Source organism: Carassius carassius, chromosome 13 (genome assembly GCF_963082965.1).
Source record: "Carassius carassius chromosome 13, fCarCar2.1, whole genome shotgun sequence".
NCBI lineage: Eukaryota > Metazoa > Chordata > Actinopteri > Cypriniformes > Cyprinidae > Carassius > Carassius carassius.
In genome coordinates this window covers 5,049,440-5,337,797 of record NC_081767.1, presented here as the reverse complement: position 1 = coordinate 5,337,797, position 288,358 = coordinate 5,049,440, and the positions used below count along the sequence as shown (strand labels likewise).

General features: G+C 38.2%; 10 protein-coding genes and 1 long non-coding RNA gene across 21 annotated transcripts; 5 read left to right on the top strand and 6 right to left on the bottom strand.

Moving 5' to 3' along the window:
- Window positions 1-2,123: 2,123 nt before the first annotated feature.
- Window positions 2,124-3,039, bottom strand: LOC132155555 (uncharacterized). Its single transcript, XR_009437272.1, has 3 exons — window positions 2,957-3,039; window positions 2,389-2,483; window positions 2,124-2,177 (listed from the first exon to the last, which is right to left on the bottom strand). It is a non-coding gene; the product is annotated as an uncharacterized LOC132155555 (long non-coding RNA).
- A 4,863-nt stretch (window positions 3,040-7,902) lies between these two features.
- Window positions 7,903-12,319, bottom strand: LOC132155495 (serine/threonine-protein kinase pim-2-like). Its single transcript, XM_059564294.1, has 6 exons — window positions 11,989-12,319; window positions 11,406-11,500; window positions 11,141-11,194; window positions 10,653-11,031; window positions 10,316-10,492; window positions 7,903-7,991 (listed from the first exon to the last, which is right to left on the bottom strand). The coding sequence occupies exons 1-6, from the start codon at window positions 12,317-12,319 to the stop codon at window positions 7,903-7,905; spliced, it is 1,125 nt and encodes a 374-aa protein (XP_059420277.1).
- Window positions 12,320-62,900: 50,581 nt separating this feature from the next.
- Window positions 62,901-91,151, bottom strand: LOC132155890 (PR domain zinc finger protein 10-like). The gene is made up of 23 exons (XM_059564648.1): window positions 90,958-91,151; window positions 89,192-89,322; window positions 83,722-83,883; window positions 82,451-82,510; window positions 82,205-82,309; window positions 81,609-81,789; window positions 81,268-81,509; window positions 80,978-81,178; window positions 78,870-78,942; window positions 78,275-78,392; window positions 78,066-78,183; window positions 77,401-77,685; window positions 71,888-72,232; window positions 70,573-70,728; window positions 70,180-70,356; window positions 69,936-70,046; window positions 68,688-68,888; window positions 68,456-68,602; window positions 68,024-68,194; window positions 67,339-67,467; window positions 63,624-63,798; window positions 63,422-63,522; window positions 62,901-63,333 (listed from the first exon to the last, which is right to left on the bottom strand). The coding sequence occupies exons 2-23, from the start codon at window positions 89,261-89,263 to the stop codon at window positions 63,142-63,144; spliced, it is 3,522 nt and encodes a 1,173-aa protein (XP_059420631.1). The 5' UTR covers window positions 89,264-89,322; window positions 90,958-91,151; the 3' UTR covers window positions 62,901-63,141.
- A 685-nt stretch (window positions 91,152-91,836) lies between these two features.
- LOC132155889 (amyloid beta precursor like protein 2-like) lies at window positions 91,837-175,455 on the bottom strand. Of its 2 annotated transcripts, XM_059564646.1 has the most exons (18): window positions 175,191-175,455; window positions 133,118-133,291; window positions 132,561-132,690; window positions 123,143-123,255; window positions 119,490-119,731; window positions 116,647-116,849; window positions 115,177-115,344; window positions 113,234-113,367; window positions 113,020-113,094; window positions 112,777-112,935; window positions 111,096-111,224; window positions 105,471-105,570; window positions 103,502-103,675; window positions 102,117-102,152; window positions 97,417-97,499; window positions 95,792-95,848; window positions 94,960-95,136; window positions 91,837-93,655 (listed from the first exon to the last, which is right to left on the bottom strand). In XM_059564646.1, exons 1-18 carry the CDS (start codon window positions 175,260-175,262, stop codon window positions 93,554-93,556), a joined length of 2,328 nt encoding a protein of 775 aa, XP_059420629.1. In that variant the 5' UTR covers window positions 175,263-175,455; the 3' UTR covers window positions 91,837-93,553. The 2 variants fall into 2 exon arrangements, with proteins under 2 accessions (XP_059420629.1, XP_059420630.1); XM_059564647.1 differs by lacking the exon at window positions 102,117-102,152 and having other exon boundaries at window positions 175,191-175,454.
- A 3,306-nt stretch (window positions 175,456-178,761) lies between these two features.
- On the top strand, window positions 178,762-189,497 carry LOC132155553 (suppressor of tumorigenicity 14 protein homolog). Its single transcript, XM_059564330.1, has 5 exons — window positions 178,762-179,182; window positions 188,519-188,678; window positions 188,783-188,913; window positions 188,996-189,066; window positions 189,339-189,497. Exons 1-5 carry the CDS (start codon window positions 179,135-179,137, stop codon window positions 189,349-189,351), a joined length of 423 nt encoding a protein of 140 aa, XP_059420313.1. The 5' UTR covers window positions 178,762-179,134; the 3' UTR covers window positions 189,352-189,497.
- A 9,129-nt stretch (window positions 189,498-198,626) lies between these two features.
- LOC132155888 (suppressor of tumorigenicity 14 protein homolog) lies at window positions 198,627-211,137 on the top strand. Of its 2 annotated transcripts, none has more exons than XM_059564645.1 (18): window positions 198,627-198,790; window positions 198,895-199,025; window positions 199,108-199,178; window positions 199,869-200,023; window positions 200,428-200,460; window positions 201,264-201,498; window positions 201,591-201,733; window positions 201,866-201,969; window positions 202,051-202,154; window positions 203,736-203,833; window positions 204,038-204,142; window positions 204,248-204,355; window positions 207,167-207,280; window positions 207,410-207,523; window positions 207,623-207,806; window positions 208,827-209,095; window positions 209,415-209,551; window positions 210,427-211,137. In XM_059564645.1, exons 1-18 carry the CDS (start codon window positions 198,685-198,687, stop codon window positions 210,583-210,585), a joined length of 2,370 nt encoding a protein of 789 aa, XP_059420628.1. In that variant the 5' UTR covers window positions 198,627-198,684; the 3' UTR covers window positions 210,586-211,137. The 2 variants fall into 2 exon arrangements, with proteins under 2 accessions (XP_059420628.1, XP_059420627.1); XM_059564644.1 differs by having other exon boundaries at window positions 203,736-203,872.
- Window positions 211,138-217,588: 6,451 nt separating this feature from the next.
- LOC132155886 (sprouty-related, EVH1 domain-containing protein 1-like) lies at window positions 217,589-227,232 on the bottom strand. 2 transcript variants are annotated; one of them, XM_059564642.1, is made up of 6 exons: window positions 226,901-227,232; window positions 222,851-223,016; window positions 222,541-222,709; window positions 222,291-222,352; window positions 221,699-221,860; window positions 217,589-219,722 (listed from the first exon to the last, which is right to left on the bottom strand). In XM_059564642.1, exons 1-6 carry the CDS (start codon window positions 226,909-226,911, stop codon window positions 218,757-218,759), a joined length of 1,536 nt encoding a protein of 511 aa, XP_059420625.1. In that variant the 5' UTR covers window positions 226,912-227,232; the 3' UTR covers window positions 217,589-218,756. The 2 variants fall into 2 exon arrangements, with proteins under 2 accessions (XP_059420625.1, XP_059420626.1); XM_059564643.1 differs by lacking the exons at window positions 222,541-222,709; window positions 222,851-223,016; window positions 226,901-227,232 and having other exon boundaries at window positions 221,699-221,870; window positions 222,291-222,348.
- A 3,453-nt stretch (window positions 227,233-230,685) lies between these two features.
- LOC132155885 (26S proteasome non-ATPase regulatory subunit 8-like) lies at window positions 230,686-234,842 on the bottom strand. Its single transcript, XM_059564641.1, has 7 exons — window positions 234,682-234,842; window positions 234,086-234,158; window positions 233,880-233,982; window positions 233,508-233,673; window positions 233,309-233,409; window positions 233,117-233,228; window positions 230,686-231,110 (listed from the first exon to the last, which is right to left on the bottom strand). Exons 1-7 carry the CDS (start codon window positions 234,790-234,792, stop codon window positions 230,973-230,975), a joined length of 804 nt encoding a protein of 267 aa, XP_059420624.1. The 5' UTR covers window positions 234,793-234,842; the 3' UTR covers window positions 230,686-230,972.
- A 13,407-nt stretch (window positions 234,843-248,249) lies between these two features.
- Window positions 248,250-262,681, top strand: LOC132155883 (BRD4-interacting chromatin-remodeling complex-associated protein-like). 6 transcript variants are annotated; one of them, XM_059564635.1, is made up of 15 exons: window positions 248,250-248,431; window positions 249,909-249,954; window positions 250,064-250,109; window positions 250,617-250,682; window positions 250,905-252,917; window positions 253,077-253,262; window positions 257,187-257,813; window positions 258,108-258,312; window positions 258,392-258,474; window positions 258,603-258,728; window positions 258,823-258,872; window positions 259,138-259,286; window positions 259,397-259,491; window positions 259,579-259,684; window positions 259,845-262,681. In XM_059564635.1, exons 1-15 carry the CDS (start codon window positions 248,275-248,277, stop codon window positions 261,521-261,523), a joined length of 5,634 nt encoding a protein of 1,877 aa, XP_059420618.1. In that variant the 5' UTR covers window positions 248,250-248,274; the 3' UTR covers window positions 261,524-262,681. The 6 variants fall into 6 exon arrangements, with proteins under 6 accessions (XP_059420618.1, XP_059420622.1, XP_059420620.1 ...); XM_059564636.1 differs by having other exon boundaries at window positions 248,254-248,431; window positions 259,582-259,684; XM_059564638.1 differs by lacking the exon at window positions 248,250-248,431 and adding an exon at window positions 248,470-248,560.
- A 654-nt stretch (window positions 262,682-263,335) lies between these two features.
- On the top strand, window positions 263,336-271,422 carry LOC132155882 (EH domain-containing protein 2-like). 3 transcript variants are annotated; one of them, XM_059564632.1, is made up of 7 exons: window positions 263,336-263,474; window positions 264,533-265,008; window positions 265,394-265,570; window positions 267,357-267,454; window positions 269,368-269,780; window positions 269,997-270,161; window positions 270,244-271,422. In XM_059564632.1, exons 2-7 carry the CDS (start codon window positions 264,788-264,790, stop codon window positions 270,799-270,801), a joined length of 1,632 nt encoding a protein of 543 aa, XP_059420615.1. In that variant the 5' UTR covers window positions 263,336-263,474; window positions 264,533-264,787; the 3' UTR covers window positions 270,802-271,422. The 3 variants fall into 3 exon arrangements, with proteins under 3 accessions (XP_059420615.1, XP_059420616.1, XP_059420617.1); XM_059564633.1 differs by having other exon boundaries at window positions 263,354-263,486; window positions 264,544-265,008; XM_059564634.1 differs by lacking the exons at window positions 263,336-263,474; window positions 264,533-265,008; window positions 265,394-265,570 and adding an exon at window positions 266,891-267,062.
- A 6,383-nt stretch (window positions 271,423-277,805) lies between these two features.
- On the top strand, window positions 277,806-287,187 carry LOC132155881 (alpha-soluble NSF attachment protein-like). Its single transcript, XM_059564631.1, has 11 exons — window positions 277,806-278,002; window positions 279,004-279,083; window positions 279,312-279,428; window positions 279,639-279,685; window positions 284,117-284,194; window positions 284,498-284,553; window positions 284,920-285,004; window positions 285,359-285,463; window positions 285,555-285,623; window positions 286,310-286,360; window positions 286,540-287,187. The coding sequence occupies exons 1-11, from the start codon at window positions 277,905-277,907 to the stop codon at window positions 286,639-286,641; spliced, it is 888 nt and encodes a 295-aa protein (XP_059420614.1). The 5' UTR covers window positions 277,806-277,904; the 3' UTR covers window positions 286,642-287,187.
- The last annotated feature ends 1,171 nt before the right edge of the window (window positions 287,188-288,358 follow it).

Below are 288,358 nucleotides of genomic sequence, written 5' to 3'. Positions count from 1 at the left end.
AAAAATATAGACTTAAAGGTAACGTTTGTAGGACCTGCCACAAGAGGGCGCACTATCAAAACAATAACAATCGCGTGGTTTGCTGACGCTAAGAAGGAGCGTGGAATGATGGGATTTGTTGTCTTCTACCCATCCGCTGACAGCCATCAATCAGACGGAAAGATAAATCATGCATTTAAAACGAGTTCAACGATTTGGGCAAGTAGATTACATACGCGTCCTCGCGCGGGTCTAGAAACGCGATGTCCCACGTTTGGCGTGTATGCCCCATCATACTAATCTTGTTGATCGTTATAATAGCATACGTTTTCTGTAAAGATACAAATCAAACCAACTCACCTGTCGAGTAAAACACAAGCGTGATCGGCATCTCTTTCTAGTTGAAGTTTGTCGTGAAGCTACTTGCGCATTTGTCCACAACACTGTTGTCATGTGGTTTCTACGTCAGTAAAGGCAGTAACAAAGGGTAACTAATGTCATTGACAGGCGACTGCACTGCCCCGTGTCACTGTTTAAAATGGGAATTTTCTCATGATTTACAAGTAGTTGAAAACATTAGAGATATTGTTAGTAATCAGCTGGACAAAATATATAACACTAGCCTATTGGTTTTTGGATATTTTACTGCAAATATCTTACAAATTGTACCTTTAACCCAATCCCTACCCCTAAACCTAACCCTACCCATAATTTTTTCCTTAAATCAGTTGGAAATGATAGCTGATTAACAAGAGTGTAGAAGCACCTAACCCTGATTTTAAGCCTAAAACAGATATTTCCTGAAAAGTTATATCTCAATTCTGATTGGTTGATTGGAATGTTGTTCCAGAATCAACAAGGATGTTGATCCAGGAACATGTTGTACGTGGTGAAATCACTCTCACCATGATTACATGTGTAAAAATACACTACAAATGACATTTTATAAGGTAAAACATACAACCTATCTAGTAATAAACGCAAGAAAACTTGATTTGAAAATGTAAATTTGAAAAGAAAAATTTTAAATATGTCAAATTATTTTAAGGTGATCTTAGGTTTAGTACCGTAAACCACTTGTGGGAAAGGATTTCCTCCAGTTGAATTCGGTTCTTTGGCTTTATTTGCAGGAGAACGCGGAGCAATCTGCAGCATTCTGTGCAGAAAGATGAGAGGGACATCTGAATATTACCTTAAACTTAGTTCAGGCAACTTCATGCATTTTCTAATGCCATCTTTCAGAAAGCCACTTGTCCCTGTTTTGTATTTAAAATGATAACTGAACTCTTACCGTTTGACAGACCAGTTTTGGACCAGAGGTTCAGTTTGAGTATGTGCAGATCTAAGAAACTTGGATAATATCCAGCCACTATTTTAAATAACAGAACCCCCAGTGACCAAACCGTCGCAGGCTTGCCGTGGTACTTTCCCTTTATGTGAAACTCAGGAGGGGAGTATGTTGCTGTGCCTGGAAGAAAAAGATTTTGTTAGATGCGCAAGTTCGGTTCACAACGGTGACGAGATCCATGACTGTAACAGTGTCGTAATTCTACTGTATATATATCGGGTGCTTCTTGTTGTTTTGGTGATTCATGCCTGGTCAACTCATAATATAATCGTCACTAGAGTTGTAGCTTTTAGATACAGTACATACCAGAGTATGACATGTAGACTGTTGTCCTCAGAATATCCCCACACCCAAAGTCAATTAGTTTGACTTCAAGTGTCTGGTTGTTGATGAGAAGGTTGTTCAGTTTGATGTCACGGTGGAACACTTGGCGCTGGCAGCACACGTTCGCAGCCTGAGCCACCTGCATCATGACTCGCCGTGCTAAGCTCTCGTTGAGACTTCCACCCTGACGCCCCACAAAGTCTTCCAAAGTCTCGCAAGGAGAGGGACATTCAAGGATCATGACGAAATGGTCATCGTAGTCCTTCCAGTCCAGCAGCTGGATGATCTCTGGCACTCTGGGGCCTTTATTTGCCAGGATTGTGAGGGCGATCTCCAGTGGAACAAGTTGCTGAAATCCAGGCTAAAAGAAAGACGTTGGTAAGATAGAAGTTATTTTCCAAATAAGTCCACTTAGTCCAGTTTTCCTACTAGTTAGTGAGAGGAGAACAGAGAGAGAGTGCATCTTACTTACAATGTATAAACTTTCCCTGTAGTTTTTGGTCTTATTAACATATTTGACCGCCACCTGATCAAGAAAACAAACAATTAACTTGTGAAGAGGCCACCATTAAATCTAAACAGACAAGTTTTGTAAAGTTGAATTGAATTTAAGTCCAACCAGGACAAAAAGATACACTGAGAGGCCTTGCAAACAATAGCATGACATCACAGAAGTATAAAGATGAGACGGGGCAAAATCACTTCGCTAGATAAGTTTTCATCAAGTTTTCACTTACTTTAAGGTCATCCTCCAAACGTCTCGCCTCATACACAGAACCAAATCCACCTTCACCCAGCAGATCACCCAGCTGGTAGTGGCTGGAAATGAAGTCTGTTACAAGATAAAACAACTGCAGTTTTAAACATTTGTTATAGTTATTATTCCATTTGATTTTATATACAATCTTAAATTACAGATTTAGTGATAATATTTTCATCAGTAGACACTGAATATGTTCATGTTATTATTTGTCACCCCTAAACTATGTGCATATAAAATAACAAAAACTATTTTTTTTTTACATTTCCTGGATGAAAGATCTGATCATGACCTTAATCCATTTTGAAGTTGATTTATATGTGTTGATGTGGATTTTATTTATTTAAAATTTCCGATTTAACACATTTTATCAATTCTTCATTGAGGAAACCTTAAAAATTAGACCAATTAGAGACCAAACAAGATGCTTAAAAGCTATTATTATCTTAATTTAAAACTAGAATGATTCAACTGAGTGATTAATGAATGTCCTAGTAATGGATGTGTAGGTATGAATGATGACTGGTCATGGTCATGACATTTACCATCACTGTATCTGGCTTTCTGTTCTTTCTGGTTCTTCACTCCCTCACTCTGCTCTTGCTCTTGCTGCAGCTCTTCTTCACCCTGAACTGGGTTCGAGCTGCGCTTCAGATGTTTCTTCACAGCTCCAAACAAAGAGGCCACCCTCCACCACTTCTTTTTCTTCTTCACTTTCTCCATCACCTTCCTCTCCTGGTCGTTTCCCACAGCAGCATCAGCAGTGCTCTCGTGAGGATGTTGTTCCTCTGTGCTGCTGCTGGGTTTTGGGGGTGTGCTGAGATCACATCCGTGGCTATCTGGGCCTCTATTTGCCAGGATGTTGAGATCCTTCTCCTCTGGAAGACGGTGTGGAGATCCAAACTTTAAGAGAGACAGTTTTTACAATGGTAAGGTGAAAGTTGTTTTCCAAATGAGGATTTAGCTACTCTACTGAAATAAATTACTGTTTGTTTGTTTGTTTGTTTTAAAACAGAGGAGAAGTGCATCCTACTTACAGTGTATAAACCTTCCACGTCTTCATCAGTCTTGTTAAGATGTTTCACAGACACCTGATCAAGAAAATGAACAACTTACCTCATGTGTAGAGACCTCATCATTCCTGTCATAAAATCTATGCTACATTTTGTAAAGTTTGATTTAATTTAAACCCAACCTGGACAAAAAGATACACTGAGAGGCCTTGCTAACAATATAATTATATAACCAAATGATGAAGATAAGACAGGACTAAATGTATTTGCTAGCTAGGCAAGTTTTCATTCATCTTTTACTTACTTCAGGGTCATCCTTCAAATGTGTCGCCTCAGCATCAAATCCACCTTCACACAGCTGATCACTCACGAGGTTGTGTCTGACAGTGTAGTCTGTTAAAAGATGAAACAACTGCAGTTAACCTAAAAGTTCAAATATTTGTATTATTCAATTTTATTTCATATATAATCTCATAGAATTATTTTAAAACATATCCTGGATCTTGCCCTTGATCAGTCTACAAGTTTCTTTATTTATTATTGTGCTTATGTGAATGTTTTTATTTAAGATTCCCCTGATTTGACTTCTCTATATTGAGGAAACATTAAAAAGATAGGAAAAGGGTATTGAAGACTAAATAAAAAAGCTATTATTATCTATCCTCTAGATTAATTTACTACAAATGGATATCCAGGAATAAATGATGACTTTTTGATGCAACGTACAGAGCTTCAGTAAACTGTGCAACATATTCTTATGAGCTGATCATTGTTTTACCATCACTGCATCTGTCTTTACACTGGTTCTGGTTCTTCACTCCCTCACTCTGCTCTTGCTCTTGCTGCAGCTCTACTTCACCCTGAACTGGGTTCGAGCTGCCCTTCAGATGTTTCTTCACAGCTCCAAACAAAGAAGACAACCTCCACCACTTATTTTTCTTCTTCCCTTTCTCCATCACCTTCCTCTCCTGGTCGTTTCCCTCAGCAGCATCAGCAGTGCTCTCGTGAGGATGTTGTTCCTCTGTGCTGCTGCTGGGGTTTGGGGGGGTGTTGAGATCACACACCTGACTCTCCGTCAACGGATGAACTCGACAAGGTCGCTGAAACATTGTTGTCAAAATCGATAACAATCGCTGAAAATAACTGCTCAGTTCCACTCACCGCTGCTACTAAACCAACAAAATGATTTCATGGCCTTATAAGTTCTACGAAATCGAATTCTTTCTGTGACGTCACGATAACCCGCGCGTCCTTTTTTTTGACGCCGCTGGGGCCTGATTCACCAAGCATTCGTAAGAATTTTTTTTTCTTAACTGCCATGTTCTCCTTCTAACTAAAGGGGATAAAAGGTATGCAATTTTTTTGCATTTCCACGAATTTTTATTTTTTTTTACAAAACAAGTCAGACAGGGAGTTCATTTTAAATTTTAGCCAACAAATAAATAAATAATCTTTGGCGGTATTAAGCACAGCGCGCGCACACTTCATCTCCTGACAGGCTCTTAATTCAAAAACATGCGCGTTTATTGTGATTATTAAGTGTTTTTCATTGAGTTTTTCAGCGAGTCTTGAGCAACATCCAGCACTAATTCAATAATGCATGTCATTTTCTTCATCAGAATTTTTTTTTACAAGAATCGCATTTCTTAAGAACTTCTTGGAATTTATCTTAGGACATTTCTTAACGTATTTTTCTTACATATTTCTTAAGATGATTTTCGTGAATGAGACCCCTGATTTTAATATTTTAAACTGGGATCATAATGAATCCCAGTGTCCTATCATTAAATGAGAAGAGTAAACTATAGCTTACCTAAAAGACCCAGATTAAAAAATTGTTAAACAATTCACAATTTAAGTAGTAAAGAAAAACATGTTGCCCGCCATGAAACAAAATCTATCTATTAAATGTATTTTATGAATTTAAATATTTGAATTTCATATAAATGCAACTCTTATAATTATCTAGGCCTATCTGTCTAGATAGATAGAGTAAGGTGACCAGATTTCTAAAATTAAAACCGGGGGCAGTTCCTACTTCAGTGGTCAAAATATCACTGAAATCTCACTTGTCATTATCTACTAATTTACATACGACAGTATGTTTTTGTGTTTTTTATTTGATTGTTGTTGGTTGCATACATTAATATCATAATTGATAGAGTGGTGTTTGAGGATCAAACCTAATATACCAGGGTTTTTTTTATTTATATATATATATACAATTCACCAAAATTCACACTGAAAAATAATAACCATCGCAAATATACTGGGGTGTAAAAAGTCCACTCTGGTAAGAACATCACTACACATGATTTATAATAAATATAACATACAAGGCTCATTTAAACACGTTTTGGAAATGTGTTTAAAAAAGCTGTCATCTCTATACCAAAACATGAATTGTATTTAAATTTTTGTCACTGATAGTATTTCAGCCAATATATACAGCTTAAAAATACATCAAAATGAACAATATTCATATAGAGAGAGAGAGATTTTATTTTATTTATTTATTTATTTTTTGAGGGAAAAAACAGCAACTTTGCTACCTCGAAATTCTTCCTCAGATTCGACAACTTTTGATGCCAGAAATGTACCTGGTTAAAGTTTAACTGAAGCTGAAATGTGTGTGCTTGATGTGTGAAAACAAACCTCATTGGATTTTGCAGATCAAAAGGCACATTTGAATTTCTGTTTACCATATTTAATGTACATGAGATAAAATAAAAATGCAAAAAAATGAATGAGTACTTCTGAAGTTAATATAAAATTGAATGGAGTAAAAAGTACAGTATTTTTCTTCAGATATGTAATTAAGTAAAAGTACAAGTAATCAGTTTACATTTTACATGAATAAAGTCCAAATACCCCCAAAATAATCTTTAAGTACAGTAATCAAGTAAAATTACTCAAGTAGCATATTTTACACCCCTGCAAACAGCAAACATCTCAAAACAGGCTGGTATTATAACAAAATTATGGCTTTACAAAAACACATTAAAATAAAATAAATATGATAACATATGATAAATAAAACAACAAATATGTTATTTTCTAACTGTATTTAACATTTTCACAACTGTCGAAAACCTTTCAAATATTGTTTATTTGTTTATCCCTAATCAGGGTTAATATTTTGCATTTCAGGCTCATATTGACTACAAAGTATGTGCTTTCTGCAAATGTAATTGTGGAAATGTAACTGATTAGTTTATTATTTTTTATATCATTCCTTTAAGAGACTTCAGAGTTGTGACGCAGAGTTTCAGGAATGTTTAATAGGCCTATTGTGCAAAACAATCCCGCAACCTACATGTCTTGTTATACACTGCACCACAGTATTACTTTGTTTTAATATGTGTCACGTACAGTGTTACAGGAAACACAGGAGAGGGAACCAATTGCAGGTAAGTCATTTATTACAGGGTAATCCAAAGGGGTAAACAGTCCAGGCAGGGGTCAAAACCAAACATAATCCAAACATGAAAACAAGACAAGAAGACAAGGGAAGGGCAAGACTGATTTGACGGACATGAATAATCATAAGACATTAAACAAGGACTCCGTAACACAGACTCAGACAGACCGGGTATAAATACACAGAAGGATAATGAGGGAACAGGAGACAGGTGGGGAACAATCAATTACTCAACAAGGAGGAAGGTGACCAAATAAGGGAACAGGAAGTGATAAGGTGACAGACACTGTGAGAAAGGAGGACATCTAGTGGAACCCCAGAGAACACAACCCAGACACTGTGACAAATATGTATATAATGCAGTCTCTTTTGATAACTGATGATAATAGCGCTATGCTCTTGTCCAAGCTTTTCATGGCTACAGTAACGGCTTGCATGTTGCGACCAAGTAATCGCAATAGTTGCAATCATATGATAGCCAGCTGGCTAAATTGGTCTAGCTTTTCCAGTGTATTCGCAGGTTGTTTTGAACGGGGACATCTGGTCACCCTAATATAAAGTGCATATATAAACACAGTGTCTCAGTGTTTCAATCGATTTTATATACAAAAATGTATTGCACAACAAATCCGATGCATTACTTTCACAGGAGTATGTATGTATTGTCCAGTTTAATGACAATTCAATAAATATATTTTATATAAAATACTAATAAAGGCATGACTTTTGCTTTAATAACTTGTGGCTAGTTTACATTTTCATTTGTCTGCAGGCTTCTTCCAAATCAGGATTTCTTTCTCTCTCTCTCTGTGCATGTGTGTGTGTGTGTGTATGTGCGTGCTGTCTTTATGTATCTGATATAGCCTATAGTGTATTATATGAATCAAGTTGTTTATTTCTCCTGGTGTCTATAGCTTTTAACATGTTCAGATGGTATTTTACAGTGTGTTGCAGTCTGTGGTTTTACATTATTGTTTTTTTTTTTTTTTACTTTATTTAAAAATATTTTATAGTTTGTTATAGAAAATAAAGTTATGCTCAGAGTTCAGAGCCTCCATCATAAGATTATAACAGACGCCTTCAGATTGGAGACCTGCACTATCGAGTGCAGTGCGGGACACTTGATGGGCGAGTAGAGACTCGTGTCTGCGGGATGCGGGAGAAAAAGGTTGTATCACACTAGGTAATCTTAATCATGCCCGGTTCGTTTGACTAGTGTGATCGCTCTGTGCCGCGGTTCGTTTAGCTGGCCCCGGCTCAGTTGGAAGAGGTGGGTCAGAGCACGGTTCAGTTGGGCTCGGGTGCAGTGCACATGTAGTGTGAGCGGACCGCAAAACTTCTAACACATGCAGCGTGATAGCGTGAACATTTCTGAGCAGCAAATGTGATAGATCTGTAAAGCAATATATTCAAGATTCAAGATTTTATTTTTCATATAAAAGTTATATAACATACAAAAAGCAGTGAATTGTAGGTCTGGCATACTCTTTATAAACTGTGCCAAAAATAAGAAAAATAAATATACACAATATATTAAACTTCTACTCAGATGATGTGCAGATATGCTACACAGAAAACTGCTTCACGGATGATTTCAGCTGATTTCTGTGTATTGTGAGAGGGCCGTGTTTTACCGCTTCACAAAAGACTCAAAACAAATCGATGCACTCCACTGAGCTGAGCGAGAGCGCTTCTCTGCTGCCTTTACATGTTAACGGAAACTTTGTGTTTCAAACTTATGAAGTCCTGAGCACTTCATGTGAGCTGCGGCAGTCTTAGGCCCACCACAAATGCTCTCATTGGTTGAGACGTGTGATGACACCCATCCCAAGCCAGTACTAATCAACATCCCACCCCTCCTGTGACCCATGCTTTGACTGTATGTGTATTCAGAGCCAGTGAGCAATGGACTTTCATAATAACAAAAACTATTAATGGGCGATAAAATAATTGTTGGCGTTAATCATCTAATGCAATAATACGATAATAACGCGTTAATATTGCATTAACTTGCCCAGCCCTAAAATTAATATATATTCTAGGTTTAAACTACTTTTCTGGGACATTTTGAACTGCACAGGATAGACATGGTCGTAGACTGGGCCTCTGATACTGGTGCAACTATTGCAGGAACCATTGGAGAGCTGAAGATACAACAACTTCTGAGGTGGTCTTATGTGGTGACCTGAAACAAAACAGAAATAAATACAATATTATTAAATGGTCACCGTGATTTTGCCAAGACATGTTCCTGGATCCACATCTTTTGTTGATCCTGGATCAACATTATTGTCCAAAAATATAGACTTAAAGGTAACGGTTGTAGGACCTGCCACAAGATGGCGCACTATCAAAACAATAACAATCGCGTGGTTTGATGACGCTAAAAAGGAACGTGGAATGATGGGATTTGTTGTCTTCTACCCAACCGCTGACGGCCATCAATCAGACGGAAAGATAAATCATGCATTTAACACGAGTTCAACGATTTGGGCAAGTAGATTACATACGCGTCCTCGCGCGGGTCTAGAAACACGATGTTCCACGTTTGGCGTGTATGCCCCATCATACTAATCTTGTTGATCGTTATAATAGCATACATTTTCTGTAAAGATACAAATCAAACCAACTCACCTGTCGAGTAAAACACAAGCGAGATCGGCATCTCTTTCTAGTTGAAGTTTGTTGCGAAGCTACTTGCGCATTTGTCCACAACACTGTTGTCATGTGGTTTCTACGTCAGTAAAGGTGGTAACAAAGGGTAACCAATGTCATTGACATTAGTAACTGCGACTGCACTGCCCCGTGTCACTGTTTAAAATGGGAATTTTCTCATGATTTACAAGTAGTTGAAAACATTAGAGATATTGTTAGTAATCAACTGGACAAAATGTATAACACTAGCCTATTGTTTTTTGGATATTTTACTGCAAATATCTTACAAATTGTACCTTTAGCCCAATCCCTACCCCTAAACCTAACCCTACCCATAATTTATTCCTTAAATCAGTTGGAAATGATGATTAACAAGAGTGTAGAAGCACCTAACCCTGATTTTAAGCCTAAAACAGATATTTCCTGAAAAGTTATATCTCAATTCTGATTGGTTGATTGGAATGTTGTTCCAGAATCAACAAGGATGTTGATCCAGGAACATGTTGTACTTGGTGAAATCACACTCACCATTATTACATGTGTAAAAATACACTACAAATGACATTTTATAAGGTAAAACATACAACCTATCTAATAATAAAAGCAAGAAAACTTGATTTGAAAATGTAAATTTGAAAAGAAAAATTTTAAATATGTAAAATTATTTTAAGGTGATCATTCTGTGCAGAAAGATGAGAGGGACATCTGAATATTACCTTAAACTTAGTTCAGGCAACTTCATGCATTTTCTAACGCCATCTTTCAGAAAGCCACTTGTCCCTGTTTTGTATTTAAAATGATAACTGAACTTTTACTGTTTGACAGACCAGTTTTGGACCAGAGGTTCAGTTTGAGTATGTGCAGATCTAAGAAACTTGGATAATAACCAGCCACTATTTTAAATAACAGAACCCCCAGTGACCAAACCGTCGCAGGCTTGCCGTGGTACTTTCCCTTTATGTGAAACTCAGGAGGGGAGTATGTTGCTGTGCCTGGAAGAAAAAGATTTTGTTAGATGCGCAACAGGTTCACAACAGTGACGAGATCCATGACTGTAACAGTGTCGTAATTCTACTGTATATATATCGGGTGCTTCTTGTTGTTTTGGTGACTCACGCCACTAGAGTTGTAGCTTTTAGATACAGTACATACCAGAGTATGACATGTAGACTGTTGTCCTCAGAATGTCCCCACACCCAAAGTCAATTAGTTTGACTTCAAGTGTCTGGTTGTTGATGAGAAGGTTGTTCAGTTTGATGTCACGGTGGAACACTTGGCGCTGGCAGCACACGTTCGCAGCCTGAGCCACCTGCATCATGACTCGCCGTGCTACGCTCTCGTTGAGACTTCCACCCTGACGCCCCACAAAGTCTTCCAAAGTCTCGCAAGGAGAGGGACATTCAAGAATCATGACGAAATGGTCATCGTAGTCCTTCCAGTCCAGCAGCTGGATGATCTCTGGCACTCTGGGGCCTTTATTTGCCAGGATTGTGAGGGCGATCTCCAGTGGAACAAGTTGCTGATATCCAGGCTAAAAAAAAGACGTTGGTAAGATAGAAGTTGTTTTCCAAATAAGTCCACTTAGTCCAGTTTTCCTACTAGTTAGTGAGAGGAGAACAGAGAGAGTGCATCTTACTTACAATGTATAAACTTTCCCTGTAGTTTTTGGTCTTATTAACATATTTGACCGCCACCTGAACAAGAAAACAAACAATTAACTTGTGAAGAGGCCACCATTAAATCTAAACAGACAAGTTTTGTAAAGTTGAATTGAATTTAAGTCCAACCAGGACAAAAAGATACACTGAGAGGCCTTGCAAACAATAGCATGACATCACAGAAGTATAAAGATGAGACGGGGCAAAATCACTTCGCTAGATAAGTTTTCATCAAGTTTTCACTTACTTTAAGGTCATCCTCCAAACGTCTCGCCTCATACACAGAACCAAATCCACCTTCACCCAGCAGATCACCCAGCTGGTAGTGGCTGGAAATGAAGTCTGTTACAAGATAAAACAACTGCAGTTTTAAACATTTGTTATAGTTATTATTCCATTTGATTTTATATACAATCTTAAATTACAGATTTAGTGATAATATTTTCATCAGTAGAGACTACACTGAATATGTTCATGTTATTATTTGTCACCCCTAAACTATGTGCATATAAAATTACAAAAACTATTTATTTTTACATTTCCTGGATGAAAGATCTGATCATGACCTTAATCCATTTTGAAGTTGATTTATATGTGTTGATGTGGATTTTATTCATTTAAAATTTCCGATTTAACACATTTTATCAATTCTTCATTGAGGAAACCTTAAAAATTAGACCAAATTAGACCAATTAGAGACCAAACAAGATACTTAAAAGCTATTATTATCTATAATTTAAAACTAGAATGATTCAATTGATTGATTAATGAATGTCCTAGTAATGGATGTGTAGGTATGAATGATGACTGGTCATGGTAATGTCATTTACCATCACTGTATCTGGCTTTCTGTTCTTTCTGGTTCTTCACTCCCTCACTCTGCTCTTGCTCTTGCTGCAGCTCTTCTTCACCCTGAACTGGGTTCAAGCTGCGCTTCAGATGTTTCTTCACAGCTCCAAACAAAGAAGACAACCTCCACCACTTCTTTTTCTTCTTCCCTTTCTCCATCACCTTCCTCTCCTGGTCGTTTCCCTCAGCAGCATCAGCAGTGCTCTCGTGAGGATGTTGTTCCTCTGTGCTGCTGCTGGGGTTTGGGGGGGTGTTGAGATCACACACCTGACTCTCCGTCAACGGATGAACTCGACAAGGTCGCTGAAACATTGTTGTCAAAATCGATAACAATCGCTGAAAATAACTGCTCAGTTTCACTCACCGCTGCTACTAAACCAACAAAATGATTTCATGGCCTTATAAGTTCTACGAAATCGAATTCTTTCTGTGACGTCACAATAACCCGCGCGTCCTTTTTTTTCTGCCGCCCCAGCTAGCAGGGAACGTTCTCAGAACTTTGGCTAACATTCCGTAAAAGATTTTTAAATGTTTGAAAGAAAACATTTTACTGTAATGTTTAAAAAATGTTCTAAGAATGTTTATAATTTAAAAAAATGTTCCTATAACGTTAAGTGTAAACAAAGATAAAACATTCTTCCTGCAACATTTTGAGGATGTTGTTGAGGTAACATATTATAAAATGTTCTGAAAAACACATTAGCACAATGTTTTAAGAAAACAAATGAAGAACATTCTCTCAGCCATATTAGTAGAACGTTCTAAGAACATCATTAAGGCTTGAGGTGATGAAATGTTTTGTTTAAAACATTCTTTTAATGTGACGGTCTAACAAAGATAGAACATTTTATCCAAAACATTTTGAGGATGTCGCTGAGGTAACAGATTATAAAAAGTTCTCAAAAACACACTGGCACGATGTTTCAAGATAACAAATGAAGAACATTCTCTCAGCCACATTAGTAGAACAGTATAAGAACATCATAGAGCACTGTAAAACCGGACAAGTTAACTTAACTCAAACCGTTTGAGTAAACAGATTGCCTTGATTTAAACCATGTAAGTTTTAAAACGTTGCATTCAAGTAATTAAGTGATTAACTAAGTGCTGATTGAGTATTAGTGATGAACAGCTGCTGTTAACAAACAGAATTACTGAAGAAAAGAGAGAAAGGAACTACAGCTGACTTCAGACACAGTCTTAGATGAAATCAACTGAAAAAAAATACATTAAATCACTCAAGATCTGATTAAACAACCCCACAAACAGCATCACCAGCTCCACTTATTAATAACCAGACTGACTTTATTTCTGTCAGACGTCTACAGAAGATCTTATTGAGAATGAACTAAGGTTTAGATGTTGATTTATTGTTTCATTTGAAGTAACCATGTTAGAGATCAGTGTTTGCTTTAGTTGGGCTCTTGACCCTTGATTTCCGTCTAAATCTTTCTCTGGCTGTTATAACCGTGTGTTTCTAAAACACATTTGTTGTAACTCAAAATCCCAGAAGAAATGCCATCAAGTGTTAACCTGTACCTAGGTGTAGGTTGTTGTACTTTGTATTGGCGATGGTAATCATCAATTATTGAACTGTACAGAGTCTAATCTCTGATGAAATAGGTATTGTGTAATTTTATTCATTATAGTAAAAGTGATTCTAAGAGCCAGTGGTTCTGTGATAATCAGTTAACCTGAATGACTTTTCAAACTGTGTGGTCTTCTACGGTGTCAAACAGTCACACAAAGACATCAATAATTAGAATATGAACCTCAACAATGGTGACCATAAAAAAACATGCTGCAATGCAAACTCATCCATGGCTCCCAGCATGCTCTGCAGCATTTTTTTATGGTCACCATTGTTGAGGTTCATATTCTGATTATTGATGTCTTTGTGTGACTGTTTGACACCGTAGAAGACCACACTATTTGAAAAGTCATTCAGATTAACTGATTATCACAGAACCACTTGCTCTTAGAATCACTTTTACTATAACAAATCAAATTACACAACACCTATTTCATCGGAGATTAGACTCCGTACAGTTCAATAATTGATGATTACCATCGCCAATATAAAGTACAACATCCTACGCCTAGGTACAGGTTAACACCTGATGGCATTTCTTCTGAGCTATTGAATTACAACAAATGTGTTTTAGAAACACACGGTTATAACAGCCAGAGAAAACACAAAGACAGAAATCAAGGGTCAAGAGCTCAACTAAAACAAACACTGATCTCTAACATGGTTACTTCAAATGAAATAATAAATCAACATCTAAACCTTAGTTCATTCTCAATAAGATCTTCTGTAGACGTCTGACAGAAATAAAGTCAGTCTGGTTATTAATAAGTGGAGCTGGTGATGCTGTTTGTGAGGTTGTTTAATCAGATCTTGAGAGATTTCATGTATTTTATTTCAGTTGATTTCATCTAAGGCTGTGTCTGAAGTCAGTTGTAGTAGTTCTTGTGTTTCTCTTTTCTTCAGTAATTCTGTTTGTTAACAGCAGCTGTTCATCACTAATTCTCAATCAGCACTTAGTTAATTACTTAATTACTTAATTGCAATGTATATCTTCTTTCAGTGAACTCAACTGAATTAAGTTCAGAGTACTCATAACTGTTAGTTTTTTCAACTTAAATGGTTTAAGGCAACCGGTTTCCTCAAACGGTTTGAGTTAACATAACTTGTCAGGTTTGAGTGAGGCTGTGTCTGAAGTCAGCTGTAGTTCCTTTCTCTCTTTTCTTCAGTGATTCTGTTTGTTAACAGCAGGTGTTCATCACTTAAGCTCAATTATCACTAAATTAATCACTTAATTACTTAATTGCAATGTATATCTTCTTTCAGTGAACTCAACTGAATTAAGTTCAGAGTACTCATAACTGTTAGTTTTTTTCAACTTAAATGGTTTAAGACAACCGGTTTCCTCAAACAGTTTGAGTTAACATAACTTAAGGATATCTGTTTACTCAAACTGTTTGAGTTAAGTTTACTTGTCGGGTTTTACAGTGAGGCTTGAGATGATGAAATGTTTTGTTTAAAATGTTCTTCTAATGTGACGGTTTAACAAAGATAGAACATTCTTCCTGTAACATTTTGAGGATGTTTTGTGGATGTCGTTGAGGTAACAAATTATAAAATGTTCTCAAAAACACATTGGCACAATGTTTCAAGACAAAAAATGAAGAACATTCCCTCAGCAACATTAGCAGAACGTTCTAAGAACATCATTCATGTTTAAGGTGATCAAATGTTTTGTATAAAACGTTCTTCAAATGTGACGGTTTAACAAAGATAGAACATTTTATCCGTAACATTTTGAGGATGTTTTGAGGATGTTGTTAAAGTAACAAATTATAAAATGTTCTTAAAAACATATTGGGACAATGTTTCAAGACAACAAATGAAGAACATTCCCTCAGCCACATTAGTAGAATGTTATAAGAACATCATTGAGACTTGAAGTGATCAAATGTTTTGTTTAAAACATTCTTCTAATGTGACGGTTTAACCAATATAGAACATTTTATCCGCAACATTTTGAGGATGTTGTTGAGGTAACAGATTAACTAATGTTCTCAAAAACACATTTTAACAATGTTTCAAGACAACAAATGAAGAACATTCTCTCAGCCACATTAGTAGAACGTTATAAGAACATCATTGAGACTTGAGATGATGAAATGTTTTATTTAAAACGTTCTTCAAATGTGATGATTTAACAAAGATAAAACATTTTATCCGCAACATTTTGAGGATGTTGTTGAGGTAACAGATTAAATAATGTTCTCAAAAACACATTTTAACAATGTTTCAAGATAACAAATGAAGAACATTCTCTCAGCCACATTAGTGAAACGTTATAAGAACATCTTTGAGGCTTGAGGTTATGAAATGTTTTGTTTAAAATGTTCTTCTAATGTGACGGTTTAAAAAGATAGAACATTCTTCCTGTAACATTTTGAGGATGTTTTGAGGATGTTGTTGAGGTAACAAATTATAAAATGTTCTCAAAAACACATTGGCACAAAGTTTCAAGATAACAAATTAAGAACATTCTCTCAGCCACATTAGTAGAACGTTCTAAGAACATCATTCATGCTTAAGGTAATCAAATGTTTTGTTTAAAACGTTCTTCTAATGTGACGGTTTAACAAAGATAGAACATTTTATCTGTAACATTTTGATGATGTTGTTGAGGTAACAGATTATAAATGTTCTCAGAAACACACTGGCACAATGTTTCAAGATAACAAATGAAGAACATTCTCTCAGCCACATTAAGGGAACGTTATAAGAACAACATTGAGACTTGAGGTGATAAAATGTTTTAATAAAACATTCTTCTAATGTGATGTTTTAACAAACATAGAACATTTTATCCGCAACATTTTGAGGATATTTTGAGGATTTAAAATTTTTTTTTAGAATGTTGTTGAGATAACAGATTATATAATGTTCTCAATAAAACACTGGCATGAGGTTTCAAGATAACAAAGGAAGAACATTCTCTCAGCCACATTAGGGGAATGTTTTAAGGATGTCATTGAGGCCTGAGATTGTGTAATGTTTTTATAAAACGTTCTTGTAATGTGACTTAATAACAAAGCTAGAACATTTTATCTGCAGCATTTTGAGGATGTTTTGTGGATGTTGTTGAGGTTACAGATTATGTAACGTTCTCAATAAAATATTATTACAATGTTTCAAGATAACAAAGTAAGAACATTCTCTCAGCCACATTAGGAGAATGTTATAGAAACATCACTGAGACTTGAGATTGTGTAATGTTTTTATAAAACGTTCTTTTAATGTGACGTACAAACCTGATTCCAAAAAAATTGGGACACTATACAAACTGTGAATAAAAATAGAATGCAATGATGTGGAAGTTTCTAATTTCAATATTTTATTCAGAATACAACATAGATGACATATCAAATGTTTAAACTGAGAAAATGTATCATTTTAAGGGAAAAACAAGTTGATTTTAAATGGCATCAACACATCTCAAAAAAGTTGGGAAAAGGCCATGTTTACCACTGTGTGGCATCCCCTCTTCTTTTTTAACAGTCTGCAAACGTCTGGGGACTGAGGAGACAAGTTGCTCAAGTTTAGGAATAGGAATGTTGTCCCATTCTTGTCTAATACAGGCTTCTAGTTGCTCAGCTGTCTTAGGTCTTCTTTGTCACATCTTCCTCTTTATGATGCACCAAATGTTTTCTATGGGTGAAAGATCTGGACTGCAGGCTTGTCATTTCAGTACCCGGATCCTTCTTCTACGCAGCCATGATGTTGTAATTGATGCAGTATGTGGTCTGGCATTGTCATGTTGGAAAATGCAAGGTCTTCCCTGAAAGAGACGACGTCTGGATGGGAGCATATGTTGTTCTAGAACTTGGATATACCTTTCAGCATTGATGGTGCCTTTTTCAGATGTGTAAGCTGCCCATGCCACATGCACTCATGCAACCCCATACCATCAGAGATGCTGGCTTCTGAACTGGGCTCTGATCTCCATTTGGTTTGTCCTTGTCCTCTTTAGTTCGGATGACATGGCATCCCAGTTTTCCAAAAAGAACTTCAAATCTTGATTTCTCTGACCACAGAACAGTTTTCCACTTTGCCACAATCCATTTTAAATGAGCCTTGGCCCCGAGAAAATGCATGCACTTCTTGATCATGTTTAGATATGGCGTCTTTTTGACCCATAGATTTTTAGCCAGCAACGGTGAATGGCACGGTGGATTGTGTTCACTGACAATGTTTTCTGGAAGTATTCCTGAGCCCAGGGGCGGACTGGCCATCTGGAGCACCGGGACTTTTCCCGGTGGGCCGCTGGCCAGTGTGGGCCCGCCCACCCGGTACACAAAAATATACATATATTTTTTTTAAATGATGGAGCCAATAATTTTGAGATAATTGTGTGTGTATGTGTTCATTCAGAAGTTACGATACGCGAAAGATGAATTAATTCTGTGTAAGCGCACTGAAATGCTGCTCTCGAGTGTGCGCAAGCTCCGAATGCACGTGAATTGTTTAAAATGATTGAATCGGCAAGATTTAGAAACAAGTGCAAACGATCAAGATCAAGGTTTCGTTCAACAAAATAAATGATTATTTTAAAAGATTGACTCGAAAGAATCATCTGTTCACGAATCGGATCATGAACTTGTATTACCGAACCAAAGATGATCTATTATTGAACATTTCCAATGAATAAAGACTTCAAGTTCATCTGTAAAGCACATAAAGCTATAGTTTGACTTTATAAACTTCTATTTCATGCATGATTCGTATGGATCTGTTAACTGAATGCAAAGTGTGAGTTCTAGGAGATTGTTTGTGTCGTGGTGAGCATGTATCACTCACTAGGAGTCGCTAAATGAACAGCTGCTGCACGCAGTTTTTTTGTTTGTTTCAACGGAGGATCAGTTGCCCTATTGGTTAAAATTCCCAAACTGTTTACTTAAATATTAAATTAATAAATGACATCAAAACAGGGGCGGATGCATTAGGATGTGGTGGGCTGCTGTGGGCCAGAAAGTCCAGGGCCACTTTTTGGTCCCAGTCTGCCCCTGCCTGAGCCCATGTTGTGATTTCCATTACAGTATCATTCCTGTATGTGATGCAGTGCCGTCTAAGGGCCCGAAGATCACGGGCATCCAGTATGGTTTTCCGGCCTTGACCCTTACGCACAGAGATTGTTCCAGATTCTCTAAACCTTTGGAAGATATTATGCACTGTAGATGATGATAACTTCAATCTCTTTGCAATTTTTCTCTGAGAAACTCCTTTCTGATATTGCACCACTATTTTTCGCCGCAGCATTGGAGGAATTGGTGATCCTCTGCCCATCTTGACTTCTGAGAGACACTGCCACTCTGAGAGGCTCTTTTTATACCCAATCATGTTGCCTGTTGACCTGTAGCCTGTTGACCTAATAAGTTGCAAATTGGTCCTCCAGCTGTTCCTTATATGTACATTTAACATTTCCCGCCTCTTATTGTTATCTGTCCCAACTTTTTTGGAATGGTTAGCTCTGTCTAATGTCTTGCTTTCAACATTTGATATGTTATCTATTTTCAATTGTGAATAAAATATAAGTTTATGAGATTTGTAAATGATTCCATTCCTCTTTTACTCACAATTTGTACAGTCACAACTTTTTTGGAATCAGGTTTGCATTAACAAAGCTAGAACATGTTATATGCAACATTTTGAGGATGTTTTGAGAATGTTTTTGAGGTAACAGATTATGTAATGTTCTCAATAAAACATTGTTACAATGTTTCAGGATAACAAAATAAGAACATTCTCTCAGCCTCATTTGGGGAACGTTATGGGAACATCACTGAGGCCTGGGATAGTGTTATGATTTTTTAAAACATTCTTGTAATGTGATATAATAACAAAGCTAGAACATTTTACCTGCAAAATATTAGGGATGTTTTGAGGATGTTGTCGAGGTAACATATTATGTAATGTTGTCAAATAAAACAATGGCATAATGATTTTAGATAACAAAGAAAGATTCTCTCAGCCATATTAGTAGAACGTTATAGGAACATAACTGAGACTTGAGATTGTATAATGTTTTTATAAAACGTTCTTGTTATAAGATGTAATAACAAAGCTAGAACCTTTTATCTGCAATATTTTGAGGATGTTTTGAGGATGTTGTTGAGGTAACAGATTATAAAATGTTTTCAATAAAACATTGGCAAAATTGTTTAAAATAACAAAGGAAGAACATTCTCTCAGCCACATTAGGGGAATGTTTTAAGGATGTCATTGAGGCCTGAGATTGTGTAATGTTTTTATAAAACGTTCTTGTAATGTGACTTAATAACAAAGCTAGAACATTTTATCTGCAGCATTTTGAGGATGTTTTGTGGATGTTGTTGAGGTAGCAGATTATGTAATATTCTCAATGAAATATTATTACAATGTTTCAAGATAACAAAGTAAGAACATTTTCTCAGCCACATTTTCTCAGAACGTTTTAGTAACATACACTCTAAATAAAGATGGCTCTTTAAAGATTCTTTACACGTAATAACACGCGTAATCTTTTTTCCCGCCTTTTTTTTTTCCAAATCTGTAATTATCAAAGTCGCATCATTACTGGTTTTCTGGAGCTCAACACAGACTTTCAACAGACTCTTAAGAGGTAAATGATTCATTTCTTAAAATTTCTATAAATTTAACTTTTAAAAATGATTACTAGTTTCATGCCAATCATGTCTTTTTCTCTTTTTAGTTTCACAGAAAATGCATGTGACCAGCTCTGTTCAAGGATACTAACTTTCTCTTCACTTAGTAGGCCTAACATAAATGTTGAAATAATGATCCATGATTCAATTATTATTATTTTTAATTACTATATGCATAAACACCCAGCCATGAATAACATTACATTTTTCCCATGACGTTATATCTCTCTTTTTTAACATTATAAAGGGCTCACATACTGTCCATTCTTTTTCTAATTGTTTTACATAAATGACTGCTCACCTTGTAACTCTAAACTTAACTGTGTATTTCAGAAGCTGTCACATCCCACCAGCTCATCATCAGCAATTAGAAACATAAAGATGGACATAAAGACATTGAGAAGATATTTCACTTGAACCTTGTCTTCATTAATTCCATGTTCAGTGTCAACTTATATTTATTGATGTTTTCAGCTAATAACAGCTGTTTGAGCCCTGTAATTTTTTCTACACTTTGCCATGTCAATAAAAAAGTACATAATTAACATATGCTGTATGTTTGTTTATTTGTTTATGTTAAACTTAATAGAAGCCACAATATATTATAAAATCAGGTAGATAGAGGAATGACAATTAATATTAACAGAAGAAGAAGAATGAGCTTTAATGCTAGGTATGTTTATATGAGGAATTTGTTTTTATGGCAGAAGCTTCCGCAGTGCAACAGAGTGACAGCGATAGAACAAAAACACAGATAATAAAATAATAATATTATTATTATTAATAAATTATGTATAAATAATTTATTAATAAATAAAAAATATTAATGCAAATATTAATAATTACAAAAATATTTATGCTACTGATATTAATTGAAAATAAACTGTAACAGTTCTTTATGGAACCTTATTTATAAAGGTTTCTATTTAACAAAAAAAATGGTTCTGCTATTTTTAAAACTCGAAGAACCCAATTTGGTACTGTTTAGAACATTTTACCAGGGAAACTTTGGAGGATGTTGTTGAAAAAACAGATTATACAATGTTTTCAATAAAATATTGGCATAATGTTCCACAATAATAAGGAAGAACTTTCTTTCAGCCACATTAGGAAAATGCTATGAGGATATCGTTTTGAGGACTGAGATGACAAAATGTTCTTGAAAAAAAAAATAACTTTATAGTAATGTGACATGTTAATAAAGCTAAAACATAACTAAAATGGCTGCCTTGAGTGGTAAGTCAGCTAAATTCCAGGGTCTCGATCTCGATTACAAAATGCATTTGATATCTGTTGCCAAACGTGTTACAGGAGACGACAAGCGCTGATTGGGCCATGTTTAAATCCACCAATCCATGCATACTTTTCTCGTGACGTAAGGTAATTTGAAATCGACGAAACGCGCGAACGCCGAACGGTTGTTGAAGATATTGATGTACAGTGTGCGTGGTCGGAATCGTCTTATTTGACGGAACTTAATTGAGTACAGACGGAGTTTTTCCACACTTCAAACGCGGCGGAATCGGGTACAGAGGTGCTGGAGGATGCTTTACTCGCGGGTACAGTGCGTGACCTTAACAACAAACCTGTGTCCAGGTCAGCGGAACTCTCCCTTCCACAATAATTACCTTTAACGTTAAATTTCTTTATGGCTTTTTCAGTTTACATATTTCTTTTTATCCTTTGCGTATTTGCATACACAAAAATCAGTTTCAATCTAGGATGACACGATTCTTCTTCATCTTTTTTTTTTTTTATATATATATACTTTTAGTGATTCACATGCACATTTGTTATAGCGTTAGATATCTTTAAGTATTGGGGCTGGATCTTACTTTCTTGGAATTATATGACCGTTGCATTAATTTTGGATGCTGCTTTTTAATAACAGCTAGATTTGTTTTCATCCAGAATCCAAACTGCCTGCTTGAAGATGAACACGGATGACGCAATAAGTCTTCATTTACAACAAAGGTACTGTAACGTTAATTAGTTTCTACTTTCTAGGTAACGTTAATATTGGTAACATTTTATTTTAGAGTTCAGTTCTCACTTTTAACTTTTTGCTTATTAGCTTGCATAATAATAGTACAGGTGCATGTAAATTTATTTCAGTAATTCAGCTCGTGTATTAAATAAATTCAATGCACACAGACTGCAGTAGTCTATGTCTTTGGTTCTTTTAATTGTGATGATTTTGGCTCACATTTACTAAAAAACCCACCAATTTACTGTCTCAGCAAATTAGAATACTTCATAAAACCAATAATAATAATTAAAAATAAAATCTAGTCAATTGTTGGCCTTCTGGAAAGTATGTTCATTTTACTGTACATGTACTCAATACTTGGTAGGGGCTTCTTTTGCTTTAATTACTGCCTCAGTTCAGCGTGGCATGGAGGTGATCAGTTTGTGGCACTGCTGAGGTGGTATGGAAGCCCAGGTTTCTTTGACAGTGGCCTTCAGCTCATCTGCATTGTTTGGTCTCTTGTTTCTCATCATCTTCTTGACAATAGCCCATAGATTCTCTCTGGGGTTCCGGTCTGGTGAGTTTTTTGTTCCACTCAACTTTCGGTTAACATGCTTGGATACAGCACTCTGTGAACAGCCAGCTTATTGGCAATTGATTTTTGTGATTAAAACTCCTTGTGAAAGGTGTCAATGACTGTCTTCTGGACAACAGTCAGATCAGCAGTCTTCCCCATGATTGTGTAGCCTAGTGAACCAAACTGAGAGACCCTTTTGAAGGCTCAGGAAACCTTTGCAGGTGTTTGAGTTGATTAGCTGATTAACATGTCACCATATTCTGATTTGTTGAGAGTGAATTGGTGGCTTTTTGTTAAATGTGAACCAAAATCATCACAATTAAAAGAACCAAAGACTTTGACTACTTCAGTCTGTGTGCATTGAATTTATTTAATACACGAGTTTCACAATTTGGGATGAAATACTGAAATTAACTTTTCCAAAACATTCTAATTTGAGATGCACCTGTATAACAATAAAACATTGTTACAATGTTTCAAGATAACAAAGAAAGAACATTCTCTCAGCCACATTAGGAGAACATTATAGGAACATCACTGAGGCCTGAGATGTGTATTATTGTTGTTATTATTATTATTTTATCAAACATTCTTGTAATGTGACAATAACAAATCTAGAACATTTTACCTGCAAAATTTTAGGGATGTTTTGAGGATGTTGTTGAGGTACCCCGGTTATACAATATTGTCAATAATACATCTTCATCGTCTTCATATTCTAATTTGTTGAGATCGTGAATTGGTGGGTTTTTGTTAAATGTGAACCAAAATCATCAAAATTAAAAGAACCACAGACTTAAACTACTTCAGTCTGTACAACAAATTTATTTTAATACAAGAGTTTCACAATTTGTGTTGAATTACTAAAATAAATGAACTTTTCCTCAACATTCTAATTTATTGAGAAGCACCTCCTATATTGGTTGTTCATAGGGGTGGGCAATATGGAATTTTTTTTTTTTTTTTTTTTTTTTAGAAATATCACGATTCACGATTTTATCACAATTCTTTGTCATGTTGGTTTTACTATTTTGCAAGTTGTCTGAGAATTACATCCAAACAAATTTCCCTATATAAAGACAAATCCTTTCAAGGTAACAGAAAAAAAAAGAATGGCTGATATTTAGGCCAAGGAGGGCGAGGATAATTTTTTTTTGTTATTTTTTTAATAACAAGGATAAAAGAATGACAAAGATATAAATTACAACTACACATGACATACAAATAAAACAAAGTGCTTTATTTTCAGGTGCAATAGGTGCATTTAGCAGGACCATTCAAGAAATTAAATTAACAAATATAAAAATAAAATACTATATGAACCGATTCCTAAAGCAACTGTATTCAATTTCTCCAGTCAAGAGCAGTGAGTGATTTTTTTTTTTTCTCTCTCTCTCTTTGTTTTGTTTTATTTTATTGTTTTATTTGACAGGCTTTAGCCCATGCCCTTTGGGTGTATACGTGAATGAAACATTTAAAAGAACACACTTAGCACATGAGTAACTTTACTGCTGAGTTAACACTGCTGTGAATGCATGTGGCATTGTACAGCCTATATGACGGAAGCTCCAGAACTGCAGCTGATAGAATGTGCACTGTAGCATGATACTACGATATTTCTTCAAAAGCAGATCATGGAGACATTTTTATCATCCACGATCCAAAATTGTCATATCGCACACTCCTAGTTGTTCATTAGTATTTTAAGGGATACTCCACCCTAAAATGAAATTTTTGTAATTAATCACTTACCCCATGTTGTTCCAAACCCGTAAAAGCTCCAGTTGTCTTCAGAACACAATTTAAGATATTTTGGATGAAAACCTGGAGGCTTGAGACTGTCCCATAGACTGCCAAGTAAATAACCATGTCAAGGTCCATAAAAGTTATGAAATGTGTGTTCAGAATACTACATCTGCCATCAGATGTGCAATCTGAGTTATATGAAGCGACAAGAATACTTTTTGTAAGCGAAGAGAGTTCTGGGATTTCATTGGTGGCCGTGGGTTAAAATGAATCTTTTGATTTTCCTTTTTTTTTTACATTCTGCACAAACAGCTGCTTGTGCTGCCTGGCTGTTTCATGACCTGTTTCATGAAGAGACTTTCATGGAGAAATGAAATGTGTAACGCCACTCATAAAGAAATTCACAGAAACATAGAAACATACACTGTAAAACCCGACAAGTTAACTTAACTCAAACCGTTTGAGTAAACCGATTGCCTTGACTGTAATACCCGACAAGTAAACTTAACTCAAACGGTTTGAGTAAACAGATCTCCTTAAGTTATGTTAACTCAAACCATTTGAGGAAACAGATTGCCTTAAACCGTTTAAGTTGAAAAAAACTAACAGTTATGAGTACTCTGAACTTAATTCAGTTGAGTTCACTGAAAGAAGATATACATTGCAATTAAGTAATTAAGTGATTAATTGAGTGATAATTGAGTTTAGTGATGAACACCTGCTGTTAACAAACAGAATCACTGAAGAAAAGAGAGAAAGGAACTACAGCTGACTTCAGACAGCCTCACTCAAACCTGACAAGTTATGTTAACTCAAACCGTTTGAGGAAACCGATTGCCTTAAACCATTTAAGTTGAAAAAACTAACAGTTATGAGTACTCTGAACTTAATTCAGTTGAGTTCACTGAAAGAAGATGTACATTGCAATTAAGTGATTAAGTGATTAACTGAGTGATAATTGTGAATTAGTGATGAACAGCTGCTGTTAACAAACAGAATCACTGAAGAAAAGAGAAACACAAGAACTACTACAACTGACTTCAGACACAGTCTTAGATGAAATTAACTGAAATAAAATACATGAAATCTCTCAAGATCTGATTAAACAACCCCACAAACAGCATCACCAGCTCCACTTATTAATAACCAGACTGACTTTATTTCTGTCAGACGTCTACAGAAGATCTTATTGAGAATGAACTAAGGTTTAGATGTTGATTTATTGTTTCATTTGAAGTAACCATGTTAGAGATCAGTGTTTGCTTTAGTTGGGCTCTTGACCCTTGACTTCTGTCTTAGTCTTTTTTCTGGCTGTTATAACCGTGTGTTTCTAAAACACATTTTTTGTAACTCAAAAGCCCAGAAAAAATGCCATCAGGTGTTAACCTGTACCTAGGTGTAGGTTGTTATACTTTATATTGGTGATGATAATTATTCATTATTATTCACAATTATTGAGCCGTACAGAGTCTAATCTTTGATGAAGTAGGTGTAGTGTAATTTGTAGAAGTGGTTATAGTAAAAAATGACACTAAGAGCCAGTGGTTCTGTGATAATCAGTTAATATAAAAATGACTTTCTAAACATTTTGTACACATACATTTTTGTCCTATGCCAGTAGTTGGTCAAACACAGACATTAATAATCAGAATATGAACCTCTACAATGGTGACGAAAAAAAACATGCTGCAATGCATGCTGGGTACTATTGTAGTACAAAACTCATCCATGGCTCCCAGCATGCTCTGCAGCATTTTTTTTTTTTATGGTCACCATTGTTGAGGTTCATATGCTGATTATTAATGTCTGTGTGTGACTAATTGACACCATAGAAGTCCAAACTGTTTGGAAAGTCTTTGTATTATCTGATTATCACAGAACCACTGGCTCTTAGCATCCATTTACTATAATCAATCAAATTACACAACACCTATTTCATCGGAGATTAGACTCAGTACAGTTCAATAATTGATGATTATCATCATCAATATAAAGTATAACAACTTACACCTAGGTACAGGTTGGCACCTGATGGCATTTCTTCTGGGCTTTTGAGTTACAACAAATGTGTTTTAGAAACACACGGTTATAACAGCCAGAGAAAACACAAAGACAGAAGTCAAGGGTCAAGAGCCCAACTAAAGCAAACACTGATCTCTAACATGGTTACTTCAAATGAAACAATAAATCAACATCTAAACCTTAGTTCATTCTCAATAAGATCTTCTGTAGACGTCTGACAGAAATAAAGTCAGTCTGGTTATTAATAAGTGGAGCTGGTGATGCTGTTTGTGGGGTTGTTTAATCAGATCTTGAGAGATTTCATGTATTTTATTTCAGTTGATTTCATCTAAGACTGTGTCTGAAGTCAGTTGTAGTAGTTCTTGTGTTTCTCTTTTCTTCAGTGATTCTGTTTGTTAACAGCAGCTGTTCATCACTAATTCTCAATCAGCACTTAGTTAATCACTTAATTACTTGAATGCAAAGTTTTAAAACTTACATGGTTTAAATCAAGGCAAGCTGTTTACTCAAACGGTTTGAGTTAAGTTAACTTGTCGGGTTTTACAGTGTACTGAGGTAAAAATTAAATATGTTTAGTTTATTTCTAAAATGATGCATTTAAGTAACATACAATGAACTAACCAATCAGTGAATTCCCATCTTCTACTGATGGTTTAATGTATTTTAAAAATTATTTTTTCCTCTGCATATCTTTGTTTTATTTTTTATTTTATTTTTATAGGCCTATTAAAAATGTATTGCAGTTGTAATTTGGTACTGTAAATTTAATTTGATTGGTAACAGCCCTCTAGTGCATTTTTTTTTTTGTTAACTAATAATTTGACTTTAAAGATGATGCATACATTTTAATAAGATTAAAAAAATATTGGCCTTTATTAAAGTAAATAAAAGTATTGGCTTTTTTTCAAGCCAATGTCAAGTTGTTGTATTCATGTATAATTGATTACGTAGATGTGTTTTAAATTTATTGTAGCAGTATATATACTCATAAGGTGTCATATGCATACTTTCAATAAATTAGTCTTTTCATAGTTTGTGAAGACTAATTAGGCTGGGTAGTTCAGAAAGTTTTCAATATTGTTTGTGATCTTAAGATGTAATAATTATTTGTATTCTTTCTGTTTACACTGTTGTATGCTCCTCTGTTATAGGCCATGTGGAAGAACTCTATCATGCACACAGTGAATAGAGCTCAGCGCTGCTAACTGGGAGAATAGCTGGAAAACTGGAAGAGGAGAACATTTGAACATACAGACAACTGTATTATTTTTCTGCAAGAACCACAACAAGCAAAGGCGATGAGCACTCTGAGCAAACAACAGTCAGACGCTTAATTATGCACTGCACTTTACTGAGTTCTACAACATGTGATGCTGAGTTAGATTTAGATTTTTTTTTTTTTCAGGTTAATAAAATTATATGTTTTAAGAATGTAATAGCTAAAATTTAAGAATTTTGAGTGTTTTTTTTAACAATGTTATCACTAAACATTTTTAGAATGTTTTTAAAGAATGTTAAACTATGTTTTGAGAGAATGTTCTGGGAACAAAAACAAAACTACTCGCTAAAACATTGTAAGAATGTTACAGCATACTGTTTTAACAATGTTGTCACTAAACATTTTTAGAATTATTTTAGAGAATGTTATCATATCTTATAGGAAAATGTTCTAGGAACAAAAATAAAACTACCTGCTAAAAACTTTATAAGAATGTTACAGCATACTGTTTTCACAATCTTATCACTGAACATTTTTAGAATGTTTTTAGAGGATATTATCCTAACTTTTGAGAGAACGTTCTGGAAACAAAAATAAAACTACCCGCTAAAAACTTTGTAAGAATGTTATGGATTGATGTTCTAACAATGTTATCACTAAACATTTTCAGAATGTTTTTAGAGAATGTTATCCTAACTTTTTGAGAGCACGTTCTGGGAACTAAAATAAAACTACCCGCTAAAAACTTTCCAAGAATGTTAGGGAATGATGTTCTAACAATGTTATCACTAAACATTTTTAGAATGTTTTTAGTAAATGTTATCCTAACTTTTGAGAGAACGTTCTGGGAAACAAAATAAAACTACCCGCAAAAAACTTTGTAACAGTGTTATCACTATAAACATTTTCAGAATGTTTTCCTAACTTTTGAGAGAACGTTCTGGGAACTTAAATAAAACTACCCTCTAAAAACTTTGTAAGAATGTTAGGGAATGATGTTCTAACAATGTTATCACTAAACATTTTCAGAATGTTTTTAGAGAATGTTACCCTAACTTTTAAGAGAACATTCTGGGAACTCAAATAAAACTACCCGCAAAAAACTTTAAAAGAACATTATGGGGAAAATAATGTCCTAACAATGTTTTTAACTAACATTTTTAGAATGTTTTTTGAAGAATGTTACCCTACCTTTTGCAAGAACATTCTGGGAACTCAAATAAAACTACCCGCAAAAAACTTTAAAAGAACATTATGGGGGAAAAAATGTTGTAACTACATTTTTATAACATTACCTTTTAAAAGAACATTCTGGGAACATAAATAAAACTACCTGTTGGAACACTGTAAAAAATTGTCCTGTAAATTAACGGTAATATACTGGCAGCAGGGTTTCCAGCAGTGTACCGTAATTTTACAGTTTTATTACCGTTTTCTGAATTACGGCTTTTTTGTAAATTAACGGTAATATACTGGCAGCAGGGTTTCCAGCAGTGTACTGTAATTTTACAGTTTTCTGAATTACAGCTTTTCTGTAAATTAACAGTAATATACTGGCAGCAGGGTTTCCAGCAGTGTACCGTAATTTTACAGTTTTATTACCGTTTTCTGAATTATGGCTTTTTTGTAAATTAACGGTAATATACTGGCAGCAGGGTTTCCAGCAGTGTACCGTAATTTTACAGTATCATTACTGTATTCTAGTTTTTTTTTTTTTTTTAACCGTAGAACTGGCATTTTTGCCAATCATTAACGTTATTAAAAATATCTGTATTTTAACAAATTCACAAACTGGCATTTCATTTATACAGAAAAGTGGCAGCAAATACACAGAAAAGAGAAGACCAAGGGGGTATTTCTTATTGCATACTATTTATTTAAGTGCCCAACCAATAATTCAAATGCTTTCTCAAAAAAAAAAAGCAATCTAAAATGGAAGAATCAGTCTTTGTATGTGTTAGAGAAAGATGAGATGAAGAGAAAAGAAAATTAACCATAGCATTACAAAACAGACAATGTGCAAAATGAACCCTGCTAAAGTCTGTAGACATATTTAAACTAATTTAAGTTCACCATATAAAACACAAAACAAGCAGCCATTTAAGGTGTAGCTGTGTGCTATGAGTATGACAATGCATGGGCATGGGCTTGGAGTGTACGTTCCCCTAAAAACAGCCTTTAAGAAATGGCAAACAACTTCTGAACAAGAATCTTATTTTGGTGTAATAAAAGTCAAAACCTGGCAAGGATTTGTAGAACAGTCCAAGAACGTTTCAAAAACATAAAACTGTCACCAACTCTGATGCAAGTGTAGCCAGGGAGGGGTGTAGTCTGAAACATAAACATTGAGAAAAATCCTTTTTAAGTTAAAATAACATCAGCAGAATTTCAAAAGAACATGACAAAAACATATATATATATAATACTACACAAACATTTCAGAAACTTAGGACCCTACGATTTCCACAATGTGAAAAACATGGAGGCAATCACGGAATCCGGTCATGAAAACGGAATTAGGCAAATAATGTGGATTGCCACAGAATTTGTCACATTTTTGATGAATACAATAAAACAGTGTTTTACACTAAGGGGCTGTTTACACCTGGCCACTTCATGGGTTTTCTCAGATCGGATAGCTATCTGATTTATCAAAACGGTTCCATTTACACCTGGTCACATGAATGTGTTTTTGCGAAACGGATTTAAATCCGATCTTCAATTCCCGCGCTATATGCAGATTTAATGGAGTGCACGTCACCGAAAGCAACAGATATGAGCTGCATTTTATTGATCATCAGCTAAAATTTCAAAATCAAAGACCGAAATAAGAGAGAGCGGCAACAGCACTGGTAAGATCATTTCGTTTCTCTACTAGTAATGATGATGATTGTGTGTTAAGCGTTCGCGACTTACTTTCACTTTGATTTGCGATAGTTTGCACGTTGGTGGTGCGTGTTCCAGTAGCGTCGTCATATCTGGCTATAACATTACATATAGCCTATAACACGCCCTCACACGTTTATTTTTTAGCATTTTGGGGAGGAGTACAATTTACATATGTGGTTTTAACAACCAGATGCATTTACACTTGTCTAGTTTTGTCTGGAAAGCGGCCCAGACCACCTCCTGAAGTGGTTTAAGCGATTGGATTCAAATCCGTCTCAAATGCGTTTCGGAGGGCATTTACACCTGGTCTTTTCACGATCGGATAGCTATCCGATCTGAGAAAACGCATGAAGTGGCCAGGTGTAAACGGCCCCTAACTGAAATCGCGATGTGGATTAGTGTATTAATTAATAAAAGTTGAAATATTATGTTAGAAGTTGTACTTATAACTTTTTGTAAAGTTATCCAAAGGATTAATTAACTAATTAAAAAAAGGAACACTAGATTAATAAAAAAAAAAGAATAAATCAATAATAATCGTTAAAGTAGTCGACTAATCAAAAAATAATCACTAGATTAGTCTACAGAAAAGATAATCATTAGTTGCAGCTCTATCCCACATACAAAAAAAAAAAAAAAAAAATCAAGTGTCTTCACATCAACCCTTCAAAATAAAGGTTCGGTCTAATGTGATGTGATTGTGACGGAAATATATCACTTTTGTACAGTAGAATGTGTCATTTTCAAAGTAATATAATAATACAAATAAGAATTGTAGTAATAAAAATAATAATATTTTATTAATATTTTTAATAATATATTATTAATAATAATAATCATTAAAAATTATGTTTAAGGAATAATTACACAATTGTTCTTCCATGTTTGAATAAAAATGGAATTTGAGAAAAAAACGTATTTCCTAAAAATAAATTACTGATAAATTATTAAACTGAATCAGTTTCAGGATTTCAGTTAATTGGACATGATATTTGATTTCTAAAATGTATTTTAACCATTAAGATGTAATTTGAAAAAATTATAACAAAACAAAAATAACATATTTACTTAATTTCTTCATGAGTGTTAAGTTAAATATTAAGTAGATTAAACCTGAGAATGACAGGTGAGTTGTACTTTATATTAGAGCAGTCAAATTTACTTAAAATATATTTGTGCAAATTCTTTACTTTTCGCAAAGTAAATCTTATTACATTTTTTTTGTGTGTAGAGCACTCGCATACAATTTTTAATTATTCATATAATTGGAAAATGCTTCTTTCCTATTTTTAATTGCTAATTGTATAATTTCTTCTTATCAGTTCAAGATTTATTGTAAATAGGCCTGTCACAATTGGTCGATGTAATCAACTGTGGCGACGCTGATAATTAGTCGACATCGTTATTTTTACCTTTTAAATTTCATTTTTACTCTTAGACTAAAATAACAACCATTGTTTCCACACTACTAGTATGACAAGTACTTAATTTGTAAATTGCTAGGTCCCGGAATAAGGTGGGGTGTTAGAGGACGGAGAGGTAACAGTGCATTTGAGCAACATTAGTGGACCAACTTAACTGATTAACAGCTTGCATCAGTTGCTTTAATAGTGTGCATGTACTCTAAAAAAAATAAAATAAAGTTTTTGTGTAACCCAGCACCCGGGACGTGACAGTCGCAACAACATAGGGGTTGTAATAAGTGAGGACTGTTTCCTCTTCAGAGTAGTTCTCAGTGCCGCTGACGACTTGCATTTAATTTTTGGGCAAATATAGGTTTGTGGATATTTTATCTATAAAACCGTTTCTTTGCTGTAAATTATTTTATTTTATGCAATGCAAACTACAGGGACGCGACGTTAGTAACCAAAATGAGTCACATCAGTCTTTTTCGACTGACTACTTTTAAATGTTGATTTTTTTTTGTTAAACAAGTTTAAATGTGAGAAATATTTTATGTGTTTAAACGGTGAAATAAGTTGTATTAAGAATTAATACTAGAATTAATAATTACTGTATTTAATGAAAATGTATGTGTAACTTCACTTGCCTAGATGAAATCCCATTTGAAGTCAATTCGATTTTTTAGTAGAGAGGCAACCTGTGGATTGACTGTAGTAGACTTCTTATTCACCACCTTCCCCATCTTCTTGGAGACTACCTTGCCTCTGCAGGTCTTTGAGCCTCTTTCTGGGTTTATTCCATAGAAACATCTAAGGAAAGTTGCATTACACATTACCGAAGTGTATAATAACCATTTTTCAAAATTCTGATTAATTAATTTGGTTTAGAATTTAGATTAATTTGGTAAAACTTTATAATAAGTATAAATAAAGCACTTATAAATCATTTGCAAACTATCTATATATATATATTCTGATTTGTTTGGATTTAATGTGGATCTACATGCCTTTCTCCTATTTTATCCGTGCCTGGCATGCGAATAAAACCACATTTGACAGTGTTTCAGATGATGATATACTGAAAAAACTGAAATGGAAGAACACAAGGAGAACACAGGAGAAAGGTTGAGGTAACTAGTTTGCAAATAATTTATTACTTTACTACTGTATACTTATTATAAAGTGTTACAATAGATTCTAAGAGAGTGTTAAAAACATACGCAAAAAGGAAAACACTTACCTTTCTTACGTGCAACAAGCTGCCTCTTGATACTGCAGGTTGAAGATGTAATACACAGCAAACACTGTTGTAACTGCAGTCAAAAGTGTTGACTGGACACTCACAAAAAAAAAGAAAAAAAAAAAGGAATTTTAACAATCGTGCACAACAGCAATGTTACAATTTTATATCTTAAACATCAGTAAATGTCTCTTCATCATGTGTAATGACACACTAACCCAGCAAAATCAGATGAGGATTGGCAGGTAGATTGAGTGTCTTCTCAATATCAGATGCAGATGCTGCAACCTGTAGAGTACACACAATACACAAATAAGAATATTACATAATATAATGTGGTGAAGTGGAAAGAAGAAAATTAAATACTTACATCTGCATGTGAAACCAGTCCGTCTTCATGTTCCTGGAAGTGGGACATTAACGTTAGAATCTTGACAAGCAGGTGTACCATATCTATGTTCTCAGCCTGGGACATCCTTCAACTTTTCATTCAAAACACTAAAACATATTATGTCTACTGCTCTCTCCTCTTCCTCTCTCTCTCTCTCACACACACACACACACACACACACACACACACACACACACACACACATACACACACACACACACACACACACACACACTCTCTCTCTCTCTCTCTCTCTCTCTCTCTCTCACACACACACAAAACTGTATTTGAGGCTGAGGAACAAGTTAGAATGTAAGTTAAGTGAATGAAGTAACGTTTTCTCTGTGATATAGAGATTTGTGCCAATAAATCCAGTGCAAAATCTGTGATTAAAATGTGCTCACATACAAAGCCCACTTAATAAGCAATAAGTTAGAATATATTTAGATTACACTCTAAACTGATTTAGATACGACTTAAATTGAAATTTGCGCAAATATTCCACTAAGACTAATCTGTCACTCCCAAAAAACAAACGTCTCTCACCATAACGTTACTCCATCCATCGATCAAGTCAAGTGCTCATGCAAAAGACGGTGAGTTTGCTTCCTAAGTAAAATTAAGTTTACAGGCCTATTTTCGATTTCCCTATAACGTATATAAGGTTAATATATAAGTTACCAACTTTAAACACACCTAACTTAGCAACAAGAATGAAAATATAAAGCAAATCCTCCATTTTAAACCACACTGAGTTGGCGCCAATGCAAAATGTAAATACAATTGTGCAAATAAGTGTTTCAGAAAATCAAGCAAACACACTTACTTCAGATTCTCGTTATCTGCTATCTGTAATCGAGATTAAAATTAAGATAAAATCCGTTTACTATGTTATATTCATTGAGACTGATGATGATGCTTTTCTCTGGTATCAGACGCTAACTGTTGCTCCCCTCCCCCACCGATCACGTGCTCATCTTCTACTGTTGCTGAATATATTAAACTCATATTCAATGAAATAATCAGCGAACGCAAGTATTTTATATTTAACTCTTTACAAGTTTAACATTTATAGGATTTTACACCAGGAAAGAAAAAAAACGATGCAATTAGCTGCAAGAATCTCTCCTTCACAAACAGACACATACACAGGGGCGTTGCTAGGGTCTTGATACATTGGGGGCTTAGCCCAGACAATCTTGCTCTGTATATTCATAACAATTTATTTTGAGGAATATTGAGTTATATTTTTGGAAGGAAAAAGGACTTTTGAGTTTGTAACATGGAGCAAAGAGCCTCAATCAATATGGATGTCACTGACATTTATGTTGCACCTGTTGAGGAAGAAAAGGAAGAATTGTTTGAAAAGAAGAAGAAAGAAGCAAGAATGGCTAGAAAGAATAAGTGTGCTGTGTTGACTCGTAAAATGAACAAAACAACTGAACTTATGTGTGATCCAGTCAATCTTGAAAAAGTAAAGGAGAATGTTGAGAAATACACTGAAATGTTAGAAGACTTTAAAGACCTGCACAAACAATACCAACAGTTATTGTCAAAGGATGAGCGTGTTGTAGACACAGAACAGTGGTATGAGCCAAAGTTGAAGAACATCAATGAATTTAAGATAAAGGCTGATGAGTGGATTCAATTCTGTCCTGTTCAAACACTGTCAGAAAGAGGAGATGATAGTAGTCCTAAAGACAGTATATCTTCTGTAAGTCAGGTTTCATGTAAAAGTTCACGTGCAAGCTCAGCATCAGCTCGCCTGGTAGCACAGGCTGAGAAGGCAGCGCTTTTAGCTAAAGCCGCTGCTTTGAAAGAAAGGCATGCTTTGGAGGAAAAGGAAGAGCGCTTAGCTAAAGAAAGAGAGGAAATAAGAAGGCAAAAAGAGGCACTGAACTTCACAGCTGAGTTGTCTGCTGCAAATGCAAAGCTTGCAGTGTTGGAAAGCGCAGAAGAACGAGTTTATTCCACCCCAGTTGATGGCATGAACACATACTTTCAGGAGAGGAACTTGGAACTCACCAACATGGAAACTCTGCAAACAGGGGCTCCAACAACCAGTGTGCATGAACATAGGAGTGTGCGCCCAAAGGAGGGAGTACAGCATCTGCCAATGTATCAACCACCATATCCACAAGAAAGTTCTAATGGTGACCAGAGAGGACACTGGTTATATCAGGAGACCCAGGATGATATAGGGGTAGCAGAAGGGCAGGCACGATCTCTGCAGTCAGATAGTATAGCCAGAGGTGGTGCTGATGATATTGAGAAATCCCATGATCAATCCGACAGAGTAGAGGTTAGTACGGAATATAGACAGCTGGCAGTTCAATCACATGCAGATACAGCAGGTCCTACATTATCAAAAAGGGAGCTTGAGCAGCGCAGACCGTTAGAGAGAAGTAGTGTAGCTTCCAATAGTCTCATTGCTGTCTTAAATAGACAAAATGAAATTACATCTATGCTTCTCAAACAGCAGCAATTGTCATTATTGCCACCTAAAAGTGTTATCATATCTGATGGGGACATTTTACAGTTCAGGTCATTTATGACATCTTTTGAACACAACATTGAGATGAAAACAGACAGTGGACATGATAGGTTGTTTTACCTTGAGCAATTTACTAGAGGGCAAGCTAGAGACCTAGTAAGAAGTTGCCAGCATATGGATGGAGATCAGGGTTATCTCAGGGTAAAGCGCTTGTTGCTTGAAGAGTTTGGAAATGAGTATAAAATTTCAACTGCCTATATTGAAAAGGTTCTCAATTGGCCAAATATAAAACCTGAAGATCCTAAAGCCTTGAATGAGTATTCCCTGTACCTCAAAGGATGCTGTAATGCCATGGTGAAGATGAACTACATGGAGGAACTGAACGTAGCCTCTACCTTGAAAGCCATTGTTATGAAATTACCCTACAAGCTGCGGGATAGATGGCGGACTAAAGCTCAAAATAAACTGGTGGATAACAACAGCAGGATTGTATTTTCAGACCTTGTACAGTTCATTGAGGAACAGGCCAAGATATGTTCCAATCCGATATTTGGAAATATACAAGAACCAGCTCCAAGCAGGAATAAAAGGCCCAGTGTAAGTAAGACCCTTTGTAGGCCTAAGTCTAACTATGCAACTAATGTAACAACACTGTGTGATGTGAAAATGCCATGCCTCTGCTGTGATGGCACTCATTGTCTGGAGAACTGCTCTCACTTCAAGAAGAAAACACACAGGGAAAAGTTAAACTTTTTAAGGAAAAAAGGAATCTGCTTTGGTTGTTTGTGTAGAGGGCACATGAGCAAAGATTGCAAAAACCGTCTTACATGTAACATCTGCAATCAAGCACATCCCAATGTGCTTCACATCGACTTTGAGGTTAAAGGGCACGCTTCAAGGTCAGCAGAGCAGCCACAGAAACACATCAGCAAAGTGTCACCAAATGCTTGTGGACCAGCAGGGGCCGGGAACAGTAAATGTGCACTGTCAATACTTCCTGTGCAAGTTAAGTCTGTCAAGAGCAACAAAATCATTCAAACTTATGCTCTTCTTGATCCTGGCAGTTTAGCAACATTCTGTACGAAGAAACTGGCGCAGAAGTTGTGTCTAGAGTGGAAACAAACGACCGTACTGCTGAGAACAATGGCACATGAGAAACCCATAAAAAGTGTGTTAGTATCCGGTTTAGAAGTCAGTGAACTTAATGGCAAGACATTCATTCCTTTACCTGATGTCTACACACAAAATTCTATGCCTGTAACAAAAGAGAACATCCCAACACAAGAAGATTTAAAGCAATGGCCTTACCTTGGTGAAATCCAGTTACCTCACATAGACTGTGACATTGACTTGCTCATAGGAATGAATGCAGCAAATGTTATGGAACCTTGGCAAGTAATCAACTCACAAGAAGATGGACCTTATGCCGTAAGAACATTGTTAGGTTGGGTAATCAACGGTCCACTGGGAGGTAGCAGCAAAGGTGTGGAAATGACCACAGTGACTGCAAACCGGATCTCCTTGGTCGACCTGCAAAAACTACTGGTGAGTCAATACAACACAGACTTCAATGAGAAAGCCTATGAAGAAAAAAATGAAATGTCAGTGAATGACAAGAAGTTCATGAACATTGTCAATGAATCCGTAAAAGTAAAGGAGGATCACTTCTGCATTAACTTACCTTTCAAAGCAGATATCACAATGCCCAACAATCGCATTGTTGCAGAACAACACTTGTTGAATCTGAAAAGGAAGTTCAAAAGAGATCCAAACTATCAAAGGGAGTACACAGAATTCCTCAGTGACGTCATTCACAACGGCTATGCTGAAACTGTTCCTTTAGCACAAGTGAATAGGACTGATGGAAAAGTTTGGTATATCCCTCATCATGGGGTATATCACCCAAAAAAGAACACCATTCGAGTAGTGTTTGATTGTGGTGCAACCTTTCAGGGAACATCCCTTAACTCTGAACTTCTCCAAGGCCCAAATTTGACAAACACACTGATTGGGGTGTTGACACGTTTCCGTGAAGAACCAGTAGCACTGATGGCGGACATACAAGCCATGTTCCACCAAGTCAAGGTGACTGAAAGTGACACAGACTTCCTGCGCTTCTTATGGTGGCCAGAAGGAAATGTGGATGTTGCTCCAGTAGAATATCGCATGACTGTTCATTTGTTTGGTGCAGTCTCTTCACCGAGCATAGCCAACTTTGCTCTCAGAAAGACTGCACAGGACAATGCATGCAACTTCCCTCCTGAGGTAACAAACACAATCATGAAGCACTTTTATGTAGATGATTGTTTGAAATCGATGCCCACAGAATTAGAAGCAATAGAACTAATCACAAACCTCACTGAAGTCTGTCATAGAGGAGGCTTCCATTTATCAAAGTGGATAAGCAACAGTAGAACTGTCATTGGTGCTGTTCCACAAAAGGACAGAGCTAAAGAGATAAAAGACTTGGACTTGAGCAAAGACCAGTTGCCCATGGAACGAGCTTTAGGACTTCAATGGTGTGTCCAAAGAGACTCCTTCAAGTTCAACATCACCATCAGTGAGCGTGCAGCCACCAGAAGGGGCTTCCTATCAATGGTAAGCTCTATATATAACCCATTGGGTTTTTTGTCTCCGCTTACCTTGCCAGCTAAACTGTTGTTGCAGGAGTTGTGCCGACAGAACCTTGGATGGGACATGACCATTCCCAACACATTTTCTGACCAGTGGACCAAATGGACCGGCAGTCTCTCACAACTCACAGACTTTGAAGTTCCACGCTGCTTTAAGCCAAGTAATTTTGGTGAGTTAGTACATAACCAGATTCACCACTTCTCTGATGCCAGCGAGCTAGGCTATGGAACAGTCAGCTATCTCAGAATGACAAATGCAGAAGGAAAGGTCTATGTAGCATTCTTGATTGGCAAGGCAAGAGTAGATCCATTAAAACGGCAAACCATCCCAAGGCTGGAGTTAGCAGCTGCAGCTTTGTCAGTTAAAGTGGATAAAATGTTAAAGGAAGAATTGCTACCTACACCTACAGATAGGTCAGTGTTTTGGTCTGACAGCACATCTGTCTTAAAGTACATTTCAAATGACCACACTCGTTTTCACACCTATGTGGCGAATAGAACATCTAGGATTAGAGAGGCCACACAAGTCTTTCAGTGGAGATATATTGACACAAAGAGAAACCCTGCCGACGATTGCTCTAGAGGTGTGTGCGTAGAGAGGTTCATGAAGAACACAAGATGAATCTCTGGACCAGAGGTCCTTTGGTCATCAGAAGAGGACTGGCCGAATGAATCTGTGAACAAAGTTGAACTTTGTGAAGATGATCCAGAGGTGAGGAAATCTGCAACAGTGAATGCAATCATGCAGACATGTGAGGAAAGGCCCACAGACAAGTTGCTCAATCACTTTTCAGACTGGCTGAAGTTGAAAGTAGCGGTTGCATGGATCTTAAAAATTAAAGAGGCACTAAAACTCCTTGTGCAGAAAGGAAATGACTCAAAGAAAGATGGTAAGCAAACTCAAAGGGTAACCAGATCGACAAAAGGGTATGTCAAAGACTACATAAAAGAAATAATAATAGTTGATGATCTGATAATGGCAGAAAAGGCTATTATCTTTTATGTACAGAGACAAAGCTTCCCTGAGGAAATCGACATGCTGCAAGAGGACGCTTCCAATGTAAAAAAAGGGCAGTAGCATATACAGATTGGATCCAGTGCTGGACGATGGAATCCTCAGAGTGGGTGGTCGTCTCAGAAGAACAGCAATGCCTGAGGAAAGAAAGCACCCTGCCATTTTGGCCAAAAATCACCACGTGTCCACTCTGATTATGCGCTACTTTCATGTTCAAACTGGACATGGGGGAAGGAACCACATGCTATCTCAGGTACGAAAAACATACTGGATAACAAATGGTAACTCTGCTGCAAGAAAGGTTCTCTCTCACTGTGTGACTTGTAGAAGGCACAGAGGTAAAGCAGGCGAACAAAAGATGGCTGACCTGCCAAGTGAAAGACTGGTCACAGACTTACCACCATTCTCCAACGTTGGCCTTGACTACTTCGGTCCTTTTGAGGTAAGAAGGGGAAGAAGCACAATGAAAAGATATGGCGTCATCTTTACCTGCATGACCAGCCGGGCAGTACATCTAGAGGTAGCATGTTCTTTAAGTACAGACTCATGCATCAATGCAATTAGAAGGTTTCTGTGTCAAAGAGGGCGGGTAAAACACCTAAGATCAGATAATGGCACTAACCTTGTAGGTGCAGAAAGAGAACTAAGAGAAGCACTCGGAACTTTAGATCAAAGGAAGATCAACCAAACTCTGATGAAGGAAGGAGTTCAGTGGAGCTTTAACCCCCTTACAGCCTCTCACCATGGTGGGTTCTGGGAACGCCTTATTAGAATGGTAAGGCATGTCTTATGCTCAGTCTTAAAACAACAAACCTTAGACGATGAAGGGCTACACACTGTTTTCTGTGAGGTTGAGGCAATTCTTAACGGCCGTCCCATTACAAAAGTATCTGGTGACCCACAAGATCTAGAGGCCCTAACACCGAATCATATTCTGTTTCTCAGAACTAACCCAGTTCTGCCCCCTGGAGTCTTTTCAAGGTCGGATCTATACCACAGAAGACGTTGGAGACAGGTCCAGTATATGGCCGAGCTATTTTGGAAGAGATGGCTTCTGGAGTACCTTCCTCTTCTACAAGAACGACAAAAATGGTCAAGAGCAAGAAGAAATTTCATCTCAGGGGACATCGTCTTGATCACAGACAATACCGCTCCTCGCAGTTCGTGGCTACTGGGAAGAATTGTTGAGGCTAGACCTGATACCAGAGGTCATGTCCGGGTCGTGAAGCTGAAAACAAAAACAAGTGTATTAGAGAGGCCAGTGTCAAAAATCTGCTTCCTGTTGGAGGGTGACGAAGGTTCTGTAAAGAAGTCCTGAGCATTCAAGACCATTGAAGATAAGTTGACTCATTCAATTTTGAGTTTCATTTTGAATTTGAATTAATTGGAAAATGTTTTTTTTTTTTGTGTGGACAATTTAAATTGCAAATAGAAATGGCTCCTTTATCATTTAAAAGAGTAATTGTTTTTGCCTCTACAAACACAATTAGGGGCCGGTATGTAGGAGCCAAATTGAGCTTTGAGTTAATTTCATGTTTCTTTCTTGTGAATAGTAATGTATATGTGTGTGTTGTGGATGAATGTGTGAGTGTTTATATATGTATGGCAACAGGTCTGTCTACTGCCACCTAAAGGACGGTGGGGAGGCTGAATGTGCAGCCCAAGGGGAATGGCCTTAAAGACAGGAAGCCACAGTATCGAGGTGTGGCTGAGAGGGCAAAAAGTCTTTTGAACATGTGGTGGTGTGCTCTATGGTGCCATGACGTGACAAGCCGTTTGCTACCATATGAAGAGACTACTTTAATTAACTGTTTGTTTTATTTACTTCAAGATTATGTAACATTCTACATCAATAACAATAAATGGTCATTGAACCGACTGAATCAACTTCTACTTATCTTTACAACTGCACGCGTCAAGCTATATCCAGCTCAACCAACAGTAGTAGCAAAAGGTCCATTGGAAAAGGCTGCTACACGAAGGATAGATTAATGTAGTAGTTAATACTGTACGGTAATTATAGTATCAGTACTAGAGTAAATATGGTAAGGGGGATGGTGACTTTCCCCGGAACTTATCTGTATCAGTGAAGTACTACGAAGTAAACAGCACTCACCTTGGCTCTGTCTCTGCGTGTGTTATTGTTCCTCTACAAATATTACAGTGGCGACGAGGATATAGAGTTAATGAATCCACATGAGGAAGGATATTGAAGATATCTGACGAGTGAAACTCAGTATAAAGGCAACATTCCGCCTGTTTTCTGGTTCGGAGGAAACCGAGACTGCTAGATACTCAAACGGCTAGGACAGGGACAGCGCATGAAACCGCATGAGCGCCCTCCTGTGGTGAGTGGAGGTAACTGAAAACAAAAACTGTGTCTTGCAAGACGAAGCAAGTTATAAATGAAAAGTGGAGATTAACAGAAGGAGCCATAGGAAGAAGTGTGCTGGAAGAGGGAAATTGTAAAGAAATTAAATAAAGAAAACACCTGAAGAGATGGCATTGATAGGAAGAGTTCCAGAATTTGAAAGTAAGAAAGAAGATTTTGATTCATATTTAGAACGATTTGAAAGATGGCTGTCAGCAAATGAGATTGATGCTGGGAAGAAAGCAGATGTGTTTCTGAGTGTCTTGGGTCCCACTGAATATGGACTGTTGAAAAATTTGATTGCACCTCAGAAGGTTACAGAAGTGTCATATGACAATATCACAAGTGCCCTGTCACTGCATTTTAAGCCGAAGCCCATTTTGATTGCAGAACGATTCAGATTCTACAAAAGACAGCAAAAGCAAGATGAAACTGTGGCTGAATACATTCTTGTACTGAAGACATTAGCGAGCACTTGTGAGTTTGTACAATTTCTCAATGATGCCCTCAGAGATCAGTTTGTTTGCGGCCTCTCAGGGGAGGGATATCACAAGCGGCTATTATCTGAAAAAGATCTTACATTCAAGAAGGCCTGCGATATTGCACTTGCTCTTGAGTTGGCTTACAAAGACACTATGGAATTGAGAGAACATGCTGAAAAACCAAAAGGGGCAGTTCACAGAGTCTTTAACACTTCTGGTGACCGGCGGCATCACAAGAAGAGTAACAGTTCATTTTACAACCGGCAGGATGATGGAGGAGATAAACAGCGCATCTCTACAGAGAAAAAACAGAAGTGCTATCGATGTGGCAAGGACAATCATCAATCAACTGAATGCTACTATCGCACCGAAACCTGCCATGGTTGTGGAAAAGTCGGACATCTAAAAAGAGTCTGCAAGAAAATAAAGCATAGGGACAAAGCTAAAATGGTGAACGCAACTGGAGTAACTGATGATTCTGATGATTGTAAAGCTGATGTGCTGGACTTGTTTACGGTGTACACCGCTCAAGGATCAAGTTGAAGTAGCTGGGAACCCAGTGAAAATTCAAGTTGATACAGGCGCATCTGTGTCCTTGATTCCAGAGTCTCTCTATCATGACCAACTGAAGGACTGTTCTCTGCAGCCAGTAGCCATTCATCTGTCTTCATACACAGGAGAAACCATTCCTGTACTTAGGAGAATTTTAGTGCCAGTGAAGTATGAGGGATACGAGTGGAAGCTGCCACTTGTGGTGGTGAAAGGCAGTAAACCACCACTACTGGGAAGAAATTGGATGCAGAAGATAAAGCTGAACTGGGGTAAGATCTTCAGTCTTCAAGGCGGCGAGAAAAATGAACAGCTCACCCTGCAAGCAATGCTTGAAAAGCACAAAGATCTCTTCAAAGACGGATATGGGAAGATTAAAGACTTCAGAGCGAAGATTAGAGTGCAAAGTGATGCCAAGCCCATCTTCCACAAACCACGACCAGTACCTTATGCGTTGAGGGAATCAGTGGAAAAAGAGCTGGAACGCTTACAGAAGAATGGCATCATAACACAAGTGGAAAGGAGTGAATGGGCGGCACATGTTGTCGTGGTACCCAAGAAAGACAAGGCAGTGCGACTGTGCTGTGATTACAAAGTGACCGTGAATCGATGCCTACTCCCGGAAGAATATCCACTTCCAAATGCGGAGGATTTGTTTGCTACTTTGGCAGGTGGGAGAGTTTTCAGTAAGCTAGACCTGTCTTTCGCTTATCAACAACTGCAATTAGATCCAGAGTCAGAGCAATATCTTACAGTGAACACACACAAAGGCCTCTTCAGATTCCATCGCCTTGCCTATGGAGTTTCCACAGCTCCAGCAGTGTTCCAACACACAATGGATCAAACACTGAATGGGATGGAGAAGGTTGTGTGCTTTATGGATGACATTCTTGTATCAGCACCTACAAAGGATGAACACCTGGAAATTTTGAATCAAGTGATGGCAAGACTGGAAAAGTATGGTGTGAGAATCAAGCTTTCCAAATGTGCATTCCTGCAAGACTCAGTGGAGTACCTAGGGTACAGAATAGATGCACATGGACTGCATCCAACCACAAGCAAGGTCGAGGCCATAGTAAACGCACCAGCTTCGCAAAATGTTACAGAGTTAAGATCATTTTTGGGGTTGCTTAATTACTATGGAACATTTTTGCCAAATCTGTCCACATTGCTGCACCCACTTCACCAGCTGCTACAAGCTGAAGCACCATGGAAGTGGTCTCCACAATGTGAAGATGCATTTCAGGGCTGTAAACAACGTCTTTTGAATAGCAAATGCCTTGCACACTATGATCCAGAGAAGCCTCTCAGGCTTGCTTGTGACGCCAGTCCATATGGTGTCGGAGCTGTAATTTCTCATGTGTTTCCATCCGGTGAAGAGCAACCAATTGCTTTTGCATCAAGAACTCTCTCATCTAGTGAGAAGAATTATGCTCAAATTGAGAAAGAAGCATTGAGCATAATTTTCGGTGTCAAGAAGTTCCATAAGTACTTATACGGTAGAAAGTTTGAGTTGTTGATGGACCACGAACCACTTCTGACAATTCTAGGCCCCAAATGTGCAGTTCCAACTCTCGCTGCACTTCGCATGCAACACTGTTCTTTAATCCTGTTGGCGTACGATTATGACATTCAGTACAGGCGATCCAGTGACCACGCCAATGCGGATGCATTGTCACGTCTTCCTTGTGATCATGACACGGATGACACTACAGATGAAGGCGGAGTACTCTGTGTCTCACACATTGATGAGCTGCCTGTGTCAGCAAAAGACATTGCAGAAGAGACAAGACATGACCCGGTCCTTTCCAAAGTTCTCGATCTGACATTGTCAGGTTGGCCGAAGTTTGTGCCAAATCCAGATCTTAAACCATTCTATCTGAGAAAGGATCAGTTGTCTACAGACCAGGGATGTATTCTCTGGGGGTCGAGGGTGGTTATACCACCAAAGTTCAGACGGAGACTATTGTCTGATGTACATGATGGACATCCTGGAATAACACGAATGAAGGCATTAGCCCGAAGTTTCCTGTGGTGGCCAGGACTGGATCAGGAAGTAGAGAACTTTGTAGGCCAGTGTGCTGCATGTGAGATGACACTGAACAGGCCAGCTGTAGCACCCCTCCATCCGTGGTCATGGGCTGCATCACCGTGGGAAAGAATACATGTTGATTTCGCTGAGATCAATAAGCAGCACTACTTTCTGGTAGTGGATGTCTATTCAAAGTGGCTAGAAGTTCTGCCTACACAGCAGACAACAGCTGAGAAGACTGCACATCTTCTCAGAAACCTATTTTCATCCTATGGCCTGCCGAAGGTGTTGGTGTCAGATAATGGCCCTCCATTTACATCAGTAGAGTTTGAGCAGTTCCTCAAGAATAATGGAGTCCGACATGTTCTATCACCACCCTACCATCCTGCATCCAATGGAGCAGTGGAACGAGCTGTACAGACATTCAAGAAAGCCTGGACTCGACTGGAAGCTCAGTCTGTGTCACCCCAGCAACGGCTTGCCCGGTTCCTGTTCACATACAGAAACACTCCTCACACAGTCACTGAGCGCACCCCGGCTGAGATGTTTCTAAAGAGACTACCTCGCACTCACCTGTCCTTATTGAAGCCGGACATATCGGAAGTAGTGCTCAATCATCAGCTACAGCAGAAAAAGGCTCATGACAAGCGAGCAAAGCCACTCCGGATGTTCAAAAGGGGAGAGAGGGTGTTAGTTCGGGATGTCAGACATCCAAAGAAGCTGTGGGTTTCAGGAACGATTCTGCAACGAAGAGGATCTTTGACCTATGAGGTACAAGTTGATCATCGTCAAGTCAAGGTGCATGTGGATCACCTGCGTGCGTCTAAAGCTGCTTATTCACCAAGCAGAAGGGATGACGATGATTTCTTGGAGTACGCAGCAGGCTGTGGGGATCCAGTAGAAAGCACAGAGCCAGAAAATGTTGCTGCTGGTCCATCTTCGGAAGTGCAACAAGAGCGGCGCTATCCAGTAAGGCATCGGACAGCACCAACTAGATTAAATCTCTAAGTGTTCATTTGAGATGAGTTATGAATACGGTATTCATGTTCTGAGTGCTTACTGTTAGGTTAATGAGTTTTGTATATGTGGTATAATTTTAGCACTGCATATTATGTTACAAAATAGTGATAAAAGTACAGTTATTTCTTGTTATGGGTTCAAATCTAGGGGGAAGGAGTGTAGTAGTTAATACTGTACGGTAATTATAGTATCAGTACTAGAGTAAATACGGTAAGGGGGATGGTGACTTTCCCCGGAACTTATCTGTATCAGTGAAGTACTACGAAGTAAACAGCACTCACCTTGGCTCTGTCTCTGCGTGTGTTATTGTTCCTCTGCAAATATTACAATTAAAAGACCCGGTCATTTTTTTTTTAATAAATACAAATTATTAAAAAAATAATAATAATTATCAATAAATTAAATTTTTTGAGATCCGGGGCTATAAAATAAACATCCGGGGCTGAAGCCCCAGATGCCCATGTCCAACGACGCGCCTGCACATACACTTAACTTTCAGGAGAAATTTGTAAATTATGCTAGTTCACCGTCTTGGAAAGATTTGTCAAAGGTAAATTAAAATATTGTGCCCACATTAAAACAAACGATTTAAGATAAACATTTATTCAGATTTTGATCTGCTTAGTTCCTGTGAATGAGCGTCAACTTGAGATGAAATCCATAAAACTTTGACTGAAACCATGCTCCTCCATGCGTCAGCTACCGTTTGGTTCCCCCTCTCCCACCGATCACGTAAGCATTTACGGTAAGACACCGTAATTTTAGAAAACAGTTCAGTACTGTATATTTACGCTGTTAATACGCTGTAAATTTACAGAAATGTTTTACAGTGAAACATTAAAAAAACGTTAGGGGCTACTGTTATAACAATGTTTTCACTTAACAGTTTTATAATGTTTTTAGACAATGTTATCCTACCTTTAAAGTGAACGTTCTGGGAAATTAAATAAAACTACCCGCTAAAACATTAATAGAACACTGCCTGATAATGTTATAAAAACATTTTTAGAACAAAAAATTTCTAGCTGGGGCACTGGGGAAGAATTTACGAAATATTCTTAAGAAAAAACATTTCTTAACTGCCATGTTCTCCGTCTAACTTTTAGAAAAAAGGGTATGCATTATATATATATATATATATATATATATATATATATATATATATATATATATATATATATAAAATATATATAATATATATATATAGTATATATATATATATATATATATATATATATTTGGACAGAAATAACAGGCATGAAATTTCCACAAATTTATCTTACCAGTGTTCTTGTGTTTTCTTAAGACAAAACGTAAGAAAATTGCAATATTTATAAATAATCTTAGTCTATTTCAAATCACAACATAACGCATAATAAGGCCAGCTAAATATAGCATAGATATATACTTATGTAAATATAGCAGGAGTGGGACTATTAATAGAGAGTCTCTGAAGTGACACTCATGGCATCGACGACTGATATCATGTGTAATGAGACTTTTTGCTAAATTCGAAATTCAGTCTACAAAACAAGTCAGACAGGGAGTTCATTTTTAATTTTAGCCAACAATAAAACAATCTTTGGCGGTATTAAGCACACGTGCAGCGCGCGCACACTTCATCTCGTGACGGCTCTTTATTAAAAAACAAATTTTTAGACCAAGCAGAGTCGCATCGAAAATCGTGCGCTTATTATGATTATTACAAGTGTTTTTCATTGAGTTTATCAGCCAGTCTTCAGCAAGAACCAGCACTGATTCAATAATGCATGTCATTTTCTTCTTCAGAAACGTTTTACAAGAATCGCATTTCTTAAGAACTTCTTGGAATTTATTTTAGGATATTTCCGTGAATCCGACCTCTGATTTTAATTTTTAATATTTAATATTTTAAACTGGGATCATAATAAATCCCAGTATACTATCATTAAATGACAATAGTAGCTAAACAATAAACAATTGTTAAACAATTCACAATTTAAGTAACGTTAGTAAAGAAAAACACGTTGCTCATCATATGAAATAAAATCTATGTATTAAATGTATTTTATGAATTTAAATATTTAAATTTCATATAAATGCAACTTTTATAATTATAGGCCTATCTGTTTCGATAGATATAGAGTGCATAAATACTTTGTATCAGTGTTTCAATCAATTTTACATAGGCTACAAAAATGTTTTACACAAAATATCCACTGCATAACTTTCACAGGAGTATGTATGTTGTCCAGTTTAATTACAATTCAATAAATATATTTTATATAAAAAAGGCATGACTTTTGCTTTAATAACTTGTGGCTAGTTTACATTAACCTTTGTCTGCAGGCTTCTTCCAAATCAAGATTTCTTTCTGTGTGTGTGTGTGTGTGTGTGTGTGTGTGTGTGTGTGTGTGTGTGTGTGTGTATGTTGTCTTTATGTATCTGCTATAGCCTATAGTGTATTATATTAATCAATTTGTTTGTTTCTCCTGGTGTCTATATCTTTTAACATGTTCAGATCGGATTTTACAGTGTGTTGCAGTCTGTGGTTTTACTTTATTGCTGTGGATCTCCTTGCTGTAAATGCTCTATTGCTCTTTTTCTTTTTTGGATGATGATGATGAGTCATTTGCATATAGAACTGTGCTGCATATCCATCTGCAGCAGCCTATATTGTGCTGTCTCGTGCATCTGTCCTTCCCCTATATCCCAGAATCCTTTGCAACAAGTGGTATGACTTTTTAGCCTGTCCAACGCATGTATTAAAATAAGTCATCTGCTCTCAATAGTTCAACATGATTCTTTTACAAACAGCCAAATTATTCTGCTCAAAATCTAATGGCATCTAACACAAAACTAAGCTGTGAGCGTATACAGTGCACCAAACATTAGGAAAACTATTCATGGAGATCTCGTCCTTGAGTAGATCTCACAGAGCACTCTATCATAAAAATGAATGATTTTACTTTTCCTCAGAGTTTCTTGTTTATCTAAGCACCAGATGCTCTATCAGATTGGTCCATATCTCAAAGTGCCATCAAAGAAAAAGGGCTTATATTGGCACAAACTTGAGTTACAAATCTGAATTAAAACAGCCCTTTTAGTGTTGTTTTCTTAGGCAAAAATACAATCCCCAAAACACTACTGAACAGAAAAATTGGGGACTGGGGACCACACAAAACACCCTAACAACCGTCCAGAACACCATGGCAACCTAAGTGCTCTAAAACAACATCCTAGTTTAAGCACCACTGATGTCCAAGATTAAAGGAAAATCTTTTTTTTTTTCATGTATCTTTTTCTATTCATGTCGGTTTCATGTGATTAAAAAGTTCATCAAGTTCATCAAAAATATAATGTATTATTAATTCATAAATATCATTGTTTTTATCAAATGACATTTTTATGACCTTGCCTTGTCATGAAAAAAATATTCTAAGGATATTTATTTATTTATAATATAAGACTCTTATATTAAATATGTAATTACTTTGCAAAAAAAAGCATGTTCAATATAGGATGTTTGTAGTATGAATGTAATTCTGATGTAGATTCTCCCATGGCCTCATGGGATAGTAAAGTTTCCATCAGAAGCATACTGTTTTTCACCTACTGTACAAATAAAGGTAGAAAAAAAGGGGTTTTCGCAAAGAGGTAATATTTTTGGCTCCCCAAAGAATCCGCCAGCAGTCGTCTTTCTGAAGGTCTGATCTCACCCGTCAGCTATGGCAGGCCTGACATTATCAGCCTGGTACATGACAGAGAATCCAGTGCTATCTGCCTCATTGGCTTTCTAACAGTCCTGCTGTGTCAAATTAGACTGTATTCACATCTGGCATCTGAGCAGAATGAACGAAGCCGTTCTTATTTGCATTGTTTCTCTAGTTTAATAAAGAATGAGTGAAAGGTCGTGCGGAGTGGAGGGATGAAGCGCTTTTGTTCAGGCATTGCTTCGCACAAATGATCTCTATCTTCACACTTCTCATACACTCCCCCTCTCCTGCTTTCTTTCTCCACTGTGTGTGTGTATGTGTGCATGTAAAGTGTTGTGACAACTCCTATCCCGGAGCGCTTATAAGCACACATTCCATTCCTGCTAGCGGTCCCCCGGGTACGGCCCACCCTGTTCAATTAGAGCCACAGAAAGACCAACAGGTGCAGAGGCCACAAAACAAGATGAGTTAGGCACCGAGCCAATGCAGCCACTGAAACACATACAATCACACACACAGCCAGTTCACACACAATTTGGACATATTTGTCGCTGGTTAAGCTGCGGTTTTGAGGTTCCACTGCTGAGATATTTCTGGCCTTCTGTTTGACATTCCTGTCTGCTGGACTCGTTCTGCGTACCTCAGCATACAGCGCATAAATATACTTGACCTCATCCTCTGTTCCAGATCCAGTCACATAAAAGCAACATGGTTTATGTTCTGTCCACTTTTCACACATGCTGGTCCGTCACATAAGGGGGTTAGCAGTGGATCAGTGCATTGACATCCATCATTGACTTCTGAACAGGCGTTCTGATTGGCGGTAATAGTAAAGGACTGTCCTGACCAAATGACTGTGGAACTGACTGAAGTTGGATTAAAAGCGTTTGTCGGTTCAGAGCAAATCCGTAGTGCGGCTCGCTTTTTTAGTAATTACAGGTTTCTGGCAATGACGCTTCTAGATATTTCTAGCCCATAAAATCCAGTATATCATGCCAAATGTTTTAAAGACCAAAACCGACTATCTAACCAATTGAAGACCTTGAACCTTGAAAAGGGTCGTAAAACTAAGTAATGAACAGTCAAGTATTAAAGAGTATGCTTATAGCAAAGGCCACAGTTACCATTAATGTGTATTTACATGAACTCATATTTACGTGTGGAACTGTGTCAAATGACAGATTGATATTATTAATGGTGTGCTGTAACAAGTCTGTGTTGTCACTTTTAATGCATGCTTGCTGTGCTACATAAATCTTTCTGCCCTGAAACTTTAGAACGGTAGTGTAATTTGTTTGTGCTACAGATGTGAATTATATATAAAACCATGTAGCATTTTGAATGAATGACAAAAAAGTGATCATTTGTTGCCTGTCTGATAAAAAAAAAACTGTATAAGGGATCCAAGTCATATACTGTATCTAGAGACAACAAGCAAACACAGCCAAAACTCGCTGGCAACCACATAACCACATGTTAAAAACACCAAAAAACCCCACAATACTTTAATATTATACTAATATTTATAAAATAAAATCACAGCCTTATGCCAGTGCAAAGAGTACATGACAAAGTCATGTTTTCATACAGACAAGCACCACTTATATTAACTTCACAAAACATTATCTAATAATAAATATCTCTTTTAGAAATATAATTATAAATTTCAGTCACAAATAAATTCATATTAAGTTTACTCAAACTAATTACTATTATTAAAAAAAATAAAATAAAATCTAACAATCTTACTACTATTCAGTGAATATAAGAGAAAAGTAGAGTCCAAAAGGACATTTTAAGAAGGTACAGACCCTCAGGTCCTGTCAGAGTACAGTACATCACAGAGATTTCAATCAAATAAAAAGTCCTACTGAATCCACAAAGGCTAGTAGAGAATGAAGGAGCACCTTTGCTCTCATAAGAACACTCTCTTCTCACAAACCCAGCAGATGTTTCCCACTATAAAGATGATCTGGTGGAAAAGCTAGGCCCTCGGTGCTATGAGCAGATAGAATGGGGGAAAATAACTGTAAAATCTGTATCTGGCTAAAATAGATATAGGCCTAAATGGAGAACAGACTGAGGAAGCACTTTTGGTCTTCTAAGACGTTTGCATACTATCCACCCTAAATGTGTACTGGAAATAATTATTATATTAGTGCATAAGGAGTACGTCTCTTGTACTTGCCTGGATCGAGCTGTTGTGAAGGAGCTGGTGGTTATTTCTGACTGGATTGTGCCCTCTTGTGCTCACACACAGCATGAGAAGAACAGACACCCAGTATTTCCACACTTACTGTTTCCGTTAATTGTCCGTTTCATGCGCAGATTCTGAAAAAGATCTTATTTACACAGTTACTCACAATACAACAAGGCCTTCAATAGTCAAGCAGACGAGCTGGATTACTATTAATATCATACCTGAAAGTTAGGGTCAGTAAGCTTTCTATCTTTCTTTCTTTCTTTCTTTCTTTCTTTTTGTAAATAAATTGATATTTAAATCCATCACATTTGCATTAATCAAAAATGACAGTAAAAACATGTAATTTTCCTGTTTAAACAGAAAATAAATGCTGTTCTTTTGAAGTTTTTTTTTTTTTGAAGATATTAAATGTTTCTTAAACACCAAAACAGCATATTAGATTGATTTCTAAAGGATCACTGACACTGGAGTAATGATGCTGAAAAAGTATGAATTAAATTACAATGAAAAAAATATATATTCTTTTAAATAGCAATATTTCACAATATTACTGTCTTTACAGCTTTTTCAAAAATAAAAATAAAAAATAAAATGCAGCCTTGGTGAGCATAAGATACTTCTTTCAAACAGACTAAAATCTTCCGACGTCAACCTTTTCTATTATATTTGACAAATTTGAATGTTAATAAAAACAATCAATACTATACTTTAATGTAACATTATTAATACTATTTTATTATGCAAATGGGATCTTATTTACACATTTCTCATGCAGAAAATCACAAGTCACAGTAAAGGCACTATATAGAAACTCCAATATTTATTTTTATTAAAATATATATAAACTATGTCATTACACCTGCTCAACAGGTTGTCACATGAAATACTATAGGCATTAAAAATGTAAAAACATCCAACTTTTGTCAAAACTATGGGGATGGCATCCTCCTCCTCATCCCTTGTCTCCCATTCTCCTCCACAGAGCTTATTTAACCTCCTTTTTTATTTATTTTTTGTAAAATATATTTCATTCATAAGTTATGCTATGTCCTCGGTACAGGACATTGGGACTCAATTTCTTAAAAAAAATAAAATAAATAAAATACATAAATGACCATGCATAGGCAAAAACAATTGATTTTTTAAATGATCAATACATTTTTAGTTTTCAAGGTTTTTTTTTTTTTTTTTTTTTTTTACCAAACTTTGTATAAAGATGATTCTCAACTATGTTATAACAGAATTATTCAATATACAATTTTTATTTCTGCAAAATGTGTGTAAAATGACCATAAAAGGGTTTTCTCATTATATACAATGTATCTATAAACTACATCTAATTTGCATATCAATGTGGTTTTGGGGCAACATGTAATGAAAAAAGAAGTGTAATAATGGGAGTAATAGTTGACAAGATTTTCATAATAATATATAATATTTCATAGAGTATTTAAATATAATTTCTTGCCCTACTCATTTCTTATGTATACAAAAATGCATAATAAAGATGCTTTTAGTCCCGGTGTCCTCATATGAGGATATGTATGAAATCAAAATTTAAATTTATGCATTTAGCAGACGCTTTTATCCAGAGCGATTTACAGTGCATTCTGTGTCACGATCGGTGTTACAGAGAACACAGGAGAGAGAACCAAGTGCAGGTATGTGACTTTATTAAAGGGCAAATCCAAAGGGTAAACAGTCCAGGCATGAGTCGAAACCAAAAACATCCATCCAAACATAAACCAAACAAGAAGACAAGGCAAGGGCAAGAACTGACGGACATGAATTAACATTACATTTAAACAAGGACTCCGTGACTAAGACTCAGACAGACCAGGTATAAATACACAAAAGGATAATGGGGAAACAGGAGACAGGTGGGGAACAATCAATTAACTAGACAAGGAGGAAGGTGACCAAATAAGGAGACAGGAAGTGATAAATGATAAACACTGTGGGAACTGAGGACACCTAGTGGAAACCCAGGGAACACAACCCAGACACTGTGACATTCTGGCTATCAATTTGTACCTATCATAATATAATAATTAATATAATAAATCAACATCCTGTTTCATAACAAAAAGTCATATTTTGATTGGAAACCCCATTACATTTTCCTGAGATGTTAATTTATGACAAAAAATTGAAAAATTAGATTTAAATGATAATTACAAAATCTTATCATATTTCCATAAGCGTGTCACTAAATTTATTTCAAACATTTTTGATGAGCAAGGAGAGGGAGTGGTCATGGTGAAACATCCAATCATTTGGTATCTCTGAAAAGCCCTAAATGAGCTCTGTCATCCAGACTTAAAACTGTGGCATGTACAGTCTCTGAGAAATTCACAAAAATACAATGTCCTCATATGAGGCCGCAGGGTCGGGGGACATTCTGGAGGGTTTTCAGTGAGGCTCCTATACTCTGGATCCCTTTCTGTATCAGAATGTAATTGTGCTGCTTCCGGAGCTCAGTGGGAAGAGACGTTAATGACTGATCCACAGATAATCTTGTCTGCTGTTCCAAAGACATGAAATCCTCATGGATCTCAGAAAACTGTCACCAGAAAGAAAGGAAATGATTTACTGAACAAATCAAAGCATATAAAAAGCAAGAATAGGTTCTTTTGCACCATTTTTTTTCACTAAACTGTCAGAATATACGTACACTAAAAAATGAATCAGTTAATCATGTTTTCACACACACATATATATATATATATACATACACTGTTGGACTTTCCTTTTGAACTGACTTGAAACACAAACACATTCACATACTGTATATCAGTAAACATGCATCACAGAAGGCCACTGTAATATTGTGTATTGGTCATGTGATTCCTGCGTGCTGTCAGGCCTCAGATTCACTCGGGTGGGTAACTCCTCCAGCAGACCCCAGCGCTTCTGTAACGACCTCTGAGCGCTGAACCTGCGGCAGAAAGCACAGACCTTTCACCTTGACGGACACAGAACATCAGCATTATAAACCATCAGAAAACCACCCTCAGCACCAGTCGGACTGACAGAAGAGAGACACAGAACATCAGCGTTATAAACCATCAGAAAACCACCCTCAGCATCAGTCAGACTGACAGAAGAGACACAGAACATCAGCGTTATAAACCATCAGAAAACCACCCTCAGCATCAGTCAGACTGACAGAAGAGAGACACAGAACATCAGCGTTATAAACCATCAGAAAACCACCCTCAGCATCAGTCAGACTGACAGAAGAGAGACACAGAACATCAGCGTTATAAACCATCAGAAAACCACCCTCAGCATCAGACTGACAGAAGAGAGACACAGAACATCAGCGTTATAAACCATCAGAAAACCACCCTCAGCATCAGTCAGACTGACAGAAGAGACACAGAACATCAGCGTTATAAACCATCAGAAAACCACCCTCAGCATCAGTCAGACTGACAGAAGAGAGACACAGAACATCAGCGTTATAAACCATCAGAAAACCACCCTCAGCATCAGTCAGACTGACAGAAGAGACACAGAACATCAGCGTTATAAACCATCAGAAAACCACCCTCAGCATCAGTCGGACTGACAGAAGAGACACAGAACATCAGCGTTATAAACCATCAGAAAACCACCCTCAGCATCAGTCAGACTGACAGAAGAGAGACACAGAACATCAGCGTTATAAACCATCAGAAAACCACCCTCAGCACCAGTCGGACTGACAGAAGAGAAACACAGAACATCAGCGTTATAAACCATCAGAAAACCACCTTCAGCACCAGTCGGACTGACAGAAGAGAAACACAGAACATCAGCGTTATAAACCATCAGAAAACCACCCTCAGCACCAGTCAGACTGACAGAAGAGATACAGAACATCAGCGTTATAAACCATCAGAAAATCACCCTCAGCACCAGTCAGACTGACAGAAGAGACACAGAACATCAGCGTTATAAACCATCAGAAAACCACCCTCAGCATCAGTCAGACTGACAGAAGAGAGACACAGAACATCAGCATTATAAACCATCAGAAAACCACCCTCAGCACCAGTCAGACTGACAGAAGAGACACAGAACATCAGCGTTATAAACCATCAGAAAACCACCCTCAGCATCAGTCAGACTGACAGAAGAGAGACACAGAACATCAGCGTTATAAACCATCAGAAAACCACCCTCAGCACCAGTCGGACTGACAGAAGAGAGACACAGAACATCAGCGTTATAAACCATCAGAAAACCACCCTCAGCATCAGTCAGACTGACAGAAGAGAACAGAACATCAGCGTTATAAACCATCAGAAAACCACCCTCAGCACCAGTCAGACTGACAGAAGAGACACAGAACATCAGCGTTATAAACCATCAGAAAACCACCCTCAGCATCAGTCAGACTGACAGAAGAGATACAGAACATCAGCGTTATAAACCATCAGAAAACCACCCTCAGCACCAGTCAGACTGACAGAAGAGACACAGAACATCAGCGTTATAAACCATCAGAAAACCACCCTCAGCCTCAGTCAGACTGACAGAAGAGAGACACAGAACATCAGCATTATAAACCATCAGAAAACCACCCTCAGCACCAGTCAGACTGACAGAAGAGACACAGAACATCAGCGTTATAAACCATCAGAAAACCACCCTCAGCACCAGTCAGACTGACAGAAGAGACACAGAACATCAGCGTTATAAACCATCAGAAAACCACCCTCAGCATCAGTCAGACTGACAGAAGAGAGACACAGAACATCAGCGTTATAAACCATCAGAAAACCACCTTCAGCACCAGTCGGACTGACAGAAGAGATACAGAACATCAGCGTTATAAACCATCAGAAAACCACCCTCAGCACCAGTCAGACTGACAGAAGAGACACAGAACATCAGCGTTATAAACCATCAGAAAACCACCCTCAGCATCAGTCAGACTGACAGAAGAGAGACACAGAACATCAGCGTTATAAACCATCAGAAAACCACCCTCAGCACCAGTCAGACTGACAGAAGAGACACAGAACATCAGCGTTATAAACCATCAGAAAACCACCCTCAGCATCAGTCAGACTGACAGAAGAGAGACACAGAACATCAGCGTTATAAACCATCAGAAAACCACCCTCAGCATCAGTCAGACTGACAGAAGAGAGACACAGAACATCAGCGTTATAAACCATCAGAAAACCACCCTCAGCATCAGACGGACTGACAGAAGAGATACAGAACATCAGCGTTATAAACCATCAGAAAACCACCCTCAGCATCAGTCAGACTGACAGAAGAGACACAGAACATCAGCGTTATAAACCATCAGAAAACCACCCTCAGCACCAGTCGGACTGACAGAAGAGAAACACAGAACATCAGCGTTATAAACCATCAGAAAACCACCTTCAGCACCAGTCGGACTGACAGAAGAGAAACACAGAACATCAGCGTTATAAACCATCAGAAAACCACCCTCAGCATCAGTCAGACTGACAGAAGAGGCACAGAACATCAGCGTTATAAACCATCAGAAAACCACCCTCAGCACCAGTCGGACTGACAGAAGAGAAACACAGAACATCAGCGTTATAAACCATCAGAAAACCACCCTCAGCATCAGTCAGACTGACAGAAGAGACACAGAACATCAGCGTTATAAACCATCAGAAAACCACCCTCAGCATCAGACTGACAGAAGAGAAACACAGAACATCAGCGTTATAAACCATCAGAAAACCACCCGCAGCATCAGTCAGACTGACAGAAGAGACACAGAACATCAGCGTTATAAACCATCAGAAAACCACCCTCAGCACCAGTCAGACTGACAGAAGAGATACAGAACATCAGCGTTATAAACCATCAGAAAACCACCCTCAGCATCAGACGGACTGACAGAAGAGAGGCACAGAACATCAGCGTTATAAACCATCAGAAAACCACCCTCAGCATCAGACTGACAGAAGAGAAACACAGAACATCAGCGTTATAAACCATCAGAAAACCACCCTCAGCACCAGTCAGACTGACAGAAGAGACACAGAACATCAGCGTTATAAACCATCTGAAAACCACCCTCAGCATCAGTCAGACTGACAGAAGAGACACAGAACATCAGCGTTATAAACCATCAGAAAACCACCCTCAGCACCAGTCAGACTGACAGAAGAGACACAGAACATCAGCATTATAAACCATCAGAAAACCACCCTCAGCATCAGTCAGACTGACAGAAGAGAGACACAGAACATCAGCATTATAAACCATCAGAAAACCACCCTCAGCATCAGTCAGACTGACAGAAGAGACACAGAACATCAGCGTTATAAACCATCAGAAAACCACGCTCAGCATCAGTCAGACTGACAGAAGAGACACAGAACATCAGCGTTATAAACCATCAGAAATCCACCCTCAGCTTCAGTCAGACTGACAGAAGAGAGACACAGAACATCAGCGTTATAAACCATCAGAAAACCACCCTCAGCATCAGTCAGACTGACAGAAGAGACACAGAACATCAGCGTTATAAACCATCAGAAAACCACCCTCAGCATCAGTCAGACTGACAGAAGAGAGACACAGAACATCACCGTTATAAACCATCAGAAAACCACCCTCAGCATCAGTCAGACTGACAGAAGAGAGACACAGAACATCAGCGTTATAAACCATCAGAAAACCACCCTCAGCATCAGTCAGACTGACAGAAGAGACACAGAACATCAGCGTTATAAACCATCAGAAAACCACCCTCAGCATCAGTCAGACTGACAGAGACACAGAACATCAGCGTTATAAACCATCAGAAAACCACCCTCAGCATCAGTCAAACTGACAGAAGAGAGACACAGAACATCAGCGTTATAAACCATCAGAAAACCACCCTCAGCATCAGTCAGACTGACAGAAGAGAGACACAGAACATCAGCGTTATAAACCATCAGAAAACCACCCTCAGCATCAGTCAGACTGACAGAAGAGAGACACAGAACATCAGCGTTATAAACCATCAGAAAACCACCCTCAGCATCAGTCGGACTGACAGAAGAGAGACACAGAACATCAGCATTATAAACCATCAGAAAACCACCCTCAGCATCAGACGGACTGACAGAAGAGAGGCACAGAACATCAGCGTTATAAACCATCAGAAAACCACCCTCAGCACCAGTCAGACTGACAGAAGAGATACAGAACATCAGCGTTATAAACCATCAGAAAACCACCCTCAGCACCAGTCGGACTGACAGAAGAGAGACACAGAACATCAGCGTTATAAACCATCAGAAAACCACCCTCAGCATCAGTCAGACTGACAGAAGAGACACAGAACACCAGCGTTATAAACCATCAGAAAACCACCCTCAGCACCAGTCAGACTGACAGAAGAGACACAGAACATCAGCGTTATAAACCATCAGAAAACCACCCTCAGCATTAGTCAGACTGACAGAAGAGACACAGAACATCAGCGTTATAAACCATCAGAAAACCACCCTCAGCACCAGTCAGACTGACAGAAGAGACACAGAACATCAGCGTTATAAACCATCAGAAAACCACCCTCAGCCTCAGTCAGACTGACAGAAGAGAGACACAGAACATCAGCATTATAAACCATCAGAAAACCACCCTCAGCACCAGTCAGACTGACAGAAGAGACACAGAACATCAGCGTTATAAACCATCAGAAAACCACCCTCAGCCTCAGTCAGACTGACAGAAGAGAGACACAGAACATCAGCGTTATAAACCATCAGAAAACCACCCTCAGCACCAGTCAGACTGACAGAAGAGACACAGAACATCAGCGTTATAAACCATCAGAAAACCACCCTCAGCACCAGTCGGACTGACAGAAGAGACACAGAACAGCAGCGTTATAAACCATCAGAAAACCACCATCAGCATCAGTCAGACTGACAGAAGAGAGACACAGAACATCAGCGTTATAAACCATCAGAAAACCACCCTCAGCATCAGTCAGACTGACAGAAGAGACACAGAACATCAGCGTTATAAACCATCAGAAAACCACCCTCAGCACCAGTCGGACTGACAGAAGAGACACAGAACATCAGCGTTATAAACCATCAGAAAACCACCCTCAGCATCAGTCAGACTGACAGAAGAGAACAGAACATCAGCGTTATAAACCATCAGAAAACCACCCTCAGCATCAGTCAGACTGACAGAAGAGACACAGAACATCAGCGTTATAAACCATCAGAAAACCACCCTCAGCACCAGTCGGACTGACAGAAGAGACACAGAACAGCAGCGTTATAAACCATCAGAAAACCACCATCAGCATCAGTCAGACTGACAGAAGAGAGACACAGAACATCAGCGTTATAAACCATCAGAAAACCACCCTCAGCATCAGTCAGACTGACAGAAGAGACACAGAACACCAGCGTTTTAAACCATCAGAAAACCACCCTCAGCACCAGTCAGACTGACAGAAGAGAGACACAGAACATCAGCATTATAAACCATCAGAAAACCACCCTCAGCACCAGTCGGACTGACAGAAGAGACACAGAACATCAGCGTTATAAACCATCAGAAAACCACCCTCAGCATCAGTCGGACTGACAGAAGAGACACAGAACATCAGCGTTTTAAACCATCAGAAAACCACCCTCAGCACCAGTCGGACTGACAGAAGAGACACAGAACATCAGCGTTATAAACCATCAGAAAACCACCATCAGCATCAGTCAGACTGACAGAAGAGAGACACAGAACATCAGCGTTATAAACCATCAGAAAACCACCCTCAGCATCAGACTGACAGAAGAGAGACACAGAACATCAGCGTTATAAACCATCAGAAAACCACCCTCAGCATCAGTCAGACTGACAGAAGAGAGACACAGAACATCAGCGTTATAAACCATCAGAAAACCACCCTCAGCACCAGTCAGACTGACAGAAGAGACACAGAACATCAGCGTTATAAACCATCAGAAAACCACCCTCAGCATCAGTCAGACTGACAGAAGAGAGACACAGAACATCAGCGTTATAAACCATCAGAAAACCACCCTCAGCACCAGTCAGACTGACAGAAGAGACACAGAACACCAGCGTTATAAACCATCAGAAAACCACCCTCAACAACAGTCGGACTGACAGAAGAGACAGAACATCAGCGTTATAAACCATCAGAAAACCACCCTCAGCACCAGTCAGACTGACAGAAGAGACACAGAACATCAGCGTTATAAACCATCAGAAAACCACCCTCAGCATCAGTCAGACTGACAGAAGAGACACAGAACATCAGCGTTATAAACCATCAGAAAACCACCCTCAGCATCAGACGGACTGACAGAAGAGGGACACAGAACATCAGCGTTATAAACCATCAGAAAACCACCCTCAGCATCAGTCAGACTGACAGAAGAGACACAGAACATCAGCGTTATAAACCATCAGAAAACCACCCTCAGCATCAGTCAGACTGACAGAAGAGACACAGAACATCAGCGTTATAAACCATCAGAAAACCACCCTCAGCATCAGTCAGACTGACAGAAGAGACACAGAACATCAGCGTTATAAACCATCAGAAAACCACCCTCAGCATCAGTCGGACTGAAATGTACTTTAATGTCATTTTAAGTGGAAATTGTATGGCATGTCTAGACATGTGTACTCAAAGCACAATGTAAGCAGTTCATGTAACATTATAGAAAAATTTATTTAAAACATTATTATAAAATACACATATTTTTGATGGGGTTCCCCTGGTAAAATTCGCATTCCAGGCCTAAATATCACGTTATTCAGGTCACTTCAACCAGCAGACATGAAAAATAACCCACAATTCCACGGGAAAACCACTGACTTGACTGGCACCACTCCCTCCTCAAATACTTTACACTCAACAGCTCATTTAAAATATACTATTTAAAGAAAAAAAAAGGCAGTCTACAAAATTAAGCCAAGATAAGGGATTTGAAGACTCACAGACAATATAGACATCAAGTTTACAAAAGGGTGTTTATTTCCCATCCCTAGGAACAACAGGAGACAGCAACCCAGACACTGAGGCGCATTACTGTACACATACTGAATTTATTTATTTTTACATTTTACAAGTTTGTCTCCGCATAAATAGTGTATGCTGGATACGTTTCCCTTTCTCAGGTTATAAAGTTGCAGCAATGCTCCACTGATGGATGTGCAAAACCCAAATAAATACTAGTATGTCCATAAACATAAGTTACATAAAATACACACAAGTTCTTATTGTTCACCAGTCAACAGATAATAGACAGATTATTATGAGGACTCAGATAAATTGAGACATTTTGAGAAGGATTTCTGTGGGGTATGAAGTGCTCAACCTTCATCTGAACCTCGCTCTGGCTGGTGACTCCTTCCACAGGCCATATTATATAGTCAATTTTATTAAGTAAAGCATTAATCTAGGGTTTGCTTTTGTTTTGCAAGAGAGCTGATCTGGGCATGAATGATCTGATCTTGGAAGTTTTGCTTCAACCATCAAAAGAACGAGACAATTTTGAGACTGATGCTAGATTCTCCAAAAGAAACATCAAGGTCATTTGACCTCTTGACACCTTTTATTGTGGGGAAATATGAACAAAACAAATAAATCCTTTTGAAGGACTATCATCAGATTCACTCAGGTATGAAAATGTAGAATCTCTCAATACTTAAGAGGACATTTACAAATAAAGAGAGGAAAAAAACTAGGCCAGAATGAGGATATAATTAAAGGCAGGATGGCACAAGTCTGAAGTCATGATTGATCCTGAAAACATATATGGTTGGGTCTTTTTGGGCGTCCAGAGAAACACAGTTAATCACTCCAGTGTTTTTATTAATTCATAAAAATCACCATTTCAGTTCATTGTTTTTAACATTTAACATAAGAAAATAAATCCGAAATCTGTTTGTTCATTTCAAGATGACGACTCAGGTTCTTCATGTGAGAATGAGGGTCAGGGTTTGGTGATGTGAACCTCACTGGCTCCCGTCCCGTTGGTGGTGGTGGTGATGATGTACTGTGTGGTGGTCTGCTGACTGATGGCCGGCTGCTCCAGTGGGTCGGGGTGAACCTGCGCAGCGCTGGACGGGACGTGCACCTGCTTACCATCCAGCTCCGTCTGTCCTTCTGAGATCACATAGTGTGTCTGCAATGCACCAGAAACCAAACAATATGAAGCAAAAGCACAGGAATTTATGTGGAAGGCAGGTAGCTTCTCGAGTGAACAAACTCACTGTTTGGAGCTGACTGCTGTTGACAGCTGCAGTGACAGGGGTGCTGGCCTCTGCTATCACATACTGAGTATGAGGAAGAGCCATCATCTGGATCTCAGATGCTTACAGGAGCAAAAGGAGGAAAACACAATGCTGCCATTAGGTTTACGGTATAATATAACAATAGATATCTATTAAAGAAGCTTTTGCTGAATATACTTACGATAACTCCTGTAATTCCAGTTGCTGGGAAGGTACGCATGCTGTGCAGCACCTTGTGTCTGACTGGTGGACGTCTGTAGAGGCGGGCCCTGGGCGAGGGTCACAGGGGTCAGCTGGGCGGTGCTAAGCTCCTGGGCTGCTTGCTGAGAGGAGGGACTTAGAGGCTGAGCTGAAACCTGATTGGATGATTTAAAAAATGTGTTAAAAGGGTAGAAGTGATGGTTAGTGATGGGTGCAATGAACCGTTTCGAAGCTTCGAATCAATTGCTTCACAAAATGTTTCACTGATGCCTGCTGGTCAAAACTGTGTAAATGCAACAAAAACTCAGACAAAAACATGCATAAAAACAGCTTTTACAAACCCAATGAAAATGCTTTCTTGAAAGAAAAATATATTAAATGCAATCAAAATAATAAAATACCATTAAAAATGAAGGCCTATGTGTCTTTAAAATAACTATTATTCATTTGCATTGGCTTGTTTTGTTTATTTTATGGAGAGCTTTTCTAAACAGGCCAGTAAGAGACTATTAACTACTACTAATCCTTTTAATTACACAAATATCTCATTAAAATGTTTACAAATTGATCAAACTGATATGAGTTCACTGAGAGAACCACTACATCAGCGCCTATGATTATATGATCTCGGAAGATTCAAGGGTTCACAGAGAATGCCCCCTTGAGGTGAACTATTAAAATTTTGAAATGTTTAAAAACAGTTATGACATAAAGTCTTTTTTACTGAAATCAATTGACTTTGGCATTTTGATAAGTGTTCCGAAACAATTGTTTCGCTAAGCTTCATGAAGCAGTTTTTCAAAAGCAGCCATCACTACTGATGCCATTTAACTACACAAAAGTATATAAAGAAAAAAATCAAATATTTTATATTTACTGAATTATTAAATATAGAATCTGAATCATTATAGAACATCTTAATATAACATTATAGACCAAAAAGTTGGTCTTGGTGTGAATAAGCTGAAATGTTGCAGTTTTCTGCAAAATGTATTCCAAAGTTTGGGGCTGAACAATAATAATAATAAAAAAGCTTTATATAAAGAAATATTAATATTAGAAAATCTTTAAGAAACAACAACTTAAACCTCTTTCAGTATCCATAAAGTGAACATTGTTCAACTATTTCTATTTCAACTATTCAATTTTTATTTAGTTTATTAATAAATAGAAATATGAAAATAAGAAATGTATTGTAGTAATACTATTGTAATGTAGAATAAATCAAGTATTTTAAAAAATATATACTTTTATTTTAAAGTGCAACTGTAAAATTACCATAGTAATAATAATGTCTTAATTTATTCATTTTCAAATTTTAATCCATTAAGCTTTTATTTTAACGGCTTGCCAGAGAAAATTCGTTAAATTTCAAAAACTCTCAGTGTATACATTTATCTAAAGGATGGTACTCAAATGGTTCAGGTCATACTTAGAAGGGAGAGGCTATTATGTGAGTCTAGGAGAGCAGAAGTCTAATGTCCATCACATGCGGAGTCCCACAAGGCTCAATTCTTGCACCGCTCTTGTTTAGCCTGTATATGCTCCCACTACGTCAAATAATGAGAAAGAACCAAATTGCCTATCACAGCTATGCTGATGATACCCAGATTTACCTAGCCTTATCTACAAATGACTACAGCCCAATTGACTCCCTCTGCCAATGCATTGATGAAATTAATAGTTGGATGTGCCAGAAAGTTATTGCATTTGGAAACAAATATGAAGTGTTCAAGGTAAATGCATACCTTGACTCTAGGGGTCAAACAACTAAAAATCAAGTCAGGAATCTTGGTGTGATTCTGGAGACAGACCTTGGTTTCAATAGTCATGTCAAAGCAGTAACTAAATCAGCATACTATCATTTAAAAAACATTGCAAGAATTAGATGTTTTGTTTCCAGTCAAGACTTGGTGAAACTTGTTCATGCCTTCATCACCAGCAGGGTGGACTATTGTAATGGGCTCCTCACCGGTCTTCCCAAAAAGACCATTAGACAGCTGCAGCTCATCCAGAACGCTGCTGCAAGGATTTTGACTAGAACCAGAAAATCTGAGCATATCACACCAGTCCTCAGGTCCTTACACTGGCTTCCAGTTACATTTAGGATTGATTTTAAAGTACTTTTACTCGTATATAAGTCACTCAATGACCTAGGACCGAAATATAATGCAGATATGCTCACTGAATATAAGCCTAACAGACCACTCAGATCATTAGGATCGAGTCAGTTAGAAATACCAAGGGTTCACACAAAACAAGGGGAGTCCTCCTTTAGTTACTATGCCGCCCGCAGCTGGAATCAGCTTCCAGAAGAGATCAGATGTGCTGAAACACTGGTCACATTTAAATCTAGACTTAAAACTCATCTGTTTAGCTGTGCATTTATTAAATGAGCACTGTGCGATGTCCGAACTGATTGCACTGTATTTTACTGTATTTTATGTAAAATCATTTTCTATTTTTACCTTGTTTTAAAATCATTTTAAATAAGTCATTTTTTAAATAATTTCCAAAGTTTTAAAATTGCTAGTTTTATTTTTGTTATTATTTTCTTCATGATTATTTTACTTTCTTTTATGTAAAGCATTTTGAATTACCATTGTGTACGAAATGTGCTTGTGGCGAGTGGGGCGGGGCCGAGGGACGTGGGAACAAGGAGTGAGGCCGGCAATGATTGGGCAAATCAGTGGCACCTGCGGCCCACCGCCGGTCTCGAGTCCCACAGAGGAGATGGAAGGATATAAAACTGGAGCGACGACAGTGAGGGACGAGAGAGGACCAGGCCTGGGCGTTATTTTAGGTTTTGGTTTCATTTTGTGCGCATCAGTCGTCCGTGAGGGGCTGGTGCGCTGTTTTGTGTTTATTTTTGTAATTAAAGTTTCATGTTGATTGTCCGCCGGTTCCCGCCTCCTTCTTCCCGATGATTATGGAGTCTTTATCATTACAGTGAAACAGCGCACCAGCCCCTCACGGACGACTGGTGCGCTCAAATAAAACCAAAACACAACTAAAAGTCCAGGCCTGGTCCTCTCTCGTCCTTCACTGTCGTCGCTCCAGTTTTATATCCTTCCATCTCCTCTGTGTGCCTCGAGACCGATGGGTCGAACAGGTGTAGCTCATCTCCAATCACTCCACCGGCCTCGCTCCCACGTCCCTCGGCCCCGCCCCACTCGTCACAGTGCTATATAAATAAACTTGCCTTGCCCTGCCTAAAGGGGCTATTCAGCACTGGCAAGATGGGCTTTTAATAAAACTTTGCTGTCTATTAAGTAAAAATGCAAAACATTTTTTGAAATCAGTATTTCATAACTAGAGAAAAAAAAGGCGGTGATGTTCTCTTTTGTCAACAGCACGACCCTCTTTGGATCTGACTGCCAGAGGGTGGGAATACAAAAATGCAGATGTTCGATCTGTAGTTTTAACAAAAGCCCTGGAGTTATTAAACTTATTCTGCCAGATGACAAAAAGTACATATTTTGCACCATCTGGTGGACATTTGCTGATAAATACAAGGGATATTCAGGGCATGTAACTCTGACAAAGAGTAGTCATTTACTTATACTGACATTGAAACAATACAAAGCTGTTTGGAAATAGGCAGAATTATCCTACAGTTAAACTGCAGTCTTCACAGATAATTAGACTAATCCATATTGTGATATTATATCAAAATAGTGTACAGCATGCCTCACCTGTGCATTGGCCTGCACTGTCCCTGTAGGCTCAGCCACCTGGATGTGCTGGACCTGAACAGAGTGCTGACTGTAACTGTGAGGGTCGTGTAACTGACTCACATCTACTGTAGAGTGAGGAGAGGACGCCTGCAGAGACAAACAGACAGAACACTCACTTAACAAATCAGGCTAAAACTCACCAGAAGATGGAGAAGCACTATATTTATAGCATTTAATAGCAACAGAATTTTTTTAAAGATTATAAATGTATTTTTCAATGTACTGCATCCTCAAAGAATAAAAGTATTTATTATTATTATTATCAACAGTGATAAGAAATGTCGCTTGAGCAGCAAATCAGCATATTAGAAAGATTTCTGAAATCTCATGTGACACTGAAATTCTGCTTTGTCATCGCAGAAATAAACAACATCTTAAAATATTTTTATATCAGGTATTATAAATTGCAATATTATTTCACAACATTACTTTTTTATGTATTTTTAAACAATTTAATGCAGCCTTGATGAGCATAAGCAACCTAATACAAAAATTTGAATGATTCAAAACAAAACAAAAAAAGAACAAAGTTAAAAGAATAAAGCAAACAGAATAGACAAAATGAAAAAGATAAAGCAAAAAAAAAAAAAAAAAAGAAAAGTAATAAAGATTCAAAAGGGATTGTGAATGAGCGTGTGCGTACCGGGGCCACCTGCACCACCTGCAGCTGAATGTGCTGTGGCTGGGACAGGCCTCCTCCTGCCTGAGACACTGGGATGTACTGGATCCTCTGGAAATCCCCTTGTGCTGTGCGGTAGTCTGTGGTCAGGGTCTGGGACAGCTCCGTCATGGCCTGGGTCAACAGATCGGTCGTCTAGGAGAAAGACAGGAACTTATGAAAACTGGGTTGTTACGTGACACTTTATTAACCATCTAACCAGTAACACTTTACTGCAACTGCCTCTTCAGTCATTTAAAGCATTCAACTCAATGTTAGCACTGACAATAACATTGTCCAATGAGCCCACGGAGACCCAAAACATTCGTGTATAAAGTAAATAGGGCAGATTTAGATTTCATGCTATCACTCTGAAGTGTTTGGGCGAGTGTGTCTGAGTGTGCACGTTTGGCTCACCACCACGGTCTCTGCAGTAGCGCTGTCTGTTGTGATGACGGCAGGAGCGCTGCTGATGACGGTAGCGGCCAACGGTGCCTGGATGCTGCTGCTGCTGTTGTACTGATACTCTGGATGCTTCTTACGGATGTGCTGGACCATCTTTGTCTGAAAATAAAGATAGACATGTGTTAGGACACATCAATCGATTCACATGAACATCTATACCACGTGATCACTGGCTCTACTGTACCTTGCTGCTGTACTGTTTGGCACAGTGCGGGCAGCACACGGGTGCAGAAGCGATGGTGCCGGTCAGCTGTGTGTGTGTGCTCAGCATGGGGTCAGGCTCTCCCGGCCCGGCTGGACGCAGCTTCCGGATGCTGGGGGGCAATTCTGCCCCGGGATGGTTCTTCAAAATGTGGGCCTTCCTCTTACTGGCACTTTTATACACCTGAACAGGTAAAGGAAAGGGTGAAGATCAAATAATAACATAATACAATACTTAATAAATACAATTATTTTCAGGGTGTAATGGCATGATATAGATATACTTGTGTGTGTTTGTACTGTTCAAAAGTTTGGGATCAGTAAAATTTTCTTTAATAATATTATATAAAACATAATAAAATTATGCTCATCATAAGACTTAAGGGGGAAAAAAATCTATATATTTTTTTTTTAAGCTGTGACACTTTTAATTAATTACTTAATTACTTTTAAATAAACAGAATTTATTTAAAATAGAATATATATATATATGTATTTTTTCTTCTCCTTAAGTCTTATGATGAGCATAATTGTATTATGTATATTTTATTTTTTTTGAAGCTGTGATACTTTTTTAAACAGAATTTATTTAAAATAGAAATATTTTCAAACAGTATAAGTATTTACTATACATTTTTTTCTATCAATTTAACACATCCTTGCTGAATTAAAAAGGGTAATAAAAAAAAGAAAAAAAAAAAAGTACTGACCCCAAACTTTTGAACGGTAGTGTATTTTGTAACAAATATTTCCATTTTAAATAAATGCTGTTCTTTAACATTTTACTCATATATACTAAAATACCTTTGTAGAATTCTTTTATAAGTATATACAGGTATATCAGAAATATTTAGATGTTTCCAACCTTGATAATAAATCATATTCGAATATTATAAAATATATAGAATATAGCATATTAGAATGAGGTCTGAAGGATTTTTATTTTTAATTTTATATAAAAAAAATTAAACAATAATTGACTGATATTTCCCTGTTTTCCATTACCATGGGAACCCTGTCGATATGAACGTACTATGCAGAAAGAGCCAAATGGCAACTCTGTCCTCAGAGGGTCTCTTGGCTCTAGGACACACTGCTATTGTCTTTCTAAGAGTCAGCTGTAACTGCAGCCAATGTGAAGACCAGCGGGGTGTTAAAATGTGGTAAGACAGAGCTCACAGCTATCATAAACAACCGCAGTAGAACATTCATGTGCCGAAGGAGTCCAGACCTTATCACAGTACTGGCAGAAATAATCTCTGTTGGGTTTAATGATGGGCAGCGTCAGCTCAGGAACCTCCTCCAAACGCATCTCAGGATGTCGCTTAGACAGGTGATTCACCTGTAGACAGAGCAGTAGGAGAACAAGCAAAGAGGTCACAAGTGGCCTATGATTTCAAAAACACTCACTTTGGAAAGGCAAAGAAACAGCAAAAAACTTAATAAATAAATAGAAGACAAAGAAACTTCAATACCAGCATGCCTCGTCTCCTGAAGCCCATCATACAGAGTCGGCATTTAAACATGAAGCTCTCAAAGTCAGTGGTGGGCTCCTTCTGTTTCAGAGCTTTGGTGCGGTGGATGTGGTCCTTTTTGGCCTCGCGTTCAGGGTTGTGCATCCTCTGCATGTGTTCCCGTAATTTATCCTTCCTCTAGCCAATAAAGGAAAAACAACACACAACAAAATGAATGAGAAGTTAAAACACACACACTCACACACTAAGGTAGGCTTCATGTCTAAGCTTTAAATGCAACAAATGTAATTGGCTTCAAAACCGTAAAAATGTATAAACATCACAATGCACTGCATTTATTCACACAAATACATTTATGCATGCATATTATTCATCTTGGCACATGTGAATCACCTTGAACTGTTTCCCACAGGTGGAGCACAGGAAGTCCTTGCGGTCAGAGTGGCGAAGCATGTGGAGTCGTAGTTTATCAGGCCTGCAGAAGGCTTTATCACACTCTGTACACTGGAAGATCTTCTCTGAGTGGAAAGTCCTCACGTGTTTCTTTACCTGCACAACACCGATACATGACTGATTCATCACATATCATTAAACACAGAATACTGCCATGTAATCAGATATTAAAAGATCATGTCACTTTTGATTTCCTTTTTTCACTTGAAAATTCACTTGTTATCAAAGGTTTCTTCGACTGTACTTAGCATTCTATCATTGCTCATCAATGGATCCTCTGCAGTGAATGGGTGCCGTCAGGATGAGAGTCCAAACGGCTGCTAAAACCATCACAATAATCCACATGACTTCAGGCCATCAATTAAAATCTTATGAAGTGAAAAGCAGCGCATTTGTCATAAATTTATCATTAAGATGTTTGACATTTCATCTGAATCAGGAGAGAAATATGCACTGATTAATCACGGTTTACAAGCTAAAACGGTTCTAAATATATATGTTGGTGGATTTTGATGTGAGAGGACAACAGGAAATGGACTTTTCATTATTGTGGAAGCCCGTTTCTGCCACTGAATAAAAAAACAAAACAAGGTAATTTGTTTTAATTACCGACTTTATCACAATTCTGACATTTTTTTTGTCAGAATTTAGTTCATATATCTCAATTTATACTAGATAACTTGCAATTGCAATTACAAAGTCATAATGCGAGTCATAAAATCAGAATTGTGAGATAAAAAGTCACAATTACCTTTATTATTAGTTTTATTTTTTATTTAGTGGTGGAAACGGGCTTCCATACATTATGGATTATGGAGTCGTATTATGGCCAAAAGTGATGGCTAAAGTGTCTTGATGGATTTCTTTCTTACAAACATGCAGATTTCCACTTTACAAGACATTCATTGATGGACTGGAGAGGTGTGTATTACTTTTGGATTATTGTGATGTTTTAATCAGCTGTTTGGGCTTTCATTCTGACGGCACCCATTCACTGCAAAGGATCCATTGATGAGTAAGTGCCGGAATGCTAAATTTCTCTGAATCTTTTCCAATGAAGAAACAAACTCATCCTAGACGGCCTGAGAGTGAGTCAGTTTTCTGAATTTTTCAGTTTTGGGTGAAATATTCCTTTAATAATTAGAGATTTTTGGAATGGAAAGGAAGGGTTTAAAAGACAAAAAAAAAGTCATAATGAGGTGGTTTAGAAACAGTTTTATGACTATGTGTCATTCTGTTTGTTAGCACAGGACACCTGTATGAAGTCTGTGAAGGTTTTCTTGCAGGAAGGACAGGAAAAGCAGCCGTTGACCTGGTGAACCCCCACATGTACTCTGAGCAGGTCCAGTCTGTCATAGGACTCGGTGCAGAAGAGGCAGGAGTAGGTGCGCTGGTCACAGTGCAGATGCAGGTGATCCTCAAGCACAGCGTTCGTCAGGAAGCCCTTACCGCACTGATGGCACATGTGACGGCAGCCGTCCCGCCCGTGGTATCGCATGTGCTGGTCCAGCTTGTCTTTATCTCGAAAGGCTTTCCCGCAATGAGAACATTTAAAGGGTCGAAAGGACTTACGGATGAAAAGATGCTGGAGAGCGGCATTCTGGGTAAGGGAAGAGAGAAAGCATGGAGGAATGGACACTTTTGAAATGAGAAGACGACTAGGTGAACAATCCAAGCAGGATGATGAGGAATCACTTAGTTTACACTGAACCATATGATTTGTGAGCAATGACACAATGCACTTGCATGGGACAGAGATGGTGGCTGAAACAAGTCATCGTGTTTGCATGCTGAAACACAAACAGGATTTAATCTTTCAGTTGTAGCTTTAAGCTATAATATAGTTCCAAACACAAAAGACTGTCCTCCATTGAATACAAAAGGAGATGTTTAACAGAATGATTTGCAATGCTAGTATTAATATTCATGGCTGTGATAATGTCCATGATTTTATTTTATAGCTAACCATACAGCTTTTATTTCAGCCAAACGATAGTATCAGCAGTAATTTATGCTATTTTTGGAGCACAATTCAGATTTCTCAATTCAATTTTATTTCAATTCACAAGATCTTGATTTGATTAGATTCTGATTTTGATATTGATTTATTTGGATACATATCAGGTATAGTGCAGGTACTTGTCAGTTTGTACATTACTATAATTTCAAAGGTAACTAGTTCAAACTATTAAATGCAATTTCTATTTAGTTTCAGATATAATCAACACACAAACACTTAGCAAACATTTAAATTGCACAAAAGCCTGTTTTTCGATTTAAGGATGTAATCCTGCTTCTACACTACATTTTTGTTGAAAAATAAACTTTTACATTTAAGAGGAAGAGATGACTGGTTCATGTGCACTCAGTGCCAGAATGGTATTTTTTTTTTATTTCATGATAAAACTGACAAGATTTAAAAGCTGAGACTTTGTTACATATTAAAAATAACAAAGCACAATTGTTTTTTGATTATTGCTTGGAAGGCAGATTAATTCTTAGGTTTAATAATTGATATTGATATTTCATCAATTTTTCATTGATATTTCATGATATTTCATATTTTATCATGAATATATTGATTATTCATCAAAATGCTATGGGCTGGTAAGCGGTTAAAATTTTTAATCTAATTAATTAATTACATGATGTGGTGGTAGAAATTACTCTGAAAAGATGATTTAAAGTCATTGCTGTGCAAAGCATCAAACAGAGATTACAAAAAGTAGGTTCAGCAAGAAATATTTTGTTTGATAAAAATGTATTACTTATAGCCTACTCTTTTGTAAATGATGACAGAATTGTCATTTTTGGTTGGGTGAACTATAACTTTAATAATTTTCTTATTTCTATTATTATTAATATGAAAATATGAAATTATTTCTTTAATGAAATGGTACTCTAAATAATAAACTAAAACTCCCAGTTGGTGGTGGTAAATGTCTTGATCATTAAGTCATCGAGTCATTTATTCATTTGATTCACTCAAATGGCTGATTCATTCAGGAGTGAAGTAAATGGTTCAAAAGCACACAGAGTCATCGCTCTCTAAGCTCTGGCGGTTCTTTGATGTCATATACTGATCGGTCCATTACCACTTCAAGTGCATTACCACTTCAAATCCAACGCGACTATGGCCAATGGCTCAACGCGCCAAATAAAATGGTTCACCAAATTCATTCAAAACGTGTATTAAGAAATGAAATGCCACTGCGGGTTGCTCGGAGATGAACAGTTCTGCTTTGTCTTTATCTTCTGGTTTGCAAAATTGAGCAAAACAGACAACACTGTGTCTAAAATAACACAATATTAACTTCTTAATGAACTGGGGCTCGTTCTTCGTACGTTGCTTATTACATCCGAGATCAAATGACACATCCAAGATGATTTCATCGTGCTAATCATAATCCGGCTAATTGAGTTCTTCGAACACACCTGTTGTTTATGATTAGTATCGCTGGATTGAGTTATCTGAGATAACTGCGCGTTCACGCGCTGGCTTAAAAGGGGATATGTATCGATAGTAGAGCGCGCACAGTTTTTCTCCTCAGCAGAGCAAGATAGTCGAAGTTTATTCGGAATTTTAATGTTTAATCAAAACGCCAGGGAACACCTCAAAGTCTGCAAAAGCCAGGAGAGAGGGCTGGCAAAAAGTAGCAGACAGTTTAAATCCGTTAGAAGTGGCCATGTTATATGTTTTTTATCACTTATTAGCCTATATTTTTGTATTTTAATAATTGCATAATTATTTTGTTCATTGTAATGTCAGAGTTACCACACTAGAACATGGGAACAAATAAAAGTGAAGTACAAAATATTCTACATGGTATTTTTTTGTTATATTATAGTCTCTTCTCTTCTATAAAAGGCACTGTTAAATAAATGGTTGTCTGTTTATAATAGCAACCAAGAAAAAGGCTGAAAAAAATAGAAAAGATCTTAGTAGCCTACACTGTAAAATATTTTGCTGCATTAAATTAAGGCTGTATAGTCATTTCAACTGTTAAATCTTAAGTAATGATGAATTGCTTTTTACTTGTGAAAGTGAAAACTGATAAACTTATGTTAATGTAAAACTATTTATTGAAGAGGAGTTCAAAAAGAGTTATTGATCACATTTTTCCCAAGTGTAGTTCATTGTAATGACATTGTGTTTTCCTCTTTTGTGCACTTTTACATAATACACCAACACTTGTTAACTTAAGTGGACATTTTCTAACTTTCCAAAGGAAAGAAAGTATAAGACTTTGTAATGTCTATTTGTTTCCATTGCACTGGACAGTGAATAAACCCTCTCAGATAACTGTCATATGGAGGAACTAGCCTACCTGCAAGTGCATAATAACTACTTAATTTATACTTGTATGCTTTATGGCTGCAGTATAAGTTGCAGGATTCCACATCTACAGAAAGGCCTACAGAATAGTCTGCACAGACAGAGGAGACATAGGCCTACAGGCGGGCAGTGTATAGACAACTTTTCCTTTTTATTTGTTGCATGAGGCATGTGTCTAATATCTCTTGTTGCAGGCACTTGACCACTGGCTTTTCTTTACAAAGAACAATTGAAATAAAACTCAAGGAACTAAGCATATTTGTCTTTTATTAAACATTTAATGAAAAGTGTTTTTTTGGCAATGTTGTGTAATATGGCACATGCAACAATGTCACAGGCCCTGTCAGGTGTGCAACCCTCAGACTTTTCAGACACTGAAATCTTCCCTTTAGATAGCCAAAGTTAATCTCATTGTGTGCCCTTGTCCTGGAGCTGCAACTGGTTTGGGTCAGGGAATGGGGTCATAAAACCCCTGTCTGCAGGCAGGAACATGTCATAATCACCTATGAAATAATGCAGTTCTGTTAGGATCAGCATAAGTGTAATATAGCTCGATATTTAATTGTGGAACTTTCCTTACCACTTTTCAAATAATGTGCATAAATGTGAATCTCTGCAAATTCTTAAGTCATGCACAGATCTTGGCCATCTTGGCCAGATTTGTCAACTGCCTTTTTTTATTTGATATAATATTATTAATCTGGAATATTAAGAATCACAATAGTAATTGGACTGCACATTTACATTGTGAACCCCCTTTCTGTTCACATAATCCCCTTCATTGAGGCCTTGATGGCAGTCTATGGTCTAGCATAAGCCTGAGTGACATATACTGTAATCAGTATGGTCATGATTGCATGATCTTCATTAAAAAAATATTTAAATAGTCTAATAAATAGTATAGTCGTCTAATAAATAAAAAAATAAAAAACTGCTCCAAAAACTGCTTTACAACTTTGGGTCTAAAGTGGCTTGGAAATGTCACCAAAAAAAACTAAAACTGTTTTTTAAACCTAAAAGCACCAGGCAAACTCCGAATGGCACGACAGACAGCACTTTCCATCAAGTTCTCCGCATCTCCAATAGTAGGCTATAAAGGAAAGAGCCACTCGTAAATAATCTTAGGGTACAGTTTGTTCTGTAGTTAAAGGCCGACTCCGACAAGTCGAAAATAAATGTGCCTTTCCAACAAATTAATAATGTAAACGACAATCTCAAGAGTCACGAGAAAAAAAAAGAAAAAAAATTATATATATATATATAAAGTGCACTGGACTTTATATATATATATATTTATATATATTTATATACTTTATATATCGCGCTGGACTTCCCGTATCATCTCCGTTTATGAGCCACAGTCTAATCCTGTTTACATGAAATAAGCCTGCTCGCGAGCAGGTTTAAGATTGCGCACCTGTTGCTATGACAGCAAGTCCGGGATGAGCTTCGAAGAACCAAACAATCCAAGATCATGCCAAATCGTCAACAATCAAATCCAGCTAACTGAGTTAGCGACGTACGAAGAACGAGCCCCTGTTGTATAAGATGAGTAACTTATCACATTTGCACTCGTGTGATATTGCACTTAGCCTACAGCTCGTGTGATATTTCTTAACTATGTGATGTAAAAAAAAAATCAAACAGCCATATCTTGAATTTTAGTAGGGCTGCTCCGATCAGCTGAGCAGCTGTTACTACACAGAACCGTTGTTAACTGAGAAGATGCGCAAATCCACGTTAATTTCCAGCGTTTATTTGCGCATCTTCTCAGTTAACAATGGCTCCGTGTAGCAACAGCTGCTCTATGTGAAATCACGCACCTGAGGGAATTTACCGCTGATTAGAGAACCGGCTTTACTGACGAGATGCGCATTAACGATCGGCCGATCGTGATCGGAGCAGCCCTAAATTTTAGGGTCATTTTCTAGGCTCCATCATGCAGTAAGTTGTTGCCCTGCCTCATATTAGTCATCAATCGACTGTATGGAATGGCAGATGATCCACATAGGTCTGGGGCGGAGCAAGTGCGTTATTTTTCTCCATAATGAATTAATCTGATTAACGCGTTAAATTACCAACCCTACAAATTGCATATCAAAATCAATACTGTCAACCCAACCCAAATTCCCATTAAGGATTAAGTCATTTTTGGAGCAGCTGTCCTTGAACTCTGCTGGCGGATGAAGACAGATATAATGGAGATGTAGACTGCCAGTGTAGCGTGACATCACAACACTGCATTGACGGAAGGAGGAGGTTTCACTCTGGCCCACAGTAGACCTACCTGCAAGTCCACCTTAACGTGCAGCACGCAACAAAAGAGAAAGACACACCCACATACACGTCACAGTTAAACAACTCTAGCCTACTTAACACACAACACTGCAGAGATCTGAGGTTGTGGGACACTCATGACGGGCGCATCTTACCCTAATCCTCCTTGCCCTCCTCATGTCCTGCGGTGTGAGGTGAGGGTCTTCGGGACTTGTCTGAGACAGGTCCTCTTTGGCAGACCCCGGGACTTCTGTGGCTGGAGGTGGGGTGACAGAATCACCCTCCTCTTGCAGATCCTCAGTGTGGGATGCTGGGGTATCAAGCCCTTCTTCTGTCTCGGTCTCCATCGATTCGGCTGCCATCTCCACCACCTTCAGCCCATTGAGAGCTCCGTCTGTCCTCTCCTCAAACGGTAGTTTGTCTACAGATTCTAAGAGCTCCTACAGCAGGTGCAGAGCCACAGATTTAGCACAAAATCAAATCAAAGTCACTTCAAACGTTCAGAAAGAGATGGTAAAACCAATCTGCATCAAGCAAACAAGTTTGAGCTGCCGTTACCATACGTGTGTGTGTGTGTTAATCAATGTTTAAATGTGAATAAAAGCCAATTTTGCCTGCTCAGAAAACATTTTGAACTGTTCCATTATTATGGATCACTTTTATCATGTCTTTATTAACTTTTTGAAGCATCAAAGTTTTGGTTGAATGGACTTTCAGTGGAGGGACAGAAATCCCTGAAATTTGCGTTTTAAAGATTGACGGAATTATTGAAATGGGTTTGAAATGATGTGATGGTGAGTAAATGATGAAAGAACAGTACCTGTGTCTTGTCAGCACTCTCAACAGGAGTCTGTGGGCAGATGAATTTCATACGTCGTCCCGGTCGCCTTGCGCCACCGAATCGCTTCCTGCCCCGTCCTCGGCCACGGCCCTTCGGCCTGGAAGAAAAGAATATAATGTGTTCACTATAATGAACTCACTGTCAGGAATATAATCATGAACATCGGAGTCACTGATGTGCATTCAAACCTTTGGATGAGGTTCAGCTTGTCGTCGTGCATGTTTAAGTGCTGCTGAAGCTGCTCTGAGCTCACGAACCGTCTGTTACACTCATAACACGGCCAGTTCTTCTCCTGCTCACGTAAAACTGACCCAGGAACCAAAACAGAAACATATTTTTAAACTATTACCAGTATAATATCATTGTTTGGGTAAGGGGAAATTAATGAATCGCTTTCCCGAAAAGAAAAAAAAAGGCTTCTGCTTGTTCTTAAAGGCTGAATAATTCCAAAGGAACTCACTATTTTGCCAGGAATAATAACAAAATATATTTTGCATGTAGCGCATCAATTCTACATGGTGAGTAAGACTTCCTCTCCCTCTCTTTCCATGTGTGAGAGAAACACCTTCATACTAGAGTTCACAATGTGTCAAATATGATGCACATCCATTGAGATTAATTAAGTCATTTAGGCACAATTGGATGTGATTTACCAGCATTGTAAAGGGTTGTTAACAAATGTATAGTCTGTCATGTGGGTGGCTATGTGAAAGAATCATCAGTGTCTGTCATCTATTATAACACTTCAAACAGTTAGTAATTTTAAAAGAAACAATAATTTACCTTTTCTCTCTTCATCTGTGACATCATGAACCTTCTGGTTGACAAAATCAGCATATGATGCAGCGTACCACACCTGGAATGGAAGCCTAATGTGAATTTCACTACTTGAATATATTATATATATATATATATATATATATATATATATATATATATATATACACAACCCGAATTCCGGAAACGTTGGGACGTTTTTTAAATTTTAATAAAATGAAAACTAAAGGAATTTCAAATCACATGAGCCAATATTTTATTCACAATAGAACATAGATAACGTAGCAAATGTTTAAACTGAGAAATTTTACACTTTTATCCACTTAATTAGCTCATTTAAAATTTAATGCCTGCTACAGGTCTCAAAAAAGTTGGCACGGGGGCAACAAATGGCTAAAAAAGCAAGCAGTTTTGAAAAGATTCAGCTGGGAGAACATCTAGTGATTAATTAAGTTAATTGATATCAGGTCTGTAACATGATTAGCTATAAAAGCTTTGTCTTAGAGAAGCAGAGTCTCTCAGAAGTAAAGATGGGCAGAGGCTCTCCAATCTGTGAAAGACTGCGTAAAAAAATTGTGGAAAACTTTAAAAACAATGTTCCTCAACGTCAAATTGCAAAGGCTTTGCAAATCTCATCATCTACAGTGCATAACATCATCATAAGATTCAGAGAAACTGGAGAAATCTCTGTGCGTAAGGGACAAGGCCGGAGACCTTTATTGGATGCCCGTGGTCTTCGGGCTCTCAGACGATACTGCATCACTCATCGGCATGATTGTATCAATGACATTACTAAATGGGCCCAGGAATACTTTCAGAAACCACTGTCGGTAAACACAATCCGCCGTGCCATCAGCAGATGTCAACTAAAGCTCTATCATGCAAAAGGAAGCCATATGTGAACATGGTCCAGAAGCGCCGTCGTGTCCTGTGGGCCAAGGCTCATTTAAAATGGACTATTTCAAAGTGGAATAGTGTTTTATGGTCAGACGAGTCCAAATTTGACATTCTTGTTGGAAATCACGGACGCCGTGTCCTCCGGGCTAAAGAGGAGGGAGACCTTCCAGCATGTTATCAGCGTTCAGTTCAAAAGCCAGCATCTCTGATGGTATGGGGGTGCATAAGTGCATACGGTATGGGCAGCTTGCATGTTTTGGAAGGCTCTGTGAATGCTGAAAGGTATATAAAGGTTTTAGAGCAACATATGCTTCCCTCCAAACAACGTCTATTTCAGGGAAGGCCTTGTTTATTTCAGCAGGACAATGCAAAACCACATACTGCAGCTATAACAACAGCATGGCTTCGTCGTAGAAGAGTCCGGGTGCTAACCTGGCCTGCCTGCAGTCCAGATCTTTCACCTATAGAGAACATTTGGCGCATCATTAAACGAAAAATACGTCAAAGACGACCACGAACTCTTCAGCAGCTGGAAATCTATATAAGGCAAGAATGGGACCAAATTCCAACAGCAAAACTCCAGCAACTCATAGCCTCAATGCCCAGACGTCTTCAAACTGTTTTGAAAAGAAAAGGAGATGCTACACCATGGTAAACATGCCCCGTGCCAACTATTTTGAGACCTGTAGCAGAAATCAAAATTGAAATGAGCTCATTTTGTGCATAAAATTGTAAACTTTCTCAGTTTAAACATTTGCTATGTTATCTATGTTCTATTGTGAATAAAATATTGGCTCATGTGATTTGAAAGTCTTTTAGTTTTCATTTTATTAAAATTTAAAAAACGTCCCAACTTTTCCGGAATTCGGGTTGTATAAAAAACTTATTAAAACATTATTTCAGCTAGATCCAAAGGCAACATTTCTCATTTTTGTTCAGTTTTAAGTTGAAGAACTAAATAAAATAAAAAAATAAAAATACAGAACAAAACTATATTACTTAAAAATAATAAAAATGACAAAAAATAAAACTAAAATTAAATCTAATTCAAAATATTAAGAAAAACTACAATAACATCTTAAATGTTAATCAACACCGGTAGCAATCCATTGCACAAAAATAAACAAAGAAATAAATAAATACTAATAATAAAATTTTTAGCATTTTTTCCCCTGTCATTTGTTTGATATAAATAACAAGTTTTCTTTTCATCCCACCTTAAGCTCCTGTTTGGGCTGAATGTTCTTAATGGTGGCGTAAAAGATGTCCGATCCGTATTGATAAGCCACCAGGTTCTGCTCCAGGTGATTCTGGGCGGGCCGGACAAACATCATCCAGTTACATCGCTCCTCATCGGTCAGGTCAAACCAGAGGTCCTCGGCCCTCTCGTCTTCTTTCTCAGGGTCTAGCATGTATAACTACACAGAAGCAATGCAGCACTGTATGAGACTTTTAAACGCTTTTTATTTTTTTTTATTTAGAATCAAAGATTAATGGTTTGTCGTACTTTGAGGTGGATGTGCGTCTCCTGCAGTTGGCTCTGTGGCACCAGTGGCCCCTCTATAGGACCGAACTGTGTGCGTTTCGGGATCCGCCTCTTAGTAAAGACTCCACCCAGGAAGCGGTCGATATACAGGATGAGAGGAAGACTGGCCCGAGCCTTGGACATCACAGGGCGGCTGAGGATGGGGTGCAGAGGACCGTGTTTCATACAAGCTCCGGGATTAGCATTATTACAGTCTTCACACCCTACACATAGAAATAATAACACATGAACACACTCAAAAGTGAGCTTGCAGTTCCTTCCACCACACAGTCTTAAGAGTTCAGTGTTAAATGTCTCCTCACAGAGGCTCTGAGGGGTGAACGGCTGGGGCGTCCTGGGTTCCCAGTCGTCCATTTCAGAATCGTCGCTATCGTTGTCTTCTTCCTCATCCTCTGAATCCACAGTGGAATCTGTGGCCCCCAGGGGACTCGACGAGGCCTCCGGCATGTTGGGCACAGCTGCATTAGTCACAGCAAGTTGGCTCTGTTAGGAAATAACCAGTGTCCAGTCAATAGGAGGTTAATCTTAATTCACTAATGTTACATTTCATATTCTGTAGTCTCATGCTAAGACTTTCAGGTGAACAGTTTCAAGGATTCCCTTTTAATTAGCCAGACTGCGCCAGCCATAAAATTAATTTACAGTTCTCATGGTAACATAATAGAGTAAAAGTGTCTGTCAATCAAACTAAGTGAAGCACAGCACTGTGTTCATGCAAGCAGCTCACGAGTCTGTGTTTTCAGCGTCTGTGAAGCAAACATGTGTGAATTTAATGTACACTTGGAAACACAACGTGAGCCACTGAGCCACACCTAATACAATTCCGCTACTAAAAAGAGGTTTGAGTTCACCACAAGTCAATGCAAAGACACAAAATCCTGCAGGATGTGTGTGTCACCTGTGTCACAGGTTCCAGGATCGCCTGTGGGCCATCAGCTACGTCACTCAATACGTGTAGATTTGCAGTGTTCAAGTTCTGCCCGCTCGGTAGCAGCACAGTCACCTGAGGCAACAGATAATGTGAGTGGTCACCATCAATAGCCTTTCCCTAAAAGATAACATTTGCTTCCCCATGCCATAGTTTATAAGGTTTAAAAAAGAAAGAAAATAATACATATGATAATGCTTTGGAACGCCATACGACCTGTTGTGTGGTTCCATCCTGCTGAATGTAGGCCACTTGGGGCTGATCTGTAAACACCGCCTAAACAGGAACAAAAAAGTGCAGTAAACCTGAGTTACAGCAGGAGCACATATATAAATATCATTCAGTTAGTGAGTAATCACTGCAAAACAAACCCTACAAATATACATGCTGGTTTTCTGTAATGCGATATATCACGGTAATGAATATGCACGATATTGTTATCGTGGGCACTTCTAAATAACGTGAATAATTATACATTACAAATTATTCAGAATTTGGGATGCATTGTAAGAATACGCTTCCCATCAACTGGTCAAAATGCACAACACTGCTGCATGCACCGCTGTACACATGAGCGACGCATTGAATGAAAGCACTTTCACTCTCTGACAGCAGATGGCGCTAAACTGCAGAAAATGCAGCCGTTACCCTGGAACCCCCATAAATAAAGCAGCTGCGCTACTTTCTAAAACATATTTAAATAATTTTAAATAGCCATTCAGATTTGTGCATTCTATGGTGTTCATCACAGCGACAAATACTTAAATATTTAGACTTAATATGCTATTTATTTTCAAATTTATTTTAATCTGGACTAAAGCATGACCTACATATTGTTAAATGTTTGATACTTGTTAATTCACTCTTTACATTAGGGCTTCATTAGGTAACATACGTTAATTTATTAATTAACAAACTGCCAATGAAAAATTCTTCTGAACATTCATTAATCTTAGGTATTCCAATATTTAATAACACATTGTTAAAATCGATAGTTGCAGCTGTGTTATTTAATGAGCTAACATGAACTAAGACTAAGACTAGTAAAGATTAATAACTTCTGTTTCTAGTTCTTTTGCACTTTAATCTGTGTAAAACTTTTAACTTTAGATATTTTTCTGTATTGCTTTATTGTATTCAAATATTCAGTTGTTTTTGTTATAAGAAAAGTTATTAAACCTGTAATACTGTATTATGACCACTTTTTTTTAAAACCAAATTTCAATATCGTGATAATACCGTGATAAAAGCATGAGCAATTAATCGCACTATGAAAATTTGATACAGGCATATCCTTACCTACACAGTGATCGATCTTGTACCACACTTGAAAGGATTTATTTTGCATAACAATGGATTGTACAGCTTGTAACACATCATCCAGCTATAAGCTGCTTTGTCTATCATTTACATTATACAATTCAACCACAATTATGAACTCTAACCCTGTTTGCTGGAATCCATACATCTCCACAGTGAAGACTCACCTGCGATCCATCAGCTGGGTGTATATACACCAGTGTGTGTTCGGCCGACTCGACCGAGGTGTAGGAGCTTCCATCTGCAGCGTATACAACCTGCTGCTGAGTGCGGTCTGACTGCTCTCCGCTGTACACGATCTGAGCCACCGCACCGCTCCCAAAATGCACCTGCACACCCATAAACGCTTTAATAATGAGATGAGGTGAGTCTCAAGACAGAATGGGATTTCACAACAAAATTAAATATTTAATAAAGCATCTTTCTAAGGACCATGTTTGCATCATGACATTTTCATGACAATTACTGCATGATTTTTACTGTATTAATGTACAGTCGTGGCCAAAAGTTTTGAGAATTACATAAATATTAGTTTTCAAAAAGTTTTTTTTTTCAGTTTGCTGCTAAACTGCTTTTAGATCTTTGTTTCAGTTGTTTCTGTTATGTACTGAGATATAATTACAAGCACTTCATGCGTTTCAAAGGCTTTTATCGACAATTACATGACATTTATGCAAAGAGTCAGTATTTGCAGTGTTGGCCCTTCTTTTTCAGGACCTCTGCAATTCGACTGGGCATGCTCTCAATCAACTTCTGGGCCAAATCCTGACTGATAGCAAACCATTCTTTCATAATCACTTCTTGGAGTTTGTCAGAATTAGTGGGTTTCTGTTTGTCCACCCGCCTCTTGAGGATTGGCCACAAGTTCTCCATGGGATTAAGATCTGGGGAGTTTCCAGGCCATGGACCCAAAATTTCAACATTCTGGTCCCCGAGCCACTTAGTTATCACTTTTGCCTTATGGCACGGTGCTCCATCGTGCTGGAAAATGCATTGTTCTTCACCAAACCGTTGTTGGATTGTTGGAAGAAGTTGCTGTTGGAGGGTGTTTTGGTACCATTCTTTATTCATGGCTGTGTTTTTGGGCAGAATTGTGAGTGAGCCCACTCCCTTGGATGAGAAGCAACCCCACACATGAATGGTGTCAGGATGCTTTACTGTTGGCATGACACAGGACTGATTGTAGCGCTCACCTTTTCTTCTCCGGACAAGCCTTTTTCCAGATGCCCCAAACAAGATAAGGAAAGGGGCTTCATCGGAGAATATGACTTTGCCCCAGTCCTCAGCAGTTCATTCACTATACGTTCTGCAGAAGATAAATCTGTCCCTGATGTTTTTTTTTGGAGAGAAGTGACTTCTTTGCTGCCCTACTTGACACCAGATCATCTTCCAGAAGTCTTGGCCTCACTGTGCGTGCAGATGTGCTCACACCTGCCTGCTGCCCTTCCTGAGCAAGCTCTGCACTGGTGGCACTCCGATCCCGCAGCTGAATCCTCTTTAGGAGACGATCCTTGCGCTTGCTGGACTTTCTTGGACGCCCTGAAGCCTTCTTTACAAGAATTGAACCTCTTTCCTTGAAGTTCTTGATGACCCTATAAATTGTTGATTTAGGTGCAATCTTAGTAGCCACAATATCCTTGCCTGTGAAGCCATTTTTATGCAACGCAATGATGGCTGCACGCGTTTCTTTGCAGGTCACCATGGTTAACAATGGAAGAACAATGATTTCAAGCATCACCCTCCTTTTAACATGTCAAGTCTGCCATTCTAACCCAATCAGCCTGACATAATGATCTCCAGCCTTGTGCTCGTCAACATTCTCACCTGAGTTAACAAGACGATTACTGAAATGATCTCAGCAGGTCCTTTAATGACAGCAATGAAATGCAGTAGAAAGGTTTTTTTGGGATTAAGTTAATTTTCATGGCAAAAAAGAAGGACTATGCAATTCATCTGATCACTCTTCATAACATTCTTGAGTATATTCAAATTGCTATTATAAAAACTTAAGCAGCAACTTTTCCAATTTCCAATATTTATGTAATTCTCAAAACTTTTGGCCACGACTGTATATATTGATTGCACAATCACAATGAGACCTTTGCAGGAGAACATGCTTAATTGTAACGCAATTGTTTGAATTATGCTTATTAATTATGCACTTTTCCAAATGTGACATTTGGTCTGAAAACAAAAGAAGATTATAATTGTCTCACATACATATTGACCTTTTTGTGGTTGCATGTAAACAAAAACCCAATAAGTAAAAAGGAGAACAAAATTAAAAAAAAATGTATAAGTAATAACTATATGTGACACAATTGTTTTAAAGCTGGAGTAGACTTAACAGCTTTCCCCCCGATTTGCATTCTTTTAGTCGTTTAAATTTAACTTAATGGTTTTTTTAAATCAAGATATTTCATAAAGAAGCTTGAAAACATTTGTTGCATAAGCAGTGTTGGGGAGTAACTAGTTACATGTAACGGCGTTACGTAATTTAATTACAAAATAAATGTAACAGTAATCAGTTACAGTTACTAAGAAAAAATGAGCAATTAAATTACAGTTACTTATGAAAATTGTAACGATTACAAAGAGGATTACATTTGAATATTTACACACATCCACATACAGCTTATTTCTTTCCCAAATTGCAAAGACATATGGCCCATAATCTCCGAGACGCGGAAAACACATTCGTAGAATCCAGTCATAAAAATGGAATTCAGCCTATAACGCGGACGCAATTATTTGGATGACTAAATCAAAAGTAGGTCAGTACATTTGAATAAAAATGCGATATGGACTGGTGTCTGTGAATATTAAGCCGCAAAAAGACTGAATATGAATCCTGCACTTTCTGTGTGTCTGTGGAAATCAGGCGCTGACTGGACATCGGGAGAACCGGGACTATTCCCGGTGGCCTGGCCTTTATCAGACAAATCATATTTTATCATAGGTTTAGGGGGAGCTAGTGCATACAAAAACACAGCCCTTAGGAAAATTAATGTAGCCTATGGTATGGCACTAACCGTGGTTTAACTATGGAATTTGTAGTAAAAATAAATACAAGTGGTAATTCATTTGCCAAAAAAACAAAATTGCACTTACAAAACATGGTCAAATAAAAATCTTCAGTATTAAAGTCATGAGAGAGAGAGATGGGTGGATAATGGAAGTGAAGGTGCAGTTCAGGAGAGAACTCTTAATTACGTTGCAAGTCCCCCAACCTAAGGATTCAAATCTTTTTCATGGTCCATAAATAAATAGGGTTGTCCATGTTTCAGAACGGGTTGTGGGTGTATGAGTGTGAGATTTCCCAGCCTATTTTTTTCCCCAGTCCGCCCCTCATGGAAATTAATCTCTAGAACAGAGATTTTTTACTTATTTTGAGAAACTATCATCATATCATATACAAAGAGACAGCAGTGTTTCAAAAAGACACCAATGTTTCAGGAGTTTAGTACACAAAATAGGACACATGCTTATTAGATAACCGTATTTGAGTTGATGTATATGCTTTTATTTTTTTATTAACTATTTTTCCCCAAACCATTGTTAGATGCAGTTAGATGCCTGTAGTTATGCAAAGATTTGGTTTCAAAAACAGTATCTATAAACTATTTCTTTTGATTTTAAATCTGCTTTGAACTTCAGATCAATCTCTAAGTAAAAGGCAGTACTAAAGTCTGATTGTGTGGTGGATGTGTTCTAGTGATGAAGGATGGTGAAAGTCTGACAGTATTGAGCACTACTTTAAGGTTAAACCTGCATGGTGTAAAATAGTTGAAGATGATTAACAGTTGCAAATTAACATTCATTAGAAATTTATAGAAGTAATCAAAATGTACTCAAAAGTAATTAGTTACATTACTTTATTAAAGTAATTAAAAAAGTTACACTACTATTACATTTTAAATAGGGTAACTTGTAATCTGTAACTTATTACATTTCGAAAGTAACCTTCCCAACACTGTGCATAAGAACAGTGTTGGGGTAGTTACTTAAAAAATGTAATAAGTTACTAGGTACTTCTGTAAATTGTAATGAGATTACTAGTTACTGCATTTGAAAAGTAACTTCACTACTTATTACTTTACTTTTTTAGGGCCCTTTAAAATCGGTTTCATTTTTTCTCAACTCCTTTTTAATGGTTAAATTTAATTGTATTCATCAAAAAGCATGTCTAATTAATTTAATTCATAACACTAAAAGTTTAACAAAAATTACATGTTTAGGGCCCTATGAAATGTTTTATTTTTTCTTCACCATATGTTTTATTTTTTTAGCATGTGTAATTATTTAAATGCATAAACATTAAAATAGCCTTATGAAATTATTTTTTTTTCCCCTCAGAAATTCTGTTGTGTATTTACATTTTTCTGGATATCAAATGAACGCATAAAACATTCATTTAGATTTTCTTTTAAAGATAAATTGCATTTCTTTTTTCTTCTTCTGAGAAATATATTTTCAATCTGAGTATGAACAATAAACACAAACTATGCAGCATATAGTAAAAACAATTGCACAAATTGTCTTCAACAATACAGTGCAAAAACAGTGCAAATGATTCACAAACTACACACAAAATGAGTGAGAAATATTCAGAGTGCAACAGAAAAAAAAAAATTGTATAATTATATAATGATTTACATAGTATACATAATATAAATGATCGATCCGCTGGCTGTAATCTGTGTCAGAACGACCCAAGACATAAATCCCAGTGCTTTATCAGATATGTACCACTGTTTCATCCTTGTTTTTGATTTGTTTTATGTCAAAGTACTCTGTCGAGTATTTTTTGGGCTTTTTTGGAGATTTTTCTCATGCAAATGTGTTATTGTGTGTTTGTATTCATGCACTCACGACAGACTTTACTTTAACTTTGTTTTCGTTCATTTTCCAAAGCAATATGTTAAGTAGTAGTTCACAAGACTACTTATTGGTTTAATATGGGACAGTTTGAACCATGCTGGGCACGGGGGTGGGACTAAGCGTCAACAATCATTTCTGTTTGGCTCAGAGGAACGAAAGCATTGGTTACTTCTGATGAATCAATGTTGTCAAAATTCGATGACGTAATCACGTACACTACGGCGCCTCTGAATATCCATAATGAGATAAATAGGATACATCTGAGACGTGGAGAATCTCTGCTTTACATCACTTTTTAAAGCATTCAGATTGGGTTAGCGGTTCAACAGTTATTAAACATTAAGGAATAACAGTTATTTTTAGCCGCAGGTGGCTGTCTCGGGCTTTGAGAGTTAAGCGCTAAGATCAGTCATTATCGGGAAACCCGGCCCAGAACTTTACACACAGGCAAACACGGCATGTGTAACGCAGGAAAGCGCGTTCCTATAGTCTAGTAAAGTAGTGTAGTTACCAATATTATTAGTGTAATGTGTTACTTTACTTCGTTACCCGAAAAAATTATATAGTTACTGTAATCCGTTACTTTGTACCTCGTTACCCCCAACACTGTGACTGCATAAGAAAGAGTGGTAGTGCATTCAATAGAATTGAAATAGAAATACATGCTTTATTGATTCTCTGTTGAACAATGTGAAATTAAGGTAACCAAATAGTTCCATATAACTAATAGGTCTATAGAGCAAGGTTTGGCTGTACCTGAGGTGTATTTCCAGTGTCATTGTTGGCTGCTGAACTCCACACATGTGTTGACTCCTGCTTGGCCTCCATAGCATCAGAACGAGGTGAGACCGAACACCTCCTCCACCAATCCACCGCTCATCAACCACCTGCACATGCATCACACAAACTGTCATTTCATTCTTATTCTGGATTATCCCCAAAATGTTGCTATTTAGAATTTGGTTCTATGCATTAGTTGTTGATTGGTTGTTGAAATGTGGACATGAACTTGAGCTCAGGGGGGCGAGTTTAAAGGTGCTTAAAATGGAAGAACGCATCCCAGTAAGGCTTCGAGGCTGCAGTCCTTCTCAGGATTATACACTAGTAAGTGATTCATTTTTATATGAACTGACTTTCTGTTAATGCAGGTAACAACATCTTTCTGTGGTCTCCCAGTGGTTTAGCATTATGTGATGAACTTACAACAAAACCAAAGAAAAAAAATTGAATGCCTCAAAATATAACACATCAAAAATCTGCAAGGGAGGGGTGGGGGGGGGGGGGTCGATAATATTATTTCTATGATAAGCATTTAGTAAACAGATGGAGTGAATGGGCATTTCAAGACAAATTTAATTTTAATTATAAAAAATGTAAAATAAAATAAAAATAAAAATTGCACATAAGTATGTTATAAGTATTTTACTTGCATACACACAGTATACTCACGTAGGGCGATACCTATCTAAACTGCTTGATTGCTTCTGTTGTTATATGTAAACTATTTTATGGCCCCAGCTCTAATCTGCTAAAGACATTAAGATATTATGATATTATAAACAATAATATCATGATTTTCTATCTGCAATAACATGTATTATGACAAATTAATTCGACTTGGCCTCTTATTATAGTTTTAGGGACAGGTCTGGAATTTCCCTAATTTTTCCATGTCTGTGATCATCCTGTATAAGCAGTAATGTAATAAGTCCCTTACAAAAAGTACTGTAAGTACTAAAAAGAACACCATGATTAATTTATGGCATTATACGTCTTGTGATAGAGTGGCTGATGGAGAGGGATCAGATCAAAGCTCAGGCTGGACACATTTCATCTGTTCATCGTGTTATTTGTGATTCACTGAAAGCTCGCTGTTCAAGTTCAACCCAAACACAGGCGCGAGACGTTGAGTTTATGGAGGAGCGGTCAGTCTAATCACTGCACGGGGGAGGAGGAGACACTCGGCCCGACAGAAAAACCCCGACACCCGCGGTTAGAGAGAAAACACACGCTAACGGCAAACACCCCAGCCTTCTTCAAACCCTGTGACAAATTAAGAGATTATAAAGGCTGTAATGGCGAACGAAGCAATGGGGCAGTTCGCCAGGCTCCCCCCTCCACCGTCTCAAGCCCGCAGGTTGGGAGTTCCAGTCGGACTATACCACACAACCAGCAGCGGCACAAACACATTTCCACTGCAGCTTTATCAGACATAAACTCTGTTAGCAACGACAGTGGAATGAGATCAGAAGCACTGTTTGAACTGTAACGGCCCTGTGGTGTCGTTTTAATCAAACACATTAGTTACATGGAGGTTTCCAGATGCATGAATGTGGAGCTTGGCTCCCCGCGCACAGATGAGCCCGACCGTGAGTGTCTGCAGCAGAATGAGGAAGACGCGACTCCATTTTGGGTGGGACTAAGACAACAACAAAGCACGGCGAAGACACTCGACAAAATATATCTTTACTCTAATCGAGCGTTAAACGGAAAACAGGCTGCGAATTTTACGTGAAACTTACTGAGAAACGACACTGAATCCGCGCTTAATCTTCGGGCTTGGATTTCCCACGGGTTTTCTTCATTTTTAGGAAAAGGTTGAAGTGGGTCTTCCCTCTGAATGGTAGCTGCAGTGATGGCTGCCTTACATATATTAACATAATCTACCTAGCAACAGACGCGCGTTCCCGGGCGACGGTTTCCACAATGTAGTATATATCAGTGGGGATTTTCAGGAACGATAGGGATACAATTGTTTATATGCTGTGCTCGATTATTAACCCAGATATGTGTATATTGTATTTATTTCGAGATAATAGGTATTTGATGATCGTATGCCATTTTCCTTTCAGTGCCAATGGGAATTTTCCGCCTTTTCTCCCAACCAATTAAAAAAATTAAACGTCTTCAAGGCCGTCCAATGAAAAAACGAGAACGTGCCAGACGCACCAATGACATTCAAGCGCGTCTCACAAGCAGTTGTGTACATGTATGCACGTATTCAATAAATATAATTTATTTTTTAATTGTTTTACAAGAAACTGAACAAAACAAAATAAGTTTATGCTTAAAAACTTGTTTTCCCTTTGAATTGTTGATTTTTTTTTTCAGATTCAATCTTTGTTTAACCATAAACTCGCTTAATATTGATCAGTTTCGTTTAAAACAGTAGGTGATTTTTAAAGTAAAATTTACAATTTTGGATGAACTTTAATGCAGCTGGTGAAATAAACCATGAAATATGTCAAAGTAATGCATATTTTTATATAATCTTTGAAATGCTTTTATATCGTGAACTCAATTCAGACTACTTATCAGATATAAGAACATTCGCACATTTCTTAAACTGGTATAAAAATAAGTGGAATAAAAAAAAAAAAAAAGACAAAATGACACCAACGTGGAAGTAGTGAATTTATTGATGTTTCACACCTGTAACCAAGAAACCATTTCCACTGGATTCAATCATATTTTTCTTCTAATATATGAACTTTGTATTATTTTCCCCTCACCCCTTCGACCATTTCCACAAATCAAGCAGGCAATGACGAGGTCCAAGACTGGAGCCATTTAGGTGCATAGTGAAAGTCACATACAGAAATACAGTCACAGGAAGAGGGGAAAAAATAGAAAATAAAAGAAGAGAACAAATTTAAAAATATATATCATAACATCTCATTTAAGAACAATGCACACCACAGGTTGTCCTTGATAAAAGCTATGATTGCAACATCAACTATACAGGCATACAAACACATTGCTAAGAAGAGGGGAAGAGAGAGAGAGAGAAAAATTGATTGATTACATTTTTTTTCTTTGCCTTCCATTGTATTGGACATGCAAAACATTTCTTGCACTTGCCTTGGCCTCCAGCTGGGTAACTTTAGTACATTTTTGCGTTTAATCGTTGCATTTTTAAGGGTATGTCCTTGTGGGACTTATGTAATATATCATAGTATTATAATTACAGATGACTCCAGTAATGCATTTATGCTTTCTTTGATTTAAGCAATGTGTGCAAAGTATTGCCACATGACTAAATTCTCCATGACGGTTCTCATTAGGCAGCTATGAAATGAAAATGCAATACAATTGTGATCAACCTAAGCTGAATGCAACATTTTATCAGGCCAGAATTTACTATAAAAAGGGAGTGTGTGCATGTAATGGCATGAAAATAGCATTTATTGAGTAACGAGACATTTTAGAGTGATATGGGAGTCTGGAGGCCCCTAACCTTGTGGCTCTTCAACCAATCCACACTGACCGTCTGCAGGGGCCGCACCGTTTATCGGTCCAAGTATGTGACACCATAACCAAAAGATAAAAACAAATGACGTGGTAATGATACAGAAGTCGGGCACCTCTACATTCACAATCAGCCAAAATATCTGGCAGGCCGTCACAGCATTCATCGTGTCTTACACAGGCGATGGTATCAGATGTTTGGACCGGGAATATCAGTCAAAGTTTAAACCTGTAACCCAGCAAAGATTTAAGCTCTGGAAAAAAATAAGAATAAAAATGACTATGAATAAATTGACCGTCTACTTTTTCTATATTGTGTGTTTTTAATAATTACAAAGTAAATTAAAGAATGATTTTTTCATATTTTCTGGTTTACTATACATTTAAGTCATTACAAATAACCTTCATATACAAGCGATCTATTCAAAAGAAGTATATCCTGGCGGCCGGCGATGGTGTAGATAAACTGCTGTCTCATACTAATTGTTTTGGCTTTGCTGTACCTCTATAGACTAGATCTGAACACAACTTTAGAAAATCAACATTTAAAATAACATTACAATACGTTCCGATTTCAATGACGCAAAATCAATTCCAGGCTGATTTGCAGAATCATGTTCTCCTGATTCAAAACCATTGACTTTAAAATAAAAATAAAATAAAATAAAAAAAGTTACAAGAGCATAAAAATGCGCTCCATGGTACAACAGTAGCAGTATTAGAAGTAGTAGTATTAATAAACCATTGTTTTTTGTTTTCTTGTAATGAACCAGAATACGCATTTCAAATGCATGAAATGATTTGAGAGCAGTTTTATAATTGGTCAGTAGTATGTTCACCCCTCTCTAGCTCCACAGCACTGCATGAAGGCTAAATCTGCATCTGCTCAAGGTATTTGTAGGTGGGGTTTTCATAGCCGTGGTTCTGCATCTTGCTCAGGTGACGATCTTCTGGAGATAGCATAGGATCAACCTGAAACACAAGAGGAAAATTGAAGAAGACCACACTTCCAAAGAAGGATAAACAATTACCTAATCAAAAAGTTTGGGCTCGGTAAGATTTTTTGTAATGTTTTTGAAAGAAGTCTACATTTATTTAATCAAAAATATTGTGAAATACTATTACAATTTAAAACAACTGATATTTTAACATTTAAAAAAGCTGAAATTTTTAACAGCCTTTACTCCAGTCTTCAGTTTCATATAGTCCTTCAGGGAATAGTTCACAGAAAAATGCAAATGTACTCATTCGCAAACCATTCAAGATGATTTTGATTCTTCATCAGACTAGATTTGGAGAAATTGAGTATTCCATCACTTGCTCACTAATGGATCCTCTGTAGTGAATGGGTGCCGTCAGAATGAGAGTCCAAACAGCTGATAAAAACCAGTCCATCAGTTAAAGTCTTGTGAAGAGAAAAACTGCGTATTTTAAAGAAACAAATCCATTATTTAGAAATTTTAACTTTAAACCGTTGCTTCTGGACAAAATACCAGTCCATAATGATCTACAATAACACTTCCTCCAGTAAAAAAGTCCGTCCTTAAAATCCATATTTGTTTAGAACGGTTTTTGATCCTTTCATATTTCTCTCCTGATTCAGACAAGACGACTTCTTCACTTGTGAAAGCAATATTATGGATAGAGGACTTTTATTTTAGCTGGAAACAACCTTTTGAAGTGAACACCACTTTAATAATGGATTTTTATTAGAAACATGGACTGTGGATTATTGTGATGTTTTTATCAGCTGTTGGGACTCTCATTCCGACGGCACCCATTCACTGCAGAGCATCCGTTGCTGAGAAAGTGATCAAATGCTAAATCTCTCCAAATCTGTTCCCATGACAAAACAAACTCATCTAACGTGAGTACATTTTCAATTCATTGAAATTTTGGGGTGAACTATTGATTTCAGAAATAAGTTGCGCTGCTTAACATGTTTTTTAGAAATGAAATAAAAAAAGTTCAAAACAACGGCTTTGTCCATCTATATCTTTTGTTACATTATAAATGTTTTACTGTGTTTAAATCAACGCATTAATATCCTAATGATGTTACGGACATCAAACCTTTCAATGGTAGTGTATATTTATTAAATATTGTATAGAATTAAATGTAAGCCTGAACCTGCTTGTCCTTGTGTGCTCTGAGTGAGAGCATTATCCCTCACAGCGATTAAGAGAGCCTGTCTAGCCTTGGTGTTATCGTCCTCATGGATGCACTGAAAACACTAAGAGTGAATGATGGAGCGTCACGTGCGACCGTTAGCTCACCTCCACAATGCCGTGACTGATGGTGCCGTACTGCCTCTTCCTCAGCAGCACCAGACTGATCACAATCACGCTCGCGATGGCCACTGCAATCACCAGCAGGCCAATCAGAGCGCTGCTTCCGAAGCTGAACTCATCCACCAGGGGGCGGAACGTCTCCTGCTCTGATCCACGGCTGAACTGGGAGGGAAAAATAAACAGCAGCGTTACAGTATTTACACTCCAAAAGCACAAAGAGCCCAGACAAACATGCTTAGCAGACATCTTAAAGAGCTGTCGACCCCGCTAAAGCAAGGAACTTATGTAAAGCGAGACCTATAGCACATACTGGATGGCCTGAGAATGAGTAAATTAACAGAGAATTTAAATATTTGAGTGAACTGTCGCTTTAAACTAGCATATAAATGCAAAGAACTTATAATAATACCACTGAAATATAACTATCGTTCTTCCTATGAACTGACAATATTCATTTCTGGGGAGGACTATCCCTTGAGGAATGTGTTTGATGGTATTGATCTGCTTCACAAAGTGCTAAATGGACTGAATGTGCACTTAAGCAGTGACTGGCAATTTTCACACACAAATGTTTAGTGCTCAATTTCACTTTGATGATGACGGATGATACCCCCGTATCAAGCGGACATTCTCATGCGATCGCGTTAAAAACATGCACACGTGCTGTGGAAGCTTGTGGATAAACAATACAAGGTCATAAATGATATTTGCTCACAGATAGGACAGAAGCAGCCTACTGCAATCTCCCTCCAGCCCATAATCCGAGTCTGAGGTTTAACAGTACCGTGTATTAGGCAGAGGAGGGCGCTGTACTTACCAGAGGATCACCACCATTCAAAATCACTTCTTTAACATCCAGAGTCTCATCAATCACCTGTCAACACAGACAGGGCAGTCTCAGTTACTTCCTTAGGTGATGTACAGTACAGTGTGTGTGTTAGTTTACTGAAAGCACATACACAAATACTCAAGATCAAGGGGGACCAAATGTAAACTGATAAGTGATTGGCAAGTATTCGGAATATTGGGCTGACGTGTCCCCCTCGATGTCCAGTGGTTATTGTGCCGATTACAGCAATAGATGGGTATTAAATACTGTGAGCAAATCCACATTTTTTTTTTACACATTTCATCTTGGTGTTTTGCCAAAAAACAAAACGCCTCAACATTAAAAAGGGACAGTTCGCCAAAAAATGAAAACTCATTATGTACTCATGTCATTCCATACCTGTAGAACTTTTTTTTTCTTCTGTGGCAACCAAACAGTTTCAGTTCCCATTGACCTCTGCTGTATTTTTATCCATACAATAGCAGGCAATACAAATCAAAACTGTCTGGTCACCAACATTCATTCTTCTACAGAAGAAAAAGCCAATAGAGGTTTGGGAAAACACAAGGGTTTTATTTTTTGGGTGGACTATCCCTTTAATGTAGCTTAGATTCTCACAAACATGTGATTTTAGAAACACAAACATGCAAAAAAAAAAAATCATGCATGTGTTCAGCTCAGCCCTTCACAAGCACACGGGATCTTGTGTGAGCTGTGATTAGAGGAGACTGGAATGTGCCTGGGAAATATGTGAACGTGGCATGCAATGAATGCTGGGATATAAATGAGATAAAACCAGATTTGTTTATCTGGAAGGAGATAGCAGGGATTGCAAGGCAGCAGAACAGTGCTAAAGTTTTAGGTAAGGTTAGATTTTAAGCTTTGGTTTAGCTATAGATGTTTAAACAGACCAAGTTTGCAAATAAATGCAACAAGGAAATCCAATCATAACTCAACATGCATATAATATGACAAAGCAATAACCTTTGGTTAGATTTTGAACAGCTAACATTCTAGCAATATAAGTCAATGAAAGATGTTTAAACTATTACATTTAAATATAAAGATTATATTAAATTATTGGAGTTAAAAGTGAAAAAATTCATTTTTTTAGTACAATGAGAATATAAGATTCCAATTATTTCATTCTGGCAACAACATATTGTCTTAATATTACTTTTTACAAAGTATAAATGTTTTTAATTTATTATTTAGATTTTAAAAGTAGGGTGACTATTACATTTAGCTGTCAAAATGTTTGCAAACCCTAGAAAATTGTGAAGAAAGAAAACAGCAATGTCAAGCTAGTGCTGCCTTGCAAATACAGTAAAGTCAAAGAAATACATATGACACCGTTATTATAACTATGAGACCATAGTTATACTACTGAAGTTTACAGAGCAGCTGGTCTTTATTAGGTCAATGTTTATCTAGGTGTATTATGAAGCAAATTCTTCATTTTATTATTAGCACATAAAGTGAATGTGTATAAAAATCCTGCATTAAATTTTTTTAAATAGTTTTTTTACTAATGTAACTTTAGTCATGAGAGTTGGTGTCAGCAGTTTGCACAGCGTTCGTGTGTGGTGTTGGAGGCAGGCTGGTGGGCTCACCACATTTTCATCGATCTTGTTCTTCCTGTTGATGACTTTTTCCTCTGCTCCAATCAGACCATCCAGACTGTTTATGCCAGAACCTGCAGAGGGAAGAGCCAATCAGAGACAGGAAGAAGAGCTGGAATCTTGCATTTTGGAATTAATAAAACTCAAACGCTTCCAAATATGTCTGTGATCAACAGTAGCTGCCAAAAAGTTGATTTCACTAATTCCATTCAAAAAGTGAAACTTGTAGATTTTATTCATTCATTACACACAGACTGATATATTTTAAACTAGGGCTGGGATAAACGATTATTTTTTAAACGATTAATCTAGCGATTATTTTTTCGATGCATCGATTAATCTAACGATTAATTTTTCTGACCGATTTGATTTCAATTATCTTCCCATTAATTGACTACTAACAATTTATACATGTTGATTTACATATCTGAATGAAAAAAAACATCAATTCCTTAACATTGCAATATATGTTTATTGCTCTTAAAATTACAAAATAAAAGACTGACTAAGAATGCATTACTTTGCACTTGTATAGAGATAGCATTCAATTAAACCTTGAAAACACATAGCTTACTGAAACAAGCTTACTGAACACATAGGGCCTAGCTTACTGAAAAAAGAAGTTCTTTCAGATGTAGTTGTTATTCTTTCAAATAACAACAACTTGATGTCTAGTATTCAATAAAAAAGGTCACCCAAAATGCTTGTTTAGAGCAATTGAAAGAATACAGTATGTAAATGTAAACTTGAGGGCTTTAAGCTAATACAGAGAGTGCTTTTACAAAAAAAATAAAATAATAATTAACAGTGGGAGCCAGCAGCCTGTCATGGAGAAGAAAAATCTCCGAATGCTCCACGTGAAACTTTGGCGTTCCGCCCTTTTTCTATCGTGTCTAATGATTTTGATTAATATGCACAAAGGAGGAAGAGATCAAGAAGTGCTCGTGTTGTTTGACGACTGTGAGTGCGCGCGTAGCCGGGGCTCTCTCTCGTACGCGCCCTGTCACTGTCACTCACTGATCAAATAAGGCTTTGACAGCCGCCAAAAAAAAAGATCAATGCAGAAAAACCCCTGGATTGGTTATATAACGTTGGACAGAATATTGATCCGGCCATCACGTATATTCAGCGCACATAAAGTAAACATTTTGCAAACGTTTTTTAGAGAAATAAAAACAGGTCGACGAATCGATGCGCATATTTTGCGTCGACGTATTTTTTGCGTCGACGTCATCGATGACCTCAACGCGTTGTCCCAGCCCTATTTTAAACGTTTATTTCTTTTAATTTTGATGATTATAACTGACAACTAAGGAAAATCCCAAATTCAGTATTTCAGAAAATCAGAATATTGTGAAAAGGTTCAATATTGAAGACACCTGGTGCCACACTCTAATCAGTTAATTAACTCAAAACACCTGCAAAGCCTTTAAATGGTCTCTCAGTCTAGTTATGTAGGCTAAACAATCATGGGGAAGACTGCTGACTTGACAATTGTCCAAAAGATGACCACTGACACCTTGCACAAGGAGGGCGAGACACAAAAGGTCATTGCAAAAGAGGCTGGCTGTTCACAGAGTTGATTTTTTTTGTCACGCAGTCCAGACGCCAACACAGACTTGTTCATTAGTCATGCATTTATTTAAGTGCATGATGTAGAAGCTCACACTTAACCCAGAATCCTCCTGGATCAGTCCAGACAAGCTCAGTGTAAACATTCAGCTCAGAGAGAGCGGTGTGATCTATTGTGGTCAAAAGGTCTCCTCCTAGTAGAATCAGGGTTTTAGGACGTCCTGTGAGCAATTGTTTCCAGTAACAGCTCTATAAATACATATAATCACCCTACATATTCAACAATTGAAGTCAACATGAAACTTCATTCATAACCCATTTTGTGTCCATAATGTGTAATATTTCTGAAACAAATGATTGTTTTAGAAATATAAGAACCATAAAAGAACCAGGAAACAATTCGTTTTAAACTGACATTTTACTACATTAACATTAAAAGGTCATAAAAAAATAAAAATAAAAAAACACGGAAAAATAAAATAAAAACAATTGTTACTTGAAATATAATAAATCGAAAAAATACAAATTCAGCTAGTTGCCAAAGAAACATCTAATTTTCATTTAGTGTACCTTGATGTACTAACCTGAAAAAACTAAAACTGAAAAAAAAAAACACAAATAAAAATGGCAAAACAAAACCAAAAATAAAAATATAATAGAAATCTAAAAATAAGACCTATAATAGTAATCTCAACGATATTAAAATAATACTGATGAGAAACAAAAAAACAACAACAACTGAATAGCATTTTTCTGTGGTAAACATTGTATGTAAATTCTAGAAATTTCCAAAGACACTTGGCTAAAATGAGTCCTTGACCTGTTTGCAAATCTCACTGGTGAAGAGAAGAACAATACCCTTCACCCACACTCACTGTTTGACTGTCAAAGCAGCAGGTCACCGATGTTAAATGGTCAACTATATTCAACAAGCTCTGGAGAGAAGGGCTTACAGCTTAACCATGCACGACTGAACCACTAACCACCAGATCTCACACACACGCACACACACACACACACACCCACCCCACAGTCAAGCTACTTCATGACATGGAAGTGAAGTGTGTCAAAGACAATTAGACTTTACACATGAGATGAGACAACGAAAACCAGACAAATCAGATAATGACAATTACAGAAGAAACCAGGATGTTAAGGTGGTGTGGGTGGGTGTAGGGTGCTGCTATATGGTTTCTAATGCATTATGATTGGTTTTAAAGGTAGTTCCTGGAGATTTGCTAAGATGCTAACTAGCTCGAGTCAGAGCCCAACCTTAAGCATGTTTGCCAGACAAGAGTCAATGGTCTTGGGTAAAAATAAAATCAAGATGAACAAAAATAAACCACAAATTTAAGATGAAAGTGCAAAAATTTGCAATTAAACTATAAAACAGCAGTTGGAATTAAAACAACATGTAAAAATGAAATGTGTCGATTGTGGCATTAAATTTAGATCTGCTCACATTGCATCAGATTGAATGTTTTTCCAGCATTGAGCATTACAACCAATCACCAACATTTCTGTTGAGAATATGAATGCAAAGCCAATCAGAGGCATTTAGATTTGTCTGGACAATGTATGTTTTGCAACTATATGTATAGCACCTTTGAGCAGCATTAAACGGTCTGTGTAAAGATGGCTTTTGTTGATGTTGATCAAATGTGATTGGTAACGGACTATAGTATTCTGACTGATGGAAGTAACTGGTCAAAATTCTAGTATTTTGCTTAAAAGACAATGCAGATATATTCAATATATATTAGGCATCAATTCTAGGGGGCAAGTATTAAGCAAATACTATAGGTTTATAAGTGCATTCATAAGGGGCAGAACCACAAGGTTAAACGGTAAACAGGCTGATGTTCCAAAAACTTGCCGTGGGTCAGCTAAACAGCCGTCCTGGGACAGAACTGCTAATTAATGAGCTCCTATCATGAAAAGCACAAGATAACAGGAGAGTGACGAGAGTAAGCTTGATAAGCAGCAAATGGGTGCTAAGGATCTGACAACATGGTGAATCAGGTTATTTGTCTTTCTGACCCAGGCAGATAGTAAGGCAGACATAACTGCTTTAGCAGCACACAGCATATTTACATTGGACTCCTTCTCCCATCCAAAGGGCTAATTAGCTTAACAAGCTGCCTGGACTCTTCAATAGGCTAAGCTCTTCCAGCCAGACACAGAGGGATGGGATGTTCGGTCTGAGAGAGGACATTCAGAACAAGATGGCTAATAGGGCTCAAGGGACGGACAGAGCAAAAGCATGGGGTGGAAATACAGTAAAAATATGAGGACAGATGGGGAGATGTTTCAAGATATGCAAGTAGGGCTGGGTTTTATATTATATATATACACATATATACATATATATACACGACATAGATTTTTAAAATTACAGATTAAGTCATTAAATGATAATTTACATTTACATTACATTTACATTTATTCATTTAGCTGACGCTTTTATCCAAAGCGACTTACAATTGCTATATATGTCAGAGGTCGCACGCCTCTGGAGCAACTAGGGGTTAAGTGTCTTGCTCAGGGACACAATGGTGTCGCACAGTGGATTCGAACCCGGGTCTCTCACACCAAAGGCATGCGTCTTATCCACTGCGCCAACACCACCCCATAATAATGATGATGATTAAATTATTAAATATGTATTATTTTATATATAATTTTTTTATGATAAATTATAATAATAATTTATTTTAATTAATTAAAACAATAATATTAATCCAGGACATGGCCACAAAAACCTCTACTTTAGGTGTGTGAATACAAGACCAATAAACTTACTTTCTCTTTTCCCCATTTTGCATGGAGTCTTTAATAACGGTTTATGATCAGCATAATAATTGCTCTTATTATAATCACAATTCATGTAATGCACTTTAGTGGTCACAAAAAAAAACTGTTTTATCTAAAAACAGGCATCCTGACATACTGAAATATTCCAAAGTTAAATCAATATCTGACAGACTCAAAATAAAATAAGAAATGCAATACCCAGCCCTATATGCAATTTTTTTTTATAAAATGCAGAAAAAAAAAAAAAAACACAACATTTAAGCGGCTGAAGAAGAAAGAGACAGAGAAAAGCAGCGGAGACCCACCTTTCTTGAAGGCACGAGGGGGTTCAGAGAGATCGCCTAGGAATTGCGTTCAAGCAAAAGACAAAACAAGAAAAGATTGGAATAGAAAAAGAGAAGAAAAAAAAAAAAACAGGTGAGTAAAAGAGAAGTAGTCAGGCTCATCAAGCTGTGTCTGCGGACGGAGAGGAGAATCCCGCAGGGACAGAATGATAAAGAAAACAAATCAAAGAACAGGGGAAAGAAAGACCCAGGATGTGTTTCTAATGAAAGCCCTCCTGGGCTCTAATGTGTTTATTACATTGCTCTTTTTTAGATCGAGTTTTAATTTCACAGTTTTGCAGTTTCCTTAAAGGCTTGGCAGGCTCAGGCAGGCCAGTGAATGAGCAGGACTGGGCTCAGAAAGAGAGAGATGTTTCAAGCACTTGGCTGCAGTGCGACGCCAGAGCCGCAGGCTTTATGATTTCAGCTGAACTTCAAATGGGGTGGCGTTTAAGGCAATGCCAACGGAGATTCAGGCAAGCTTAGATAAGCAGAAACCTATGGCCAGAATGCAATATTTGGCCTTCAGTGCTTCATTCAGCATTTAGTGAACGTTAACGAGAACAGACCTCGTCCTGCCAGAAAGAGAGAAGCTATGAGCAGACCTCTAGTACTGGCTCAAATCAGACACTTTAAACAAGAGCCAGACACCTGAACAAACCTTTTTCTATATTTAAAGGTTTTTTAAAATGTGAAATATGACCCTAGCAGGTTTTATAAGATTCACTCTAGTAGGGTGTGGGTAATAATGAGTTAACGAAGTTTTCTAACTGGTGCCATGCCAAATACTGGCTGAATATTGTTTGCTGATGAATATAGATGCATAAACAATTGAATGTGTTATACAGCATATATCTCCTATCACATCAAATTACTATATCAAATGTACATATTATATAATAATAAAGTCGGATTAAGTTATAAGTTAGTTTATACCTACTTTAGATAACCATTTAGCCTACTAAACAGAAAATGTTACTACAGAAAATCATATCAAACCTCCACTGTATGCTCTCAGGGTTAGAAACGGTTATAACTGTATAAAACTAGAAATACAAAATTCAGTAAGAAGTGGAAATATGATATTCAGTTTTCCAAAGGGTATTTACTTCCAAAGTGCTGGTCTTGGGTTTTCTGGTTTTAGAAGGGGTTTAGACACTTTTCAGGTGTGCAGGCTTAACTCAGGCTGGGAGACCAGCTTAAACCAGCTAAGAGGGTCAAAGCTGTTTTTTCCAGTGGTGAAGTAGATAATAGTGGCTTGACACTGATACAAAACCTGCCTCGGCAACAGTGCCATACCGAGAGACCGAGGAGAGCAGCCGAGAGCCTTAAAGGTTTGCCTGTGTAAATTTAGACTAGAAACGTACCCTCGGGTTCAGCGGGGGAGCCCAGAGAGTTGACCTGGAAGGGGCGGAAAGGCTTTCCTTCAAAGGCAGGAATCTCCACGCTCTCCTCAGAGGACACGGTAACATCAGGCTGAGATTCAGAGATGGAGGACAGGAACTGGTCCATATCTGCCTTTTGATCCTGCAGAAGTTCATCTGAAATGGGAGATGGAACATGGTTAAAAACCGAAAATCACAGGAGGCAAGAGATGCAGGAAGGGATCTATTCCTAAAACCATTAAACGAGGCACCACGCAGTCACAAACGCGATCAATTATCCATTACGAGGTTCCATACTGCGGCACTTCCAGGCATCGGTGAAGCTAAAATGACTCTTTCTACTTCTCTAAACTTGCAAAAACATTCTGCACAGAGTCTGGCTTAAAAACTACACATCTTCACACACTAGTGGGAGTCTGGAGTCTTGACCCAGTTCTGTCAAACCCCTCACACTAGTCTCATCTATACTACACAATGCCACGGCTCCTCATAAAACGAACGAAAAAGATGAAAAGAGAGAAGAAAAAAAAAATGCAAGTGCAGAGGGGTGTCTCTGGGAACAGCTTGACAGTTTCCACCTGAAACAAAGAGGACGGCGCAACAAACGCTTCAGAACACTGTCATTTACTTTGATCGCGGTGAGATGTTTTCAAACGGAGCGATTGAAGGGAAGCCAAATTACACTTTTGTGTGTGTGTGTGTGAAAGAGAGAGCGCTAATTACTGAAGGCAAGGTTTCATACAGGTGTAATTATCTGAGATGCAGAGAGATTGTGCAGTTGTTTAGGGGACTAAAAGCTCAAAGCAGGACAAAAGAATGCATAAAAATGGCGAAATTCTTTGTACAGCTTTATCCATGATAAATCAAGGGAGCTTTGGAGTTAGACATCAGAGTCCAGTTTGTCGAGCTCATATGTACACTAATGAATCACATCAAGCGAGACGCATTGAAAAGAGAGGTTTGGGGTTCAGTTCGCGATATGTTTAAATGTAATCTGACCTAACTTGCAAGAATGGATCAGTATTGATTACATACAATCTGCCTATGTAAGTCACGTGAACTGCTCGTTGTTTAGTTGTACAGAAACCGGGAATCTTAAACATTTTCCCCCTAAAGGAAAGTGATTTTTAACAATAATGTTATAAATCTGAATGTGAACTTGCAGTCAATAGTAAGAAATGGGCAGGGTTGAGTTAACATTTTGATTAAAACTATAGGCAAACAAATCGAAAAAAATAAAATGCATCCATAGATGAATTGTTTATAATAAGATCAATAACATGCATTGTAAAAAAAAAGGGCATTTTATGCAAGCTTTACCATTGAAGCTTTACTGTTGAAATATCATTGAAGAACTACACTACCCATAATCCTGCACAGTGATCCACCAGAGTTTTTGTCATTATGGAAAAAAAGGAGGGTTTAGCAGTGACCACAAATCACAAATGCTACAAGAGTCTTCCTAAAATTCTCATTGATTATGAGTGAATAATTGTACTTCTTTCTTTTTTTTTCTCCTTTTACTTCTAATCAAAGTTTGCAATTTTGTGATTCATCTCCGAGTATGTTGATTTGGTTCATGGCTTCTTTCAATTCACTGTGGAGAAAATGAATGAGAAAAATACTTCCAGAACCAAAGCCACTAAAAAAAAATAAACAAATAAATAAAAACTGGATGGCTGCACTTGAGTATTGCAAGCAAACATCTCACAATCTTGATCTCCTGCGGTGGATCTGTGGCAGACAGAAGCAGTATTTTTATGGTGCATTTACGGTCAGTAGTAAAACCAAACAGACAAAAACATGAGTAACACACAGAAGCGGACACCTTCTTCTTAGTTGTTACCTAGCAACAGAGGAAAATACCTGCCACTAGTACTCACAGTGTTACTCAATTTCATGATACAAGTAATATAATCTGACAAAACCTGATCCAGATCTCCTCACTTACCGATCTCGTCCTGGATCTCCTCTGCGACGTAGGGCACCTTATAAAGCAGAGACAGGCTCTGGTTCATCCTCTCCTCAATCACCCGCAGGTGGGTCATGACCTAAGAAACCCAGACACACTTTTAAAACACTTGTACAAGATGATATTTCTAAGACGACTCCATTCTGCAGGATGGAACATGTCTGTGGTTGTGTATTGCTGGATGGATTAATGTAACACAGGAAAACACAAAAGCGCTGTGGCAATCAGTGAAGAGAAGAAACGAGCAACCACGCCTGTTTCTTTGTTGTCACCACATTTGTGTGCAATGTTCAGAAACCAGCAAAAGATGGCAATGAAGGGCCTATATATCTGAAGAGATAGAAGAAGGGGAAAACTGCTCTAAATTGTCCTTGTAGACCCTCTAGTCGCCCGTCAGGACCTCAGAAAGTTCCTGCACACAGCGGTCACACTGTTGCTTTATTTGCTCCATTTCTCAAATACATGGTTATATAAAGCGCAGCTCCACGAGTCGACAGTGCAACTGCTATTTTTTGCTCTAAAACTAAGTGCTTTTATAAAACCTACATGAGACATGACAGTCGATAAAGGGATAGTTCATCCAAAAATGAATATGGTGTCATCATTTGCTCACCCTCATGTCAGTCCAAACCTGTATGATTTACTTTCATCAGCGGAACACAAAAAAGAGAGGATATAAATTGATATACACTGTAATTCCCCATACAATAATAGCACAGAGGCTGTCAAGAACCTAAAGAGAACAAAAAACAAAACAAAAGCATTGTAAATGCTCAGACTGAAATTTTAAATAATATTTACGAAAACTTCACATCCTCTTTCTGCTCAAATCCCATTAGGGTTTTTGCGATTTCTATGCTCAAGACATATTTAGGACAAATTTCTCCTTTTGTGTTCCACATAAATGATGACAGAATCTTCATTTGACTGAACTAGCCATTAAAAGCCCATCCCATTTATAAACATTACTGAACAGTTGAACAGATTCAGGGAAAGGATTTAAGAATTCCATGAAAAAAAACTAAGAGGTTTGTAAGAATGTGCAATTCTGGAAAAGTTATTAAATATTTTCTTAAGTACATATAATTTAAGAACAAAATTGAGCTTGAGTGCTGTTCTCTGATTGTTTGGCAGCTCTTGTTGAAAATTTGCTGATTGGCTCAATGAAAAACACCTCAAAGACAGTCTTTTTACACTACATGCATATTTTTGTAATAATCATATTTATGCATAATTATGCACACTATTTACATCACAACAGGCGTTTCATTTCATTAATTTGTGCTTATCTTCTTGCATTCGGTCTAGACAGCCCTCCTACGTCATCACCACATAGTGTGCATTATATGTTAAGCGATCAGTCTTTTACGTGAGAACCACTATGAATGATAAGTTCGCTCTGCCGCCTTGTTTTTATTTTGCCTTTATTTGTAAACCAAAGAGTTAATCTCTCATGTTTGAGAAAAGCGCGTTGACGTGTAGCAGCCATTAAATGTGTGGGACACCAACTCCTTGTTTTCTATTTCTTTCATTTCATGGATTTAACGAGTTATCTGAGTCAAAGCGTTACAACTTCTTCTACAGGCTCTATTCCTCATTTGCGCGCGTGCTGTGTGTGTGTGTGTGAGAAATGTGGTGCTGAAGTGAAATAGCTGTTTGATAGCCAAATTATAAAAGGCCAGCGAATGAAAATAAAAATAATAATAGTTATTATTATTATTATTATTATTATTTAATACATTAATAGGAGAATGAGCCTAATATCGTCTTGACTATCGACAGAGACATCTGCTTACGTCGATATCTCTGACTATCGTCGATACACGATACTATCGTTTATCAGCACAACCCTAGTTAAGGATTTTATTCTTTGTGTTTTGCAAATCCAGGCCCAGAACTAGACACCAGGAAGTCTGCCCCTAATTAAATCTGAAATAAACAGGAACTGCCATCAGCCAGTAAACAAACACGCAAGACATTATTGTGAATGTGGGTTTCGTTTTCCATGATTCTCAGGTCTGTGCCTCATCCTGTCTCCCATGACAAACATCACTGCTGACTGCGGCCAGTCCGGAATGCAAATTATAAAGCCACGCCATTGGCTTAAACATGAAAGTTACTTTCAGTCAAATTGCTAAGTTTGTAGTTACACAGGAGCAGTGCAGTGCTAATCTCTCAGAGAATGTTCGAACGCGAGAATCACTCGTGGCTCTCCTGGACAATCCTAGCAACATCGTACATACGTACAGAAAACATGTCCATTTGCAACGATTAAAGGAGAAATATGTCATTTCTGCACTACAAGTTGAACGCAACAATGATCGTTTTTTAATTTCAAACAGCACTGTTTAGCCAAACAGCACATTTTAAACCTTTTTGTGAAATTATTCTGCAAATGGGTCATTTATGGCCTTTAAATATTAAAGGTGCACTAAACAATATAAAAAAAGCTTTAGACCACAGTACTGGAACAGAGTCCCAAACCTGCCAATCAGCAGTAAGGGGCGTGTCTAATAATGATAGTGAGAAGAGAGCACTGAGTAGATGCACAGGACGGATATTAGCAGATCGATTATAGAAAGCGGAAGATGCCAGATAGAGATAGAGGTTTATGTTGAATTACCATCATAAAACACTTCGCTTATATTTACTGATGACATCATTCCTTCGGCCGGCAGGCATATAGTGAGCTGCAAATATGGCTTGACCCCAAAAAAATTCTAACAAAAGGTTTCTCAATGGGTTACAGTAGTATCAGATGTACTTAAAAACATACTAAAAGTTTACCAAAGTTTGACTCCAAGAAATGCCTCATTTTCAAAATGGCGGCCGTCAGGTCCTTAAAATTACCATTACTCCTTTGTACTCTTCCTAGACCAGGAATACTGATGCCTGATACATGTTTTGGGCATGTAATATTCTAATTAGCATATTTGCATGATAGATAATTGATTACAAGTACAATTATATATTAAAGCAATTTCCTTTAAATAATTGCATATTTCTCCTATCGTTTTGCCTAGTGTTGGTGGCTTCTGTGGTTCATAACCATTCTTTTGATTCCAATAAGTTCATTAGAACTGTGTAGTACTGTAAATTTAGTCAAAACAATATATATTTATTAATTATGCGTTTATTTTTTGCCTTTTCTTTTATATATTTTTTTATACTTTTCTCATTTATACATATCTTTTTCTATTTTCTTCAGTTGTTTCCTCTTATTCTGTTTTTTTATACTTTACTGCACTGTGACCTTCACTACGTGTGCTGGTCATATAATTAGAATATCATCAAAAGTTAATTCCATTCAAACAGTGGAACTTGTATATTATATTCATTCATTACACACAGACTAATATGTTTCAAATGTTTATTTCTTTTAGTTTTGATGATTATAACTGACAACTAAGGAAAATCCCAAAGTCAGTATCTCTGACAATGAGAATATAACTTAAGACCAATACAAAGAAAGGATTTTTAGAAATCTTGGCCAACTGAAAAGTATGAACATGAAAAGTATGAGCATGTACAGCACTCAATACTTAGTTGGGTCTCCTTTTGCCTGAATTACTGCAGAAATGCGGCGTGGCATGGAGTCGATCAGTCTGTGGCACTGCTCAGGTGTTATGAGAGCCCAGGTTGCTCTGATAGTGGCCTTCAGCTCTTCTGCCTTCTTGGGTCTGGCATATTGCATCTTCCTCTTCACAATACCTCATAGATTTTCTATGGGGTTAAGGTCAGGCAAGTTTGCTGGCCAATTAAGAACAGGGATACCATGGTCCTTAAACCAGGTACTGGTAGCTTTGGCACTGTGTGCAGGTGCTAAGTCCTTTTGGAAAATGAAAATCTGCATCTCCATAAAGTTGGTGAGCAGCAGGAAGCATGAAGTGCTTTAAAACGTCCTGGTATACGGCTGTGTTGACTTTGGACCTCAGAAAACACAGTGGACCAACACCAGCAGATGACATGGCACCGCAAACCATCACTGACTGTGGAAACTTTACACTGGACCTCAAACAACGTGGATTGTGTGCCTCTCCTCTCTTCCTCCAGACTTTGGGACCCTGATTTCCAAAGGAAATGCAAAATTTACTTTCATCAGAGAACATAACTTTGGACCACTCAGCAGCAGTCCAGTCCTGTTTGAAGCGAGACTCTTCTGACGCTGTCTGTTGTTCAAGAGTGGCTTGACAGCTGAAACCCATGTCTTGCATACGTCTGTGTGTAGTGGTTCTTGAAGCACTGACTCCAGCTGCAGTCCACTCTTTGTGAATCTCCCCCACATTTTTGAATGGGTTTTGTTTCACAATCCTCTCCAGGGTGTGGTTATCACTATTGCTTGTACACTTTTTTTCTACCACATCTTTTCCTTCCCTTAGCCTCTCTATTAATGTGCTTGGACACAGAGCTCTGTGAACAGCCAGCCTCTTTTGCAATGACCTTTTGTGTCTTGCCCTCCTTGTGCAAGGTGTCAGTGGTCATCTTTTGGACAACTGTCAAGTCAGCAGTCTTCCCCATGATTGTGTAGCCTACAGAACTAGACTGAGAGACCATTTAAAGGCCTTTGCAGGTGTTTTGAGTTAATTAACTGATTAGAGTGTGGCACCAGGTGTCTTCAATATTAAACCTTTTCACAATATTCTTATTTTCTGAGATAGTGAATTTGGTTTTTTTCTTAGTTGTCAGTTATAATCATAAAAATTAAAAGAAATAAACATTTAAAATATTTCAGTCTGTGTGTAATGAATTGATATAATATACAAGTTTCACTTTTTGAATGGAATTAGTGAAATAAATCAACTTTTTGATGATATTCTAATTATATGACCAGCACATGTATATTTCCCATTAACCATCATACTCTTCCTCCAATAGAGGTTGATTATAATGATTCTCACAATTCCCAACTTGACATGGTCCACAAGCAGGCATGCATGCATGGCAGTCCATATGCCCTGCAACTGCACCATTGTGTTCGGCAATTGTGCAATAACATTGGATCATCTGAGTAGCAGTAACATGACATAGGCTAAATTGTTTACATCTCTGGTTCCTCCCAAACAATGATAAAACCTTACAGTAATCTCACAAAATCATGTATTTCATAAGTATGTAATCATGTCAGTGCAATTTAGACATCTCTAATGGAGATTTTAAGGGCTCCCTGCCCATCTTGGAGACCATCTTGAAAATCACACCTTTCTAGTGGTCAAACTTTGGTAAACTTTTTGTATGTTATCAAGTACACCTAATACTACAAAAAACAGCTGACAAACCGTTTGTTAGAATTTTTTTAGAGTTAGGTGTTTTTTTTCCATAAATGCAGCCGTCTAATAAGAGACTCTGCTATCGTCACTGCCAGGGTTGTGTACGTACGTGTGGGGTGGATGTTATCAAAATGGGGCGAGTTCCTTTTGGGGTATGGGTGTGTTTGTTTTGGTCCTTTCAAATATCAACATCGTTTGGCAAAATTCGCTTAGTGCACCTTTAAGCAGGGACCAAAAGGCAAGTAAAACAGTAAAAAAAAAAAACTATGCAAGGTCAGAAAAAAACAAACTGAAAACAGGATTTAGCAGGAATGCGAGGCAGATGGGCAACACTGACTTGGGACTTCATCTGGGCGGCCTTCTCGGGGTCCACAGCCAGGACGTGCTGGTAATGGCGGATGGTGTGCTGACGATCCTTATTTTCGGCACGCACATACCTCTTCAGAGCCTGCAGGATACGGTGGGGCTGCGGAGACAGACAGAGAAGATAAACTGACCACAAAGGAAAGAAAATAAAAGGCAGGGTGAGTCAGGTGGACGTCTCCTTATGAGCTGGCTGATCAGTGAATCAGCGCTAGGTTCAAAGAGCCGCAAGATCCGCAGCACAGAGCAATAACAAGAGGATTAGTGAGATGCTGAAAAATTCAAATTAATATCTGAAGTAACTGAAGCCACCCTCCCCATTATGAGCTTTCAGCAGGGTAATACAGGACGGGTAATCTGCCACCATTAAATCACACAGCAGAGAGAAAAGACAACCATCGCCCATCAGAGACTCGAGTATGAGAATTGTTATCTGGTAATTATGAGAGGAGAACAATCCTTCAAGGAAGCATTTATCTCACAGACTTCCTTTATTCACTAACAGATCATGCATTTCTCACATGACTGCAGATGATGCATGTTCATTAATAAACTGGAAGCAATTGGTCAATGCTGGAAGTCACTCAGAGTCAACAAAGGGCTGGTATTTACATGTGGTCAACACAGACACAATACCATCGACACCTGGTATTAACATGAACCTCAAACGCATCTCAATTGATGGGTCAATGACATGATAAATCTATTAAATGATATGCAATTTATACATTCAATGACCTCTTCTATGATGAGCATGTTTTTAATTTAATTTTGATTAAAGTCAGTCAAAAATGTCGGAATGATACAACCGTCCTGACATTATGGTGGAAAAAAAGCCTCTATAAAATAAATTTTGCAAAATGAAAACATTAAGTGGTTTGGTAGAATCTATTTATTATAGAATCAGAATAATTATCATAATTTCTTAGTAAAAAAGCTTTACAAAATGTAAAAATAAAAAAAAGTTACAAAATTGCTTTACTCACTGTTTGGAAAACACCTGTCAGCCAAACCAAAGTCATGTGGTGCAACCAACATGCAGGAAATAACAGGACACGAGCAAGACCTTCACGACCGCGTGTCAACAAGTCTCTTAAAATACCAGATTAACTGACCTCTTTATGACAAGGCAAAGTTAGATCAGGTTGTAAATGTAATTTGGTACGACTCTACATAAATGTTATGGTATTTATAGATTCATTATAAATTAATACCAGTGAATTAAAAAAAAAAAAAAAACTTCTCAACATGAGAAAGATTTTAAAACTCTTAAAAAACTAAGATTAGCACAGTAACAAGTATTCAGGGTATAACAAAAATATATTACTTTCTGATGGTTACACCAAAAGACATTTTTTAAGTCAAGATTTTCTTTAAAATTATATACATTTTTATTACATTTATTTATATTTTAAAAGTTTATTTTTATCATATTACAATACATATGAAACCAATATAAGTATATTTGTAACACTTTTTAAGGATATTTTTGATTGTGGACACTCTTATTTCTCCTGCATCTTTTTTTACTAGATCAAGAAAGTAGAAGTTATCAGACTACAAAGCATCTAACACCTGCATTTACCACCAAAGAGGATGTTCCTTTCAGTTGTAAATGGGTCTAGTAGCTTTTTAGATGTGGTGTATCGTCTCACCCTTGGTGGATCAGCCTGCAGAGCGGCTAGGTAGTTCTCCAGGGCAAGACGGCGGCGATCGTTCAGCATGGCCTCCACCCGGGCAAGATGAGTCTCCACCAGCTGCTGTTTCTCACTGGCTGCCTCCTCCTCCAAGGACTCCACCATAGCCTGGAAGTGCTGCAGAGAGAATAATAAAAAACCCCATGACTAAACGGTCACATCGAAAACGAGATGTCCTCTGGCATGGCAGCTGAGGTGTACCTGGATCAGTGTCTGTCTCTCAGCTTTGGGCAGGTTCCTGGCCTGGCTCTCAGCCTCCTCCCACTCCTTCCTCACCTGGTGAGAGCAACATATTCAAATCACTTGGGGCTCAAACAATAGCTGGGATCTCACTTGCCACATGGAAACAACTCCATAAAGTCACATGACAACAACTGTTCATTGACCAGATGTAAATGAGTGACATCTCACTCACCCTTTCCATGCGGTTGCGGTGTCTGATCTCAAGTTGCTCCTTGGCCTTCTGGAAACGGCTGTGCTCTTTATCATCTGCTGGGGTCTCGAAGTACACATCCACATCATCTGTGGGTTGAGGGGTGGGCGGCACAGCTGAGGGAGTAAAGAGAGGGAGATTATAAAAAGTTAAGCTCTCTCTCAAACACTAGATTTTTAGGAATCACAGCATTGCAGAAGCATAGGCTGTTGCTGACTCTAGAGCCCCTTTCACACTGCACGTCGGACCCAGCATATTGCGGGAACATTGCCGGGTCGCTTTCTGTGTGAAAGCAAACACGTCCCGGGATTGATTCCGGCATCGAACCCGGGTCGGGGACCTAGTAACATTGCCGGGTTCAACCCGGGACGAGCGCTGTGTGAACAAAAGCCAGATCTAATGCCGTGTCGAAGTGATGATGCACGTTATCGCGCGACTCTTTTACCGGCTGTTTTAAAGGAAGATCAACGTTTGCGACGAAAAAAATATGTGCAAACTGTAATGAAGCAGAGATCAGTTAGTTCCTCACTTTCCGCGCTGAGGCCGAGATCGTTTGCTTGCTTCAGTGAAAATAATGTGCCTAATGTTTTCGACTCGTATATTACACGTCACGCCCTGAGGTCACGTGTCGTTACAGGATCTTTATGGGTTGTGTGTGAAAGCACGCACATATCCCGGGTAATCACTGGCAGTGTGAAAGTGCAAAATCTAGCGACCCGGGAACAATTGACGGAACACTTTACCCGTGCATTTGCCGGAATGGCAGTGTGAAAGGGGCTTAGGTAATCAGCAAATTATGCCATCTTATAAGATTCGTTTTTGGCCAAAAATAAAAGCAGGACTTAGTGCTTACTGAAACATTTCAGAGTTGAAGGAAATGTCCTATAGCGACACATTTTTACAACATTTACACACACAAACAAACAAATTGATAGATAGACCTAAAGACAGGTCAGAAGGAGCAGCAGCTGACAAGAAAAAGAGACAACTAAGATCAGACCAAAGCGAAGAATAAGCTTCCCACAGAGAGCTACGACTCAGGAGACGACTTTGTATTTCCCCTGATTCTGAGAGAACCAGACAGTACTTCATTTCCCATTCCTTTCATCCTGTCCTCTGAATAGCTCTCTTCTGACAGAACCGCTCGCCTTAGCATTTATCTTGAGTTACTGCACAGCTCTGCACGCTATGATCAAGATATGAGCTCAAATCAGATTTCCTTAGTATACAGATGACAAGACCGACATGATTACCCATAAGGCATTGCACAAAAGGCAACATCAGACATGCATACTGATGAGAACAAACAGTCTTCAGCATCTAGACTGATAAGAGCACAAGAGAAACCTTGAATTATGAAGGTTAATGTGAAAAAAACAACTCCCCACCATATTAAACCCATCATTTAATATTGCCACAGGAACACAGGATGATGTTTCTACTCTTACATACATTCAAAACATTGGCAGATTAGAACTGAAAGACACACAAAGCAAAAGCAAAGACTGAGTAACAAAGAATGGGACACTGCACAAACAGAAATAACAGGATAGACTGAATGAAATAAGATTAAAGCAATAAAACATTAACTGTGGTAAAAAAAACATAGCCTTGCGTGATTTTTTTCTTTAGTAAAATGTAAGAACATTTTGATAATATTCCAATGACAAATTATTATTAGTGGTACTACTACTAATAAACAATAATAGGTAATTACATTAATATAATTAAAACAAAGATTTTATCAAAATATTTATTTTATCAATCTTGCAATCGTATTGCAAGATTGCAACACACTGTTTTAAAAGCAAGGCTGTTTTGAAATTCACATCTAGGTAAACTAGTATAGCATAGTATAGTATTGTGAGAGAAAGCAAAGAGGGCGGAGCAGAAGGGGGCGGAGTCCTTGGTGATGAGTGACTTACTCAAACGTTTACACACGGCCATGCAGTACTCCTCCGAGTCGAAATTGTTGCGGTTGCCGGCACAGCCTCCGTAGATGAAGCGCACACACTTCCTCTGCTGCATGTCGAAGTGCCAGCGAGGCATAGAGGCACGGCAGGGGCCGGTCTCCGCCTCCAGAGAACACACCGCTAACACAGGAAGGGAGGCGCAGTTAGAGCCTCCAGCCACCGGGGGCAGCTATCAGTAATGCCCTTCAACTATAGAGCGCAACCCTGGGTCCAGAAAATCTTTCCCATTTACTTCCTCCATAGACTTTGCATCAAGAATGTTCATTAAGGAATGACTAAAGGCAACAACTATATTAACATCCACGCGAGTTTGTTACAGTCAGGTGGATTCTGATTAGCTATATGTGACCCTGGAGCACAAAACCAGTCTTAAGTCGCTGAGGTATATTTTTTTGCAATAGGCAAAAAAAATATTGTATGGGTCAAAATTATCGATTTTTCTTTTTTGCCAAAAAATCATTAGGATATTAAGTAAATATCATGTTCCATGAAGATATTTTGGACATTTCCTATCATAAATATAGTTTAGTTTAGTAATACGTCTGCTAAGAATTTATTTGGACAACTTTAAAAGGCGATTTTCTTAGTATTTCGATTTTTTTGCACGCTCAGATTCCAGATATTCAAATAGTTGTATCTCAGCCAAATATCTTTCAATCCTAATAACCCATACTTAAGTTAAGTTAGTTAAGTTTTAATAGAAAGCTTATTTATTCAGCTTTCAGATTATGTATAAATCTCAATTTCGTAAAATTTACACTTAAGACTGGTTTTGTGGTCCAGGGCCACATATGCACTTTTATCAGTCATCAGCTGAAAAAATAAAAATATATATTTTCAATAATAACAATATTTTCCTCTGTTATCATTATATTTGTGGTGTGGACTTCCCTATTCTAAATTTAGAACAATTATTATCTTTTTAGTAATAGTTGTTATTACTGGTGTGAACGAGCCATTAGTATAAAAACAAATGAACTTCACAGCTAAATATTCAAATCCCTTCAAACACATAAGTTTGAGATTTCTGTAGGGAAATTATTTAATGACATGCTTCACGGCTAGCGAGCACTGCTGAGCTGTACCATAATTTTGTTTCCATGGCAGCAAGCAACTTCTCTGATTGGTACATTCATCTTTATCAGGATTCTGGGTAATGTAATTTTGGCCGTAGCATGCAGATTTTTTAAAAAATGAAGTTAAAATCACATTGACGTGTGGATTTATCAGAGTCAAGATCTTTTCTTAATCTGTTTTGCAAGGTATACATAACTGATCAAAGAAAATATATTTCTCTATGGAAAAAAATGAATGAGACCTATTTCTATAATTGTAAACCTATAGTACAGAGGACCAGAAATATGTATCAATGAATCACTGTGACACTACGTAAATAAATGAAGAAAACAGTGTGATACCGACCTTCCAGTTCCTGCAGAGTTGGGTCACCATCCTGGGTTTCAGGGATGGCAGGTTTCTCTTTCTTCATGTCCTTTTCCTCACTGTCTCGGTCGTCCTCTTCATCTTCGTACACGTAGTGGTAGTCCTCCTCATCTCCGTCGTCCTCCTCCTGCTCCTCTTCAGCTGTGTCCTCTGGAGTGGGCTGCTCATTGGCAACAGAATTGCTGAAAAAAAAGGATAAAAAGACAGAATAAACATGGGTTAGAAGTAAAGTTACATTTTTCTTACTTTCATGATCCGGTCACTGAACCGTTAAATCACAACCAGAGGTCATCCTCCACAGCACAGACTCTCACACTACACAGCACACCCTGGACTACATTTCCCATGCTCCATTGCACCAATCACATTCACCTGAAAACAATCACACAGAGCTGCCTCCAATTACACACACACACACGGCACAATCATCAAACACGCTTTATAAGCATTAGACTTTCTTTCACACAGTGCCAAGTATTGTTCTGCACATATCACTCCCATAACGATAGCTGTGATACCAAGCCATTCCATGTTTGTTTTCATAGTCTTGTTTCAGTTTTTCATAGTTTAGTCTTTTTCTTGCTTTGCCGTTACTCATGTTTTGACCCTTTTTATTCTGGATACTGGATTACCCCCTCTTGCTTAGCCCTCTGGATATTGTATGCTCCTCGAAGACCCACGCATGCCCTAGGATTATTTTCGTTTCATGCCCTCTATATACCTGTTTGCCAGTGTTTGACCCATGCCTGTTATGACATCTCTGTCCAATAAAAGCTTGCATATGGATCCACACGTCTCACGTCTCGTCAGCCCTGTTACACTTACCTTTTAGCCTTTATTTAAACAGACAGCAGTAGAGTCCCAATCTACACCCTACTCAACATTTAAAATAGTATTACTGCCCAAGTACCCTTTAAAAAAAATAACTATATTGAAGCTCTTTTAATTTGCATTTATGAGCAGCTTAAACTTTTTTTTTTTTTTTACCAATAGCCTTTTTTGATTCATAGGAGAAATTGTGGCTTTCTTGAAATGAGAGTAAATGACAGGGTTATTATTGTTAAACCCATATGAAAGGCAACATTTCTCGTTTTGGCACAGTTAAAGATTAAGTACTAAAATAACTAAAATTACACACACTAATTAAAAACTATATATAGACATTATATTTAAAGTATATTTTTCATAAATTTTTAATGTAAAATAAAATAAACTACAAAAATTCAATCTAATTCAAAACATCAAAAACTATTATAGTAGATCAATGATTCTAAAGTAAATGATGACACGTTTTATTTTTAGGTGAAATACAAAGGACAGTAATTCAAATAAGGAAGAGGAGACATGATAAAACAGATAAGTGGGATGAGAGGGAAGGAGAACATGGGAAACAGAGGGAGAGGAGGAGCACAGGTTGGAGGTTTTATGATTTATGGAAGTGAATCAAGCAGCTGTCAGAGGTCAAAGGCATGGCACTCGAAAATATCCAGATGGTCAACCTAATTTATCCAACACATACACTCACACAGTGTACGCTCACACACACATGATGTTTCAGCGACTACTCCTCAAATCATAATAAGATACGACAGCTCAGTCACACCAATACATCATCCTTTGAAAAGCGTGCCGGAGCATTTGCTTTGAGGAGGTTATGGAGGCTGTAAGTAAATAATTGACAATACAAAAATGATGACATTGTAAGCCGCTTTTTAGCAATTACTAAGTTAGATTTAATTACAGATCAACCTCCAACACCTGATGATCTGGAAAAGTTTCTTTAATACCAAATCAGCATATTAGAATGATTTCTGAAGGCTCATGTGACACTGAAGACTGCAGTAATGATGCTGAAATTACAGCTTTGCATCACAGAAATAAATTACATTTGAAAATATATTCAAATAGAAAACAGTTATTTTAAATTGTGGTAAAAGTTCATAAGTTTACTGTATTTTGGATCAAATAAATGCAAAGTTTCAATGCAATTTATCTGTGAATATAAAATGTATACTAATTTTTTCTTGTTGATAGTGTAAGATAAATTGTGGTAAATTAATTTAATTGAAATTGTGGTAAATTATTATGCCCTTAATCCTGAAACCACAAACCTCACAGTGAACTAAAGGCCCGTTTACACTAAAACCAATAACAATAAAGATAACTATAATGACGACTATATATTTGCATCGACACCAACTCACAAAAAACTCCTGCTTATTATAAACGCATGCTAAAGTTAAGATGTCTGCCATGTTAAACGCTAATTCTAATTGACTGTCGGGTATTTGATTTGTTGATCAGCTGGATAAAATCTTTCTGAAAGTCATTCCAATGAGATTGATCCCCTGTGTTGTTATTGTTGTAGTTGTGGTGTAGACTCCACTAAAGAATGCTACTGCTATTAAAAATTTATTATTTTTAAAACTATTAAAACTATCTTTACAGTCATCGTCCTTGGTGTAAACAAGCCCTTATGGTGTGTTCACACCAAACAGGAAGCGAATATGCCCATCGCGTCCCTCGCTCTAGATTATTCGCGGGATGTTTTTCATGTCACTCGTATGTTTTTATTTTATGTTTTATATATTTTAGCTCTTCGCTTGATTGGCTTGCACAAGATTAAATTTAACTTGCGCGGAAGACACTATCGAGAGTATCTCACGTTCGCGGCAAATGCGTCGCCTGTCACGAATTCGCCTATATTCACGTCTTTGCATTGACTTTGTATGTAATCTACCTGCGCGAATAATTTAAATCGCGTTTGGTGTGAATACATCGTAAGACTCCTTTCAGAAAATCATGTATATGCACTACATTACCTCTCCTCTACTTCATCATCATCATCATCATCCTCATCCTCAACAGCAGGCTCCTCCACCTCCACCTCTTCATCCTGGTCCTCTTCCTCATCATCTAGCTCATTAGAAGGTGAAGCAGGAGGTGCGGGCTCTTCAGGACGAGTAGACGGGCAGCAGACGTATTCAGTGCCGTGGAACTTATCGATGCCACAGGGCAGCAGCATGCCGTAGCTGTGCAGGACCATGTTCCCCTTAGAGCAGGCCTAGAGAGAGAGAGTCAAGAAATCCCATTCAATTAGAGCAAATATGCTCTGAAAGGCCAGTCTGCTGTGTAAGAACAGCCCGAAGAAATTTAGCAGAGCTCCTAAATGTCTGTCCTGGGATCAGTCGAGTCAACGCACGGAGATGCTTTCATAGAGTATGCACACACTGAGAATGAATGACGGCAGCTCGGGGTGATTTACAATACCAACACACACTGTGACCATGTACACACTGCAGCTAAACTTGGTTGTGTTCAACTCTATTCTGCACACAGAGTTCACAGCATTCTGCATATTTGTTCATGAGGAAGGCAGTGATGACAATACATGTCTGGGATGCAAGCGTAGCTTCACAAACTCAAAACTAAACTTTATAGATCATATTTCTTTCTTTACATGTGACAACAACAATTAATAATAAAGTAATGCAAAATGATGGAGTAATACAAAAATACAGATTAAATTTCAACTGATTTACATTAAATTGTAAATAATTATTTACAATTGATGTTTGGTCAATGGTGTGCATATATCAGCTAATTAACAACTTTGAATCAGGCACATTTAATCAGAATTCAGAGTTGACAAAGACTTATTTGTTAGTTTTGAAACAAGATTAATGTTGGTTAGTTTATTATATTTATTAGTGTTTTATTATTATTATTCACATTTATTCTGTTATGAATATTATCTTTTGGTTTCACCAATCAAAATAAGTGTAAATAATTTAATAAAACATTTAATAAAATTAAGATTAAGTGTATTTCATTTCATAAGATTACCATCACCACATGACTATTAAATATATATATATATACACACAGACAGATATTAATTTTAAGCAAGAATGATACACTACCATTCAAAGGTTTTGTGTCAGTAAGATTATTATTATTATTATTTTTTAATAATTCCTTTATTCTGCAATGATGCATTACATTGGTCACGGACCAAAAGTGACAGCAAAGACTTTTAATTATTACAATAAAAATTCAGAATTTCTGATTTTTGAAGGATCAATGTAACACTGAAGACTGGAATAATCGCTGCTAAAAAATAAATAAAAAGATCACAGGAGAATTCCATAAATTTTTTTAATCTATTAAAGTAGAAAAGCCATTTTCTATTGTAATAATAATTCATACTATTATTGTATTTTTGAACATATAAATGCACCCTTAAAATAAAGATAAGCAAAAGAGACTTCTATTAAAACTTTATATATATATACTTTATAAACTTTAAAAAAAAATTACTTAAGGCTGGTTCACACGGCAGGATAATTAGGCCGATTTTAGCCCCGATTGACACCTTAAGGATGCTCCGATTATCGTAAAATAATCTGATCAGATATTCCTGCCGTGTGTGGTGTGTTAAGACTGCTCTCCTCTGCTCGGAAGGACGTCGGGACCGCTCCGATCTCAAATCGGGGATATCCAACATGTTGGATTTATTTGGCCCGATTTCTTCTCATGTGTGGTGTCCCCCGAGGACAAACGATCACGCAGCCTGTGGACTGTGGCGTGTAGCCAATCAGAAAGCGAGGTGACGAGGCGGCGAGGAAGTACCGGGAAACAAAATCAAAACAGCCGGCGGCATGGCGCACCAGAAAGTCCGGTGGACGTCGGAGATGGAGGACTTTGTCTCCGCTTCTTTGACAATCGCCTTTTCTTTTTTTTCTTATGTTTTTTTTCGGTTACAAACAAAGGACAAACTATGGCCACTGCATCCTCTTCGTCCGCCATGATTGTTTACTCTGAAGTCACTTTAGATCTCGAGGGTTTTTGCGAAATTTCCCGTCTGACCTGGGAATGCTCGGGAGTCAAATCGGTTCGTGTGTTGTGTTGATTTTGCCGTGTGGCTGCACACCACACATTGTATGACCAACACTGTTAGACCCGTGATTTTTTTTTTTATCGCCGTGTGTGGGGTCTCTCAGGTTTGGAAAATCGGCCGACAATTTTAAAATCGTCCCGTGTGAACCAGGCATTATAACTCTGAGATGCTTCATTGATGTTATTTGCCTCTTTTTTTTACATTTTTGCCACACATAATCATAAACATCCAGTTAGTTAGTGACACACACAAAGAATGAAAACTTGAGGAATTTAAGCAGTTTATGCAAATGAATGCAGCGGTCAAACCCAAAAACTGAAAATGCTCTACAAAAAACTCAAACTGTGGAAGATTCAAGCTGACAACAATTAGAAAAGACAGCACAGACGGCAGGGAAAAAAGAGAGGCAGAAGCAGAGCAGCATTCATGAGTTGTGAGCGAGTGTAAAACGAGTTCAAGAGCAGATTTGGAGAGCAGAGCATGTGTGTGTGAGGTGGCAGAAGTCTAGAGATTAGCAGTATTACAGCAGCTCAGTTTATCCAATTATCAGAGTGAAATGTGAGGACTCAAGCATGCAGCAGGAAAGGCTGCGAGAATGAGTGCGCAACATACTGGAAAGCCATCGATTTCAACAAGGGTTGAGGATGGCTCAGATGTAGAGGAAAATCACAATTTGCTAAAAGTTTGTGAAAGCCATGTTCTGTAGGATCCTAGGTCTTCTTTCGTGCTGAAAACAGACTGAATCGTCGAACCCATATTTTTTAAATGCATACAATGATTAAAACTTTAAGGAATCACAATTTTTCTTCCATGTTTTAATAAGTGACAATCTCTGTTTGACAAAAATAAAAGGAACCATTTGGATTTAATCTAATTACATTGGTAAACTGTAAAAAAGTTTTTATCATAAATTGTGAAAAGGCATAACAGACAAATTCATTGGGTACTATTTTTTGGGGGGGAAAACGTAATGTAATAAATTATTAAATTGCTAAAGTTTTTTTGAATATTATATGAATCAATTGATTAGACATGCTTTTTGATTATTAAATTTAACTCAACCATTAAATGCAATCCAGAGAGAATTTAAATCAAAATGTAAAATGTAATTAAATGAACTAAAATGTAATTTAGGTAAAATGTACAAATCACTTCTTGATTACTAAAATATATTAACCATTTAAAACGCAAGATGCAAATAAAAATGGAATTCGTGAAAAAATTTAAATGAATTTGGAGAAAAAAAATAATTCATAAAGTCCTATTTCTGTCACGATGACCAAAAGTTGAGTGTTCTGGCAGCGACATCCATTGACCAATGAAAATTTCAGAGAAGCGGATCTAATTGTGTTTTTAGAAATTTAATTTACTGAATACCCATGACGTGGCTCCTTCTGCATATTTTGCAAGCCTTATCTGTCGAACCTCATTTGTCCAAAGGCTGGCTTTACAAAGCTGTATATTAGATTTTAAATACGTTCACTGCAAGATTACTTGTTGCGCTGTTTCTGATTAGGCATTATTGCGCATTATGTAATTAGTGTCTGTATGTGGCGCTGGACGTTGCCATCTTACCTCTTTTGCCACACCGTGCCACTGCTGATGGCTCACGCAAATATCCATACGCTCCTTGTGGAAGAATTTACACTTCTCTGGCACCAGGAGGACGTCACTGACAAATTCCCCAACTGAAAACATAAAAACATACAGCATGCAGATTATTGGCAAAGCTGAGGCTGTAATATCATGCAGCTGGTGCAATGCAAACAGCAAAACATCTAACACCCACTTCAACAACACAGCTTAATAATTCATCAACACATGGTCCCTTGCATTTTATAATGAGCATATTACAAATAGAGCAAGTGGCATCTGAATAGACATCTGGTCAGTACCAGGAGACCGAACAAAGATCTGGCTCACACAGACCGTCCCGTCCACAGCAGAGAGAGAGAGAGGTCTCATTGCACTTTTGAAGGAGAACTACGTAATTCTTGCTCAACATTTCTGAGCTTTAACGTGGTGGTGCTAACAAACATTGCTCTGATCAGGCTCAACCACTGGAGTTTAGAGCAGGACACCCTGTTTGAGGGAGCATGTAACCGAGTGAGTGACAGCTGAGGAGCTCAGATGCCATCAGACGGGACAGTATGGGATTGTGAGCCACATGCAGGAGAGTTATTACAGAGCTGATTTCAGGACAGCTGGGAGCCCAATCTGACCTTTGAGTCTGAACGACAGAAAAAGAGGTTGAATCCTTTAATGACCAGAAGTCTGTTCACAATAGAAGAGGATTGGGACCATCCACAAACTGCTCATTTAGCAGTTACCACAAAACAGGCCTAAGGCCAAATCAGCCTGAATCCAGAGCCGAGGAAAGCCAGACAGGAGAGATAGAAAAGGCCAGTGTTTTGGAAAATGAGAGGGTTTGGAGGAAAGAACTGGAAATATAAGATAACACAGCTGTTGTTCGAACCAAAGCGTCTTCATGCTGTACAAACTCACACATGTACATGCATTCTTGCCAAAACTCGTCCTCATCGGCCCTCAGGGGCCAAACTAACTAAAGTCCTTACACAATTGAAAACAGCATCTAACCTGAATGACTCAACACACACAGTCTTACTCACACAACTCATTCAAACACTAACACCAAACACCATCTAGGGCACTATGATTTTCTTGAGGCAGAAAATGTTGAAGGAATCACAGAATTCAAAAGATTGACTGTATAATGAAGACAATTTTGGGTAAATAATTCAAAATGTAGGGCTGGGCTCAAATGGCATGTGTATACATGGACAACTTCATCTCCAGAGCTGCTCTAATCAATTCATGTGTATTTCTCCAATTCATTTGATAAAACTATTGTCATATATACACAAACAGAACCTCAAAGGTTTTAATGATAACCCGGCAAAATAAAAATTCAGTTTAACTTTAACTTAAAAAAAAAATGGTGTTGTTCTATAGTAGAACGTAGTTCTCAAAGTAATAATAATATTATCGATTTTTGAATACATTAAGTCCTATGAATTTGATTAGACATGCTTTCTGATCATTTTAACTAAATGTAATTTTAGCATTTAAGTAAAAAACGATGGATTTCATGGTGCCCTTGATTTTATTTTAACTAACTTTACTAAATTGTCTAACGTTTTATGATTTCAAATAAATTAGACACGCATTTTGATTACTACAATTTAACCATTTAAACAGAAAACAGAACAATTTAAATGTAAAAACAGAATCCAGAATTTTTTTTTTGAATTTGTGAAAAACAAAACTGATTTCATAAGACCCTTTCTAACTCGCGATATGAACTGCTGCATTGCTTCTCTTGCTACGGAGATGCACAGAGGAACATTATGGATTCAAAACAACATGCCCTTGATCACAGAAAAAAAAAAACTTCCTTTCCAGCATCTTGGCTTGTAGGGTTAAAGGGATTACTGGCTTTAAAAGTTAACGACCAGAATCAGACAATATTATATAGCACATCTACAATAGTGGTAATATATTAAAAACTGTATTTTATGCCTTGTCCAATAGGTTTCCATTATAAGTGCATTAAATGTCGATTTTTGCTCGTTTTCACAAGCTGAGAGGCAAGTCAAAATTATTTTCAGGGGCAATCGACAGCATGTCACAGATGCTGTCGATAAAGCTTAACTTGTATTGAACCCGGAATGTTCACAACACAATCTGCTCTGCTGAAAAACCGTGTGGGTGATTCAGCAATTACATTATTTATTTTACAGCAGAAAATAAGTCCTGACAGCGCTGGTAAGACTGCGTGCTGCTGCTCAACTGGAATAAATGGGGAATCGCATTGATATCATGTGAACAGCGAGGCAGAGAAGTGCAGTATTCTACAACAAAACACACACCAGCCAGGAAACGGAAAAAAATACACTGCTTACTGAACACTACAAAGTGTACACTGCATGATGACTATTTTTTCTTTTTACTAAATGCAATGCAAAACCATTAACCGTGTAGTATTCTACATTATTACATACCACCATGCTTAATTCAGCATAGTCGAACTACAATTATCTCAAAAATAAAAATGACTATTGTGCATTAAATAATTATTAAAGCAGATGCTACAAACCATCAGATTCATTTGTCACTGAAAAAGTCAATGCAATACACTGTAGAATACAGTATTGACAAATTACAGCTACAAACATACTATACTGCTTCATATTACATGTTATAGGACAGTGCATTCTAAAATGTAAAAATACACATGGTATATACAATATTTTGTTGAAGTAGACCACAATAAATGTTTCAAACAGTACATTCGTGACCTCACTAGGTTGCAGATTTCACCTAATTTATTTAGGAAACAAATATGGTTATTTGGCTTTTTAATGAAAAAAAAATCATCTCTTTTGGCAATGTGAATAAATAATGTGCCAAGAAGGATAAATATAGATTCTAGAAAAATATGTTGTGTTGAATACTGACAATGCCAATAACCAAAAAGCAACAATAAAGCACTTTTTTTTTTCTTTTACTTTATTTTAAGTCTTTGGAAGTCATTTGTAAGCTCTGAGTGAGTAACAAATAATTTTTTTTTAATTTTACAATTTCACAATTCTCTGGTAATCAGAAAAAACTGCATATTGATGAACCGTGCTAGTTTGTCACTGATGGCGTGAAGCGTGCAAAAGAAAGTATGCAAAAGAACTGCAAGAAGATTCTTCAAAATCTGGACAAAATAACAGCATACAGGTGTGGAACGATCACTGTATTTCTGGATTAATTATTCCTATGATAATAATTAAACACAGTATTTAGGCCAATGAGTATGCACTCATGTAATCCCTGATTTTCCATTTTATATTAAACAACTGTGCATGAATTTGACTAAGTGCTTGACTGGTAAAGGCAAAGTGCAGGCTCACGACATGATCAAAAAACTCTTAGATGCTTCAACAAAGGCTGGAAAAAGCAGCATATTACAGTTGGTTACAAAGAGACAAAGGGAGAAAAAAATGCTATGAAGAAAAACGACAAAAGGATTGAGGCCAACTGCTTTCATCTTCATGGTTTATAGCCCAGTTCCTCTGCTCCGTCCCAGTCCTGCATTAAAGATTTATGGCTATTACACATTAAACACCGTATAATCTCTCTAAAAATGATTTTCCAGTGTTTTTCCATTTTTATCTCTGGTTGTATCTATCAGAATCTGCCTGCATTCGCGTCTGTTTTCAGAAACACTAGCATCAGATGAACAAGAGTAAACTTTGGAGAGCTAAACACTGCTGATGTTTCTGTGGAGCAGAGCTGCTGTTGATTTAGCACAATCCTCCCTGGTAAAGAGCTGTTTATCTCAGCACTACCTTGTATTGGTATCATTCAGGACTATTATGGCTTTAGGATGAAATGGTCAGCAACCAAATAAACCCAAACAAAATACTGGAAAACGTCTGCTGGCTGCCCATTAGTAGTTCACATCAGCTGAATCAAGCCAATGTTTGAAAGTAAGGAGCTAATGGTCAAATATGAGCCCTGCTCTCAGTTGACCAGAATAGCTCTGAAAACTCATTACATTCACTCGCAGATGTAATTACTGCGCTCAAATAAACCTCCTCATCTTAAGCTTTCTCCATTTCATTTAAGGAAACTGAAACTAAAATGATCAAGGGAAGACTGACTAAAAATAGGAAAGTTCATACAAATATCTATTCTGTCATTTGTGTGCCTTCATGTTGTTCCAACCCATAAGACTTAGTTTGTTCATCTTTGAAACCCAAATAAAGATTTTGTGAATGATGTTAGTCCCTCCACTGAAAGTCCATTGCATATATCTGTATATGTGCGCTGATCAATGTTTATATGTGATTTAAAGTCAAAATGAAATCCGTTCATCACATAAAACATTTAAAATCTGGATTTTGTTTTTATCCATGTATGAACGTTTTGAAAAATCAAGATTTTGGTGAAATGGACTTTCAATGAACTAACAAATCTCTCAGATTTCATTAAAATAGCTTCATTTGTGTTTCAAGATTAACAAAAATCTTGTGGATTTGTAATGTCATATGCCTTTCATGTAACATAAAAAGAGAAGTTCAGAAGAATGCTCATGCTGCTGGTTTCCATACACTTTTGCACATAGTTTAACTTTGATGCAGAAACAACCATGCAGTGCAGCATGAACATTTCCCCTTCTTTGAGGATGACAATTAAAAAAAAATAATAATACATTTAAGAGCATGCATCAGATTTTTTAAGGGATGCAACTGCTTGGAAGTACAAACAACAGTACTGCATAATCCTCAAGCCAAAGCATATGCTCTGCAGTGAGAGACAGAGAAACAGATGAGCCGCCCATTTCACTGCATTACACTACAAAAACGAATCACTATCTCTAATTAAACTCCAGAGGCCAGAATGTTGCTGAATCACAATGAAACCTCCTCATTAATAACAGCAGTTAAACCCCAGAGGAAGTGGAGAGGTGAGAAGACAAGGTGAGCCTGAGTCTCGCTTATGTACCGATTCTATTCAAGTTACAAATGCGCTTTAAGAGGAAAAACTCCTTAAACATTGGTAGCTGCTTTACCAGACACAGAATACATCTAGTCCTTGACTTCAACTGGAATCACCATCAACTGCAGCCAGAAAGACCCACACATTTTTATCAAAGCAAACATCAATATTTTCTAATATTTTGGTTAGGGTAATGGGTTTGCATTAAGCACCAGTCCATAAATTGTCCAGCATAATTTGTGTTTCAGACCTGACTGATCAAAATCACTTTAAATCCTGTAACTTTTAAGAAGAAATGTGCGGTTACTTTTTTCTAAGCAATCAGAGACGAGGACTGTAAATCGGCAGAAGTTAAACTACTATATCGCAACAACCCAAAAACATCCTAGCTACTACAAAGCAACGCAGTAATTTGTTAATGTTCAAAATAAATCTGCCTTTGTTGAGGGTTTTGCTGCGGTTTAATTTTTCTCTTTTTATCTTCAGCCAGTTTGCATTCTCCACTTCAGATCAATAAAACTATTTCCATGGCGACTCATAAGTAGAGTAAGTTGTTGATGGAACAGTGTGGTGCTGCTATATGGAGACTTAAACAGCTTTAGATTCCTCCAGACCGAGAGATTTGATTGGCGAAATCAAAGAGAGAAAGAGACACAGGAAGCACTGGACTGAAAGTGCATCGTCCGCCCGACCCGGTCAATCAAACAGCAGGCGACGTCAGGTGATGCGAGTCAACAGCTGCCGCGTCAGCTCAAACACACACACAAAACAAAAATCAGCCATCTTGGAAAGCCTCCGACCGTAGGCCCATTTCACAGTCGGCTGGCAGCGCTAATGGCTTTTTTCAGCAAAGAGCCACAACTCAATCCTCTCCTACAAGAGAGGGACAAACACAGGAGGAGATGAGGTAAAGCCATGGACAGCAGCTTCTCCTCGGAGACGCAATGAGATAAATGTTATTTACTTATGTGGATTAGAACAATTTGAAATATGGGACTGGAATCATTTATTTTCTTGAGAAAATTAATAAGTTTTTTATGCCTGGTTGAGTAAAAGTATTTATGAATATATTTGCATTACTGGCGGTTTATCAAGGGTTGAGTGCAATTTATAATTTTTCACCAAATATACAAAATAGAGAGTCTAAAGAGTCTAAAACTACTTGTCACTGGGCAGTTATTTAGAATTTTATGCCTCATCATAATAATATAATGATTGCTGAATGTAAAACTGAAGATTGGTGCAATGATGCTGAAAATGCAGCTTTGCACAGAAATAATCTGCATTTTAACATATTCAAATTGAAAAAAGTTGAGCATAAGAAACTCCAATACTTTTGAACAGTAGTGTATTTGTCTCAACATGCCATACTTTATTATGTAGAGATTCTCCACTGATGTGTTTTCAACGTCAACTGTATATCACCACAAACATATAGTCAATAAGCCAGAGACTGTGTAAGCAACCACCTCTGTGGCATGAGAAACTATAACACACACACACACACACACACACTCACAGCCCAGTGGATCTCCACCAGCCTCTGTCTGAAAGGGGAAATGGGATTTTGCTGTTTTACTATCAGGAGGCAGGGGAGGCACGGCTTCCCCAAAATTGTATTAGATAAAAATTGGAGGACGAATATTTAAATGTTAATAAAATCACAATTCATTTCAGTTCATTTCACAGCTGTAATACAATAACATGTTACTGAAGCTGGAAATCGACGCTTTATCGTGAATGTGCTGAATCTGCAGATGTAATCACAACCGCTAACGTTAAGTGATAGAGAAGGAGAGGGGGAGGCCGGGGGAGAGATGAGCTCTCGTGCCTCCGTTGGTTTAAAAAAAAAAAAAGAATAAAAAAATAAATAAATAACCTTTTGCCAATCAGCATCGAGTAATCACTTTCAGCGCTGAGGAGTGTTGAGAAAAGAAACCTTGCAAGGGAGGCCTCCCCTTCTGGTATATCAACCAATCATCATAGATACGGTAATTATGTGCTATTAGATTGGACGTATCCCGCTGCACTGATAATGTACCAAGTGCTTATGAGTAACGATATTGAATATTTGATCGCCAACAGATTTACCAAGCTGTCATTCAAACAGTATACATACCAAATTAAAAATAAAGGGAGAACACGCCTATGCTGTATAAAGGCTACAGCAGTCGTGGCTTAATTAAATAGCACAACAGGCAGCTCTCTTTTAACACAGACTTTTGGATGTTTGCGTTAAGTTATAGGCCAGGAAAGTGAAATAATATAATCTAGCTGTATGTCTGTTTTTTTTCTTAACGTTTTCTGACTTAAAGCAACCAAAAAGCCATTTTAAAGTGGATAAGCAAATAATAATAATAATAATAATAGGCAGGGATCCCCAGACCAATACAATTAGTGTGCCTCCTCTATTTTAAAACCCATGAGCCCAATGATTACTATAAAGTTCTCCACACAGTTATGGCTTTTCGCCACAATGCCTTCTTCCTGAGACCTGTGTTCAGGAGTAACAAGCAGCAGCACTTACTGAACTTTTTTCAAGTAGTGTGGCAGTAATTAAACTGTTAGTTTAATGGTAGCTACTTTTTCCAACAAGAAAACACTTTAAAGGGGTCATGAGTTGAGAAATCAAATTTTCCTTTGTTTTAACATTGAAGAGCTCATTGTACTATGTATACCAGTTTCAGAGCTCAAAAAAGCTTTTATTGAAACCAAGACCTGAAAATGACTCGTTTCAGATTTGTCACATTGTGACATCATAGTGCAATGAAAGCCTGACTCTACAAAATCAGATCAAAGGCTACTTCTATCATCATGTCTTTGGCTCTGCCCACCAGAGCATTAAAGTTTTTCGTGCTTTTTTGAAGCTTTGATTGTGTTAACAGTGTGCAATATAACATATGTTCATGTTTCGCGTGTAAAAAAAAAACAGTATTTTTCACACAATTCACCTATCTGTATACCGCTGTTTTCACTGTCACAAAAACGGGCTGATGACTTCCTTGTTCTATAAAGTCCCTCCTTCAGAAATACGAAACGAGTTCTGATTGGGCCAGCAGTTCCTGTGTTGTGATTCGACAGCAGCTGAGCGTGCGCTGCCCTCCTGGAAACGTGATTGGGCTAATTTTGAGAAGCAAGTGGGCAGGAGCATGTGCTGGAGATGTACTTACAATCACAGGAGCATTTTTACTGACGAGATGCGCATGAAAATCGCATTCGATTTTTTTGCACAGCCCTAACATCTAGTTAACAAAGCTAAACAGCATTGCCCTTTGTGTAATAAGTTACAGAAACTGTTAAACACACCAACTTTAATAAAATACACTTACCGGTTATGGTCCATAAACAACGCCTTCTCCAGACAAAGAGGGAACTGCTCCATCTTTCAAGAATAATCTTTGTGCGAATCCGGCATTAAACTGATTGAGATTGAGGAAGCTGTCCTCAGCAAAATGTGCTGCACATAGTTTTACAAGTGGATTATAACGTTCAGGAACCAAGTTAAACATAAATTGTAAACATTGATCTCTAAGTACAGCATCCCTGGGAAGCCCAAACAAAGATGATTGGACTCAGAGATGAAAATAACAGCATTTCGACGACATGAGAACATACACAAACGCAGCTCTTCCTCTTCTCCGCCGGAGCGCAACAAGACCACGCCCCCTTTTTTGTGAATTCATGTGGTCGGAGGTTATTCAAAAAACTGTTTTAGTGACGTCATTACTGCAGGAACTAGAGGGCTGTTGTCCAAACGGGTCGTTTTTTGTAGGCGAATTCTGTTAAATAAAATATCTCGCTTGGCATTGAACTTTGAGCTTTAGAATTTAACAGATATTATTTATACTCTAACAACAACATTACACACTAACTAAAGTTTGAAACATGGGATCACGAAGAACGGGACCTTTAAAAAAAACATTACCTTCCAAAAGATCCTAATCCTAGGAAAGTGATTATTAATTTTTAACTACGTGGATGTTTAAGTAGAGCATTATTTGTTTGTTAAGTACATTTCACTGTAAGATTTGGACCTGGTTCATTCTAATGCCTAATCTTAAATTATAAACTGAAAGTGAACAAAAAACACTTCCTTTACAATCAGGGTATAAAATGTCCTTTAATTAATTTTTATTTATTTTTTTTATGTAAAAAAGGAAAAATGATGATACTAACATTATAAATGCCCATCAGGAAACATTATCAAATAATTAAAAAAAAAATGCTGTTCATAACCCCTTTAATGCTTCATAATTTCTTTGTATTGTGCAATATATTTTGGAGCCTAAAGCCAATCACAGACGAGGAACCGTAGCAGCTACCTGAGCTCCAGTGCAGGGAATGAATCTGATCTTTAACGTCTTCACCTGTCACTTTAAACTGCTGTTCTTGCTTCTCAGATGTCTTACTTCAACCCCACAGGGCATTCTGGATAACTGGCCATTTAAAAGGACAACAGAGCTGTCAATCACACACCACTCACCCAAGCACTTGTAGGGTATCACGATGTGAGCGTGGCCCTTGCACTGTTTCTTGTCCTTCCTGCACCAGTTCTCAATCTTGACTGGCTGGTTGGCTTCCACCACATTTGTGATTTGCAGTTCAGGATACACCTAAAAGAAAGAGCGAGAAGAGTTTGAGTCTGTACAGTAAGTGGTGATACATGTGGCTTCACAATCTCCAGACACCATCTGCTCACGATCTGGAACGAACACAAGATTCACTCTCTCCTGAAATACCGGACATCATAAAAAAAAGCAATCTCAAAATGTACAAGTACAGTAATGCTGTTTTTACGTTTATAATAAAGTAATAAATATAAAAAAAAATTTAAAAGCTAGTTTAAAGTCAGTGTGAAACGCAACCCAATCTATGCATTTCCAAGCAAAGCAGGATTTAAGGGAAGATGTCATTACCAAATCACCAATTCATTATATTGCATATATATGCTCAAGCAGACAGCTCATTGCTCACTTCCTGCAAGGATTGAACAAAAAATGCATTTTAAATGCACATTTATGTTGTGTAACATTGTTTTACCTCTTGACAGTATTGCAGCACTTCTTCTTTGGTTCCGACGCAGGATTTGGATCCGGAAGGGTCCGGCTCCCAGCGGCCAGTCTGGATATTAATGTGCATGTTGAGTTTGCCGCAAAACATGGCAACCTGCGGCTCTGCAACAGCAAATCCAGTACCAGCATTAGCTGCCAGCGCCTGAAGAGCAGAAAAGAAGAAAAGTGAGTGAAATATTAAGGGATGAAGTTAATGGACACTCTTATTATAGTCCAATAAAAGTCAAACAGGATCAGACCTGTCATAATACACCCATAGGGGCCTAGACATATACAGTATGATATATACAGTACAGACCAAAAGTTTGGACACACCTTCTCATTCAAAGAGTTTTCTTTATTTTCATGACTATGAAAATTGTAGAGTCACACTGAAGGCATCAAGGGCTATTTGACCAAGAAGGAGAGTGATGGGGTGCTGCGCCAGATGACCTGGCCTCCACAGTCACCGGACCTGAACCCGATCGAGATGGTTTAGGGGTGAGCTGGACCGCAGACTGAAGGAAAAAGAGCCAACAAGTGCTAAGCATCTCTCGGGGAACTCCTTCAAGACTGTTGGAAGACCATTGCAGGTGACTACCTCTTGAAGCTCATCAAGAGAATGCCAAGAGTGTGCAAAGCAGTAATCAAAGCAAAAGGTGGCTACTTTGAAGAACCTACAATGTGACATATTTTCAGTTTTCACACTTTTTTGTTATGTATATAATTCAATATATAATTCCACATGTGTTAATTCATAGTTTTGATGCCTTCAGTGTGACTCTACAGTTTTCATAGTCATGAAAATAAAGAAAACTCTTTGAATGAGAAGGTGTGTCCAAACTTTTGGTCTGTACTGTGTATATATATGTATATATATGTATATATATATATATATATATATATATATATATATATATATATATATATATATATATATATATATACACACACACACACACACACACACACACACACATACATATATATATATATATATATATATGCATATGGCCTTAACGCAATCTGTCCACTCTCATAAAGAAAGATTTAATCTGGAGTGAGCAGAATGAGAAATTCCGTAGAAGTTATCACCAATAACGACATACTCCTTGTGCTCTAGGGTTCGTCCTATCAAACGGATTTTAAATTGGATTTGGTTTGTGTGCTTATACATGCTTGATCGCACGGAGTCTGTCAGTCCCGTCCATGTTTGTTCTTAGCATACGGTCATGCCTCCGAACTCACAAAGTGACCTTCCTGAAGACTCCTTGAATCGCTTTAACACACTCCAGGGACAAAACGAAAATGTCCGACAGCCTCTAAAGGCATCATTTCCTGCCGATGGCTGAGGTTGATGATGCCTGCTTCACTGCACAACTCTCAGCAGTGATCGAGCATTACTTTTCTGAACGGCTGGGATTTTTACTTGGTAAACAAGCTTCATGTTTGCTGTTAAAGGTCAGAGAAGGTGGGAAAATACAAAGACTTTTGATTTCCAAATGACTAAGCCCAAAAACTGGTTTCACAAGCTCAAACAAAATCCCCAAAGTAAAGTTTCCCTCCTCTCGTCCCTTTTCGCCCTTCCTGTAGAATGCACACACTCTCATTTACATCATGTTCTTCCCCTTTTCCTGAAACAGGAAGCAGCTTTGCCCGGCCTGTCATTAAAGCTCTACACTAATGAAAGTTAAGATTTATTCCAAGTAACTAAGATTACACTCCTAAAATATGAACAAACTGGTTTAAAATCCCAGGGCAGTTACAGTAATCCCCTGCAGTCTGAAGACAGATCTCGCCTGAGGAGGTGACGGCCCAGACGTGTAGAGCTTTGACTGACACGCAGGGCTGGACTGGGACAAAAAAAAATCGGCCCGGGCATTTTGCTCAGACCGGCCCACTATATGATCATAAACACCACCCATCTTTGCACGCCCTTAATTATATGCATACCAACTCCTATTCATTAAAACCACTAATGCCATGTAATGAGTGAGTATAGGAACGAGTGTGAGTTAACAGATGAAATAAATTTTATATTTATTAATACAGTTGAACTATACTCCACAGCGGTGAATCCTAAAACAAGCTATAAGCGGCTCTGGCATAGCAATACCAGTGTTTCTTACAGGATTTTTGTTAAAACTATGGTGGTGTGTACTCGGTCCTTCTAGGGGGGTTCGGAGGCATGCCCCCCCCCCGTGAGAAAATTTTGTGCATTTTAATGTTAAATTCATTAATCTGGTGCACTTTGAGAGTTCAAAATTAAAAGCTCCAACCCATATTCAGTGTGCAAATTATACAAAGAAAAATTCAAACCTCTTTTAGTTACAGTGTCTATTTACATTACACCTATACATAATAATAGTTATAATATTAATCCAATGACAGTAATAGCTAGTATTGTCACAGTACCAAAATTTCAGTATTCGGTACCGATACCAGTGAAAATCCACGGTTCTCGGTACCAATTTCGGTACCAAAGCAAAACACAAAAATATGCTAATTAAAAATAAAAATAACTTTTTAGCACTAAAAATAAAACCAATGCCATTCTTTATACTTATTTACAACTGTGTTTAAAGTTTTTCTACAAGTTATATAATTATGAAAAACAGTAAACAAGTTTCACCCAAATTTAATTTGTCTTTTAATTTATGAAATTTAAACATTTTATTTTTGGTAAATAAAGGGGATTTGCTATTAAAAATTAAAACATGGAAGAAATATTGTGATTTATTTCTTTAAAAAATAAAGTATTATAATTTTTTTCAACAGTAGTAGCAGTATCACATACATTTTACTAAATAATAGTAATATTTCTAGCACAATGCCTTTATGTAAAAATTTACTTTTAGGCCTAATGAATGCATATTTGTCATTTTAACTGAACTTAAGACTGGTGGTGATGCTTAAGATATTTTTGGTCATTGAGGGTTTCTGTAAAAAAAATAGTAATAGATCATTAATTATTATTAAAAGACAATACTACTACTAATTCTACTATCATACCAATGTATATACAATGCACTATGAATTGATGAGCTGCTGGGTTCATGAATATTAATCACGTTGTCTGCGTTCGGTTAAAATGATTTGCTGAAATCAAAACAGGGACGGTAAGAAATCAGCGCCAGCCAATGAAATTGCCATTTGCGCATTAGCTCCTCCCACTACCGGAGAAACCGGTATGTCTTCTGCTTGTTCGAAAATAAATATGAATAATCCTATATGAACTCCATTATTTTGACTGGAGAAGACAACAAAGAATAGTTTACATATAGCGTGTCGAGTCAGCGTGGTAAGACTCTCGCTCTCTCTCTTTGCATGTGTGAGAAACAGCGCTATCAGTAAAGCGACGGTGAGTCGTGCGTCTTCACAAAGAGTTTACAGAGCATCAATTACAGGTGCGCTGTGCGTCCATTGAGATGAACTGAAAAGTTCAGATCGCTTGATGGAGAGAGAACTCTGAAGCTCAGATGCTGAAATTAATGCAAGCGTCATGCGCTTCGGTCTATGTAGTAAACAAACCCGCACGTCTCTGCCATTCATTAATTCACACAGAGACGCGCAGAACACATAGCGCGGAAATCATAGCGCTGAACCGGGTTTGAACGGGACCTCGGTACTACCGGTACTTAAAGAAACCTGGTACCGTCACATAAATTTTTTTTTAGTACCGACTTGGTACCGAAGTACCGGGTCTTTTGACAACACTAGTAATAGCCATATTTTGTAAAACAAATGCACAAAAAAATAAAAGGAAACTTTCTTAATTAGTTGTACCAATTTCTATACTTGAAAGAGATAAGCACATGATCTTTTATTTTGACGCAAACTGCATCAAGCTTTTATTTTGGCGGAAAACATGGTTTACAAACGCCTCTTATTAAATTTCTAGTGAATTGCGGTAATCGTCAACTATGCAGATGTGGAAATAATCTACACTCATGACATGGCCTAAGTGTTTTGAAAGTAGTTATGCTTACCGCAGGCTCTACATTTTCTCATCTCTCTCCTGATCCTCTGTCCTCACTATTATCATCTGCCACAGGAGCTGATGAAGGTCAGAAAACATATATTTTGACACAGTTTACAGTGTCTGCTTTAAGGGCCTGGTTCTATTTTTTCACGCTATTTATCTGCACATTCCTTGCGTTTCTTCTCCATCTTTTTTTACAGATACACACTGACACTGCTGCCGCTCGCTCACTCGTTTAAAGTTGTGATTGGGCCAGCCCAGTGTCAATCAAGAAAAGAGCCAATGGGCCGCTGATCTACGTGTTTCATGGGCTGGTCTGTCAGAAAAAAAAACTAACACTGACTTTGACCAATGCATTACACCGGCACAAACCCAGCGCCGCCAATTAAGCAAAACAAAACAAAACGAATGGGCCGCCGATGTACACATTTTATGGGCCGTTAAAAAAAAAAAAAAAAAGTATGAGTATGAGATATATCGGCCCAAAAAGCACGTCGGCCCACCGGGCAAATGCCAGGTATGCCCAATGGCCAGTCCAGCCATGCTGACACGTCTCCACACAGCAATCAACTCGCTCTGTTTGACATCTTTACACAAACACACTTGTATTTATGTAAAACATAAGTGTGTATATTTCATAAGTTGTGTTTCATATTTTAGAAATAAAAGTCTCTAATGCTCACCATAAGAAAATTTGCTCAAAAAACAATTCTTATTATCGGTGTTGAAAATAGCGGAATATTTAGGTGGAAACTGATATTTATTTATTTTTATTTTTTGTATTTTATTATTGATTTATTATTTATTATTTATTTATAGAACAGCCTTTTTTCACCAATATAAATCTTTTATAACATTACAAATGTCTCTACTGGCACTTTGATCAACAATGCATTTTACTGAACAGACGTTTATTAAAAATGTTTAAAAAATAAAAATCTTGTTGACCCCAAACTTTTGAACGATTGTGTTATGTATAATATTATAATATAATAAATAAGCTCATCCATAAATATGCTCTTGTAAAAACAACTTTACTGATACTCTCTTTTCAGGATTTTTGATGAATAGAAAGTTTAAAAGAACAGCATTTATATGAAAAAAAAAAGTTTAATAAGTTTAATAATCGCAAATGCACCCGTTTTGAATAAATAATAATAAAATAATAATAATAAAAACACATTTAAAAATATAATTAATAAATATTGATGATATTATTGGTAATGTTAATAAGTAGAAATAAATGTTAATAACAACAAAACCCACGCTTAAAAACTATCAACTAGAAAAGTGAATTTAAAAATGCAAATAAAATAAACCTGTGACTCCACACAACTGCTCTTGAGTAAACAGTTTATAAATCAGTTTAAGATTACAGGCGCAGTGGGAGACACGTGACTTGTGGAATTGCCACATGTTCGCAACACAGCAGCCGAGTAAACAAGCAGATCTTCCTGTCTTTAAAATGGTGTAGAAAGAGAGAGGAGGAGGAGAAAAGCAAAGGATAGGTTAGGAGAGAGAGATACAACATTATAAATCTGCCCAGAGGAGGGCGAGGACGCCCCAGTAAGACCACACAGACGTGACGGCTTCATCAGCCATGCCTCCGTCATTCCTTCCACTCGTCTGGATACGCTCTACTCCAAAAGCACACAAATCCTAGTTACTTCACAACCGCTCCCACTAAACTCCATCCTCAACGTGTTATGCAAGACACTTTTCATAATCCAATCAACTCACAACAGATAAAAGAGACCCATCTTTTATTATTTTGCAGCTGAATACCCCTTTCACCTGGAATTATGTCCGATTTTGGAAGTAAAATGGGTTGTGAAAGATGCCTTTATGAAGCACTGTATAATTAAGCCGATGCATTTCTTAGCAGTATATAAACAGCCCTTCAGAGGGATGACTGACAAATAACTCCGTCAAATCCCTAGCCTTTATTGTTCAAAACTATCACAAAAGTGGATTACACATAATAATGGGAACATTACTCACAGCAGACAATTTGAAGTCTGACAGTAATAAGCCTGAAACATACCGAAGGCAGTACATTTATTACAGAAGTGGCACTTTGATGGCTGGTGATGATTTAAAAAGTGAAACTTCTTGGAGAGAGTGAGTTACTTCTCTAAATGCATGCCTTAAAACAGAGTTGCTTTTGTTATTAACAATATTGTTGTTTGATTAATAAAGACATAATATACAGGGGGCAAGTATCCATGAACGAAGGTCTTATGGGTTTGGAACGACATGAGGGAGAGAGTTATGGCTGCATGATTATGACAAATATCATAATTGTCAAATATTCCCTTGAAATTGTAATTGCGATTATTAATTTACGATCATTAACCTGTTAACTGTCACTGGGGCCCTCGGTGGGCCCCCTACATTTACTTCACTATATTTACTAGTGTTGTCATAAGAACCGGTACTTCGGTACCAAGTTGGTACAAAAAAAATGAAAATGTGACGGTACCAGGTTTCTTTAAGTACCGGTGGTACCGAGTACCCGGTCAACCCGGTTCTTGACGCATACAGCGCTGTGATTTCCACGATGCAGAAAACGCAGACGGAATCTCAAAATCCAGTCATGAAAATGAAACTTACATTTTAATATGGACAGTCACCGAATTTGTCAAAGTTAGCATAAATTATTCAAATCAAATCTCCATATGGACCAGTATCTGTAAATGTTAAGCCACAAAAGTTGGTTGAAACATGAATCCTGCATGTTCTGCGGCTCTGTGTGAATGAATGAATGGTTTGTTTACTACATAGACTGAAGCGTGTGACGCTTGCAGTAATTTCAGCATCTGCCGTCTCAGTGAGGACATAAATACATAAACAACATCACCAGAACTGTTTTGAGTCACTTCACAAGAATTTTACGGTTTCATTTGAGTAAAACCAGTGTCAAAATAAAAGCAGCCCGTCAAAATAAACGTTCATTTTTTACACAAAGGCATTGTGCTAGAAATATTACTATTATTTAGTAGAATGTGTGTGATACTACCACTACTGTTGAAAATGAACTAATAAAACTTTATTTTTAAAGAAATAAATCACACAATATTTCTTTACCAAAAAATAAAATGTTTAAAATTCATTAATTAAAAGACAAATAAAATTAGGGTGAAACTTGTTTACTATTTTTCATAATTATATTACTTGTAGAGAAACTTTAAACACAATTGTAAATAAGTATAAAGAATGACATTGGTTTTATTTGTAATGATAATATATATATTTTTTTTCATATTTTTGTGTTTTGCTTTGGTACCGAAATGGTTTTTCACTGGTATTGGTACCGAATACTGAAATTTTGGTACCGTGACAACACTATATATTACAATAAAATCCTAATCTAATCAATGACAAACTATATATCGTTGGAAAGGTCTAAGACTCCTAAACACAGGAGTTCTGACCTGTCAAAAAAAAACAAAAAAAAAAAAGTCTTCTTTGCTGCCTTTTTCTCTATTCATCTCTAGACATTCACAATGTTAGGTGTTAAGCATGGTTAAACTATACTGTCACACTATCTTTTCATTTATTTATATGGTTATGACCTATTGGACATACATACATACATATATATATATATATATATATATATATATATATACACATACACATATATATATATATACACATATATACATACACATATATATATACATACACATATATATATATATATACATATATATAGAGAGAGAGAGAGAGAGAGAGAGAGAGAGAGAGAGAGAGAGAGAGAGAGAGAGAGAGAGAGAGAGAGAGAGTTTATGCCAGAAGGTAGAGAGACAGGACAGAAAATCAGAAAAGAAGGACAGGGGTGAAGGAAGACACAGAAAGAAAAGGCCAGTAACAATGACCAGAGTAAGCAAAAAATACTCCAGCTTTAAGTGCAAGAGCAGCAGTAAGTGGAAGACTGAAAGCGGCAGACCATTTCATAAGCACTTAAACTTTGACTGACACTCAAAGAAGTGGACGAGGCCTCCCGGGGAGAATCAGAATCGGCGCGAAAGCTAATGTACCCATGAGAAGGGTGCATGCTGTGTGTCCTCATCTTGAATATGCTGAAGGTAGGTCATTTACTTCATACACACAATACAAGCTCTCACACACACCTGTAGCTTCTGTGTTTAGACCTGAAAGAAGCCGCAGACAGTGGGCTGGAGTCATGGGCACACTAATGAGAGAGATTTGGAAATTGGCGTCACTAATGGACAAACACAAACAACAGAGACCTTGTGTGGAAATGAGGCTCTCATTCCAGTGAATCTGACCTCGTTCAGCACAAGCACAGTCTGCGAGTTTTGCTTCTCCTCTCTTCCCCTTTTATATTTGTTCATAGTTCAGACACACACTTTCACAATGTGTCCCGCTGGCCCTGTGTGTGCTGGAGACAAGCTTCCTGTGGCTCTGCTGTTATATTGACACAGACCTGACAGAACACTCCCCATCCAACTACATCCTGAAGCGCAGAACACAACCACATGTTAAAGGGGTGGTTCGGGATTTTTGACATCGGACCTCATTTTTAAGTCAGCCTGGTTGTTATTCATTAGTGGAGACATTTTTTTTTTTTAAATTATCCAGTCTTTATATTTGGATAGATAGCCGATGCTAGGCTAGCACGAGTCAATGGGTATATGTTAGCCAGCCATTAAAAACCGTTTTACCCGCTCCACAGTGCACCAAACGCAAATCAATTATAACACTATACTATCGATGCAAATGTCCGTTGATAGAATAATGTTAGAAATCAAACTTACCTTTCATCACATTGCATTAGTTATAATTTGTTCCCTGTAATCATAAGCCTTGTCGACAGCAGTGATATTGATTACCTAGGCAACCGAGTGAGCCGGTCCACACATGACACAAGTGTATTTACCTGCCGCTGGCACACTGATTATCACTAACATCACATAAGCAGAGCAAAGTAGAGCCGGAGCAAAGTAAAATTCCGCAGCGGCTGAGAAACTAGTTCCTTTAGGATCATTGAGATGAAAGGTAAGTTTGATTTCTAACATTATTCTCTCAACGGACATTTGCATCGATAGTCTAGTGTTATAATTGATTTGCGTTTGGTGCACTGTGGAGTGGGTAAAACGGTTTTTAATGGCTGGCTAACATATACCCATTGACTCGCGCTAGCCTAGCATCGGCCAACTATCCAAATATAAGGACTGGATAATTTTTTTTTAAAAATGTCTCCACTGATGAATAACAACCAGGCTGACCTAAAAATGAGGTCCGATGTCAAAAATCCCGAACCACCCCTTTAAATATCACTGTAAAGACAGAGACAGCACAGTATGCTTCAGTTTGCCACAATATGAGGAACTCTGTTACTGGATTTCATTACTGAAATTTAAGGCTGAATTAGATCACAAGTTTTCAGCATCATCACTTCAGTCTTCAGTGTCACATGATTCTTCAGAAACCATTCTAATATGCTGATCAAAAACATTGTTTCATGTATGCGCACACACACACACACACACACACACACACACCTATATAATAAACATGCATAAATATGCACACACATATACTTCGATCTTAAGTGTTTAATATTATTCAGTTTACTATTATTTGAATAAAATATATTAAATAAAAATTTAAATACAAAATAAATTGTATTAAATATCAGTTTACTTTTTTTATACAATAATTGGAAATTCAGATATATTGAATAAATTTATTATACATTTATTATTGTGAACTGTCATCATAAAACGTATTATTATTATTACTTATTACTTATTATTTTGTTTCTTATTTACATGTGTGCCGAATTTAGTTATTAATAGTTTTTGTTTAGTGTGGACAATTTAACATCAGTCTAACAAACTTTATAATTCTAGTTTATTAACCCTTTAATCATAAAATATTTTTTTAATTAACTATATATAGTGTAACAGAAAAATTTATTTATAAAACATATCAAATTCACTTTTTCAAGAATTTTTTTTTTATAAAACATATCAAATTCACTTTTTCAAGAAAAATGTTGTGTCACTGTAAACAGTGAGAAGTAAAATTTAAAAAAGTAACATTTATACTAAAACAGATTCAAGTATACCAAAATTATTTTGATTTTCAAAAATTCCTGGGTTAGTTTAGGAGCACTACCAGTTCAGACCAAACCATGTTGTTTTAAAGGTCATGTAAAAAAAACCCTCACAAATGCATGTTTAGGCGACGCGTGAGTGGGATTTTGACTTGCGGTGCGACTGTTGCCGTCTTGTCTGCCAGTATCACGTCAGTTGGTCGCAGGACAATGGGATGGTTGTGACGCCTCGCACACCTTTATCTTGCATAAATTTGTGTAGGAACAGGGAGTCGTTTGTGACCCAGTATGACTATTTGCCCAGAGATATGAAACTAGCCTGATGTAAAGGTCAGGGGGAACTGAACAGACTGCTAAACCTTTGGAGAAGGACGTATTCAAAGTCAACAGGCAAATGTTTTTGCCGGTCAGCTTCCTGATCTATAACTCTTACAGTTATCACAGTGTGCCTGTAACATGTAACCATGAGAGAGGCGGGTTAAACAGCAGTCTTTCTTAGGGATGGGTACCGAAACCCAGTATTAAAATGCCCCGGGGCTAAATTATGTAAGACCGTAGTATCAGTAAGATCTGACGGTATCGGTTCTGCTTTCGGTACTGGAGGGGAAAAAATTAATGTACTATGTATTTTTGCTTAATAATGTTATCGTGCACATTTTATCGGACTAAACATTTCTAATTTGCAATATTATTAAGACGTTTGTCTGTGAAATCTGCGAGATCTCATGCGCGCCGCGGAGGCTGTCTGTCAGTCACACACACACACACAACAAGAACGAGCGCGGCGCACACACACGCATAAGGGGCCGTTCACATATCGCATCTTTTGCGCTCATAAGTCCGTTATTTCAAATGCCTGAAGGCTTTGGGGAAAAAAAAAAAAATCAGAAAGCGGCGTGCCTAGCGTTTTCCACGCGTTTTTAGACGCGATATGTGAACGGCCCCTTACAGTACCAAAACTCCTGCTTAATACAAAGAGTGACAATGGCGGAGACAGTAAAACGTTCCAAAGTGTGGTTATACTTCACTAGAGTTGATGCAGACAACGCTGGTTGTCATAAGTGCAACAAAATTTTTCATGTAAGGGCAGAAACACAAGCAATCTGTCAAAGCATCTTTCAAAAGTGCATTATGTGCAGACAGAGAAATGCAAAGTTTTCGACTGCCTAACACAACACAAAGTACCGATAAGAATACCGTTAAAGTTCCGGACCGTTAAGCAGTATCGGTAAGAGTAGTAATTCCGTTAAAACCTTAACGATACCCATTCCTAGTCTTTCTCACACGCACGCAAAGCATTGCATTCTGGGAATTCCTGTGATGTGACAGCCTGGCACAGTAACTCCATTGATTTGAATTTGCAAAAATCATAAAGCAGATCTCTCCACTAATAATCAATATGTATGTTGACATAGCAACCGCGCGCGCCGAACATTCTGTCTCAATAATTTGTGACAAACTGCGTGTTACTGTTAATATGTGTGTCATGTAATATCCACTTCTCGCCGCCTGGTGAGAGTATGTTTTCACTGAATACGACATTAACTACGTCATGTACAACCCCCGGGAAGCCTAGACAGTTACAGCTTTCAGCCCTGAGGTGTTTTCAGTTCACCACAACTCTCGGAAACTTTGAGTGGCATTCAACCGGTCGGCGGGCTTCATCTAAGCTTTGGACGTGAATGAAAGGTAGGTGGACTTGAATATATACCTTTTATCTTGCTACTGACGAAATTTCATCGAAATCCATGGAGGAGAATGTATTTAAATAAATCGCGGAAATTTGGTAGTCACATTTGTGGTGGGTAGATTAGCGAACGTCCTGTCAGATGCACTGCAGGCGTCATTCTAAAAAAAAAAAAAAAAAAACATTGTCTCGATTTTTAACCCATTCTCACCGTGTTTTCCATGAAATAATTACATTATTCAACTACACTCACCTGCTGAATTTCTAACTCGCACAACAGACCTCTTTGGAAATCAGCTGAATGCTTCAGACAAAATCCTTGAAAAATTGCAACAACCACCAAAAGACACAGCCATGTTCACTCAAATGATGGAAAGCTGTCTGAGAGCGGTCGTTTTAGTGCTCGAAAGGCAGTATCAACAATACTTTGTTGATACATGGGCAGTGACGGAGAAACTAAAAGAAGAGACAACCTCAGCAAGATCACATAACATGGATGCCGAAGAGCTGATGGGGATGTTTAGTGCATTGAAGAAGAAAGCTCCAAATGCCACCATCTGCTACTTGTCCTGTAAAATGCGAGCACGTAAAAACAACACTGTGGACTATTTGGACAGTTTAGACAAGGAAAAACAAGAGCTGGTCATCAAGAAAGCAGTGAGGCTGGGGGTAATGCAAAGAAGAAAGAGGAAGAAGAAGCAAGGAGAGCTACAAGAGGAATTGCACAAACGTCAAGCCACAAAAGAAAGGAAGAGAAGTGAACAAGACCGGAAAGTGTTAGAGAAAAAGATTGAAGAATTAGGTGCAGACAAGATCGAGGAAGCGTTTCCTGAACTCCCAGCTGAAAAAATTGGCCTGATCAAGGAGTTGTTGGGTGGCAGAGGGATTGGGGGCATTTATATGTCATGCGTGGGATTTGGGTGGCAACAGAGTCATTTTCAATGGGAAAATTGAAACCTTCCATGCTAAAAAGAAAACCTACACTGTTGGCTATTGGGCCATGAGCGGGGAAGGGTATGAATGTGATGCACATGACACTGATGTGTCCATCTATGCAATAGTAGCAGATGTCATCTTGGATGACTTGGTTGTACAGTAGCCTGTCAATAACCAGTGATCAACCAGTCAACCAGATAACATGTATATTTGTTGTACCGATCATTCATTGTTAGTAAGAAAAAAAAAAAGAATGAATATGAATGTATATTTGCAATTTCAGCATGTATAAATATGAATTCACAATTAACCCCTTAGCTGTCACCCCCCTTTTTGAGAATTGACAATAAAATACACTATTCAAACTTAAATGGTTGTAATTCAAGAATGTTTTGGTATATAAACCTAAATTTGGTCTTGTTTTAAAGATAACACTCAGCAGATTATTGCTGAATAGCACTTCAATAAATAAAAATATGAAAAAGGTATGGAAGTTTAAACTTACAATAAATCAAATATATTGTAATTAATATTTTTCTTTTTAATAAAATATATATTTTACAAAATATGTTTTACTCTGAAATTACTATAAAATCAAAGCTAAATATCTAACCAAGTTGTGTTCCAAATTTGAAGTTGATATCTTAAAAATTGAAGTTCCCATGAAATTTTGTTTAGGCGTAATGCCAAAAAAAGCCACCGGGTGCCATACATTCCATTGAATTTAATTGTATTCATTCTGCCATAACAAATTAATACATTTCTGTCCAAATATCACTTCTGTCACAAAATTTGGAACCTTGAGACTCAGACCTCACTTACAATATGTGTTTTGTCAAAATTTACACCTTAAATAGTGGTGTGTAAAGTTGTCTTTGCTTGTATTCTAAAATAAATGTTCATGAATATGAATGAACGCTTATTAATTTGAACTGTTTTCGGTGCGGTACCATGGGTCTGATGCCGATTCCAACTAAAACAGTTAATGTTCATGATGTCATTTGAAAGAGTTAACAAAATTCTACCTTCTGTTAAAATTTTATTCAAATATCTGATAAAATGAGGAAGATACAAGCAAAAACATGTGAAAAATAAGCATTTTCGGTCACATGTCTTCTATTGTAGTTAATGTACATTATTTTAATCTAATCCCGATATTATAAATATCATAACTTTCTCAATCCTCAACTAATTCTTACAATCCATATATCATTGTAAAGGGAATTTTCAGCCCTGTCTAGTCATGTGATCCATTTTGAGCTTTTTTACAATAAAGTTCCATTTGTTAGCATTAGATGTTATAAATAAAACTGATTATTGAAGTACATTTTACAGGAAAATTTAATTTAATGTGGGGAAACATTTAATAATGAATATGTGTTCCCAGATCTAAAGTGTTATGTTAATGGAACCGTATTAAAAAGTGTTAACAGATCTCTCGCTGTGGACGTTTCTACTGTCACATGGTTCATACACTGTAAATGTAATCATGTTGGTAGCTAGTAGTTGCCAGAATATTTAACAGAACAAACTGAAAATGTTAAAGTAAATGTAATTTACAATCAAGTACATTTGAATGTAAACCAGTATATTCAACAACAAACACTAATACTAAAATCTGTTTTGTACCTTTAACATGTACTGCCAACCACCATACTAATGTTTTACTGTTAAATTTTGTGTGTGTGTAGTCATACTGTCCAGCCCTTATTTTCATCATGCCATTTTTCATGTTTTTGTTCCATGTTTTCACTGAATAACGGTCCAGACTTGAGGTTAGGGATTCCCACCCTAACGCTGTTCCCACCCTTAAAATACATTCCTGTTTTTAAAATTTTAGGTGTGTTATTTTGAAGTCTCATCACAATCAGCACAAACGGGAGATTTCAGAAGCATAACGTGACAGTCATTTACAGTCGGGCTGTGTGGAGTGGACCATACAGTTCACGTCACCCCTGTAGTGCCCAGACATGTTACAAGCTGGTTTAAGAGTGGCTCACAGATGGACAGATGTTGTAAAAGCTGAATTAAACCATGATGGGTTCTTGCATGGGGTGTAAAGGATCTTGGTTTATTTTTTTAAGGAGTACCAGTTGTTTCACTGCCCAGGCTGAGGTGTGGGCATCGTGTTTGGGGCCTGCTGGGTGGGTTTTCCTCATCGTTTAAAACAGAAAACCAGAGGCCACACACACACACACACACACACACACACACACAGGGACTGGACCTGCAGGGTGTTTCCAAACATCAGATTACATCAAAACAGTTTTTCCGAGTGTGTGTTTGTTTGTATGCTATACTGTTAAATATCTCTTCGCGTAGCTGTGAGAGTTCACTAATAATGCAATATTTAGGCAGTGAAGTACCAGAGGCTGTGCTATATTGTGAATATTGTCACGGGTAAATCAGCCTTTTACAAAACTTATACCTGATAGGTTAATAAAATATCAAGGAGTCATTAAAATTTTATTATATAATCTTTAATACATTCAAACTAATTCGGTGCTGTATTCATGCGTGATTTTGTAGTGATGATCAACTTTGGGTGTTTTCGTGACATATGATCCACCCTTTGCAGTAAAAACATTTACAGGGGAACATAAAATGGAGAAACAGGGTTCTGGTTTGTTTTTATGGCAGATCGTAGAGTCTCTTTCTGTTTAGTAGTGTAAAATAACAGTCGGAATATTATCAGATAAAAGAGACTACATATAGTTGAGTACATTATAATACTAATTAAATAAAATGCTAATATATAATCAATTGAATTATATAACTAAATATAGAGAAAGGGATTTGAAAAAAGTAGATTTGACCCATGTTTAGCCTACCAAAGTGATAAACCCCCACTTAGTCACAATTATGGTAAAAAGGAAGGACATTTTGAAATATTGTGAAACTGATCACAAGGATAATGGTGTGTATGATTGTGAAAGCGTTATGTTCCTCTACTGCAGAGTGACTCAGTGCTTCGAAATCCCTGCTGGAATGAGACATTATTACTGACCTAAAGCTATGAAAAACACACACAACTTGAGAGTGTATGAGGAAAACAAAACTTCCGTTTACAAGAAACTCTCAGTTCTCAGCAAAAATGCAAGTCAGATCAGTTGAAATCATATTCAGCCACCACAAATACAGACCCTATACAATGTCCTCTGAGTGACATTTAGCACATTTAGTACATAAGCATTTCACTGCGTTGAAAACAAAATATCAAAAGGTCAGACATTTTTAGGTAATACTTAAGTGTCCAAATACATTTCAGGCCACAAAACATGCATGCATAAAAAGCTGAGAAACCTCAATAAATCATGACGCTGTGTCCTCTGGGATACTCGGCCAATGTCACAGGAAGCAGAGGACCGTCTCTACAGGAGTGTGAACCAGTTCGGTGTGACGTGTGACATTCTCACGGACAGCTGAACTCATACGAGTGTGTGTTTGAGTGTGTGTGAGCTCCTGAAAGCACTGGAGTGTCTCTCCCTACGGTTCATTAGCCTTCAGTCCTTCATCGCAGGAGGTCTGGTCTGACAGCACACCTTTGTGCCCACACACACATACAGAGTGGAAAAGTACAAGAGGAATAAGGTCCAGGTAATACAATCATGAAATGGAGCAAAGCTCAACGAGCTATAATCACATGATCCCTAATCTTGGTATTATTCACAAAAATGTGCACTCGCACACACACACACATAAAAAACTCCTTGTATTACAATGCTTCAATTTATCACAGGGTCACGTTCATGGTTGAGAGAGAGAGAGAGAGAGAGAGAGAGAGAGAGAGATAGAGAGAGATCAGTACTGTGTGGATGTGTATCTGCTTTGAGAACACAATCACAGTTGCATTTTCCAAAAGCCAAAACAAGACGGGACACCTCAAATCCCCAGCACAAAAATGTCCTCAAAGCACACAGTCCTTAACCTAACACACCCTGTTCATGCAAACCAACCTGCGCAAGGTAACAAATCCCAGAAAGCTCAATTTCATGCACTAATGCTTTCTGAAGTTTGTCATGAGTTAATTCATAATGCAAGGAGTTGCTGCAATTAGGTTTGTGATGATGAGGAAATTTTCCCACCGGTTATTCGAAACGTGACAACACCAGTAATACCAGTGTCAACGTGGGGCAGGGCGTATATATATATAACATAACTTTTAACAACAAAACAAAAATACACCATGCTATGGGGCAGGCTATGACTAATATAAAATAACAAATAACATTAATTTTAAATAGGTATACAAATATACAATATAATTTACAATATAAATTAAGTAAACATGTATAATATATAACCATATAAATCAGAAACGTAGATCGTTTATTAGTAAAACGAGTAAGAAAGTTTGGAGGCACGGCATAAACCTTATGTCAAATAAAATAAATAAATGACAAAGTTTAAATAAAGTAAAATCCGCAAATAATGTGGAACCAATTAAATAAAAAAAAATGTTTAAAAAAAAAAACTCAAAGATCACCTTAGATAAACGGCAAAAGTCAACAGGCTTTTTAAATTCCAAAATATTGCCAAGCAGGCGTTTTTGTATTTAGTTTCGAAACTAAATCATCCGCCATCGTCTTGTCCATCTCACCTCACTCTTCCTCACGTGGTAAACGAAATCTGATCTGTGGTGCGACTGTTGTTCAGCACACTGCATTGAGCAGCCGTGTTCAGTGTTCTTTTACTCAACTATAATGATTTTTTTTTACTATAAAAAAAAAATTATAAAATCAATCAATGACAGTGAGGGTCTGTGACGTAAGTGATATAACTGGTGTTGCGGCTTAACACCGGTATCACCGTCAACACCATTTATCGAGGCAAGCCTAGCTGCAATATAGCGCAACAGTGGACATTATTATAAACAGGAAGCCTTAAAGCTACTTACACTTTTAACATTAACAGATTTATCAACCTGAGATTTAAGGTGAAGGTAACTATCGCTTGAAAACTGAGGTCTGTGGAAGGGGAACCACACTCTTGCTAGTATTATGGTTTCATAACCTGTCCGAGGCGGTCTCAACAGTAAACAGGTGATATACAAGCTAATGACTTTGCTTTGAAGCACGTTTTCCTGTAACATTTCCATTCTCATCTGCTGAGGCGGGATAGTAACACCATCCTGTGCCATTTATAGAAAGCAGTACAAATGGTGAGGTGCATTCAGAGGTCAGAGGTAAAAGGACAGCTCTCTGTCAGATCCCTGGGTCATGCTCTTCCCAGCATGCTCGGCAAGCCAGCTATATGAACCCAGAGTAGAGGAGACGGCAGAGGTCAGAGTAGAGCGTAAGAGAGGAAAAGAGCAGGTTTACTTTGCCCAGACCTCGGAAAGAGCAGGATGACAATATGGCTGCCTCGACTCGAGGACCAATCTCTGCACCGCTGTAATCAGACAACTGAAGTTAAACACCAAAATGTCCACATAAACAACTGCCCTGACCTGAATCACATGGGATTATCACAATAGACCTTAGGCATGTTATACACCACGGTGATGCTGTGAGGGGTAGACTTAGCAGTATTTGGCATACCTAGATCACGTGTCATGAAAGTTTTGCATACAAATTTTTTTTTTTTTGTCAGATGAATATTTGGCATGTTGCACTTCCATGTCCCGGTCAAAAATTAAATATGGTGCTACCCTGGCTAAATAGATTTTGGCATCAGCATGTTAACACCATAATACTAGGCTAACAGCAAAATATTACATATGACCTCATCAGTGTAAAGTAACATGAAATCCTTCTAAATTTAGGGTGGTAATGCACAACCTGAACTTCATTTACCTAGATATGTAGTTTCACCTTAAATATGAATTAGAAAACCAAATAAATCAACAGGTTTTGCTGAATAATACATGCAAGTGCTTTAACAAAAATACGTTCCTGATCCTAGCTTGGGTTTTAAGTTGAGTCAGTTTTAAGAAATAAAAAAAAATGAAAAATTAAAAATAATAATAATTAAAAACTCTAATTATAAGGTGAAAAAAAAGGTGACTTCTTGAACTTTTGATGCCTTACTGTTGTCTAGGTAGGTAAAAAACAAGGCTTTGAAACTGCACCAGTGCATGTTGAGCTATAGCACAAAAAAAATCCTCTCTCTGTGCAATAAAATGCATGTGTAAAAGTGTGTGTAATTGCTAAGCAGACAGCATTAGGAGCTGTTAGTGTGTGTGTGTCGAGGAGAGGCTGCAGTGAAGAGAGACCAGAGCAGAGCTGTATCCCCTCAGGCTCTCTCTGACATACATTTCAGACACAGTCTCAAAAGACTCTTACCTTACGCCAAACACACACACAGTCTCAGCACACACATAAACATCCTCCAGGGGCCTGTCCCAGACGTCACCAAATTACAACATTACGACTGCGGCTTCACGCTGCTTGATGAAGATTGAGACATTAGGAGAGACATGAAAAAATTGGGCTGAAGACATCCATATGAATGTGCACGACTGTAAATAAACATTGAAGTGGATGAATAAAGATTTCAAAAATGAACCAAACAAGAAAAACTACCATCTAAAAGATAATCATGACTGTCATTCCCTATTGCAGTCCTAGTTCAAGGATGGATAAAGTAGACAGAGCGAATAAAAACAAAGAAAGAGTGGGAGATGTAATGATGTTGAAAGAGATACAAATTCCCTGATTCACAGCTCAAGGGTGTTGATACGAAGAAGTTTAAGAGCCATTTAACAGTTAGAGTAATGCCAACATGACCATATTAGATCCATCACTGTCACGACCAGACACAGACGAGGAAAAGGGCTGAGAGAAAACAAATCACTCGGATACATTTTTGCTCTCTTAAAATGCAGCACTGGTTCCTCCGGTGAAATTTCCAGGCCTCTGTGAACGTTCCCTCTCTTTGTGTAACGGCTGAGAAGACTAAAAATAACGTCTCGAACGACACCCAATATACTGCAGAGAAAACGCAACTCTAGCGAGCCTGCTGAATGTTTCTCTCAGATGGAAGCTGAAATTCAGGCAAGCAATAAAACGGAAAGCTCAACTTTAAAATGAAATGCGCCACTGGCTGCTGCTGCCGCAAATAACAAGCGATCTTCAGTCTCACGAAAGCACGGAGGTCTGTCACAATCAATGCCTGATGGTTTCATGTGAAACTGCATGCTGTCATGAGACATCTGTTTCATATAATGTTTTCAGGCATGCTGAAACAAAACAATCAACTCGACAGCACATAACCATCAAAAACCATTACTGATGTTTCAATGATCAGTGCCGTTGTTTCTGATGCTGATGACACAGCAGTGATTTACATTAAAGGGGACGTACCATAAGAAAAAAAAAAGAAACAGCCTTATACTTTCCTTATTACCTGAAGACTCAAATCATGTACACATCTACATTTGACCGACTGCCTGTTTACATCTCTTTACAACTTAGCCATAATGGTAATATTGAAGTAATGGGCAAATGCCTTATTGATAAAGTTTACCCAAAAAAAAAAAAAAAAAAATTCTGTAAATCAGGGATTCACTCTTATGTTGTTTCTAACCTGCAACTGTATAACACTAAATATATTTTGGGAAATGAAGTCAACAAGAACCAAAAGTGTTTGATTACCAACATTCTTCAACATTAATTTTTTATTTTCCACAGAGGAAAGTCATACAGGTTTGAACCGTATTTTCCGGACTGTAAGTCGCACTTTTTTCATAGTTTGGCTAGTCCTGCGACTTATAGTCAGGTGCGACTTATTTATCAAAATTAATTTGACATTTACCGAGAGAAATGAACTACAAATGAACCAAGAGAAAACATTACCGTCTACAGTCGCGAGAGGGCGCTCTATGCTGCTCAGTGCTCCTGTAGTCTACACTAAGCAGCATAGAGCGCCCTCTCGTGGCTGTAGACGGTAATATTTTCTCTTGGTTCTAAATAAATGCGACTTATAGTCCAGTGCGACTTATAGTCTGAAAAATACGGTAAGTGTGAATAACTAACAACAATGTTCATTTTTGGGAAAACTATCCCTATAAGGGATGCAACTGGGCCGAGATAAAGCCATTATTCCAGTGGCTATACTAACAGATGATGCAGAGGAAAAAAAAAACACCAAACTTATTGGTGTCTTCCACTGGAGAAAGCTTGTGCAGCTCTACTTTTAACCTTTCAATGGATGCCCAAGTATAATAAAAGACAGAATTTCACAATTTAGGCTGTTTGTGACGCATTTTAAGACAAAGCAGTTAAAGACAATGACACAGTGAGTCAATTCAGTTATTGAAGGATGCAGAAGAGGAAACTACATAGTCTTTAAGACTTTTCAATTGAGATTTAGAGCCAGGGAGAGGATGGAAAAAGGCCATGAAAATTTACTAGCAGAAGAAGACTTGAAGGGGGAAATAATCTTAACCAAGGTCATTTACATAAGTCAAAATGGTCATGACAAACTAAAATGAATTAAACGTACAGATGTAAAAATGGCACATAAATTGTTGGGTCTGAAAACATGTTCGGCAAAAAAATAGTGTAGGGAAAAAAAGAAGTGATGTGTCCTGTCACTGTTACAACAGAATTGGTTTTGATTGTGGGCTGCTGCCTTTTCTTTCACACACTCCTTCCATCTGCATTCTCATCCTGACAGTCAAGTGTGACAGAGGCATTTTCTCCCACAGTGGCATGTGAGATTCTCATACTTTTAAATGCATGAGCGCTCTTGCTTTGCTGCTCTGCTTCTTTCTCCCGAGTGTTAGTCTCTGTGCCATGTGACAGGTCGAACCTCTCAATCCGGAGGCTTAGCGCCCACATGTCCCTTTAGAGGATTTCATTCCTGACATCACCACACCAGATGCTGACGACAGAAATAGACACAATATCGCTCACCCACAATGCATCACGGGCATCAAAATCTTTTGTGGTCCTTCCTTTGATTATCACTTTCTGGGTCCCACCTTCCTCTCAGGGACACTTTCTTTTTCCTCTGAATCCTCACACATCCTTTCCACGTTCGGCATTCACTGACTATTGATGGGCTAAACATTGCTCAAAAAAAGAAAAAACACTCTAGTGGGTTGGTACCACTCTATATTAGGTGCCCATGTTTCCACCACAAATAAAAAAAACTCTCTCACAACTTCAGACTTTCTCTCAATTCTGAGTGAAATAACCATGTGATTCTGAAACAGTCCCAAGTTTGCATCTCAGGATTATGAGTTAATAACCATTGTGTGGAGAAATGTCACAATTGTGAGGTATAAGCCCTGAAATGCAAGATATAGAGTGGTTTTTCCTATATGATATAATGTGCATAAGATAAAAGGGATTGTTCACCCAAAATTCTCTCAAAGGAGGTCTATGGGGAAAATCGTGGAAGGTTTGAAGCATAAATGTGAAGCTCATTTTTGCAAAAGCGCTTATTGTAATTCCTCCCTTTCGGTGTTGTAAAATTGAGTTGTGAAGACTAAACTCCTTGTTTGTAACTGTAAATGATTGTTCCTTTTAACCTTGCTTTCCGCAGCAGGTCTGAGATCCAAGCAGGGAAATCCAGTGCATCGTAAAGTGGAGATTTGGGACTTAGTGGACACCGCTGTGAATGCAGTCCGTTACTGTGCTTGTTTTCGGCATTGTTTGCTTGTCTCTCACGGTTGAAATGAACAGGATTAAGCAGCAGTGTGGGCCCTGTCTGGCCGACAGCTCGCCCGCCTAATCTCTGCCCGTAGACCTTGGGATTTCTGAGAAACAACCTGTGCTCACTTCCCTGTGCCAGACACAAGCAATCTCTCTCCCTCCCTCTCATTCTCATCTACATCCTGTACTTATCAGCATGCAGTGCAATATAAGTTTGCTGTTTCGAGAATAATATAATAATTTCTTAATTCAAAATAAAATATTAATGAATCCATCCATCAGGTTTGTTTACGCATTAAACTCGTGGCCACGAGAAAAACATGTCGTTCCCTCAACATAAGTAGTTGTGGCCACGAGAATTGGATGTTGTTCCCTCAACATAGCATCTCGAGGCCAAGACATAAGGATGTTGATACCTCGACAAAATGATCTGGTGGCCACAACATAATATGACGTTCCCACAAATTAATATCTCGTGTCCACGACATATCACGTTCCCACGAGTTATAATGTTGTGGCCATGTCAAAACTAAGTAAACCGAACAAGTCACCTTACGGGCACCGTATACTTTATACCAAGAAGATACATAAAGAAAATGATGTTTAAAATGAGATATACATTCGATATGAAGACAAAGAGCAGTTTTATTCTTCATATAGGTGGTCCACTCTCATGGTGGCTGCCATGTTGAGATCACATGACCAGCTGAATACTGCCCAATTTATCTTGGTATCCTAATTTTCAAACACTTTCAGTTGCAAAATATTGATAACGGCTCACAAATGTCTGTAAATAGGACACCATTGCTTTTAGGGTTTGCTTCATCCACACTGATAGGTGGCAGTATAACATTCAAGAGCACTGACATGAGTTAATTAGAATGATGAATAAGTTTAGGAGAACATGAAAAATTTCTTGTCTGGGATGGAATACTAGTTTGCTACCTACATATGGCCCCGCTTTATATTTTATAGTTTAACCTACAGAAAAAGTACACTGCAACTAATAACGACTTTTGACACAAGTACACAGTAGTTAAAGACACATAATATAAAATGGGACTGCATGTCAAATGAAAGTGTTTCAAACTGAAGTATGCTACTTGTTGCCAAGTTCATGTTTTGTTTAATTCAGTGAGAGATGCCCAGTTTCTTAGAAGTATGGTTGCTTTGCATTTTTAATTCAATTTGTGTCTATGTTCCGGCTGTCTGAGTAAATAATAATTCAAGGAGGAGATGAGAAATGCATTGGGAGATATAATATTTCATGCTGTGAGCAGTTGTATTTGCACATTTTGGAAATGTGCATACTGTGCACTATACAGATAATGCAAAAATAGTATGAATCGTACAGCAGCATGTCATTCCAAAATAACCCCTAGCGCACCTTTAATTGTTGAGCACACAGAGGACAGTTGGAGAGAAAAATTCAACTAAGACAGACCAAGGAAGTAGAACAAACATGGACAGACGATTATAAACTCAGGGTGGACGCTTGAGATGTGTTTAAATAAAGCTGGTTTTCCTGAGGGGTGGCTGAAGGCTGGAGTGGAGCAGAATGGCTTTACAGACGGCCCATCTGTTTTCTGGACTGACCAGCAGAGAAGAAAAACCTCTTAAAATCTCACATCTCTGCCATTTCTAAAAGCCACAGAGGAGTGAGAATGCTGGCTGAGCGGAAGTGTGTGTGTGTGAGAAATGAAACTCTTATCAGAGAACACTAGCTTTACCCATATCACAAAAAAAACACCTCACACAGTCAGAGAAAGAGAAAAGAACTGGAGCTAAACAGTGCCAAAAAGCACCACAACAATACAAAGGTTTTGTAACATGTAACATTTATTTTTGGACATGCCCCATGATAGTACCATGGTACTGTGGTAATACTGGTGGTACCATGGTAATTAGTCATGCAATGAATTTTCATTTTCTTCATGCTTATTTTGGTCATTTTGAGGCAGATTTATAATTCATAGGGAAAGTATTTCACCCATCACAAAAATCATTCAGCACCATGGAATTTCCATGATACTAACACCATACAGAGTACTTTTTGCAAGTGACAGGCCATACAAAGCAAGAAATACTGATGCACAACAAAAACCAGGGGGGAAAGCCAAGGAAGAGAAATTAATGCAATGAAAGAAATACACCCCACTTCTCACACTGCGAATGAATCTCCTCTCCGTCTGCAGCTCTGCCCTCCTCTCACAACCTCCAAGGTTGAGGTTAAATGGATCATTGAGTCCCCTGATCCACCCCCTATTGCTGAACATAAGACAAGCAGCGGGAGAAAAGCAGATCCCTCTGTGCCACACACACATATACAGAGTTCTTCCTGAGGTACTGAAGGGGAATGCAGAGTGGCCATCATCTTGCAGGAGGAACATTCATGATGAACGTAATTTTGGACATGGGTATTTGTCTCTGTTCAGCAGGGTGGAGGGAAAGATGGATTTAAGTAGACATGACTACAGCAGTACAGAAACCCATGTGGAGAAAGGCAGGTTTCAGGCAGAAATGTGAAGATATAAAGGGCTAGTTTCACATGAAGTTAACAAGAGGAATGGGGTAATATTAAAATTCTGGCTAATTCTTAAGACATGAATCCTGTTTGTTTGTGGATTATTTTTTTGTTTGTGGTCTCTTATTGCCCTGTCGGTCTCTGCAAACTATACAGAAGATCTCCTGTGTTCACAGTGTGCTGAAACAAAGCTCTCCCTCTCTAAATCTGCTGGAAATCAACTCACTAAACCAAAAAAAAAAAAAAAAAAAACACGTTCCAAATGGTTTCTCTGCCCCCATAGCAAAACATCCTGTTCCTGCTCAAATGGAGCACGATGTGAATCGCTTCATCTCAGCAGTAGTAGAGCCTTCCAGCCTTCCACTCTCAGAGACATTAGGAAAGGGATGAAGACATTCTGAGGGATAGCAGGAAGACAGAGGAGTCAGCTGGCAGTGTGGAATTCATTATAATTAGCAACTAATAATGAAATGCCTCTCAATGAGGACTGTGATAAACAACAATCTGTCAGGAACTGAATGAGCCGTTTAAAAATAAAAAGACTGAGTGTATCTTCAAGAGAAGAACATGCTGAGTTTATGCCGAGCTTATGGAGATCTTTCACTGTATTTCAGCATGCAATACATTTAGACATCTACTTTGTTTTGGATTCGAAGAGCCATGTTTTGGATTCTCAGCTGGGAACTTAGAAGTAAGCTGTGGCTCCAAATGATTCACTGATTAAGAGAGTCTAAATCAAATCGCTAGTTCACAAGGAACTCTGAAGCAGTTTCATGAAACTTTTAAACTCACTCTTTAAAAATAACCAGTTCACAAGAGTCCGTTTTTTTTTTTTTTTCAAACTGGACATCACAGATGTGTGCTCGTGTTCATTGTGGCATGCAGGACACGGTGCACCCTACCAAAACAATATCTTATATAACAACATCAACTATCAACAACTATCATAAATGCTTGAGGTGATATTGCATGAAAATATTCTACGTCCCTTAATCCTTCCCAATACCTAAATTTAACAAATACCTTACTAACTAATAAGCAGTAATTAAAATATTTATTTTGAGGCAAAAGTCGTAGTTAATAGTAAATGTTGAGAATTGGATCCTGGAATGAAGCGTGACTGCGTGAGCAAAGATGGCGATCAACATGCACACTTAAAAGTTGAATCCTTATCCAATATCGGTGATATTTCCCTCCAGAAAATATGAGCTACACAAATGTCTTCGTGTTCATTTAAACCAGAGTTGTGTGTCTTTTTCAACTTATACAATGCCACTTTGAGGACCAACTCATTCGTACAAAATTTAAGGCACATGTGCAAGCTAAGTGTGTACTGTTAGAAGAATCAGTGCATGTATAGGACACGCATACAATCCCTAGTGTACACATAAAACATTAAGTGCACTTCAGGCTTCATGTATCCACTAGTGTTGCTTTATGATTCCTTAGGTATTCCAAAAAGTTGTTAAATAAGGTTGCTAGTAGTGATCGACCAAAATATCGCCAAGGCCAATATATCGGCCGATATTTGGCATTTTTCAAATATCGGCATTTGCCGATAAGTTTTTCTGCTTGGCCGATGTGTTCGAGATGGGACTTTTATTTTGACGGCACTGAGAAAGGCAGCGCCTGAGCGCATAGTGCTCACAACAAATCCAGCTGTGAGATCTTGAAGTGTGCATTTTTATCCATCGTGACTGTGTGTTCTATGTGACAGTCGGCTGTTAATTGAACGCTTTAAACTTTAAACTTGTGATTTTAAATTATGCTGCGCTTTATGCATTCGCCCACTGTCCCATTTATGTCATTTTCACTGTTTGCTGTTGGCCTTATTTGAAAAATATGATTTCCAGTGCACACAAACTTCCCAGAATACTGAGTGCCCTGTTGGTTACAGTGGTTACTTCCTTTTTAATTATATTTTTATTAAATATTAATTTGTGAAAAATATTTTGTCATCTAAAGTGTTTATTTTACACATTATTTTTTTTATCCATTGTCAAATAATTATATATATATATATATATATATATATATATATATATATATATATATATATATATATATATATATATATATATATATTAGGGCTGGGCGATAAACAAAAAAAAATGATATCTCGATATTGTCAATTTTTACGATATTCGATATATATCTCGATATGTTTGCATTTGCATTTAAATAATAAAAAATAAAACATGATTTTCTTTTGCCCATTAAAAAAAAACTATTTAGATTAAACAGCTAATTTAAGCAGTTAAATCTAGACCAAGAGATCACTTACTGCTTTTTATTAAATGAATACATGTAGGCCTATATGTAACTGAAGCAGTGCAAATTAAGTAACAGTTACAGAAACTGCATTCTTCTTTTTAGTGCATGCAATTCACAATTTAAACTATGCAACTGGGATAAGTATTTTATTTAAAAATTTTTAACAAGTTTTTAAGCTAAGAACACAAGTCTGTCAACTGTCTGTGGTTTTAAGAGAAGCTCTGTGGCATGAAACTATGTTCCTACTGACACTAAAAACCCTCTTAGATGGGGAGCTAGTTGCTGAAGCACATAGCTATTTCTTATATATAAATATATATAAATGAATACCAAAGACTTTTGCATTCTCTCTGTCTATATTATGGAAACTGGTAAACATATCAGTGAAATTCCCCAATAGTAATTCCAAATGGCCATAGCCTATGTTTCTCTATTCAAACATTAGCGGTCGAGTAAGTTCATTTATTTTGCAATCACAAATGCAAACAATACAGTTGAGATCTCACGACAGAAAACAGACCGGCTGAACGACGCTTTCATTATATCGCTCAATTCCAGCTTGTTAGTGTTTTCAGATTATCGTCAGCGGCTCTTCCGCAATGAGGAGTGAGCACGTGCGCATGGTTGCCAGATTGCTTAAAATAAGCAAACACCGGGCAGAAAATGTATCCTTGTAACAGTGGAGCTCTGATTCGGAGATTTAAACTCTTGTTATCTGGCAACCGCTATCATTACAGCTCTCGTAGTAGAGGGGCGTAGAACAGTCAGCAGTTACAGGTTCCTTTTTTGGACATTCGGCGCGTTCTTTTGGGAAAGTATGCTTGAATTTGAAATATTCGATATTCCCGATATATTCAAATTGTACATCGTCATCAAAATTATTCCGATGTTATCGCTAATATTTGATATATCGCCCAGCCCTAATATATATATACACACACACACACACACACATACATACATACATACATACCAGTGATGCGCGGGTTGATCCAAAATGAGTGGGTGCCTGCGGTCACGAGTCATCCAAAAATATTTTTCATTATATTCTGGTTGCCGTCGGTTGGGTCATTTGAAATAAAGATGCCAATTAAACCTTTGTAATTTATATAGTACTAGACACAATTTTGAAATACATTGGCCTACACTTTATTGGTTGAATAACTGGCGCGATTATAGTGACCACCTGTCCCGCTTTACGTTGTACTGTACAGCAATTTTACCCTTTGTCCCGCCTCACGCAAATTGAGCATCTGTCCCGCTTTTTCATTCGACCCTGCCTAATAAATACATGGATACGTCCATAGGCGTACTGTTAACTTATGTCCAAAAGTTCAGAGGAGAGCAATAAAGGCGTTAGTCGATAGGCTGAGTCGTACGTCAATCAAACTGTTGACTGGTGCACACACGCCTCCTCAACATCGTCAACAATCTCAAATTGGAGAGTGTGCGCACTGTTCGGTCAGGTTTAGCAGTCATGGCCAGTGTGGCCATGAAAAAGAGAAGATGCGCTTTTAATAGCGAATGGACCGCAACATACTCTTGGTTAAGACCTGTAGATGGCGAAGCAGAGAAAGCTTTTAGCATTTTATGCAAAAGCAGTTTTTCTGTGGGACATGGTGGAGAATACGACGTGAAGCGACATGGTGCATGTGAGTACCACAGAAAAAAAGCACATCATCAAGAAACATGCAAATCAGTGCAATCATTTTTCAATAAACCAAATGACCCACAGGCTGACAAAGTTTGGGCAGCAGAACTGACGAGCATTTACATTGACCCGCGCATCACTGATACATACACACACACACACACACAACGGCTTTATACCGGCTAATCACACACTTTTATTAGTACGGCTCTATTTGCAGAAGAGGGAGAAGTTGATAAGGGCTGTGGCAGCCGTGAGCTGTGCTGTTACTTCCCCAGAGATTGAACTTTCACTGCGTTTGAGTGTGTGTAAAATTCTTCATGGTACATAGCATCAACCAGTTTTCGACTTCTTCCAACCTTCCCACATTCCCTCCCACTCGTGAGGACATCGTATATCTCTCCATGACAGGCGTCCTGCTGCAGGCTCTTCTCAAAGGCTCCTTCATCTCATCCTGTTCCCTTCTCCTTCATCATACAGGACAGAGCAGCGAAAAAACTGCCTGTGGTGATTTCAGATTGGACACTTCTCCACGGTCACTGCCACCAATAAACCGAAAACTCAGACCCATAAAATGCTGATATCTGGCTCATTGGATGCTGCTGACCTCTGAGCTTTTCAGAGATTCCAGATATCTTGGAGGTCAGACTTCAGGATGCTTTTATTTTCACTGTACAGCCAATGGCATTCTCGCTCTCCTGTGTTTTTGTTTTTCCTCCCAAAAGTGCTGTATCAGTGTTGGCAGTCCTTTTGGTGGTTCAGCAGTGCAGATCCAGGCCTCTGGGGTGTATACGGTTACACCACACTGATCTCTCTGCTCACCTCTCCTGATCTGACATTTTCATCCTCTTCCCCTGCTCTGCCTCTTAAGACCAATTTGATCATCACTTAAGACCAGAAACAAAATCACACAATAAAGGTAAATACATAATTAACTTTCTAACTTCCACATACATACTACATCTTCTTGCGGATACTCATTTCAAGGTTCATTTAGGAAACTAACTGGCCACACCACATTGAAAACATGAACAAGCGAGCTACACTATTTGAAAACAGAAACCCATCACAGTAGCTTCCCCAGTGGATAAAACTGCCATTTTTCTTAAAAGAACTTACCATTCCAAAGTTCATTATATTAGTGATTTTTCTAAATAATCAGTTCCCTATTGGATCATGTTGAATGGTAGGCTGGTGTCAGGATGTATGCACAGCTTTGTTGTTCTTGGAACTGGTATTATCTAACTAGTTAGGTAATGCAATTCCAGATGCTTTAGACAAAAACAGCCAACACAGTCAAAACAGAAATGCTGGCACAGATTATACTGTTTACTTGGGCAGAAAAAGAGAGGGAGGCACAAGGAAAACCAAAAATCTGCTAATGACTGGTCATTCCACATCCAGATAAAATCACTTGAGATACACAAACAAACTACCTAAAGACCGCTGCTCAGAAAGCACAAAGCCTTAATGACTGAGACAAGCCCATTTCTCAATGAGGCCTGCTCTTAGAATTCAAATAAAGACCACAACACAGGAGGGGCTAGGAGTCAACGCCTGAGCTGAATTCAAATGAGGATACCGAGCCTCCAGTCATCTCCCACACAAAATTTACAAGCTCATTTGATCATGTAAATTAAAGCGCTACAACGTACACAGGAGTTCTGCGTTTTGTTTTATTCCCAGATTCATTTGCTGCCACTCCTACAAGAGCAAGAACAAGCAGTTTGATAGACAAGAGAAGAATGAGGCGACTGACACACTTCAAAATCCACTTAAAAACTTAACACATAAAAACCAAGGACAAAAATATATATATATATATAGTCAAGGAACAGCACATAAATTAACGTAACGTAGAAAAAGTGTGAGCACACACACACGAAAAAAAAAAAAAAGAATTAGGAGTTTTAGGGCTGCTAGAGCGCTAGCAAGTCAGAAAACATGGGAGCACTACTGTACCCGTCAGTCATTGTGGCCACGTCTTTGAGGGGCTGTGTTTTGGAAAAGGGGTGTGGCTGAATGGAATTACTTAGGTCACAGTGACGCACATCCAAGTGAATTGGATTATTGTAAATAAAAGTAGGACAGGAACTGGGTTTTGTCCTTTGGTTGTTGTTTTTATGGTAGTAGATCTGAATGCGAGCTGGCAGTCGATTGTGAGAAAAGGGTGTGATTTATGTGGATAAAATGATCGGAGAAGTCCAGCATATGACACCAGAGAGTAGTTTTCATTGGAAGATTCAGTTTCCATGACTAATAAGCTCAAAAAAGCGCTATTAGAAACATATGCATGTGTAAATGGTTTACAAAAAGATCAATAACACGCATTTTTAAAATAGAGAATTTATTGCATGCTGCTTTAAAAAAAAAAAAAGTGATATTTTAAAAATAGCATCGGATGCAATATAAAATGCTAAACATTTGTAGTGTGCTACTTTTTTTGTGTGTGTTAGTTTTTCTCTAAAGACATCAAACCAACTTTTGGCAGGTGATTAAAAAAAACAAAGTCATACTGAAACAAATAGCATTTTATTGCATCCCAAACTTCAGTCAGCTGAATCCCTTAGAAGTACATTTTTTTTTTTTTTTTCAATAATTCAACAACATTTTCACATGTTCGTGGTTAATGACATGCATGCAAATAAATAGATAAAATATATAAAATTATATTGCAAATATTTAGTTTCTGTTTGAACCTATTATATGACATTTCACCTCTAAGGAAAAATATATCTACACAGAAAAACATATTACATTAATCTTTTTTTATTTAATTTTTTTAATAAAACATTTTGATATTTAAATATATTTTTCATTTGGAATTAAATATTTGCTATTGCTAATATTTGCAAACCCGATTTTTTACTTTTAGTTATTACCTTTCCATTAACCCTCATATAGGAAACCCTACGTGATATGGTATTCCACACAGCATGCTCTGGTTGAATACTGTGCATAGTGGCAAATGCAGTAAAACAACATACAATCCTTCATAATACTTTCTTTTAAAAAATTGTATGCAGCACACCATTCTGAACATCCATACTAACATTCACACACACAGAGATCTTTCTCAACCATCTTGACACAAATATCCAACCATCAAGAGAAATGCAGATGGCTATAGAAATAGGCCATAAGCACACAGAAGAAATCTGTGCTTGTGAGAGAGAACAACATGCTCTTGAATAGGACAGCAAATGTTTTATTCATATGTGAACAAATGCAGAGGAGATGAGTCACACCCCATCCGAACGCAACTACTGATGCAGGCAATGAGCATACAAGCTCAAACACACTTGCACATATTCAAACCCACAAAATCTATGATGTCTTACAAACCCGCAGAGTAGATGACAAATCTCTACGGTGCAGATAAAGGTGGAACGGACTGCTGGCATTCACGCTAAAGTGGCAAATGTGCCCGCTTGTTCCAGTCTTTGATGGTAGAGAGTCTAAATTTGTGATGAGCCGAGTCGAGCCGAGCTGTGGGAGGTAATGGTGCCTCTCACTCTCTCGTACAAAGAGAAGACGGACGAATACGGGCTGGATAATTAGAGCGAACACACCGCCCAGGAGACAGAGATTCAGAGAGATCGTGCGAGTGGGGCTTGCCTTACGAGCTTGCTATATTTAACTTCCTCTAATGCAGCCGGTCCTGAAGAGGGACCTAAAACAGCAGACACGCTCAGACATGACACAGGAGGAGATAACAGAGACGTTTACAGAAAGAGAGCGAGTCAGTGGCAGACAGACTGATAAGACAGATGCACTCAAACTCAAGACACAATGAAAGCAAGAAACTACAGGGAGACTCGCATTTTGAAACAAGGTACAGATTTTAAACAAAATGTTAGCAACTTGCAAGAAGTTAACATTAACTCTGGAAGTGGAAGTTGATAAATGACAGCCAGTTCCACCAAAAAAATAAATAAAAACAATACCATAACCATTTGGGTTTGGTGAAGGTGTTTGTTTTTGGAATACAAGAAATGAATGCATTGAATATGCATTAAATAAATCAAAAGTGACATTACACACATTTACTTCACATTTAAATTGCTATTTCTTTATACTTTATTTGTCAGACATTCATGGGGAAAATATAAATGTTTATACAAAAATATTAAGCAGTGCAATTGTTTTCAACACTGATAATAAGAAATATTTTTTAGCAACAAATCAGCATATGAGACTGTGACACTGAAGGCTGGAGCAAGGATGCTGAAAACTGTCATTTTACGTGACTGTGTTTCCTTTATTTTATTTTTTTTTCAATATTGTAATATAACTTTAGAATTAAAGCAGGAAAAGAAAAAAACTAAGAGAATAGATGGAGTCCAAATTGAAAAACAATACTTTCTTTTTGCCCTATATCTATGCTTCGATTTCCAAAAATTGGCTGTACAGCAAAGACCAAAAAAAAATCAATATTGTTTATTACTGATTTTTTTATAAATCAATTTCATGTATGATTGTCCTCCTCACTTCTCATCAAGAACTGAATATAAATCTGTAATATAAATCTCTAAATACATAATATAAATACAGATATACAGAAATTTATCAAAATGAATGTGGAAAAAAAAACAACAACAACAACACAGAAATAGGGATCCGTGTAAACCTAACTAATCAGTAACCCAACAGATAGCAAGCGGACAGTTTTATTTATAACTAATAACATTTTAACATTAATAATCAAACAAATTTAATTTACATCATATGTTCAGATGTTGGCATATGGTCTAACTGTTTCATAGTTTATGGTTTAATAGCTTATTGTTTGAAACTCCATTTTAAATGACTTTAACCCTCGCATATACGTGTTATGAGGCATTATCTCCTGATAACCCCGAAAAGAACTTAAATTACACGGTCACATTTGATCGTACAGATAAGAGCAATACATCAATCGAATCTGTAAAGGGTATACTTTTTTTTTTTTTTATATACAGAAATAATTTCTAAAATAAAGAGAACAAACAAGGTGTGCTGTCTGCAGCCTTTGTCTGCGCTGATCTTTATTTACAAACACGTCATTAAAATGAACTGTAACTCCGTGAATACTCAACGAAGAGACATGAGAGAGATATCTATAGAAAGCTTGACATGTCTACTTTTAAACTAAACAAGTGCCGCCGAAAACAGATATTCTATGATAAAGTAATCCATATGAAAATGTGACCACGCCCCCGCGCTGAACGTGCTATTCAGATTCAAACTGAAGCGCGCGGCTTGAATACGCCCATAACAGAAGAAAAAGCAGCCAGACTGTTCTTCAAGTTTTTATTTTACTGTTTGCTTCGCGATGAGAGGAATAAGACATAATTAACCACAAAAAGATGTGATGTGGTTGAGGATTTGAGAAATGGTTTTCCTCAGAAAAAAAAGAATGAAGCAGAGATCATAAACATGAGTAAGTCTCTTTTTATTTATTTATATACTTGTACTAGTTTTCACATATAGTGTAAACATTTTACTACAACCCGAATTCCGGAAAAGTTGGGACGTTTTTTAAATTTTAATAAAATGAAAACTAAAGGAATTTCAAATCACATGAGCCAATATTTTATTCACAATAGAACATAGATAACATAGCAAATGTTTAAACTGAGAAATTTTACACTTTTATCCACTTAATTAGCTCATTTAAAATTTAATGCCTGCTACAGGTCTCAAAAAAGTTGGCACGGGGGCAACAAATGGCTAAAAAAGCAAGCAGTTTTGAAAAGATTCAGCTGGGAGAACATCTAGTGATCAATTAAGTTAATTGATATCAGGTCTGTAACATGATTAGCTATAAAAGCTTTGTCTTAGAGAAGCAGAGTCTCTCAGAAGTAAAGATGGGCAGAGGCTCTCCAATCTGTGAAAGACTGCGTAAAAAAATTGTGGAAAACTTTAAAAACAATGTTCCTCAACGTCAAATTGCAAAGGCTTTGCAAATCTCATCATCTCCAGTGCATAACATCATCAAAAGATTCAGAGAAACTGGAGAAATCTCTGTGCGTAAGGGACAAGGCCGGAGACCTTTATTGGATGCCCGTGGTCTTCGGGCTCTCAGACGACACTGCATCACTCATCGGCATGATTGTGTCAATGACATTACTAAATGGGCCCAGGAATACTTTCAGAAACCACTGTCGGTAAACACAATCCGCCGTGCCATCAGCAGATGCCAACTAAAGCTCTATCATGCAAAAAGGAAGCCATATGTGAACATGGTCCAGAAGCGCCGTCGTGTCCTGTGGGCCAAGGCTCATTTAAAATGGACTATTTCAAAGTGGAATAGTGTTTTATGGTCAGACGAGTCCAAATTTGACATTCTTGTTGGAAATCACGGACGCCGTGTCCTCCGGGCTAAAGAGGAGGGAGACCTTCCAGCATGTTATCAGCGTTCAGTTCAAAAGCCAGCATCTCTGATGGTATGGGGGTGCATAAGTGCATACGGTATGGGCAGCTTGCATGTTTTGGAAGGCTCTGTGAATGCTGAAAGGTATATAAAAGGTTTTAGAGCAACATATGCTTCCCTCCAAACAACGTCTATTTCAGGGAAGGCCTTGTTTATTTCAGCAGGACAATGCAAAACCACATACTGCAGCTATAACAACAGCATGGCTTCATCGTAGAAGAGTCAGGGTGCTAACCTGGCCTGCCTGCAGTCCAGATCTTTCACCTATAGAGAACATTTGGCGCATCATTAAACGAAAAATACGTCAAAGACGACCACGAACTCTTCAGCAGCTGGAAATCTATATAAGGCAAGAATGGGACCAAATTCCAACAGCAAAACTCCAGCAACTCATATCCTCAATGCCCAGACGTCTTCAAACTGTTTTGAAAAGAAAAGGAGATGCTACACCATGGTAAACATGCCCCGTCACAACTATTTTGAGACCTGTAGCAGAAATCAAAATTGAAATGAGCTCATTTTGTGCATAAAATTGTAAACTTTCTCAGTTTAAACATTTGCTATGTTATCTATGTTCTATTGTGAATAAAATATTGGCTCATGTGATTTGAAAGTCTTTTAGTTTTCATTTTATTAAAATTTAAAAAACGTCCCAACTTTTCCGGAATTCGGGTTGTAGTTAAACTTTTTCCAAACTATAATTCCTGACCAAATGTATAATCATGTGAAACATTATAAAGTTTTAATAATATACAATACTATACCATTCAAAGCTTGATGTAAATAATATAAATGTAACTAACAAATGTAACAATGCTGTTCTTTCAATTCATTTAAAAAAAAAACTGAAAAAAATTCTCAGCTGTTTTCCACATTAATAATAATAATAATAATAATGATAATGATACTAATAACAATACATGTTTGTTTTTTTGTAGAAAATCAGTGTGCGACTGGAGCAATGATGCTAAAGATTCAGCTTTGAAAGTCAGCTTTGATTGTTCCTAATAAACTGTTTAACTGCACTTGCAAGTGAATATTACATTATTTTGTGGGATAATTAAATATATTCTAAATAAACTACAAACATAAAATTATATAGATTTATTTTGTCTTCACATTCTTTCTTGTAACTCTTCCCTCTCAGTGACACAGATGACTGAGAGGCTCATTATGCAGCTCATTATGTCTTCTCAGGTGTAAATCACAACATAATGCTGATAGTTCCCACCCTCTTGCACAGACCCTTTTCTACACAAAAAGTAAATTAGAAAAATTAAAATCAATATACTGTTTTCTGTGAGTGGGTAAACATGATGATTTTTCACATAATTTAGCAAGAAAAATTCTAGGCGACAAGATCCAGTTCTCAAAAGTCCCGGGAACCAATGTTATGTGCGCATTTTATGTTTTATGGATTATCCATTTTTAGTTTTTCACGAACCACGCATAAACATTTTTTTCTCAAAAACACAATCATGTACATACATGCTGCTCACATATTATTATAGCCCAGTTTGTGCTGATTACAGTGATATTAGACTTTAGCCATTTAAATGTTTAGAAGCAACTGAAAAACGCACAAATGTCAGGACATGACAAAACATCTCCAGGCCCCAAAAATACCCTTAAACCTCAAAGGGTTAATTGAAGTACAATTATAGTGCTTGCAATTTTCAGGATCACATATTAAATCGAAACACCACAAGGAATATTCATTCTTTATAAACCCATTTGTCATGCCACAGGACCACTGAACTCAAAAATAGCTTCAAAAGCCTAACCTAAAATCTCAGCCTATTAGTCGACCATGCAAACGATCCTGCTGACTATAAGAGACTGAGGGCAGGATTCTGAATAAATGGTGCAGTGTCAGTGACTAAGGTGCAGAGACTCAGTGTGAGCTCACTCAAGGGTGCGGCCATCAAAGCATGTTTGCATATGTATCATATCATATCATATCAGTAATGGACGGGCGGAGTATCCGCAGATATAGCATGTTCTCTTCTCTCCTGTCGAGGACTCCGTGTGTCTTAAAGCCATAAGAGGATTTGTGGGGAGACTGAGAGCTGCTGGTAAAATAATTGAAAGTCTCTGTGATCACTAAGCCCTCAGCTCAGAGGATGAGCATCAGGGTGGCGCTAACACAGCTCAGGCTTTGCCAAACAGGAAATGGTTGACAAAACCATTATCAATGCCTGCAATCCAACAATAGAGCTCTGCCACACCTGACGTGCATATCAAATCACATCCAAAATGTTTTGTGATGCCATCACTTAGCACGATGAGTAATGCATGAAAAGCAGTCTACTAAAAAGAAAACACTCATTAAAACCTGGGTGTCTTGACTGTGCTGATTTTGGAGGAAAATCATCAGAATTGGATCTAGGATGGCAAAAGTTTGTGTGTTTGTTTTTTTTTTTTTCACCAGAACTACTTGTGGAGACACGCATGGAATCTCCCTTAACTTATCAAAATGAAAAAAAGAAAAACTAAAATAACGAGTCTTCGCCTTCTACTCACATAATGACCTGTTTGTGAAATATGCAAGAGGGAAAAAAAAAATAATTATAATAATTAATTTTAGTAATACAGACATAAATGAAATACAGATAGCCAGTAATGTTAAAAGCCAGCAAATTCTCCTAATTCACCCGTCATCAGTCTTAGTAGGGCCAGATGCTATATTTATTTTGATGCTAATTTAATCTAATATCTAGGTGGTGAAAATTGTGAATGTAAGAGTACAAATCTATCACTGGCCGGACAGATGTATAAACACATAAATACATAAAAACCAACATACCAGATGCTACTGTATGTGAGAATACAGAAGTCCTTACATTTACCATAAAGATAGCCTGTTATAGCCAATTATGAATGTCTCAGGGTAAATAAACAAATGCCAGTAACTTTGTATTCTTCCACTGAGCATTACATCAAGAGACGTGCACAATGTGGCAATTAGCATCTGCAGCCTGGCTGTCGTCACATAAACACACATGTCATGTCCCAATCGGGTCCTTGTGCTGGTCAGGATGCTAGCACCAATTCAGAGCTCACAATAGCCCCTCACCGACATCCATTCATCACTCCTGGGGTGAGCAATGCATGCTATTAAAAGCCCTGCTAACACATCCACACAATGAAGTCTGCATACAAATGGTTTGTGTGCCATCAAAGGCTGCAGACAGAATCACCCCCGCAGACACCACACACCCCTGCAAACATTCACACATATAAACACAAAACCACTGCATGTGGTTAACCAAACACAGGTGTGAATACCAAAGAAATGCTCCTTGACTTTAACATCTATAATGTGAGGGAAACAAGGTATTAGGATAAGATGTCAACAGTTTTTATTATTTTCTGTATTACAAAAACAATGTTTTTTATAATATCCACTGGTGAATTATGCAAAATGAAACCAGGAATGTGGTCCAATTAGGTTTCACGTTGACTTTAAACTACTCCTAGCACTGCATCATTCCAAGAGCCTAGAGTCCCATCATTGGACGCAATGCTGCATGACTGCGTAACGAGAACAAGGTGGGCCCTCGAGCAAGCTTCAGAATAGACAACACTTTTTGTTTACCATCTCAGTGGCTTGAAAAAAAGAGTACAAAGACGCCCACTCAACCACTGAGAAAATTTTACAAGCTGGGTTTTAGGTTTCTCTTAAACCTGCCGATAGCTGGGTTGCGTAACTCCCAAGTATGCCAAGTTCAGTGTTTTTAATGTGCTTGATGATCACTCTTGCTATTATCTGAATCAGTCATGTCTGTGCCAGCAGCAGGTTACTGGAGCACACAGGTATTCAAAATAGACACTTCATTCATGTTAGTATGTGCCAAAGCTTGCATTCAGAGAATCTGTGAAAACATTCAAAAGCAGGCAAGCTTTGCACACAGCACAAATATGATTCAGCGCCAGTCAAATTCCAGCACGCCTGTGTTGCGTTAATTGGCAACAAGCTATATCAGCAAGATTGGGCTTTGGGTTGGGCAGTTTATTCATTTGAATTTCCAGAGGAACTCATTTGTAAATTAATGGTTGAAGAAATTAACATTTCAAATAAACAAAATGTCTTCTGTGAATTTGTTCTTTTAATTACACATATCTGACAACAAAAACAACAAGAAAAAAACCCAAGCAGTAGTGCCAGTCATTGTGAAAGCTGTACAAGCAAAAACTGACTCACCGAGACAGACAATGACCATGAAAGCTAACACAACAGGATTTGATCAAATACACTATTGGAAAACACAGATAAAACATTCTTAACAATAAGGATGGCTCAAGGCCAAAGCTTCAGCCTTGTACTTGACAGGTGGAGTAAGGGATCATTTTTGCAGTCAAAAAAATTGAGACAGACTGCAACCAAATTGACACAGGAGTCTCAGAAGGTCTTTATCTATCACTTTACATTCAGTTTACATGCAAAAAAAAATAAAAAATAAAAAACTTGCTCATGGTGCAAATATGTGGAAAACAGGGAGATGCAATGCAACAGACAAAAATATAAAGACCGTTGTCAAGGAATGCAAAAATCTGAACCGGAAAAAATCCTTATTGTTGAGCCTGGATATCTCATGGTTGTATAACTGTAAATGGCTGTATCAAAAAATGTACATAACCACAGCTGAGGAAAAAACAAAAAACAAATCCAAGCTTGCACCAGCACCAGAGAGTTCCCAGCCAAGAATCAACAATCAAACAGACAGCCCAGAGTGACTTTGACACATTCCCTTCATCTCCAACAAAATACACCTGGCAATCGCAATTTGATGACGTCAATGCGTGAGGACAGTAAATGATTTGGCGCCGCAGTCATGTCATCGCCAGTGTGGAATTATTCTACGGATTCCCACAGTTTCAAAACCTGTAACGTGGGAAATTCCTACAAATATTTCAGAGCGGCACAGATGACTATCATTTGCACGTGCTTTTGAGTCTTACAATTTTAAACACTCAAAGTGCTCAATTCAGTACTTTCCCGCTCTCTGTGAAACCCCTTTCTGTGAGCTCACACTCGGAGCGTGCAACTAGTACAGAATTAAGTTGTGTTGCACCTAAACAGCCAAATACATACATAACTATGTCAGAATGCCCGCCTTTTTGAGTATACATATATACATATATATATATATATATATATATATATATGCTATTAAGTGAATGTAAACAAAACTTGTAACAGTATGATAGATTCGTGCATGAGGTCTTAAAGAGACAGCGCCTAAATAAACCAGCTGCTGTCTGTCATTAATGTTTATTCATACATTGAATACTAACCAGTGTTATTTTAAAGTTAAACATAAATAGATCATTCTCTGTGGTATTTCAGCACCTGAATATTACTATAACTATTACTATCACCTGAAAAACTTAAAGCACAGTTAATTTTAGTTGTATTTGTCTGTTTATTATTGTCTTTTTTAGTTAAAATAAATTCAATTCAGAGTTTGAAATCACTTTTTTTATATATCTTACAATATAAAATCAACAACATTATTAACTGTAAAACACAAATATACTGGGTGACAAAACTCCCCCCTCAATTAAGGTTGATGTTGATCAGAGAGCTTGAGGAGTGATCGGATCAAAACAATCAAGGATACAAGGAGTCAAATGTATAACAAAGAGAAAAGCTGTGATAACAGAAACACAATAAGGTCATAATATTGATCTGAAGGTAAAATGATTCTTTGATTTTCTACAGCAATGCTTTTCTTCGCACATCCATCAACATCCCTGCACCTCCTCATGACGGTGAACCACAGGCAGCGCCTTTCTCTCTAAATGCATCAATTAGCAACAAAGAGATTTCTTTTTTTTATTTTAGTGCTTTGCAACCATTATTTCTGGCACCGAAAACATTGGTTTCACAATTTGTTATATCATGCCTTCAGGCTGAGCTCTTATAGGAAGATCATGCCATCAGAAATGACTATAGGTCACAGCGCAGACTCCTCTTGGACAAGGGCAGGTTTAAAGCAACCAGACAGGGATCGTCCCGGAGACTTGACTTGGCTTCATTTAATATACCACACAAATTCATTTGCATAATTTGCCTACTGTGAAAGCAACTGACATGTTTCACAAGCCCGACCCATTGTTCTCTGACAAATACAAACTTTCCCTTTAACATGGGGAGTGATTTTTCACCTAAAGCTCGTCACACCGATCACAGCAACCCCCTGAAAGCTATTTCTGATGAATACATATGATGATCTGAATCATTTTAGTAAACTACATTATCAGATCAAATATGTTGAAACAGTTTGTCCAGTTGGATTCTTTGATTTTTGTTTATTTTTTATGGTTTCTGACATTTTACATCAAGCCAAACCTCAGAGCAGATACAAACCTTTATAAGATCTCTTCTGATAGAGTCATCAAGGAAAAGTGTGGATATTCTCCAATGTAAGATCAGGTTATAATTCATACGTTTATGAAATAACACAAATATTAAAACGGCAAATAACATTACTGGTTAAGATGAAATTTGAAGATATACAGAGATTCAGATTCATTCAGATATTAGCTATTGAGGACTTCAAATTGGCATGATTAAAAAAAAAAAACAATTGGGGGGTTAAAATTTCCAATACAACAACACAAATAAAAGTACTAAAAGAAAAAAAGGCATTTAACCTCCACAGCCTGTCCGAACAAAGACCGTCCAAGGACATAGTCAAAATTTTACACTTATTGAACATTTTATATTACATTATAATCATCAGTCAGATGATTTCATAGGCTGAACATTTATTCTAAACTACTACTTATTCAGAAATATTAATATCACTATAAAAAGAGGTTTCAGTACAAAAATATTAATGTAAAAGAATATAAGATAATTGCGAAAACGAGGGTGTAATATTAGTGCGCACGCACCTCAATGTATCCGGCCAGACTCGGAACAGCGATGACCAGGACGAGCACAGACACGGCCGGGATTAAACCCATCTTCCTCGGTTACTCTCTGCTGGGGCTTGTGCTGAAATTATCCCGCTGTGGATTCTTAAAACAGAAAGCAGTTCGGTAAACGATCCTCGAGCGATTGCTGTGTGTGTTTCTCTTTCCTGTGTTTTTCCTACTGTGCGTTGATCCCGCTCTGAGCGCGCGTGGAATGTAGCGCGTCCCCGACTGCCACTGCGCGAGCTCTAAAAGCAGGATCAAGCGCGCCACCGGGCGTCTGAAGAAGGGACCTACCGGAAATGAGGTCATCATGCTGGGTGTGGGCACCTTGCAACCCCCTGAAATGTTTAAAGAATGTTTGTTTTGTGTGTTGTTATTGTATGTGGTAATATATACACGGACATTTATGTATGATGGAGATGTGATTGTAAAAGTGTATATTTTGTCATATGCAAGTTATTGTTCCCCATTTTCTAATAAAAAAATAATAAAAATAAAAAAGGTGTGTGCTCCTCCTGTAGGTCTATTACGAAATGTTTACACAATGAATAAGGGTATTCACGTTTTTTTTTTTTTTTATCAAGTTTTTTTTTTTTTTTTTTTTTTACCTTTATTTAAACAGGAAGTCACATTGAGGTTAAAACCTCTTTTACAAGTGAGACCTTTGTAAAGGGTAAAATGTATGAAACATTGCATTTTTATTTAAATTTTTGAAAATAGTGTATAAAATAGTTCATTTTTATACCCATACTACTGTCAATCAAAATGAGTGTTTTTTTTTCCACACTAGAGCATATAACTCTAAGGAAATCTAAACATATGAATCTGTCTGTGTGTGTGTCGGTTCAGTTGAGGATATGTCTCTCTTCTTCCTCACTAACAATACTATTATTAATGCTATTGGTAGATTTTCACAATGGCTATTTCTGGCCTGCCTAAACATAACTGTTTTTACTTAAAAGGACAGTTCACCCAAAAATGTAAATTCTTCCATCATTTACTCAATCCCAGTTGTTTCAGACCTGAATGAGTTTCATAATTCTGCTGAATACAAAAAAAAAGGTATTTTGAAGAATTTGGTTAACCACATTCAATAGACGAATAAAAAAAAAAACTTGGGTGAGATTTTAGATTTTTTTTTTTTACTATCCCTTGAAACAAATGGAAAAAAACACACTGTAACTCTAAACCCAGTTGTGTATTTCTACCAAACAGGTGCCACCTGTCACAACCTCATCATCTGCAGAGAGAAGCTGCCACTCAGTTACACCAGAATGATGCATCATAGAGGACTGTCAAGATATTTCACTGGAACTTGGTCTTCATTACATCTATTTTCTGTTTTACTTCTGTATTTATACATATTCAGTGTCAATTATCGTGTATTAATGTATTCAGTTAATAACTGTTGTTAGAGCACTGTCATATATGCTACAATTTCATATGTCAAAAAAGTTTTGATGTAAAACCCTAATAGAGACTAGAAGATATTATAAGACCAGGCAGATAGAGAAGTAGAAAAAAAAGATTATAAACAAAATTAAAAAACGAATTATTATTATTAAAAATGTTATTTAAAACACCAGTGTTGTCTCATATAGCACTTTCAAAGCATGGTCCATTGGATTTAGTACCAAAAAGGTTCTGCTATTGTTATAAGCCGAAGAACCCTTAACTGTCTAGAACCATTTTTCTTATATGTTCTTCCCAACCATTGGAAACGTATGCAGAAATTCCTAGTGGTTCTGACAGATTACATATAAAACCATATATTAACTGTCTTTCTTCTAAGAAGTTACTTTATTTATTTTATTATTATTTTTTTTTTAATGAGAGAGAGAAATGTTTATTCACAAGAGATAAAAGTGAAAATAAATCAAACATAAATGCTAATTACAAAATAATACTGTATATGATTTTCTTTCCAATTTTGTATAGCATTGTCAGAAGTTTCACAATCAGAGAGGGGAAGTTGACATGACCAAACCACAAATTTGGTATCTCATAAAAGTCCACAATTTCCTCTTTAACACCAGTGGTGTAGGCAGAATTTTATTTTTTGGCAGGCCTGGGCAAAAGTGAGTGGGCATAGTAACTAAATGGACAGAGTCGGACTCAATATTCAGGTCATTTCAATCTTTTCTTCTTATCCTATTGAAAAAGAAACTGTAATACACAGCGGAAGAAGTAATGTCACACAGCAGGACACTGATTTACATGTCCATGTCTAATTGTGAGCACAGACACGGATGTACATGGTGGTCCATGTAAAATCAGTAACAGCGGGCAGAATAGTCCACATGGTGTTTGTCTGCCTGCAGCTGTTACACAATATACTGTCTGCTTCTCCCATCACACCACATTTACACAATCCAATAGTCAATACATCTGACAGATAAACTTTTCATGTCATCTGCCCTCTGTGCAACTTATTCATGTTTTCCCACATTCTGATGCACTGTGTAATGTCATATTATATTTAAGAGTTTTTGCTAGATGCTGTGTGCTATGGATTGTGCAGGTACTGATGCTATAAGTCCAAGGGTCAATAGGAACATCCATCTAAACATTTATCTGAGAGTCTAACCCATATCCATTTCTGGTGAATATTTGTACGACTTATCAAATCTTTTGGTATCCTCACTCTGAGATTACCTTTTGATTATAATATAGTTGTTAAATTTCTATACTGTATATCATTTTAATTTCAGTAATTGAGTTTCAGTAATTCAACAAACTTTACCATATTAAGATATATTAATAATATATGATATCAATAAACTTAATTATTACTGGCATATTATATTGTATTGGTATTAGTATCATTTTACATATTTGATTTGTATTGCTCTCTCTCTCTCTATAGCTATATATGTGTGTGTGTGTGTGTGTGTGTGTGTGTGTGTATACCAATACAAATAAAATCTCTATATAATGATACTGATACTATTACTAATACACTATAATATCTATTAGTATTAGTATACTAATTATTATTATTATAATATATATATATATATATATATATTTTTTTTTTTTTTTTTTTTCTTTTTTTTTTTTTTTTTTTTCTATTGGTCTATATTCAGTAATACCTACTCATATTAAGTGGAAACTCCATATTCATGCAACAGAAACCTACAAGTCAAGTTTGTATAATTTAAGGCTTTGTCCCAAATTCTACTACTTACACAGTCTTTTCGGTCCCATAGACGCATTCCGAATCAGTCTACAGGTATGTTGACTAACCACGCGGTCTATGTAGGCAGCACACTAATAAGATTCCGAGACATAGCAGACGCTCGCAGAACGTGAGTCACTCCGCAGCAGAAATTCTCATCGATACTGAATTTCTTCAGTTATATCTATACTTTAAATAAAGCCTACCTTACAGTTGCTTTAAAATGTTAAGGCATGTAGTCACTTATATTGGTGTATTTAGGGCTATTGTGTAGTTTGGAGATTGTGTTTTAAAGTGTTATTTCTGTTAAGTGCTCACCTGTAGAGCCGGTATCGCTTGAGTTAGTTACGCCCACTGTAACGTTACCGGAAATATCTTAATCGTTTCTCAGGTAGCCGAAACAATCTTCACTCTCACCGGGAAACATACAAATACAGGTAAAATGACAGGTTTTAATCCTGTCATCTCGTTCTTGAGACATACACGTCTTAGTTGGTTCGACAGTTCATTTGGGAAGATTTTATAAGGACGCTGTAATTTATATTTTGTGTTGTGTTTATATTTTGTTCCTCGTGCATTTGTTATGGTCGTGTTGTTGTTTTCCACACTCCTAAAATAGCAAGCTTGGTTTTTTTTTATTTTCTTACAGTACACAATTCCTCGTCTTATTTTGTCAACAGAGGAAGAAGTGCGAGGAGAAGAAACGTCTGTAGATAATTATTCTCCTGGTGGTCTCTCAGAAATGGACCCTATGGATCGAGGAATGCGCTACACTCCCGGCCCTTCTTCGGTAAGATTCACCCAGACTTTATATTATTAACAACTAAATAGTTTCCAACCTCAAACATGTAATGAGTGATATCTCACATATCTGTACTAAGAGCTGTGCTGTGGGCATCTTTTATCACTTGAATGTATTTCCTGTTGTGTCGACCTGTTTCGTAGAAGGGACCATTTCAAGATCTGCAAGGGCTGGAAGTTTAAAACTATAAATGTATATTTACTCTTATTTACAAGATTGTGGTTATGGTGGTAGTGGCATTGCTGCCATCTATGTTCCCACGCTCATGGGAAACCTGTAAATATCAGGAAGTCATACAATTTTGGGTTCACGGACTCAAAATGTGTTCGTAAGTTAGTATTATGTTATGTTAAAGCTCCTCTTACACAATATTTTTAGTAGATGATCTTTAAAACTTTGTGGCTTTAAAAATCAAGATGAAAGCTAATATTGATTATATAAAATATTATATATATATCATTTTTTTGGACCTGCAAGGCCTTGTAGGTTGACTATGAGATGTAATGACACATTGCACAACCTGGCATTTGATTGTTAACCTCTATACTAAACTTGTACAGTTAACAAACTTAAAAATAACTTGGTAAGAACAAGCCCAGGTGGTCAGCTGACATTCATTCCTTTTCTTTTCATCTCGATCGTTTTGCATGTGTTGGGGAGTTCATTTCTGTTCGTGTTTAAGTCGTTCTGCTTGACTGGGTTAGCTATGCTTCATTGTTGTCTTTGAGGATAGGGTGTCAATAGACTTTTACAAGACCTTAAATGAAGTGCTTGCAGTCTACAACTGTATCTTAAGTCTCTGGCGATTATGGGTAGCTCTTATTTTAAGGGATTAAAAACTCACTGCTAGTGAATTGTTTGGTTATTTGTTGTGGTGACTGATACATGTTTCTCAGCAGACAATGTGGATGCCAGCATCTAGGGTACACTTAAATTTATTTATTTTTTTTCAAAGTTGAAAATATTGATTACTGGAGTATGTTTTACTAGAAAATGCTATTTCAGTCCTTATTCTGAAACCATTTAAATTTAGTTCAATGTGTTTTTTGGCATTTCTGAGTGAAAATATTTTCCTACAATAAGTAAATACTATACCCATTTATGTCAGTGTACTACTAGGTGACTACCAATATAATAAGAAATGAGACACACCCTACTTTGCAAAAAATAAAAATAATATTCATTTTTACATCATATTTCTTCAAAATAAGTGAAAACATAATATTCGCCCTTTAAAAGGGCTGTTTTTAAAATCTTTAACTGAGATCTCAAACCTTGGTTTGTCACTGGTTGCTGGGAAGTAAGTAGTGACGCAGCTTAACTGCATTACTCACCAGTTTGACTGTCAGTCAGATGTTTTCAAAGAAATCAAAAGCCATCTCTCTTTCCTTCATATATAGTTTTGGGAAAAAGTTGGTCTATTCGAAAGGCTTATATAAATGAACCAGTTCAAAATATAATTCACAGGGTCCCTGAGCATAGTGTGGTTTCAAGTTTAATAAATCTGTATAATACTATATCTGTAAATAATACTCTTAATAAAAACAATATAAACATAAAAAGATTGAGTTCTAAGATATAAAAGATAGATTTGATGTAGATTTTGGTGTAGGTTAACAACGTTACATTACGGCTATCCTAACTTGTACTTGGGTATTGTTTGAAAGCAACACTACTAGTTAAATGCAGATCAGATTAAAGGCAGGGTAGGTAGTAAATGTATAAACAACTTTCTTCCAAATTTGTTTAAACTTTCTATATATATCAATGCATAATTAAAATGTAAGTACTCTGATAAAAAGAGTATAAAAATCGAGTGACTCTAGACCGTTTAATCTGTATTAAACACAGCTCATTATTTCCATTTCGGGACGAAACATAGGATTGGCTTAGGTGACTGTCACTCTCTCGCAACCATGGCAACCACCCTTTTGCCACACATGACCTGCCCACTTCCGCGCGCACGTTTGATTTGAGGAATTCAAGAGGCACGGATCCTAGGAATACCAAAACAATGGCAGAGAAACAGCAAGCAAAATTCACAGTACCAGCCTATGCAGTTAGTGAAGGCAAACCAGGCAGAAAAAAGAAAAACAGTAACAGTACAAGAAAAGGCAATGAACAAAAAGTCTTTGGATAAACAAAGAAATAAAACGCGAGTTAATATCGGCGTGGCTTTCCAGCGATGGCGAGAACTGAGGGAACTCAAGGGGCTGAAAAGTGACTCCTTGATGGCTTTATTTCTTCTGGACAGGTAAATCTTTCTTTTTGTATTTTGATCATACATTTTGTTTATTTTTTCATGAAGCATGTGTCATTAGCACACGTAGCTGCGTAATATAGCTAACATAACATTACTTAGCGAGCCGTAGTAGAGACGATAGATAATCTATAGGAGCCCAGAAGGGAGGGGGTGGAGTGAATGGAAATAATGAGCTGTCTTTAAAACAGTCGTGAGAGGTCTACAGACACTCGATTTTTATACTTTCTTTTTCAGAGTACTTACATTTTAATTATGTATTGATATATAAATAAAGTTTAAACAAATTTGGAAAAAAAGTTTTTTATACATTTTTTTTTACCTACCCTGCCTTTAAGTGTTTTGGTGCATATGTCGTTTAATTGATTTGAAGGGTCAGCACCACGTCATGTTATTGTGTGTTTGTATCTGTGTGTACACCTGCATCTGTTACAACATGCTTATGACAGTTAGATTTACTATGAGACAACACCCCCACAAATGAAACCTGAAAATGACTCTGTGATATCTCACTTATTCAGCAGTGATCAGCTGGTTTTTCAATGTGTTCATAGAATGTCAGCTGCTTGAAGGGTTAGTTCATCCAAATATTAAAACTATGTCATTAATAACTCACCCTCATGTCGTTCCAAACCCGTAAGACCGCCTTTGATCTTCGGAACACAGTTTAAGATATTTTAGATTTAGTCCGAGAGCTCTCAGTCCCTCCATTGAAAATGTTTGTATGGTATACTGTCCATGTCCAGAAAGGTAAGAAAAACATCAGCAAAATAGTCCATGTGAGATCAGAAAACACGTCAGTAGCGTCGTACGTCAACTGTCCCAACAGTCGGACTCACAACAGACCCTGAGGAGAAGAAAATGCTGAATAAAGTCGTAATTTTTGATGTTTTTATAATCTTTCTGGACATGGACAGTATACCGTACATACAGTTTCAATGGAGGGACTGAGAGAGAGAACTTCACACTAAAAGAAGAAGACCAGTTATTCTAGCCTCTCATTACTTGGCACTTTAATGTGTGACAGGTTGTTGATGTAATACAATTAAATGAAGTTGAAATCAGAACATCCGGACCATTGTTATAAAGTACAGTAGCACAGAGAAACTCTACACAGACAATAGAACCATTTAGATGTTCTTGAAAATCTCATTATGGACTGACAGTTTATATTTGGCTTGATCTGTTTGTTTGTTTGTTTGTTTTTTGGATGGTAATAGCAAAATCCAAAAGTCTGTGTTTCATAAAAGCTTCCATGAGTTTCCAACTCTGGTGAGACTTTTGTCTTGTACATTTATTGATACAAATTAAATAGAATTATAGTTCATGAACTGTGTCATGTGACAGCAGTCTGAGAGAACATGTTTGGGGTCAGTAAAAGGTATTTGGATTTAATACTTTTAATCAATAAAGATTAATTAAATTGGCAGCATAGACTTTTACATTGTTTAAAAAATATAAATATTAATAACAGCACAGCTGTTTTTAACATAGATAAGAATTTTTTCTTGAGCAGCAGATCAGCTCTTTATGAGTACAGAATGATTTCTGAAGGATCATGTGACACTGAAGACTAATGAAGACTGGAGTAATGATCCTGAAAACTCTGCTTTGCCATATCAGGAATATTTGTAAATATATTAAAACAGAAAACTTATTTTAAATTGTAATAATATTTCACAATATTATTGTTTGTACTGTAATTTTGATCAAATAAATGCAGTCTTGGTGAGCATAAGAGACTTCTTTCAGAAACATTTAAAACTCTTACTTATTTTGAAACCTGGTGCACTTCACATCAAGTGTAAACACTCTTTTGTCCCAAAGTCCTTTTTATTTATTTATTTTATTTATTTTTTACACAAAATTTACACAACAGATGTAACTGTGTTAAAGAAGATGTGCTGTCCTGATCTAGAAATGCTGTTTGTCAACTGCAAGCCGTTCTATTCGCTGCGGGAGTTTCACTAGTTCATTCTGGTGAGTGTTTATATTCCTCAGCAAGCGCACATGAGCTCAGCTTTACAGAAACTCGCTGAGCAGATCACAGAGACAGAACAACAACACCCGGACTCTGTTTTAATCATTCTTGGGGACTTTAATAAAGCCAATCTCTCCCATGAACTGCCAAAATACAGACAACATGTTACATATCCCACAAGAGAGAGTAATATATTGGATCACTGTTACACCACAATAAAGGATGCATATAACTCTGTTCCACGAGCAGCTTTGGGACGTTCTGATCACTGCCTGGTTCATCTTATACCGACCTACAGGCAGAAACTAAAATCAAAGTTCCCTAAGAAGTTCAAAATCACTCTCACGGACCTTTTCCTGGACTGTGCCCAGCTGGTGAAATGACCTCCCAATCTCAATTCGTACAGCTGAGTCTTTACTCATTTTCAAGAAACAGCTAAAGACTCATTTTTTTCGCCTGCACTTAACCAACTAACACTAGCACTTTTCCTTTTCTTGTCTTTTAATTAAAAAAAAAAAAAAACCCTACCTATGCGTTCTATACTAGACTAACTGAGACTTGTCATGGCACTTGTATACTGTTGTTGTTCTCTTGTTGACCTGACTGCTTCTATTGTTCTCATTTGTAAGTCGCTTTGGATAAAAGCGTCTGCTAAATGATTAAATGTAAATGTAAATCAACGAAACCTGTATTAAGGACTGTAAAAAGATGGACTAATGAAGCAGAGCAGGATTTACAATCTTGTTTTGACCTCACTGACTGGAGTGTTTTTGAAGCTGCTGCCACCGATCTGGACGAGCTCACAGAGACTGTAACATCATATATCAGTTTCTGTGAGGATATGTGTATTCCTACCAGGACTCAACTAAATTACAACAATGACAAACCGTGGTTCACTGCAAAACTCAGCTCCGTCCGGCCAAAGAAGATGCTTACAGGAAGGGGGACAATGTCTTGTATAAACAGGCTAAATACACACTGGAAAAGGAGATCAGAGTGGCAAAGAGGAATTATTCTGGAAAAATAAGGACTCAGTTCACTTCCAACGACTCAGCATCAGTGTGGAAAAGTCTGAAAGAGATCACCAACTACAAGACAACACCTCCCAGCACTGTGGAGAATCAACGACTGGCAGACGATCTGAACAAGTTTTACTGCAGGTTTGAAAGAAGAACACCCATCACCTGCCCTGAACACCTCTCCACACAACCATTCACGCCATTCACAACTCCTGCAACCCGCCCTGAACACCTCTCCAAACAACGGCTCTTACCATCCACACATCCTGCATCCCCCCTCTCCCCCACACCTGCAATACATATAAGCGAGGATGATGTGCGCCAGGTCTTCCGGAAACAGAAAAGGAAAAAAGCACCAGGCCCAGATTGTGTTACACCAGCATGTCTGAAATCCTGTGGTGACCAGCTGGCCCCCATCCTCACACAGATCTTCAACAGATTGCTGGAACTGTGCGAAGTCCCTTCATGCTTCAAATGCTCCACCATCATCCCCATCCCAAAGAAATCCAAAATTACAGGACTAAATGACTACAGGGCTGTGGCTTTAACATACGTAGTCATGAAGTCATTTGAAAAACTGGTGCTGGCCCACCTGAAGGACATCACTGGACCCTTGCTGGCTCCTCTTCAGTTTGCCTACAGAGCAAACAGGTCTGTGGACGATGCAGTAAACATTGGACTGCATTATGTTCTGCCACACCTAGACAGACCAGGGACTTATGTGAGGATCCTGTTTGTGGACTTCAACTCGGCCTTTAACACGATCATCCCAAACCTCCTCCTGCCCAAACTAACTAATCTCTCTGTGCCCACCTCCATCTGTCAGTGGATCAACAGCTTCCTGACAGACAGGCAGCAGCTAGTGAGGCTGGGAAAATACACATCCAGCACCCGTACATTCAGCACCGGAGCTCCCCAGGGCTGCGTTCTCTCCCCACTGCTCTTCGACCTGTACACTAACGATTGCACATCTAAGGACCCCTCTGTCAAGCTCCTGAAGTTTGCAGATGACACCACACTCATCGGCCTCATTCAGGACGATGACAAGTCTGCTTACAGACAGGAGGTTAAAGAGCTGGCTGTCTGGTGCACTCTCAACAACCTGGAGCTTAACACGCTCAAAACAGTGGAGATGATCGTGGACTTCAGGAGAAACCCCCCTGCACTTCCCCCACTCACCATCATGAACAGCACTGTGACTGCAGTGGAGTCATTCAGGTTCCTGGGCACCACTATCTCTCAGGATCTGAAGTGGGACATTCACATTGACTCCATTGTGAAAAAGGCCCAGCAGAGGTTGTACTTCCTTTGCCAGCTGAGGAATTTTAACCTGCCACAGGAACTGCTGAAACAGTTCTACTCCACCATCATTGAATCCATCCTCTGCACGTTAGTAACTGTCTGGTTCAGCTCAGCTTCTAAATCTGACCTCAGAAGACTACAGAGGGTAGTCCGGACTGCTGAGCGAATCATCGGTACAACCCTCCCTTCTATTCAAGAACTGTACTTATCCAGAGTGAGCAAAAGGGCCAGTAAAATCAATCTGGACCCCTCACATCCAGCACATGTTCTCTTTAAACTGTTGCCATCTGGTCGATGCTACAGAGCTCTGAACACCAGAATGACCAGACACAGGAACAATTTCTTCCCTCAAGCAATCCATCTAATGAACAATTGATAACGACTGTGGAACACACTACACTACACTATTTATATTTATATACACATACACTTATTTATCTAGCACACATACTTAGTGTACACTTAAATTTTGCACATAATATACCTGTATGTACAGTTGTGGCCAAAAGTTTTGAGAATTACATAAATATTGGTTTTCAAAAAGTTTGCTGCTAAACTGCTTTTAGATCTTTGTTTCAGTTGTTTCTGTGATGTACTGAAATATAATTACAAGCACCTCATACGTTTCAAAGGCTTTTATCGACAATTACATGACATTTATGCAAAGAGTCAGTATTTGCAGTGTTGGCCCTTCTTTTTCAGGACCTCTGCAATTCGACTGGGCATGCTCTCAATCAACTTCTGAGCCAGATTCTGACTGATAGCAACCCATTCTTTCATAATCACTTCTTGGAGTTTGTCAGAATTAGTGGGTTTTTGTTTGTCCACCCGCCTCTTGAGGATTGACCACAAGTTCTCAATGGGATTAAGATCTGGGGAGTTTCCAGGCCATGGACCCAAAATTTCAACATTCTGGACCCCGAGCCACTTAGTTATCACTTTTGCCTTATGGCACGGTGCTCCATCGTGCTGGAAAATGCATTGTTCTTCACCAAACTGTTGTTGGATTGTTGGAAGAAGTTGCTGTTGGAGGGTGTTTTGGTACCATTCTTTATTCATGGCTGTGTTTTTGGGCAGAATTGTGAGTGAGCCCACTCCCTTGGATGAGAAGCAACCCCACACATGAATGGTGTCAGGATGCTTTACTGTTGGCATGACACAGGACTGATGGTAGCGCTCACCTTTTCTTCTCCGGACAAGCCTATTTCCAGATGCCCCAAACAATCAGAAAGGGGCTTCATCGGAGAATATGACTTTGCCCCAGTCCTCAGCAGTCCATTCACTATACGTTCTGCAGAAGATAAATCTGTCCCTGATGTTTTTTTTTGAGAGAAGTGGCTTCTTTGCTGCCCTTCTTGACACCAGGCCATCTTCCAGAAGTCTTGGCCTCACTGTGCGTGCAGATGTGCTCACACCTGCCTGCTGCCATTCCTGAGCAAGCTCTGCACTGGTGGCACTCCGATCACGCAGCTGAATCCTCTTTAGGAGACGACCCTGGCGCTTGCTGGACTTTCTTGGACGCCCTGAAGCCTTCTTTACAAGAATTGAAATGCTCTTTCCTTGAAGTTGATCCTATAAATTGTTGATTTAGGTGCAATCTTAGTAGCCACAATATCCTTGCCTGTGAAGCCATTTTTATGCAACGCAATGATGGCTGCACGCGTTTCTTTGCAGGTCACCATGGTTAACAATGGAAGAACAATGATTTCAAGCATCACTCTCCTTTTAACATGTCAAGTCTGCCATTCTAACCCAATCAGCCTGACATAATGATCTCCAGCCTTGTGCTCGTCAACATTCTCACCTGAGTTAACAAGACGATTACTGAAATGATCTCAGCAGGTCCTTTAATGACAGCAATGGAATGCAGTGGAAAGGTTTTTTTGGGATTAAGTTAATTTTCATGGCAAAGAAGGACTATGCAATTCATCTGATCACTCTTCATAACATTCTGGAGTATATGCAAATTGCTATTATAAAAACTTAAGCAGCAACTTTTCCAATTTCCAATATTTATGTAATTCTCAAAACTTTTGGCCACGACTGTACATAACTGCTTTTTGTAAAATACCTGCCATACAATTGTAAATTTGTATATTGTCATTCCTTTCCTACTTATTTGTATTTTTTGTATTTTATTCTTTTATTATGTGTTTTTTGTTCTGTCACTGTCATTCTGTTGTACTATGGAGCTTCTATCATGAAAACAAATTCCTCGTACAAATACCTGACAATAAAGCTCATTCTGATTCTGAAATTAAGTATATTTACTAAAATGCAATACTAAAAAACCTATTGAAGGAGAATAATGCTCACTGAATACAAACATAATTATTGTGTTTTGAAAATACATTAAGCTTTTGATGTTTGATCTGTTTTCTGATAATTATTATACCTTCTGCTTCTGTTATTAGTTTTTTTGTGTATCCAGTTTGATGTGTCTCAGGTTAAATTCAACACTGCTTAAATGTTTTGATTGGTTTATAAAAATGTAGACAGTGCCCCCTTCTCCTCTGAAAACAACACCTAGGGAAGTGTTTTGATGCTGCTCTCATATAATACATCTGAATCTGTACTTATTCTGTCAGAAAAGCTCTGCAATTTACTGTGTATTTTCTGTTCAATCCGATTCTGTTGAGGATATGTGCTGCAGCTTTAATTTTTATGTATTTCTTCAAACTGACTTTTTTTCTGGTTGAATTCAGAGACCCTGAAATTTACAGAGAAATTTAAAAAGTATATATTTTTTCTTTTGCTTTTAGGATAAGGACTGGGAACAAGCTGACACATTCTTGCCAGCATCAGATAATAAAAAGATGGAGAAGAAGAGGGGCCCTGGGAAAGTTGGGATCATTGTTGTTCTGGTGATCTCGGCAGCTGTTTTGGCTTTGATCATTGGGCTTCTGGTCTGGCATTTCCACTGTAAGTCAGTACTGTAGCCACAGACAGCATAACACTGTTACCAGTGTCCGGCCTGATAGTGCTGATCACATGTTTGTTGGTTCATGTCTCCCTGGTGTCTGCAGTCCAGAAGGATTTGAAGTCACAGAAGATTTACACCGGCTCAGTTAGGATAGCAAATCAAGCTTTTGTGGATGCGTATGAAAACCCGGACAGTGCAGAGTTTAAAGACTTGGCAAACCAAGTCATGGCTCAGGTAAGAACCAAATTAAAACTAATTTGTTTTGCATAGTGATGACGGTGAAAAGTGTGTAATGCATTTTTTTATTCATGTTTAGCTAAAATCAATGTACTCAGAATCTCCACAACTGTCTAAATATTACATTGGTTCCGAAGTCCAAGCCTTCAGGTATGAAGAATACACACATTTTTAAAACACTTTTTGAATGTTTTTTATTTTTTTGGTCTTGCACCTACTTTGCTCATCCAAGATGTAGATGACTTATTTCTTAATCAAAACTGCGTAATTTGCTCACCAGTAGATCCTCTGCAGTCAATGGGTGCCGTCAGAATGAGAGTCCAAACAGCTGATAAAAACATAAATTCTGGCAAAAAAAAGGCCAAAATCAATAATAACATTTCCTCCACTGAAAAAGTCCATCCCTTGTTTTCCTCTCACAGCAAAACCCACTGACGGACTGTAATCATGATTACTTGTTTTCATCAGCTGTTTGGACTCTCATTCTGACGGCACCCATTCACCGCAAAGGATCCAGTAGTGAATAAGTGATGTAATGCTACATTTCTCTCATGAAGAAACAAACTCACTCATCTACATTTTGGATGGCCTGAAGGTAAGTACATTTTCATATTTGAGCCTTTTGGATCTGCACAGACCATTTTGTATTGCCTTTTGTATTTTGTATTGTAAGTCGCTTTGGATAAAAGCGTCTGCTAAATGATTAAATGTAAATGTAAATCAACGAAACCTGTATTAAGGACTGTAAAAAGATGGACTAATGAAGCAGAGCAGGATTTACAATCTTGTTTTGACCTCACTGACTGGAGTGTTTTTGAAGCTGCTGCCACCGATCTGGACGAGCTCACAGAGACTGTAACATCATATATCAGTTTCTGTGAGGATATGTGTATTCCTACCAGGACTCAACTAAATTACAACAATGACAAACCGTGGTTCACTGCAAAACTCAGCTCCGTCCGGCCAAAGAAGATGCTTACAGGAAGGGGGACAATGTCTTGTATAAACAGGCTAAATACACACTGGAAAAGGAGATCAGAGTGGCAAAGAGGAATTATTCTGGAAAAATAAGGACTCAGTTCACTTCCAACGACTCAGCATCAGTGTGGAAAAGTCTGAAAGAGATCACCAACTACAAGACAACACCTCCCAGCACTGTGGAGAATCAACGACTGGCAGACGATCTGAACAAGTTTTACTGCAGGTTTGAAAGAAGAACACCCATCACCTGCCCTGAACACCTCTCCACACAACCATTCACGCCATTCACAACTCCTGCAACCCGCCCTGAACACCTCTCCAAACAACGGCTCTTACCATCCACACATCCTGCATCCCCCCTCTCCCCCACACCTGCAATACATATAAGCGAGGATGATGTGCGCCAGGTCTTCCGGAAACAGAAAAGGAAAAAAGCACCAGGCCCAGATTGTGTTACACCAGCATGTCTGAAATCCTGTGGTGACCAGCTGGCCCCCATCCTCACACAGATCACATGTTTGTTGGTTCTATCATACCAATATAATAAGAAATGAGACACACCCTACTTTGCAAAAAATAAAAATAATATTCATTTTTACATCATATTTCTTCAAAATAAGTGAAAACATAATATTCGCCCTTTAAAAGGGCTGTTTTTAAAATCTTTAACTGAGATCTCAAACCTTGGTTTGTCACTGGTTGCTGGGAAGTAAGTAGTGACGCAGCTTAACTGCATTACTCACCAGTTTGACTGTCAGTCAGATGTTTTCAAAGAAATCAAAAGCCATCTCTCTTTCCTTCATATATAGTTTTGGGAAAAAGTTGGTCTATTCGAAAGGCTTATATAAATGAACCAGTTCAAAATATAATTCACAGGGTCCCTGAGCATAGTGTGGTTTCAAGTTTAATAAATCTGTATAATACTATATCTGTAAATAATACTCTTAATAAAAACAATATAAACATAAAAAGATTGAGTTCTAAGATATAAAAGATAGATTTGATGTAGATTTTGGTGTAGGTTAACAACGTTACATTACGGCTATCCTAACTTGTACTTGGGTATTGTTTGAAAGCAACACTACTAGTTAAATGCAGATCAGATTAAAGGCAGGGTAGGTAGTAAATGTATAAACAACTTTCTTCCAAATTTGTTTAAACTTTCTATATATATCAATGCATAATTAAAATGTAAGTACTCTGATAAAAAGAGTATAAAAATCGAGTGACTCTAGACCGTTTAATCTGTATTAAACACAGCTCATTATTTCCATTTCGGGACGAAACATAGGATTGGCTTAGGTGACTGTCACTCTCTCGCAACCATGGCAACCACCCTTTTGCCACACATGACCTGCCCACTTCCGCGCGCACGTTTGATTTGAGGAATTCAAGAGGCACGGATCCTAGGAATACCAAAACAATGGCAGAGAAACAGCAAGCAAAATTCACAGTACCAGCCTATGCAGTTAGTGAAGGCAAACCAGGCAGAAAAAAGAAAAACAGTAACAGTACAAGAAAAGGCAATGAACAAAAAGTCTTTGGATAAACAAAGAAATAAAACGCGAGTTAATATCGGCGTGGCTTTCCAGCGATGGCGAGAACTGAGGGAACTCAAGGGGCTGAAAAGTGACTCCTTGATGGCTTTATTTCTTCTGGACAGGTAAATCTTTCTTTTTGTATTTTGATCATACATTTTGTTTATTTTTTCATGAAGCATGTGTCATTAGCACACGTAGCTGCGTAATATAGCTAACATAACATTACTTAGCGAGCCGTAGTAGAGACGATAGATAATCTATAGGAGCCCAGAAGGGAGGGGGTGGAGTGAATGGAAATAATGAGCTGTCTTTAAAACAGTCGTGAGAGGTCTACAGACACTCGATTTTTATACTTTCTTTTTCAGAGTACTTACATTTTAATTATGTATTGATATATAAATAAAGTTTAAACAAATTTGGAAAAAAAGTTTTTTATACATTTTTTTTTACCTACCCTGCCTTTAAGTGTTTTGGTGCATATGTCGTTTAATTGATTTGAAGGGTCAGCACCACGTCATGTTATTGTGTGTTTGTATCTGTGTGTACACCTGCATCTGTTACAACATGCTTATGACAGTTAGATTTACTATGAGACAACACCCCCACAAATGAAACCTGAAAATGACTCTGTGATATCTCACTTATTCAGCAGTGATCAGCTGGTTTTTCAATGTGTTCATAGAATGTCAGCTGCTTGAAGGGTTAGTTCATCCAAATATTAAAACTATGTCATTAATAACTCACCCTCATGTCGTTCCAAACCCGTAAGACCGCCTTTGATCTTCGGAACACAGTTTAAGATATTTTAGATTTAGTCCGAGAGCTCTCAGTCCCTCCATTGAAAATGTTTGTATGGTATACTGTCCATGTCCAGAAAGGTAAGAAAAACATCAGCAAAATAGTCCATGTGAGATCAGAAAACACGTCAGTAGCGTCGTACGTCAACTGTCCCAACAGTCGGACTCACAACAGACCCTGAGGAGAAGAAAATGCTGAATAAAGTCGTAATTTTTGATGTTTTTATAATCTTTCTGGACATGGACAGTATACCGTACATACAGTTTCAATGGAGGGACTGAGAGAGAGAACTTCACACTAAAAGAAGAAGACCAGTTATTCTAGCCTCTCATTACTTGGCACTTTAATGTGTGACAGGTTGTTGATGTAATACAATTAAATGAAGTTGAAATCAGAACATCCGGACCATTGTTATAAAGTACAGTAGCACAGAGAAACTCTACACAGACAATAGAACCATTTAGATGTTCTTGAAAATCTCATTATGGACTGACAGTTTATATTTGGCTTGATCTGTTTGTTTGTTTGTTTGTTTTTTGGATGGTAATAGCAAAATCCAAAAGTCTGTGTTTCATAAAAGCTTCCATGAGTTTCCAACTCTGGTGAGACTTTTGTCTTGTACATTTATTGATACAAATTAAATAGAATTATAGTTCATGAACTGTGTCATGTGACAGCAGTCTGAGAGAACATGTTTGGGGTCAGTAAAAGGTATTTGGATTTAATACTTTTAATCAATAAAGATTAATTAAATTGGCAGCATAGACTTTTACATTGTTTAAAAAATATAAATATTAATAACAGCACAGCTGTTTTTAACATAGATAAGAATTTTTTCTTGAGCAGCAGATCAGCTCTTTATGAGTACAGAATGATTTCTGAAGGATCATGTGACACTGAAGACTAATGAAGACTGGAGTAATGATCCTGAAAACTCTGCTTTGCCATATCAGGAATATTTGTAAATATATTAAAACAGAAAACTTATTTTAAATTGTAATAATATTTCACAATATTATTGTTTGTACTGTAATTTTGATCAAATAAATGCAGTCTTGGTGAGCATAAGAGACTTCTTTCAGAAACATTTAAAACTCTTACTTATTTTGAAACCTGGTGCACTTCACATCAAGTGTAAACACTCTTTTGTCCCAAAGTCCTTTTTATTTATTTATTTTATTTATTTTTTACACAAAATTTACACAACAGATGTAACTGTGTTAAAGAAGATGTGCTGTCCTGATCTAGAAATGCTGTTTGTCAACTGCAAGCCGTTCTATTCGCTGCGGGAGTTTCACTAGTTCATTCTGGTGAGTGTTTATATTCCTCAGCAAGCGCACATGAGCTCAGCTTTACAGAAACTCGCTGAGCAGATCACAGAGACAGAACAACAACACCCGGACTCTGTTTTAATCATTCTTGGGGACTTTAATAAAGCCAATCTCTCCCATGAACTGCCAAAATACAGACAACATGTTACATATCCCACAAGAGAGAGTAATATATTGGATCACTGTTACACCACAATAAAGGATGCATATAACTCTGTTCCACGAGCAGCTTTGGGACGTTCTGATCACTGCCTGGTTCATCTTATACCGACCTACAGGCAGAAACTAAAATCAAAGTTCCCTAAGAAGTTCAAAATCACTCTCACGGACCTTTTCCTGGACTGTGCCCAGCTGGTGAAATGACCTCCCAATCTCAATTCGTACAGCTGAGTCTTTACTCATTTTCAAGAAACAGCTAAAGACTCATTTTTTTCGCCTGCACTTAACCAACTAACACTAGCACTTTTCCTTTTCTTGTCTTTTAATTAAAAAAAAAAAAAAACCCTACCTATGCGTTCTATACTAGACTAACTGAGACTTGTCATGGCACTTGTATACTGTTGTTGTTCTCTTGTTGACCTGACTGCTTCTATTGTTCTCATTTGTAAGTCGCTTTGGATAAAAGCGTCTGCTAAATGATTAAATGTAAATGTAAATCAACGAAACCTGTATTAAGGACTGTAAAAAGATGGACTAATGAAGCAGAGCAGGATTTACAATCTTGTTTTGACCTCACTGACTGGAGTGTTTTTGAAGCTGCTGCCACCGATCTGGACGAGCTCACAGAGACTGTAACATCATATATCAGTTTCTGTGAGGATATGTGTATTCCTACCAGGACTCAACTAAATTACAACAATGACAAACCGTGGTTCACTGCAAAACTCAGCTCCGTCCGGCCAAAGAAGATGCTTACAGGAAGGGGGACAATGTCTTGTATAAACAGGCTAAATACACACTGGAAAAGGAGATCAGAGTGGCAAAGAGGAATTATTCTGGAAAAATAAGGACTCAGTTCACTTCCAACGACTCAGCATCAGTGTGGAAAAGTCTGAAAGAGATCACCAACTACAAGACAACACCTCCCAGCACTGTGGAGAATCAACGACTGGCAGACGATCTGAACAAGTTTTACTGCAGGTTTGAAAGAAGAACACCCATCACCTGCCCTGAACACCTCTCCACACAACCATTCACGCCATTCACAACTCCTGCAACCCGCCCTGAACACCTCTCCAAACAACGGCTCTTACCATCCACACATCCTGCATCCCCCCTCTCCCCCACACCTGCAATACATATAAGCGAGGATGATGTGCGCCAGGTCTTCCGGAAACAGAAAAGGAAAAAAGCACCAGGCCCAGATTGTGTTACACCAGCATGTCTGAAATCCTGTGGTGACCAGCTGGCCCCCATCCTCACACAGATCTTCAACAGATTGCTGGAACTGTGCGAAGTCCCTTCATGCTTCAAATGCTCCACCATCATCCCCATCCCAAAGAAATCCAAAATTACAGGACTAAATGACTACAGGGCTGTGGCTTTAACATACGTAGTCATGAAGTCATTTGAAAAACTGGTGCTGGCCCACCTGAAGGACATCACTGGACCCTTGCTGGCTCCTCTTCAGTTTGCCTACAGAGCAAACAGGTCTGTGGACGATGCAGTAAACATTGGACTGCATTATGTTCTGCCACACCTAGACAGACCAGGGACTTATGTGAGGATCCTGTTTGTGGACTTCAACTCGGCCTTTAACACGATCATCCCAAACCTCCTCCTGCCCAAACTAACTAATCTCTCTGTGCCCACCTCCATCTGTCAGTGGATCAACAGCTTCCTGACAGACAGGCAGCAGCTAGTGAGGCTGGGAAAATACACATCCAGCACCCGTACATTCAGCACCGGAGCTCCCCAGGGCTGCGTTCTCTCCCCACTGCTCTTCGACCTGTACACTAACGATTGCACATCTAAGGACCCCTCTGTCAAGCTCCTGAAGTTTGCAGATGACACCACACTCATCGGCCTCATTCAGGACGATGACAAGTCTGCTTACAGACAGGAGGTTAAAGAGCTGGCTGTCTGGTGCACTCTCAACAACCTGGAGCTTAACACGCTCAAAACAGTGGAGATGATCGTGGACTTCAGGAGAAACCCCCCTGCACTTCCCCCACTCACCATCATGAACAGCACTGTGACTGCAGTGGAGTCATTCAGGTTCCTGGGCACCACTATCTCTCAGGATCTGAAGTGGGACATTCACATTGACTCCATTGTGAAAAAGGCCCAGCAGAGGTTGTACTTCCTTTGCCAGCTGAGGAATTTTAACCTGCCACAGGAACTGCTGAAACAGTTCTACTCCACCATCATTGAATCCATCCTCTGCACGTTAGTAACTGTCTGGTTCAGCTCAGCTTCTAAATCTGACCTCAGAAGACTACAGAGGGTAGTCCGGACTGCTGAGCGAATCATCGGTACAACCCTCCCTTCTATTCAAGAACTGTACTTATCCAGAGTGAGCAAAAGGGCCAGTAAAATCAATCTGGACCCCTCACATCCAGCACATGTTCTCTTTAAACTGTTGCCATCTGGTCGATGCTACAGAGCTCTGAACACCAGAATGACCAGACACAGGAACAATTTCTTCCCTCAAGCAATCCATCTAATGAACAATTGATAACGACTGTGGAACACACTACACTACACTATTTATATTTATATACACATACACTTATTTATCTAGCACACATACTTAGTGTACACTTAAATTTTGCACATAATATACCTGTATGTACAGTTGTGGCCAAAAGTTTTGAGAATTACATAAATATTGGTTTTCAAAAAGTTTGCTGCTAAACTGCTTTTAGATCTTTGTTTCAGTTGTTTCTGTGATGTACTGAAATATAATTACAAGCACCTCATACGTTTCAAAGGCTTTTATCGACAATTACATGACATTTATGCAAAGAGTCAGTATTTGCAGTGTTGGCCCTTCTTTTTCAGGACCTCTGCAATTCGACTGGGCATGCTCTCAATCAACTTCTGAGCCAGATTCTGACTGATAGCAACCCATTCTTTCATAATCACTTCTTGGAGTTTGTCAGAATTAGTGGGTTTTTGTTTGTCCACCCGCCTCTTGAGGATTGACCACAAGTTCTCAATGGGATTAAGATCTGGGGAGTTTCCAGGCCATGGACCCAAAATTTCAACATTCTGGACCCCGAGCCACTTAGTTATCACTTTTGCCTTATGGCACGGTGCTCCATCGTGCTGGAAAATGCATTGTTCTTCACCAAACTGTTGTTGGATTGTTGGAAGAAGTTGCTGTTGGAGGGTGTTTTGGTACCATTCTTTATTCATGGCTGTGTTTTTGGGCAGAATTGTGAGTGAGCCCACTCCCTTGGATGAGAAGCAACCCCACACATGAATGGTGTCAGGATGCTTTACTGTTGGCATGACACAGGACTGATGGTAGCGCTCACCTTTTCTTCTCCGGACAAGCCTATTTCCAGATGCCCCAAACAATCAGAAAGGGGCTTCATCGGAGAATATGACTTTGCCCCAGTCCTCAGCAGTCCATTCACTATACGTTCTGCAGAAGATAAATCTGTCCCTGATGTTTTTTTTTGAGAGAAGTGGCTTCTTTGCTGCCCTTCTTGACACCAGGCCATCTTCCAGAAGTCTTGGCCTCACTGTGCGTGCAGATGTGCTCACACCTGCCTGCTGCCATTCCTGAGCAAGCTCTGCACTGGTGGCACTCCGATCACGCAGCTGAATCCTCTTTAGGAGACGACCCTGGCGCTTGCTGGACTTTCTTGGACGCCCTGAAGCCTTCTTTACAAGAATTGAAATGCTCTTTCCTTGAAGTTGATCCTATAAATTGTTGATTTAGGTGCAATCTTAGTAGCCACAATATCCTTGCCTGTGAAGCCATTTTTATGCAACGCAATGATGGCTGCACGCGTTTCTTTGCAGGTCACCATGGTTAACAATGGAAGAACAATGATTTCAAGCATCACTCTCCTTTTAACATGTCAAGTCTGCCATTCTAACCCAATCAGCCTGACATAATGATCTCCAGCCTTGTGCTCGTCAACATTCTCACCTGAGTTAACAAGACGATTACTGAAATGATCTCAGCAGGTCCTTTAATGACAGCAATGGAATGCAGTGGAAAGGTTTTTTTGGGATTAAGTTAATTTTCATGGCAAAGAAGGACTATGCAATTCATCTGATCACTCTTCATAACATTCTGGAGTATATGCAAATTGCTATTATAAAAACTTAAGCAGCAACTTTTCCAATTTCCAATATTTATGTAATTCTCAAAACTTTTGGCCACGACTGTACATAACTGCTTTTTGTAAAATACCTGCCATACAATTGTAAATTTGTATATTGTCATTCCTTTCCTACTTATTTGTATTTTTTGTATTTTATTCTTTTATTATGTGTTTTTTGTTCTGTCACTGTCATTCTGTTGTACTATGGAGCTTCTATCATGAAAACAAATTCCTCGTACAAATACCTGACAATAAAGCTCATTCTGATTCTGAAATTAAGTATATTTACTAAAATGCAATACTAAAAAACCTATTGAAGGAGAATAATGCTCACTGAATACAAACATAATTATTGTGTTTTGAAAATACATTAAGCTTTTGATGTTTGATCTGTTTTCTGATAATTATTATACCTTCTGCTTCTGTTATTAGTTTTTTTGTGTATCCAGTTTGATGTGTCTCAGGTTAAATTCAACACTGCTTAAATGTTTTGATTGGTTTATAAAAATGTAGACAGTGCCCCCTTCTCCTCTGAAAACAACACCTAGGGAAGTGTTTTGATGCTGCTCTCATATAATACATCTGAATCTGTACTTATTCTGTCAGAAAAGCTCTGCAATTTACTGTGTATTTTCTGTTCAATCCGATTCTGTTGAGGATATGTGCTGCAGCTTTAATTTTTATGTATTTCTTCAAACTGACTTTTTTTCTGGTTGAATTCAGAGACCCTGAAATTTACAGAGAAATTTAAAAAGTATATATTTTTTCTTTTGCTTTTAGGATAAGGACTGGGAACAAGCTGACACATTCTTGCCAGCATCAGATAATAAAAAGATGGAGAAGAAGAGGGGCCCTGGGAAAGTTGGGATCATTGTTGTTCTGGTGATCTCGGCAGCTGTTTTGGCTTTGATCATTGGGCTTCTGGTCTGGCATTTCCACTGTAAGTCAGTACTGTAGCCACAGACAGCATAACACTGTTACCAGTGTCCGGCCTGATAGTGCTGATCACATGTTTGTTGGTTCATGTCTCCCTGGTGTCTGCAGTCCAGAAGGATTTGAAGTCACAGAAGATTTACACCGGCTCAGTTAGGATAGCAAATCAAGCTTTTGTGGATGCGTATGAAAACCCGGACAGTGCAGAGTTTAAAGACTTGGCAAACCAAGTCATGGCTCAGGTAAGAACCAAATTAAAACTAATTTGTTTTGCATAGTGATGACGGTGAAAAGTGTGTAATGCATTTTTTTATTCATGTTTAGCTAAAATCAATGTACTCAGAATCTCCACAACTGTCTAAATATTACATTGGTTCCGAAGTCCAAGCCTTCAGGTATGAAGAATACACACATTTTTAAAACACTTTTTGAATGTTTTTTATTTTTTTGGTCTTGCACCTACTTTGCTCATCCAAGATGTAGATGACTTATTTCTTAATCAAAACTGCGTAATTTGCTCACCAGTAGATCCTCTGCAGTCAATGGGTGCCGTCAGAATGAGAGTCCAAACAGCTGATAAAAACATAAATTCTGGCAAAAAAAAGGCCAAAATCAATAATAACATTTCCTCCACTGAAAAAGTCCATCCCTTGTTTTCCTCTCACAGCAAAACCCACTGACGGACTGTAATCATGATTACTTGTTTTCATCAGCTGTTTGGACTCTCATTCTGACGGCACCCATTCACCGCAAAGGATCCAGTAGTGAATAAGTGATGTAATGCTACATTTCTCTCATGAAGAAACAAACTCACTCATCTACATTTTGGATGGCCTGAAGGTAAGTACATTTTCATATTTGAGCCTTTTGGATCTGCACAGACCATTTTGTATTGCCTAAATTGAAATGTTTTATTTGTATTCCATCAACGGGCAAAATTCAAACTATTCATGTGAAAAATAACTTTAATGAACAATAAGTTGCTAAAGTTCTAACAAATTTTCATCAATGTGAAAATGCATTTTTCTTGTAGTCGTTGATGTACACTGTTAGATTGAACGTGGCCTGTCTCTGTCTCTCTGCAGTGAGGGCAGTGTAATAGCTTACTATGAGTCAGAGTTTGCCGTTCCAGCGGGACAGGAAGCAGCAGTGGATCAGGCTGTGAACAGGTTAAGCTCCAAAGTTCGCAGAGTTGGGGAAAAACAGGGTCCCCTGGTCTTTGATCACGTTGTGTCTTCAGGTAATACTGCTTAGCACATCCATTACATAGTTTGGATAGATGGATGAAACTCGTTTGAATATGTCTAGGTCATATTTTTCTGCAAAATCTACATTAAAAACTTTGCCAAAATAAATAAATTTGCAAACTTACAAATAGTACAACAGTAATCAGATATATAAATAATATAATAATAATATATTTCATTATTTTCTTTTGCATTACAGTAATGAGATTGGGGGTAGTGTGCTTAATTATGTTGAAAACAATTTTCTAAAAATGGGTTTCTCAAGCTATAGGTTCACTTTGATACCGATCTCTAGATTGCTTGTTATATAATATTTGAATTCCTATGATACTGAAGCACAGATTGATGTCTTCACCCTGACAGATTTATTATAACTGTGTCAATCTTTCATTAACAGCTCTGGACACACGTTTGTTCTCAAAAGCCAGGAGTGAGTAGTCCATTACTTATGTCTCTCATATACTCTCTGTTCCAAAACCTAATGAGCTGCTTCCATAGCAAGTTCTGAAAGGTTACCTAATGATGCTGAGATATCTTAGTTTTGCCAAATTGTAAGGCAGCATCATCAATCCCATAATGAACTGCAACAAGATCAGTAAAAGAAAATAGACAGTCACGTGTGGTTTCTGTTCAGTTTGAATGCTGCCATAGAAAGCAGCTGACTATGCTATGTAAGCAGTAGGCAGCAAAGCAAATCTTAGTGCCCTGTGAATCTGTGAGTCTTTTTTTCCGCAAAAGTTTTAAATTCTGGATTTTCGTTTTCATTTCGTTTTCGGAAATCGTTTTAATTTTTCTGCATTCCATTTAAATAATACTTTAAAAATGACAAATGATGTCTAATCAGTTGCATTTATATAGTTATTAATTTAAATTTAGATTAATATCCAAATGTAAACACTGATGTAAAAATTGTGGTATTCTTAAAAAAAAAGTTATTTGGGAACTACATCCTACTGTACAATTTCTTCAAGTTAACCATGGTTGTGTATCTGACACAGTAGTTTTATCAAATGAAATGGTAAAATACTCATGAGGTCAACTGTCATTTTTCCAAATTTTATGACACCGTGTTAGTTGACTGAATTCTGCAGTCCTCTCTGTGTTTCCCACGTAGTGGAAATCATAGGCACCAAAGTTCAGTGGGTTTTGGAACAGAATTCCCTAAGCACTCATTAATGTACTGTGTATCCAAAAATAAATGTGTAAGAATAACATTTTTTTCTGTATTTCCAGCAAGTATGAGATACTCCCAGCATGCCAAGAGTTCTGCTGAAGAGATCATTACATCACCAGGTTTCCCCGACAAACCTTATGCTCCAGACACTTTTGTGCAGTGGCAGCTTCGGGGAGACCCAGGCCACGTGCTAAAGTTGTCTTTTGACACCTTCAACCTGGAAGAAAACTGTTCAAATGACTTTGTGAGAGTGTATGACTCATTGGTTGCCTTGGACAAACACCTCATGGAAGAGTAAGGAACTTGGAGCACCATCTGGTGGCTTTATATGCAACTCTAATATCAGGGTGTGGAATTTGAACTCAAAGTTTCTCTCTCTCAAACAGGGAGTGTGGCTTTTATTCTCCCAGTAATCCCTTAAATTTCATCTCATCCCGGAATGTTATGCTGGTCACCTTGGTAACCAACGAAGAAGGGAATTTTCCGGGTTTCAGAGCCCGTGTCACTCAGATCAGTCAAGATAGCAGCGGTAAAAATGAATCCTTGTTGTTTCAACAAAAACATATTTGACTGATTAATATGTTTTTATGATTATATAATATAATAATAGAGTATGCTTTACTGTGAACTTTCTAATCCTCTCGTTCTCCCCGTTTAACAGATCTTGCATGTGGTGGTAAATTGAGTGGAACGTCTGGTAGTTTTAAATCACCCAACTTCCCCAGTTATTACCCACCCAACAAAACATGTCAGTGGGACATCGAGGTGAGACATTCATTTTGATCAAGTAAATGTCACATTGAACGACTGTTATAACAGTGTTATATCCATCTCTATTGTTTAAAGGTTCCCGATGGTAAACACATCAAGTTAAGGTTCCCCACGTTCATGGTTTCTACAGGGAGTCTGAATCATTGCTCTGGAGATTATGTGCAGATTGTTGGTAAAAGGTCCGTATTTTAAAACTTCATTTAGACATTACACAAAATTGATCCTCTAAGAGTGCTAATAAATTGCTTGGCAGCATTAGACATTTCTTTTGGATCTTCCCACTAGGGCTGTGCAAAAAATCGAATGCGATTTTCATGCGCATCTCATCAGTAAAGATGCTCCTGTGATTAGAAGTATTTCTCCAGCACGTGCGTTCAGATCAGGGTTGCCAGGTTTTCACAACAAATCCTGCCCAGTTGCTTCTTAAAACTAGTCCAAAACTAGCCCAATCGCGTTTCCAGGAGGTTCCCCGATAACTATTGCTTCCTGGGGTTAAAATATACATTTTTTGGAAGGGTTGCCTTGGTAAAATTCGCATTTTAGGGGCTAAATATCACATTATTTGTATTGGGGTTGCTTCAAACCGCGGACATGAAAAACAATCGCAGACTTGGCAACACTGGTTCAGGTGGAGCGGCAGTTACTACACAGAGCCGTAGTCTACCAACAACTGACACAAAATCGTTTTCAAAATCGACAAAGAATCGCCTGCGATTTTAACATCGATTTTCTGTAGATTGTCAGTGAATATCGGCTCGGTGTAGTAAATGCCAACCAGTGTTGCCAAGTCTGTGGTTGTTTTTCATGTCCGCGGGTCGAAGCGACCCCAATACATATAACGTGATATTTAGCACCTAAAATGCGAATTTACCAAGGCAGCACTGCTAAAAAACTTAAATTGTAACCCCGGGAAGCAATTTTTATCGGGGAACCTCCTGGAAGCGCGATTGGACTGGTTTTGAGAAGCAACTGGGCAGGATTTGTTGTGAAAACCTGGCAACCCTGATCTGATCGCACGTGCTGGAGATATACTTCTAATCACAGGAGCGTCTTTACTGATGAGATGTGCATGAAAATCGCATTCGATTTTTTGCATAGCTCTACTTCCCACCTATTTTTGTCTTGTATTCCAGTAAAAATGTTTAAAAAATATTTAAAAGAAGATTTATTTATTTTGAGAAGAAAAGTTGACACAAGATTTTTTGTCTTTAGAAATTTAGTTATGCTTGATGGGCAAACATTGTAATTGTTTTTTTTTTCACTTCTCGTGTAAATGTATTTAGTTTAAAAGATATATTTTACTGGAAAGCAACAAAAATATTTAGTATTCAAATTCTATTTAAAAAATGGTAAATGAGCAGTTTCTAGTTTGTCATTTTAGTTAATAAATATTGAGATATTTAATATAATTAAAAGGCTGAAAGGTATAATGTTATTTTTTTCCTCTCAGATGATATTTTGGGTTAAATTAATAAATCAGTAATTCTGAATAATTCTAGTATGGTCACATGTATTGCTCACAGTACACTTATAGAAACAATCACATTGAGCAGTCTGGGTTTAAATGTTTTGACTATGTACTAATGTACTAGACTAACTGAGACTTGTCATGGCACTTGTATACCGTTGTTGTTCTCTTGTTGGTCTTCTATTGTTCTCATTTGTAAGTCGCTTTGAATAAAAGCGTCTGCTAAATTATAAAGTGTAAATGTAAATGTAGTTGGAGGTTTCACACGCATTGCTTGTTTGTTTCTTTGCAGCATATTGTGTGGAAAGCAGCCTGATAATCCCATGGTGACGGTCAACAGTAACAAGATGACTGTTGTGTTCAAATCGGATTCATCACAAGTAGATCAAGGTTTTAGCGCCACTTATGAGGTCTTTGAGCCCACTGACCGTAAGTTAAGACATAAAAATGGTTACTAAGTAAAAAGTAGCTAAATATTTTACTATTGGTAACAGTCTGGCCTGAGGTGGAAAAAAATAGACTAATTGATGCCAGTTTTAAAATGGTGTCAGTGTGAACATATTAAAAAGTGAATCCAGTTTCTGAATCTCCCAGCCTGTCCGGATAAGTTCCAGTGTGACAACAAGCGCTGTATAAACCCATCTTTGCGCTGTGACGGCTGGAACGATTGTGGTGACAGCACAGACGAGAGGAACTGCAGTAAGTGTGCAGTGAACTCTGTCTCAAATTCACACACAGAATTACACACTTGCTCTCTGAATATGAACTGAGTTCAGATATACAGAGTTTGAATGTGGATTTCAGAATGTGATGCCAGCATGATCCAGTGCAGAAACGGGGTCTGTAAGCCGATGTTCTGGCGGTGTGATGGAGTAAATGACTGTGGAGATGATACAGATGAACTTAATTGTGGTAGGAGCCTTTTCTTTCTTCCTTTCTCTCTGACTTTTCTTTCAGTTTTCCCTCTATATGCATTCAAATGTGAGAAATGCTGCCTCCACAGGCAATGAAAGGAGAAAACATGGAGACACAGGAGAATTCATAACATTCAGTATACAAAGATACTATAATCGTCTCATATTTAGAAGACAGCATAGATATATTTATTAAAATATTTTTTATTTGCTTTTATATTTATCACTATTTCTACCAAGAATTCAGCATTTTATTCACTTCAGGACTGAGGAGAATATATAAAGCATATCAAATTTGAAATTAGTTGATAATGCAATTATGCCATTTCAGTTCTGTTATTTTCTAATTTTCTAATTAATTATCTGTTTTTATAATACAATAATGTTAGTTAACCCTGTAAAGCCTGTCATATGAAATAATATTTAGATAGATGCTTTTATAGATCATATAGTATTACCAGTATATAGGAGAATATGGAGCTTGGAAGAAAAAACACCTCAATTTTATTCAGAGGCACAAAAAATTGGTACAGCTGCTGATATAAATACAACAAAAATTTAATTCTGATATCTTACTGTAAATCAGTGAGATCTTTATAACAGTGTATCGTCTACTTGCATAAAATGCTTATGAATATTTCACTCTGTATCTTCCAATAAGATGCTTTAGTTAGATGGTATTTAAATGCAATACAATAAAATAAAATACAATGCAATACAAAACAATGATGACTGCGCGATAAACATTCCTCAAATGCCTAATGTGTCATATTTGATAATAACTGGATTTTCCAAATACAAATTCTGTATGTAGTAAAGCTAAGTTGCCTCCATCCAGTAAATTATCATCTTTAATAAGAATATAAGAGTTATTTTTCCATTCACTTTATAAAAAAAGGATTTCACAGTACAACCCGAATTCCGGAAAAGTTGGGACGTTTTTTAAATTTTAATTAAATGAAAACTAAAGGAATTTCAAATCACATGAGCCAATATTTTATTCACAATAGAACATAGATAACGTAGCAAATGTTTAAACTGAGAAATTTTACACTTTTATTCACTTAATTAGCTCATTTAAAATTTAATGCCTGCTACAGGTCTCAAAAAAGTTGGCACGGGGGCAACAAATGGCTAAAAAAGCAAGCAGTTTTGAAAAGATTCAGCTGGGAGAACATCTAGTGATTAATTAAGTTAATTGATATCAGGTCTGTAACATGATTAGCTATAAAAGCTTTGTCTTAGAGAAGCAGAGTCTCTCAGAAGTAAAGATGGGCAGAGGCTCTCCAATCTGTGAAAGACTGCGTAAAAAAATTGTGGAAAACTTTAAAAACAATGTTCCTCAACGTCAAATTGCAAAGGCTTTGCAAATCTCATCATCTACAGTGCATAACATCATCAAAAGATTCAGAGAAACTGGAGAAATCTCTGTGCGTAAGGGACAAGGCCGGAGACCTTTATTGGATCCCCGTGGTCTTCGGGCTCTCAGACGACACTGCATCACTCATCGGCATGATTGTGTCAATGACATTACTAAATGGGCCCAGGAATACTTTCAGAAACCACTGTCGGTAAACACAATCCGCCGTGCCATCAGCAGATGCCAACTAAAGCTCTATCATGCAAAAAGGAAGCCATATGTGAACATGGTCCAGAAGCGCCGTCGTGTCCTGTGGGCCAAGGCTCATTTAAAATGGACTATTTCAAAGTGGAATAGTGTTTTATGGTCAGACGAGTCCAAATTTGACATTCTTGTTGGAAATCACGGACGCCGTGTCCTCCGGGCTAAATAGGAGGGAGACCTTCCAGCATGTTATCAGCGTTCAGTTCAAAAGCCAGCATCTCTGATGGTATGGGGGTGCATAAGTGCATATGGTATGGGCAGCTTGCATGTTTTGGAAGGCTCTGTGAATGCTGAAAGGTATATAAAGGTTTTAGAGCAACATATGCTTCCCTCCAAACAACGTCTATTTCAGGGAAGGCCTTGTTTATTTTAGCAGGACAATGCAAAACCACATACTGCAGCTATAACAACAGCATGGCTTCGTCGTAGAAGAGTCCGGGTGCTAACCTGGCCTGCCTGCAGTCCAGATCTTTCACCTATAGAGAACATTTGGCGCATCATTAAACGAAAAATACGTCAAAGACGACCACGAACTCTTCAGCAGCTGGAAATCTATATAAGGCAAGAATGGGACCAAATTCCAACAGCAAAACTCCAGCAACTCATAGCCTCAATGCCCAGACGTCTTCAAACTGTTTTGAAAAGAAAAGGAGATGCTACACCATGGTAAACATGCCCCGTCCCAACTATTTTGAGACCTGTAGCAGAAATCAAAATTGAAATGAGCTCATTTTGTGCATAAAATTGTAAACTTTCTCAGTTTAAACATTTGCTATGTTATCTATGTTCTATTGTGAATAAAATATTGGCTCATGTGATTTGAAAGTCTTTTAGTTTTCATTTTATTAAAATTTAAAAAACGTCCCAACTTTTCCGGAATTCGGGTTGTACAAAGACACGTCTACCATGACCTGAAGAGACTGTTTTTATAATAACACTAAAATAAACTATCAGTCAGAGGACACAAGGCATGTGGTAGATTGCATACAACAGGTTTCCAGCCAAAAATTGGAGAACTTCGAGGAGATGACTTGGAAATGCGTTGATCAAAATATTGTGATTTGGAAGTTCCTCTGAAACCCATTTCCTCATGTGGTACCCTGTCTGTGGATGGGCCTCTGTATTCACCAGCACTCAGAAACACATCCTCATCTGGTTTAACACCGCTGTCCTCTTCTCTGGCAGGCTGTAACGTTGGAGAATTTCAATGCGACAACAATCAGTGTGTCTCAGAGAAGCTGAAGTGTGACGGGAATCGTGACTGTAAAGATGGCTCAGATGAAGACGGCTGTTCAAGAGGTGATAAAGAAAATAACAATTTATCTTAGTATTATTTTTATTGTTTATTGAATTCAAAAATATTCAAAGAATACATTTGGAGACTTGAAGTGGTTTCTTTCTCTTCATTCGTTCTCATTGTGCTGTCAGATATCTGTAAGGACTCAACGTTTCTGTGCGGTAATGGCAAATGCATAACCAAACCGAACCCTATGTGTGACGGGCAAAATGACTGTGACGACGGATCAGACGAGTCCAACTGCAGTGCGTGCAGAGCTTCCACTTCCTCACATCTATTCTTCAACACACATCCTGCATTGTTAAGCATTGGTTTCTATCTCTCGCTCTTTCTTTGTCCTCTAGACTGTGGTAAGAAGGCTAACACGAAGCCTCGAATTGTGGGTGGTCAGGAAGCAGATGTGGATGAGTTCCCATGGCAGGTCAGCCTGCACGTTAAAAACACCGCACATGTTTGCGGCGCATCAATCATCAGTGAACAATGGATTGTGACGGCTGCCCACTGCGTACAAGACGAAGCCAAAATCAAGTAAATGTTCTGTTTTCTTTCTTTAACTGCACCATTAAATAAACCTTTCAAAAACCGTTTGGACACTTACACTACAGGCCAGAAGTCCAGAAGGAATAATTAAGATTTGTTTGTTTAATGTTTATGAAAGACGTCACCAAGGCTGCGTTTAATTGAATATATATATATATATATATATACAGTAAAAAAATAATTTAGAAATTTAAAGTAAGATTTTGAATATATTTTAAGATAGAATTTATTTCTGTGATAAAAGCTGAATTTTCAGCATCATTACTGCAGTCTTCAGTATCACATGATCCTTACATTTCAAACAACAATTGAAATAGAAGTCCTTATCCTTTACTGTCACTTTATGAATTTATTATATCCTTTCTGAATAAAAATATTAATCATTTTTTTTCAATTTCAATTTTTTTTTTTACATCTTTAAATCTTACTCCAAACATTTGAATGCTAGTATATGACGATTTCCACAAAAATGTTAAGCAGCAAGAAAAAAAAATCAACATTGATGATAATAAGAAATGTCTATTGAGCAGCAAATCAACATTTTAGAATGATTTCTGATGCCGAAAAACTCCGTTTTGCCATCCCAGGAATAAATTACAAATATATATATATATTTTTTTTTTAAGTGGTAAAAATATTTCATACTTTTTACTGTATTTTTTCTTCAAATAAATACAGCTTTGGTAGAGAGTAAAGAGATGTCTTTAGAAATGGTAGTGTCAAAATTGAACATTTTTGTATTAAATAGCAAAAGTTCTGAGAAGTTCTAGTATCTTGGTTTGAAAATAAGATCAGATAAATTAAAGCTGCATTATGGAACTTTTGAGTCTTGTGCACAAGTCTTATATTAAACATAGCTTTGTTTTGTGGTTCTACACACTGCTTTAAAAAAGTTAATATAAACCGTACACCCGTAAAATTAATTTATCAGTTACATTGGTTTTCTCACTTTAGACATTTAGAATAGAAGAGAAATTGCTGATGTCTGTACACCTGATGAATTCACAGATATTCTCAGCCGGGGACATGGGAAGCATACTTGGGTCTCCACACACAAAAAGAGAAACAGAAGGCAACAAAGAGATTGCTAAAACAAATCATTCCTCACAAGAACTACAATGCCTACACGTATGACAACGACATCGCTCTGATGGAGCTGGACTCACCCGTGACCTTCAGTGCGAACATTCGACCCATCTGCTTGCCCACTGCCACTGACGTCTTCCCGGCTGGTGAAACGGTCACTATCAGCGGCTGGGGTGCCACTAGAGAAGGAGGTCAGTAAAAGAGCCACACAATAATGCTTTAAACCGTTCACAAATCCTGCCAGATTTCACCCCAAGAACAGAAGTTCTCTTCAGTCACACTTTACAACAAGGTTCCATTTGCTAAACAAACATTGAAAAATACTTCTAAAGGACTGATGAATCTTTATGGTATTAGTTAGTTGATTTTGACATTTACTAATACACTATATAAACTCAAAAGTTGTAACTGTTAATGATTATAATGGACCTGAGTGAATATGAAGTAACAGTGAATAGGGATTCAGTGCTTTAACTTAGTGTTTGATTTGTGTGTGTGTGTGTGTGTCAGGCTCTGGAGTGACTGTGCTGCAGAAAGCGAATGTTCGCATCATCAACAGCACGGTGTGTGACGAACTAATGGACGGTCAGATCACATCTCGCATGACGTGTGCTGGCGTTCTGTCAGGAGGAGTGGATGCTTGCCAGGTGGGTTTCATAAAGACCACTGATGAATGTGCTTTAAACAGACAAGGACACATGACTATTCCCTTTAAAGCTATCCGTTTTATTTCTGTTTATTATTTGATTTAGTGGTCAGTATTAGAGATTCTATATATTCGTTTTTTACTATTTAAGTTTTGATCGACTTTGGTAATGCTCATTTTTCCCTATTTTTAGATCTAGATCTCGTATGCCATCATCTAATGCTCACCTAAAGTTGATGTTAAAGAGAAGAATAATTTAATAACACTTTTGTGTAATCTTTGTCAAATGTCAAAACTAATATTTTCAATTTAGGCGTTTACAAATATTTTATGTGTTTTATTATCTTTTTTTTTTTTTTTTAAAGTAGCATTGAATTTAAAATTGGTATTTTATTGATTAACATACAATATGGAGATTGTTGTTGTTATATTTAATTATTAGCTTTTTGGTATTAACCCGAATTTTAATATCAGTGCATTCCGGGGAGCATTTAAAAATCATTGATTTTTGTTTATAGAGTTTAATTTATTTAGACAAAATAATATAGACTTTTAATAACAGCCTATTATTGGTTATTAACCATTAAATGAAAATGAATTTTCAGTTTTTTGGTATTAGCCAGAGTTTTGATATCCGTGCATTCATGTAGTATTTTAAATAATTGATTTTTGTTTAAATAGGTATGTTTTTAATGTATTTAGACAAAATGTTAATATCTACCATTTATAAAAACGATTATCTGCTTTTTGATATCATTCAGAATATGAATATTGGGCATCTCTAACTTAATTGCCATTTTATTTGTATCTTTTTATCTTCTTCATTCATTCTCCTGTAATTTTCATCCATGTAAATAACTCCCTCTCTCTCTTTAGGGGGATTCTGGTGGTCCTATGTCTGTTTTATCAAATGAGCGTATGTACCTGGCAGGAGTGGTGAGCTGGGGTGATGGCTGTGCTCGCAGAAAAAAGCCTGGCGTCTACACAAACGTGACAAAATTCAGGGCCTGGATCAAGGAGAAGACAGGAGTATAAGTTGCCTCGAAGATTATAATGAACTGAAAACCGTTTTGTTTTTTCAGGTTGCAAATATTTTAATAACATGCATGGTCTGGCTGAAGAGAAGGCTGGACTCTTGACCTGTTTTTTGTCTAACAGTTGTTTTATATGTTTATATATTTTATGAGAGCGGAAGGAAGGTTTTATTCCGTCTTAAGATGTGTAAATAAATGCCTTGTTTTCTTTTTTTAAAGGTTCATTCTTAAAGTGAAGCTTTTATTATTTGAATATAAAGGATTTAGTTTTTAGTTTTGGTCTGTACCTTGGGTTTTTTCTGGTTCCAGGAGTATTCCAGGAGTCACACTCACATACTTGAATGTGAACATCTTCAGTTTTTTATGACTTGTGCAATATGTATGTATGTAATGTGAGAGTTAAACATGGAAACACTTGAAAGGAAGTCTGGAGTGCTTTAGGTTTGATTGAGGGACTACATTTAACACTTGAAAAATACATTTAGAAACAAAAAAACATTGTTTCATCCACCATGATTTAACAGTTTAGCAAATAAAATGTGTATCTGGTAAATACAGTGTTAAATATGTATTATACTTTTACTGAAAGAGTGCAATAAACTGGTTCTAGAAGTACAAATTCCATTCATTTTCTGCATGTTGGAGATTTGTTTGATATGTATATATATATATATATATGTGTGTGTGTAATATATTATAATTTTTTTTTTATCAGACCCTGCCACCAACTTTTGTATCATGGTCCTTGCCAAAATTGTCTATTGTCCTCCTGTTGAAACTTCGTAGGTGTTTCTTAATAGGAAAGCTGCAGGAGTTCTGGATCAGCAGGGCCAGTTCTGAACAGATATATCCATTTCCTGTTCCTGACATCCACAGGGTGGCGCTAGACTCATCCTACAGGTGCTCTCTCAGATATGGAGGAACAAATCTTTGGTTTCATGAAAACTATGAAAAAACAATGCTTATATTTAATTATCAGATAATTCAAACAATTGAGTGAGATACTAGACTAAGACATGCTTCAAATTACTGAAATTATATATATATATGGGTCAAAGACGTTAAGATGTCCGCATCAAGAAAAATGTACAAAAGAGATTTTGTGTCCATAGAAAGCACATTAAATGTAAGTAAAATGTCTCCTTTTAAGGTTTTAAATAAGTTTTTGGAGAATAAAATGTCAAAATTTGGTTGAAATAATGTTATATTGTCATTGAGTGTAACACAATATTTATGCAAAAATCAAACAACATGCTTATTCTGACGTGTACATATTAAAATATCTAAATGAATAATGGAGCATACTAAATTTTATTGTGTTTTAAATTAGTACAAAATTCTTACTGACAAATGGGCAAAACCTAGGAAAGTGGCAAATGTTAAAAATGTAAAATTACAACTCATTAGTATTTGGGGTGAAAGTAATTAGTCTTTTAATATGTCATAAATTGATTTTTGGTTGTAAATATGCCAGACAAGATTGTTACACTGAATGACATTTTACTGGGTGTCTTCTGTAAATCAGGGGAAAATGTATGATATTTATTTTTTGCTCAGAAAACCAAAAACAAAATTGCAATTAAATAAAACAGAAAACCTTTTGCATTTGGGGGGGGGGGGGGCAACTACAACAGTTTAAAGCAGTATTACACTTTTTTTAATGCTTAAACACTTTTTCGTCTTTGACCCATATATATATACACACACACACACACACATTACTATTTCTTTCTACAATAATTATGTTGCTCAATCAATAGTCAATAAAATGACACCGTGTGTTTAGAAAAGGAACAAAGTGTTCAAGTAAAGTTTGTGAATGAAATATTCCTCTGGTGAATGTGATATGTGATATTGTGCATTGATATTAATATAATACCAAAATATTAATATCAATGCACAACATCACATATTACATTCTCTTGAAGGAAATATGCATTATGTAAATTGTGATACAGACATTAGGCACCCCTTACTTCTGGAAAAAGTCAGAATTGCAAGATATAACTATCAATTTATTTTGTCTAAATTCGTTGTAAGATACAACTACACTGCTGTTCAAAAGTTTGGGATCATTACGATTTTCAGTGTTTTTGTAAAAAAAATTATTCTGCACATACACTATTTTTGACCAAAAATACAGAAAAAATGTAATATTGTAAAATATTATTACAATTTAAAATAATGGTTTTCTATTTTAATATACTTTAAAATATAACTTATTCCTGTGATGGCAAAGCTGAATTTTCAGCATCATTACTCCAGTCTTCAGTGTCACATGATCCTTCAGAAAATCATTATCATATGCTGATTTAAGATCAATGTTGGAAACAGTTTTGCTGCTTAATATTTTATTTTTTTATTTTATTTTATTTTGTTTTTGGAACCTGTGATACTTTTTCAGGATTCTTTGATGAATAAAGGCAAAAAGAACAGCATTTATTTAAAACAGCGAGTGAGCATTAGATAATCTATATCCAATATGGTGAAAGCAGACAGAGGAAGTGGCTCTAGAAAGTGGTGCAGAAGGAGAGGGCTGGAGGAACAGAGGATTTATGAGATGGTCAATGGTGCTTTAACTGCATTTGCCTTGACTGTGTCATCTGGTTCTGTACAGGAGCTGCTGTGGACTCACGGTCTGCTGGAGACAGATACCGGCGGCAGGACAGAGCAGCAGAGAGAGAGCACCAAGAGGAAAGTTCTGCACCTCAGTTTAAAGTCTGATTAGACATCATAAGGGGAAAAGAAAAGAGAAAGCTAATCTAGATTCAACAGTTCACTTTATTCAGTTCTTAAAGGGACAGTCCACCCAAAAATGAACATTCCGTCACCCTTGTGTTGTTCCAAAGCTATATGACTTTCTTTCCTCTGTTAAATGGAAGTAAAAGGTAACCAAAACTGTGTGGTTATTAACAATCTTCAGAATATCTTCTTCTGTGTTCAGTAGAAGAAAGACATGCGATATGTGAGGGTGTTACTTTTGGGTGAACTATCCCTTTAAGATAACATACAATGTTGAAAAGTTTGGAGTCTTTCGGAGTGATTTTTTTTTTTAAAGAATTATTACTTTTTTTGACAAGGATGCATTAAAAAGATCAAAAGTTATAGTACAAAAGATTTCTGTTCTTTTGTTTATCAAAGCATCCTGAAAAAGATTTGCACCATGATTTTCACATTTTGAGCATTAGATGAGCATATTAGAATGATTTGTGAAGGCTCATGTGACACTGAAGACTGGAGGAATGATGCTGAAAATACAGCTTTGCATCACAGAAATAAATTACATTTGAAAATATATTAAATTAGAAAAACATTTAAAATTGTAATAATATTTCACAGTATTACTGTTTTTACTGACCCTAAATGTTTGAAGGGTAAATAAAACATAAGACAAAACTATGTGCGAAATGTGTTTTGATGATTGTGAAAATCATGTAAATAATGTCACATGGTTTGATCTTGGGATTAAAAATAGGGTTCATTTTGTTGATGAAAAACGTAATTTTATTTATTTATTATTATTATTATTTTTAAGATTAAATATGACCCAAGCTTTGCGAGATTCACCGAGAAATACACTGAATACACAAGTTATTGCAGACCCTCATGTTACAGTTAATAAGTCTCTTAAAATATCAGCTGATTTGATCTTTTAAAGATAAGACGAGGTTAGTTCATGTCCCTGAAAAACAAAATGATATTTCTGAAATAATCATTCATAATATTTGTAAAATAAATAACGCTATCTTGAGAAATGTATTTAAAACATTTTTTAAATTTTTCACATGTGAACACTGACATTTATTCAATGTGTGAGAACATTTTTATTTGTTACTCGATTTAAATTTAAACTTCAATTTAAAATTTTAACCCTGAAACACTGTAATGTTTTCAAAACCAACAAGAATAGAGAGTACTCATAAGTTTGGGGTAAGTAGTAGTTCTTGTTTATGTATTTATTTTAAAGAAAGTAATACTTTTGTTCAGAAAATATGCATTCAAATGATCAAAATTGACAGTGAAGACACAAGTATTAAAATATATTTCTTTTTCAAATAAACACTGTTTTTTTAAACTTTCTACATCAAGTTAAAACTAAATGAAAAGAAGAATTTTGCCTCAGCAAAAAAAAATAAAAATAATAATAAAAAAAACTAAAAATTTGCCTTGGCAAAAAAGGTAAATAATAAAATAAGTTGGAAATTAGGGTTTTTATATTTTATTTTATTTCTGTTAAAGTTTATTTTATTTGAAGTAAAGGAAATGAATGTTTACTATAATAACCCTGCTATAAATAAAAAATGTAAATGTATAAAAAATACATTTATCTTATATCAAATAAATGCAGCTTTGCTGAGCATAAGAGACTTCTTTCAAAAACATTTCCGACCGGTAGTGCATGTTGCGAAGTCTTTTTCTTGATCTTGGATGCTCTTCTTGTCACAGGCCGTGCTGCTGGTGGTCAGCTCTGTGGACAGTAACGCTGACTGCACAAGCGTGGAGTAAAAGACCTTTCTTTCTGACAGTGCTTTAATAGCAACACTTCCTGTTTTTTTTTAACCAGTGTGACGTAGGACTCTAAGGACCTGTACAGTGAATGTTTACGCACTTTTTGGAGCTGCTCTCACTGTGACCTTTACATGCCCCTGATGCCCTTGCAGCGCCACCGTCAGGCCTCCGGAGGAACAGCAGCCTGAGGAAGGTGAGGAAGGTGAGCGGCTCATGAATCAGGCAGAGTACTACAGTGATGATGTGTTTTTGTAGGCCAACCCAGAAGTTTCCCTCAATAGGATTTTTCCATTGACTTTTGGATTACTGCTGAAAATAAGCTCTGTGACTAACAAAAGTTTATGATTCTTATACATTGTGTTCACCATGATCATCTTCACAATTATTTTATGAGTTTTAAAGCCTGTACACAATCGGCTGAAGAGAAACCTAAACATAGGATGATATAACAAAGGATATAAAAGCTTCTGACAACTCTTTGTCTTTATTTAAAAAAAAGAGATAATATTTAGCAAGAGCATGACTATAAACATAATAAGGCTGTGAGAGTGGACTGGTGAGTAGACGAGTTCAGCTGTTCAGTGTGAAGGTGTTTAATGTCACTGACAACTTGTTAGCAACTGTAAAAGCTTTAAGAAATCACAAGGTGCTATTACTGGTGTATTTCACCACAGACCTCACTTCAGACATTGAATTAAACACCCATTCCAAAACCCCACTGACTTCAGGACGATAGAGTGGGACGTGCTAAAATGAAAACGAAAATTTAAAATATAAAATGAAAAATAATTCAAGATATTAATAAAAATATATTAAATATTATATTATTGCTATTATAGCAATATCAGTTTGTTTCTAATACAAATCATATTCAAATCTTCTCATGTCTTAGCAATAGTAATGCTCTAGATTTGCAGCATTACTGATCAATTCCACACAGTAAATGTTTTTCTTTATTTTAACTGACAGTGAAAAATGGTCCTCATCATAGATTTTCTCCATACCATTTTTAAATAAATGTGAAAACTGTCAATATAATTCTTCTACTTGCTTTTAATTGAGTTAAGGTGAGTCCTGGAATTGAATTTCAGTGACTGAGGCGCCCCCTTGTGGACAATAAAGAATATGCGTTGGCTCCGCCTAGTGGTCACAGTTATGATTGAAGGTAGATCAAACAGAACTGTAAGGAATTGTCTGGCATTTCAATATATTTTTACTTTATTTTCATGACAATTAAAGACATTCTCATCCCATTTCTCTGTAGTTTGTAATGTGGAACACTGTAATACAAAACTGTGTATAATTTAAATTACATGAATATATAGGTAGTGTTTGTTAAATATAATAACAAACAGGTTTCAGTTTCATTTTTATTGATTTTGATTTGAAAAATATTGTCTACCCAGAATTTTCATGACTGTGTTTTGAGGGGAAGATTATTGTCATGAAAATATTATAAATTATTTATTATAAAATATTATAAAATATTATAAATTATTATGCGTTTCCTTGTGTGAAACTGGCCCTGTTCTGACTAGATGTTTGAATGGAGCACAATGCACTATTGCTGTCTATTTCTGGTTATGAGTATCAGTCCCAGTATCAGTGTGTACGTAATCACATGTAAACACGAATCAGAGTGCAAACGTTTCATTAAAATATAGAGTTAGGGTTTAATTAATGATACAAACCCACGATATGTAACACCTCAAAGCAGCAAATTGGCACAAAGTCAGAGAAGACAGCACAGAAAATAAAAACCCGTCTCCAAAAAAAATAAATAAAGAATTAGAATAAATATCTCAATAAATATATAAACAGGTAATATTTTCCATTGATTACTTTTCAAACTAATAGACACATACATATTAAAATATGCACACTGGCAGAAATAAACAACCCGAAAAAGAAAACGAGTATTTAGGTATGTTGTTACTTAGAAATTATAGGTTATTGGTTAAATAAATCAAAAGGCACATTTATTAATAGGACGTATGACTAGGGCCCTCAAGGGTGGTCTCATCTCATAAAAGTTTTCTTTTCCAGTGCTATTTGTGGGTCTTGTTGTGTTTCTATATTCATGTCTAATATTCTGCCCAGGAAGAGTGAGTGAGGGAGGATGTTTCACGTCTTCAAAAATGGAGTCCAGATGCATAATGAAATACAATGCATGTGTGTAGCTTGAATGGTCTAGTGGTTCATCTAGCAGTAAAAACTCTTTTCTTTTAAAGTGACTCTAATGAGCAGTTAATACAGAGTTTGGACATTAGATCTTCCCCATCATAGATATCATAATTTAGAGGCGTCGTCTTCCTAACTCAAACATTGACTACAGGGCTGTGTCTGATTCCTTAACTCCTCATTACTAGCAGCGAGGTATGACAAGATAAGGGTGTTGAAATAGCAGCTTTGAGATATTTAAAGCAATATTTATTGACACTTTTAAGTCCAAACCGTTATGCCAGGCAGTGTTTGAACTGATTGGTCTAAAGTCATTTGTCTGTCTACAGTGAAAACAAAATATACTCTTATACAGTCATAGCTGATGTTTTTGGACCAATGGTATTTCACTGTGGGCGGGGCTAACAACAGACAAAATATCCTGTCACTTCGTTGCTCTGTTTAGGACATGGTGCGACCGCCCAAAAGCACATGTGAGGAGCATTGTGACTCATTATAGTTAAAGACTGAGTACTTTGTCTTGTTGCTATACTGACAGATAAAGTTCAAATGTTGTGTCACACACAACAAGCCTTTGCTTTTTATCCTTAACACTGTATTTTTGGTGGTGTGTTCGACTACATTTCAAGGCCTAGTTTCCCATTTGCTTTGCAAATGTTCGGCAGATTCATGTCTAGATTATCTCTCCACTTTTTTGGTCTATACTTCAAATATAGATAACATTCTTGGTTGCTGGCAAGTCTAATACAACTATAATCTTGACAGAAAAATGACATGCATGTGGTGAAAGTGGTGATTTTGGTGAAACTGCCCTCGATCAGACCGTTCACGTTCCCTGTTCTCAAACAACTAAAAGTGATACGACATCAAAATGTTCTCCTTCACAAATATGTTCTGGCCGAACGTGTGTGAAAAACCTACTGTAAAGACCATATACAAAACCTCACCACTATACTCCATCCTCAAAATATCTGCCTTCCTCTCCTCTGGACATTGAGGTAAATCTCAGTAACTTAGAGGTACAAGGGGAGTGTATTCATTAAATCAATTGCAAAAACAAAAAATAAAATCTTTCAATAGTTCAAGTAAAATAATATACTCAATAACCATAGCTATAAACATTTTTCAGATAATTTTTCTCCCTAAATTAAATGTAATAAATAAAACCAAAGAGAAAAAAAACGAACAATTGTTTACACGTCACTGATCCCCATTCACTCCCCACCTCCCGGAGACGACCCCTGACCCCAACGACCAGCAAATCAGAAAGCGATCTTCCCGAACCCATGCACCCTCCACCGGTGTGAAGGGTCCGAGCAGAGAAGAGCGGAATGCAGCAGACGGCCTCGAGGAGGGTGAGGGGATGTTATCGTCAAGGTTTATGTAGGAGATCTGGCTCTACGACTGCTCCTCGAATGACTACAACGTCTTTGTGCTCCTGTCCCGTCACCCCTGCCCACACGCCCTCCCCCCGGTCAGGCCTCATCGCACGGCCTTGTGCTTTCCTCCGCAGCAGCCACATCTCTCCCCACATCGCAGACATGCGCGCAGGGGCAGGTAGCAGCACATGCAGGGCACGAAAAGAGACAGCGTCAACAGTGCCATCCAGCGGGCGCAGCACAACGGGTGCGGCCGCCTGCCCATCGAGTCCTCACACGAGCACGGCTCCCAGAACTCGCCCTCAGAGTCCGACATGCAGTGGTAGAGCAGGCTCTCTGCGCACCACACACACGTCCACTGGCGCAGGCAGTGTAGCGCCGGATCGGGAGCGTCCCGGCAGCGGCCTCGTCCGTTCTCGGAGGCGCTGAAGACGGAGCGGCAGTACACACAGCGTGATGAGCAGGAGGAGGAGCCCTGTGGACAAGAGCTGTCGTCGTCGGGCGAGATGGCTTCCCCTCCACTACCCCCTCGCTTGCGAGTCCGAGAGCGGGGCGTGGCGAGCGAGGTGTGGATGCAGCAAGGTGAGGGCGAGCCTTTACCTGTCTCCTCCGGGGAGCCACTGGCCGACGGTACTCCCGGCACGGCGTTGGGTATGCAGGTGGGCGAAGAGTTGAGCTGAGAGCCTTTCGTGTCCAGCATGACGGTGACCTCGCAGCCTGTGGTGCCCACACCGGCCAGTTCCTTCTCAAAGCGCACCACACAGAGCTCTGATTTGTCCTGACTGCTGCTCACCACCACGCCCCCCGTCAGCCCGCCCACCTTGGTCCGTGTAGCACCGGCGCGGCGGTAGTCCTCGTAGCCGCGTGTACCCCACAGGTCCTTGCAGGGGTCGAGGCTGCGGAGGTCCCCTTCCTCCAGCAGGGAGATGGTGGGCGAGAGCGGAGAGAGTGGGGAGGCAGGGGGCACTATGGGGGGGGTCGGGGGAGCCGGAGGAGGCGGAGGGGGTGCCGGAGGATTCAAAACAGCGGAGACTTGGGTGAGCTGGTGCTGGGCAGGTCGGGTGTGGATCTGTGGTGAAAAAAGAGCGGGTTGAATATAATGCTGGAGAGGCAGTGACATGACAGAATGTTTTTTTTTTGTTTTTTTTAGTTTGGAACTATTAGTTTATTCAAAAATACAATAAAATGCCTTTTTTTATACATTTAACATACACTTTTATCCAAAATGACCTCCATCTCATTCAAAGTACACATTTTATTTCAGACCTAGTTTTCCCTGGTAAATCAAACCGATGACCTTGGCATTGCTAGCACCGTGCTCTACTGTTTGATCTACAGGAAGGGGCATGTAACTTAAAGGTGTGTATTAGTACCTAAATTGTACACATTAGTACGTTGTGAAATGGTACCGCATCAGTGACAGCTTTTTACCTTTTTTGTCTGAGAGCGTACAGTGACTCAAATACATGATTTCTCTGATGAACATGTTTTCCATTTCTGAATTAAAATTCATTTTGATATTTTTTGGGGAGATAGTCAAGCAAAAAAAAAAAAAAAAAAAAAAGAGAAGGTTCATTACGAAGCAAAAAAGTCTCATTAAAAGATGCAATTCTTGAAAAGAAAGACCTTGCTTAGTATTTTTAGCAAAATTGCTTCACTGCTCATTAATATTTGCTTATATAAAATTTTTCTTTTGTCCAACAATTAAAAAAAATCCACCTTTTTGTTGGTTGTCATGCTTGTAAAATGTCATGCCGTGTGAGTAAGCATGTGACTGTATCAGATTTTTTAATTGCAAATGCCTTCATCACTGTATTTGGTATTATCACGATATTGAAATAGCAAAATAGTGTTGTCATAATAAAGTATAACAGGTTTAATTACTTGTTTCTTATAACATAAAGAAACTCTTAATTTAAAAAAAATTAAGCAATACAAAAAACAATGTATAAGTAAATAATTTCACACAGATTTAAGTGCAAAATAATTATAAAGACCAATAGGTAATCCTTTTTACAATAATATGTCATTAGATCACCTTATTGTAATAACATAAAAAATGAGCAATAGCTACATTTGCTACAGAAGTTATTAATCTTTGTTAAATTCATGTTAACTTGAGTTCATTAAATAACGTGTTATTAAATATTGAAATTATTGGAATTGGAATTTTTCATGGCACTAATGGGGCCTTAATGTAAAGTGTGACTGAACAATAAAGAATCAAAACATTTTCAAACAATATCTAGGGCATGTTGTAGTCCAGATTAAAATATACAAAAGTTTTAAGTATTTTTATTTAAGTATTTGGTGCCGTGGTGAGCACCATAGTGAATACACAAATCTGTATGGCTGTTTAAATCATTCACAAAGTAGCTGTGCAGCTGCTTTGGTTTCCAGGGTTATGGCTGCATTTCTGCTGTTCAGTGCCACCTGCCGTCAGAGAGTGAATGTGCGCTTCTCATTCATGCTTATTTACATGAAAGCATGCAGCAGTGTTGTGCATTGTGACCGGTTGATGGTAAAAGTATTCTTAAAATACATTTAAAAAATCGTAATAATTTGTAATAAATAAATATTCACAGTATTTTGAAGTGCCCATGATAACAATATTGTGCATGTTCATTATCGTGATATATCACATTACCAAATACCGCCACATGTCTAGGTGCGACTCCCAATAAATTTTATTTTTGTATAAATATGAAAAATATATGATATTTGAAAAAAAGATATATATATATATATAATAAAATTATATTCTTATTTAAAAGCTTTTTGTACATAATTATTAAGATGAATACATTCATATATATTCACATTTTATTACTTTACATTGATGGTTGCACCACATGACATTTTTACCATTAATCTACACCATTTCTTCAAAAATGTATAAAAAAGAAAAAAAAATTAAAACCACATGAATGTAAAGAGTATGATTTTTTAAAGATTTTTCCGTTTTTGGACACATAGACATGGCATTAACCGACATACCAGCATCAGCTTACTGGAATCAACTTTCAAGCAAAGTGAATCTTATACCTGGGCCGGGGTCTGCGTCGTGACAGCGTGCCCTGCCCCATATGCAAACTCCTCCGTGGAGTGCACAAAACAGGTGGAGGAGGACTCACTGGTCACAATGGTAATGGGTTTGGGCAGCATCTCTTTTCTGCTGTTGGATGACGACTCACTCCCTGTATGAGACTGAGACAGACTGCAAGTCATCAAACATGCAGAACCACATCATGCTCATGCAACAATATGGAGAATAGAAGGTGTAAATGTTTAGTTTGTATTGTCTTGTTTTATGAATGAGTCATTCACTAATTCAGCTTTGACTTCATTTGAAAAGTATTCAGAAAAATAAATGTCAAATTGTCAAGATTTTAGCCAGGAAATGGCAAAGCAAGTTATTGCATTTTGATTCAATTTGATGATTACAAAGACAATTTTATTTGGAATGACATGCACTGGTGAATCATGCACAATAAGACCAGAAACACATACATATACAGGCAACAACATATACGGTCAACAAGATTTATTGACTTCAATGTCTGTCACCACTTCTCAAACAAAAACAGAGATGATGAGCCAGTTCTTTGAAGCACTTTGACGTGATAAAAACACTCACTGCTTGACCGTCATCCTCAGTGTCGCCCTCTTCTGGTGTCGAGGAGGATGGCGAGTCAGATCCTGCAGAAAGAAAATAGATTCTGGTTTAACATGAATACATTTCAAGAAAGAAAATAGGAGTTCACATTAGACACATTAAGAATATCCTTGCATGGTATCATCTTCACTGTACTGGTACAACAGAGTTATTTGGCTTTAAAACTCTTTCAACTCAAGCTTCCTTTCACTATCTTTTGCTGTGTCTGTACCTCTGTCCAGCTTCTCAAGGACATTTTGAAGCCCCCTCTCGAAGGAGATGGCATCAGCTGGGCTCTGGAAGGTCAGACCAAACTTCCTCTCCTCCACACGCCAATGATGGAAGATGGGGTTCACCTTGTTGTAGACCAGACCCTTTTGAATGGCGCATTCAAGCACAGGCTGCATTAAAAACAGAGAGGCGGGTCACTCACGGGCCACTCATGAGGGCAACTACCAAATTACCACAACTACCAGGACTGTCAGGCTGAGGGATCATCAGTGCACTCAAAAACAGGCATGAACACACACGCACACACTCACTGCTCGATCGCGTAGCCGTTCTCCACGTATGACGTACTGTCTCCGTCCACAACCTTCAGAGCTCCGCCCCTTACATATGACCACGTGACTGAGGCCACCGCCTCCAAGGGGTACCCAGCCACCGCTAGAATCATCACGTGTCATCACCACGGCTCGGACACGCACACTGTTAGGGAAGTGAAAGCAGTGAGTGCACTATCCAGCTGAGCGCAAACACACACACACCCACACACACAAACACAGACTTTGAGACAAAGGCAACTGAAGAAGAAAATACAACCATCAGTATAAAATATTAAAATGAAGGAAACTGACAACTGATAGAGAAAAGACAAAGATGCAGTGTGAAGCGTTATTACTGGCCTGCAATGTCCACTGAAATGATGACGTTCATAAACCATTTTGCTTCTGTAATCTTTCTAGACATATTTCCAAATGTGAAACTGAATATTCAGTGAGAATAAAGGTAAGGTGGGACATTGCATTTTATCCATTTGGAGTTTATTAGATCATGAAAAGTGGACGTTAATGTGGTTGGGCATTATAAAAAAGAAAGGATGTTTCAGACACTGAGCAATTACATTCCATCTGTAAAAAATGTAAAACATTTTATTAATAGAAATAGCATGCACTGATGAACTGGCCACATCAGAGAACATGCATTAAAATGTAAATACATTTTGGAAGTACTTAGTGAAATGCCTTCTACAATCTTTCTTTCTTTTCAATGTTGAAAACATAAAGCCAGCCAGTTCAAGCCAATTGCAACCAGGTTTGTCTGGAGATCAGGGTTTTGGGAGGGAACGCACCTCACAGACTTTTGCTACATTATGGTTTATGTGATGATCACAGCTATAGCAGCAGGCACGTGATGAGGGGAGAGGATGAAACATGTTTGGCTCTTTTCCCTGCCCACGCCATGATGATGATGTTGTTGTTAGTCCAAATGAAGAGTCATTTCAGAGGTGGAGCAAGTTATTATTATTTGATACAATATTACTACGTAATTTGAATCAAAGTGTACTTAAGAGCGGTCCACACCCGTAACATACATTTAGCATGCAGTAAATATGGTTCATTTTTATGCTGATGTTAAAGATACGACCCATTTCACCCCTTTTGACAGCATTCACCAGGTTTAAGGTGAATTCCAATCAGCTCTTTAGCACTTTGGGAAGGGGACACCATGTAAGTGAACACCTGAGTACCTTCCAGAAGTCTGTTAGCGAAGGGAACATGCGATGGTTACTTCACGGCAGTGATTTTACGTTTTCACGTGATCAGTGTTGGGGGTAATGCATTACAAGTAACGCGAGTTACGTAATCAGATTACTTTTTTCAAGTAACTAGTAAAGAAACGCATTACTTTTTAATTTACAAGAAAATATCTGAGTTACTTTTTCAAAAAAGTAACGCCAGTTACTTTGTATTCCCATTTTTTGACTGACAAGCCTCCTGTTCCCATATTGGGAGAAATCGGAAGTATGGAGGCGTTGTGTGCGCTGTGTGAACATGTTACTGTAGTTCTAGACTAAATGTGAATGTGCATTAATTCATCCCACTCACAAAAAAACAAAAAACAAAACAGATTTAGTATTCATCAAAATTAATCAAAACAGTGAAATGCAAACTCAGAATATGACGCAAACCTGCAATAACTAAATATATTAAATAACACAAATGTACCTATTCCCATTTTATTAACAGTGTCTTTGCTGCTGACCTTTAATGATCCAGTTCAACCATACTAATAATTAAAAAATGACTTTAGATAAACTAACAATTGTGCTTCATTGTTTTTTTTTATTGCTGAAGAGTGTTGAACCTTCTTCTCCTGTGTTCTACTGTACAGACGTGAATTTACTTTTCCTTCAGCCTGAGGTTTATTCATTACACTTTTTGGTGTTAAAGGGCTTTTACATTTGCTATAAATAGAACTTCTTATATTATGTAACACATTACTTTCCATAAAAAGTAACTAAGTAACGTATTTAGTTACTTTTTTAGGGAGTAACGCAATATTGTAAGGCATTACTTTTAAAAGTAACTTTCCCCAACACTGCACGTGATCTTCGGTTTGTAGATCTTGTGATGCTTTTTGAATCAAATTTGGGGTTGACTTCCACTTCACATACAAATGCAAGTAGAATAGGCTAATTACAAAATATTTTTGTCAGTAATATGATTTAAGACGGTAGTGTACGCACGTTTAAGCAATATAATATTAAACAATATTTGAATAAAATAAGAAGAATAAGAAGAAATATTTATTTGCAACAACTGATGGAGTGCTGAATGCTGCACGCATGTGGTCAGTCATTTCCTTCGCCAAGGGACTTCCAAACACTTATATGAGACAGTAATGCCAGAACACACTTCAGGGGATCTGCTCTTCGAAAGGAGAAGGGCATAGAGATGCTCACTTCCGTTTGGAGTTCGCCCTTAGCTAATGGATTTGACACGCCTCCTTTTCTAAAGCTCCGCCCCCAGAAAGCCTGAACTTGCAGATGACTGACAGGCTGAGAACGTTTCTGATTCGCTAAATAAAGGAGGGCCGCTCACCAGAATAGTTTTGCTGTGACAGAGACAGGTGTGATTTGTTTGGATACCCATTTTAGTGTTCTGTCGGGTGACAGGGACAATTTTATGCGTGGTATTAAAAATAATAATAATTAAAAATCGCCATTTAATATTATGTAGATAGACTACTATAAGTATTACATGTTTTAAAAAGACGCGGGGATACAGGAGAATTTGGATTGATTCCTTGAGACAAGATGGTGTGGCGTGGTTGCCGGTTTGTGTTAAATTGATTGAATAATCTTAAATCACAACGTCACGTGTGCTTTGTGTATTCACTAAGCTACAGGTTCAATCCAGAATGCATAAACAGTCGAAGCACGATTATAACAATGAGAGGAAACAGCGCGATTTTTTTTAATGGACGGTCACGTGGGCGATGAAAATCTAATCACACTTTCAGCGCGCGCACGGAACAAGCGTTCACAGCCATCGCTCATTTCTGTAGAAAAGTCTTTAAAATAGCCGTTCCGCGTTACAGATATAAAACAACAGAGGACATAATGGCTCCATATTTTAATATGAGGGATAAGCACAGAGAAAGAAATCGTAAATAAATCAATGGCCTGAGAGGAATGAAACGTGTGGAGATGATGAGGGAGAGGCTGGGAGATGAAGAGTTAGATGTATCAATGAACGCGCCTATTCGCCATACAAGGCCCTCACAGCGGTTTCCAGTCCGACAAGCTCCATTACAATAAACGCTATGAAATCACATCCATTTTGATTCAGAGCCCCGTTTGTGTTATTAAACAGTATCAGTTATTATAAGCCATTGCAGATTGCACCACCATATCGTCCGATCGACACGCGTTCACGCACACTCATTCGTTCATCCCGCTGTTTTATGAATGAATAAAACCACATATATGCTACAGCACGGCAGATGAGTGGGTGAAAGGAGGATATGGAGGAGAAGAAGAAGAAGAGAAGCGCTGGGGGGAGGGGGAGAAATGAAGAGGAAGAGGAGGAGGGGGGTGAGAGAGAAAAATCACATTTCATTCATAAAGTTTGGCTTTAAAAATCATAATGAAACTCGAGACGCGTTGATAAAAGCATCCCTCTCCGCCTCCATCCCGCCGGTGTGCCCCCGACGCCAGAAAACTCGCCACATTTGGCCGGTTTGGAACGACATGTTTTATAATTCACGGATGTATTTGGTGGTAATACGTGGAGCCTCCACACACATCATCCTAGATACAAAAAAGCCGTCTCTTACTGCGCCCTGTTCGTCTTTCACGCGCACTCAAGGCGTTTTATATAGTGCACTTCAGCTGAGGCCCATTCACTAGCGTTATTAATCAAACGTTGGATGTAAATGGAGAATATGGTGTACATTGTTGATAGCTATAGCTGCGTAATAGTGTGTATGATAATCTAACATCAGATGGTCTGGTGTGAGCATTTTACAGTCCATTAGAGGTGCTGCAAATCAATCTGTTCTGCTCAAATAAAAATGCATGGACTTACTCGCCCTCCATGGCTTGGTGTTGCCCGCCGCTTCGAGCTGGCTGCCCCCCGGTCTCTCGTCTTTTTTATTCCCCTTCTTACCGAACACACACACACACTCGCGCGCGCGGGCGCGTTCTCACAATCATACACACACACACACACACACACACACGCACGCACAAACGCGCGCGCGTTCTCACACTCTCGCTCACATACGCACGACCACGGTCTCTCTTTCACTCAGTCCTTGTGCTCGCTGCTCTCATATTCTCGTCTTTCTCTGTCCACCTTCATATGGTTTTGGATGGGCTCGAGGATGCAGCAGCCATTTTCCACCGGCAGCATCATCATTATCGTCCTCCCTCCCTCTCTCGCTCCCTCCCTCCCTTCCTCTCTCTCACTCACTCCCTCCGTTTCTCTCTCTCTCTCTCTCTCTCTCTCTCTTTCTACCTGTCTAGTACAGCAGTTCTCACACACTCACATTAAACACACTCGTGGATGGACACGGTGTCCCTGACTGGGAGCCGCATCGGTCCAGTTTTGTGGACAAGCGATTTGCTTCTATGAATGGCCATGCGCATAAGCAGCCACCAGTGTCAAATCTGAAAAGAGAGTGGCTTTTAATGTTAGCGAGAGATCGCAAATGATCAATAGTCTACAGTAACACAGCGATAAGTGTGCAAACTCGGTTGATCTAGTGTTGATCAGCGATGGATAACGGCTCAGTACCTTGGACAGCTCCCATTCAGTTCTATACGCCATGACAGAATTCGCAGCAGCCAGTCTCCATTCATCTCCAACTCCCCATTCATGTTCACTGATAGCCCACCATTGATAAACAGCCACGCCAGCGTCGAGCCTTTCTTACTCAAATAATCAGCCCGTCTCGCTCCCGTACCAATTGGATAAAGTACACGAAGTTACAGAACGTTAGTGCTTAAATAGTTTGCCATTTTAAAATTATTTTGTCAGATATCATCAGTTGTCTAATGAATGTTTGCGCGTGAATTTAATAATTTTAAATGTATTAATAATACATATACTGTACATATATCAGTATTATTCACGTTAAATGTAAGTTTTCCTTCTAATTAAATACATATCTACCCAATAAATAAATAAATAAATACAACTAAATAAACCTTTAATTGACAATTATAAAAAAAATAATAATAAAAAAAGAGGTGAATAGATTTTTTTTTCCTGATGAACAAAAATCTAAGGAATATTCAATTGCCTGTTTTGGCAATTTTGCCTTTTAGTAAAGTAAAGGTATGAGATAAAAGTACTTTGAAGATTTTTTTTTCTTGCAAGAAAAGGTGACAGTCATAAAGTCATCCAAGTTGACTCCAGAGTGCCACAAAGAAGAAACACCCAAATTCAACATTTATACCTTCATTAAATGCAGATGCTTTTATCTCATTCAATCATAATGCATATTCAACATATTTGTCCAATTGAGGGGTTCAGTATGTCCTCCAGGTAAGTTTCTAAGAATTTCAAATCATTTAAGTAGCCAGGATTTCTGAGAAACTAACTCTCAGACTTGTTTTGCACACACACATTAAATAGATTTACTGTTATCTCTCAGGTCATCAAAAACTCAACCATATTGAGTCAAGCGGAAGCACTCAGAGACAGTATTAAGAACACTGTTTAGTACAGTAAAGCAAATAATACATAATAATATTTAAAATAGAAAAAAAATCCTCCACACCTACCTAAAATAAATCTATCTGAACATATTCCAACAAAAAGGTTTTACTCTATTTAAATTGTATTTTTCACAAATACTACATAAGGTTTAGTCCAGTTGAATTTAGGTTACAGTAGCAGAGATAATGTGATAATTTTCTGGTTTCAAAAACCTATTTCTCACAAAAGCTATATCCCAGGAAATACAAGGTTGAATTACAGAAATGTGTTTTCTCTAGCTTTGGTATTGTATGTTGGTTTTAAACACCCAGCTCAATGTGTGTGTGTGTGTGTGTGTGTATATATATATATATATATATATACACACACTCACAGAAGGGACTTGAAACTAGATGTTTGAACCTTTCCTACAAAACCACTGCTAGAAATAAAATAAAAAGAAATTGACTTTTGACTCAAAACCTTAGTTTCCAGGACTACAAATCTCATTCTCTCCTATAACACTCAAATCTGTCTGAAATAATGAACATACTAACATGTTGACTGGTGTATTTCCAACATGTTGTGCTGCTGTATTCACAATAACACACTGTTAAATTAAAACTTTACAGAGAGGAAGGGCCCTCAACAGGATCCAAGAGTGGAAAGGTTAAAGTCTGTGCTAACAAGGGCAGATCTTTTATTAGACAGCACACATTGTACCTGAAAAGCAGAGGAAAATTGCAGCTATAACCAAAAAGACACCAGCTTGGGTACCAGCTCCACTTAAAGCCAGCTGAAGTGAAAGAAAACAGCACACACACTTCAGCAAACTCAAGAGGGTGAAAATAAGGGCATACAAGGAAACATAAAAGAAAATATAAACTTTCCTCAGATTATCTTTATTTTTTTGTAATGTGCGCTTGTGTTATTAAATGTAATGCAAAATGCACAATTACAAATTAATTTGAATATAGGTGTATTCAGTTTGCTCAACTGTTGTAACAATAATGCCGCATTACAAATCCTAGGGGTCCTAAAATAGACCTCATTTCCTTTATGCCGTTTTCTTTAGATTCATTGGATTAAATATAACTTGGACATGTTTTTTTTTAATTAAACTTCTATTGGTTTTCTTTTATAAAACTGAATATTTATAAAACAAGAGGCTCATCTGTATTGTCAAAAGAAGCTTCCCAACGAGAGGTCAACCCTGCACAGAAGAGAATGAAAGCTAACCGATGTTTAGGCCCCAGATATCTGACACCAAAACCATTGAGAAATCCCTCTGCTCTGCCCTCAAATGCAAGATATAAACTGGATGACATTACAAGTTCCTCTCTCACCTGTAGTGGAAAAGCAGCATGAAGGGCTAAACAAAGGCAAGACTGCAAAGAATTAAACCAACCACTTGGTCTTCAAAGATACCAGTGATGATTCTTTTTGTAAGAGGGTGGTGCATTTGATGATATAAGATGACCCCCAGCTTCAAATCCAAGCCATGTTAAGAACTATCTATCGGCCAAACTCTGTGCTTACCTACCGTACACCTCCATGCACCAAAAGTCCATGAAAAAAAAACAAAAACAAAACAAAAAAACAGCCTTAGCATATGCAAAATCCTGATCAAAACAAAAAAGCAACTATGAAATGAAAAAAATAAAAGTACATCATGAGGGGCACTGGCATATGTACAGCAAACACAGTTTGAATGCTGACCTGCCTTTAGAGGACGGGGGGTTAAACATGCGTAAATGTGAATCTTAATGCAACTGTGACTTAAACTTGGTTATCTAGCCAGATCACAAAGCAGACTATGAGTATGAGCCACTCTAAAGCATCCACTTCAAATGTTGACTTCCTTCTGTTAGAAAGTTGAAACAATATTTTATCAGTTTAGAACACAAATGGACTACTTACCTCACTTTTTTGCATTTGAGACAAAAAGACAAAGTTTCACCGTAGTTCCTGCATCTAACACAATATAAATAACATGTTACTTGTACAGTATTTCAGAAAACATTTTATATAAAAAAAAAAAAAAAAAAAAAAAAAGTGTCAGAAAAACGCTTTATTAATCAGAAGCATCAATGCCAGCCAGGCCGATTTTCTTCACATTTTTACACAAACTCGCTCTTGATAAAAACCTACCATGTGAATATTCAAAATAAGACATATTAAATGTTTATTTAGAAAACAAATTGAGACGCAGTCATTAGATGGTCATCAGTAATGCAGGAGGGTTGACACACCCAGCAGACAATCAAACAGGTAGATATTGATAACGTGTAAGCTAAAGAGTTCTGGTCTCGTCCTCTGAGAGTTATTATTGGCAGCCGTGTCATCCTGTGTCCTGTACAGTTATATGGCCACTGTACAATGGTTTTATTGTATATTTGGACAAACAAATGTGAACCTTTCTGTATACATGTTTCTAAACTCTGTTATATCCACACTACACAATCATTTCCAGCTGCCGTGCATATTCGATGACTTGTTGGGCCAGTTCTGTGGAGGGGATGGTCACTTCCTCTGTCTTTTGATGCTGGGTACTGAATGAATAGTATCCATCAGGACTCTGAGTCCAGCTTCTCTGCAGAGCACAAAAGCCAAAGCATGAACATAGTAGTATCTATCCAATAAAGGAATAATATGTACTTGCCCTCAGGCCATCCAAGATGTAGATCAGTTTGTTTCTTCATTGGAACACATTTGGGGAAATTTATCATAACATCTTTTGCTCACCAATGGATCCTCTGCAGTGAATTAGCCTTTCGCCGAGCCCCGCCCCCCGTAGTTACTGTTGCCACTTCCAACAAAAAAATGGTCAAACACGACCAGCGCGACAGACTGCCATGACGGGAAGAGGTATACCCGTCCGTGTCAGTGACCTTTTTTGGAGTAATACCTCCGCAATATCCTCCAGATCGAGGCAAAAGGGGTTACAGTATGCCATGGAGGGAAACAAGCGAAATCTGAGAAACACCATGACCTGTACCTCAAATGCAACCAGCACAGCCTTGTGTACCAGTCATGCTCTTGCACTGCCGGGAAAGTTCTCTTTCATATGTTATGGTCTATTATTGTCTATTGCGAGTATCTATTTTTATTATTATCTTGGTGAGTAAAGGTTTAAAAATGATAACTAAATACTAATTGAGTCTTAAATGCATAATGTAGAAATATAGGCTAGCCTATATAGGATAATGTTGGCATTATTCTTTTATTAAATTTCAGCTGCTATGGCGAAGCAAATAAGGCAGAGTCTTTATCTTAATTAATTTCGTTATTGCCAAATACCCAACTTAATTTAGAATTTATCTTAATTAAAAATTCTAAGAAAGACTCGTTTTTATTGGTGCGTTGGCCTATTTATAGGCTAAATGAGTCTATACCTAGGGCTATTTAGAGTTCTGTGATGTTACGATGTCACAGAGGACTTATTTTAGTCTTTGTTCAAACTTCCAAGTGGCCTATTACGTTAGTCATGTATAAATTATGTTAAAACATGTATAAATGACTCATTTTTGACAAAAGAGCTGTGTGTGTGCGCACATTTGAATAATGTCGGGCTGTAAACGGGTTCGGGCTTTTAAAAAGCTGTCAATCAAAATGTACTCGGGACTCGGGTCCTGTCGGGCCTAACTTTTAAAGCCCGATTGCAGCTCTATTCTAGTGTCCGATTTACAAACGCCGTGGGCGCACCGCTTGACCATCTTGCTTGGAGTCAAAGTTTGTCGTAACTGCCTCACATAGTAACGGTTGCTATGATGTGTGATTGGACAATGGCCGTTTTGGGGGAGGGGCCGGCGAAAGGCTAATTGGTGCCGTCAGAATGAGAGACCAAACAGCTTATAAAAACATCACAATCCACACAACTCTAGTTTATCCATTAACATACTGTGAAGTTAAAAAAATCCCATTATTGCAAGAAACAAGTTCATCTTTGAGGAATTGAAACTTTAAAATTTTTTCTTCTTGCCAAACCACACGGTTTTGGACTGTTTTCACTTGTTAACGGTGCTTGATCTGTGCATAGTTCTCTCCAGATTCAGACAAGACAACATTTGGAGGTAGTGAAGTTATAGAGGACTCATATTTTAGCCAGAAACAACTAGTTTGAAGTTAAAAACATCTTAAGGCTTTGTTTCTTACGAACATTTTTTATTTATAAAGGCATGAATTGATGGATGTGTAGATTACTTGTGGATTGTCGTGATGTTTTTATCAGCTGTTTGGACTCATTCTGACGGCACCCATTCACTGAAGAGGTTCCATTGGTGAGCAAGTGATGTAATGCTAAAATTCTCCAAATCTTTTCTGATGAACAAACTCATCTAGATCTTGGATGGCCGGAGAGTTAGTAAATTTTTTATCTTTCTTTAAATGTAAATGATTTGGGCCTACTTTTCCATTTTTATTATTATATTACATTTGATTCCAAATAAATCAAAATTACACAGACTTGCACTTCATGTGACATGAACAAAACAGAATTAGATTAGAATCAATTGCAAATATGTGTATGACAGTTAACCTCAAAATTCATGATTGTGACAGGCCTAGTGAAAATATTTGACAAACACAACGAACACTTACTTTCTTCGCATATTCTGTCATCTTTTTCGGAGAAGAAAAGAAAAGCACCCGTGTGGCCTCATTGAATTGAATTTGTTCATATGCTTTTTCTATGCAACCTGCAATCTCATCTCTACAAACAAAAACAACAACAACATTTTAATGACAGTTCAACATTTACAATTAGTCCGTAAGACTACAAACAACCCCTACCGAATAGTATCCAGAAGAATGTCAATGAAGAAGGTGTAGCTCTCAGCAGGAATATTTCCTTTGGCAAGAAAGACCTTGTTGTAACTGCCCTCCATCAGATACTGAAATAAAGAAACAAAAAGTTAGGAGGTAAAAAAAGACAGTGCCATATGTATTTAATATAAGTAACAAGAGAGGGGGGAAAAAAAGTGTCCCACACCTGTTCTAATGAAACTGGATGTTTGATGTAGATATTTGTCTGGATGACTTTTGCGCTCAGTCTCTCCAGCTCTGTGTGGAATTCAGACACTCTGTTCTGAGACAGCAGGAAGAGCAAGTTGAGACCCAGCAACTGATGCCTGTACGCTGACTCGGGCAACTCATCCCTGTGACATTTAACAAGAGACCAGACTTTAACAGGGGAAAAGAAAATGCTAGCAAAAAAACTCAGGGTATAACATGTTGAAAAGGTATATTGTGTTACGCTTTATGTGATTTCAGCTCAACTATTGTTAGCACTAGCACATATTAAGTAAATAATATGGAGTGATAGCAAGTAAACAGAAGATGCAAGACCAACAAAAGTAATTACTTGTAATCAAAGTAATAACATTTCAGCTGAGCCATGTAGCGTTCAAAGGACGGGATGTCTTTCTTCAGAATGCTCCATAGTGCTCCAATCTCCAGAACATCTCCTACAAATAACAATTAAATATTATTATAAAAAAAAATAAAATATAAAAATACTTATTTCAGATTTAAAAGAAAACAAATTAAAATGCTGCCATAAATACTCACTGGCAAGGATAAGCTGCTGTTTGGTGAGTTTGGTCCCAGTAGTTGGTAGAAAGTTCAACTCCAACAGGGATATCTAAATAATAATAATGATAATAATAATAATAATAATGACCACAACACAATGTGACGAATTTAACTGAGACATGAAAGATTAGTAATATATGAGATTTAATATCAATCGGTTCCTGAAAACTGTCTATATTTATATAGTTATAGTTAATATATGTGTATTTATCTTAATAGTAACTAAAGTATTAAATAAAAGTATGCAATAAAACATAATTTGGGTGGAAGAAAAAAAAAACCTTTGAATCTGTGAATGAATATCAATTAAATCAACGGACGCTGTCATTTCATATCAAAAAATGATGTATACTAGCTAACTTGCTACCCTGGCGGTGAATAAACCCAAATCCACTCAAATCACTAAAAATCATAAGATATATATAGATCAAACACACACAAAAAGTTTGTTGTTAAAAAGTAATCACTGGACCGTTCTGGATAGCAGCTTTGCTAACTGCTCATCAGCATAACACTACGGCTTACTTCTGTACTCTAGGAGTATTACTGCTGTTATATATCATCGATCCTACCTTTAGCTTGCTCAGGATCTCACCACATTTATTAAGATTTGGATTCTTCTTGTTCCACTCGGCTTTCAGCGTCTCATATAATCCCGTGGTCTCCTTCAACACAGACGCCATGGTGATTCTGCAAAAACCTACGACACCGGTCTGACAGAACACGGCAGTAGGCTGTCGTAAAGAACTTTGGTGTTACCATGGAAACTAAGATAAACGGCATTTTAGGTGTGTGAAATTAGATCAATGTACTGCAGTTTATAATATTTACCTGGACAAAGAAACGTATACTGAAGGTGTACTTTAAGAATCTTCGTTTTTCAAATATGATGTCCTTAACTATTAATTATTACATTAATTTAAACTATTCATTTAAGACATTTCGTCTCTAGAGGAAGATTTCATCAATTGTTCATCAAAGAGATCAAATTAAGTCAATATTTTAGACAACTTTTATTCACATATATTTAGATTTGTTTCTCCGTATTTTAAGGATTTTAAAAGTAATTTTAAAATTGTATTTCAACCGTTAAAACAAAAACAACATACATGGATTAACCCTCCTTCAGTGTAACTTAATTCGTATATAACGTGTTTTTATATTATTTCCATTTTTTAATTAGGCCTATTGTTATCTTGTGTTTATGCTGCTTGGCTTTATTGTCGACGTGTTTCAGTGGAAAGATGGGGAAAAAAGATTTCACCCTTTTCTTAAAAAAACAAAAAAACAAAAAAACAAGACACATAAAGAGAGAAGGATCAGAGAAGGGTCTGGCTGCAGACTTGCACTTGCACTGATGCTGTGTCTGAAATCGCTCACTCATTCACTCATTCACTAATCCCTATATAGTGTATGGCAGTTGAGTTCACTATATCAGGAAGGAGTGAACAAATAAATAAGTGAAAGGATTCGGACAGTGACGTATAGCTTACACTGCGCGTGAGACTTGGAGCTGTTGCAAAAACATTGCCATATGTACTTTTATATTACATGTACCTAATTTTAGAAAATAATACTAATAGCAATAATACTCAAAATTACTTTATATTGCAGTTATACATACCTCCACGTCAGCTTTGCTACCGTTCGGACGTTCTAACTTAATGCTCTGCGCTTTGCTTCTTATTTCTGTACTTTTCTCTGATTTTTCTAAGATTTCTACATCAGCAGATCAGCACAGTGCTCAAAAAACAGATTTTTGGCACAAACGCTAAAACTAAAAACTCTTTGGGACTGGAATAATACTACAAAAAGAAAACTTTGCCTCTCACTGCCAGCAGATTACATTCCAGAGACGGGAAAACAACTGCCTACATTCAAACAGAAGAGAGAGAAAATGCCTCCTGTTGGATCTACTTGTTGCATGAACTGCTGCAAACTTCTACAAATGATTGTGATTCTTGAAACAAAGTTACTTGCTGGACTTCCAAAACAGACGGAACACTTAGCAGACCATCGTCATGGACCCTCTCAGCATACAGCCGGTGAGTCCCATGAATCTTCTGAGTTTCTCGTATTGTTGCCGTAGCTTCCTCTACCCCAGATTCGACTATGACAAGGCTTGTGAATACTGGCATTCAACCACCCCCTATACATCTTGAGAACAGATTTGAAGCATTAATGAATGTGGGTGAGGAATCCCCAAATGTATTTAAACATGGATCTGATCAGCCAGCAGCTAACATCGCTACTAACATATATGTTACTAACTAAATATGTTTTCACAGTTGCTTGGGCTGAACACATGGCTACAAAGATCTTGTAATATAAAAGGAGTGAATTTCATTGACAACTTCAATCTTTTCTGGGGCCATAGACAATTGTTTAAACCGGATGGCCTCCACCCAAACAAACTTGGTGCTAGAGTGTTTAAGGACAATATCTACTTTTCCCTCCGTCATCCTTCAGCAGAGTGTGTCAAGCCATTCAGCACACACACACACACACACCGGGTCCGAGTCATCATGTGGTTGACATATCCCACAAGGACACTGATAACACCATGCAGACAAAACAATCACTGCTGATAGACATTATCCCGGCTGAGCCCTGCCCACAGAGCTCCTCACAGACTGACTGTGATGTATCAAAACAGCTACAAGATTCAGCACCCAAGGACGACTTTCTGGAAAACAGCCAGGGAAGCCAGTACAACATATCACAGCCACCAGAAACACCAGAGACACAGCCCATCTCACCAGACACATTATCCCTTTCTCCAGCATCTCCACTTCTGTGCTTTTCACAGAAAATGGAGGAATTGGTGTATGCTGGGACTAAACTCTCTCACTCATTTGCTGCAAGCACCCAGATATCAACAAAAAAACGGCAGGCCCCAAAACCACCAAAGCCTGTGGTCCCTGCTCCTGTGAGAGCTCTTCGACCACTGCCACAACGCCAGGGCCCAAACCATCAATCTGCTGAAGGGGAACCAAAAACAACTGATAGCAGCTCTCAGTGATATGTGTCGGGTCCCTGCTATAATAACAGCAACATTTACAAATGCCTACAGAACAAGCGGGAACCCAGTGTGCCTGTAGCTTTCTCTATTTCAGTTTTATCACGTGATAGAAAGTCTAAGGCCATCTCAAGCCGAAGGGCAAACTCATCTAATCTGCGGCCTATTATGCATCAAACTAAAATTGATGTAAAGACACAAAGCACAGCCATCAAGTTAGCATCTTTAAACATTCGCTCACTAAAAAATAAATAATTTCTAATCAATGACTTTATAACCACAAACCATCTGGATTTTATGTTTCTAAATGAAACATGGCTTGAAGACAGCTGCAATGCAACAATCCTCAATGAAGCAGCCCCTCCTAACTTCACTTACATGAGTGTCTGCAGGACTGTTAGGAGAGGTGGAGGTGTAGCTGCTCTATTTAAAGATGTCTTTCAATGCAAGCAAGTGTCATTTGGTCAGTACTTGTCTTTTGAATATCTAGGGATTGTGCTGAAAGGTGCTCCACGCATTCTGTTTATTATTATTTACAGGCCTCCAAAATACTATCCAGCCTTTGTTGAAGAGGTCACAGAAATGTTATCAATGATTTCCTCAGAGTTTGACTGTTTTGTTATTGCAGGGGATTTTAATATTCACATAGATAATGCAGAAAACAAAACTACAAAAGAAATGGTAACGGTTCTAAACACTTTTGACTTGACTCAGCATGTGCATGGACCCACACACAAAGGTGGAGACACTCTAGACTTAATCATCAGTAGGGGTCTAAACATTTCATCCATTGTTATTAAGGACATAGCACTATCTGATCACTTCTGTATTTTCTTTGATATTTTGATGTCTGCTAGCTACAACTGAATCTAGATCGGTCTCTGTCAGAAGGAGATGCATTAACGAGAACACAAGTGTACTATTTATGGAGGCTATATCTTTAACACCAAGCATTTCTGCAGACTCTGTTGATATTCTCCTTGATTCCTTCAACTCAAAAGTTAAGAATGTTATTGATGATATTGCTCCAATAATAGTCAGTAAGAAAACAAACAGACAGAAATCAGTTTGGAGAAGATCAACAGCAGTTCAGACTATGAAAAGACAATGCAGAAAAGCCGAGCAGATGTGGCGGAAGACAAAACTTGAAATTCACTATAGCATCTATAAAGACAGCCTTCATGCTTTTAATTTGAAACTAGCCACAGCTAGACAGAATTTCTTCTCAAACCTTATAAACAGTAACTTAAATAACACTCATACTCTTTTTGTCACTGTTGAGAGACTGACAAACCCCCTAAGTCAGATTCCCAGTGAAATGCTCTCAGACAGCAAATGCAATGAGTTTGCATCCTTCTTTTCTGAGAAGATCATCAATATCAGGAAGGCGATTAGCACATCCTCAAGTAATGCAGAGGTCAGACAGATTAGGCCACAATATCAAAAAGATACTTTGTCTATTTTTGAAGCAATTGATAGCAAAATTCTGGAAGACATAGTGCAGCACCTAAAATCGTCATTTTCAAAATCTTTTTTCAAAAGTGTGCTTAACTGCTTAGAAGCAGATCTTTTAGAAGTGGTGAACGCCTCACTTCTTTCTGGGACATTTCCAAACTCCTTAAAAACTGCAGTTGTTATGCCCCTCCTGAAAAAGATCAATCTTGATAACACCATTTTGAGCAATTTTAGACCAATATCTAATCTTCCTTTTATAGGCAAAATTATAGAAAAGGTCATTTTTAATCAGCTGAACAAATACTTAAACTCAATTGGATACCTGGACAATTTTCAATCTGGTTTTCGACCGCATCACAGCACAGAGACAGCACTCATTAAGATAATAAATGATATTCGCTTAAATTGTGACTATGGCAAAATATCGGTGCTGGTATTGCTAGATCTCAGTGCTGCGTTTGACACTGCCGATCATAACATACTACTAGAGAGACTGGAAAACTGGGTCGGGCTTTCTGGGATGGTACTCAAATGGTTCAGGTCATACTTAGAAGGGAGAGGCTATTATGTGAGTATAGGAGAGCATAAGTCTAAGTGGACGTCCATGACATGCGGAGTCCCACAAGGGTCAATTCTTGTTTAGCCTGTATATGCTCCCAATAAGTCAAATAATGAGAAAGAACCAAATTGCCTATCACAGCTATGCTGATGATACCCAGATTTACCTAGCCTTATCTCCAAATGACTATAGCCCAATTGACTCCCTCTGCCAATGCATTGATGAAATTAATAGTTGGATGTGCCAGAACTTTCTTCAGTTAAACAAGGAAAAAAACTGAAGTCATTGCATTTGGAAACAAAGATGAAGTGTTCAAGGTGAATGCATACCTTGACTCTAGGGGCCAAACAACTAAAAATCAAGTCAAGAATCTTGGTATGATTCTGGAGACAGACCTTAGTTTCAGTAGTCATGTCAAAGCATTAACTAAGCATTGTCTTTTTCTTGCAGGACCCTGTACGTTATAGTGCTAAATTAGTTTTAATCGTTTAATCACCACCACAGCGTCTTGTCTCCTTTGGCAACAAGCACGATTTGTGTTGATTGCAAGTGATGTCACAGGCAGCGGAGAGTGCAAGTAGCGATTGCAAGTGACATTGTAATTTAGTTTCTTTTTTCTTGTCTTTGCCACCTGGCTACTGTTATAAAATGTTGGGAAATTCAAACAAGAAGTAGTAAAAAATTTCAACAAAATAAACAATAAAGACTGCAAGTGATGTCACAAGCGGAAGTGCAAGTGTCTGAGAGTGCAAGTCTGAGAATGCAAGTCTGAGAGTGCAAGTGCAAGCCAGCAGCCAGACCCTCTTGACTCGTCGTGAATTGTTGTAATATATTTATTTGTATTTGATTTGTATTCTGTTAATGTTAACAGAACTGATTGTAATTGCTGTGTAGAATATATATATATATATAACAAGATGCTTCGATGACGTCATCGCCTTGGGAACACCTGTGGTGTGACGAATGTCTGAAGCCCTTATACCATCACACCAAATTATTGGCCAATAGCGCTTAGCACCGCCCATACGTACGTATGCTATATATGCATGCTGAGCGCCATTTCATCAGATTTACACTATGACGAAGGAAGCGCTATCGAAGGTACGGAATGGCCAAGCATCGCAGGATCTCGTTCCCTTCTCAGGGAACCAAGGTTACATACGTAACCGAGATGTTCCCTTTCATAGGTTCACTTTGATGCTGCGGTGACGTCATCGCCTTGGGAACGATATACTATAACGCCTGACGTACCTAAGATAGCTGGAGGACCAAGGAAAGAATCTGCTCAAGCTAAAGAGACCCCGGAGCGACGAGTCATCCTCACATCCAGATAAGTAGAACTTGATGAAAGTGCTAGGAGAGGACTAACCTGCCACAGCACAGACATCTCATACAAAGCTCTTAAAAGAGAGCCTGAAAAGAAGCCATTGCTCTTGTAAAACGACCACGCACCTTAGGAGCCGAAGTCACACCATGCGCCTCATAGGCTAAAGATATAGTACTATCTGACCCCGCATAGCAAGAGATAAAGCCTCCGACCACTTGCTGAAACGAACAGTGTTGAAGCAGCCTTAGGATATACTAGGCCTAGGAAACAGTAAGACTTAACCGACCTTGGGGAAAAATCCATACAAGAGGAGCTGACAGAGCCTGCAGATCCTATTCCTCTAATTGAGAATAGATGACTTCAAAGTTATCTGACAAACTTAAACGGCTCAAATGGATGGCCTGCCAGGCCTTCCAATCTAAATAAGTCCCAAAATGAATCTGTGCTGGGTGGAAAGGCCTAAGCCGTCTCGTCCTTGCATAATGGAAAACCAGAGGGTGACCTCTTTCTGAAACACCTCTATGGGTAACGCTCAGCAGATATGGCAGCCACATAAACCTGTGGCAGGTCCTTAAGGGTAATGGAGATGTTCACTCAGACCAACCTTACTCTGAACAGAATCGTTTGGAAGCAAGCAGGTCGACTGGAAGGCAGAAGACTGGTCCTGGGCCATTCTTGGCTAGAGCGTCCCCACCCAGAGGCGACGGAGGAGACAAGGAAACCAGAGTGGGCAATGCGCATGCTCGAACCTTGCCATATGAGACTCACCCAACTGAGGGTGCAAGAGTAAGTCCACTCCTGAGGTCAGGTGACCCGGGACATGAACTGCTCTGATCGACAGGAACCTGGTCTGCGTCCAAAGAAGAACACATCTCACCAACCTGACGGGGCGAGAGTGTAATCCTCTCTGACCAATGTATGAGACCACAGCCATGTTGTCAGTGTCACAGTGTCTGGGTTGTGTTCCCTGGGTTTCCACTAGGTGTCCTCCTGTTCCCACGGTGTGTATCATATTATCACTTCCTGTTCCCTTATTTGGTCACCTTCCTCCTTGTTCTAGTTAATTGATTGTTCCCCACCTGTCTCCTGTTTCCCCATTACCCTTCTGTGTATTTATACCTGGTCTGTCTGAGTCTTTGTCACGGAGTCCTTGTCTTATGTATGATAGTAGTCATAGTCTGCTTTTGCCGTGTGTTCTTGTTTTGTTTCATGTTTGGATACTCTGGTTTTGACCCTGCCTGGACTGTTTACCCTTTTGGATTTGCCCTAAATAAAACCTCATACCTGCACTTGGATCTCTCCTTGTTTCCTGTATCAGCGTACGTGACAGAAGGACTCCGTCACCTTGAGATCCAGCGGTATGTCGATTTACGCTTCTTCCCCAGCCACCGAGCGGGAGAGAAGCACTCAATTTGAGGGAACCCGCCTGGTCGTGTTTCGCGGGACCAGGGGAGGGCACCGAGGAGGAGGTGGGCGAGAGGAAGCCCAGCATCGCTCTCCACCATGGCCCCCCTTTGACTCTGGGCTCACGTGGGAGGGACCAGAGCCGCCGTCTCACCAGGGCAGAAGGAGAAAGCCGGCGACACTGCCCATGATGACCGCGGGTCCAGCACCACAGCACACCCAACCCAACGCCGCTGCGGTGCATGGCCACCAACCCCGCACCACGGGGCAAGATGGAAGCCAGCCTCACACCACAGTGCAAGATGGCTGCCAGCTCAGCACCAACGCCCAAGATGGCCGCTGACACCTTTCTCGATTACTTCGAGATGTTATCAAAGATCCTAGAGATTCCCAAGACGGTTCACGTCATGGTTGCTGAGCCAGCGCCTCAGCACAAGATGGCCGCCAGCCCAGAGCCACAGCACAAGATGGCCGCCAGCCCAGCGCCACAGCACAGAATGGCCGCCAGCCCAGTGCCACCGCACAAGATGACCGCCAGCCCAGCGCCACAGCACAAGATGGTCGACTCAACGCCTGAGTCTCCAGACAAGGTGCCACCATTTCGCCACCATAGAGGGCGGAGGAGGAGGAGACAGGCGTCTACCATTCCTCAAAGCCAGGAGGACGTTCCTGAGCGGGCCGCTGCCGTCCAGGAGGACGTTCCCGAGCGGGCCGCTGCCGTCCAGGAGGACGTTCCCGAGCGGGCCGCTGCCGTCCCCGAGGCGGTGCCCGAAGCTGTTCCGGAGGCCGAGGCGGTGCCCAACGCTGTTCCGGAGGCCGAGGCGGTGCCCAACGCTGTTCCGGGCCGAGGCGGTGCCCGATGCCGAGGCGGTGCCCGACGCTGTTCCGGGGGCCGAGGCGGTGCCCGACGCTGTTCCGGGGGCCGAGGCGGTGCCCGACGCTGTTCCGGAGGCTGAGGCGGTGCCCGATGCCGAGGCGGTGCCCGAGACCGCTCCCGAGGCCGTTACCGAAGCAGTGCCCGAGGCCGTTCCCGAGGCCGTTACCGAGGCGGTGCCCGAGGCCGTTCCAGAGGCGGTGTCCGAAGCCGAGGCGTCTCACGTCTCCACAGGCAGTCCTAATTCAAGTCTGGTGCCCATTGACTTTCCAGAGTTGAGTCAGTTCCCGGTTGACCCTCCAGAGTCGAGTCAGGTGTTCATGGACCCTCCTGAGTCAGGGTTAGTCACCGTCGACCATCCAAAGTCAGAGCTAGTTCCAGTTGACCCTCCAGAGTTGAGTAAGGTTCCAGTGGACCCTCCAGAGTTGAGTCAGGTCCCAGTGGACCCTCCAGGGTCGAGTCAGGTCCCAGTGGACCCTCCAGAGTCGAGTCAGGTGATTGTTGAATTTTCAGAGTTGAGAGGTTCCGGTTGACCTTCCAGAGGCTAGTCAGGTGCTTGTGGACCCTCCAGAGTCAGGGCTAGTCACCGATGACCCTCCAGAGTCAGGGCCAGTCACCGCTGACCTTCCAGAGTCAGGGCTAGTCACCGCTGACCTTCCAGAGTCAGGGCCAGTCACCGATGACCTTCCAGAGTCAGGGCTAGGTACCATGGACTCTCCAGAGACAAGGCTAGTCATCGTGGACCTTTCTGAGTCAGGTCAAGTCACTGGGTGGCCTTCTGCTCCGCCCTGTTGGACTCCGGCATCGACCACAGGGGCGTGGTGGTCATCTGCTCCGCCCTGGGGGACTCCGACGTCGACCACGAGGACGTGGTGGTCATCTGCTCCGCCCTGGGGGACTCTGGCGTCGACCACGAGGACGTGGTGGTCCTCTGCTCCGCCCTGGGGGGCTTCCGCTCTGACCACGCGGACATGGTGGTCTTCTGCTCCGCCCTGGGGGGCTTCCGCTCTGACCACATGGACATGGTGGTCTTCTGCTCCGCCCTGGGGGGCGCTTGCCCTGACTACACGGTTGTGGTGGTCTTCCGCTCCGCCCTGGAGGACTCTGGCCTTGACCACAAGGGTGTGGTGGTCTTCTGCTCCGCCCTGGGGGGCTTCATGTTGTTTTTTCCTTTTGTTTTTGTGTTAATGTCTATCCCTGTTCCCCTCTGTTAGTCTGGCCCTCTGTCCCGCCCCCTGAACCTCCTCCGGTCCTCCTCCCTCCTGGTCTTCTTGTTTTGTGTTTACATTCTGGTGCCTGTTCCTCATGTTTTTCTTTTCTGACCCTCCGTCCCTCCCCCTGAGCCTCCACCTGTCCGCCTCCCTCCTGGTCTCTGTTTTGTGTCTGTCTTGGAGCGTCTGGGAGCCGCTCCGTAGAGTCTTTGTCACGGAGTCCTTGTCTTATGTATGATACTAGTCATAGTCTGCTTTTGCCATGTGTTCTTGTTTTGTTTCATGTTTGGATACTCTGGTTTTGACCCTGCCTGGACTGTTTACCCTTTTGGATTTGCCCTAAATAAAACCTCATACCTGCACTTGGATCTCTCCTTGTTTCCTGTATCAGCGTACGTGACAGTCAGTCCTTGACCTAATGTGACAGCCGCTCAACTGGCGTTAAAGACCAGTTCAATGGAATAAAGTATTGGGAAACTTCATTCAAAAAGCAACCTGAGGAACTTCCTGTGTCTCCTGACAATCTGGAAGCAGAAGTACGCATCCTTAGACTGATGGTCACAAACCAATCTCTGGTTCAGATAGAGACAAGATGAGCATCTGTGTCCTTGACATTGCTTACTCCAAGCACAAGGTTAGGACGCAAATCCAATCAACCCAATAAGCTGGATGGTGTAACCATATGACAGCCTGATCCTCCCTCATGAGGCCCCGAGACACCTGAGTTGCGGGAAAAACCTCTGAAACAGGAATGGATAATAAATCAGGCATGCCAACACCAACCACAGAGTGGGGACTTGGATATCAACATAGGCCCTGCACTAATGGCTTTAGGGCTATCCTCTACATCTTCAAGCTAATGTGCGGAGAACGATAAAATCAGTCCGAAACGCAACATGCGGCGGAAAAACTGATAAAGGCAACAAACTTGTAGGTTGCCCACATTTATACACATTTCCAGCTCAAAGCAACAGCGGAGCTGAAAAGAACAGAGTAATTAATCATGCAAACCACTGCTTGGTAGCATGAAGCACCCAACATCTCTAGTGCACAATAATCTATGCTGTAGTACATAATGTGGCTATTCACGTGAAGCAAGTGTTGGTAGCAAAAGCGCCGCATCAATCACATAAAGTAGGCTGACCATTGTGAGCATTAATAGCTTGCCATAAAAGACACTCTTAGCCGTGAACTTGTTCACAAAGTAGCTCAGCTCAGAGTAACTCAGTTGGGATGAGAAGAATAATGATAGGCCAGTTATGCAAATAGTTTTGGTAGCCTGAAGTGCCAAAAACCATGTTGCATGACAATGTGTGTTGCAAAACTCCACAGATCCAGCTCGTAGCACAGAGTCTACTATTTGTTCCAGCTCAAACAGCAGTGGAGCTGAAGAATTATTACTAGCTGGACAGTCTAGTGCATCGGTGCAGCGCAGAAGTAGAGAAAGAGAGAGAGATAGGTAAACCCGTCTGCTCAACTAAATTAATGTTTGGTAGCTTGAAGCGACAAAATCATAATGCACAAACACCTGCTGCAGGACTCCTTAGAGTCTGCATTTAAAAACAGTACATGAACAAGAGTTGGAAGCGTAAGCGCCAAATCAAATGAACCTGTCTGCATTAGTTCAGCTAAGCAGATAAGAGAGAGAAAGGGCAAAAACGCCTGCTCACTGTTATAGCTTGCTATAAGAAATACTCTGAAACACATGAGCTCTTCCACTTATTTGTTTCAGCTCAATGCAGCAGCGGAGCTGAAATAAATAGTAATTAGTCGGGCAAACTAATGCTTGGTAGCTCTAAGCGCCAAGACCGTAGTGCATGACTTAACGTCCTCAAATCAGTGCCTCTCATATATATATATAGTTTTTATAAATTTGAGAAAACACTTTATCCAGGGAGGAAGTAGAGCAACGGTGGATATTATATAGTAAGCTCGCCCCTTAACCCATAGCTTATATCTACAGCTTGTGTCGCCTGTGAGCTCATGAGCCAGGGGCTGCTGTAGAGTATGCGTCATCCAATCCGCAGCCGAGAGAATCGATTACGATCTTCCGGAGCGGGAAACAGATATGACTAACCATCTGACTCACGAGGCGCTCTTCTGCTGAGTGCGCGTGGTCCGCGGAATAGAGCGAGAGAAAAGGGGGATTAATTCCGTTCTCTCACTCACTGAACACTCGGGCTCATCGCCGTCACCCCAAGCGTCGAGCTCGTGCGGCGCCTCGGCAACCCCAGAACTAGAACAGCGGGGGTTGAACGAACAGCTCTCCTTCCTCAGAAAGAGAGCGAGCCCAGAGTGCAACTTACTTATTTTAAAACACTGATATCACGGATACAACAATAGATAAAGAACGCAAAGTGGTCTTCCAAACTGTTTCCTCGTGAGTCCATACATACCGGAAAACTCATTGTGTCCGCCTTAGAGGAGTAAACTGCTCTATATAATAGATAGCTTAGAACACAAGAACTCTTTCCGATGGGCAACAGATGATTCGCTTCCTGAAGGAATTAAAATCTGATGAAATGGCGCTCAGCACGCATATATAGCATACGTACGTATGGGCGGTGCTAAGCGCTATTGGCCAATAAATTGGCTTGATGGTATAAGGGCTTCAGACATCCGTCACACCACAGGTGTTCCCAAGGCGATGACGTCATCGCAGCATCGAAGTGAACCTATGAAAGGGAACTTAAAAAATTTCAGAATTCAACATCAAGTTCTTGACATATTTCTCACATATGCATACTTTGTATGTACCAATTGAAACACAATTTAAATCAAATTATGTTTGTGATGCCCATTATTATAATTATTATTATCTTTTATTTCTCTGCTAACATTGTATCTGTGTACAATTTTGAAATTTTAAATGTACAATGAAGGCATCGCAATTTGGAGAAAAGAACAGCAACCTAAAAGAGCATCTCCATTCAGAGAAAAAAAGATTACCAAGATGTCATATAATTCTGAAAAGTAATTTGTCTTTTCATTCGTGATCACTCCGTTTAAAGTGGAACTAGGGGGGTTGATGGTCTTAAAATAATGCATCGGCGTCCTCTGCTGGAGACTGACAACATTGCTAGTGTAGTTTATTACTAGAACCTGGAATAATGAAGGCTTGCGGATAGGTTAGTCTCCCAAATGTGAATAACTGTAATAATCTATCGATGCAATATCATGAGAATGAATGAGTTAAAAACTGCTCCAATAGATTATGGCATGGCTGAAGGAGGGAAGACGTCTCTGTTGACTGGAGGACATGCGCAGTTAAAAGGAGACAAAGAGGAAGGAGTGGGTGGGTGGTGGCGGATGAAAATCTATTCCACTGCTATGTTTCTGTCACGCTTGGCAGAGATGATTTTAAAGCAGCAGATCGTGAAGGTCCAAGCCACACCCTAACTATAAGCAGCATTCATGCACAACTTCAAATGCGATGAATCAATGGTGGTAAACAAGAGGGAAGACCACGCCATTTATACATACTTCATCAAAAATGCTTTTATGTGAGGGGGCAAATGGTTAATTTTAGCCTTTATCACAAATAAGCCAATCCTCCACTGTAATGCACCTCCCCTTATTTGTGATGTTTATCGAAGAGGGCCAATCACAGGCCCCTGTGTTTCATCAAAACAGACTCCTTTGTCATAAAAACATCCGGACCCAAGGTGAAGCTGTAGAGACAACCGCCTGTTTGTTATTGTGGAGAGAGTCCAACTTTAGTGGCATCTCACTACTGTGGGAAAAGGTTCTTCTTAGAGAGGATGATCACAAACTTTATGCAATTAGTGTCATATACATATAAACATTAAATAGTAGAAAACAGAACTTTACTGTAGTAAACATTATTTGACCAAAATAATGTGTTCTTTTAAATCCCACCAATTATTTTTTCCGAGCAGAAACCTGAATGGGATTTATTTTTTACTTAAAATAATATGCGTATACAACTAAAAACTTTAAATCTTTTTTCAATTTTCACATACACACACACACACACACATATATACATATAGATAGATAGATAGATAGATAGATATACATATAGATAGATAAAGCAATTAAATTATAAAAAATCTAAAGTTACAGTCTAGCTTAAGTATAAAATTATCGAAATATCAATGTCTAGAGAATGTGTTACCTGGTCTATATTGTTGTTCATATCAAGGTTAAACTATTGTTATTGGACGATGTATCCTATGTTTACAACCGCGAAACCAGATAATGTTATTCAATTTAATAAAGCGCAATATTTCCCTACTTTTACAGGGAACCCGTACACAAATACTGCATAATATCGTGTCGATGTAAGAGGGCAAATGCGTATTGCCGCAGTAATATCAACAACTAGTGTGGTATTATCTAATAATCAGGCGATCGCGGCGGGCCTCTGTTTCCTGCTTGTGTTGGGTCCTGAGGCGGAGCCCGTGCAGGGCCGTACTGGAGACCCCGCGCGCTGCACCTCTATCGTCTCGGGTAAGTTTGATACAATGTAGCAATTTCTCTTTAATTCTCAATAACTACTGCAACGTTGCAACATTCGCGTGCAGACATCGCCTCCTCCTGCTTCATACAGCCGGCCCGCTGCACAGCTCGGCGAACAGGGTGATTTTACAGCGAATTCCCAAACATACCCCTGATCCAAGAGTATTCCAACATAAACTCATATTTAGCAGGGATAAAGATAGGCTACGCAATTGCATAAATTGGAGCGCGAACACTAAATATTAACAAATTGTGTGCATTGGCTTAAGTGAATGCGCTCTTACGGCAGAAATGCTAAGTGCTTACAGTCAGTTACTGTCAGATTTGTTCGTATTGCGTCTGTAAACGCACATATTAGAGCTAGGAAGCTAGCTAGCCACAGCTAACTTAATCTCGTCAAAAAGACGAATTAAATGCGTGCTGTGCGGTGAAACTTGTCCAATGTTTGCAGATAAAAGCATGTGCACGAGAGGGAATGTCGAGCGAGTTATTACAGCTTTACAAATGCGAGAAATAATCGCCGTGTCCTGCAGGTCCAGAGTGTCCATTCACGTCTCCGGTGCAGCTCTTCTGATGCGGGCTGCTCTCAAAATACGCGAAAACGAGTCTCTGACAGTAGAAGTGCTCGCTGATGTTTGTTAATGATGGTCTGAGTGCTCTTTGGGGAGACCGTTTTAGCCCCAACAAATATTAGTGGCGTCCCCGCCTACCTCGTCCTCATTTCGTGGTTTCGATTTGTTTAGATCGAGAATGTGACCGCGAACAGCACAGCGACTCGCCCAAAGTCTTGAAATTTGTTGCGCGCGAGTCTGTAAATCCTGATACTTGGCTCTCTTGTTTGTTTTCTGTCTGTGAGACGGTGTGAGGTGATGCGCGCGCTTTTCTCTCGACTTGTCTCGCGCTTACAGAGACAGTGCGCGAAAGTTCATCTTCTGCTTTCAAAGGATGTGAAAATGTGCACGTATTGAACCTGAATCGATCAGTTTAGTGTTTCAGTTTTCGAATGTATTTCAGCAGAGCAACTTAATGATGGGTTCATATTAATTTCATGCTTCATTCTTTGTTAAATTTGATATATGTTACGATAATGCCAAAAACTTGCTGACTTGTTTGTATGTTTCTTTTTTTATTGTATTTTTTGACACATGCCACTCACTAACCAAGGTTTACCTCGCAGCATTTGCTTTTACGTTGCAGTCTGCTTTTAATATTATTAGCATTTTTCTCAGCAGTGTGATTTATTTTCTTTAGATTGAAATGGATAGTATTTGAAACGGTTTACTTTTCATGATTTTTTTTCTGCTAATTATTCTGCTTTGTTTTCATTAGTCTGCATGGTCTAATTCAAATAAATTGACTAAATGACCTACATTTCATTACTTAGGAAGTATTTGCCTTTTAGTTCTTTGTAATGTTTGTGAGCATTCAGCCCTAATGTTTGTGCATTTTTATAAAAAAAAAAAAACAGTTGACATGGATGATGAAGATGGCAGGTGCTTGCTAGATGTAATTTGGTAAGTTCACTCTGTTGCACCAAAAATGATAGTTAACTTGCCCATCACTTCAAGTTTGTATGTTGGTTGTGCATAAACCCAGCTGAATAACATCTTTCTTGTTGTACAGTGACCCACAAGCACTCAATGATTTTCTTCATGGATCAGAAACACAAGTGAGTACAGAAATTGGGAAGAAAAAAATATCTGATTTTTGCAAGCTTCACTGATGGGCAAGGCAGAAATCCCACTTTGAACGTGTAACGCAGATACATCACAGAAAAACACTGAACACACTGAACTTCCTACTCCGGGTTATTTTTACATTTCTGCCCCTAAACCGGTTGTCCAGCTTATTGATCTTTTCTTTAGAACATAACTGCTCCTCTTAATTTCACTCCTGAATTTTTTCCTCTTCGGTTTATTCACATATATAACATACTAATCTAATTTTCCTGTCTTTTGACTCCTGTTTTCTTTCCTATTTGCTTGGCCTTTTAACCTTGTTATGCCTGTATTTTGTTCTGGTTAATTGGTGCACTGTCCTCACTTTGCTCTTCCTTGCTTTTCCTTCTTTGTCTGCCTATTTGCCCCTTATGCATCTGCTCCCTGATGCTTTAACACGTCTGTCTGTGTGCTGTGGTGATTTCTGCCTGTCCTATCCTGGGTATGTCTGTCTGTAGCTGGACACTGATGACCTTTTGGATGGCTCAAGTGACCCTTCCAGCTCGTTCTTCTCCAGCACTGGGGTGAGTAATATCCCCCATTTGTGCTGTCCTCCTGTCTCCATCCTTTTTTTGTAGGACGTGTTCCTCAGCCCTCAGATAAATTGCGCACCAGATCTGCATCTACAGTAGTCAGTCCCAGAGGCCTGTGACCATCCCAGATACACACCTGCCATTTTATTCCTTCATTCTTCTGAATGTGTGGCCAGGATGAATGGCTAACATTGGTATCTCTGTCTCTTCCAGGGCCATGTACCTGAGGTCCAGCCACAGGCTCAGCTGTCGACAAATGAGCCAGGCCTTCCAAGAGTCAGCGTTGATTTGGACTTCCTGGAAGATGACATCTTGGGGGGATCGCCTGGAGGAGACAACGGAAGCAATGGTGTTGGGACAAATCATGAGCCTTGTGACATTTTGAAGCAGAGCCTGGCAGAGGCTAACATCACAGAACAGAGCCTTCAAGAGGCAGATGCTGAGCTTGACCTCAGTCAATTTGGGCTAACTGGCCTTACGCAGGTGGTCCAACCTGATGCTGGCCTGTCTGGGGTGGGCATTGGAGGTCCAACTCAGATTTTTCCAAACCAAGGCACCCCTACTGCAACCTCTAATGCCACCCCAGACATGCTCAGCTCAGTCCTGGCACATCCAGGCCTGCAGCTACAACCCCAGGTCATGAACAAAGCTATCAGTGTCCAGCCATTCGTACAGCAAGTCGGGCTTGGAAATGTAACCCTTCAACCTATTTCGAGCCTTCAGGCCTTGCCGAATGGAAGTCAGTCTGGACCGTTGGGCATTGGACAAATTCAAGTTGTGGGCCAACCCACTGTAATGACTATAAATCCATCTGGGCAGCAGATTTTGACAAAAACCATGGGTGGCTATCAACTGCATCAACCTGGGCCTGAGGCAGCAAGCGCTGGAACGCAGGCTGGGCTTGGAGGCTCGGTTTTGAGTTCAGGAGGTGGACTTTTAATTCAAGGGGGCAAGGCTACTCTAGGGTCCCCTGCCTTAAATGGGCCGGCTGTCTGCTTAAGCAACACAAATACCAACAACAGCGCAACTACAATGGCCACTGCTGGTGGCATTGTGGGTTTTGGTAATGCCTCTTTGGGTGCAGGAATTGGATCTCAAACCCAGCCTCAAGGCCAAATTATGCAGAATGTCATCATCCAGCGAACGCCAACGCCTATACAGCCCAAACCTCCGCAAGGGGGTCCCATCCAACCCAAAGTCTTCAAGCAACACCAACAGCTTCCTGCTCCACATGCCTTGCCAAATGATACTAATAAGGCTCTGGGGGTGCAGCAAATCCCAGTATCAGCTGGTCAGAATGTAACGTTCCTCGGGAAGCCTGGCTCAAACGTAGTTTTGAGCACACAGGCCACGTCGCAGGGAACACAGTTTTCTCAAGCACTCTTTAAGCAACAGGGCCCCCAAACATCGGGCAAACCACTGTGCCACAGTGTTCACTTGTTAAACCAGCAGGGCAGCATTGTCATTCCCTCGCAAACTGTCCTGCAGGGCCAAAACCACCAGTTCCTGTTACCGGGGCTTCAGGCAGGAGGTCAGATCCTGACTCAGCATCCTGGGGGTCACATTATTACTAGTCAGGGGCCTGGGGGGCAGATAATCGCTAATCAGATCTTGACAGCCAATCAGAACATCAACCTGGGTCAGGTGTTGGCCTCACAGGGGCACCCTGGTGCCGCCCATATTCTCTCTGGACACATCCAGCTCCAGTCTGGTCAGATGGGTCAGCCCACACTGTTCCAAATGCCGGTGTCCTTGGCACAAACACAGACACAAGCCCATCCGGTAACGGGCCACGTACAAACGCTCATCCAGGGCATGCCGATACAGAATTCCCTGTCTGTGGAGAGCCTTAGCCCAGCAGTCAGTTTACAGACGTTGCAGCAATCTGGTGGCATCCCTAATAACGGTAGCAGCGGATCGACGGCCATGGCACCATGCCAGACAGGAGAAGGTATCACGGTTTTGGGCGGTTCTACGGACCCTGCTGCTCAACCAGCACAGACCCAACTGCAATCCTCAATTCTCACGGTTCAGACGACTCCACCAGTTTCAATAGCATCTTCGGTTCCTTCTTCTTCATCTCCATCCCCAACTATGGCCACATCCACACCCTCAATGGTGGGTTTGGGTCCTCAGGCCCAGCACAGCCCAGGAAAGGTGTTGTTCACATCACCTGGTTCCAGCATGATCCTTAGTCAGGAGTCTCTTCAAATGTTCCTGCAGCAGGTCAGTGTGCTCTCTTTAAACCTTATCTCTTGTTTTCAAACTGTGTATCTTTGCTAATAAGCTAACATAACAACATTTGATCCCCAAGCTGACCTCTGACCAGTTTGGATGATTGTTTTACCACTCACATTCCTGAACTGATAAATGTACCCATATTAGGACCGACAGCAGCAAGCAGGAAAAAACCCACCTGCAGCTGTGGGTGTACCTGCATCTGTTATCGTCAGCGGCAGCAGTTCTGGTCCCACCCCTTCAAGCCATGACAACTTGTTAGCTGAGACTCGGCAGAGGCAGAGTCCCAGCCCCTCCCTTGGCCCCGCCCACATGGCAACAGTGGTTAACAAGGTAGATGAGCTCAAGCTCCGTACTAAGCCCCACCCACTTGTTGCTGCCACTGCTGCGCATTGACCTCTGTCTCCCAGCAGAATTCTCCCAGAAATTCTCTGTCTTCCTACTGTCATTGCTCAGGCTTGGGTTCCTTTTTATTTCTCTTGTACTCATTCTCACTCTTGTTTTTGCCTGTTTTTTTAGTAGGTCTTTCTTTCTGCAATCTGCACTGTTATCCGTTTCTTTCATTGATACTATAATTATAGTGTAATGGGTTTATTTTGTCCATTAATCAGTACTATTATTGCACGCTATACCTTGCCCTCAATATTTATTTATTTCCAGCTGTTATTTGCATGAGTAGGAAGCTTCCACTCACTGGGATATGGGTTTTTGCAAATAACAGTGCAGTGCAGTTGTTGCTTTTCAAATGGTGTCACATGCAATAATGAAACTCTAGGGACTTTATTTTTCATTTGTGTGTTTGCATAATCTTCATGCATCTTCCCATATGGCTCTTCCTATTAGTTTCGCTTCTGTAAATCTTTGCCGCTCACTCTGTCCATTCATATTAACATTGTCTACTTACTACTTATGCTACCCTCATGTTCGGTAACTGCTGTCTTTATCCTCGATCAGTCCCCCCTCCCACCTCCACCCAGCATCCCCAAAATGAATTAAATTAATTCCTTTGAAGATCACTTTCAAAGATTTGATCTTGATCACTTGCTCGCTGCCCTGAATTACCTTTGCCCTCTACCAGCAAATCTGTTTTAGTTTAGATTTTTACTATTTTTATTTCTTGTCTGTTCTTTGTGAACCAATTTTTGTTGTTCTTTGCAAAAATTGTCCTCATGTCAGTTGTCTTAACCCCCCCCCCCCCCCCCCCTAAAAAAAAAAAAAATCTGTTAGAGGAATACCTTATGTACAGTTTAGATATTGTGTACATTTTAGTCTTTCAGCTGTTGTAGTCTTTATGAAAACTGTCTTTTTTCCCATTTTGAAGATATTTTTCCTTTCTATTATTTCTTGCTTTTGTATTATCCTACTTGTATTTATTGTTGCTTGTTGCTGTGTGGTGTTTTTTATTCCACCTACATTTTTGTGGAGTTTTTCTTTCTTTTTTTTTTTTTTGCACTTTATAGGTATGATTGCAAGTTAGTCATTGTTTTAGTGATGCACTGAAGTGAAATTCTTGGTTGAAACTGAAACTCAGATACTGTTTTGTTTTTCTTATTCTTTTGGTACCATTTGCATATATTAAAAATGATTGTGAACCTGAACTGTGCAACAGTAATATAAAGAAATTCTTGCTATTAATATTCTCATCATTAGGACATTAATGTATTAACTGACTAAAATTAAATGGAAAACACCCTGAAATATGAAGCCATTTAGTGTTACTTGATGTTCTGCCATTTCCTAAAATGAATAATTGAAAAATGTAGAATATATTCAGAAGCACCTCGAATTTGTGTATCTTTTTAAAGGGATAGTTCACCCCAAAATGAAAATTCTGTCATTAATTACTCATTCTCATGTCATTCCAAACCCGCAAAAACTTTCTTTGGAACAAAGGTTAGTAAGGACGTCGTTAAAATGTGCCATGTGACATCAGTGGATCAACCTTAATTTTATGAAGCTACAACAATTCTTTTTGTGCGCAAAGAAAGCAAAAATAACAATTTCATTCAACAATTTGTCTTCCATGTTAGTCTTTTTTTTTAATGCACAAAAAGTATTCCTATAGCTTCATAAAATTACATTTGAACCACTGATGTCATGTCAAGGACTATTTTAATGATATCCTTATTACCTTTCTGGGCCTTGAGCGTGTCAGTTGCCTTGCTGTCTATGCAGGGTCAGAAAGCTCTCAGATTTCATAAAAAATATCTTAATATTTATTCCGAAGAGAAACAAAGTTCTTATGGGTTTGGAATGACATGAGTGTAAGTAATTAATTGCAGAATTTGAATTTTGGGGTGAACTATCCCTTTAAGCCTTGTTTTGTCTTTTCTGCTGTTCTCATCTGCTTGTTGTATAGTGTCTCAGCTTCACTACTTGATATGTTTTTACAGACGTCCTGCCTTAATTCACTCAGTGATTGTAAACTGTTCTGGTTTGTGATGAGGTTATCCATCATCTAAAACTGATAAAGTCTTTCAGAGAAGTGAGGAAAAGTCTCAAACAAATACATTTGAAAATCCATATCTTCCTGAATACATCTCTCCTATTTTACACCGTGTTCCAAATTATAATGCACATGCCATTTTTGCCTGAATCAGTCAGTATGAATAAGGATTAATTTAATCCTCAACTATTATTTTAAAAATTATTACATGTGAAAGAATTGATAATGTTGCATGTACTGCATGGACAGATAATTTTTCCAAAAATAAACACAATTTAAAACAAAAAGCCTTTTTACAGTTCAAGTTACATATCAACATATGCATCCTTCTTGGAGATGACTTAACAATACTCTCATCCATTTAACTTCTAAGTCCATACATAGTTTCTGGCAGTATTTCATTTGAAGATGCCAGTATTGCCTCCCAGAGCTGTTGTCTGGGGGTATACTGCTGCACAGCCTCATAGATCTTCACTTTAAGGATGCTCCAAAGGTTCTCAATAGGATTGAGGTCAGAGGAGGATGGTGGCAACACCATTATTTTTTCTCTTTTTATGCCCATAGCAATCAAGGAATCAGAAGTGTTTTTGTCAGCATGGAATGGTGCATTATCTTGCATGAAAATCATATTTTGGAAGGCACGATTCTTCTTTCTATACCATAGCACAAAATGGTTTATTAGGAACATATCGTGCAGAGGTCATTTTAACACTTCAGGGACCCTAAAGGGACCTACCATTTCACTTCCCAATATTCCAGGCCAAATCATCACTCCACCACCTCCTTGCTGATGTCTTATTCTTGTTGGAACAGGTTGGCCATTCACCAACCATCCAGAACTCCATCAATAATTTTGGACTGTCATGCATAGCACGGCATTCATCGTTGAATAGAACTGTTTGAAAATTAGTCTTTATGTAATCCTGAGGCCATTGCAAACTTTACTCTTAGGGGTGGTCGAAATGCAGCTTTATGCACAAATGCCAGCCTCTGAAGGATCCTGCATCGAGATGTTCTTGGGACATCAGAGACGCCAGCAGCTTTAAATACCTGTTTGCTGCTCAACAGTGGCTGCCCTTTTAATAACAATTTGTCTGACCTTTCTTAATAAGCCTTTATTTGCACAATTCTTCTGTGCTTTTAATTACTCTCAAATCTTTTGACAGTTTGATAATCTCTTTTTCAGTTTTTGCGATATATCAATTTTTTTCATGCTTTTTGTAAGACATTGCACTAATTGGCACCTTTCATCTTCAGAAAGATCTTTCTTCCTCCCTGTATTGCATGAGAACTGTGACTTGCTTAATAATGTGGCACATCCTCTTTAAGTAGGTTTCCCTTTAACTAAGTTCACCTGACTGATCACCAACTAATTAACTAACCTTTCTAAGATTGATACCAGTAATCTTAAAACATGAGAAATAAAAAACACAAACTTTCTTTGAAAAAAATTAAAACCTGAATATTTATTTTAATGAAATCCTGCTGACATGTTACTTGCATAATCATTTGGAACATGGTGTATGTCGATTTTTTTTTTTTCTGTGCCGAATTGAAGTTCAAATGTCAGTATTGCAAAATGTTAGATTGATAAGGTGTTTTTCACTTTAATAGTGCTGTTGAAATGATTTTATTGAAAAAAAATTTATTGTATTGTTAAGGTGTCATTTTCTGTTGGTTAAATTTCAGTGCATCCCTAAAAATACATTTTCCAAAAAATGATGAATTGTAAATATGAACTGGCTGATTAACCAAACATCCATTGACCATTTTCTCTCTTCCTCCTCCTCTTTTTTTTTTATGCTGTCTAGGTTCCGTCGGCAGCACATTCACAGTCTATAAAGATCCAAAGCGCCTCCCCATCTCAGCCTGTGGTCACCCCTGCACCAACACCCACCCTGACTGACAGTCCTCAACCTGCCCAAGCTTCTCCCATAACCATCGGGCAGCAGATCCAGTCTCCTCACCAGCACCAACAGTCTCGGCCTCCATCACAGCCGCAGCCTCCGTCTCAGGCACAGACTCCCTCACGCTCCTGCACGCCGTCCTCTCTACCGTCTCTCTTTATCATACACAATCAGATCGGAGGTTCTCCACAGCCAGCTCCTCCACCTCAACAGCAGCAGCAGCCTCAGCAAGTACAAGTGCAGCTCCAGCCTCAAGTTCTTCCTCAGACTCAGCCTACTGCCCTGCAGACAGACATACCTCCTTCCTCCTGTTCACCGAAGCCTCCGCAGCCACTTCCTGCACAGTTCCAGTTCCAGGCTGCTGTGAGCTCTCCTCCAGCTGCAGTGGTGAAACAGCAGGTGACGGTGGTGCCGGGGCTGACTGCAGAACAGCAGCATCACCTTCAACTGGTCAGTGCGCAGCTGCAGACTATGTCATCCATCACACAGCCCTCTCCTCAGCAAAAGCAGCTTTTGGAAAAACTTCACCAGGTATTACGTCATCTTCTTAGCCTTTATATTGTGTTCTAACTGATTGTGAAATAACAAAGTTTGCACTAAAATGAAAATTCCTGACCAAATCAGCCATATGCACATTTTGGATGGTTAATTCACCGTTATATAGAGCAGAGCTTAATAGGTGCGACTGTGGGCAAGACTACTTACTATGAAAAGAAAATAGGTAATAGGTAAGAGCTCCTGCTCTTACAAATCTCCATAATTGTTTTTTTTTTCTTCATGTGTACTCTACTAAAATTATTGTATGTGTGCTTGTGATTTATACAGGTCCAACAAAACATTCTTCTCCAGGCTAAGCAGCAAGCTCAGGCACAAGCCCAGGCCTCTCAGCAACAGGCCATCAACCAGTTCAACAAAATGCCAGATCAGCATTCAGTCCAAGCTGCAACTTCAACGACAAGTGGCACCAACCAAGCACCAGTCCAGTCCCTTCTGCAGCAGAAGTCTGTGCTTGTCAAGTCCTCTACTACAGGTGGGAATCCCATATGTATATTCTTTAGATGTTCACTTTCAAACATTGCTATGTTTATAGTGTGTTGTCTTCACCTTAGGTGCAAATGACACTCAAGTATTTTCTGCTGGGACTACAGTGAACCAGGGAATCACAACTCAAAACCTTGCGCAGGCTGTTCAGGTGAGAGAAATATAGTTGTTGTTGTTTTTTTTACTGTAGTTTACAGCTGGATAATTTACCTTTGTAGTAAAGATATTGCAGAATTATCATTACTAAATTTTTAACACTCTCTTGACTCTGGTTTGCAGGCAAAGCCAGGAGTCATAAATTCAGTTGGTGGTCTGACTCTGAGTAAAGGAGGTTTGCAGATACAGGTTTTAGGCACTGCACTCTCTCAAATGCCCGCACCTCCACCACCTGCTCTTCAAACACAGGTAAGATTCATAATAACATTACATAAGACTTTTAGAGAGAACTGGATTATGTCTTATTTGTGGTAATCTTTTATTATCTCTTGTCTTTTCTCAGACTTCCACATTAAAAAGGCCTTTTAGTATGGAACCAAGCAAAGAAGCTAGGTAATATATACATATATAAATAGCTTAAATTGGCAATGTTATTAGTTAAAACCAAGAATAAGCCTATAAATTATGAGAAAGTGGCATTTAAGGGATTAGTACTCTAAAACTGTTTGCCAGCCATTTACCACAAATCATTAAGTATGCATCATGCAAGATTTGAAGCCATTTATTTGAACTGCTAGTTGGTTTGCACTAGGCCTAATATTTTTTATTTTTTTATAAGATGAGCAGTTTTCCCACTCACATGCTTGTATATCTGTAGAATGCTGGAACAGCTGCGAAAACAGCAAGGCTCGGTTCTCCATCCTGACTACAGCTCTCCTTTCCACTCATTTGAGGATACACTTCATCGACTGCTGCCGTACCACTTGTACCAAGGCATGGCTTCATCCCCGGAAGACTACTGCAAAGGTAAATGCTCATAACTCTTTGGGAACACTCTTTTACGGTCCTATAGTGTAGTTGTGTGGCACCCCCTTTATGGCTCCTGTGTAACTCTTGCTTTACGTTTCTCTGCCCAGTGGATGATGAATTTGAGAATGCCTCATGCCATCTCTTGAAGCGCACGCAAGCAATGGTGGATAAATATCGTCACTTGCTTTTTGAGGAGTCAAAGGTATCATTTAAATCTCACCCACTTGACCCCTTTTGGAACTTAATGAGCCTTCAATTCATTGGCATCTTCTGTGTTTGCTACCTTGAGCAGAGGCTGGGTCCCTCTGCAGAGATGGTTATGATTGACCGGATGTTCATTCAGGAGGAGAAGGTTGCTCTTAGTCAGGACAGGGTTCTGGCCAAGGAGAAACCAGGTAATGACTAAGGTTCAATACAAGTTAAAGTTGTCATGAAACTACTTCATGACCACTGTGACAGTAACTTGACCAATAGCTTGTAAATTCTAAATGGGATCAAACAGTGTGTTTTCTGATGGTGTGATATTTAATCACTTTCATCTATTACTCTTTGCAGAAGAATTTGTGGCCAATTCCTGTTTGCTGGACACCAGTGCTGTGAGACCTGTACAGGTGGAGCTGAGTTCTGTACGAACCGCATCAGCAGCAGCAACAGCAGGCGCAGGTCAACCTGTGGCAGTCACACCTTCTCCTGCTGCAGCTGTTGCCCCTGCTCCAACCCCAACCTCTGGACCTACTCCAGCTGCTGCCCCGACACCTGCTTCTACCCCTGCCCTCTTCCCTCCTACCAAGCTGGTGATCAAACAAGGTGGAGGGGGAGCATCGGTATCCTGGTCCACCAGCTCCACCCCTACACTTGCTCCCGTGGTCCGGCCATGTGCAGAGCCAGTCACGCCAAGTGCCTCCTTCAGCCGCACTCCATCCTCCCGTCCTGCTGATGACGACGATGATGTTGCGATTCCCCAGCGGACCAGCAAACCGCCCATCAAGACCTACGAGGCACGCCAGCGTATAGGTTTGAAGCTGAAGATCAAACAGGAGGCCGGACTTAGTAAGGTGGTTCACAACACTGCTTTAGATCCAGTCCACTCCCACTCCCAATCCCAACTCACTCCACAACCACCGCCCCTTGAGCAGCCGCAGAAAGTCAAGCCCACCCATGTAACCCCACCCACCACAGTCATTAGAACTCCTCCCCCAACGTCTTACCCCACCCCCTCTTCCACTGTCACTACAGTAACCACACAGACAGGCTCCGCCCCCAGTAGCGCAACTTCCTCAAGTGGACCTACACCTTCATTTTCCTCCTCCTGGTCTTCATCGTCCCCTTCCACATCTACGGCTCAGATGAACGGCACTCTGGAACACCACGAGGTAGGTGGAGTTAAACGGAACCCAGTTTCCACAGCAACTCCTCCACTTACCACTTGTCGCCTCCCGCTTCGAAAGACATACCGTGAGAACATTAGTCCACGTCGCAGGCCAGGAGTACCAGGAGGAGGTGGAGACCCATTGCCCATTGTACCAGCAGGACCCCCTATTACTTATTCCCCCCAGCCACAAGGTTCTTCCCCTCAACCTGAACGGACTGTGATAGCCAGCGTGAAACTAGAGAGGCAGGGCGGACATGGGCAGTCTCACTCCCATGTAGAGTCACAGAGCCTTGCAGCAGTAGAGGATGTCCTCTACCGTGGCATCAAAAATGCATACCAACATCACCGAGATTTCTCAGACAAAGAGGATGAGGACAAGGCAGAGGAAGGTGGTGGTTTGGGACGGTTGAGGGGCATAGGGAGCAAAAATCGAGAGGGTGGAAGGGGTACCTTTAGGATGGATCAGCATGCCCCTGGTCCACCTTCTCCTGGTGAGTCTTCCTGCACAAGAGACTTCACACTTCCTGCCAAACGCTGTAAGTCCGACTCTCCGGATATGGACAATGCAAGTTTCTCCAGCGGCAGCCCGCCGCCTGACGACTCTTTGAATGAGCACCTGCAGTGTGCCATAGACAGTATACTGAACCTCCAACAGGGCCATGGACATGGAGGCTCAGGGAAAGGGGCATTAGCGAGGGTTCATGGGGAGAGCCTGCCTAATCAGCACCAAACCCATCCTTCCTACAGACAGTCCATGCCTCCCCTCTCCACGCCATCCTCATCCACCCCCATGTCCCAGCATCCACAGGTAGGGGGCCGAGGACAAAATGGAAATTTGGTTTCACAGACGCACAGTAGATAACAACCCTTTGGGTTGACTGAAAGACTGAAAAGCAGGATGTCAATGGACAGGGGAAGCAAACGGAGACACTTTTTCCCATGATCAGCTGTGTTTGCTTTTTGTCTGTGGTTTGTGCTGATGAAATGTGTTCTTTTGGTTTACATATGGCCCTTTAAGTGTACTTTCTAGAGTATAAAAAGTGCACTTTGATATGATTTTCAAAATTTGTCCCTCTGGGTTTTTTTCCCCCTAGGTTCGAATCTGGGATGGTTCCTTTGTCAGTTTCCCAATTTAAGATTTCTCTCAACTTGTGAGAAACAAAAATATATGACCATTCTGTTAATAAATAATGTTTATAATTACTGTGACGTATGCGGATTGCAGGAACTTTTTAAGTGATATCATGAAAACTGTCATATCAAATAGTAGTTCATTTGGTTATTTTGGAGAATTCGTTTTGAAGAGACTAATGGATCAGTTCTCCCTTTGTTTAAAATGGTCCTGCTTTGCCATGGAATTCAGTTTTTGGGAACTGGTGATCACTGTGTAGAGGTTCATTAATTCATAGTAGTATAGTGCTGTCTCCCCAAAAACAAGAAATCTCTGGTTTTGCTTTTCCAGCTAGAGGAATTAACAATGAAGCATTCACAAACAGAAAAGTCACCATAACTGTAGAAAATCTCTTGACCTTTAAAAGCATTCCAGTATCAAGAGCACATTTACAAATCAAACATACACAGCACAGCAAATGTGGTCACCCTTTTAATAAAAAATGTTTTTATATGATTTTCCTGGGAAGGAAAAGTGAAAAATTTGAAAAGTTTTTGCATCCCCGAGTGTGAAAAGTTCCCAGACACAAAGCCTCCTTTAGTCTATGCCTTTTTTGTTGTTGTTGTTGTTGTTTGTTTTTTGTAAGCGTATGTTCAGACACTTTTACACATTTATGATCAAATCACTGAATGATCTTCAAACCGTTCAGAAGCAAACACAGCAAAAGCAATGGCATGGAAAAAAAGAACAATAATGTTGTAAAGAAAAAAAAATAGAAATGTAAGAACTTGAAGTATAGTACTACAGATTAATTTTGTATTGTATTTATTGTGTATAATGACACTTTTTAAAAAAAAACTGTACATTTAGTAAAACTGTAAATTAAACCTTGCTTCTTTTATGAAACAATCACACTTGTTTCTCTTTGCCATTTGACTTGTTTTATCGATTTATTTTTAAGGCTGACAGCAGTAAGAGGTTTAACTTCATTGTTTATATGTATTGATCTTACTGGCCAGTAGGGGGCATTGCTTAATCGGGTCAGAGAGGCGCACCAGAGCACAATATAGATGATCTGCCAAGTCTCTCAAAGGTGGTCTGTCACGTCAAGAGTCACGTGAACATCTGCTCTGCAAACAGATCTCTTAGATCAAACAAAAGCCAACAAAATCATAATGGAATACATCGCCCCATGGTGCAGCGTCTGCTGAAAGACAAGTACCACCACACCCTCATGTTTGCAGGCAGTACTTTATGTAAATGAAGGACTCTCCCTATAAAACGCTTGACTCCACCTTAGCATGTTGATGCGCCCCCCTCACTCCCTGTCCCCACTTTGGTTTAAACCCATTGTCATCACTCGCCTAAAACCAACCAGACGTTCAGGGCTCTCCTCTGCTTCTGTGTCAGGCAGAGTTTGAAGAAGAGGTGCAGAGAGAAACGTAGGCAGGGAAAGAGGCAGTACTTGCATGCATGCTTATAGCTGATTTTGCTGGAAGAGTCAGAAGCACAGGCAGATCAGATTAAGACCTCTCATCTGAAATACATGAAATAACTGAGAAGAACCATCACTTAAAACATCTGACTTGGTAGTACTTGTTTGCCTTGGATAAAGATTCTTCTTCTAAGGCACATCTTCGTGTGTAGAAACACCTCCGCAAAAAAAGAAAGTGTGGTTAACCTAAGATTCAGCATTCTCCAGGTAAGAAGACAAGTCTTGGACATTTTGGAGTGTACCTTCGCTTTGTGTTTTACACTCTAAAATTCTTTTTCAGATTAAATGTATTTTCAGATTAAAGTTCAGAACGGTGGATGCATGAATCAATAAACTAAAGAGAAAAAAAGGACTAAACAAGGGAGCCAATGCCTTTGGCTTTTCCTCTGATTATTGGCACACACTGTTCTCATTTTGTAATACTTCTGGAAATTAACTGAAGCTTAAGGCTTCTCCAAAAGAATTCAACTGTCTGTGTTGCAATTGTGGTGAAGAATGCCACAGGGCATTTTGGGTCAAGGCATGTGAGTCTTACATAAAAGTCAAATCCAAACCATTATCCTTTTGCAAAGACAGCTGTGCAAAAGTTGAACTTTTATTGCAACATAACTAGTCTCTTTTTAGTTGATGAGAAAGGCTCTAAGGTTGGCAACCTTGACATGAGAAACACGCCTCTCTGGAGTGCATTTACTTATGCACAACCTCCATTTTGATTCAGAATAAATCCTCTTGTTAAGCATGATGCCTTAGTTGCAAGTGTTTAGAATCCACTGTGAGCCAAATGCTCATTGGAGGAATTACTGCAAAATCATGTCAAGATTCAAGAAAAACTACTGAATGTGCTTGAATTTGACACATTGCTGGTGTATTCAGCCCTTTACACACCGTAATCCTTCACTAATTCAACTTTCCACTGTAAACTGCTGCTGGAAAACATGGTTCACCCTTTTCAATATACGGAAATAAGTAATGAATGTGTGCTTGTGGACCCAGAGTTCGGGTGGGTGTGCGTAAGTGTTTCCAAAATGAGCACCAACTTTTTCCAGGGACATGCATGGACAATGCACTCTACTTTCCCTCTAGGCTGAAAATGTCTCTTTAGATTCTTTATTTGAAGGTAAATGGAAAAGCTAGGCATTTTAATGGGAGCAAGTCCTGTTAACCAAGAAATAAATGAAATATACAGCTAAAACCTCCAGCAAATACTGTATAAAATATAACCAGCAACTATTAAACCTTACATTTACCCTTTTAATGTTTTTCAGGCAAAAAAAAGTCACTTACTAAAACAGAAGAAACCTGGGAGTTAAACGTTATATAACATTGTATAATACTGTTTTATAACTCCAGCAAGCATCCCTTAAACACTGTAAACCTTCAAGGCAGAACATTTGGGTACATTATATAAATACTGGAAGCGAGAGAAGAGTCTTCACAGTCATCCCAGAGGACACGTAAACAGTGCAAAACAGCCATAAATTAACTGCAAAGGAAACTCTGAATACTCCCGCAAGTCGAAGATGTCACGCTGGGGACGCAAGAATGTCAAGAAGGCCCCTGAGGTGATCAGGACAGTGACAGAGGGCCTGAAGTCACTCTATCGAAAGAAACTCCTGCCCCTGGAGCAATACTACTGCTTCGATGACTTCCACTCACCGAGTCTGGAAGACGCCGACTTTGACAACAAACCCATGGTGCTAGTGGTTGGGCAGTACTCCACAGGAAAGACTACCTTCATCAAGTAAGACTCTAAATAAGTCAGTTTACTAGGGCTTTTCTGAGGCTATTAATGGGGTTAAAGTAATCTTTGACAGAAGCTAAAACTATGGTGTCTATGTGGTTATGGCCCTGGATAATGGTATTAGTCCACTCATGGTTTAGGATCTTGGGAGCTCACTATGTGTGATGTCTATTTATCTTCTGTCTATCTAACATTGGTTTGAACTCAGTATTAAATTCAAGGGTTGGTTTTAGGTTATTTACCAAATGGAAATACATTTAGCTGAACTTAAATCCAACTGTTCCTCAGCGGTTTGTTTGTTCTAGCAGATGACAGAATAAAAACTACACGGTTATTAAAAACGATCATGTCAACACTCTAACCTTAGCTTGTTCTGTCAACACAGGTATCTGCTGGAACAGGATGTTCCAGGGAGTCGTATAGGGCCAGAGCCCACCACCGACAACTTCACTGCTATCATGCATGGAGATGTGGAGGGACTTATTCCTGGAAACGCCCTCATAGTGGATCCCAACAAACCCTTCCGCAAGCTCAACCCCTTCGGAAACACTTTCCTCAACAGGTGAATAGAGTCATACAGGCAGATGTTACACTGAGCCGCTATGTATGACATGACATGACAAATGAGGGTGGGTTGTTTGGAAGAATGTGTCGACTGATCTGTCTTACTCTGGGCATGCAGGGAAGATAACAGAGAAACAGTGTGTTAGTTTTTGCTAAGGAATTTCAAGAGTCCGTGCCAAATTTCTTAGGTAAGAGGGACTTTCCTTATTTGTGGAAAACTTGTGGAAGGGAGAGATTACAAGAGAGGGCAATGAGCGGTTAAAGAGTGTACCTTGTTTCAAAGTTGTAATTTAAATAATCAAATATTTATGAGTTTTAAAGTTTCTGAAGAAAGGATGTTTGCATTTCCTGAAGATAATGTTATTTCTGAAGATTCAGAAGATTCCACCAATTGACATGAGTGGTTGCAAGCGCATTGGTGTGAGGTTGCCAAGGTGTTTTTCAGCTTGATGCTATGCAGTTGCAAGCATGTTCTGTGAGATTGCTTACTAACATTATGATGTAGAAAGAGAACATCATGATTTAAGGTAGCATTCATGTAGCACAAATTAAATGGAATGCACCAAAGTCTAACAGATCTCAATTTTATGTCATTTGGTGTAATAACTAAGTTAAAAGTAATAACATATTTTCATTACACTTTGAACACATTTGAGTGGATACATGTCAATCAAAAAAAAAAAAAAAAGTAAATATTTTATAAATATGTATCAATACATTTTTTGGGAATCATAAAACATGACACTTCAAAATGTGCCTTGCCATGAAAAGTTAAAATTATCTTATGATATACAGTCATGAGGATCTGCTGGGGTCTCATTGATGTAATTTGCTAATTTATGTTTTATTTTCTGCATGTTGGTCAAACCACATGGGTTTTTCAAATATTAAAAAACAATGAAGCAGTTTTGCTAAAATATTTAATATAGAAATAAAAAATAAAAAATTGTCTTACTAATTTAACAAAAATATATATTGTTCTAATATTTATTGATCAATATTAATTTGGTTAAAGAAGTGGTAGATGGAGCAATGTCAGGGATTAAAATACCAAGCAGTAGCCAAACAGTGGGAGGAAAGTAAGCTTTAGTTCAAGTCCAGGTCATCTGAATACATCAGTCCTCTCATTAACCTTGCTAAGAAAGTTTCAACATAATTAGCTTGTAGTTGGTCTGTCAACACCAGAGGAGGTGCTGTCTTGAGTGCCAGGGAGTCTTAATCAGATACAGTTTTGCTATGATCTCTTTGGTTTTATTTTTGCAAACATGTTTTGAGAACTTCTTTTCTCCTACTTCCTGCCCAGGAAAGCAGTCCAGGAAGAGAACATGTTTTTCTATGCCACAGATCATTAGTGGCAAGTATTGTTTGATTTTGGCAGTGCTGTTCATTTTCCCTCAGGAAGCCCTGTGTGTTTCAAGCACCACTTCCACACAATGGGTCGGCCTGGGAGGAGTGACGCTAGAAGTCTGCTTCTTAGATCACACACAACAGTGGGTTAGGAGTAATGGCTCATGAGAATGGCCAGAGCTGGGGGGGGGGTTGATTTTAACTAAAGAGTTCCTGAATGTTTGATAATTGTGCTGTGCCCTTTTAAGGAATCAAATCGCAACTGGGTGACTGCAGCTTATAACAGCAGAAAAATCATAGACAAAACATGAAATGCATCAAAATACATCAACATGAAGTTTTTCCTTGACTTACCCATTCAATGAACTTATGAAAGTTTGGTTCCATCACTAAATGAAATACAAAATCTGATTAAACTTCATCTCTGTCTCTGACAGGTTCCAGTGTGCTCAGATGCCCAACCAGGTCCTGGAGAGCATCAGCATAATTGACACCCCAGGCATTCTCTCTGGAGCCAAACAGAGAGTTAGTCGAGGTAAGCAGACTGGGAAAGTAAAGAGTGGGGTCTGAGGGTATTTTATGCCAAATTTCAATTCATTTCCCATTTGAAACTTAACTTCATTTAAGCTGGTATACATTGTCTCTTTAATTCTGTGTAGGAATTAGGTACTAACTGGCATAAATAAAACAGATAATACTAATCTGAGACATGTTTCAGAGTAAACAGCAGATGATCAGTCTATAGTCTCTCCTACAGAAATCATCATTGGGTAATCTTAGTTTATCAGTGTTTCGCCTTTCTGGTAGATGTCTGCTTTTCCTCACATATTTTCCAAGCACAGAATCGGAAAGTGAGCCATTAAGGTGTGAGAGGGAGAGGAAAGGAAAGGAATGTGAAGGCATGACATGGTGGGACGTAGGAATATCTGGAGGATTCAACTGTTCTCATAACTGTTTTAGCTTATAATGTCCACAAAAAAATGTGCACATCATCATTAAGAAGATTGTTAAAGAGCTAAAAGGATCTCAAAATTGTATAATAGTTTCAATAGAGCACAACAGTTGGGTTCCAGAATTACAGTCCACAGAACAGGAGTAGCTCCAATCCTAATCAAAAACACCTGAAACAGCTAATTAAGGTGTTCAGGATTGCTTAAAAATAACAGGCAGCTATGTTGGAGTAAATCTGTAACTGAGGCTACAGCCAGAGCTTTCCTTATCCGATCTTTTTTTTCCTCATCACAAAAAATATCTGTGTCTACACAAAACCACAAAACCGACAAAAAAGGAGTATACATGCCAAACCAGTATGTGGCGCTGTAATTCTGCCACAGAGATACACTAAAAATGGAGAAGAAGACTTGGACTATGCGCACTTGGACCTTGTGCGCGGTATACAAACGAATATGGAACAAAACATTCATTAATCTGTCAATGATAGTTAATAAAAAGACAATCCTTCAGTGTTTGTTCATGTTTTGGTTTTTGTTATGTAATATAGCGGTGTCTGACTAGGGGCGAGACGTGGTCTGATGATGTCAGCGTTTCAGAAAATATATGGATTCGCTCTCTAGACGAAAACGTATGGCCGTTTTCAGATTTATCCACTCTGGGACCAGGTTTCAAAAAATCTAGGTTTCACTCTCCCAAAATGCCGGATCTGTGTGGACGAAACACAAATATGATACAAAATGTATGCATATACAGTGAAAGGTATCTCTGTGTGGACGGGGCCTGAAGTATGCAGGAAGATAGCACTCCAGGAGTAGGGTTGGCTTCCCGTTACAAACCTTTCAAGTCAGGCCTACGATGAGCTCCAGGGTTGTAAAGGTTCTCTAACCCTGCTCCTGGAAATCTACCATCCTGCAGACTTTAGTTCCAAACCTGCTCCAACACACCTGCCAGCAATTATCAAGTATACCTAAACACCTTGATTAGCATGTTCAGGTATGTTTGATTGGGGTTGAAGTCAAACAAATCTGTAGGACAGTAGCAGAGATATTTAGTGAGTGGCTGACGTGTAGCCAAGTATGGTATCCCACACATCTAAATGCACACACACAGCAGTAGTGAAAACACTCACTGCAATCCATTTTTGCTGTGGTGCCCGGGAAGCAACCAGGCATTCAGTGCCTTGTTCAAGGGCACCTCATTTGTGGATAATGAGGGTGGAAAAGAAGGCTGGTCGTTCACTCCCCTCACCTACATTTATGCCAGTACTGAGACTCGAACCTGTGACCTTTGGATTAGAAGTCCGACTCTCTAACTATTAGGCCACAACAGAACTCTGTTGTACAGCAATAGTGCATACTTCTCTAGAATTCACAGACCAGTGTGACTTTAAACTGAAAAGAGTCCCGCCAATTAGAGAAGTCAATGCTAAAATGGAAACAAGCGAAGTTACCATTCTCTTTTGTTTCTGTATCTACCTCTTCCTTCATTTTGTAGGATATGACTTCCCAGCAGTTCTCCGCTGGTTTGCTGAACGTGTGGACCGGATCATCCTTCTCTTTGATGCCCACAAGTTAGAGATCTCAGATGAATTCTCAGAGGCTATCGGGGCCCTCAAGGGGAATGAAGACAAACTCCGTGTTGTGCTGAACAAGGCTGATATGATTGACACCCAGCAGCTCATGCGGGTGTATGGAGCTTTAATGTGGTCTCTGGGGAAAGTGTTCGGTACTCCTGAGGTTCTGAGAGTGTACATTGGGTCCTTCTGGTCTGAACCTCTTATGGTGTCCGACAACCGCAAGCTGTTTGAGTTAGAGGAGGAAGATCTGTTTGCTGATATCCAGAATCTGCCACGCAATGCAGCCCTACGCAAACTTAATGACTTGGTCAAGAGGGCACGTCTTGTGAGGGTAAGTCAGTATGTCAATAATGACCACTGTGATGTCAGAAGTTAACACTTCTGCATGAATGCAAACTCACCCAAGGGTTAGTCATCATTTACCTGCATGTCATTCCAAACCTGTATGACTTTCTTCTTTCACAAAAGAAGATATTTTGAATAATATTTCAGTGTTTTGTGTCTATACGATGAATGTCAATAGAGTCTACGTGTGCTTCACTCACAGGTGCATGCCCATATCATCAGTTACTTGAAGCAAGAGATGCCGTCTGTCTTCAGGAAGGACAATAAGAAGAAGAACCTGATCTACCAACTCCCGGTCATCTTCTCCAAGATTCAGCTACAGCATCATATATCTCCTGGAGACTTCCCTGATTGTACCAAGATGCAGGTTAGTGCAACCACCTGGTCCTTGTTTTGAAGTTAAAATACCAATTTTCTTGCATGATGTAGTCTTTAATGACTTTTCTTAGGAGCAACTAATGGTACATGACTTCACCAAGTTCAAAGCCCTGAAGCCTAACCTGATGGCTATGCTGGATGAGTTGTTGTCTTCCGACATTGCCAAACTCATGCCCCTTCTTAGGCAGGAAGAAATAGAGGCTGGAGTCCAACTTGGGGTCCAAGGTGGGGCCTTCTTGGGAACCCGTGCCGGACCCTTTGTGGAAGGTGACCCTTTTGGTGAGACTGCGGATGAAAATGGTGAAGTGGGAGGGGAAGATGAGGAATGGGTGGTGACAAAGGACAAGCCAAAGTATGATGAGATCTTCTACAACCTAGCACCGAATGAAGGCAAACTAAGTGGCACCAAAGCCAAAGATTGGATGGTGAGCACACGGCTGCCCAACTCTGTGCTGGGCCGCATCTGGAAGCTCTCGGATGTGGATCGCGATGGCATGCTGGATGATGAGGAGTTTGCCCTGGCCAGCCACCTGATTGAAGTGAAACTGGAGGGTCACGGGCTGCCCCCTGAGCTGCCTGCCCGTCTCGTACCACCATCCAAGCGTCGGCAAAAAGGCTCTGATGCTTAGACAATGCGCCTACATGGTTTCCACTGATCCTTGTCTGCACTTCCTGCATATTGTCTAGCTCCACAGCAGCTGCAGTGCATCTCCATTCACTGTATTTTCGTGCCATTTTGTACATTGGTTATTTTGTAACAGGCAATTAATGTCTTTGTATTTTTGGTTCAAATACAACAGTTCAAAGATTTCCAGCTGGAAGCCAAAGAGCAATGTGATAAACCAAAGACTGGTCTCAGTCATTTGAAAGGAATGTTGCATCTGTCACCATTCTTTTCCTGATGGTAATATCATATGACATCACATCCAAAAATGCTACACGCATGACTTATAATGGCTCCTGAACTAATGGATAGCAAACAAACTCTTGTAGATAAGACATTTTAGTCAATTTTCATCATTTATTGTAGAAATCTGTAGACTTGGCTTTACACACTTTCCATGTGGCTTTTAATGTAGTCAGCTAAATCAGAATGTGAAGTCAAGCACTTAAAACTCTCAAACTCCTTTGACAGTAGACCAGAGGAGGCAAGTGAAAACCTTTCTGAGACTTTGTTTTGGAACATATAAATCAGTTTACTAGCATGTTGTTGTCTTTGCTTTTAAAATAAAAATGAGACATTCTTTATATGTGATCAGTTTTATATATATATATATTAAGAATGAGCTCATTGCATACTATGAATGAATGACATATACACACACACATATATATATATATATATATATATATATATATATATATAAACAATGTCATACACGTTAAAGCAAAAAATTTAAATAATAATAATTTGATGGAGATTTCTTACTGACTACTGTAAACAGTTCCACTGTCTGCTTCAGATGACCATTGTTTTCACAGTAAATATATTGAGCTGAATAAAGATCCTTGTACCTTTTTGGTTTGAAAATAAATTTTTACAAAAAGAACTGCACTGTAAAATAGGGCTGGGTTTTGTACACAAAAAGTACACAATTAGATTCGATTCTAATTCACAAGCTTGCGATTCGATTTGATTACCAATTACAATTCAGTATAGATTATTTTGAATTTAAGACCGATTTGCATGTCAGGACCACCGCGGGCCTCCAGCAGGGTTTTCCCTGGCTTTGTCCTGCCTTTCAATACTTCAATACGATACAGTACATACCAAATATTATCAAGAAAAAAAAAGTCAGTTGGTACTACATTACTATAATGTTGAAGCTTAAAATTGACTGATTTGTTAAAATTACACTTAATGAAGTTTTGAAAATAATAAAGTTACAGTTATACTATTTCTACTTAAATTAGTTTTTAATGTAATGGTGGCTGTCATTAGAACTTGATGGATTCATTTATACATAAATTAAACATTGAAGAACATTACGAATATGTTATCTGGTGCATATATTTAGCAAAATGCCCTTCTCTACAGTTTATTTTTCTATCTGACCAATATGTTTATTGTCACCGAATATTTTTTATGAGGTAAATGTGACGTTGCGCGGAGGAAACACTGATTGAGCGATTACAAGAGACATGATAGGGATTGTAAAGTTGTACTCTTTCTTTTAACTTACCTTCGGATGTTTAGTTATGATTATTTTGTGCTTAAACTGGTATTAATGTGGAGGAAATTATTAGTTCACGTGCTCTTCTACGTACTGCCACGACTGTTGAACTGAGGCTACAGCGATCTGCAAACATTAAAGAGCACCAAAACGCCATTTATAGTCCACCTTTTTCTTGTCATAAAAGAGGGCCATTTGTAAATTCTATGGGTCTGGCTTCCGGTCTCAATTGCATCCACTGTGTCCACTGTGTCCACTGTCCAGCTATTTTTAGCTGAACTAAACAGTACATTTTGCTGCTTAATATTGAAAGTTGGTGTGTTTGATCATATTATTTTAATGTATTATCTTAATTATGAGCACATTGGTTTGTAGTGCAAACAGTTTTACTGTTTACTGCACATTGTTATTCTCCTCGTTATTTACCTATAGCGGCTAATGAACTGGAAGAAAAAGAAAAAGGTGGATACAATAGAGAGAAACCTGAGACTTTGTTTCATATTAAAAGTACAAAAGCACAAAGCTTATGGCGATATATTGTATGGGAATTGCCCTTCAGTGTTCTGCTCATTAACTTTGCTTTTCATTATTATTTAATTTAATGTTTGTGTGTATGTAATGTTTATTGCTAGAAAATAACAAAATTCCACAAGTCAAATTTATTTTTCAGCAAAATTAAATTTACAGGGTTATTTAAACCTCACTCAAAATAAATAGAAATGTACTTATTTAATTTTAAAAAGTCCCTGGGTTGACATTTAACATTTTCTCCTTGAGAAAATACAAAACAGATTTTTGAAAGTTTAAGCCCATTTGGTATCCTCTCTATGGAAAAAGCCTTTTACAAATCTAGAATTTTTGGGAAAGGCAGGCAAAAAGGCTGCAGTGTTGTGCACACATATGCTGTACAGTTGCTCGGTGACAGGCCAGAAATACAGTGAGTCACAGATCTCCCTGCCAAAACCCCATACCACCATTTTCCAACTTCCAGCACAACCACCCGTTCCTCTGTTGGCTTATACTTTCCAGCACTTCATCATTCCAGAGGCTGTTATAACTTTTTTCACATCTTACTCAATGCCTGAGTTATTCCTCTTCCCTCATACAACCTCACAACCTGTGAAAGCATTTTGTGTATGTGTGCGTGTAACCCTTCAGGTTTGTGAAGAAAGAGAGGAAGGGTATCTCCCTGTTTCTTTCCTCAATTTCTTAGTGGAAAGAAACACAAATGAGAAACAGTGGCAACCCATCGCTTCATTGCTAGCTGGTTTACAATGTGACTCAGTGGTGAAGAATGTGGTGGGATGGGCTTGAAGGAGTTATTAATATGTCTTTTCCTTGGGTCCGTTAAGTTTCCTAAAGTTCCATTTCAGGGTTTTGACGGCGTGTCTTTATGGAAAACGTTAACATCTCCCTATTTGGACTTTTCTTAAGGGCTGGTTTTAATCCTGAACCCTGCAAGTTTGTGCGTGTGTGGTGACAGAGGCTGTGTGAACATACAGGAATTTGAGATCCACCTCATACATTCAATTGAGCAAGTAAACATAAATCATTACAATCATCTGCAGCTTATACTGAAACTCCTAACAATTCCCGTAAACAAAACTGGGTAGTTAAAGTATTTGAATATATATATATATATATATATATATATATATATATATATACTGACCAGAGAAAATGTTTTAGTCACTGTGTCAGCATAACAATATTCTCTTAGGACGTAATGTGACTTAATTTTCCATAAGCCTCTTACCAAGCATATAAATGTGTTCACAATAGTCTCTCTATGTGAACTATGAGACATTTCAAAAGAAAGAAAAAAAAGAGTTACATAAAGTCACCAAACACATGGCAGTCTCTTGATTACATAGCAACCATAGAGACAAGAAAACATGCACAATATTTGTACATGTTGTGGACACCTCCTCCATGCCGGGATTCCCTCTCACAGACCAGCACACAGGGGTCTGCATGTGCGTCATGTGCCTACATGGGGAATTCCTCACAAAGATGCCCCATAAACTGCATGTTAGCCCGGGTTAGTGTTATTGTACATAAGCAGAGCACATCCTCTGGTGGACATTTACAGAGGTTGCACTACCTCAAGCTCGGAAGAATAGCAAGTAGGTAAAAGCATACACAACATTCTATCTGGAGTAAAAGTAACTTTTTTTTCTTTTCAGATAAAAACAATTCAGCACCATTTATCTTGCTTTCAAAATATTAACATTATAAAGGCTATCATGTAATATTTGATACATGAAAAAGCCTCTAAATTATTAACATGATCAGAACTTTGTTAAAAAAACATACTTTATTTCCTCTGATTCTTCACACTTTTAAAGTAAAAGCCATTTTAGTATAATTCTAAAACGAATCACCTTTAGGTTGTTAAATGTGTGTTTTTCTGTGAAACCATTTTTTTTTTATGAAGTACACACACAAAACTGCTAGTCATTCAAAATGAATCACATTTTACTATATGTTTAGGCACTCACAATTGTCAGTGATAGGTTGCAGCAAACGAGTTGAGCCAGGATCTAAATGCAACTGTCAACTTTAATAAACAATCAGAATAACAAAATTGCATCCTCACGCCATAAGTCCAACTGAGGAGGGAGGGAGTGGTTTCTGGAGGAGGATGTGGAGTTGGGGAGGAGTGTGACCATGGATGTATTGGCAGAGGGAAAAGCCATGGAGGAGATGATGGAGGTAGGAGACAGAGGGAGGAACCAAGGAGTCACTCAGAGCAGTGCTAAGACCAAGGCCCACTGTGGAACTGATGGAGGGAGGAGCCAGGACTGGTGGAGACCCAGGGGTAGCTGAGGATACAAAGACCCAAGGTGACACAGGAGGCCTGAAGGGCAAAGACAGAACTGGAGGATTAGGGGACCGAGGTGGACACAGGGGCTAAGCAGGCCGGGGCTGAGCTAATAGAGAGAAGGAGGAGGCCAGAGGGATTGAGTGACGATGCACAGTCAGTGGTCTGGAAGATCGTGGTGCAGGCTTGATGATGACTGACCAAGGCTGAGCCAGAGGGCCAGGGAGCCCAGTGGAGTCCAAGGATTGACAGACACCGGTGAAACTGAGGGATCATGGAGCCAAGGGAAACCAAAGGGTCAGGGCTCAGAGGCCAAAGTTGGAGCTGGACTCTGCTCAGGCTTTAGGTCTTTGATTAGCTTTCCCTGTTGAAAAAAAAACAAGATATGCTGGTTATGTTTTAAAGCCTGGCTGCTATTTTAAGCAGGTTTGAGCTGGTTTAAGCTGGTCCTTAGCTAGTTATGAGCTAGTTTGAGCTGGTCCTAAGCAACTAGCTCCTGCTTAGGACCAGCTTTGGAACAGCACATGACCAGCTCATAACCAGCTCAAAACCAGCAGCTATGCTTCAAAACATACCTAACCAGCATATGCTTGTTTTATCAACAAGGTAGAAACTGGCTCTGAGTTCGTGGCAGACATGTTGAAAAGTGAGGAATTCTAGTGAGGAATTCTGAGAGAGGTGGGTCACTGAAATAATGATGGGAAATGACAAGGTGATGCTAGAGGGCTTGGTAGGCTGTGGCTGAGTGTCCTCCTCTACCATTTCAGCAACTGTGAATGGCGAGCCACTTTGTCAAACAACATAGTCTATGTATTGTGCCAGAGTACAAGTGGTAGCTCCCGCTGGAAGCATCTGGAAGAAATGGTCACTCAGCTCTCCCCAAAACATGTCTTCAAGGTTCTCTCAGTCCAGGACATTGATGGCAGAGCTTAAAGTGCCCCTATTATGCAATTTTAAGGTTCCTAATGTTGTTTGGGGAGGCTCCTACATCAGGTCTACATGCACGTGAGGTCAAAAAACACTTTTGTTTTCTCATAATATACATTTAATTTAATTTGTAAATGATTTGTACAAAGCAGTTCTAAGATTCAGTCTCTCTAAACCCGTGAGCCTACTGTAACAGGAGGAGCCAATGACAGACACAGTGGGCGTGGCGTCAGGCCTCGGAGAGGCTTTTATTAACAGAAAATAAAATAAAATGGGATAAACGTGGCCATAGGGGGAGAGTGTCCAAAATAAACAGAGGATCTGGTGTCCTCGTCGTGTTGTGGGGTTCGTGTGGGTCGGGCAGTGTTCATGGAGGAAGGGTCCAGGTAAGGGGCAGAGTCCGGCAGCCGTACGCGCTCCCCTCTTCGGTCCGGGGCACGAGGGGTGGTGGCTCAGCCGCATCCTGCTCGTTGGCCGCACTGGTGTTCTTCCCTCATCATTTAGACAGGCTTGTATAATTCCACTACTTAAAAAACCCACCCTTAACCCATCTCTTTTAGAGAACTACAGACCAGTTTCCCTTCTTCCTTTCATTGCAAAAAAAATTGAACGCGCTGTATTAAACCAAGTTTCTGTCTTTCTCACACAACAACTCCTCGAATCTGGCTTCAGAAGTCGACAATCAACTGAGACTGCCTTGCTCTCAGTTGTTGAATCCAAATCTTCAATACGTATCTTGCTTTATCGGTCTGCTGTTTTTGACACGGTTAACCACCAGATCCTCCTGTCAACCCTACTGGCAAAGGGCATCTCAGGAACCGCACTCCATTGGTTTGAGTCTTATCTCTCAGATAGGTCCTTCAAAGTATCTTGGAGAGGTGAGGTATCCAGGCCGCAGTATCTAACTACTGGGGTGCTTCAAAGCTCAGTTCTTGGACCACTTCTCTTCTCTGTCTACATGACATCATTAAGTTCTGTCATTCAGAAACATGGCGTTTCATATCACTGCTATGCTGCTGACACTCAACTACTCTCATTCCATCCTGATGATCCAACGATAGCTGCTCGCATCTCAGCTTGTCTAACAGACATTTTTTGCTGGATGAAGGACCATCACCTTCAACTCAACCTTGCCAAGACAGAACTGCTTGTGGTTCCAGCAAACCCATCATTTCATCACAATTTCACCATTCACCATGCTCTTTTGTTTTTGATTGCTTCCATTGTCCTCATTTATAAGTCGCTTTGGATAATAGCGTCAGCTAAATGACTACAGATGTAATACAGATGTAAACGTCCAATAAATATCAACTGCACCAAATTTACCTGCAATAAAATTGAGAAACCTCCATATTCTCGCTTTTATACTATATGAGCTATAAAAGCCTGATGTATCAAATACAACAAATAAAATGCATATGTAAATTTTAAAATAACAATAATAAAATTTTTGTTTGAAGATTTGAACTGTTTAGTGTCAGATTTTTCTGACTATAACTTTTTTATGTCAGACTTTTACTGTAAACAAGTTTTTTGGATAAAAGTCAAATCAAAAGATAAAATGAAGTTAAGATTGTATCATTGTATTTCAAAAGTATATATGCTGCTTTTATACATACATATATATGATATTATTTTTATAGTAATTGCTTTTTCTTTAAATATATTTTGTATTTTTGGCCAAGCTCAACTTAACTTTTATTTTGAAAGGAGGCAGCAGACGGACGTGTCGGACGTTTCCTCAGAGATGTGTTGATGTGGCTAGATTCCAGAGTCTGCTGCTAAAGTTAAACTGTAAACAATATTCATGGATAACTCCGGGAAAGAAAAAGAGGCCATGGCTCTCATGGCTGAAGCAGAGAAGAAAGTGAAATCCTCGCAGTCGTTCTTTGGCTCTCTGTTTGGGTATGTTTTATAACTTTTAACATACTGCCGACAAGCCAACCCGGGTAAACAGATAGTTAGCATGCTAGTCAGTTAGCTGTAAAACACAAACTTCATATAAGTGATTATCAGGGTTGGCAAAAGTGTCTAAAACTATTTTTCCTGCCAAATGAGAGATTGTTTGGATGTGCAGATTGAAACCACATTGAATTGTAAATGTCTATGTTTAATTTCTATTTGTTTTTTCCAGATGTGAGTTCGTAACACCGTTAACGTTAGAGCAGTAAACCTAAAAAACTGTCATCCCTGATATCGTGTCTGTATAAACCTATACTTACATTTGTATATAGTTAAAGTTGAGATCTTACGTTAGTCATGTGATCTGGTGTTATGCCTCCATAAAGCTGATGACGAAATAGTCAGGCGATGAAAGTGAAAATGTAATTGTAGGCTTTGCTAGGAGTCAGCTGACACTGGACATGACAAACATGAACACATTAACCTGCGTGTTCTGCTTGGACTCTAGAAACCCTAACAGCTGAAAAACATAGTCAATATTCATTATATGGTAAAAAACTGCCAAAATGGATGTCTGTACCTACAAATGTCTGAAAAATGAATTTATCAAGTCTATGTAACCTCCTCGTTTAAAGCTATGTAACATTTTAGAAATAAAAATGGTACAAATAAATTAGTGTTCACCTCTTATTTGTATTTAGCCTTCATACAAACAAGAAATGTGAAATCGCTGTCAAATAAAAAACTTAAGACTGTCAGACTCACCTTAGTTATATAAATATATTTAACTTTAACCTTTAACATAGGATGATTATTCTTATAGATTGAAACAAAAGTGCTTCAGCCAGGATAAAGAATAGGAAATGGGATTACAAAAACGGGACTAGTTGTCTTTGACCCATATTTATGGACACTTTATAACACTATTTTTAAGTGTTAGGGAATGTGATTAGGTTAGGAATCATCATCATATTTTGTATTTATTATTTTATATATTTTGCTAGGGGCTCTTCAAAGATGGAGGATGCTTGTGACCTGTATGGAAGGGCAGCAAACATGTTCAAGATGGCCAAGAACTGGAGTGGTAAAGACAAAGACTCAGCTTAAATCAATATACTAAAAATCAATATACAAATCTACTTGTTATTTTGTCCTCTTTTTAAAAAAAAGCATGAATGGAACAAAATGCACTTAATTTCTAAATTAGAAATAATTTTTCGTTTGGCTTGCAGGCTATGCATGTCTGTTGCACATTATATTTGTATTGTGATATTTATCGTAACATTTGCAATTTGTTGTTTGTGTTTGTCAGCTTCAGGAAACGCTTTCTCCCAGGCGGCTCTTCTACACCTGCAGATGCAAAGTAAACATGACGCAGCCACAAACTTCATTGATGCTGGCAATGCCTTTAAAAAATCTGACCCTCAAGGTATTCACAGCATCCAGTTGCTATTAGCAATGTGTTGTAAATTTTCCTTCTGTGCATATAAATACATATAATCCACACAGTTATTAGTGAATGAAACTCATTGCTTTTTTAAATAAATAAAACATTTATTTCAATATTCAAAAAATGATCTGGCTGTTTACATGCAGTTCTTTGAAAATGGTTAAAGTTCAGTTGTCATTCTCTCCACAGAGGCCATAAACTGCTTGAACAGGGCCATTGAGATCTATACAGACATGGTAAGAGTCTCTCTTACATCTGTGGGGGCTATAGATGGTGTTTGAAATAAAAGTACAGAATCATTTTGACTTTTCATCTGTTTATCTATTTGCGGGTGAAACTTGTTTTGGAAATAGTTCAACATATCCAAAGCAATTGTTAGAAATTGAAAAATAATTGCAAATTACTTGATGCCCCACTGGAGGGTACTCTAACACAATGCAGGCATGTGGTTTAGTGTGCACTAACCAGAGGCAGTAATACAAAAAAAAAAGTTGCTCCTAATGCGGAAATGTATTCACAAAAAATGTTTCCTCCTAATGCTGTAATTTATTCACAAAACAACAACAAAAAAGTCCCTAATTTAAAAAAAAAAAGTCCCTAATTTTTAGAGGTTGCTCCTAAATTTCCGCATTCGAAGCAACTCATAAAAATTAGGCACTTTTTTTTTCATTTAAGATTAAATAATTCACAAAGCTGTAAGTAGCTCCTAACCCGTAGGCAGCTGAGAAGTCCTCCTAAGGACTTCTAAATCTCAATTTACAATCAATGTTGCAATCAAATAAATTTATTGGACTATTACAATGACATCAACCATCAAAGTTGTTTCTTAGTTTTAAACTTATAAACCTTCCTTTGTGTTTTCTTTGGTAGTTCTGTCCATTGCTTTATGCTTACAGTATTTTTTAAATACTGTTAAAATTAATCCACAAACTAGTAGTAATTAGTATGACAAACTGAATAGAATTTGCAATGGGCATGTAGCCCATTCTTGATTCTATTCTATTTAGCTTACACACACACACAGACACACACACACACGCATAGTCCTCAGTCCATTCACTGTGGGACCCCCTCAAGCACGGGGCGACGGGGGATTTTTACACGAGTGATGTAAGAAAAACACTGACATTCTGGATTCAGACAGCAATAAGATCACCAACTAACCCCTGTAAATGCTGAAAATACCTAACGTACTCATGAGAAACAATTACTGTTCGAATACGGCTATAGAAATATACAGAGCTATCGCAAAAACAGAAGTTCAAAGACAAATTCTTAAAATGGTTTTTGCGCTTGTTTCTGTGGAAGTCTATAGAGCCATATCATAGTGCTATGCGCATTATCATATATTTGCATGTATGTGATTCAGCTTGAATTGTTCATTTTTGGGCAAAGATACATCAAAATGCATTTTAAAATAACATACCAAATACCTTAATTTTAAGTGTATCAAAATAAACTACAAAATGCAGCAGCCACACCAAGTATCAAAATAAAGTACTGTATTTTTGTATTTTAAAAATACTAATTTTGATTTATCCCTGCACCAATACACTGACAAATCACTCAGTTGACTAAGTAAACAACGTTCAATAGCAACAGCTTTTCTCTGCTCGAGTCAACCAGTAAATCTGACATATGCAACCAGTTAACAGATCAAATATTCAGATATCCCTGTCATCTCCCAAATGAAGGTTATTTTCAAAGTAACAGACAGTTTAATGTTTAACAGTTTGCGAATGACTCCATTGTCCTAATTTAGTTACTTGGTGTCTGTTAATGAAGGGCCTACTTTGCATCAGCAACACTGACTCAATGACAAACAAGTCATTCATAAGAAGAAACTGTATTCATATCAACTAATTAATCATTTGATTGTTTATCATGAATATATGAATATATTATGTGTCGGGCATCTATTCATGCAATGGTATGCAAAATCATGATCCTACATAACACCTAGGGTACAGTATTCGACAATCAAATACTTATTTATCAATCACTGGACACCTATTTTGGAAGTTGAAAACAAACATTTTAGCATTACAACAATTATTAAATGATCAATATGTTTTGAGTTTAAATGTAGCCAACTTGTATAGGAGTATTAACCCAACTCCAACCACTGAATCTATAGAGGACACATACACATGTACACTTTTAATAAGTACAATTTCACCAAGCACATTACATTCAGTTACTCATTAATCCATGCTTCCTTCTCCATTCCCAATATTCCAATAATTCCTGCCCACTAAAAGCTGCATGGATATATTTGCTTACCCCAACAGGCCTGTCTATGTTAATGATATAAAAAACTTCAGTTGATTCACACTTTATATCATCGCCATGATATGTATTGTAATATTACCCAGCCCTAACATGCTTTAAACACATTTGACAAGCTAGTTAACTATTAAAACTGATTGGCTAACACTATTTTTTCCCCTTGTCAGTGCTCTTTTATTCTTTCATGATAACTGAAGGCAAATCTGAATGATACACTATTTAAACTTTAATCAACATGTAAAATTGACCAATTATCTTATTACAGAAAAACCCCAATGCTGAATAGAGTTGTACAGCTGCAGCTCACATGATGAATGTTGGGGTTGGGGAGAGGGGTGTGTCTAAACTAATCAGCAACCCGATAAAGAGGTTGACTTACACAAGTACATAAAGTATTTTGTGTTTTGAAATTACAAAAAACACTAATCTTAAATGTATTTAAATGCAAATTACATTAGATTTTTGCCAAATACTTTTAAATACAAAATAGTATTTTGTATTTCAAATACGTATTTTAAATACATGTATGTGAAATACTGTCCATCCCTGAGTTCAATCACACATTTGTGTGGGATAACAATCAATCTGATTGAGGAAAGCATAACTTTGTAATGTTCTTTAGATTAAGAAGATTTCCCCTGACTGGGACAGCGGTGAAGAGAGCTCTGCATGTCAGTGTTGTTCATAGTTAAAATAATTTCCTTGTTTACAAACCTTATTTCATTTTAGAATGAGTCATTGTTTTTTAATGATTGGTCTACTAATTCGCTTTTAAAGTGTTACTCCATCCCAAAATGAAACTTTTGTCATTTATCACTTTACCCCCATGTCGTTCCAAACCCTTAAAAGCTATGTGTGTCTTCGGAACACAATTTAAGATATTTTGGATGAGAACTAGGAAGCTTGTGACTGTCCCATAGTCTGCCAAGTAAACTATATTTTGAAGGTCCAGAAAAGTATGGAAAGCATCTTCAGAATAGTCCATCTGCCATTAGTGGTTCAACAGTAACGTTATGAAGCGATGAGAATACTTTTGTACGCGAAGAAAACAAAAATAATTATTTTATTCAGCAATTCATCTCCTCTATGTCTGTCTCCTCGCATCACTGTATAGCACCATTTTGGAGAATATCCGCTGAACACAAGCAGCTTACGCTCTTCTGTGTCAGCCGTGCCACAAGGATGCACTGTTCTCTTTCAAATCAAAGCATAAATACACACAGAAAACGTATCTGTGTACACAGAAGAGCGTATGTAGTTTGCGTTCAGCGGATATTCTCCAAAATGGGGCTACGGTGATGGGGAGAGACACAGAGGAGACAAATTGTTGAATAAAGTCATTATTTTTATTTACTTTGCGTACAAAAAGTATTATCGTCACTTCCTAATGTTACGGCGTGTATGGCGTCATGTGAGTGAGTGGTTTGCTGATGTCATCTTTGTGGATCGAGTGGCCCATGGTGGCTGTGGGGTTATGGTATGGACAGGCGTATGTTATATAGACAATGAACACAGGTGCATTTTATTGATGGCATAAAATCCTGAGGCCCATTGTTGTGCCATTCATCCAAGACTATCACCTCATGTTGCAGCATGATAATGCATGGCCCCACGTTGCAAGGATCTATACACAATTCCTGGAAGCTGAAAACATCCCAGTTCTTGCATGGTCAGCATTCTCACTGGACATGTCACCCATTGAGCATGTTTGGGATGCTCTGGATTGGTGTATACGACAGTTCCTGCCAATATCCAGCAACTTCACACAGCCATTGAAGAGGAGTGGACCAACATCCCAAAGGCCACAGTCAACAACCTGATCAACTCTATGTGAAGATGTGTTGCACTGCATGAGGCAAATGGTGGTCACACAAGATACTGACTGGTTTTTGGACCCCCTGGACCCCCAATACAGTAAAACTTATTGTGGCAAGCCTAAGACGCACATGTGCAATAATCATGCTGTCTAATCAGCATCTTGATATGCCACACCTGTGAGGTGGAATGGATTATCTTTGCAAAGGAGAAGTGCTCACTAACACAGATTTAGACAGATTTGTGAACAATATTTGAGAGAAATAGGCTTTTTGTGTATATAGAGTAAGTCTTAGATCTTTGAGTTCAGCTCATGAAAAATGGGGGCAAAATATATATTTTTAATATATATATATATATATATTCTACTATTTCGGATGGCTTTCTATAGAGGAAAATGGGCAGTGGTGTTTTTCAGCTAAAACTAACCTGCTGAACTTGAAGAAATTGAAGCTCTTTTTCACCAGTCAATCATGTTATCATTGATTTTATGTTAATTATGCATTTAGTCATGCCTAGACTGTAAATGTGATGCTGGTTGTTTTATGTGTCTCATCTTGTAGGGTCGATTTACAATTGCAGCAAAACACCACGTCACCATTGCTGAAATTTATGAAACGGAACTGGTGGACATTGACAAGGTCAGATTTCTTTTGTCACATTGACTGATTATTTTCTATTGTAAAGTAAGGTTGCATAACTTATCACAGGAGTTTTCAAACTTATCCCAGAGGAACCCAAGCCCGTGCACATTTTGTATGTCTCCCTTATCAGACGCATCCAATTCAGGTTTTGCGGTCTCTACTAATGAGCTGATCAGATGTGTTAGATGAGGGAGACATACACAATGTGCAGGGCTAGGGGACCTGCGGGACAAGTCTGAAAACCTCTGACCTATCACTTTTACTATAATTTAATCAAAGTACTTTATAACCTTTCCTTAGGCCATAGCTCACTATGAACAGGCAGCAGACTATTATAAAGGCGAGGAATCCACAAGGTACGATGGTTTTAAAGCTGTTTTTACTCCTAGTGCTCAAGACTTGCATCAATCCTAAATGATGATACAGAAACGACCAGTAGAAATGAGGTTATATATAAAATCAGGTCTTCTCCAATGAATGGTTTTGATTACAATATCAGTACGTAATGCATAGCAAGCATGTTTGCTGAAGGCAAAGACCTTTGCTCCCATCTCACATTAACCGTATCATATTGAGATACACCGCCTTGCAGGCAGCATATGACACATGACCCAAATCTTCATTATCACATGATTTTTTTGGGGGGAGTTTCTTTCCGTAATCATAACCGAGTTATGATCTAGAACTGTTTCTAATCTGTCTGTTCTTCTCTGATGTGAAAGCTCTGCCAACAAGTGCCTTCTCAAAGTTGCCACCTATGCAGCTCAACTGGAGCAGTACCCTAAAGCCACTGAGATCTATGAACAGGTAAACAAAACTATGTCAGTCTGGTTTCAGTACACTTGATACCCTAGGAGATATCATATGAAGGTCATCAGTGTTTTACACGGAAATATTTTTCCTTCATGTGTAACAAGCATTGATTTGGATATGTAAATAATGGTAGCTTTTAAGAGTGAACATACAATTTTTTTGTATATGGAAAGATGTAGACTTTTATCAAGGCAACCAGTTATTTTTTTATAAATTTCAGTTGGGGAAATGCTGAACTTGTGAAAGTAATATAAGCTTAAATATAATATCTACCTGTCAGGCATTTTCTGTGTCGGGTAAAATATCAGTCACTATCAGTCAGTCTGTTTTGTGTTGGTGGGTTTCCAGGTTGCAACACATGCAATGGACAGCACTCTGTTGAAATACAGCGCAAAAGACTATTTCTTTAAGGCTGCTCTCTGTCACTTCTGTGTGGACATGCTGAATGCTAAGGTATGAACCACATCTTTAAAGAAGCTGATGGAAAACAGCTGTCATTTGCAGTTCCCTTTCATATTCCTTGTCCTTGATGCCATCCTTGTAGCTTGCTGTCCAGAAGTATGAGGAAATGTTTCCAGCCTTTTCAGATTCACGTGAATGCAAATTGGTGAAGGTAAGGCTGGATCTCAGCAACAAAAATGACCACAGCAACAAACAATTTTTTTTTTTTTAATGTTTAGAAAATTTCATTGCTTATAATTTTGAGGATTTGAACCCCTAACCCTAGGTGTTTTTTTTAAATGTAGAATTTATTTGATTCTTTATTTATTTACTCCGTTAATTTATTCCTATTTATGAATATGTTCGTTCATTCATTTTTTCTTATTATTTTATTTCTTTATTATTTGTTTTTATTTATTTCTTTATTTTTAAAGTATTCCATACAACTTCATGGCTTATCAAAGGTTTTTATAATAGTATAAAATATTATTTTTACAATAGTAATTTTTAGTATTTTTAGCTTGTAAAAACATGTTTTTTTCCTCAATCTTGAGGTGAATCATTAATTGACAAAGCAAACCAGTTTTACACTAAACCAGTTTTATACACCTTGCTCTGACGGCATGATTCTAGATTGGCTTTTTGTAATTTTGAATTCAGTGCAAAGATGATACCTGCTGAGAGTGTTTATACTCATTTGTCTAAAATAATCATGCCAGTAAAGTAAAATAATTGTGAATAAACCATTCTGTCAGTGGACTGTGTTGGGTAACAGCAACAGCAGGTTCTGACCGAAGGATGATGGATGGATATGTGTTTAAAATGAGCTTTTTTCATTTTTTTTTTTTTTTTTTACAGAAACTTTTAGATGCCTTTGAGGAACAGAACGTGGATGCATATACTGATGCTGTAAGACAAGCACATGCTTGCCCTATCTGTTGCTTATAAAACCTCTTAAACAATATTCATGTGACTAGAAGCATAGTTTCACCATAGCTTCCTAGTCTTACCTACATGACATGTCTGTCACATCAGTTCAGAGAAACAATAGCAGGGCTCTTCATAATTTTCAATTCTTTCTCTTTCAGGTAAAGGAGTATGACACCATCTCACGACTGGATCAGTGGCTCACCACCATGCTGCTTCGTATCAAGAAATCCTTACAAGATGATGAAAGTGACCTTCGCTAAGATCCTCTTACTCACCTGTGCCCCTTTGCCACTTGCTCTGCCTCGTGCCTTTAACACCGTGACTTCAGTATGATGGTCGCCTATCGCCATCTCACTCTCTTTTACCACCAACTCAACTCTCAGTGCCTTAACGTCCTTGCTTTACCTCTCTCTCTATGACACGGCCGTACCGCCACACCTCAGAGAACACTAAAGAAAGGAAGGCTGTTGTTTGAATGAGATTTGAGGGATTGTGGCCTGAGAGCTGAAACCAGCTTCAGTAATATCATTGGGTGCTGTGCACACCAAGCTTCAGATACGCCTTGTGCTCTGGCTGAGAAAACGCTACAGAGCTAAACAAGCCTTTGTTCATTCTGTTCAATTCTGTAGTAGTGGCATATGAAATTTTATTCTTATCGGAAATACCATACCTTGTATCTCTGCCTATTTTTTGCTAGCTGATTCCTGCGTGGACTAATCTTGAAAAATTATTTGAAATGCTCTACCAGTTTATTTTTTTTGACATATGGAGAAGAAAAAGAGTAAAATAAGGACTGATTCAACCTATACAGTGTGATTTTTTTTTTTTTTTTGACCAGGCCTGTTACCATCTTTCTTGCAATAGGATAAAAACAAAAATTAATTCATTGGTAATTATATAATAATAATAATACAATTAGTCTTGCTGTGAATTAATTGTTCCATTAATTAATGCTAGAAATTAATTTATAAAGCTAACAAAACTGAAGTTAGGCTTTTTTTTTATATTCAAAGAATATGAACAACAAAAGTTTATTTCTCTGTTAAATAAAGGACTAAAACCAAACCCTACATTGGTTAGAGCTTTGCAAGGCACTTTAATAGAATACAAATATCTTTGTTTTATATTTGATTAAGCTTAATCTTTTAAATCTCATGTAAATCAATTACAGTCTAAACACAAGTTAAAGCTGTGGTTTTATTTTTAGAAATAAAGCCTACTTTTTCATTTGGAGTTTCTGCTTCTTTTTTTGCTAGTTCTTGATTATGGAGATGGTTAGTAGAAATTTGCACCTTCCAGCTTTTAATGTTCTTTGACATGCTCTTAAATGGTGCACTCGGGTTCATAAATTTCAGAACTCATTGTAAGCTTGTTGGTCCTCATTATCAACATGCAGACTTAAATCATTGGTACTTGGTATTAATAAACCCATTTAGGGTCTATTGTCATTATATCTTGATCGTGACATGCATCACAGTATGACAAGGGGCGTAACATTTCCATCACATTCTTGTGGCATTCGGCCAATCACAAAGCACTGGATAACTGACCAATCAGAGCACACCTCGCTTTTCAGGCCGCTGAGAATTGTAAAAAAAAAATCGACGTGTTTCAGAAGGCAGTGCATAGAGGACAAACAATAATGTACAGTATGTGGAAAATATATATTTAAATATATATAAAATATATATGTTTTTTTAACTTTAAACTTTTTTTTTAACTTTAAACCACATAAACACATTGCATTACACCTAATACACAAAATAATGTTCTTTTTAGCAAACATATAACTCCTTAAAATATTTATTTGCATGGTGTTTGTTGATTTGTGGTCGATTTTGAACTAAACCGATTTGTTGAGAAAAGTTAAAAGATCAGTTAATTGATCATTAAAGGATTAGAATCAAAAACTTTAGAAAATGAATTTATTATTTTTGTTTTCAATCTTATTAGGACACAATTAATAAAATATCATGT

Bases quoted from the DNA above. Each gene is read 5' to 3' on its own strand.
- LOC132155495 (XM_059564294.1), bottom strand. From the start codon at position 12,319: ATGTTTCAGCGACCTTGTCGAGTTCATCCGTTGACGGAGAGTCAGGTG. The intron at 11,501-11,988 runs GTAAATGACATT...ATCTTGTAACAG, and splicing joins GAAAGCCAGATACAGTGATG to ACTTCATTTCCAGCCACTAC. The intron at 7,992-10,315 runs GTAAAAGTTCAG...CGCATCCCGCAG, and splicing joins CAAAACTGGTCTGTCAAACA to ACACGAGTCTCTACTCGCCC.
- LOC132155890 (XM_059564648.1), bottom strand. From the start codon at position 89,263: ATGGAGGCCAAGCAGGAGTCAACACATGTGTGGAGTTCAGCAGCCAAC. The intron at 70,729-71,887 runs GTGTCCTGTGCT...GGTGTTGTGCAG, and splicing joins CCTTCACAGACTTCATACAG to GTAAAGAAACACGTGAGGAC. The intron at 70,357-70,572 runs GTGATTCACATG...TTTATTGGCTAG, and splicing joins CCTGTGGGAAACAGTTCAAG to AGGAAGGATAAATTACGGGA.
- LOC132155889 (XM_059564646.1), bottom strand. From the start codon at position 175,262: ATGGGTTTAATCCCGGCCGTGTCTGTGCTCGTCCTGGTCATCGCTGTT. The intron at 132,691-133,117 runs GTAAAACAATGT...TCTTTCTTTTAG, and splicing joins TGCTGCAATACTGTCAAGAG to GTGTATCCTGAACTGCAAAT. The intron at 102,153-103,501 runs GTACGTTTCTAG...CGCAATTCCTAG, and splicing joins CTCCCCCGCTGAACCCGAGG to GCGATCTCTCTGAACCCCCT.
- LOC132155553 (XM_059564330.1), top strand. From the start codon at position 179,135: ATGGACCCTATGGATCGAGGAATGCGCTACACTCCCGGCCCTTCTTCG. The intron at 188,679-188,782 runs GTAAGTCAGTAC...TGGTGTCTGCAG, and splicing joins TCTGGTCTGGCATTTCCACT to TCCAGAAGGATTTGAAGTCA. The intron at 188,914-188,995 runs GTAAGAACCAAA...ATTCATGTTTAG, and splicing joins CAAACCAAGTCATGGCTCAG to CTAAAATCAATGTACTCAGA.
- LOC132155888 (XM_059564644.1), top strand. From the start codon at position 198,685: ATGGAGAAGAAGAGGGGCCCTGGGAAAGTTGGGATCATTGTTGTTCTG. The intron at 200,024-200,427 runs GTAATACTGCTT...TTTCATTAACAG, and splicing joins TGATCACGTTGTGTCTTCAG to CTCTGGACACACGTTTGTTC. The intron at 207,807-208,826 runs GTAAATGTTCTG...ATGAATTCACAG, and splicing joins CAAGACGAAGCCAAAATCAA to ATATTCTCAGCCGGGGACAT.
- LOC132155886 (XM_059564642.1), bottom strand. The intron at 222,710-222,850 runs GTGAGTGTGTGC...TTTTTAATGCAG, and splicing joins AACGGCTACGCGATCGAGCA to CCTGTGCTTGAATGCGCCAT. The intron at 222,353-222,540 runs GTACAGACACAG...TTCTTTCTGCAG, and splicing joins CCTTGAGAAGCTGGACAGAG to GATCTGACTCGCCATCCTCC.
- LOC132155885 (XM_059564641.1), bottom strand. From the start codon at position 234,792: ATGGCGTCTGTGTTGAAGGAGACCACGGGATTATATGAGACGCTGAAA. The intron at 234,159-234,681 runs GTAGGATCGATG...ATTATTATTTAG, and splicing joins AGATCCTGAGCAAGCTAAAG to ATATCCCTGTTGGAGTTGAA. The intron at 233,674-233,879 runs GTAATTACTTTT...TAAATGTCACAG, and splicing joins TGTTATTACTTTGATTACAA to GGATGAGTTGCCCGAGTCAG.
- LOC132155883 (XM_059564635.1), top strand. From the start codon at position 248,275: ATGCGTATTGCCGCAGTAATATCAACAACTAGTGTGGTATTATCTAAT. The intron at 258,729-258,822 runs GTAAGATTCATA...GTCTTTTCTCAG, and splicing joins CACCTGCTCTTCAAACACAG to ACTTCCACATTAAAAAGGCC. The intron at 259,492-259,578 runs GTATCATTTAAA...TGCTACCTTGAG, and splicing joins TGCTTTTTGAGGAGTCAAAG to CAGAGGCTGGGTCCCTCTGC.
- LOC132155882 (XM_059564632.1), top strand. From the start codon at position 264,788: ATGTCACGCTGGGGACGCAAGAATGTCAAGAAGGCCCCTGAGGTGATC. The intron at 265,009-265,393 runs GTAAGACTCTAA...CTGTCAACACAG, and splicing joins GGAAAGACTACCTTCATCAA to GTATCTGCTGGAACAGGATG. The intron at 267,455-269,367 runs GTAAGCAGACTG...TTCATTTTGTAG, and splicing joins CAAACAGAGAGTTAGTCGAG to GATATGACTTCCCAGCAGTT.
- LOC132155881 (XM_059564631.1), top strand. From the start codon at position 277,905: ATGGATAACTCCGGGAAAGAAAAAGAGGCCATGGCTCTCATGGCTGAA. The intron at 279,084-279,311 runs GTAAAGACAAAG...TGTGTTTGTCAG, and splicing joins GATGGCCAAGAACTGGAGTG to CTTCAGGAAACGCTTTCTCC. The intron at 279,686-284,116 runs GTAAGAGTCTCT...CTCATCTTGTAG, and splicing joins TTGAGATCTATACAGACATG to GGTCGATTTACAATTGCAGC.